Source organism: Equus asinus, chromosome 3, assembly GCF_041296235.1.
Source record: "Equus asinus isolate D_3611 breed Donkey chromosome 3, EquAss-T2T_v2, whole genome shotgun sequence".
Classification (NCBI taxonomy): Eukaryota; Metazoa; Chordata; class Mammalia; order Perissodactyla; family Equidae; genus Equus; species Equus asinus.
This window is the reverse complement of record NC_091792.1, coordinates 116,400,099-116,688,456: the sequence shown is the minus strand read 5'-3', so window position 1 is coordinate 116,688,456 and position 288,358 is coordinate 116,400,099.

The window sequence follows — 288,358 nt, the reverse complement described above, 5'->3', positions numbered from 1 at the left end:
TATTTCAACATTAGAAATTTAAGGAATTATACAGACAGGCAGAAATATCTTAGTATTTAGATTTGAAGCAGGGAAGAAAGGAAACACACTTGATGTAAAATGAGATGCTTTAACACAGTAGTATATAATGAAGTTTTGAGATGTTGAAAAAAGAATGCACAGGTACAAAATTCATAAGGCTACAGCCTTCCCCAAGTCACTAGCATCTCTTGGCTGGACTAGTCATCATAATGGTCTTCAACTGGCTTCCCTTTTTGCGCATTCACCCCTATGGTCTATTATCCCCACAGCAGCCAGAGAGCTTTTACAAACTGTGCAGTTTTTGTTTTCAAAACTCTCCAGTGGGGCCCGGGACGGTGTCGCAGCGGGTAAGTGCGCACGTTCCGCTTCCGCGGCCCGGGGTTCGCGGGTCTGGATCCCAGTTGTGGACATGGCACCGCTTGGCAAGCCGTGCTGTGGTAGGTGTCCCACATATAAAGTAGAGGAAGATGGGTGTGGATGTTAGCTCAGGGCCGGTCTTCCTCAGCAAAAAGAGGAGGATTGGTGGCAGATGTTAGCTCAGGGCTAATCTTCCTGAAAAAAAAAAAACTCTCCAGTGACTTTCTATATTACTCAGAACAAAAGCCGAATCCTTAACATCGTATACATGGTCCTCCTGTCGGATCTGAAACATCTTCCACCTCTTCTACGATCAAGTCACGTTGTGACAAAGTTTTCCCTGACTTTATGTAAAAATAGCAAACCCCCAACCAAAAGAGAGCTCACTATTCCTTTTACCCTGCTTTATTTTTCTTCACTGAAATTGTTGCTACTTGATAGATGTCATGAGATATATACATACACCATACACATATTAATTAAATATATATACATATATATGCACACATACTTATATATCATGTATATATACACATACATTCAACTATATATTTCACACCCCTAGTATACCTATATCTATGCATATCATATACTTAATATCTGTATTTCACCACTCGATGTGTGTATTTGCACACATGCCTGTGTACCATTTGTTTTCTCCCATCTTTTTTGTCATGAAAAGGTAATGTCCATAGAAGAATACATTTAGTTTCTTTGATTCATCACTGCATTTCTTCATCTAGTTGATGGCCTGGCACATGAATAGAAAGTAATGAGTGTTTATTTACTAAATGAGTCATTAAATGCATTAATGCATTTTCTGCGATCACTCCTCCTACTTTAACATGGAAGATTTGATGGTTAATATGTGCATATAATAATGGAAGACATTGCAAAGCTGCCTACTTATTTACGCATGTACGTACCCATCCATTGACTTAATCAATCTGCTCTTCTACTTACTCTGTCTATGTCTGTGACTTATTTTAATGCTTAAATTGTTCAGTAGCTTTAAGCTAGGTGCCTCTATCTTAAGTGATTTTTTCTGCATTTGCTGCCCTTGCTTTAGGTTCTCTGCCCAGCCCAATACAACTGTAAAAATTCCTAAGAAGGAAACTGAAGAAACCACTCACGATAGCATTCTAACTGATTCGAATAAAATCTATGTATATATCAGGGATGGCCAAATGAGAGGTTGAAAAGAAAGTCTGTACAGATTATTTCATACACCTTTTGAGCCTGACTTTTATGTAATTTTAAGTGAGTAATTACTCTTTGATGGTTTTGACAAGAATAGATCTGACTAAAAATCTCTCTTAACATGATTATGCAATTTTCTTGGAATTCTCTTTTTATTGCTCTTCTTACGTCTTTTCACTTCGGAAAAGAAAACTCTAGAATTGTACATGTTGGTATCTAGAATTTTGTGAGTCTGAGTATACTAGCTTTTGAGAGGTAGCAATTTTAGGACATACTTATGCAGGTGAATATTGATCCTCACATCTTCTCTAAGTATATTTATTTCATAGTCTGTACATACCTAAATTCATAGTGAGTGATTATTTTTAAAGATTTTTTTTTTTTATTTTTTCCTTTTTCTCCCCAAAGCCCCCCGGCACATAGTTGCGCATTCTTCGTTGTGGGCTCCTCTAGCTGTGGCATGTGGGACGCTGCCCCAGCGTGGTCCGACGAGCAGTGCCATGTCCGCGCCCAGGATTCGAACCGACGAAACACTGGGCCGCCTGCAGCGGAGCGCGCAAACTCAACCACTCGGCCACGGGGCCAGCCCCAGTGAGTGATTATTTTTAAAATATTATGGCTGATATTTCTATGGTGCAGAAAAAGTATTTAACTTTTACAAACTAGATTCATGTGTTCAGAATGGCAAGATGGTTGACTAGCACATCAGAAAGAAACAGTCCCAGGCAACATTGTTCGTAATTTACCAAGTCCTTGGCATGTCTTATTCATTTTTAGAGAGCTAAGAAAAGAAATTTGATAATTTTTGAAGAATTATGCAGAGATTATTTCTCATTTTTATGAGTTTTAAAAACCAGTTCAGAATACCTGTACATTAGGAATTGTCTCTTAAAAAGTTAAGTATAATACTCATGTCATTAGGCTTAGCATAAGCTAGTGATCACATAATTTAGAACATTGTGTATGTCTATAAAAATAACAAATACCTGAATGAGTAATACAAAATGAAGTAAAATATCTGAATTTTCCACAGATTGGCTCTTTTGTATCCAGCAAAAAACTGTAGCCTTTGGTGAAATGTTTCTCCCAAGAAATATGTTATTTTTGTTTGTTATCTTGTTCATTGTTTTAAAGATTCCTTCAAGAAAATTTTGGTTTTGGGGATATAGGAACTGGACGTAAGCTATTTCTGTTAACCGAGTAGATTCATCAGCAACTATCACCTAGAACTTCTTTGCTAAAGAGCTTCACGCTTGGAGAATCTATTCTTTCCTGAGTTGAAAATTAGAGGGAATGTTGGTCAATTAAAGGACAGTGAGACAGAGGACAAATAAGTATATTCATCTTTTAGAAATGGAAACATCATTTTTATTAGGCATCAAATAAAACCAGAGTGTACCAAAAAGTTCAAATACGTTTTGTTTCAGAATATTTAAACAATTTTTTTAGTCTTAATTGTATGGCAGAAATATAAGTAGCAACGTGACAGTAAACATTGTGTTCTAGGGTTATTTATTGTCATTTAATAAGACTGAAAGTTTGGATGTGTAAACTGGAAGTGAGATAATAAGAGTTGCCAAGACAAAAAATCTACCGATGTAGTTGCAGAGATTGAGGAGGACATATTTCAAGGGGAAAAAAAAGGAGAAACTAATCCTGGTCAAAATAGAATTATAGGGACATCTGTAGGGGACAGGGGGTGAAATAACTAGTAGATTCACACAAGAAAGGCAGTAAATGTATGGTTGTTAAATTTATGGATAATTCAGTAAACTGAGGACCCCAACTAAAGATTTCTGGAAAGTGCACTTCAGGAATATATATTCCCTGAGTTAATAGACAGGCATATTACCCAAAGATAGTCAAATTGTATACTCTGTTCTTGGATTTTGAATCATCACTAAACAGACAAAGAAATTGAGAAAAGAAGAAAAATCCTTGTGACAGCATCTGGATGGTCTACGTCTGGCCCTCAAGCCATCATTACTGATACTGGTTGTATATTCTGTAGTTGCCTTGAATCTTATCTGTTTCCAAATCTGAATTCTAATCTTGTGAATTATGTGACACATCGTCATCCCCACCCCCTACTCATCTTCCAATACATTTCCTTTAGCTTAATTTCAACTTCAGGAAGTTAAGATATGTACTCAGTTAAGAAATCAGAATATTTATTTATAACTGTAGATATTTTACAGCAGTTAATAATCACATCAAGTCTTTTGACAGGGAAATTTTAAAACTAACGATGAGGATATATTTTTAAAGAAATCGAAACTTTATTCTAGAAATTGCTGTGGCAGCTAATATATTTATCTCAGTGTAGCCTTCACGGCTATGTCTTTTTTAAATGGCTAGGTTAAAAATGAAAGTTAATATTCTACTTCTTTTACTTTTTTTCTTAACTTCTGTTTTTCTATTTTGTTTATAACAGTTTTAGTATTTTTAATTTTTTTATCTGAGCTACCTTAGGGACATTTTCTGCATAGTATAAAAATTTGTGGGGCTGGCCGTGTGGCCGATTGGTTATGTTCATGCCCTCCACTTCAGCGGCCCAGGGTTCCCTGGCTCAGATCCTGGGCATGGACCTAGCACTGCTTATCAGGCCATGCTATGGCAGCAGCCAACATAGAAGAGCTAGAATGACTTACAACTAGAATATACAACTATGTGCTGGGGCTTTGTGGGGGTAGTGGGATAGAGGGAGATTGGTAACAGACGTTAACTCAGAGCCAATCTTCCTCACACGCAAAAAAATTTGATAAATTACTCGAATTTTTGAGTGGTAGGTTTCCCTAGATTTTAAGCCCCCAAACTCTGAGGACCTGTGTATTATAGTGATCAAAGTATTCCGACATGACCCAGTATATGTGAGAAACAAGTGAATAAGTGAATAGATATAGGAAGGAATGGTTACTTCCATATGATTACTTCTACTGGTTAATTGGTTAATATTTTAAATTTCTGGAGACAGAGTAAAGATCAGTAAACTCTCAGAATGCTCTATATCTTCTGGTCTATGAAATTACACCAAATTGAAGTGGATTTTGGCTTAAGAGAGAATAAACACTGTATTTTGCAGATATTTTCAATTGACAATTATTGTTATGCATCAATCCATCTTATTTACATACTTAAAAATATAAATGATAATTTATTTCATTAGGCTAATTTTGACAATAAATAACAAAAACTTTCATATCCACAAAGAAAAATGGTTTTCCAATTATCTATGCAGAGAAATATGCTGTCATTCATTGTTTTGATAAGTGAAAATAATTGGTCTAAACTGAAGAATTTGAAATGAAAATATAATTAATAGCTTTTGTTAATTTTGTTATTACTCCTCATAATTCTAGGCACTTCCTTTACCATGAACTAAAGTATCATATATGTTCCCAAATGTTTGCGTTTTCTGGAAACTGAGAAATTCAGACTCAGAGAGATGCACGAATGCTGTATGGAGACTTTATTTTTTCTTGATTGTGGCATTTGAAGTCACCTTGTCACATATATTTTAGGCATATGTCCTTGAGACCGTGTTACTAAACCAAAGTGGGTTTGCTTCCTAGTGAGTTAAAATCAGAGCCTCCTCCAAAAGCAGTTATCATACAAAGTAGAATTTATTTGCAGCAAATAGGAGACCATACAGAATCATTTCCAAAATTGTGGCTCCCCGAACAAAGGGAAGCAGGTGTCTTTTATTTTGAGTGGGGAATGAATACTTAAAAGGGAAGTTTTATCGTCACATATGGAAGCAAGTATTAGCTTGCACAGGCGCAGTCTGAAAACATGCTGTCATATACATCCCATGTTATGCTACTAAGGTCTAGGCTCCTCCTAGGGTGGAGATCTTAGTATTAAGATGAAGTAAAGGGCATCTTTTATTCATCTCTGGGCCATCTGCACAGGTGCTGCCCCTGTAGTGGGGTTCGATCTAACTCAGGCCGGTTGAAGCTGGTATCTCTTCCCAACATAGCTCTGAAAACCAACCTTGAGTAAGTGTTAAGCTTCCTTCAAGCTGCTTAGGGCCTGCACTGGTGACAATTGCTCTCCCATAAATATCACAAAATGGATATAATAATGTGGAACAAGACGGATATATTGTAATAACCTCGACAGCTTCCAAATAAAAAGATTTACTTAGTTATATAAAATTCTTAGAATTCTATTTTTACCATGATAAATTGGCCTGTTTCCACAGAAAAAATAAAATTTGATCATCTGAGAATTCAAGATAAAGAAAGTTGTAATAGGCCACCACCAATTTTTAAAATTCAATCAAAGATGATTAACTAAGTAGAATTTATTACAATTTACTGTTCAAGACAACCCTCACTTAATCTTTGTTATTATTTTATTTCTTGGCCTTTTTATTCTTTTTGGCTGAGGAAGACGTGCCCTGAGCTAGCATTTGTTGCCAGTCTTCCTCTATTTTTGCTTGAGGAAGATTAGCCCTGAGCTAATATCTGTGCCAGTCTTCCTCTATTTTGCATGTGGATCATCACCACAGCATGGCTAAAGATGGTGTAGGTCTGTGCCCAGGATCCAAACTCATGAACCTGGGCTGCCAAAGCTGATGGTGCTGAACTTAAGCACCATGCCATATGGAGCTTGGCCCTGCATGACTTTATTTTTGATCCCTTGGGCAGGCTTTATTCAGAGATAAGTTGCAGGTAAATTTCATCAAACGTTGGAATCCTTTGGTGCTTAGGATGGTAAGAGTTGGTGCATCAACATTTTACAAGTTAGAGATGATAGTATTTCAGAAAAATGCCTACATTAAGATAGACTATTAGAGTTAGTTTGGAAAGTTCTCTTCAGTGAGTCAGAAACAATGTTTTAAAAGAAATATTTTGCTAAATAATTTATTGGCCAAATGAGTTCCCACTTTTTTTTTTCAAACTATATCCACTGAGAAGGGAAAAAAATACAAACTTTGGAGTAAGATATTGTTGGTTGGATCTCAGATTGGTAAGTTCCTGTGGTTAGGGGTAGTTCTTTAACAAACATTTCAGAATCTGACTGCAGGGCTTATTTCCAATGTTAAATGAGGGGAATTATATAAATATAAAATTATCATGATGTTTAAATAAAAATCTGTAAAGGGCCTTTCTCGTAATTTCCATTAACAAACTTACATTCTTATATTTTGTTTGGTCACCTCTTAATCAGTATCAGAGCATAAGAAACTTTTGATTTTTCTATTAAAATGTTAGAGGACATAATGAATCCAAATCCACTATTGAATTAAATTTTTGTTGGGTAGCATTAGCTTACACTTTGGGGACCAACTGAAGGGCAATAATGTTAATTCCTACTACAAATTGTAATTTCCTTATTGACCAAGGGAGAGAATATCAATTTTATGCTGCTATTTTAGAAAAATTCATCAGAGTCTGAAAGTATGGACTATTTGGTTAATGTTCATTGAATGAATAAATGGACAGACACATTGGTGAATCAATGAGTGTGTTGATTTTAAAATTTGCCCATAAATTATTTGATTTTCCACTCTTCAAAAGATAGAGTGAGGATGGCTTAAGGGACTTATGGGACAACATCAGACAGACTGACATTCACATGATACGGCTCCCAGAAAGAGAAGAGAGAGAAAAGGGGGCAGAAATCTTATTTGAAGAAGTAATGGCTGAAAATTTCCCTAACGTGGGGAAAGAAACAGATATCCAAATCCAGGCAGCCCAGAGAGTTACAAATCAGAGGAACCCAAAGAAATGCACACCAAAACACATTAAAATTAAAATGTCAAGTGAAAGACAAGGAGAGAATATTAAAAGCAGCAAGAGAGAAACAGCTTGTTATGTATGAGGGAATCTGCATAAGACTATCGGGAGATTTTTCAGAAGAAACTTTGCAGGCCAGAAGGGAGTGGCATGATATATTCAAAGTACAGAAAGAAAAAAATTCCAACCAAGAATACTCTATGTGACAAAGTTATCATTAAGAAGTGAAGGAGAAACAGAGTTCTCCAGACAGGCAAAAGCTAAAAAAGTTTATCATCACTAAACTGTCCTTACAAGAAATGTTAAAGGAACTTCTTTAAGCTGAAAAGAAAGAGTATTAATTAGTAACAAGAACACATATGAAGGAAAAATCTCACTAGAAAGGTAAATATATAGTAAAGGTATAATCACTTAAAAAGGTATTAATCACTTATAAAGCTTATATGAAGGCTAAAAGACAAAAGTAGTGAAAATAACTATCATTACAACAATTAGTTAAGGGATACAGAAGATAAAAAGATGTAAAATGTGACATCAAAAACATAAAACGTGTGGGGGGAATAGTAATATTGAGTTTAAAGTAGAATCAAACAAGTTTGTATCAATTTAAAATAGACTATTATATGTAACCTCATGGTAAACACAATGCAAAACCTATAGTAAGTACACAAAGATAAAGAGAAAAGAATCTAAGCATACCACTAAAGAAAGTCATGAAACCACAAAGGAAGAGAACAAGAGAAGAAAGGAAAAGAGATGAATTACAAAAACAGTCAGAAAACAATTTAAAAAGTGGAAATAAGTACGTATCTATCAATAATTACCTTAAATGTAAATGTACTAAATTCTCCAATCAAAAGACTTAGAGTGGCCAAATGGATCAAAGAAAAGAAGATCCATCTATATGCTGCCTACAAAAGACTCACTTTAGATGCAAGGACCCACACAGACTGAAAGTGCAGGGATGGAAAAAGATATTCCATGCAAATGGAAAGCAAAAGAAAGCTTGAGTGGCTGCACTTATATCAGAAAAAATAGACTTTCAGACAAAGACTGTAATACGAGACAAAGAAGGGTGTTACATGATAAAAGGGTCAATCCAACAAGAAGACATAATATTTGTAAATATTTATGGACCCAACATAGGATCACCTAAACATATACAGTAAATATTAACAGATCTAAAGGGAGAAATGTATAGTAATAGAATAATAGTAGGAGAATTTACTACCCCACTTACATCAGTGGATAGATCATCCAGACAGACAATCAATAAGGAAACATTGGCCTTAAGTGACATGTTAGACCAGATGGACTTAACAGATATTTAGGGAATATTCTATCCAAAAGCAACAGAATACACATTTTTCTCAAGTGCATATGGAACATTTTCCATGATAGAACACATTTTAGGCCACAAAATCAGTCTTAATAAATTTAAGAGGATTGAAGTAATATTAGGCATCTTTTTTGGCCTCAATGGTGTGAAATTAGAAATCAATTAGGGGCTGGCCCCATGGCCGAGTGGTTAAGTTCGCGCGCTCCGCTGCAGGCGGCCCAGTGTTTCGTTGGTTCGAATCCTGGGCGCGGACATGGCACTGCTCATCAAGCCATGCTGAGGCAGCGTCCCACATGCCACAACTAGAAGGACCCACAACGAAGAATATACAACTATGTACCAGAGGGGCTTTGGGGAGAAAAAGGAAAAAAATAAAATCTTTAAAAAAAAAAAAGAAATCAATTATTAAAAAAACTGGAAAATTCACAAATATATGGAGATTAAATGACATGCTATTAAACAATCAATAGGTCAATAACTGAATAAAAAGAGAAGTAAAAAAATACATGCAGACAAATGAAAATGGAAATATATAAAAATTTATGGGATGCAGTAAAGCAGTTCTAAGAGGGAAGTTCATAGTGATAAATACCTAACTCAAGAAAAAGTAAAAGTTTCAAACAATCTAACTTTACATCTAAAGGAGCTAGAGAAAGAAGAACAAACACAACCTAAAGTTAGTAGAAGGGAGGAAACAGCAAAAATTATAATAGAAATAAATGAAATAGATAGTAAAATAATAGAAAAGATCAATGAAACTAATAACTAGTTATTTGAAAAGATAAACAAAATTGAAAAATGTTTAGGTAGACTTAACAAGAAAAAAAACGGAGGACTCAAATAAATAAAATCAGAAATGAAAGAGGAGGTGTTACAATTGATACAACAGAAGTATGAAGGATCATAAGAGAGTACTATGAACAATTATATGCTAACAAATTGGAATAAATTCCTAGAAACATACAGCTTACTGAGACTGAATCATAATGAAATAGAAAATCTGAATAGACCTGCTAGTAGTAAAGAGATTGAATCACTAATCAAAAAACTCCTAACAAACAAATTCCAGGACCAGATGGTTTCACTGGTGAACTCTACCAAACATTCAAGTAAGAAGTAATACCATCCCTTCTCAAAGTCTTCCAAAAAGTAAAGGAGGAAGGAACTCTTCCAAACTCATTTTTCAAGGTCAGCATTACTCTAATATCAAAACCAGACAAGGACACCAGAAAAAAAGAAAATTACAGGCCAATATCCCTGATGAACAGGGATGCAAAATCCTCAAAAAATATTAGCAAAAAAATTTCAATAATAAGTTTAAAAAATCATACACCATGGTCAAGTGGGATTTATTCCAGGGATACAAAGATAGTTCAACAACTGCAAATCAGTCAGTGTGATATATTGCATTAAGAAAGTGGAGGATAAAAATCATACGATCATCTCAATAAGTGCAGAAATAGCATTTGACAAAATTTGACACCCATTTATGATCAAAACTCTCCACAAAGCAGGTAGAGAGGGAACATACCTCAACATAATGAAACCCATATATGACTGGCCTACAGCTAACATCACACTCAATGATGAAAAGCTGAAAGCTTTTCCTCTAAGATTAGGAACTCGACAAGAATGCTCACTCTCACCACTTTTATTTAGCATAGTATTGGAAGTCCTAGCCAGACTAGTTAGGTGAGAAAAAGAAATAAAAGACATCCAATTTGGAGAAAAGAAGAAGTAAAACTATCACTATTTGCAGATGACATGATATTATATATAGAAAAGCCTAGACTCCATGAAAAAATTGTTGGAACTAATACACGAATTCAGTAAATTTACAGAATACAAAATCAGTATGCAAAAAACTGTTGCATTTCTATACACTAACAATGAACTGTCGGAAAGAGAAATTAAGAAAACAACCCATTTACAATTGCATCAAAAAGAATAAAATACTTAGGAATAAATTTAACCAAGGAGGTGAAGGATCTTTATATTGAAAATTACGAGACATTAATGAGAGAAATTGAAGAAGTCACAAATAAATGGAAAGTTATTTCATGCTCATGAATTGGAAGAATTAGTATTGTTAATGTGTCCATACTACTCAAAGCAAGCTACAGATTCAATGCAGTCCTTTATCAAAATTCCAATGGAATTTTTCACAGAAATAGAACACAGAATCCTAAAATTTATGTAGAACGACAAAAGACACAGGATAGCCAAAGTAACCCTGGGAAAGAAGAACAAAGCTGGAGGCATCATACTCCTTGACTTCGATCTATATGACAAAACTATAGTAGTTAAACCAGTCTGGCATAAAAACAAACCCATAGATCAATGGGACAGAATAAAGAGCCCAGAAATAAACCCATTCATTTAGTCAACTAATTTATAACAATTAGACAAAAATATATAATGGGAAAAGAACAGTCTCTTCAATAAATGCTGTTGCTAAAATTGGACAACCATGTGCAAAAGAATGAAACTGGACCACTATTTTACACCATGAATAAAAAGTAACTTAAGATTGTTTGAAGACTTGAATGTAAGACATGAAATCATAAACTCCTGGAATAAAACAGGTGGTAAGCTCCTTGATCTAGGTCTTGCCGATGATTTTTTGAATTTGACACCAAAAGCAACAAAAGCAAAAATAAACAAATGGGACTTCATCAAAATAAAAAGCTTCTGGATAGCAAAGGAAACACCACCAACAAAATGAAAAGGCAACCTCCTGAATGAGAGAAAATATTTGCAAATCATGTGTAGGAGGCTAATATCTAAAATATGTAAAGAACTCATACACCTCAATATCTGAAAAACAATCCAATTTAAAAAATGGCAGATCCAAATAGACATTTAAAAAAATTTTTTATTATTATTTTCTTTTAGATATTTTATTTTTTTTTTCCTTTTTCTCCCCAAAGCTCCCCGGTACATAGTTGTACATTCTTTCTTGTGGGTCCTTCTAGTCGTGGCATGTGGGATGCTGCCTCAGCGTGGTTTGATGAGCAGTGCCATGTCCGCACCCAGGATTCCAACCAATGAAACACTGGGCCGCCTGCAGCAGAGCGCGCAAACTTAACTACTCGGCCACAGGGCCAGCCCGCTGAATAGACATTTTTAAAAAGAAGATATACAGATGGGCAGCAGGTACATGAAAAGATACTTTACATCATTAATCATCAGGGAAATTCAAATCAAAACCACATTGAGATATCACTTGACACCTGTCAGAATAGGTATTACCAAAAATACTAGAAATAAAAAGTGTTGGTGAGGATGTAGAGAAAAGGGAACTCTTATGCACTCTTGGTGGAAATGCAAATTGGTGCAGCCTCTATGGAAAACAGTATTGAGATTCCTCAAAAAATTAAAAATAGAACTACCTTATGATTCAGCAATTTCACTTGAGTATTTATCCAAAGAAAACAAAAACACTAACTAAGAAACATATGTGCACTTCCTTGTTTATTGCAGCATTATTTACAATAATCAAGATATGGAAACAATCTGTGTCCATCGATGGATGGATGGATAAAGAAATTGTGGTATATATATACACAATGGAATATTATTAAGCCGTTAAAAGAATGAAATATTGGCATTAGTGACAACATGGATGGATCCTCGGTGTGTTAGGCTAAGTGAAACAAGTCAGAGAGTGAATGACAAATACTGTATGATCTCTCTTGTAATATGAAATCTGAAAAATATATACATGTATAAGAAAAACAAGCTCATAGATACAGAAAACAGATAGGTGGCTACCAGAGGCAAAGGGTAGGAGTGGAGGAAATGGTGAACTATTTTTGTTTCTGAGTTTTAGTTTAAATAAATAGAATTTAAAAAATCAAAGATACAGATTTTTAAATACAATAATACTTGTTTTTGCATATTTAAAGAGAATATTTTGCTCTAAAGAAAATGATTTAAAGTTTCAAAAATATAATCTGGTAAAATAAAAGGCAGAAAACATTTGAAAATTAAGACGGAAGAAAGTCATCGTTGGGGAAAGAATACAGCTTCACATCAGACTTTTCCATAGCAATACATTATGGCATAAACTTTTGGCAAGATGTCTACAAATTTCTGGGAAATTAATGGCTGAGAACTAATTTTATACTAATAAAGTCCTGTAATTATAAGGACAGGAGCAGGTATATTTATATCTAAAAGATGACTCAAAGAATTTAGCAATGGAGAAGAAAGAAAAAGATCATTTTCAAAAAAGGTAAAATTATGACTCATAGAGATATAAATTAACATTATCAAAGACTTTATTGACTTCATTAAGTAATGAGGGAACCAGTAAGATATTAAAAGGAAAATTCAAAGTAATCATTTATAGTCAGAAAAAGAATGTTGAAATGAATTTATAAATAGATTTATAAATAAAAAATGGCAAAACTGGTCAATATCCTCAGGAAAAAACCAATTACAGTTCACCAGACATCATTTGCCTTTCTGTTAGTAAGAATTATTACATTACTATCAGTTTTGTACAACTTTCAGAGTTATTTTATAACAAACACAATGAAAGAGATAAACACGATGAGTGAGTTATTCAGACACCCATTCATGTTGGTTCTTTCTTCCTTCCTTCCTTCCTTCCTGTTTTCCTTCCTTCTTTCCTTTCGTCTTTCCTTCCTTCCTTCCTTTATTGCCTGCCTGCTTGCTTGCTTGCTTGCTTTTTCTTCTCTTTCTTTCTTTCTCTTTTTCTTTCTTTCTTTCTTTCTTTCTTTCTTTCTTTCTTTCTTTCTTTCTTTCTTTCTTTCTTTCCTTCTTTCTTTCTTTCTCTTTCTTTCTTTCTTTCTTTCTTTCTTTCTTTCTTTCTTTCTTTCTTTCTTTCTTTCTTTCTTTCTTTCTTTCTTTCATTCCTTCTTTCCTTCTTTCTTTCTTTCTCTCTCTCTCTCGCTTTCTTTCTTTCCTGTTTCAAAATCTTTCACAATTTTTCTCTACATCTTTTAGGTAGGTATTATTTGTATTCACATTTTAGATAGGGACACTCTAGGCAGAGAGCAACTAGACCCAAGGTCACATAGGTAGTAAGGGGATGAGCTGTTATGAAATTTACCTGAAATTTTATTTTAATCAGATATGGTAAGATAAGAGACATAGAGACGACTGCCTTTGAAAGAAGAATATATTAGTTAAAATTCCCAAGGGGAGGGGGTACGCCATGCCATGCAGAGCCATGTGGGAAAGAACCAGGGTCAGTTTGGAAAAAGAAAGAAAAGAAAAGATGGAGTTTGACTTCCCTCTCCTTGAAGGTGCTTTGATTTATTGAGTGTCTTTTATTGAATAGAATATTGGAAAAAGGATGAAATGGGATATTGAATGCTAGGTCATAAAGGGTATAGCTTCTGCCTGGTTCTCTCTCTCTTTTTCTTGTTCTCTTTCTTTTCTCTCTCATCACTCATTTTGTGAAAGCCAGATTCCAGGTTACAAAGACTGTCCAGCAGCTTGTTTGAGTTGAACTGAGGCTTCCCACCAACAATCAACATTAATTATTCAGCCATGTGAGTGAATCATCTTAGAAGTAGACCTTTCTTCTCCAATCCAGATTCAGCTGACTGTAGCCTTGGCTGATATTTTGACTACAACCTATAAGAGACAGAATTGTCTAGCTAAGGACCCCCAAAATTCTTGACCTACAGAAACAGAGGATAGTAAATTTTGGTTCAAATTATCTTAAAAGAGTAAATAAGCAAGTTGAAGGTACACAGGAAATATGAGGATTTGTTCCATAGAATTGGAAAAAGCAGTTATGATGTAAAAATTAGCATTACAAAATTTAGTCTAGCCGTCAAATTAAAGATGGATTGGTACCTTTAGATTTCTTAATTAACTATATCAACTGCTTCCTTTCTTCTCAGGTCTCACCCAAACACTTCCATGACTTGTTGGAGGAAATGAGAGAAAAGGCTTGGTTTGGATCCCATAGAATACGAAAATTGGATTATCTATTGTAGTCATTCTTTTTCACACTTTCTGAGGATCCTTATTTAAGTCTGATCTTATTCAAATGCATCTGCTTGAGTTTATGAATTTGGTTGAGTTGGCCTAAATTTGCTTCTCTTAGGGTTTCTAGAGTTTGGAACCACCTGTGTTTCCTGATGACCAGTTATATTCTAGTTTGATGAGCTCCAATATTCAAGCCTTGTTATACCATCCAGTACACTTATTCTTTAGATTTGAGCAAAGTGAGGAATTTTGCTGTGAAAAGTGCTAAAATATTGTGTGTCTCTAGATCCTGGAAGGTTTCCCTAAGTATCATGATCTGGGATGTTTACTGATATCTGGTTATTTGTTGCCAAATGTCTTGCAATATCCTTCTGCCTCCCCATAATAACCCTGTTCTGATCCCTGTATCTGTTCTCCATGTCTTTTTTGTGTGGGCATCTTGTTTGAATCTAGCTTCTAGCTTCCACCATAAGCAAGTAATGCAACTTTGTAAAATGTTCTCCCACAGTTCTTTGGGACAGTTTGTCACAAAAAGGAGGACAGAGATTATGGGCTATAGGAATGAATTCAGGAAAAGTTTTTCAAAGGTTGGTTAGATGCAATACTTTGTAGTAATTAAGCAAAAAACATCTATAAATATACAAGGGCCTCACCTTGTGCTTAATTTCTTGTGTTCTTTCTGTCCTTTTGTTTTCCATCCTATATCAGTGCTGTTCTCCTCAATGAAGATATGCTGGAGATTACAGGAGGTTAACCAGGTAAACTGATTATCGTGAGTCATGGAAGGAGTATAGAAGGTATCCCTAAGTAGGGGAGACATAGAGGATAGAGACATATCCCTGAGTAGGGGATTAAAGTTAGCCATCCACTCACAACCGTTTTGGTATTTGGGTAGGAGTGAGAACTAAGTATTCATGCTTTAGTGTATGTTCTGTTACAAGAGAAGGGTTAGTAAGCTGTGATGGGGATCTATCTACTACATTTTATTTAGATTTAGACAGAAACAGCATAGAATGTCCTGAGGAATAAGCAAAAGACTACTTAATGCTACTCAATTCTCTCTTCTGATTTTTCTTCTTGTTTAGGTGCCTCCTCATCCCAGGGCTTCCTTAAAGCCTCTTCTTATAGGGGACAGCAGTCTCATAAATTATAACATGGCTAAGTATTAGAGACTTAATATACTGTCTTACAAGAAATGTATCCCTTCTAAAAAGGTCTTCCTGAATGAAGAATGGTATTCTAATGATAGAATGCCCGACACTGAGGAATTGTTGTAGGGGGATATTTGGAGATAGGATACACTTCAAATTTTGCTGGATTGGCATCTCCCCACTTACTCTATTTATTTTTTAAAATTGTCCCTGTCATTTCCATATAATGAGTAAACATAAATATGCACAACTTGTCTTCAAATTATAGCTATTAGTATATATTTTCTCAACACGACATTGACAATTTCATCTTGAATTATTGTGGTGTATATTTATTTTTAAAAATATGAAAATAAGAACCAAGCAGATTGTGTGTTTGAATCTGGCTTCCACTCAAGCTACGTAAGCACGTACAAACCAGTGACCCCACCTGACTTTCAGTTTCTTTCTCATCAGATAAAATAGGATAGATTACTCATCATTGGAGTTCTGATAAGATTAAATGAAATAAGATATATGTATGATGTCAAAATAATGTAAGCACATTAATTTTGTCACTGACTTGCATGTTTAGTATCAATATCCCCCCTTTACATGTCCTAAAATGTGTTAATTTCTCTATTTTTTTCCTGAAACAAGAGAAGAAATTGAAGTTCATTTAATGGCAAAAATACATTTTAACTCACCTTAGAAGAGTGAGTGATTTCCTTCAGGTTATAAAATATCAAGAAAAGTTTCTTTAAAAAGTAATTTTTTTCCAGTATTTTTACCTATGTTGATCCATTAGAGGTCTCCCATGTCCTGCAGTTGAAATATAAGCCTCTTTGTGAAAACTTTGTGTAGTTCTTCCCTAATTAAAACTAATAAACACAGAAAGAAGTAAATGGTCTCTTTTTCAAAATATTACCTTAATTTACATAATTTTTCACTTTTTCCGTTTTCAAAAAGAAGTTCTAATGACTTAATCAGAATTTTATCCCAAAGAGAAGTCTTCTTTTGAGGGGTGACATTTTCTGTATACGTAATATAAAGCATTTTGTTTCTCTTTGCCTTCAATAACTGATGAATAATAAGTGAAAAGGAGTGCACCTTGGAAAAACGCAATAAAAAGTGGCCCCAAAATGCATGTATTATTTTTTGTAAAATGCAATGCTGTTCAAGTGCACTCTCATCAGACAATGCTATTTAATATGTTTTAATATCCTGGCTGGTAATATGGTTAGGATAAAAAATCTACAACAGATGCCTTTATCAGTTTCTGGAGGATCCAGTAGGAAGATGTTATTTTTGATACTTATTGTTTCAAGTATAAATGATTTAAATGTCTATCCTCTCCTTATCTCATAGTCCAATATTCTACATACGTATACTCTGAATGCAAACTTAAAATTAATACAAACTGTACCTGGAAATGAGAAAATATGACACTGATGGGAAAAATTTTTTTTGATAATCTACTCTCATTGGCCACAAATATTTAATTTAAGGACATATGTCAAGAAATATAGAAATATTAGAAAAAAATTACAAAAAATAGAAAAGAGACAAAAAGAAGATGTGAGTAGAAGCTAAAAACAAAGAATGGGACTCAGGATGACAGCATGCAGTCACTGTGCTAGAAATTGGCGGTCACATAAGAATAGACAAGATGCACATAAAATGAGGACTTGGAACAGTTATGGAGAAGAGGTTGGAGGGTAAGCGATCTTAAACATCTATGGAAAGGGTGTGAGGTGAAGTTAAATAAATAATTAAATAAATTTTAATTAATTTCATGAATCTTTAAGAAGGTGCAAGACAACACATAATATGTACCACAAAGGAGTACAACCTCACTACTAGTTTTACTAGTACAACCACGCTTCTATGTTTTGTATATTTCTATGTATGATCCATATTCTAAAAAGAATCCAAAGAAGAGTTTACAATGATTTTTTATAAGAAATAAAAACATTCCATGTTAAGTAGTTTTGTGTTGAGCCTTTTATACAGTAAATAATATTATCGAGTAGCTATCTTGTATTTGGGCTTCTAGAAATTCTAAAAATAAGGAGTTTGCCTTTTAAATGAACAACATCATTTCAATCAGCCATTTGACTAGAGAAAAATAGTAGAAAATTTAAAATTAAAATCAACATTAATTTCTTAGATTTCAAATATTCGATACTGGTGATTAAGAAGAGAATCAAATAACTTCGATTATGTAACTTAAATGTTTTCTGTCATTTTTTTTGACAGACGGCAACACAATTTTGGTGTTCGGAAATTCGGAACTAATAATAGTCTTTCATACTTTTGACCTACTATTCTTTGACTGAAAAAGTACTTATATTTAAAATGTTAACTCAAGCATGGCTTTGATGCCTAATATTAATAAAAATGCCATTTTCATTTTTTACCAGTATTTCAAATATAAGAACATTGTGAGAAGTTTCATTCAGGAAAATTGAGAATTCACAGAAATTCTATATCAATTTAACAAAATTGACACTTCTAGTGTAATGGATTTTCACCTGCTTATATATTTAACCATAAAGCTCTTTCTCCAGTTAGCATAAATTATTTGTGATAGAATCTGAAATGCAGAATTATTAGGCCAAAAGGCATTTTTATGATCTTGACACATTCAGTCTATATTAGTTAACACAATTTTTCTTTCTGCTTTAATTTTATCTTATTGTGGTAAGAACACAGCACGAGGGGCCAGCTTCATGACTGAGTGGTTAAGTTTGCAGCCCAGGGTTTCATCAATGTGGATCCTGGGCGCAGGCCTAGCACCGCTCATCAAGCTGTGCTGAGGTGGCATCCCACATAGTGCAACCAGAAGGACCTATAACTGTGCACTTGGGGGCTTTGAGGAGAAAATGAAGAAGAAAGAAAGGATCAGATGTTAGCTTAGGGCTAATCTTTAAAAAAAACCCCACACAGCAGGAGATCTACTTAACAAATTTTTAAGTATGGAATACATTATTGTTGAATATAGGTACGATGTTGTACAGCATATCTCTAGAGCTTCTTCATCTTGCTTGACTGAAATGTTATGCCTGTCCATTAATAATTCTCTATATCCCCCTCCCTCCAGCCCCGTGCAACCACCAATCCACTCGTCGATTCTATGAAGTCGACTATTTAGATACCTCATGTAAGTAAAATCACGCAGTATTTACCTTTCTGTGACTGACATTTCACTTAGAATAGTGTTCTAAAGGTTCACCCATGGTGTTGCTTAATGCAGAATTTCTTTCTTTTTTAAGGCTGAATAGTATTCTATGATATGTGTATATCACATTTTCTTTATCCATTCTTCTGCCAGTGGAAATTTATGTTGGCCGTTGTGAATAGCACTGCATTGAACACAGGAGTGCTAATATCTATTCAAGATCCTGATTTCAATTCTTTTGGATAAATATTCAAAAGTGGGATTTCTAGATGACATGATAGTTCTTTTTCTAAATTTTTGAGGAACCTCTATTGTGTTTTCACTAGTGGCTGCACCATTTCATATTCCCATCAACAGTGTGCAAGGGTTCCAATTTCTCTACATTCTGGCCAACTCATCTTTTTTTTTGGTAAAAGGCATCCTGAGAGGTGTAAGATAATATTAGCTGTGGTTTTGATTTGCATTTACCTGATGATTAATGATGTTGAGGATATTTTCATATACCTATTTGCCATTTGTATGTCTTCTTTTGAGAAATGTCTATTCAAATCTTTTACCAATTTGTATATGAGGTTTTTTTTTTTACTATTTAGTTGTTGGAGTTTCTTATATATTTTGGAGCTTAACCATCTATCACATATATGAGTTACAAATATTTTTTTCCCATTCTGTAGCTTGCCTTTTCACTCTGTTGATTGTTTCTTTTGCTGCACAAAACCTTTTTAGTTTGATATAGTCTCACTTGTCTATTTTGCTTTTAATCACTTGTACTTTTGGTGTTATGTCCATGATATCATTGCCAAGAATAATGTCATGAAGCTTTTGTCCTGTTTTCTTCTAGAAGTTTTATATCGCAGTTCTTCCATTTAAGTCTTTAATCCAATTTGAGTTGATTTTTATGTATAGTATGAGTCCAATTTCTTTTTTTTGCATGTGGATATCCAGTTTTCCCAACACCGTTTATTAGAGAGACTACCCTTTCCTCATTGTGTATTTGTGGCACCCTTGTTGAAGTTCAGTTAACCTTAACCGCACCCTGATATGGATATAGGCTTACATTTAGACAAGCCTGGCCCATCTACAGCTGAATGTTAGGTTAGTTTCCCCTGGGGAATTATTTGCATGGGGAGATATCAGTGTTAAGTGGAAAAAAGGGAGAGGGTGTCTTTTAGGAAGGATAAAAGTAGATGGCTTGAATGCAGCATAGGCAACCAACTGTCTTCATTATATTGCTTAAGTGATGTCAGAATAAATCATATCAAAATACTCTGTCCATAGATATATATGTTCCTAGTTTCACCCTCACTGGCATCCTTTTTATCATTAAAAGGCTTATTAATATAACTGATGAAAAATGGCACTCTTTAATTTTTACATGTTTGATTAAAAGCAATGCTAAACATTTTTCATATATTAATGTGTTTCCTTTTTTATTTATTGTCTTTCCACATTCTTTGCTCAATGGTTTATCGGAATTTTATATTAGCGTATATATGAAATATTAACCCTTTCTTCTTATCACTGTTTACTAAAGTATAGAACTTTTTACCATACCAAACCCTCCCCCAACAACAACAACAAAAAGCCCATTAGTATCTCTTCTTTTGTGATCCTTTAGTTAACGAGGCATTATTAGACTAGGTAATACATAAAAGCACATAGAAAATAATTTTGCCTTCTAATAAGTAAACCAAAAATTAACAAAAGGAAAATATAAGAGCAGAGATATCCTTTGAAGAAACAGAATGACTGATATGGTCTGAATGTTTGTCTCCCCCCAAAATTCATATGTTGAAATCTAATGGCCAATGTGATGACAGCAGATGGGGCCATTGGGAGGGCATTATGTCATGAGGATAATCCTCATAAATGGGATTAATGCTCTTATGAAAAGAGACCCCTCAGAGCTCCTTAACCGCTTCCACCAAGTGAGGACCCAGTGAGAACTTGGCAATCTGCAACTCAGAAGAAGCTCCTTAACAGATACCAAACCTTCTGGTACCTTGATCTTGGACTTCCCAGCCTCTAGCACTGTAAGAAATAAATTTCTGTTCTTTCTAAGTCTCCCATTTGGTGGTATTTTTTTATAGCAGCCTGAATGGATTAAGACAATGACTCTCAGGCCAGTAAGCCACTAATTGAATGTGATAGATTAATGTGTATAAATAATTATCAGCTTGATTGATTTTTTTTAGTGCTCTTCTGCTGTGGTCTAAATGTTTGTGTTCCCCCAGAATTCATATGTTGAAATCCTGGGGCCTAATGAGATGGCATAGAAGATGGGATTTTTCAGAGGTGTCTTTGTTATGAGGGTGGGGCTCTCATGAATGGGACTAATTCTCTTATAAAAAAGATCCCTCAGAACTCCCCAGCCCCTGACACCATTGGAGGATACAACAAGAAGTCTGTGACATGGAAGAGGACACTCACCCAACCATGCTGGTACCCTGATCTGACTTCCAGCCTCCAGAACTGTGAGAAATAAATTTGTGTTGTTTATAAGGTACCCAGTCCATGGTACTATGTTATAGCAGCTTGAATGGACCAAGACATCCTCTGTCATTCTCTGTCCATATCCCATCTACAGGAAAACTCATTCACCCTCCAGTTGTTGGGATTATAAGCTGCTGATGGCTCACAAACGTGTTCCATTAAGGAACTCCCTCAACTTTAAGGAACTGGCTCCTTCATGGAAAGCTCACAGAAAATGCCTGGTTGATGCAGGAATTTGAAGACCTGGCTCTCTTGCCTCAATCTGTCACTACTCTCATAACAGATCACCTGAGACCTCTGTAGAAACCATGTTGTGTGCCAGTTTCTTCTTCTGCTCATCACTTTCTTCCTCACTTTCTCACAAGTGTATTACCCAAGAGCTCACTACAATCTACCTCTTTGCACACAACCTGTTTCATTGTCTGTTTCAACAAGACCAATCTAAGAGAGATGATACCAGAAGTGGTCCTAGAAACAGACTCTAAAATGAGATTTAGGATGTGAATCATTTGTTAATCAGCTAGTAAGAAGTCAGCTAGAAATAAGGACCCTATTACTGGTAGTAGGTGGACTATCCCTAGCTCCTAGCATGCTTTAGCAGTGGAGTTGTTTAAACTTTTAGGTGGGAGGAGCTTCGTAGGGATACTTTTTAGTGAAAAAGAATAAGTACTGCCTTGCACAATACTATAATGCTAGAAAAGTATCAAGAAAATAGTAACTATAAGAACTGTGGAATTGGGTGGCAGTTACAGAATGCCATTGATTTGATGTAGAGAGATAATAAGAGGCTCAGTGTAATTAATAAATAATTCAAGAAAAATATGAAAGTCAGATTGTCTCCTTGACAGCATTTAAGGAAACTCTGACTTGCTACAGTCAGTTATCAGTCGGAGCAGACAACCAGGCTCAGCCTAATTATAAGAGTCTCAGAATTTCATGTAAGACTGCATTCTTCTACACCAAAGTCAGGGTACTAATAGGTAAGGAATAAGACCCTAAGACTTGGGATGGATACAACTGGGTAGCAACAGTTAAGAATCTTGTAATCCCATATTGCCCTGAATCCACTGTGCCAAGAAAAATGGGCCACTTCCCTTCTTAGAAGATATTAACCTCCTTTGATTTACAATTATGCAGAAGCCTCATGTGTGGCATGTGCCTTACAAGACGTTGCTTGTCTTTGGTATTTACCCCCACCTCATCTCCTGGCAGCAAGAGAAATAGCATACGTTAATCCCAGTATTGAAACCCAGGGATGGGCTGACTTGCTGAAGGAGAATAAAAGCTGCATATTAAAAGAGCTGAAGGATCTAATTTATATATACCAGCACGGGCTGGGAGAATATGCATAAGAATAGATTCAGAGATTATTGGATAAACAGATAGAGAACATAAAGTTGAATATTAGAAATTTTTGTAACATAGAAACATTTCCCCATGATGCATATTTTATACCCTGGCAAGTACCATGAGCGATGACACTAACATAGTGCCAGTATAAGCCCTAAAAGTTTGGAAAAATTGTTGGCTAACAAGATGTAAAGTTGAAATGCCAGAATTTTCAGGGATGATGGTGGAGGAAGAGAACAAAAGACTCAGAAAAATTGACATGTCTTAGTATCTCAGTAGAAATATTATGTATAACCAGAAAATAGAGCAATGAGGACTTCAGTGGTGACTTTTCTCTCTAGTCCAGAACAGAGGAGAAAAGATAGCTTTGCAAACCTGGACACTCTGATAGCAATGTAGATAACAGTATCTTCAGATACTATTCTATTCTTCAGATACTAAAAGAAGCCAAGTGGTTAATACTTAACTATAAGGAGCAATGTGGTCGCAATAAACAGTAATATTAGAGTGACATTCCTGGATAAGAAAGGGAGCTATCTTTCCCAGAGGCGTGGAGGTTAATACTGTGATTGTCTAATTACAGTTAAGTGTCCATGGAAAATAGAAGTTCTCTCTAGAGTGTCTGGCAAGCACCAAAAGAAGAATCATGGCACTGATTTCTATGACTTTGGAGCAAATCGATGTCTTCTTTTTCAGGTAACTATTCTTCTTTCAAGAAATGATTTTAGGTGGAGTTTTTAATCAAATTCCTTAAGCCCGAAGATTTCCCTCTTTGCTCATGGGCCAGTGTGTCTGTTGGAAAGCACATTCAAATTTCCATCCATAACAATTCTCCCTTGGCTTTTACCTTCCACCAAACTTTCTCAGGAAGGGAACTACACTTGACCATAGTTTTCCAGCCAGACAGAAATGTGTGGAGAATCATCTGGCCCTCTAGTTTCCTCAAATTTCCAAGATCTGTCTGTCACCAAGAGTGGATTAAGGCTCCCATCAGCCAGACTAAACTTTAGACAAGGTTTTTCCTGATTCTAGGTCCCTGGGTCCCTGACTTCTTTTTTCTTAGAGCATTTACTTTACAAAACTTGTAATTATGCTATTTCTCTGCGTCTTTGGTATGTAAATATTTTTAAAAGCCCCTTCCAAGTGTTAAGACATAGGAATTTCTTTCTCAAGGACCTAGGAGCCATCCCTTTGAGGAAGATTATCCTTAAGCTAACACCTATGCCAATCTTCCTCTATTCTGTACGTGGGATGCTGCCACAGCATGGATTGAAGAGCTGTGTGCAGGTCTGTGCCTAGGATCCAAACCCGCAAATCCCAGGTGGCTGTCAAAGCAGAGAATGCAAACTTAACCACTACACCACTGGGCTGGCTCCCAACTCCTTGAAATGTAACCATCAAGGAAAATAGTATCCCTATCTCCCAATATCTACTGGAGGGCATGTGGAGCAGGTACTTTGCTCCAAGTTGTAAAACTACCCCATCATAAAGACATAAGGAGTTTATTTTTCCTTTGGATAAAATCAATTGGTAAATGTAAATAGCCTACAATATCCACCCCTCACTCCTTCCTCAGCTCTTAAAAACTCTTCAAAACTTTGTTTCAGCAGAGTTGAGCTCAGAGTGATTTCTGGTCTGTCTACTTTCTATGGGTTGAATTGTGTTCCTCCAAAATTCATGTGTTGAAGTCCTAACCCCAATACCTCAGAATGTGACTATGCTTGGAGATAAGGTCTTTAAGGAAGTGGTAGGCACAGAAGGAAGACCACAAGAGGGAATAGGAAGAAGGTGGCTATGTGCAAACCAAGGATAGAGACCCTAGAGAAAACCAAACATACTGAGACCTTGATCTTGGACTTCTAGCCTCCAAAACTTTGAGAAAATAAATTTTTGTTCTTTAAGTCACCCAGTCTGCAGTATTTTGTTATGGTCCCCCTAGTAAACTAATACACCCACCGCTCCCAATTTCTCCCTTGCCGGGTTAACATTATCTGGTGCAATCATTCCTTTGCTTATTGTCAAATTTCTTGCTAGACCACCACTTGCTTAAACTAGGAACACAACCAAAAGCAAGCAAAGGGACAGATTTTCTCCATTTCCTTTCTACTGATAGCCTCTTTTACTTGCAAATTTGTGGTTTTTCCACTCATCCTCCCACTCCAAATTGAGAGTACCTTCTCTGGCAGCCTGAGGCAAGGACGGTCATAGTCATGTCATACTCTGAAACATTGTGGGGCACACATGCTCAACTCTGACTATGCCAGCACCCAGGCCCCCCACTCCCGCTGTTTCTGAGAGCAACAGTGGAACATGGGCCTCCCTCATGCTGATTCTACCTAGTCATCAGCTCAGGTACAGGGTGGCAGTGTTTGGTTTTCAGGGTGGAAATGGGGAGAAAGAAGTTGAGCGGTGTCAGTGTTGCGATCCAATGTACACACCAGGATAGATGCAGAGAGGGCTGATGGCCACTCTGAGTTTATTATAACCAGCATTTCAATATATACATAGCTTACATCTGTTGAACATACACAGGTATTCTGGACAACTAAATTACCGAATGCCAAGAATTCTTAGTGATTTCTCAAGGAGCCCTCCCTCAACCTCTGTTTTGATATTATCATGTTTTTGCTGTGCTCATATATTCTTATCTCGGAACATGCAAGGCCTCCTAGGCAATGGCCCCTCCTTCTCCTGATGTTGTGTCTCCATCTGTGCCCCTGGGTGACCATGCCTGGCTTAGGTTGCCTCCCTCTGGGATCTTACCCATCTTTGGCTAACCGGCCTTCTCACCTCCATGTCACAGTTTGTTGGCAAGCCTTTTCCAGTGATTATTAACCCTTCCTGCATCAGGGGCAGTTACAAGTGGGAGCCCGGAAGTGGGGAGCAAGTGGCTAAGAATCCATCCCAAGAGAGGAGAGGTGATGGAAGTTCTAAGAGAACAGATATATGATCCATTTCCCATTTTATTTACAAAACACAAATTCAAAGATAAAGTTATTATGAATTTCAAAACAACAACAATGGAACATTAAGCAGGAACCATGGGGACACTCTGAGAGCAAGGTTCTATGTGACTACACTTGTCACATTTCTTTGACCTATTCCCCAATCCTGACATAGGCAAAATGGATCATGCTTTCTGATTTGTGACTAACAGGCTGGCTGAGGCAAGGATATTAGTTAGGATCTTATCTTAATCACAGCAAGATCTTGGCCCAAGTGCATGCAGTAGTAGTAAGAAGTGGTTATGTTCTAATAAATTGTGAAGGGATTCATAACAGGATTTTCTGTTGGAAATGGGTGAAACAGAGAGCTCAAGAATGTTTCCGAGGTCTTTTTTCCAAGTAACTAGAAGGAAAACTTGGTATTATTGAGAATGTGAAGAATATGAAAAGAGCGAGGTTTAGTGAAAAGTAGAAATCAATTAATTATTATTGTTGCTATTATATATTAACTGAAGAAATAAAATCTGAATTTGCTGCAACATTAAAATGTTTACTTTGGAAATATTATGAAGATATTTTGACCTCACACATCCCAAATTAGAAATGAAAGACGAATGGTAAGCTAGAAAGTTAAGACCCAGTAAAATGTCTTCCAATATGCATATTTGAAGGAAGAAGAAGAAAATATAAGTATTGAGCAACAAAGTAGAATATATCATATACAATAAGATAATGATTATTTTTATTTTGGAAGGTTACTCTAAAAATCTGGGAGGTCCTAGAATATCTTACACAAAGTGTAATTAATCATGTTATACCTACCCACACAGAGAAATATATTTAGCTGCAAAAATGAGTGATGCAGCTCTATTTGTGCCAATATAGATGTATCTGAAAAGACACTATGCTGGCAATGCAGAGCAAGTGTATAGAGTATTACAATTTGTGTGTATATGAGAGAAAAAGCTATATATGTATATTTTGGCAATGTATAGGCGATCTCTATTAAGATCTACAATAAATTGGCTACAATCATTGGCTCTAGAAAGGCAGGGTCCTGACTGGGTATAGAAAAGGGGCAGCAGCAAGATTTCTTTACTGTTAAGTCCTTTGCACCTTTTGAATTTTAGATAATTTTGCTATTGCCTGTTACAAAAAATGTTAAAAAATATTTGGATATTTGCTAAGGAGTTCATAAATTGAAGAGTTGATGTTATTAATTTTATTTGACTGTTACAGCAAACTAATTGGAAGATAATATAAAACACAAAAATAGTAAAAACAATTAGTGAGAGGATGTTTTTATAAACTGATGTCTATATAATTAAGAAATAATCCCTTTATGCTGCTGGTTTCAAGTCAGAGCTCCACAAAGATGTAATGGGTTACTAGTTGTTATCAGTTTCTGATAGAAAGCAAGGAGCTACTTATTAAAGAGCTAGTAAAAAGATAGTTCTTTCATAATGTAGTTCTTAATTTTAGGCATAGTCCCAATAAAACCATCACAGAAGCTTGGTATGGATGACATTTTTATGAATTTGTAGGCATTGTACTTATGAAAGATGAACAGAAAGAGAAGTGTTTGGCCATTTCATTTTTAGAATTTAATTTTCTTGGAAAACAACACGTTTCTGTACTAAATATTAATAGATATTTTAGAAATGTTCTAAGTGGAAGTACAGGTTAGAACAGAGCTCAGGGACTATGAGGAATTTTTCCTTTCTTCACATTTTTCTTAATCTTATACAGTTTATAAAATAAAACACAGACGTATTTGATATATTTATTTGAGTAGATAAAGCCAAGGAAAATTGTTTACTGAAAGAGCTTGCTATCTCATAATAATGCCATTTATTTTTTGTTAGCTTTACTCATAAAATATTTTACTTCATGAAATAATAATTTTACCCCAAAACTTTTCAAACTAAATTAGCAAAATATTTCATATGCCACAAGTATCTTGGGATATGAGTGTTGTATTTTCCCCTATACCATTGTTTTCTATCTTTTGAGATCTTATGTAAGTGATATTTATTATTATAAATAACATAAATATAAATATATCCTACAAGATTTAGAAAATGTTCAGTTGATGCTTAAAAAGTCAGTTTTAAAAAAATCAACTGTTTTGGTTGATATTATTGAAAAGTGTTATATTTCTACTCAGTATGTTTGTACAGAAGTGTAAGTTAAATCTTGCATAACTATTGTAACTCTTTCTGCAGACTAGGACTCCATGATCCACACTGGCATTCATAAATGATACAGAAGAGTGATTAATATTACTCTAAATCACTGGGCTCATGCCTAGCCAGTGGCTCACAAACATGGCCGTATCCATCTCAATATCTGGCATTTTTCATTTTTCATAATTACATATTAAAGCAGTTAGACATAAGAAATTACTAAATTGAGAAAATCACATCTTTTGTTTAAAGATAATTTCTCTTATTCATATTTTACTTTTGAGAAGTTGTTCAGTGTATTAAAATTTAACACACTACATTCACACCTGGACTAAAATTCTAAGTCAAACATTTTTATCATAAATAGAAAATTTATCAGGAAAAAGTACAATCTATTTAAATTCCACCTTGATATTATTTCCTTATTTCAAATATTTTCTTTGGAAATCAATTTACCTTCACTCAACAACTCTCAATTTCAGATGGACATCAAATTATGACTATTTGATTATTTTTATAACCGTATGTGTCCCTTTCTATTTCCCACTTACTTTCAGATAAATAGGACAAGACAATTATCCTTAATCCTACCTCTCAAGCTAGAATAATATTGACATTGCATTCTTTATTGGTGAATTAGCTTTCTGTTTTGCTAAATTTATACTCAACATTTTCTACTTTATTCATTTTTTATTTATTAATATCAGCAACGCATACCATCATTCTAAACGTTGAAGGTCAGATACTCCTAGCCTCTTTTTTCTCAAGCTTACCAGTTTCTCTAAAAGCCACCAAATTTTGTTGAACCTTTTCTCACATTCTATCTCTAATCCATCTTCCTTTAATTCCCAGCATTAACAATTAGTTCAGGCCCTTACTCTATAATTGTGCTATGGCAATAGCCATATAATCTGGCTTAGCCTACAAGGAGAAATAGATTATTTTTGTTCATTTCTGAATACTGTAGCTTAGAAAATATAAAACAAGACAACGAACAAAAATGGTCTCAGGAGAATATATTTTCTAGCAGGTTATTTTTGTGTTCACTTTAATATATGGAAATCTCATTATTGATTCTCGTATTTCTAGTAACACATAAAAAATAATTGAAACATAATTTTGATGGATGATATCAGCTGGACTCTAGAACTCTGACCTGTTGCCCAAACAATTCTAATTACTTGTGTGGGAGGTATTGACCTAGTCCTACAAACTCAATTTTAATTCAGAGGAGGATCTAATGAGGAATACAGTAGAGACCCTGCAACATTTTCAATTACACATATGGTTTAGCTTTTTAAGCAGAAATTTCTACAGCCCATTTCTCAAAAATCAATGATGAAATCTATACTAAATTTGAAGTGTAGCACACAAAAACTGCACATTTGCACATAAACATAAGAATCGAAAAACTATTTCTGCTATACCATCTCAGCTGAAATTAAAAACTCAACACAGCAGGGGCTGGCCCTGTGGCCGAGTGGTTAGTTTCGCGCGCTCCGCTGCAGGCGCCCCAGTGTTTCATTGGTTTGAATCCTGGGCGCGGACATGGCACTGCTCATCAAGCCACGCTGGGGCGGCGTCCCACGTGCCACAACTAGAAGGACCCACAATGAAGAATATACAACTATGTACTGGGGGGCTTTGGGGAGAAAAAGGAAAAAAATAAAATCTTTAAAAAAAAAAAACTCAACACAGCAAAAGTACTTAAACTGATGAGCTAAAACTCTATTTTTTCATTGATAGGAACAAAGAAAGAAAATAATACCTTTGTATACAGTAAGTCTCTTACCTTACTTTATGGTCTTTTAACTCTTCAACTACTTTTATTTCAAATATTTATAAATTACCTATTGCGTGCATGACACTGTGGTAGTTGTTTGATGTTGATGAATAAGAGAATCCTTGATAAGAAAGAGCTAATTGTGCAATAATGTACAAATTTGGTACCTTCCTTCTCAATCTCATAGATCTCTTTATTTCTTCTTCAAAAATGACATTTAAGGCTGGTGTGTAATATCTATTTCCTCGTTAATACATAAGCTCATGCCAACCTGGTTGCATCTGTTTAGCTTATTCTTCATCCTCATGATCTGGCTTAATTCCTGTCGGGGGTCAAGGTTTTGTAAATATTTCTTGCATGAATGGATGATGCAAGTTTGCAATACAGGAATAACCGCAATATTCTGAAGAGGTACAGTTCAAAGGGCTAGGGTTTAACATCCATTTGACAGGATGAAGAAAATAGCATTTGAGAACGGATTTTAACAAATAAATAGGATTGAGGCAGACTGGCATGGGTAGAGATACTCAAGGAGAAAGACCTGTAGGAAGAAAGGGCATGCAATTGAAGAGTCATAATTCTAGTACCCAGGTACTACTTAATTTCTGGATATATGTGTCACTTGTATATGGCTTTCAAAATTCGGGTAAGGAGAGAATGAATGACTTCCGAGCTTGTCTTTCCTAAGCTTTTTATTGTCTCCACATACTTATCTAATCTATTTTTTATGTGTGTATGTTGTGGGAGAGTGTGTTGCATAAGAGTACTTTTCCGGAAGTTGTTATCAAGGAGCGGAAATGAGTAGGGAGAGTGAATCAAGCAAGGGATGGAAAGCTATAAAAAGTGTGTCAATGAGCTGTTGATTCTGTAGGCAGCTGGGACACAGTTCCACAGGGGACTGTGGAACATATACTTCAGGATTGTCGAAGCTCTATTTCCTTGCTTCCCTCCACTCCCTTTAAAAATAATTCTGTGAAAACCATTCTGAGTTTGATCACTTTCTTTTCAGTTTTCTTTTGTTTAGTTTTCTTTCATTTTTGTTTAGCTTTCTTTCATTTTATATAATCTAAGCTATTATGAAGACAATACTTTAAGATTCTGCTAAGCATTGTGTAGAGATGAGTTTATAAATCAAAGTGGATCTTTTGTTTTGCTAAGAACGCGAAAACAATTATTGTGTTCAGATTTCCATATATGTATAATGGTTGGTACTTCCATGTACACTTAATCCACTTTGTTATCACAACTTTCAAATCAATCACAAATATTTTTATTTTGTTTATCAATTGATTTTAAGTTTGTGTACTTGCTACTAAAAGGGAACAAATTGCTTTGGGTTTTTGTTTGTTTTTAATGTGCTTGGGCTTAAATCATTGTTATACAGTAGGCAAAAGTCTTGTCTTCTTTTGGATTTTAGTGTGTGGTGTCTACCACAGTCCTGGCTAAACCATAAGAATCTAGGAAATATCTGGAATTATTTAGTTATTAAAATAAGGTATTACGTTTTCTACCTTTTTGAAAAATGTATCAAGGACCTGGAAAACATTTTTTTGACTCTTTTTTAAAAATATGGATGTTCCCTATTTGCCTTTACATTCATTCTATTAATAATGTATTTATCAGGGAAAAAAAAGGCAGCTTTCCTTAACAATCTAGTGTGAAGTACTTACTTACTTTTATATGCAAAACATCCAATTATTTGGCATACACGGCATGCAAAATTGAAAAAGAGACAGTAGTCATAGTTTTCCAAATATGTGAAAATACTCCCTGGCATTTATTCATGCAATAAATACTGAATGGTATCTACTCTGAAAATTACTAGATTCAGAGGACAAAAATTATATGAAAATTTACAGAAAATGTTAGGATTGATACATAATACATTACCTGATTCATATGGAAAAGGCTGACACAAAGTAGCAGTGGGTAGGGATATGGAACTTGCTATATTGCTGGAATTTGGACAAGTGTACAATCTTCATTCCACAAATTTGAAAGAATTTCTGCTGGTATTGCGTAGGTGGGTACAAGCACAAATGAAAAATAAACCAACTAGGAAACAGTAGCTGCACTTAAGAGTAGCAGGAAAAGTTTCTAGAAGAATACACTCTCAATGTGTACTGCCAAAAGATGTAGTGTAAAACCAAGGGCCAGTCATGGGACAGCCAGGGCATAAAGCTCTTGCAAGAATAGGTGGCACAGAGCGACATTTTTTTAGGCATACGCTGGAACCCCCTTATTGAGAGATTACTTGGATTCTGGGCATTGAGTTAAAATGTTTTACATAAATTATCTTTAAGCCTCAAAACCATTCAATGTGATCAGTGTATTATTTCCCCAATTTACAAATAAGAAAATTCCGTAGTTAATTATCTTCCAAAAATAAAAGACTGTGTGACACAGCCAAGATTTGAACTCACTTCAAGGCCATTGTTGAAAATCTCTACCTGCTGCCTCATCACGCCCTCCTCCTGGGGTGAGTTTCCATTGATACAAACTTCTGGGAGAGCTTTCTGATAAAGGGAAGCAAGATCTTTAAAATGGTCATGTTCTTTGATAGAATAATTCTGAATCTAAGAATTCATTGCAAGAAAAGGATAAAGAAAATACACAAAGTTGTATACAAGTGTGTCATCACAATATTTTTTATAACAGACAACTGCTAGAAAGACCCAAATTTCAGTCCTAGAGGATTAATTAAATAAATTATTATATTCAAAGAATGAAACACTATGCTTCCATTTAAAAATCACATTTTGTGGATTGCTTAATTATGTGATAAAATGGTCATAGTTAAATTAAAAAGGAGGATACTAAAAGTTTATTTTCACTATCATCTTATTGAGTATATGGGTATAAAATTTGAAAGAGAATATACCAAAATGATTATCTCCGCAAGTTAGAGTATGGAGAATTAAGAAAAATTTTTTGAGCATATTTTCTTCAGTTTTCAATTTTATATGAAATAACTTCTAATTATTCAAATAATAAGGAAGTAAATACATAAGAAACTACTCCAGTGTTTCAGACTTCATATTTGACTGACTTAAATAGATATATATAGAACAATACTTAATGTAATGTGAGAACTTATGAGTTTTCAGAGGCCAAAGGCTTCTACACCTTCAATATCCAGAGAGATGAGCAAAGAGTAAAAATCGAAAAAACTAATGAATAACATTAACATTCCCAGCATGCTCCTTGTATTGGTTTCCTATGACTGTTATAAAAAATTATCACAAAGTTGGTGGCTTAAAACAAAGGAAGTTATCTCAGGGTTGTAGAGTCCAAATGTCTCAAATTGAGGTGTTGAAGGGTTTTGCTCACTCCGAAGACTCTGGAGGAAAATCCTTCCCTGCCTCCTTCAGCTTCTGGTGACTGCAGACACCCTTTGTTCTGGGGCTACGCACCCCAATTTCTGCCTCCGATCTTCACCCGGCCTCTGCCCCGCGTGTCTGTGCCCTAAATCTCCCTTTGCTTTCTCTCACAGAAACACCTCTAAATCCAGGATGATCTCATTTTGAGATTCTTAATTTAATTGCTGCTGTAAAGACTTTATTTCTAATAATTTCACATTCATAGTACTGGGAGTTAGGACTCACACATATCTTTTTGGGGCCCCTATTCTATTCACTACATTAGTGGCTTTGTGTTGGCTGTACACACCACATGGCTATCTCCCTCACTTCCTTCAAGTGCTGCTCAAACATTCCCCACTCAATGAGGCTTTTCCTGATCATCCATTTAAAATTGTAACTCCCACCTTGTATTAACGCTCAATCAACTTATCTGGAATCTTGTTGTATAATTTCCATAAGTATTATTTTATGGACATACATATGCACATACCTGTGTAGATGCCATTAGAGCAGATATTCTGACGGTTTTCTCTGTACACTTTTAACAAGCAACTAGAACATTATAATTGATCAATAAATATTGCTTAAGTTAATGGAAAGCCATATTATTCCTCTCCTCATAGCCGTCTAATAGCCCCTTGCTTCATTCAAAGTGAGACATTCGCCTTCAATTTGTAATATTTTGTTGTAGAATATAACAGAAATTCAAAAACATAATATACAGCTTATTTAATTATTATAAAACAAATACTCACATAGCTGTTCGTCAGAAAAGGAAACAGGATATTGTAAGCACCACTAAAAAATAAAAAGCCCCCAGTGTGTTTTCCTGGTCACAATTTCTTTTCTATTTCCTAGAGGTTGTCACTACTCTGCCATTTATGATAATCATGTCCATGCTTTTCTTTATAGTTCGTACACCTATACAATTATCCATCAAAAACCAATAAACTTGTGGGTTTTTTTTTTGAAGATTTTATTTTTTTCCTTTTTCTCCACAAAGCCCCCCAGTACATAGTCGTATATTCTTCGTTGTGGGTCCTTCTAGTTGTAGCATGTGGGACGCTGCCTCAGCGTGGTTTGATGAGCAGTGCCATGTCTGCGCCCAGGATTCGAACTAACGAAACCCCGGGCCGCCTGCAGTGGAGCACGCGAACTTAACCACTCAGCCACGGGGCCAGCCCCAAACTTGTGTTTTTTTTAAAGTGAATATAAATAGATTCATACTGCCTGTGGTTTTGTTTTGCTTTTTCTCTGGCTTTGGGTGGCAAAATTGTGTTTTTAAATTTCATCTATGTTGTTGTGGATAGATACTTGTATTTTTTTTTTTTTCATTTTCCTCACTCTAGTTATAACATTGTATAGATATACCACCTTTTACTGAGCCACACTCCTACCAAACACTTGGTTTGTTTCCAGTTGGGGTTATTATGAATAATGCTGTCATAAACATTCTGTACATTTGATCCGCCACACATAAGCATGCAATACTGTAGGTTATATAAGAAAGAGTTAAATTAGTGAAACGTGGGGTATTCAACTTGAGGAAATGTCCCAACTGTCTGGCAAATAAATACTATCAATTTCTACTCCTGCAGTATTATATTCCTCCACATTCTTTCCAATACTTGGTTTTGTCAGACGTTTCATATTTGTAGGTGTGTAGTGGTACCAAACATTCTGATTTTAATTTTTATTCCCCTAATTACTAGTGAAGTTAAGCACTTTTCATATGCTATTGAATATTTGGACTTTCTCTTTTATGAAATACCCATTTAAGTAAGTTTCCCATTTTCCTACTGGTTGACTGTCATTTTCTAATTGTCATTTTCTAATTGATTGGTAGTAGTGTTGATATATTTTGAATATGAGCCTTTGTTGGTTTATGAGTCACAATGAGGAGGCTCAACAACTTGCTTCTTTTTGGATGAAGAGAAGTTCTTAATTTAATATAGTCAAAGTTGTCAATAACTGAATTTTTTGTTAGTACCTTTGTGTCTTCTTTAAGAAAATTTTTGCTATACTAACATCATAAAGACACTTGCCTATATTTTCTTTTAAGTATGGCCTTGCAGATTTAGCTGTGTAATACATCTGAAATTGATTTGGGGATGTGAATATAGTATGACTCCACTTTCTGATTTTCCTTATAGAACTCCAAAAGACCCTTTTCTAAACATTGTAATGATCATAATTTCCCACTGCTCTTCAGTATTATCATCATAATAAATCAAAAAGAGCTTTTCCTAGTTGTACCTCTACTTAGAATTATCATTCTTTCTTCAGATAGTCATAAGACTATATCCTATGTTTGCTCAGTTATTACTTCCTCATGTAGATCCTTCTTGACCACTTTATCTAAATGGCAATCCTCTATTAGTCTCAATTTTTTATACATTTTTTCTTCATAATATTAATTAATACTTGAAATTATAGTGCATGTTTTATTGATTAATCAGTTTATTGCTTATCTTCCTACATGTAAGTTCAATGAGGAAAGGAATTTTGCCTTATGCTTTACTATAACCTATTTGTCTAGCATAGTGCATGATACATCGTAAACATGCAACAAACAGTCAATGAATGAATGAGTGAATGAATAAACAAATAAATTAATTTAAACAAAGGAGATATTATCCTGTTACAATATTCAAACATTATCTTGATACAGTGTCAGTGTATGATTATAAAAAAAACTATAAATACAAGCAAGGGAACAAAATATTCAGATGTGTGAATGGGAAAGAAGATTCAGGCCACAGTTCAGAGAAAAGAATAGAGAAAGGCATGATAGGCAGGGAGGCAAAGTAAGAGATTATGTAGAATACTAGCTCTGATAGTCAGGCTTCTCCAGAGAAACAGAACTGATAGAATAGATAGATAGATAGATGGATAGATAGATAATTAGATAAATAGACATTTACTATAAGTTGTTGGCTCACATAATTATGGAGGCTGAGAACTCTTGAGATCTCCAGTAAGTAAGCTGGAGACCCAGGAGAGCTGATGGTACAGTTCTAATCCAAGTCTGAAGCCTGAGAACCAGGAGAGATATTGGTGTATATTCCAGTTCAAAGGCCAGTAGACTTGAAAGGCAGAAGAGTTTGTGTTTCAGTTTGAGTCTGAAAGGCAGGAAAAGACTAACGTCCCAGCTCGAGGCAGTCAGGCAGGAGCAGTTCTCCTTCTCCTGGGAGGGTCATCCTTTTTGTTCAATTCAGGCCTTTAATTGATTGGATGATGGTCACCCACAACTGGGAGAGCAATCTGCTTTACTTAATCCACCTATTAAAGTGGTAACCTTATTCTAAAACTTCCTCACAGACATAGCTAGAATAATGTTTAACCAAATATCTGGGCATCTCATAGCCCAGTCAAGCTGACCCATAAAATTAACCATTATGCTAGCAATGAACAGTAAAGGAATCATGACAATAGAGATGCAACTAGAAAAATGGACCGTCAGCATTTTCCAGAGAGCACCAATGGAATTTGCAGATCAGTTAAATGAAAATGTTGGAGGGAATAATTCCATTAATTGAATAGAAATTTATGAAAACAGTGAAGGCTCAGGAGGGTGATCATAGAATTTTGAACAAGTGAAAAATTGTTTAAATTATTTGAGGTATAAAACTGTAGCAGCTCAATGAAGGATCTATATCAAAGGAGTAAGCCTTGGACTACTGGTGATAGTGAGAAACACATAGTAATTGATGGGAGGAGTCAAGGAAATAAATCTGGTTAAAACTTTAGCATTATATTAAAAAGAGGAGTAAACCTGAGGCCATTTGACATTAACTTATGCCATGTATAGCCTTTGAGTAAGCAGTTTCTGGGGACTGAAAAAGCTGTTGTGAAATTGGATTATTTGCATAGCAATCTTACAAAAGAGTCTCCCTCATGTTGTTATTCATTATTTTTATGTAATATATCCATACAACAAATTAAAGATAAATGCAGTATGATGAGTCATAAAACATTATAAATATCAATGGGTGTAGTTATCTTTAGAAATTACAGGTGCTCTTTTTTTATGTAGAAGGGAATGACTCTCCACTCGTCAATAAAATAGCACGAAAGCTCAGCTACTAAAAGTTATTCATTTTATATAACAGACATTATTCTTCAATTGATTTGAAAAGCTTACACAGGGGCTGGTCTTACAAATACTACCAGGTTACCTTTAGTATGCGTCTTAGAGCAAAACCAAACAGACACATTCAGCTCTGTATTTGTAAAGATAACACAGGAAATCAAAACTAATAGAATTTTTGAGGAAATTGAATACATTTTTCTGTATCTGTTTCTCTGACTGAAACAAAATGAGGCTAACCTTAGAAGAATAGCTGCATGTAGGATGGAAACATCCCAACACACACATTCACGTGAGTGAGAAGCATCTAACACCAAGTGTGTGCAATGTCGTTGTTGACCAAAATGCTGCTAGATGTCTTTGGAATAGCCATTTAAATCCCTTTTCCCAAAGAACCCTCATAGAACTCTATATTTTCCATATTAATCTGGTTTATAAATGGTAAACTATGGGGGACGGTCCCGTGGCCGAGTGGTTAAGTTTGTGCGCTCCACTGCGGAGGCCCAGGGTTTCTCTGGTTCAGATCCTGTGCGCGGACATGGCACCACTCATCAGGCCACCTTGAGGCGGCATCCCACGTACTACAACCAGAAGGACCCACAACTAAAATATACAACTATATACTTGGAGGATTTGGGGAGAAAAAGCAGAAAGAAAAAAAAAACAGATTGGCAACAGTTGTTAGCTCAGCTGCCAATCTTTACAAAAGGAAGATTGGCAACAGTTGTTAGCTCAGGTGCCAATCTTTAAAAGAAAAAAATGGTAAACTATACCAACATAAATGTCTAAAAATAATTAATAATTTGAATCTAAAAACATTTGCCTGTAAGATAAGCCTTTTTTAATACGAAAGTGTGGTACTCCATGTGTAGTATAATATGGAGACATAAACACATTGAAAATTTTGAATAAATATGGAAGCTGAAGATGCAAGTTTAGTTGGCATTGGTGTTCAGACTATTCCAGGTACTTTAACTTAAATCATCCAATCTTACAGGTGACAAATGAGGAGTTATAAAAATGTTTAGAGTCTAGTTTACTATTTTAGAGATTTGCGTATATATTCACATATATATTTTAGATATTCTCATATTTTTTTTTAAATCTGTAGGAGTATCGTCATTTGTTTTCATGGGTTTAAAGTAATCAAAGCAAGCTTCATTTTTTGTCAGTTTTATTGAGAAAATAATTGAAATACATCACTGTAATAAGGTGTACAGCGTGACACACTTCATTTTTAAGATGCTTGTAATTAAGGAGACTTAGCCAGCAAGGGATATTGGAAGCCCTCACCTTATTTCTCTCCTTCTCTACCCTGAGCATGATAATCTCCTCTTAAATTTTTGAATCTCATCTCACCAGAGACATATTGTTTGAAACTATGACTGAAGGTTTTCCTCTCTTTCTGGGTAGTAGAAATTTTAATGAATAGCTATTCTTAACATGAAGGGCTTTTAAAATTCAGAGGAGTAATGGACCCGCAGATAATCTTGTTTCTTCCAATAGCTTATATGAATGGGATTTAGCGGCAAAGTACATGCTTTGTCTTGCTTATCAATGTAAGCCAATTTACTAAATTATTACAATACGTTAAATTTTGTGCTATTACTCCTTTTATTCACATCAATTTTTATCACTCATCTCATTTTTATCTCTAGTTGAATTCTGAAATATACGCTTTTTGATAAATCTTAGTTACAAATACCATTTAAATATAGCTTTGGTATAGTTGTAAATGAAACAAAAAATAATTTATATGTGTGTAAATATTTATTCTAAAGAGATCTTTTTGCTTATTTCTGGAAACTAACGTCTCCATTGTTGTATTTCAAAATCAGTATAGTTTCAGATTTACTTGATAAAGAAAATGTTTTTCCAAGGGCCTTAAAAATAAATATTCATCAAATGGAATTTTGATTTTAAAAACAGTACGTAGATATTTTACTCTAAAAGTTTTCCCTGAGTTCCCATGGGACATTAATGCCCACATGCTAGTAGTATGTTTCTCATCAAGACCAATGTGCCAGGGGCAAAAATAAATCCATTATGTTTTATAGTGTGTGTGTGCGCTTGTGTGTGTGTGTGTGTGTGTGGACAACAAGATAGCTATTTTTTAAGGGAAAAATATGAAATGTAAGTCTGTAGAGCAATATTTTCAGACTTCAGGCTGTTTTTACTGCTTTTCTATTAAGGTTAACCTTAGTAGTGTAAGAAAACTCCTGCTTTAAGCAGATCGCTTTCTTCAATCTTTGAAATGTTACTAAATTCTACTAAAATTGCATTTTGCTTAATTGCAGTTAAGCACGAAACCATTACTTATTGAGAAAAAAGATTTAGTCTTAAAATAATATGGACCAAGACTAATCATCCATATTTTATGAGAGAAACACAATGCTTATGCAATATGAGACCTTAAATAAATATTCCTCTGCATCCTAGATTATATCCTAAAGAAATGTTAACACAATATAGACATTTAGAAAACATTTGGAGACACTTGACTTGTATAACAAATATTCATTGCAGCTCATCGGCATTTTTTCTGTTAACAGATTTGGCAAAATACATGATTGATGACTAATTAACATCTATTCAAAAATTCTCAGTTACCATTTTTGTTCTAGATCCTTGATGATGATTTTCAAGCAATATGATTTCTAGAACACAGACATAGGACTGTTCCTCAATCTCTCATTTCTAAATGAAGAGACATAAATAATGAAAACTACAAAGGCATATGTACATCAACAATGGAAACCTTAAGAGTGTTTTCAAATGTGTGAAACCTGGAGAGATTTTTGCTGCAGACAGAATGCTCTTTGCTAAATTCCAGAGTAGTGTATTGAGAAATAAATCCATCTACAAAATTAGAATCAAAACATCTACTAATTTCTAAATTTTAAAAAGACTAAACAGGGCAATTAAATTCAATGCACAATCCTGATTGGGCCCTGAATCAGAGGGGGAAAAAGTCCTATAAAAGACATTACTGAAGCAATTGTCAAAAAAACAAATAAAAAATATAGACTGTATTAGATAATAGTATTATATCAATCTTAAATTGCCTGAACTGTGCCATTGTAGTGTGATTATGTAAAACAGTGCCCTTGTTCTTAACAATTATACATTGTCACATTTAAAGATAAAGAAGCATGATGTTGAAAATATATTTTCAAGTGGTTCAGAAAAAACTAACATGGATTGTGTTTCTATACATACAATTTGTATCACTATGTCTCGCTAAATCTATCTATAACTATACCTGTATCTGCACCTATATCTACACCTATATGCATACCATAGCTATACCCATATCTATATTTACCTATATATATATGAGAAAGAGAGAAAGAGAGAAAGGGAAGGGAGAAAATGATAAAGCAAAATTCATTGCATTGAATTGAAATGCATTGGTGCATTGGAGAATCTGGGAGAATAGTAATGTATGGGAGTTATTTTATTTATTCTTGGGTTATTTGGGACTTCAATATTCCACTTTCAACAATGGATACATTCAAAGCAGTTAATAACATTGAAGATTACATATGTGCCTTTGCTATTTTAGTCATTGGAATTGATCTGTATTACTAAGTTTTACTGATTCATTTTAACACCACGTGATTTTAAACAAGATCTTTTTACTGTGCTGAAAGAGTTCTCTAGCTTTTCCATCTGTATGGAATACAATTTCCACAGACTTCAAAAAAAAAAAAATCTTTCTTTAGAAATTTTAGGCCCTTAAATTACTTACTGACCTCTTTGGGACCATTCTTTGCAAAATTATCATTGGTGTCCTCTCATTTACTATTTTTCTATCTCCTTTTCCCAGGCTTAAAACTCATTGCTTTCCTTCCAAGCATCTGATATTTTACTATTCTTTATCATTAAGAATACCCTATCCTAGTACCTTTAACAATTCTGTTTTCCTTACAACAATGTACTAAGGATATTCTTCTCTCCACCTCTCTTCTAATATTCAAATATTCTGTGCTACCTATTTTCTAAATTGCTCCTCCAGAAACTCATCTTCCTTCTCCACTCTACTCCCTGCCCCCAGAAGACTGACACATGGACCACATCACCAGGCTTCCATAATCTCTGGATTCCATTTGGGTTCCACCAATGGGGAACCTTGGCAAGGAATTTGAAGGAAGAAAGAACTTGAGGTGAAGACTTATTCCCCTGCTCAAGATAATGACTACTTCCAGGCTTTAGTAACCTCTGCCTTTCTTCATGCCTTAATGGCTCCGTATGGTAACGGCTTTGGGCTATTAGACCCATTTTTCCCTTGTGGTTTTCCTCAAATATCTTTGCAATTATCCCATTGTAAATAAACCCTCCTTGAATTAATCATGAGTGTGTCTTCTGTCCCCTTTTGTGATATTGAGTGATATAGGTGCTAATACCCATTGAACACTAAGTCATGGTCACTGTGTTAAAAGCATCACATAAACTTTTTAAATTCTTGCAAATATACCCTGCATTTTGCATTATATCATCTACATTTTAGAGATGAGAAAATTGAGACTCCCGAGTGTGAATAACTTGCTGTTGTGGCCTGAATTGTGTTCTCCCCCAAATACATATGTTGAAGTCTTAACCCCCAGTGCCTCAAAATGTGGCTTTATTTGGAGAAAAGCCTTTTAAAGAAGGATTGAGCTAAAATGATGCCATTAGGGTGGGCCCTAATTCAATCCGACTAATGCCTTTATAAGAAGAGGCAATTAGGATACAGAGAGACAGACCCTGAGGGAAGACCATGTGAGAACACAGCAGCAAGGTGGCCACCACAGAACAAAGACAAACCAACCCTGCCGACACCTTGATCTTGTACTTCCAGCTTCCAGAATCCTGAGAAAATAAGTTTCTGTTTTTTAAACCACCAGTCTATAGTTCTTTGTTATGGCAGTCCATGCAAACAAATACATTTGCTTAAACCATACCTACAATAATTATACCTTAAAAAGTGCAGAATTTATCACTGTTCTATCAATCCAGTACTATATTTACCATATCATCTTTCTCTTCAAATTAATTTTGCAATTACTTGTCACTTGTTGATTGCTTCATAATATTTGTACTGATTTCTCACTTAGATTATAAAATTATTGAAAACCATTTTATTGTTTTATATCCTGAAATGATAAAGATAACTAATAATTATTTAAGACTTGCCATGTACCGGCAAGTTGTAATTGCATCACTTGTGTTATGTTGCTTAATCCTTCAAAGCATCCATTATTTTGTTGTTCATTTTATCTGTATTTTATTGATGGGAAAAATGGACCACAGAGAAGTTAGGCAACTTGCCTAAGTTTACACAATTGGTAAATTGCACAGGCAGGATTCTTACTTAGGCGCTTGACTGTATTGATTACGCAGTTAATCATGCTCTCTAGCCCAGAGCACAGTGCGGTGATCCAGCACCGTGCAGGGCACATATAGTAGATACTTGAGGAAAAAAAAGAGCCTTGTAGTGATAAGAAACAATTTTAATTGCAAAGAAAGTAAACAAAAAACAAGATTCAATGTAATATTATGTTTTAAAAATTAAAACATTTTTATTTATAAATTGTGAAATACAGTCACACTGTTTTTCTTGTCAAATGATAATCCTTAATATCTTGTGAATATTTTTAGCCAAAATAGTAAAATATCCTAAGGGAAAGAAGAACTTTTAATGCATATACCTTTCAAAGCTGAAAAGCCACTCTGTGATCATTAAATGATGGCCTTTCCATCAGTTATGAAGGGCTATTGTAAGATGACTCTAGTTTGTAATCCTTCCTACTATCTGACACAGATGGAAATACATGGCAAAATAGCTTGCTCACATTCAGTCACATCAACATAAACACACTTCTTAGTTTCAAGTTAAATGTCTTCTTCTCTGTCCTTCAGAATAATAGTTTCCAGACATGGATATTTAAGTATCCAAAGTATCTAGCGGGGGCTGGCCAGGCAGCGTAGCGTTTAAGTTTGAGCACTCTGCCTTGGCGGCCGTGGGTTTGCCGGTTCGGATCCAGACATACACCTATGCACTGCTTATCAAGCCATGCTGTGATGGCATCCCAGAAACAAAGGAGAGGAAGATGGGCATAGATGTTAGCTCAGGGCTAATCTTTCTCAAATAAAACCGCCCCCAAAACAAACAAACAAAAAAGCAAAATAGCCCCACAAAGTATCCAGGAAACCTTTCCAAAATACTCATTCCTGAGCCTTATCTCATAATTGGTAAAGCCAATTATGGTAACCAGTGACTTAAAATTTTAGTATCTGTTAGTTATGATTTAGGCAACAATATTAATGACACCAAAGGTAGAAATTCCATGTATAATTATTTTAAATAGAAGTGGTGTTAAGATGTTAGTAATTTAGCATGAAAGAACTCTACATGATGATAATGTGAAAATACTGATTAGAAAGAAGAATGGTATCATTAAATAGATTTCTATCTCCTGTGTGAGAGTTATTAAAGACACTTTGAATTCATACACTAACTTTCATTATCAGAAGGTTTAAAAATCATTTGAAATAGAGGAGACCCAACTGTTCTAATCTAAAGATGATAAAAATATCTCTCCCAGGACTGTGAATGGTCACCATTCTTATCTGGAAAAAATGTGTTACAGTAATGTAACATCATAAATTTCTGGAAAATTAAAATGACTATCATAAATTATGGATGCAACATCATCGCAGGCCCACTTTGTAAAAGAAATGCTAGTATATTCTTCTTAAAGATTAAAGTTTGGAGTCCCTCTGATAATATGTGTATAATTATTGGACTACTCAGCTGACAATGAATTATAACACATGTAAGAATTTTATTTAATGCGTAAGACTCATTCCTGTATGAGTCCAGGTCATAATTTATGAGTTCAGATATTTCTAAGCAACATTTTCCAATTTTTCTTCCCAAATAATGTTATTGGTATGACAAAGAATTTCTGTTTTTCTACTGACTTAAGTTGATTTTGGCTGGTGAATAACAGTACAGTTACAAAGTATCAGCAGAATTGGGTTATTCATTCAACACTTAGCATGGGAAGTTTGTTCTTTCAAATTAGTGATATTTGAAAGGAACCTAAGCTATGCCCTTAATAGAAACAGGAAGTGATGAGTTGTGAGGAAATATAGTAATACTTTAATTTATCTATGACCTCTTTAAAATCTTGTCCTCACTGTCCTTTATAATTTCTTCACAAAAACAACATTTTCCAAAGGCTAAAATAATTGTATGTATACACTTCTGGTACACTTCCACCAACGTGTTTCAATCCTCCTGACAATTTATCTGTATGCTTAGAAAATTCACCAGATTTTGCCTAACTGAGGTACAACTTTTAAAAAATTATTCTTGTTTTTTTAAAAACACATTTTCCTTGTGAAATTTTTGGAAACATCCTTGTGCTTACATGATCACAGAGACAATTTGTATTGTCACAATCTAATAATTTCTAGAGAAACTCAGAGAAATCATTAAGCTACCTCTGTAAGTTCCCAGTTTACATTCAATAGCCAGATTGTATTGTTATCTAATATTCATAGAAAAGTAAATCAATAATTCCATAAACCATTTCCCCACTTGCATATATTTGCGTGTAATTTAGACTATAACACCATACTAGTATTTCCATTTTAAAGATCCAAAGGACATTCTGGACATCTTCTTGATGACTTGCAAATCCACCCTCCCAATTACTCATGTCAAAATGTTTCAAGTACCCTTGATCCCTCAATTTATTAAACCACACCTGATCAATTAGCACACTTTCAAAAATACCCCAACGGTAACTGTTTCTCTCCACCTTGTATGGTCTACCTTGGTCCAAATCATCATCATCTCTTACGGAGATTATTGTAATAATCTCCACGCTTGTCCCTTTTCCTTACACTTCATTCTCTCAACAGAGTAGCCGGAGTGATACAAATAAACAATTCCCATTGCCTAACTCCTCTGCCCAAACTCTTCAGTCCTTTTCATCTCACTCAGAATGATCTTCACAGTCCAGCCACGTCTCTCTCCTGCAGGCCTGATGACCTCTCTGACCTCACCTCTGACCTCATTTACCATATTCACCTTCATTTACTCCACTCCTTTCCAAAGACTTTCTTTTTTTTGGACACATCAGGCATACTATTTTTTTTTCTCTTTGCTTAAGAGTCTTTGCAGTTGCTCTCTCTCTATTGAAATACTTTTATTCATGGCCTGCATTCTTAATCCCTTCAAGGATTTGCTCAAATGTCCTATTTTGAGTGAAGCCTTCCTTGGCTATCCTAGTTCAAACTATTTCCTTTTTCCTATTCCATTATCAGCTTTCCTTTCTTATAGCTTTCATTTTATTGCCTAGTATACTGTATATTTTACTGGTTTGTTTAATATTTGTGCCTACTCTACTAGAATTTAACCATCTCAAAGTTATGCATTTTTGTCAGTTTTCTTGACTGCTCTATTTTCATATCTTAGAACAGTAGTTGGCTCATAATCTTATGCTTATTAATTGATGACTTATTAGAAATGAAATAGTACGTTTTGCAGCTGGTGTTTTCTTCCAGAAAATTGGACACTTCTAATGGCTGATGTTTTCTCATAGAAAAAGCATCTCAAGAGAAGGCATACAGTAGTAAGTCTGTTCTTGCTGTTACTGCGATGTGCTAAAGAGCTTAGTAGCAGTAGAGATACCATCCCTAGAAAAAACTGCCTCTATTTTATTCAAAATTTTGATCTGGATAAGGGACTAAGTGTCCATTTCTTTAGAGCAGATAATATTAAAGTTCACATTATTTATCAAATAACTAAGCATAGATCTTTGTACAGGGCTCAGAAAAATTCAGACATTTCGTTCAATAAATACCCTGAATAAAAATAATATATGACATTCTACCAGCTTCCTATTAAATTTTAGCAGTTCACATAAATGCAAGAAACTAAATTATATAATCATTCCAAATCTGTGAAAACCACATGCATGGGAAATATTGTGTGTGTCTGATAATGGTGTATAGTTCCATTCACGTGGACTATATAATAGTTTCTTCATTAGCCTCACTCTTTATGCCCAAGAGTTGTTAAAAAATACAGTTTTACATCATAACATTGTAAGATATGTAATGGAGAAATCAATTGCTTTGGGTATAGAGATTTTCAAGGTATTTTTTTTCTCTTGAACCAACCTTTTTATTTAATTTTGTTAAATATCAATGAAATGTAGCATGTAATATGTTAGGCAAATTCCTTAAGTGCCAAAGCTCTGTTCGTTTTAAGATTAGTCTTTTAAACGCTTGGTATTAATTAAATAGACAATATTGTCACAATTTTGTAAACACACTCTGCCAGTTGATAAATGAAGCATCAATAATGGAAAATGAACTATTTGAAGCTTTTTTGTTTGTTTTTCACTCCTTTTTGAAAATTGTTTAACTCTCAGTATAGTATCTTTTTCCTCAGGAAAATTTATGTTGTAAAATATGTTATTTTTTAATGGAATTTGTCTTTGAACATTTTTTTTCTCCAAACTAGGATTATGTGTGTATATTCACACTTGTTTTCTTCTTTCAAACTCTTTATCCACTTGGTATTTGTTTTTTTTTGAATGGTGCTAAGTTAAACAATATGGTTTTCCAAATAGTAATTTTTCTTGCCCTTTGGTTTCAATGATTTTTCAGGGTCCTTTGTGTTTTAGATTAAGTGCATACATTCTACTAGGGATTGTTTCTTGGCAAGCAATTACTATTCTAATAACCTACTATTTTCATAACTATAGGTTATAATTTATTTTGATATAAATCAAAATGAGTTCTGAAGTTGGAAAAACTTTTGAGATAAAGATGCTTTTGTCATGTTTATAAACTGAAAAAAAAATATGTAAGAGGAAAAGAGAAACTTTAAGAAACCTAAAAGAGAGGATCAATTATAGGGAAAAGTCTCAAATGAGGTGTAAAAGATTATGTTAGTCTTAAAAAGAAAAAGGTTTGACTCTTTCCTCTGAGAAAAGATGTAAGGAGATAGAGTTGATTTTGAGTGCACACATATTTACGTACACATATGAAAACAAAAAATTGGACTTCAAATTTAATGAACTCAGTTTCTCTGTAAAGTAAGAGGAAAGATTGTCTGTTAGTTGTAAACAGTCGAAAAGACAAGATGTAAAGTATGAAATTGCAGTTCTAAAGTGATTTGGGTTTTAGGAAAGAAAATGTTATAGTGGTACAGGAGAACAAAATAAATTCAAGGTATCAATTCTTCTTCTCCTTTCTTTGTCTGAACAAAGCTCAAATTTGATTAGACATCAGTTGGCAAACGCAAAATTGTGCTATGTGGTAGTTAACTCTCTGTAATTAGTAAAACGACTGAAAAATCAATATTACTTGAAACTAACACATGTCACAATAGTAGAATAGACTCTATAGTACAGTATAATAAGCCAACAGGGAACTCTTTGATCTGGTTCTCTGTGTTCACTAAATAAGTAGGAACATTAGTTCTATAATCAGTGGAGTCAGAGAAGAAATTCTCCCACACATTAACCAACTTAGCTGGAAAAGCATAGAAGGCCATTTGTGTCGTATTCTATGCAGAAGAAAGAATCAATTGTTATCTATATTTTTTGAGAAGGAAATTACAGATTAAGAAATGGGCTCTACACTGTGTGAGGCAGAGACAGAATCTGGATTTGTCATGGCGAATTACTTTACATGGTGATGATGATCATGATAAGGAAGAAAAGGGACAGGGAGAAGGAGACGTCGGTAGTCCTTCCTATCAATGTGATTTTGGTTATTTTAGGTTTTTTGGATGCTTTTCCAGTTGGCAAAACTAATGATTAGAAGGTTGTATTTAAAATATGATAATTCAATTAGTCCACCCACAGAGATTTGTTGACTTTCTTTGTCCTTACAGTAACCTTAAGCAGTTAAAATGGCAGTATGTACGTTATGCCCAAAGTATAGTGAAAAAATTACTGTAACTAGTTGAGAGTTGTTTATTGGGAAATAGGGATAAATAGAGAGGATTCCAATCATGAAGCTCATGTTGATTTACAGACAGCTAGATTTATTGTAGCTATTTAATAAGGAGCAAAAGTGGGGCACTTGAAGCACCATTCACTGGGTACCAGGGAGGGAAGAACTTCAGTTCAGAAGACAGAACACAGGTGTTGTGCACTAACTCTTCCACTGGTATACTCTTGGTCTTTCTCTGCCGGTGTGGTCTAAAAATCCCAGACAGTAGTTCCTCACCCATGATCTGTCTATCTTGCTGCTGCACCAGCAGAGCTTAGCAATCTGCCTGTGTTCTTCACTGGCACTGCTCTCATCAGGCTGGCTCTGCTGTCCTCTCTGGCTGGCTCTGATTTTAGTTATATGATCCTCCATCTGCTTCCTTCTTTGGTGGCAAAGCGGCCCTGCCTATCTCTTACTTTGCATTCCTCCATCTTTCGACTTTTGCTGTTGCTTTAACTATATTTTAAACATGCAGCACAGTTGATTGAAAACTGCGGAAATGCTTAGTACTTGTTTAGATTCTTCACAGAGAACGGTTAGCCCTTGCCACTGACTAAACAGCTTTAAACCAAAGTGCAAAAACTTCTTGCAATATGTTTTAAGTAACCAAAATGGAAAATCCAAGCAAACTGTTGCCTGTGTTTAGCCTTGTGATTTAAAGACAGCTGGTAGAGATAAGCAGTAACATAAATCTTGTCTGAATTTCCCAAACTCAGCATATGAATCATGAATTCTTTTGTCACTTTTTCTAGATGTTTAACCCCAGGTGATGATGATATAGCAGAAGAGAAAGAACAATGAATTTGGATTTAGAAAATCTAGGTTCAGAGTCTCACTTACTTGCTAGTTATTTGCCCTTGGGGAAATAACCTCCCCCTCCAATTTTGGAGATGAGGTAACTGAGGCTGAGAGAAAATATGCAATTTCCTGAAGTTTTCAAAACTAGAAAGTGTCAGAGATAGGTATTAAATTAGATCTTTTTGACCTCAAAACCAATGTTCAATAACCACACAGAGCACCCAAGGTTTTGTTATTGTTGTTTTTAACATAATGTATTTTTTAAATGATGCTTATTGCTACAGCTCATCTATATTTGAAAACTTACATGGCTTGTGATCAGTTGCTATCAACCACTTGTGACTCAGTTTCTCTTTAGGCTGTAGTTGAATTCTTGGGTCTTGAATATTCTTTTTCTTTCTAGGCATATTTTGTAACTGGATCCACAAGAATCATTTTTCTTGAGTCAAAACAGAATATCTTCTCACGTATTTTCGTACAGATAGTCCTCTTTTTATTTTTCTCCTCTTATCCAATCACGCTTCTTTACTTCTTCCAAAACTCAGTCCTGATCTGTAATTAATAAAGTGACATGTGTTTCAACATTTTGATTAAACGTTCCCTTTATCATCTTGGTTTATCTGAAACCTGATGCTCAACTGAAGACCCTACATCTATTGCATTTCCCTCCAGTTGAAAATGTAAATCTTTTACACTACATGGATCTCATGACATTTGAGTGTGCTTGAAATCCTCCTACTGACCTTTACCAAATTCAGAACATTGTAATTCTACTCTCTCGTAAATCTCTCACTTTGTGAGTCATGCAACTTGCCTGTATCACCTTCACTTTCACCTCATTCATAGAACTCCTTCATGTATTCTTTATTCTTCAACAAATTTGGAATATGGTTTGTAGTCTTTCTTTCTGTGGAAACTCCAATCATCATGAGTGGCTTTAAAATCTATACTGAGACCTCGTGAAAAACCTGACATCTCAGTTTTCTGAACATCTGAAATACCATGACTTGTCTTACTTATCTCTGTACTTTGGCCGGACGATCGATGATTACATACTGACTGAGTCTTATTACTTTACTCTTCCACCTGAAAAAAATTGTGAATTTAGCCATTTTGCATTATGACCTTGGCTTTCTTTTGTTTTCTCAATTTCTTGCTGAATTTATGCCCAACTGTACACCAAATTCATGTGGATCAGCTTCTGCTATTGTGTTCACAGTTCTGATACACTGTCATGTCACTCACTCTCTTCTCAAAATTCTAAATTCACTTGCCTTTCTCTCTTTTCGCTCCATCACATAACAAATCCTACTACTGGATAATTTAACTATCTACATTGCCTTGCCCAGAGCTGGGATGCAGAGTATTTCTAAGGGAAAAAAAATTCAAATGAGCATATTTACACTATAAATTATCAACAGTCTCAATGAGGTCTTCAACCCCACTAGGCATTTCATTTTTCACTTTCTACAAGTATTTCAATCTCTTTCAACTGTCATCAAACCTCCAATAAGTCATCTTCTTACCATTTCATTTTCCACAAATGATTTCATATACCACTTTACAGAAAAAAAAAAAAACTGAGCAAATAGATGGGAACCACTTCAACGTTCAAGAAGCATGCCACAAATTTGTCAATATTTCTAACTATTTTTTTCTTCTTTCCTTCTCTTTTCTTTCTCTTACAATGTAGGAGGATTAAAAGAGACTATGTAACTTGTCAAAAGTCACACACAATTGTGGGTGAACAAGAATTTGAACCTGATCTTCCTGCCTTCAAAGCCCATTTCCTTACCACTGAAATAGTCTAAATACCATGGAGAGAGATTATGTGAGTAGATATAGTGTCTTTTATTGAATTTAAGAGGTCAATTTTGCTGCATTCCCCCATTTTCTTGCTCTGATAAAAACTATGCTGTAATTTTATTTCACTTATAGTGATTAAGAAGTCTAATAATATCATTTGTATAAAGGAATAAGGAAAACCAATAATTCATAATAGTGTAGAGACTAATATTCAACATACATTTACTTTGGTCAGTAATCTATTTAAAAAGCCCAGTTTTGTTTCTTTGAAACTCCAAAGGATCTAGTACAATGTGATTTATTCCTGAAACACTGTGAAATTAATGAAAATATTATTTGTGGGGAAAAATGAGTTTACTTGCATTTTTAATAGGTTTTGCTTGTAGCAGCAGCTGTGCTTATATCAAGAATATGCCATGCTGAAAAATGAAAGCTTATTTCTGTTGTTTTTCCTTTCCTTCCCCTTACATTTGTTTATCATTTTGAAAGAAGTGAAAATAATTTTTAATTATTTTATTATACTACAGGAGGAAGAAAAATAGTGTGCCTGGAAATGCAGCCATGCCCAACGCACTCAATACCATTTAGGTGATTATCCCAGTCACTTGAGTTTGCTCAAATACTGTTAATCACAAGAGCTCCATCAATCCTAACTATCAAAATTACATGAAAATTGGTTTCAGCTCTTCCAGAAGGGAGTGAGTCAGGATTTTACTAGGCAGGTGGGTTATCCAAATCACTCAGTTGAAACTGGGATATATTCTTCCTCTGACATGTTTCAGACTTACAGGTAAGTACATGCAAGGACGAATCCTTGAGGCATATTCTAACAGTGCTTCCTGCAGACTATCCTTGCTCCATTACTCAGTACTGCCTAGGAATGATTGTTTAAGCAGCTTCATTTATCCACAAGGGTATATTGAGAGAAAGGATTAAATGCCCTTTTCACATTCACTATATCTATGACGTTTGCCTAATGCAAGCAGAAAAAGATTGTAATAATAGAGAATAATAATATTAAGAAGGTTTGCATTATATTTTCAATAAACCAGCATTAGGTAATTTTGCTCTAACAGTATTGTAATGCCCTCAAAACAACTGTTTACCAGTGCTTTTTGAATCCACCTAGGCTTTGGCATCAAACTTACCAGCTTTAATTCTTTAGCTTTCATTATCTATCTCTTTTGCCTTTCTTGAACATTAGTAGACAGATTGACTCTAGTATATTTGTGTCTCTCCCATTTTTCATTAGTTCTCAAGGGTCACTCTTTCTCAAACATGTTTCCAAGCATACATTTTCAAGTTCTCTTGTCTTATAGAAAGAGTTCTGAATTTAGATTCAGAAGACCTGGCTTTAAGTCTTGGATCTGCTCCTCGGCTCATGCAGGTCTTAAGGCAAGTCACATATCGCTGCTGCTCTTATTTGTATAATGAAAATAAGAATACATTGCTCAGACAACTATTTTAACAATTAGGTGGAATAAGATCCAGGTAATGGCATAGTATTTTGAAGAATAGAGTACAGCATATGGATAATATTAAATCACCATATACACATAAATGATTTTGTTAATGAGAATCTGTTAGTGTCCTTAAACACCAAATGTTTAGACTAAGCATGTTGGCTCATTTTATTAGTCAATGCTTTCATACTGTGTCTCCATTTATCTTGAACTCAGCTTGGCTTTAGTTGATATTTGACTTAATTATTCAGTCCAAAAGTGATTCTCTCTCTCTCCCTCCTGCTCTTTCTCTCTCTCTCTCTCTCTCTCACTCTGTCTGTTGTTGTCAAAGACAGAAGACACATAGGAATAGATTTTCCTGTTAACCTTGCATTAAGCCTTAAGATAAGCTATTATTCATTCTACTTCCTGATTGAGAAGGAGCCTACAGCCTATTTGTGACTTGATATCTTGTGCGAATCTCATTTCATTATGAAATTTAAATTTTCTTACACTATTTATATAGGCTGTGACTCTCTTTTAGATAGCCTTTCTTTTCCAATGTTTATGCTGGTTAATTTGAAAGTTACCTAAACAGAGAAATTCATGTGCAGCTACACTAGTTTCCTTTAAAATCCAAGTACTGAGGTGCTTTTCAATTAAGATTACTAAAAATGGATTTTTTTCTGTTCAGAAGTGGCATATTATGTGCCTGGTATTGGTGATGTGGAGATAAAACATAGTTTTTCAAGCATGTTCAGTAGATAACAATCTAATGGGAAAGAGAAAAATAAATGGTTACTATGATTAATGATATAGAAGCTGAGAAAAATGATGCAGCTCAGATTGGGCAAATCTGGATTGTTGAGGGAAGTTTTCTTACATGAATTGACACCTGAGTTAGGTTTAGGAGGATGAACAGAAGGAAAATATTTTTAAAATGAAGTGGAGACAGCTATGAAGAGGCATGTATGAGGAAAAGTGTTCACAAGCACGGACAGGAGAGTTGGGGGCTTCAGAAAGTCCTCCCCTTAACCTTGAGGCTGCAAGTCAGTTTTTGCAAGAGTGAGGAGGAAGCTGCAGGCCTCCTTTTGGCATAGCTTTCATCCCTGCTTACGTCCCTCTCTCAAGGATGCCCTTGATTCTTAAATACATCACTTAATATTATCTGTCTTCTAGGCCTTTTCCTCTTGTTTAGAATATGTGGTTGGTTATCAAAATGCCTGTATCTCCATATTTCTCTTAGCATTCCTTTCACCATCTTGTCTTATTTAAAACTGTCTCTCCTTTGAGGACATTGCTCTCCTAAATTTTATACAAGTGATAACTTTTATCTTGATATATATAAGCAGTACCTATCACAGAAATTAGCCAGGACATATCTATCTGAAACATTAGACATGTATTATCATTCCTTGTTGAAACACTTTCTTAGCTTAACTTTCCTTTAGCTCACCAACTCTATGTCTCAGTCTTCTAAGCTCATTCCTTTTCATCTATTTGTCTTTTTTGTGTGTGTTTGTGTGGCATCTTAAAACCAGTATGTCCAAATCCAAGATCCTTATATTTTCTCCCCAACTCTCTCTTCCTATTTCAGTTAAAGACAGCAAATCCAGTTGATTGGCTACTTATGTCTAGATTTTTCCTTGACTCTTCTTTCATTTTCACACTTCAAGTTCAATTAGTCAGATTTACCCTCCAAATACGTCCAGAATTTGGCCATTTTCATCTCCTCCACTGCTATTTTCCTGGTCAAAGCCACCATCATCTTTTCTGGACTCTTACTATCTTTGTAGTGGTCCTCAGATCCTCCTGCTTCTGCTGCTGCCTTTTCTATCCTTGAATCAAATCTCAGGGAAGTAGCCAGAGTGATAGTTTTCAATGAAAGATAGATCTCATCGGTCTTTTGCTAAAAATTCTCAAACAGCTTTCCAAGTCTTCTGAAGTAGAACCCGAAGCTTTAAATGCCCTGCATATACTGGCCATCATTAAGCCTCTTAGTGCATCATCTCTTACTCTCCCCCTTGCTCACTCTGTTTCAGCCACAGTGGCCTCGTGCCGTTCCTCAGCCTCTCAGAGTCCAGGTATGTTCTTAGCCTAGGACTTTACACTTGACGTTCCATTTGCCTAGACTGTCTTTACTCCAGCTGTCTGAGAGCTAGCTCCATTTCTTCCTTCCGGCCTTTGCCCAGATGTCTTCTTTTCAGCCAAGCCTAGGACATCTTATTAAAACAACACATCTGACACACACATACTTTCTTCTCATCTATGCTTTATCTCCGTTGTGCTTATCACTATAATCTATAATTCATTAATTTGTTTTTATTTTTCTACTGGTACCTGAGGTCTATGGGGCTATGATTTTTGTCTGCTATTTAATTACATCTGTAGATCCAGAATCTAAAAAGATGCATGACAATAAAAGAGATAAAATGAATAAGTAGTTCTTAAAACAATAAACAGCAAAACTATAAAAAAATGACTAGGAGGGGCCAGCCCAATGGCATAGTGGTTAAGTTCACACACTCTGCTTCGGCACCCCAGGTTTTGCAGGTTCAGATACTGGGTGTTGACCTACACAATGATCATCAAGCCATGCTGTAGTGGCATCCCACATACAAAATAGAGGAAGATTGGCACAGATGTCAGCCCAGAGACAATCTTCCTCAAGCAAAAAGAGGAAGATTGGCAACCAATATTAACTCAAGGCCAATCTTCCACACCAAAAAAGAAAAAAAAACCTAGAAAATATAATAAAAAGAAGGCATATAATTTACAGGAATTTAAAAACTCACTTGCTGGAATTAAAATACAATGAGAAATAAAAAATTTCCAGTATTCTTGGAGACCCTTCTTGTCTCCTCTTTCAATCACTCTCCCTTGTATCTTCCCCAAGGGTGACAGTTATCCTGACATTCACATTATGCTAAATTTACATTTACATTATACATTTACATTAACACTAAAGGTTACTTTTGCCAACTTTTCTTAACTTCACAGAAAGGTAATCATATGGTCTATATTTCTACATTGTTAATTTCTTTAGCTAAGATTATTTTATGGGATGCAGCACATTGTTGTATGTAGCTATAGTCTCTATCTTTTCATTGTCATAATATTTCATTCAGTGAGTATACAACTATCTGTTCTAATGCTGACGAACATTTGTATGGTTTCCAGCTCTTTGGCTCTCATTAATAATAAAGTATGGACATTCTTGTACATGTCTTTGGTGTCCATGTAGAGGGTAGTACCTGTGAAGGAGACTGAGAAGGGTTTCTGGTCTACAAGTCATCTACAGTTTTATTATCTGTGCGGTAGCTAAACGGGTGTCCTGTCTAAATTCTTATTCTACTCAGTCTCAACCACAGCAGCTCCCTGTTCCTGGCAGGAGTTGAGGATTCTTTCAATAACTCTAGCTTTGGCTATGTGTATCCACTGTAAAGTGCCTAGATCCTTTTTATCCTTCAAATTTGAATTGATTGCAACCTATGTCTTTTATGGGCATCAGTATATAAAAAGTCCAAAAAGCTAACAGAATACATAAGATCATCACAAAACTAACCCCACATGCCCAAAATTAAAATAAAATAGAAAACAAGGCAAACCCCAACATGAGAGCAGCCATCTTATGCAAAATCCTATTCTCACAATCAGGAACGTTGTGTCGTCAAAGATCATTGCAGAAATGTTATGATGACTGAGGACAGGAGTGACAGAAAAAATCTTGCTGGTAAACATTTGCTGGTATTCGGATCATCTACGGCAGCTGCTCTGAGCTTATAACATGTGATGTTAAACTCACCCGAAACCAATATCCTATCAAGAGGTTAATAATAGAATTACACATTTTTATATGTGTGAGAAAATTTCAGTAATGTATGTTATCTTTTTCAGAATATCATTAATTAAAAAGTTTATATTTGTATAATGGTTTTCCATATATTCAACGATATGATATGTTACTCAATTAAATAAACTATGCTTTCACACATACATTACCCCATGAAAACTTTAATATGTTCTTGGAAGAAAGTATCCTTATTTTCATTCAACAGAAGAGAGCAGATCCTGTTTTTAACACGGTCCCCATCGCTATCCTATCCCATATGGTAAAGGAAGGAGGAACAAAGAAGTAATGCTGTTTGTGAAAAGCCACATAATGTTCTCTGAGAACATTCCTGAATGTAATTAAAAACAAAAAAATTAAAGACAATAATACATATTAAACACATGACTATTGATCCCCTTGTGATAGATAGGAATCTTAAGAATCCAAAAGAATAATTATTGCTTCTCGGCCTTTGGCTAAAATAAAACGCAGAATAATATTAATTCATTCTTTCATTCATTATCCACTCATCATATATACATATATTTTTGTCTTTTGGAAACTCTGTGATGTGTCAGGCACCGTTCTGGGTACTGGAGACATAAAAAGAACAAAACAAAGTTCCTGCTTAATGAAACTTGTGATCAATTGGGGAAGACAGATAATATTTCAGATAGTAATGGTTGCATAACACATGACATAAAAATGTAAAGGTTTAGACACTCACATACGCACACATGCACACAACTACGTATTTAGCTTACATCTCTGCAAGTTGACAATTTGAGTCAGACCCAGATGTTGCGACTTCTCACCTGGACCTCCTCACTCACCTAATCTCAGCGAGGTCTGTTTGTACAACTGTGATGAGCTGGTGGGTTGGATGGGGCTACTGGCTTATGATGGCCTTGGCTTCTCAGATGGGAATCACACTTCACCTGGTCTCTTAGCGACTAGCAGGCTAGCCTGCGATTATTTACATGGTGGTAGTATTCCAAGAGCAGTGACAGAGCAAAGACCAGTGTTAGGGTACTTTTCAAATCACTGTTTGTCTCATGTTTACTACTCTACCATTGGCCAAACAAGCCAAATTGCCAGTTATAAGAATCAGTGTGTTAGAGGCTACCCAAGTGCATTAATACAGGGAGGTGTGAACAAATAGGAAAGTCATTATTGCAACAATATACCATAGATAATAAATAAGTAAATGAAAGAATGAATGCTTTCATACATACGTACATACCTTTAGCTGAGAAATACCAAACTGTCTAAAATAATGACCATTTGGCCATCCTAAATTGGGCAAATGTGAACTTGAAGTTATCAGAGATTTGACTCAGTTATGCAAGGCATTTTGTTTTGCATGTGCCCGCATGTATACCCAGACTTTGGGGAAACAAAGCATATTACTAAAACATTTTATACGTGCAAGAAACTGGTTATGCACAGATAATTAAGAATTATTTTTACTTTTAAGAAGTTAAAATTATACTGGTGGAGATGCAAATTTAAACATATTATTACAAACAATATTATAAAATTAGTCATAACATAAATAAATTATTGGAGTTAATAATTTCACTGGAAGTAGTTGAACTTTACTGCTATGTAGCAAAAAATATTCAACCATACTCTTGATAAAATATAGAAGCTCCTATTCTCTTTCAAAATGAAGTGTTTAGATAAAGGAAGATGTTATGGGAAAACTTCTATCTCCTAGCTTGTCACTGACATGAAACAGACACTGAAATATTGAAGCAAAGTTTATTACAAATGTCATAGACATTTTCTAACAAGTTTTCTTATCATTAGTTTGAAAATCTCCCAAGCATAAATTATATGTGTAATAGTGGAGAGTGGAAAAGAGTTTGTTCTCTGTGCTAAGTGAACAGAGGGGTTTCATAATCTTCACGTCTCTATCACTAGTGAATGATGTTTTCTTTTCAATTTACAGGTGAAAATATTCCCATGTTTTCAAGAATGGATAAGAAATAAATACAAGGCATAGAGTTATTGTTATTCACATTTACATGATATATTACAGAAGTTGACAAAACTTAGGAAAAGTGGAAAGCCCTTGGTATTGTCAATATGACCACTGAACTGGAATACACGGGCTGTTCTCCAAATAGGCAACGTTGAGAAAGTCCCTTAAGGGCTTTGCCTCCCTCATTTCTATAATGAGGGTTCTTAAAATAATTAAATATAATAACGGGGAGGTACCAAATTTCTTCTTTAGTTTTTTTAGATTACTTTAGAAATTTATACCACATTCAATATTCAATTCACTGAATCTTAGCACTTAACACTGAGGACTATAAAATTCCCAAATGTATAGTTCCTTCAAGGACCATATAGCCTCCTGCAGAGCATCTGAAAGATTTAATTTGTTAGGAACATGGAGTAAGGCCAGTGTCTACCAGATTTCATTTACAAGAATATCATGTGAATGGGAATATTCAGTGAATTAATTATGTGAAGGAAATATGTGCAAAGAAGTTTCTAATTAAGGCTTTGATGTAAGTGTTGTAGAAAATACAGTAACGTATTTGAAGTGCTGGTTATTCTAGACGGCATGCTATTATTTTCCCAATAACCTGTATTTCAAGGTATGGTAAAAAGAATACTGAATTGGGAATCAGAAGATTTGGATTCTGACACATGCTCTCGTAATAATATATGCCATTAGGGAAATTACATCACCTCTATCTTGATTTCTTTCCCTTCCACTGAGTGCCAGTTTTCTTACTTGGAAAGTGAGCAGGTTGAACTAAATAAAATTACAGATACCCTCTACTTTCTCTTTCTATGACTCTAGTGTCTCTTCAATTTTCTTCTAGAAGGAAAGAGCAGCAGTGGCCTGTAAACCCTAGCATTGGAGAAATAATTTGACTGAAATTTGATTACTCTTGTTAAATTATTAATCCAGCTCAGATGTAGCCAATGCACAAAAGACATGGATATTGGAAGAAAGAAATGTAAGCTTGCAATAATTCAATAAGGCTTTAGGTATTTGCTCATGTTCTTTGAGATAACTGACATTCAATATCTGTTTCTAAGAAAACGACTATCAAGGCTAGTTTTTGTTGCCCAATGTTTTACTTAATAAATATATAGAATTGGAGATACGCTTGCCAGTATTCTTTCTCAGGATCTTGACGTCAAAGGAATTTCCTCACCATGTTTAGTTGCTCATATTCCCTGTTTTCTTTCTCTCCATCCATAATTCACTGAGCATCTGAAGGTGTGTTTTGTGTGTGTGTGAATGCTGTGATTTTTTGTTGAATTAACACTTGTTAAGTACAGCCCCAAGCTGTTGGACGGTGAGCAATGGTTCAACAAAAGACAGCAAGGGAAAGTGAAGTAGAAAAGCTTATTACTCACAGGTACTGGAGGAGGTCCAGAGCGTTCTTTGAGAGGCTACATGTAAAGGTCAAGGCAGGGCACAGGCAAAGAGGGAGCAGCAGGACCTGGGGCATATGCCTATATTAGGGTTTGTGAGTGGAGTGCTTTGGGGTAAATGGGGCTAAGGCTGAATTAGTCAATTCAAATAAAAAAGAGTGGGGTTTTGGAAAGCTCCGCGATGGTCTTATCTAAGGAGTGTACGAAGTGAAGAAGCCAGGAGGCAGGAGAAACTGTTTATCACAAGGGGCATTGAGGGAGTCATGTCAGGAACTTACACTTGCTCGTGACTCTGTGGGCTGTTATTTAGGGTGTGTGCTTGTGAGACGGGTGTCAATTCAGGCCACTAAGCTACACAAAATGAATGCCAAGCACCAATACCATGGACTAGTTTAGCTAAACTCTCAACAGTGAGAGACGGAGAGAGAGAGAGAGAGAGAGAGAGAGACTGCTTCTGTCAATTGCTTTTTTTCAAATTAATCTGAAACGAAGGGTTGGGGGACTACATAAAAGAAAAAGTCTTAGACTTGTGCTGTTAGTACTTTTCCCATTCATGCATCACACTGCAGAGGCCACATGTGTGGGAACTGGGTGACTCTCCATCTGATAATACACAGCAAATAACAGGTATATTTTAAGTCAGCTAATAGTCACTTTCTAATTTAGATTGATAGCTTCCTTCTTTTTGCCTCTTTATTTTGTTCCATTTAATATCTCCACATTTCTTCAATGTACAGTTTTAATCAACTTTATTGAGAGATGATTTGCATACAGTAAGTGCACTAATTTTAACTGTAAAGTTCAATTGCTTTTGACAATTGTAATCACCCTTGTAACCAGAATCATAATCAAGATATAGAATATTTGTGTCATCACATATGCTTCTGACTGTTCTTTCAAATCAACCTGACTCTGGCCCTTGGAAACCACTGATTTGCTGTCACTGTAAATTAGTTTAGCGTGTCCTATAATTTGATAGGAATGGAATTATGCAGTTTTACTCTAATGTATCCTGCTTCTTTCACTCAACATAATGTTTTTTAGATTCAATCACATTGGTGCATGCATCAGTATTTTGTTATTTGTGTTACTGAGCAGGCTGCCCTTCTTTAGCTATACCAGAAGCTGTTTATCCATCCGCCTATTGATGGACACTTGAGCTGTTTCTTGTTCTGGACTAAGAATAAAGCCACTAGGAAAATCCTCATTGAAGTCGTTGTGTAGACCAATATTTTCTGTTCTCTAGATAAATGCAGTGGAATGAACTGGCTGGGTTGTATGGCAAGCATATTTTAAATAATAAAAAAATGCCAAACTGTTTTCCAAAGTAATTTTATCATTTTACATTCCCACCAGCAATGTTTGAGAGTTCCAGTTGCTCCACATCTTTGCCAAAGTTGATATTATAATTCTTTTTAATTTTAGCCATTTTAATAAGGGTATAGTTGTTTAAATTGATGTTCTTCCAATGAATAATAATGTTGAGCAATCTTCAGATGTATACAGCTATTTTTATATTTTGTTTTGTGCAATAGCTATGGAGGGCTTTGCTCTATATTTATGATGTTTGTGTTCTCATTACTTATTTGTAAGTATTTATATATTTATATATATATCTTTATATATATTGGCTGCAAGTACATAGTCATATATAATTTATAAATAATAGTAATAAATACAATGTTTAATAATTTATAAGAATAACATGTAAATAATGTCTGTCTAGTCTGTGGCTTGCATTTTTCTGGAATACAGGCATACCTTATTTCATTGCACTTCACTTTACTGTGCTTCACAGGTATGTTTTTTGCTAATTGAAAGTTTATGGCAATCTTGCATTGAGTAAGTCTGTTGGCACTGTTTTTCTGACAGCATTTGCTCACTTTGTGTCTCTGTGTCACATTTTGGTAATTCTCACAATATTTCAAAACTTTTCCTTTTATTATATTTTTTATGGTGATCTTTGATCAGTGATTTCTGATTGTACTATTGTAACTATTGTACTATTGTTTTGGGGCACAACAAACCCCGCCTCTCTAAGGCGGCAAACTTCATCAATAAATGTTGTGTGTGTTCTGGCTGCTCCACTGCCTGGCTGTTGCCCCATCTCTCTCCCTCTCTTCAGGCCTCCCTGTTCCCTGAGACAGAACAATATTGAAATTTGGCCAATTAGTAACGCTACAATGGCTTCTAAGCGTTCAAGTGAAAGGAAGAGTCACATATCTCTCACTTGAAATCAAAAGCTAGAAATGCTTAAGCTCAGTGAGGAAGGCACGTTGAAAACTAAGATAGGCCAAAAGCTAGGTCTTTGGCACCAAACAGATAGGCAAGTTGTGAAGGCAATGAAAAAGTTCTTGAAGGAAATTAAAAATACTACTTTAGTGAACACACGAATTACAAGAAAACAAAACAGCCTTATTGCTGATAGGGAGAAAGTTTTAGTGGTCTGGATAGAAGATCAAAGAGAACTTAAGATTCCTTTAAGCCAAAGCCTAATCTAGAGCAAGACCCTAACCATCTTCAACTCTATGAAGGCTGAGAGAGGGGAGGAAGATGCAGGCTCATGAGGTTTAAGGAAAGAAACCAACACAAAAGTGCAACATGAAGCAGCAAGGGCTGATGTAGAAGCTGCAGCAAGTTCTCCAGAAGATCCAGCTAAGATCATTAATGAAGGGAGCCACACTAAACAACACATTTTCAGTGTAGACAAAACAAGTTTCTCTTGAAAGAAGATACCATCTAGGACTTTCATAGCTGGAGAGAAGTCAATGTTTATCTTCAAATCTTTAAAGGACAGGCTGACTCTCTTGTTAGGGGCTAATGCAGTTGGTGACTCTAAGTTGAAGCCGATGCTCATTTACCATTCCAAAAATCCTAGAGCTCTTAAGAATTATGCTAACTCTACTCTGCCTGTGCTCTGTAAATGGAACAACAAAGCCTGGATGACAGCTCGTCTGTTTACGGCATGGTTGGCTGACTACTTTACGTCCACTTTTGAGAGCTACAGCTCAGAAAAAAAGACTCCTTTCAAAATATTACTGCTCATTCACAATGTACCTGGTCACCCAAGAGCTCTGATGGAGGTGTAAATTGTGAGGTACAATGAGATTAATGTTGTTTCCATGCCTACTAACACAGCATTTATTCTGTGGCCCATGGATAAAGGAGTAATTTTGACATTCAAGTCTTTTTATTTAGGAAATCTGTTTCATAAGGCTGTAGCTGCCATAGATAGTGATTCCTGTGATGGATCTGGGCAAAGTAAATTGAAAGCCTTCTGGAAAGGATTCACCATTCTAGACACCATGAAGAACATTTGTGACTCATGTGAAAAGGTCAAAATATCAACGTTATCAGTAGTTTGGAAGAAGTTGATTCCAGCCCTCATGGATGACTTTGAGGGACTCAAGACTTCAGTGGAAGAAGTAACTGCAGATTTGATGGAAATGTCAAGACAACTAGAATTAGAAGTGAAGTCTAAAGATGTGACTGAATTTCTGCAATCTCATGATAAAACTTTAACAGATGGGGAGTTGCTTCTTATGGATGAGCAAAGAAAGTGATCTTTTTCAGATGGAATCTACTCCTGGTGAAGATGCTATGAAGATTGCTGAAATGACAACAAAGGATTTAGAATATGACACAAACTTAGTTGATAAAGCAGTGGCAGGGTTTGAGTGGGCTGACTCCAATTTTGAAGGAAGTTCTACTGTGGGTTAAATGCTATCAAACAGCATCACATACTACAGAGAAATCATTCATGAAAGGAAGAGTCAATCCATGAGGCAAATTTCATTGTTGTCTTATTTTAAGATATTGCCACAGCCACCGTAACCTTCAGTAACCACCACCTTAATCAGCCACCAGCCATCAGCTATCAACATTGACGCAAGTCCCTTCACCAGCAGCAAGATTACAACTCGCGTAAGGCTCAGATGATGGTTAGCCTGTTTTAGCAATGAGGTATTTTTTACTTAAAAAATGTACATTGTCTTTTTAGACATAATACTATTGCACACTTAATAGAGTACTGTATAGTGTGAACATAACTGTTATATGTACTGGGAAACCAAAAAGCTTCTTGAGACTCATTTTATTGCAACATTCGTTTATATTGCGGTGGTATGGAGCTGAACCCGCAATATCTCTGAGGTATGCTTATATGTTTTACAATCAGCAAAACTTTTTACCATTCATGAATTCCAATATTATGTGTATATTACCACTATTTATAAATCATATGTAACAAAGAACTTCCAATTTATTAATTTTCTTCTGTCATTGTTAGTGCTATTGTACCCTTTATAAAGGAAATCTTTGCCCACTCCAAGGCCATAAAGATGTTTAATAACTTTAGCTTTTTATTTAGGTTCATGATTAATTTCAAGTTAATGTTTGTATGATGGGAGGTCAGGGATAGGATAATTGTTTTCCATACAGATGCCTAGTTGTTTCAACACTATTCGTGTATAGAGTATCTTTTATACACTAAATTACGCTTGCATATTTGTTGAAAATCAATTGACAGTGAATGTGTGCATTTACTTAAGAGCTCTCTAGTTTGTTTCAACGATCTACAAGTCTGTCCTCACAAATACCACACAGTCTTGATTACAGTGACGTTAACATAAACTCTGAAGTCAGATACTGCAGGTCCTTCGACTTTGCTTATCTTTACAGAATTATTTTGCCGACTGTATTTCCTTTATAGATTCAATTGAATTTTGAAATCAGCTTGCCAATTTTTTAAACAAAACATGCTGAGATTTCAGTGGAGATAGAATTGAAACTATGGAATAAAATCAGAAGGACAGAGCTAGGTCCTATTACAAAATGCTTCTTCAGATCTTTAGAAAATTCTTCATTCTGGAGATTGCTAAATCTTAGATAGATATGTTTGCCATTTGGAGTATGGTATCATGGTTTAGAGTACAGCCCTGAGAGGGATTTCTTGAATTTGATCTTATTGTACTGCTTATTATTTAGATGAACTTGAGAAAGTTGTTCAACCTCTTTGCCTTAGTTTTCTGTTTGTCCAGTGGGAATAATAATAGTGACTACCTTGAAGGTATGTTGTAAAGATTCAATCAGTCAATATTTGTAAAGCAGTTACAACAGAACCTGACAAATATTAACACCATATAGATGTGTGCAGTTTTTTGTTTTCATTTTTTTGTTTTGCTTTTGCTATTGAAATAATTGCTGTATTCATTGCCATTTTTCAATGAAAGCCAAGAAAAAAATTACTAATTAATAATAGGCTGCAGGCTCAGGTAAAGTTTTCATGTTTTGCAGTGTAAAGTAAACACCATCACGGGCTCTACATCCTCTTAGTGGATCTGAAAGTAGTTAAAAGTACGAGGGATGTTATGCATGGGAACACAGAATGGAATTAATAATGCTGAAATGTGTAGAACTAACATAGAGACATAATGAGATTAGAAATAATTAAAATAATATCCCTTTGAGAAGCAGTGAGACAGTTAACCACATATTCTTGAAATACATATTTATGTTTGTTAGTGCCCCACCTTACCCTTTCTTTCCTAAGATCCAGATACCACATGGTAAAAGTGGAGCCTTGGGTAGGGAAGGATTCACTGAAATTTAAGAATCTGGAGAGATGGCTTTTATTCTTTGGTAAGAAGCATCCTTGATGCTGCAGTGGACCTGTCAGACGGAGAGCACCTTGGTCTCATGGGCTGGCATGCACGCAGCTAGCTTTCCCTTGAAGGTTGTTGTGCCTAGAGATCATCACGGTTCCTCCTTAAGTTAAGGGCCTAGGAGGCAGTTTAGGAAGTCTGCAGCTTGCTCTAGGGTTGAGAAAGAAGGTAAAAGGAGCTTTATTTTTCTTTTTCTCTTCGCTTTCTATTCCAGTTACCGAAGGAGAAAAACATGGGTAACTTCTATGTCTTTCTGTATTTCTCAGATTCAGTGACTTTTCAGAAGAAGAAACCTCTAACTACATAATTTTGATTCATCAGAGGGAAAATGAACTGACAGTTGCCACTAATTTTTAACACTGAAATGTTAAAAAGCTTACTAACAGCAATAAATTAAAATAAGGGATCAAAAATTCAGAATTTGTTCGCAAGGAAAACAGGTAGCTGGTCTTTTGTGGCATTATGATTTTCCTAATATCACAGGTCAATGAAGAAGAGTGTCATTTATTATGATCTGAAAGAGCAAGGACTGTATCAGATACAGCTGTCACATTCAGATACTGGAAAGTTTTTAACGGCTTCTTTGTTAATGAGATGGTCTCATTACAAATCTGCTTATCTGTGATTGCCCCATCAAAAAGATTGATGACAGAGGGACTACAAATAGAATGGAGATTTCAGACGTAACAGTAGGAAATTTGTGACATACTTTCTGACATCACATAACAAAGTTGTCTAGTGTTTGTTAGCTATAATAAAGGCAAGGTAACACAGAGGAAATAAACTTGGAATGGGCTTCGAAGGCATAGGTTTATATTCCAGATTCACTCTTTGCTTGTTGAGGAAACTGAGATATTACACACCGTTTACTGAGATCTGGTTTCTGTAATGTTAAAGTAGAAATAATAAACCTTTTGCTCTCTGCCCTCAGAAAATTATTTTAAAATATAAATAAGATAATGTATGTAAAAAAATTCTGTAATCCATTACACTAGATGGTTTCCATCTTCAAGGATAGTGTGAATATGCTTGAGAGTAAATTTAGCTCTTTACTTGAGGATCAGGCAAGTCTGCCAAAACCAACAAACTCTGCCAATAGCAGTAGCTGGTAACTAAGGGTCTGGCTATACATATTCGTATATTAAGGAAAAATCACTAGTCATATTGTAATGTTCTCTGGCGCCCTTACACATCTGCCAATGGAGGATCTCTGAACCCAGAATGAAAATGCATTAAGTTACTTGGAATTTCAAATAGACCAAAAGCTGGGCATGTGTCCATCATGTCAGACTGCATTCTGGAAAACTATTTAGCAATATTGGTTCTTCATTAATAATCTAGACATAGCTTAATTATTCATGACCCTGGTTCACTATTTTTCCATTTGTGACACAGAAGATTGTTAATTAACTCATGCTATTTTGACTGTCACCAATGCTCACAGGCTAGTTTGCAGGCAGGAAACATAGCAAGCAAGGACCATATAAAGCAGCATAGTGTATTTGTGCCTGTGTGTTTTCCTTCCAAATTTAATTTATTAGATTACATATGCTTGCATTTCATTATGAGATCATAAAATGCAATATACTCTATAAACATCAATGTGATGCAGTACCTAAATTACATTTAAACTATGCTGAAGACAACCACCACAAAGCAATGAAAATTAAATCTCTTATGATAACAAAGGAATTCAGAGCAAAAAGAAGACTTCTTTTGAATGTAGCACAGATACCATTTATGCCTGTCAATAACATTAAACTTAATAAGAATAGGTAACTTAAAATATACTGAAATATGTTTAAATTAAAATAGAATTAAGCAAACAATTATGCTAAAACTAAAATAACACTAAATTCCTTTCAATAAAGAGAGCATATTCAAATATCATAATTTCTACAGGAAACACTCTTACCACAGTCTACCATTTATTGAGTTTGCTACATACCAGCCATCATGTTGAATAGTTTATATAGAATATTTTATTTAATCCTCACAACTAATCCATGATGTAAGTATTAATCTTCTTATTTCAAACCAAAGATGCAAAGGGCCAATAAGAGTAAAATAATTTGAGATCAAGAGCAAGAAGTGGAGTCTGAACTCTACCCAGGTCAAAGCCATAGCACTATGTTGATGCAGACTGGACCACACGCTATCACTCCTGCACTCCTGGTGGTGGAGGGTGTAAGTTTCTCATTGACTTAGCTTGTCAGTGAGGGTCCTTTCACATATTTCCCATCTGATGTGGCTCCTAACTCACTGTGTTCAGGTTGTAAGCCTTCTTGTAATGGGTTCACTCCCTTTTCTGTTTTAAATAATATCCTTTTGTCCTTAACAGCAGCCCTATTAGTGCTTTAGCTATGAGGAGATCAGAACTTGTCTACATATTTCTGAACCTCAATTAGTTTTATTAAAGTTCACATTGTTCATAGAACATTCTTTTGTTACACTCTTTCGCTCATAAGACTAGAATACTGTCTTTCTAAATTTGAATTTTTCTTTTTAAACATGAATTGGATTGTGTTGCTGAGAGTTTAGGAATTAAACTTCAAAAGTTGAAATAAATTTTAAGTATCAAGAAAAATTTAATTCTCTTTCTAGATTTGGTAATTTAGTTGTTTATTCAATATTTGAAAAGTTCAAAAATATTTGTTGGGGGTGAGTTACTTTGTGGCAATCTGTACTCTGCCACATCTAAAATGATATAAAACTGAAAAAAATTATATTCAGTAAAAAGTATAATTTCTATATCTCAATAACAGTTTCACGTAAGTGTACATATAATTCATACTTGAATCATATAGAAAAATAACTATCCTGAAAATTTTAGCAACATTCTCCAATTAAACAGATTTGCACCATTCTTCAAAATTATTTTATTTTTCAAGAAAACTCAAAGCAACTCAAACTGCTTAAAAAAGAACTGTTTTTATTTTTTTTAATTAAAGTCTGATATGTAGAAAGTACTCTTACTAAATGTATAAAAGCAACCTAGGTGCCCATCAGGGGAGGCATGGATAAAGAAGATGTGGTATTTATACACAATGGAATACTACTCAGTCATAAGAAATGATGAAATCCGGCGATTTGTGACAACATGGATGGCCCTTGAGGGTATTATGCTAAGTGAAATAAGTCAAAGTGAGAAAGTCAAATACCCTATGATCTCACTCATAAGTAGAAGATAAAAACGACAAACAAGCACATAGCCACAGAGACTGGGTTGGTGGTTACCATAGCGGAAAGAAGGAGGGCAAAAAGGGTGACTAGGCTCACATGTGTGGTGATGGGACTATAATTAGTTTTTGGGTGGTGAACATCATCTAATCTACACATAATTCGAAATATATTACAATGTATATCTGAAAGCTCTATAATGTTATAAATCCAATGTTATTGCAATAAAAAAAAAGTCTGTAGAATGCAGCTAATATAGAATTTTTAACATATAAGTTTATTTTAAGGAGAAGAACCAGAGCCTATATTCTTTCATTTGCTTATGCCAAATGTCTTAAAAAAAAAGTTCATGTCTCTGATAGTTTCAGAAAGTTTATCTATCTGTCTACTTATAATTAGAAGCATTGCCTGTGTCCACTGATGCTCTAGACGTTGGTAATATGTCAATTTATGTGCTTTTCATGTTGACATGCATAGTTTTGAAGAATGTGAAGAGAGATTTGGACTTGAGTGTCCATCATTATCCTATGGAAGGTGAGGACATTTTTGATTTCCTAACCCTATATTATTTCTGTACACAAGATCACAAAATATGGTCCAATAGGCTATTTCTCTTAATACTTAGGTTATGACTCAATTCACAGGGTATAATTTCTGAAAAATAGAAAGAATGTTAGAGAATTATTCGCTTTTATGGCTACACAGAAAAAGATATTAGCTTAATGTCACTCTCCAGCAAATTCAGGTCCATATCCGTAAAGTGAATCAGCCTATAGTAATTAGCACATGATGCAATAAACAAGTCTTTTAGAAAGTTGATTGACTAGAGTTGGATTTCCATAGTATTTTAGCTATTCTCATATTTTGTTGAAATAAACAGAAATAAAGCAATGTGATTGAAAGGGATATAGTCTCCCTCAAAAAGGATAGAATGACTACAGAGTTAATATTTCAAAAATAAGGAAATAAAATAATAGACACTATAAAACATTGATGTGATTTAAACTACGGATGGCAAAGAGAAAAATCTACCACAGCAAAAATAAGCCATCATTTTTATTATGTTCTAGACAATGTGCTAAGTGAGTGCTTTATACGGATTACTCTTTTAATTCCTTAGAGCAACCATTTTCTGAGAATTGATGGCATGCAGTTAATTATGGCATAGCTTCAGTAGTATCTCTTAGGTTGTAGCTCATTTGTTGGATCATTTCTGTACTTCTAGAAGTATTTAACTACCTGTAGTTGTTTCTCTTTCTTGCAACTGAACTGGATTGATATAAGTGCTAAGCTTTGCTTGGTCTTAGGAGGACAAAAGAGAAAGCAGGGAGCAGAAAGCAGGCAGTTATGTGATCTAACTGAGAACCAATAGTGACATGGGTGGTTTGTCTTCTCAGAGATACTGAGAAATTATTTGACTTATGATATGACATATTTTATTGTTGTACTGAACTGGGCTGTCATGAGTTGAATATGTGGGAGTTGAGATGGGAAAGAAAATAAAACAAAAGGAACTAAAGTTAGCTGAGTATAATAATGAGGCTAACTCCACTTTTGATTTTTGAATCCTGACAGATTTCAAGCCCAGCAACTCTCCTTTCCCTTTCTGCCTCAAATCTGGCAAGCCGATAAGAGGGCCCAGGTTCCCCCTCCTTTGTTGCCAGCAGGAAATTTAATCCATGTTAGCCCCAACCAGAGCAGGAACTGTCACCCCAGGCCTGTGCCCTAACCACCATGAAAACCGAGCCATTCTCCTTTCGCAGCTCTCAATCCATTTTTAGACAATCTTGAGAGCCAACCCCACTCTCAATATAAAACTTCATTATGTGAGTAATAAACGTTTTTTTTTGTGAGGAAGATTGGCCCTGAGCTAACTGTGCCAATCTTCCTCTATTTTATATTGGATGCCATGACAGCATGGCTTGATGAGCAGTGCTAGGTCCATGCTCTGGATCCAAACCTGCAAACCCTGGGCCACTGAAGTGGAGCACGAGAACTTAACCACTATACAACCAGGCCAGCCTCTAATAAACCTTTTTATACCCTCTTGGTACAAGTGTGGGTCATCAGTCTTAATGTCCAAATCAAATTTAGGATAAAGCTCATCCACAAAATTGTTGTGATGATAACAATCAGCACAGTGAACAGGGTAGCAGGGTGTCTAGATGATGCCCACACCACTGGGAGTCTTCTCTTGCCATAGCATGCTAATTGGCCCTGCTGTTTATTGACAAACTTGCACTTTCACCTGTGCTGCTCTGTGCTGTGCTGGCTGAGTCCTACGGACCCTCTGTTAGAGATTTATCCTAAGTCAGAAGTTTTAGTAATTGGTGAAGAGGGACAAGAGTATGAGAGTGGGGCCTTTTTTTTAAAGTGGTTGATTGTGAGTCTTGACCCAGATCTATCTGTGTGTCTCAGATTGAATTATATACCTTAACACCAGTGTAAATTGTGAAATATGCTAATCTCAGGAACAACACTCTTACCCTGTGACAATTGGTAGTGTTTCAAACAGAAATTGGCCCCCATTTTGTAGGGTGCTCAGAAGAAAGACCGATATCCTGCAATGTATGGCCCTGTTGGGTGGCTGCTTCTGTGAAAAAGCAGTTATCATGTGATGTCGCAGTCTTTAAAGCAGATGGCTCACTAGAATCCTACAAAATGCCTTTATGCTGATTCTGCTTCTGCTTCTGTCACAACAAGGATCCTCATACTCAGGGTTATAGGGGAAAACACATGGCACACTTGTGACAGAACAAATCTTGCTCAAGCCCAGGGTCCGTCAACACGGTAAAGCAACTATAGCCAAGAGGGAATTCCTTCACATTGACAATACTCACTTGCGATCTTCTGGAGGAAGAAACGTATAAAAATCAGCAGAGTAGTAAAGAACTTGCTGAATTATATCCTGAAATAAAACAAACCAAAAAAAGAAGACAAGCAAATGAAAAACATGGATTCGGGGGACAAAACACAAAACTGAAGAGAAGTCTACCATTGGACTCAATAAGCAATTCAAAATTTACTGAAGAAATTTATACAACAAAAGGGAAAAGGGAGCTGATTGGCTTTTGCACCTCTACGTAATTCAGAATGATGCTAAATGTCATATAATGAAGATCAAGGATGCCTGGTACTTACTTTTCAGGCTATTCCATGTTATTGGAGAACTAGGGAATGAACTTTAATCTGGAGTCTCAAATACAGCCTACGTCGCCGCTCACAGTTTCTGGATATGCGAATCCCTCATTTTACTTAGAAAACAATAGGTTATATTCACCTCAGCTGTGTAGTTATATGTCGCGATCACCTGCTCTTACGAGGGAGACTCATGCTAGGAAGACAGAGACCTATGACGTTTTCTAGAGTCTAACATGTCTCTGCTACCCACAATAGACAATATTAGCAATGGTTTTTGTCATCATTTTGTAAGAACATCTCTTGGCAGCTGCTTAATATCTAATGAAATGTCAGAAACTAAGCAACTTAAGAAGCACTCTGAATAGAAGGGAGAGAAAAATAAAATTGGTGATTCCGCTACTAACTTGTCACAAGCAACTGAGTAATTCCCTATTTTCCTTTAATGGTCTCTTATACCAACTATGGTATCTCTTGGCGTGTCTGACTCCTTCAAACTGTCCCTGTTCCCACAGAGCAGGCTACTTAGAATCATTTACATAGTCAATGTTAGATCATAAACTCTGCTTGGTTTACAGTGAGAGCTATGGTATTTACAGGTCATTATTTTAAGAATTTTTTTTCCAAAATTACACTAGAGTGACATTATGATCCAGTCTATGTAACAGTCTGTGGTGTAACCCTCCTAGATAGATGATGGTTTTTGCTCTGGGCAGGGCACAGACTCCTCTCCCTCCCTTGATTCAGAGTGAGATCCTCCATTGTATAAGATTATCTTTCCTCCAAAGGCATTATAACATTGAAGAAAGTATTTTCTCTTGCTAATGTCCCAAAAGAGCTATGTAGGGCACTTGGCCAACATTCTTAATTTCTCATTTTATTTTGTCTTCCCTAGCCTTTCCTCTCATCAATATTCACTGTGGTTGACAGTACAACCATACAAATCAAGTTCTAGGAAAGGATTCGGCTCTCCTATAATCCCCCAAGGCTAACAAACATTCCAAATCATAAATGTTAAACAGCATTTTAATCACATAGATATTCCAGAGCAAATCTTTTTCCACAGAAACTGAAAAGTTGGATGATTAATGGTAGTGTTCAGTGAGGGACCATTCTTGACTACAATGGAGAAACAATTATAGCCTGGCAATTAGTAGTCACTGAATGTCTAATTTATTCATTCAGCAAACTTTTTTCTGAGAGGTTACTAAGTGCATGGTTGTATTCTAGCTGCTAAGGATGCAACAATGAGCAAAACAGACAGAAATCCCCAACCACACAGACCTGGGTGATGCTGCCCTATTAAATAACTCCAACCTCTTAGAAGTTAAAACAATAAAGGTTTATTTCTAGTATAAGTTGAAACTTTATTACAAGTTGGCTGGGGGCTCTGCTGTATGTTCTCACTCTGTGGCCAAGGCCAATTGTGTAGCCACTATTGTTTCTGCCAGTCACAGAGAGAGAAGGAAAGAGAACTATGCAGGGCCTCAGGCCAGCGATCAAATGCTCCAGAACAGAAATGATATACAGCACTATGGCTCACACTTCATTAGCCAGAACTGGTCACCTGATCCCAACCCTACATAGAAGGGCCAGGAAGTGTAATCCTCCCATGTACCTCGGAGATTGAAAGCTGGATGAATTTCATGAGCAGCACAAATTACTACCACACGGGCATTGGCATACAATAAGAAATCAGAGAAACAGAATATATAGACTGCACAGATGTTATGAAGTAAAATAAAACAGAAAAGTTGAATAGAAAGGCTAGGTACAGGGGGTGCAATTTTAAACAGTACATTGGGGGAGGTGTAACTGAGATGTTGACACTAAATAAAGTTATGAAGTAGGTATAAGGGTAAGACAGAGGGTCGTCTGTGAGGAAGAGAATTCTAGAGGTCTTAAGGTAGAGGTCTGTGTTGTGTGTTCTTGGCACAGCAGGGAAGATAAGAGCTGGAGGAGTATAAAGAGAACTAAATTGAAGATGTAACTCTGAACCAGATCACTTAAAGCCACTTCACAGGTTGGAAAAGAAAAGTAAAATGATCTTTCCTAATGATTAACAGTATCTTCCTGAGTGCTGTGTTGCCACTAGAGAAGATGGTGGTGACTACCAGTTAGGAGACATTCTTCCAGCCCATGGACACTACAGGCTTGAGCCGTGTTGGTATCAATGCAGCAAATGAGATGGTTGGATCCTGATTACATGTTGAAGCCTGAACCAATATAGTTTGCTGATGAAAGTATGTGGGGAAGAGAGAAAGGGAGAAAACAATGATCAGGGTCTTATCCTGGGAAACTAAAGGGCTAGCATGTCCTATAAGCTCTAACTTTGAATATATGTACTTACTTGGCCCTCTATTGCTACCATCCCCTCTGCTACCACTCTTGTCCATGTAATCACATTTTTTCAAGAACAACAGGCAACAGCCTCAACTGGTATAATGCTTTTCTCTCTTGCACTGATAAGTCAATTCACCATATAGTAGCCTAAGTGCTTTTTTCGAAAAGAAATCATTTTCCTTCACAGAGACAACATTTCAAAGTCTTTGCTTTGAATTTCAAAGGTCCCATTTGATACAGCATTAGGCAGCCCCCTGGCCTCATTTATAATCAATGTCTTTCTTTGCTTACTCTGTTCCAATCAGACAGCCTTTTTGCTCTTTGAACATAACAAATACTTCTTCCAGGGTCTCGCCTCTGCTGTTTTCCGTGCCTGAAACAGTCTTTCCGCCAAATATTTGCAAAGATCCTTATTCACCTTATTCAGGTTTCTTCTCAAAAGACATCTCTTCATAAAAGTTGTTTCTGAACATTTCATCTATAACAATTTCCCCGTACCTCATCATGCTACTGTTTTACTTTACTCTTCTTTATTTATTTATTCCCTGTGGCACTTATGGCTGGCATCATGAAATACATTTATTTGGATATATATTTATTTTTGGTATTTCTTCCCCCCACTAAATTTAAGAATATGTGAGGGCAGAGAATGATCTGACTGGCTCATACCTCTATCCTCAGTGCCTGAATTAGTGCTGGCATAAAATGGGCACTCAAGATATATTGGTGTTGAGTGAAAGAATAAATAAATGAATGAAATACAGGTAGGTGAAATTAGAACCTTCTACAGGTGCTTCGCTTTTTTAAGTTTTTTTAAGTAAATTGAGCAGTAATCTGATGAACTGTCAGAAACTAGAGATGTCATAAGGTAGCCAGCACCATCAATGAAAAGGGAGAAAGATTCAATTACTGATACTGTTAATATCTTGACAAAAGCAATTGAGTTCTGCTGACATTCTGAAACAATTTACAGAGTTCAAATATTATTGTCTGGAAAATAGGATAAAGGTAAAGATAAATCCACAGCCTAAGACTTAAAGAATATTTACCTATTTTCCATATGGAAATATGTGCTTGGGCCATGCTGTTAATTTCTAGAAATGAATGTGGAAAGTAAGAATTCTTCCAGAACATAATCCTAGGAGAAAATTCAATGAACAGTTTGGGAAGGAAAATTGAAAGCTGGAGGACCCACTAATTGCAAACAGTACTTAAAATAGATTTAAATCAAGGAATGACGCACTTTGTTAATCCAAACCTGCACATTGAGTAGAATACTGAATTTTATGTCCTGGTTTGCCAAAAATTTACTCCAAGGACTCTGGTAATTGCAACCTTATCATCTATGTAGTATAGCCAGATGGTTAAAAATATGGAGCTTTGATGATTTCATCCTTTGTCCTATGCATCAGAGAGAGTTGAATTTTTTTTTGAGTTTTCTATTTGGTTTTTGGTGAGGAAGATTGTCCCTGAGATAACATCTGTGCTAATCTTCCTCTATTTTTCATGTGGGACACTGGCACAATATAGCTTGATGAGCGATGTGTAGGTCCATGCCCAGGATCCGAACCTGCAAACCTGTGGCTGCTAGAGCGTAGCACGCAAATTTAACCACTACACCATGGGCTGGCCCTGAGAGTTGAATTTTTAAATTACTTCTTAAAAGTGTATCAATTACTAAATAATTGTATTCTGAGGAATCGAAATTTTAAAGTGTATTTATATTTCCATAAGTTCATTCCAAATTTTAATAAATTGTTTATAAAAAATAAACAGAGAATGAAAGTTGTAAAAGCTAGAGTAATCATTAGAACATTTTCAAAACAACTATCTCAATATTGGTATGGAAAATAATTTCAGATGACAATTAAAAATGAATGATGTTGTTGATACAAAGAGCAAATTTGACATAATATGCTTTAAAAAGTTCATCATGGACCAATGGCTATGAAAATCAGAGCCATGTGAATAACGTTTAAGTTGGCTTAACAATTTTATTACACGAAATGTGAAGTTAAAACTCAACTTAGGGAATGAAGCCTGATTTATGTCTCTTTTAGAGACAAGGTCACAAGAAGTCAAGGTAAGAGCAAACAGTAGAACAAAGAATATGTTTCTACTTGGTGATTTAACACACTTTAAAGGGAAGCTGTCAAGGATGACAGGGCTCAAATTGAACCTACCCTGTATATAAATGGTTGTGTTTGACTCCTTCAGTACTCAGGGTTCTAGGATTTGTAACCCAAGGAACTGGGCTGAAAACATTATTATTATCAGAGTGGTTTAGACATCAAGCAGTTATGAGAAAAATGGTGGCTCTTTCTCCCATATTCAAATAGTAATGCATGGCCCTAATGACTATGGAACTAAATACATGAGGATGTTGAATATCTGAGGAAGTTATGTGTTCTGTGTTCAATGATGTTATTGTCTAAAGCTATCTATATCTGTATCTATCGATATCTATGCCTGGTATATGTTAGCGTCTGAGATGTTTAAACTCTCAAGTTACAATTTGAAAGCTATATTAAGCACCTTGCTCCAAGACACCAATTTGGTAATCACAATCTTGTCTGAACCCACATTTGTCTGATTTAAATAACCATATTCTTTCCACTGTACAACACAGCCTCTCAAAGTAGGGAAGAAAGTAAACTTAACAAGCATTTTGAAGATAACCTGCTCATAGAAACCTTTCCTCTGCGGTTGCCACCCATAATTCCCTCCAACTAAAACGTGCACACACACACACACACACACACACACACACACACAAATATACATATGAAGTATATAATTTCAAAGTTTTATTAAGTGTTTCCATTAAATGTTTCAGTAAATGTTAAGAATTCAATGTTAAGAATGCTATAACTCGGGGCTGGTCCCGTGGCCGAGTGGTTAAGTTCACGCGCTCTGCTACAGGTGGCCCAGTGTTTCATTGGTTCGAATCCTGGGCGCGGACATGGCACTGCTCATCAAACCACGCTGAGGCAGCGTCCCACATGCCACAACCAGAAGGACCCACAACAAAGAATATACAACTATGTACTGGGGGGCTTTGGGGAGAAGAAGGAAAAAAAATAAAATCTTTAAATAAAAAAAGAATGCTATAACTCATGAGTTTTGTAGCTACTCTGTGGACATACAATCATAAATTACTAGTATTAATTTCATTTGTATTCATAAATTCTGACACCTTCAAATACACATTTTATGTATAATTGTTATATTTGTGCCCATGTTATTGACAGTTCTGTAGAAATTGTTCGTGCTAACATTTATATTCAGTTGTGCTCACGAGTGATCACATTTTGTTCAATAAGAATAGACAATATCTAAATATATGTATGTTTCTTGCTTGTCCCTTGACATTGGAATTAGCTTGTACCACTTGGCATGTGTCTCCTTTCAAAATGAGGGCAGCATTTCAATTGCTATTTATTTGTGCCAAATCCTGGCTAAACTGCTTAATTCACATGGATCTCAAGAAATGGTAGCTGTGGGCTTTGTTTGTGCTTGTTCCTGTAAATCACAGCACAGGACAGGTTTTAGGGCACTGTTCGAATCAGTCCCTCAGGTCTCCCCTAACAAATGGGTGTCACTCACAAATGCTGGCAATGATGACTTCCTGATTTCAATTGCACTTTTAGAGGGCTAGTAAAGTGACCTATGGCCTTTCTTGCAGTCAGTCCCAGGAAGATGGGAAATAGTAATTATAGTGTAATAAAGCGCACGAGGACTCTATTTAAATGGCAAAATTTGCATTTAAATGGAAATTTTGAAATGAAAACATGTAAAAGCTTGATAGGTACAATATTTAGTATACAGCTCATGCCAACAGTTAGAAGCACGCTTAATCGCATGTCATAGGTGGATGTGCAGAGGTGGGCTTTTGTGCAAGCCCAAAGGGCAGGGGCAGAAGATTTGAGTGAGACTGAAAAGGAAAAGGTAAAATTAGCCATAGATATGACACATTTTAGCAAATTGAATTAATAAACATATTTTGGTTTTTTTAAAGAGTACAGATTGAATTCTTTGGGGACACTCCCGTGTTATGACCTATAGCTAATGAAAATGACTAATTGATTAACACTTAGGGAATGTAATGGAATTTAGCTCTCTGAACTGCTCACAGTAATTCTGCATTAATTCATTAATTGAAAGAGTTTATTTATATCCTGAATAGGAAATTAAGGTATTCATAAGCTTAAATACATTCGACAATTGGAAGGCATTTTGCAGTTGACATGAAAATTTATCAGGAAAGTGATTTCCTTTTTTTAAATAAAAGAGTGTCATGAAGACACTTTTGCAGGTTGTAAGAAGGCAAATGTACTCACTTCAGCGTAATGTAGCAAATAATGTAAGGAAGGAGAAATGATGTCTAAAAATCATATGCTCATTTGAATGTCTTCTCTTTTGCTCAGGTAGTAATTTTATTGAATAACTCAAACAGTATAGCCTATCTAGAAGAATTATAAAGGTATGTTTTCAAGATTCCCAATTTTTAAAAAGTTCTGTCAGAATGATGATTACTGCCCAACTATTTAATGAATAGCTATAGATCAGTGAATTTTCTAATCACAACACAAGGTAAAAATGTATACTACTGTGTTTCACATCTTACCCTTTGGCAACTGAATGACTAAAATATACACATAGGTTGTTTTTTAGGTTTCGCATATTTAAAGGCAGACATCAACTCTATATTTAAAAAAAAGTTTAAGATCATCTATGTGAAAACATTTTATAAAATGTACAGTATTTTCTGCTGAAGGCAGTTAAATCAGTATACCGATCAATGCATAGAAGAGTTTGTCACTCTTTTGTGTTCTCCTCTTTGTATTTAACAATGAAAGCACAAATGCCAATGTTATCACAGACAGGCTTACCTTACTATTTGGCTTTTTTTTTAGCATATCTGTTTCCAGTATATAGTGCTGTTGGGAGAAAAGAGATCAAACATATAGATAAATTTCTGCTGTCTAAATGTGCTATGGACTCATAATTTTAGTGATTATATAAGTTATGAAATAGAAAAGGGCCATGCTTGTGTTCCAATAGATTTACTAGATTTAGAGTATACCTAATTATGGAGTAGATGCTTTTGTAAATACAATACTATTCTTGTCAAAAAGTAACAAGGATTCAGATGAACTTTAGTTTGATGCAAGATTTCTTGGATGATTCTAGTTTTCTCTTAGAGGGATGAACACATTTCTTCTTAGGATTTGAACCTTGTTTATGAAAGAGTTGTAAGGCTTCTCAAGTACCTGAAGATATGGCTCCCAGCTTCAATGACCTTCAGTGATGTTGAGCATCTTCTCTTCCACCTGCAGTTGTGTCTTCTAGTTTTCATTTCCTTTGCTAACTCCCAAATTGAGTTTAGTACAGGTCTCTTGTTCTAATAGTGATGGAAGTTAATGAAAAATAAAGAGTGGAGGGCTCTGAAACTTCCCTTCACTTGTTTATTCATTCAACAAGTATTTAGTGAGCACTTACTATACTCCAGGTGCTATTTTAGTTACTGGACATACAGCAGAATGTAAAATAATGCAATCCTAGCACCAAAATTATATAATGTATATAACATAATGCTAGATAAGAAAAGCAAGTTAAACACTTTAAGACACAAAAAGATTATGTGGTGTGAGAGCAGTGCTATTTTATCTAAGGTCATAGGGGACTTGAATAAATTTAATGAGTTAACTATGCTGGAGGCATTCTAGCAACATTTGTGTGAATGGTACTAAGTGTCCAGAACATAGACTGCTTTACTTGGTATTTTAGGCAGTACCACTCCCAGGTCAAGCTTCATCCTTTTCTTGATATTTCTCTGTTTATTTTAGTAGAATCTTCTTCTTTTTTTTTTTTTTTTGGATCTCTGCATTCATATTGTCCTGGTTATTTTAGATTGCTTGAGTCATACTGAAGTATCCTCACCTGATAATTACAATAACATTCACCTGGGTTTTTCACCAATTACCTGAAACGTCTGGTAGTAAGAATGGACAATAATGAACTCATTTTTACCCAAATAAACTGATCCTATTAATACATTAGCTGGCAATTTATCACTCCTGGTTACTATGTTAACCAATTAAAGTGCCAGTCTCCAAAGAGATGGCCAAAGAAGTATCTCTGGAGAGAGATGTCTCTGTAAGGTGTGGCAACTTTAATGAACTCCCAGGATTTAATTCTCTTCACATTTCTGCCTTATTACTCCATCCTGAAACATTTTCCTTGATATACTCCTTATGACGTGTAAGTATTACAATTATTTTCCTAAGTTTCTAAGTCCTATCCCTCATCAAATTGTTGCTTCATCACACTTATCCACCATCGGTCCTCATGGATGTCTGAAAATTTCTTGAGATTTATTTATTCAATAAATGTTGATGAGTTGCCAACTACATGCCAGGCCCTGCATTTGGCTCAGTGATGCCATATTCCATTTGCCTTCTGCAACAATAATCATGTCTGCTGTTGTTCCTCACTAAAGCAATCTGTTAAAAACCTTACAAGGAAAATCGTTATCCATTAAATATCCACTATTACATATGTATAATTTTGAGCACCTACTGTGGGCCAGTCACCATTCCAACACTTGAGGATACAAGAATGAATATGTTAATCCATTTTTCCGTCCATTTATTTGCTATCCAGATTTTGATGAGCCCTTTGTATGATCTTAGAAAGTTTGGCTTATATTCTAAGATGAAAGTGCAGAATAAATTGGAATTAGTGAAGACTGGATCCTGGGAGAATAGTTAGTCTGCTGTGGCAATGATATAGGAGAGATGAGGATGCTATGAGCAAAAATGATGGCAGTTGGGCAACAGAGAAGTGAGAGTGTTTGAAAGATATTAAAGAAATAAACGTGTGGTCTTACTTCTTCCATTTGATTTCCTAAGTTTAAACACAATTCTTTCCATCTGTTTTCAGGCATACCTACATTAAGTGCAGAAAGGAACTCCTCCAATTGTTTGAGAATGTTAATTGAGTCTCTCCTTGTTACATGGAATCTAATAGAATGAAGTAAAGGGAAGTAGTTGCAAGAAAGGATTATCATCAAAATATTTATGGTGGTTATCTTAGGTACATTGCCTTAAAGCTTCCTTATATATTAAGTTCTGTTCAAAACTTCATTAAAATTTGTTTCTATACAGTGAGGGAAATTGCTTTTTCTATTGCTGATAAAAATGATCTCTTCTTCAATGAGGAATAATAAATATTCATATACATAATACATATAGGAACATATACATACTATGTTTAAGAACAAATATGCTGACTTAACAAAGAATAAACACACTAATCAATAAACAAATGCAACTGTGCATTGAAAAAATGAATGGACCAAGAAAACAATTTTAGTGGAATGTACAGAATACCATGTGAGCACAGAAATATTTTGTGATTAATAAATGAGAAACACAACTGTATTAGTTTCCTAGGATTGCCATAACAAAGTACCACAAATGCATGGCTTAAAGCAACAGAAGTTTGTGGCCTCATGGTTCTGGAGGCTAGAAGTACTAAGTCAAGATGTTGTCATGGCTGTGCTCTCTCTGAAGCCTCTAAGGGAGAAATCTTCCTTGTCTTTTCCTAGCTCCTGATGGTGGCCATCAATCCTCGGCATTCCTGGGCTTGCAGACACATCATTCCAGTCTCTGCCTGTGTTGTCACGTGGCATTTTCCATCTGTGTCGGTATCTCCTCTTTTCATGATTACACTAGTCACACTGGAATAAGGGGTCATTCTACTCAAGTATGACCTTATCTTAATTACATCTGCAGTGACCCTATTTCCAAATAAGGTCACATTCTGAGTTATTGGAGGTTAAGACTTCAATATATCTTTTTGGGGGACACAAATCAACTCATATCAATTCAACTTATATCACAATTCAACAGCAATAATTAAATTTTCTCTAATGTAGGGTATACATTTAGAGTAAACTGACTTTCAATTGCATAAATAATTGGTGAACGTGACAGAAAAAGAGAACTAAAAGTGACTTCAAGCTTAAAGTCTGAGTCACTAGGAAAAATATAGAACCTTTAGCAGAAAGAGAGAATGTATTCTAACTTGAATTTGAGTCAACAAGAGGCCATTATTTACCATTTTTGTTGACTGATTTTCCTTCATCAGGAAAAGAAAGAGAGGCAAAGGAATTGATTTAGACAAAGACTTTGTAGGTCATTCATATCTGCAACTTCCTTCCCTCAGGGCAGCAAAGCACCAGTCTTTTCTACACTAAATCACTGTATCACACTGTAAACTGGATCATGTAAGGATCAGGATCACTCTAGTCATTTGCATAGATGTGACAGATGAGGTTATAGGATGATACACAATGCCTCGGAGAAATAATTTGTTAAACAAAATGTAGTGTACTATGTCCATAACCTACGTGGATGCTGCAAACACTTAAGGCTCCAGAGGAGGAAAAAATTGCTGTATAATGAGAGAGAAGCATAATTATCACAGGAGGAGAGACAGACTTGAACAATGATGCAGACACAACAATGGAAATATAGATTATCAAGATGAGCTGTTGCCTCGCCAACTCTTAGAGATAGGTAAGAGATAGGAACAAAACACAAGCAAAGGATAAAACTCAAAAGTTTTGCATTTGATTTTGGGGAAATAATTGATGATCTTGAAGAAAATAGTTTCACTAAATGGTAAGATCGAAACAAGGCTATTAGGAAGTAAAGAGGAAAATTAGATATTGATCTTAATATTAAATCATTTTGTATTCAAAGCATAGAGACAGTGGTAGCATGAAGAATATAGGCAAGAGGAGGTTTTGTTTTGCTTTCAACAAAGGAACAGTCCTTACAAAACGTATCAGATGAGAAAATGGGGCACACATGAACAAAGAGGCTGAAAATACAAGAGAGAGAAAAGATAGCATTCTGGGTTATAGGATATTTGAAAAAATCATATTTCCCTGGCCCACTGTATCAGTTTTTCCTTCTGTCATGAATCTATTCCAATCTCTCTATTGCAATTAATTCAATCATTTACTGAGTGAAGGATATGCAAATATCCTATAATCCAGTATGTTTTGAGAATCTGTAATCTGCATTAGTAATACAACATTATCAGATTAAAAAAAGTTAATATAATTTTAAGAAATATTACTGTTTACTTTAGAATGATCTCAAAAATCTTGCCTTTTTCTTTTGGGCCTTTTTACTTTTTATGCTTTTATACTTGATATTTATTATCCATTATTAAAAATAAGTTACATTAATTTTATCTTTTTATTACCAGTAATCTATGCTTAAATATAATCACAGCTACCATTTAATCTGTTTCCTATTTCTAGGCAAATAGCAACTCATTCAATCATCATAATAACTACTTACTCCCATTACATTTGAGGAAACTGATGCACTGAAAAATTATCTTCCCTAGGAAACATGTTTTATAATAGTGAAGTTGGGAGGCTTGCCCGGTGGTGTAGTGATTAAGTTCACCCGCTCCACTTTGTGGTTCAGAGGCCCAGAGCGCAGGTGCAGACCTACACACTGTTCATCAAGCTACTCTGTGGTGGCATCCCACATACAAAAAACAGAGGAAGATTAGCACAGATGTTAGCTTGGTGACAATCTTCCTCACCAAAAAAAATTTAAAAAAAGCAAAGTTGGGATAGAAGCTAAGCAATCTGATTTCTAGAATTCTTATTTGTATTTGCTATAGTGTGCTGCCTAATATTAGGGCTCAATTTACACATCTTCCTATGATTTCCAAGAAAGAATTTCAGAGCAGTATTTCTCTCCTCCTTATTGTATTTCTGTGAACTTTAAATATAGAGAATTTAACAAGAACATAACAGAAGGGAACTAAAAATAGAGTGTGTGTGTAAGAGAGTGTGCTCTTGCTCCTCTTTGTGCCCTAATGAACCTCAAGTCTGGGCATTAATTCCACAGATAAAAATTATACTGCATTTTAATATTTTCAGGTAACTGAACTATGAACTATCTGAAATAGTCAAGATATTACAAGAGAGACATATAAAAGACATGTCAGCCAATTCTTGACATATATAATGTTAGGGACCTTAGTATAACCGTGTCTCAGCAGTAGCTGAAAATTGAGATTTGTGTAGACATGACTGATTTTCCTCCTGCAGGAAGGAAAGGAGGGAGAGAAAGAAGCTGATTTGGACAAAGACCTTTAAGGTTGTTCACATCTGCATCTTCCTTTCTTAAGGCAGCAAAGTACCAGTTTCTTCTACACTAAATCACTCTAATCTCTTGGAGGAATCCAAAGTTTGTCAGAGAAAACATTGTTCATCCAAGAACAAGCTAAGAGACTAGATAAAATAGCGTGAGAAGAGCAGAAGCCGACACTGTGAATCAAGCCAGTCTGAGTCATTTCTCTTAAGTCAGTGTCTTCCTGGTGGAAACCCTCAATATTTGTTGGTACAGTTTCTGGCACTTCAACGTTTCATAAGGATGATTTTTAGAGTATACCTTTGCCATCATCCCCTTGTAAAATGTAGTTAAAACTTTGTTTTAACTAGTGTCAAGATGACACCCTAAATCAGTTTGCTACTGAAGGATGTTGCTTCTTTTTCCCTTATACGCTCAAGAAGCAATGTTATTTTTTCAAGCTTTGCCTTAAGAAATCTTTGTTCTGCCTCATAGTTCTTTGTTGGGGTGTAGCTGTGACCTCCTGACATCCCCTGTCCTTATAGGGTAATGTGACCACAGCTATCAGATCTAATCAAGCCAGATTTCAGACCATTCATTGAGCACAACAGTTTTTTCTTTAACTGTTTTAGGATCATATGTGTAATATAAAGTTTGGGGAAATTATTTTCGTATGTTCTACTGCTTCATAATTTTATGGGTGATTTTATTGCCTTTTGAAATTGAAAACTAAATGTGCAAAGGAAGAAAAAGGTTAGAAATCAATAGTTTAGTGTTCCACATTTTTATTGTCATGAATTTCAAGGCTCCTTTATTTAGTTTTTGTTGTTGTTGTTCTGAGGAAGATTTTCCATAAGCTAACATCTGCTGCTAATCTTCCTCTATTTTGTATGTGAGCTGCCACCACAGCATGGCCACTGCCGAGTGGAGTAGGTCTGTGCTTGGGAATCAAATCTGTGCTGCCGAAGCAGGGCGTGCCACAGAATCAGCCCCTATTTACAAATATTTTGTCTAGAAATTTTATGTGTTCCTTCCATTTTTCATTGGTCCATTTCATTATCATTTAGTGTATACAACATCTCGCTTCTTAGAAACAAGTTTCCCAAAAATAATTTCTATAGTTAATAGCTAAAATATTTTACTTATGATCAACAAGGATAATTTCTTTACCGATTGAAATAAAATAAGCAGATACTGAGTTCCCTCTTGATTGCTGCATGCTTTGCCAAAGATGTTTAAGATAAGAAAATAAACAAACAAAAGCTGTAGCTGTGCTAACGTCTCTAATTTTGACTTACTGTTATCACCTGAGAGCACCTCCTTACCTTTCTATGAAGAATGAAAAATAACTTGCAGACAGAAAATATTGATTCTTCATCCTGTTGCAGTTAATATTTGCTCCGCTGAGGACACCATATTTATTTAATATGTTCAAACTAGAAAAGGGGAAAGCAGAAAATAAATTTGTACTATTGACATGAATGCTAATGCAGTCTGGATCTATACAGCCAGACACAGCTAAACTAATGAAGATAAGATAAAGAAACATGAGATGCCAGGGACTTTGGAGTTCACATAATCAAACCCCGTGAGGCACACATAAGTGAGGTGCCTGGGTCAGTGTCTTCAAAAATACCAGATAGTATTTTAAATGTTCTGGGCCATACAATTTCTACTCTCTACAATTGTAGCTACTCAACTCTGCTGTTGTAGCAGAGAAGCAGCCATAGGAATATGAAAACAAGTGAGAGTAGGTTTTTTTCCAACAAGAGTTTATTTATAGGCATGGAACAAAATTTGCCCATCAGCCATAGTTTTATTCTGCCTAAAACTATTAAAGTATTAAACTATTAAAGTAGGGGACAAGTGCTCAGGAGTTGGCTCAAAGAATTGGGCATCCTCTACTCTGAGATGTTGTTCTTCTAACTTGAATTTGCACTAGACCTTGATAATGTGGGAAAGCAGTCCTTGCAGAGAATGATCCTAAAGACAATGAAAAGTTCATCGATGTCTAGATAACAATAAATCTCATTCGGTGTACAGAGACGGGAGATCAGGAAAGATAATTCATCTTGAAAGATTATTAGATTTGCTCACCAATAAGAGATTCTGTAGGTTGCATTCCAACTTGATGGGTGTGATTTAAATTGATGCCTCAAAATATTATATTCTTTACCTTTTTAGGGTCAGTAATGAATGATGACAGTTGCAAGAGTTAGGTATATGAACTTTACTTCATTAATCTATGAAGTTTTCTTGGAGAAAGGAAATAATGATAACCTGCTGCTGCTAGAGACACCATGCAGTGACACAATACACTTGGGAAGGCTAGGCTAAGTTTTCTGAGACATTTGTTTGTTTTACTTTCTAGACACAATGTATACAATTATAAATTTGACCTGAACTATTATTGGTGTCTAATTATGGTTTCTTGGACCAATGAAAAGTTTAACAAAAGCACAGATTACTGAAAACTCAAGTAATACCTAACACGTGATATTAATTATGGTTTCCCTCTACTTAAAAACTATTTTAATAAAGAGTGGTATTATGAATAAATAATTGTTAAAATTACATGAATCTATTTTTAATGGCTAGAATACAAAATATAATATTATGAAATGTCACATCCATCTATGACAAACTAGTCATTGTTGTTATTCATTAAATTGACTAATATTTGATGAGAACTTACTATGAGTTAGACAATAGGCTAATTGTTAAAATGTCAGTGAGATACTAGGCAGGTAGACAGTGTTCCATCACCCATGGACCTTTAACTGGAAAAAAAATTCCTTTAACTATCAAATGTACAAAATGGTTATAAGTTATGATAAATGCCGTAAAGGTAAAAAAAAATAAAGATGATGTTTGAGAATAGTTTCTATGATTAAAAGAACTTCATCTTGAAAGATAAAATGATTATAGCCATTCTAAGAGTGAGGAAAAGAGAATTACAGACAGAGAAAGTAGACTAAACAAAGCCCATATGCAGAATCCTTAAGAAAATATCTTGTCATGTATAAGAGACAAAATGAAGATAGCTCTGCCTGAGAAATTAAGGAGGAAAGGAAATGAATTTGGGGAGCTAGCCAGAGATTAGATAAATCATTCTGAGTCTTATAAGTCACATTAAGGGACAGTTTAGGACTATATGTGTTATTATGGAAGAAATGAATTGTGGGTATGGAAGCACGGGGGAATTATAAGAAATATTTAGTAACAGTTACAAGAGCCTGGGTATGAGATGAGTAGACTTGAGTTATGCATTTGTAGACACAATTAACAGGACTTGCTGATGAATTGAATGGCAGAATTAATGGAGAGAGAGAAATCAGGACTGCCAGGTTTTAGATTTGAGAGGCGAATCTCATTGACTGGAATAAAGCTGAATGGAAGATAAAAGAGTCTTGTCGAGCACTTTAGGAGACACAATTTGGAGATATCAAGTAAGTTCAGAGAAGAAGTATCGGGCTAGAGATTTGAGTGTCATCACTATTGTACTTGATGTGAATTACATCTCCAAAGAAGAAGAAGAGAATAAGGAGCAGCATATTTCCTAAAGAAGAACCTTTGGATATCATTTACAGAGAAGGAGTCAGCAAAAAAATTGGAAAAAAGGTCACATAAGTCAAGTATGTATTTCAAGAGAGAAAAAGCAGTCAGTTGTGCAAAATATTGCCAGAAGTTTGAGGAAACTAGGGCAAAGTAGTGTCCATTGGATTTGGCAACAGATCGTTTATGGAGGATCAAAAAAATCAATTTTAGTAAAGCAGTGTTGACAAAAACCAGAATAAAGTAAATAGAAGAGAATTTGGACTTTCTTCGTTAAACATGGCAGATTGAATACATACGTTTATTTTGACTCCCTCTGGAAACACCATTCAACGGGAGTAATGGATTTTAAAAGCCATAGTACCCCACTCACAAAAATTAACTTGAACTGGAATAAAGACTTAAATATAAGACCTGAAACCATAAAACTCCTAGAAGAAAACATAGGAATAAAGCTCCATGGCATAGGCCCTGAAGAGGACTTTTTCACTATGACACTTAAAGCACAAGTAACAAAATAAACAATAAACAAATGGACTACATCAAACTAAAAAGCTTCTGTACAGCTAAAGAAACCATCAACAAAGTGAAAAAGACGACCTATGGAATGGGAAAAAACCTTTGCAAACCATGTATCTGATAAAGACTTAATTTCAAAAATATATGAAGAACTCATACAACTCAATGACAAAAACAAAACCAAAACACAAACAACCCAATTAAAAAATGAGCAAAGGACCTGAAGAGACGTTTTTCCAAAGAAGATATATGAAAGGCCAACAGGTACATGAAAAAATGCTCAGCATCACTAGTCATTAGGGAAATGTAAACTAAAACCACAATGAGATATCACCTCATGCCTGTTAAAATGGCCATCACCAAAAAGACAAGCAATAACAAATGCTGGCATAGATGTGGAGAAAAGGGAACCCTTGTGCACTGTTGCTGGGGTCATAAATTGGTACATCCACTATGGAAAACAGTATGAGGGATCCTCAAAAAATTAAAAATAGAACTACCATATGATCCAGCAATTCCACTTCTGGGAGTATATCCAAAGGAAATGAAAACTCTAAGTCAAAAATAGATCTACATCCCTATGTTCACAGCAGCATTATTTACAATAGCCAAGACATGGAAACAACCTAAGTGTTCACTGATGGATGAATGGATAAAGAAGTTGTGATATGTATATACATACAGTGGATATTATACAGTCATAAAAAAATGTGAGGAAATCCTACCATTTGCGACAACATGAATGGACCTCAAAGGCATTATGCTAAGTGAAATGAGTCAGACAAAGACAAATACTGTATGATCTCACTTATACGTGCAATCTAAAACAAACAAACAGCAAAACTCTTAGAAAAAGAGATCAGACATGTGGTTACCAGCGGTGGAGGGTGAGGGGAGGAGGAATTGGAGGAAAGTGAGCAAAAGGTACGAATTTCCAGTTATAAGATAAATAAGTACTAGGGATGTAATGTACAGCATGATGACTATAGTTCACACTGCTGTATGATGTATAGGGAAGGTGTTAAAAGAGTCAATCCTAAGAGTTCTCATCAGAAGGAGAAAATTTGTTTTCTTCTTTCTTTTCTTTATGTTCTATCTATATGAGAGGAAGGCTATTAGCTGAACCTATTGTGATAATCATTTCACAATACAGTATATAAATCAAAGCATCATGCTATAAGCTTTAAACCTATAGTGATGTATGCCAGTTATTTCTCAATAAAACTGGAAAAAAATTAAAAAGTAAAATGCCATAAGCCCCAAATGACAAAATGAACAAGAGATTAAATAACAATAGAATAAAATATTGTAAATGAAAGCAGATAAACAAGTGGTAATTGTGTTAGCACACTGGATACTGGTGAAACTTTTAGAGTAACCTAGATGAAAAATCTTTAGAAACCCTTTATAAAAAATATATTTCTTTAAAAATCAGGTGGAATTTAAAATTTTATACTAGCTAAATTATCCATTGAGTGTATAGAAAATGTAAAGATATTCTAGACATGTAGCATTTGAAAAACTTCCTCCCGTGTACCCTTTCCCCAGAAGCTCCTGGAAATACACTCGATGAAAATGAAGCCCGCCTGAGAAATGGGAAGATAATACACACAAGAAACAGTGCATCTAACAGAAAGGATGGCCAGGGTATTTTCGTAAATAATGGAAAAACAAAACCCCAGGAAGACCTATGCTTGTAGCGGGAGTAAGTATAACGTTAGGATGCATATTACCAGGTAACAAATGAGCAAACAAAAAAAAACCATTCAGACCCATGCTTTTGACCATTTTGAGAAAAGTTTTATGGCTCTATCAGAGTTGGGAGAAACCTACCTGGAACACATACAAAACTAAGTGAAAATAAATTAAGCTTTTATGAACACTAGAAAAAACACGAAGGAATATGAGAAAGGAAATGCAATCGATATATACTGTGTGGTTAAAGTTAAAACTACAATTTATCATAACAATAATCATTTACCCAAAGCGTGATATATCCATATCCACATTTAAAAGTACAGCATCCCAAAATGTCACCTCTTTTCATCTGACATTTTCCCATTTTTATTTTAGAGCCTCACTTTTCACGGTGTCCTTTCTGTAATCACATTTCTTTTTATTAATCCATCCCTTCCTCCGTCTTCAATTTAGGCAACAGCATGCGCAAGCTTGTGCCAATGAAGATGTGTGTACACACACCCCTCCACAACAAACACTTCTGCATGGATGTGTTTAACTTTTTCAAATCAACTTATCCTTGCTGGCCCTTAGCTAGAAAGTGCTTGAGATGTCATGTAATTGCTTTTAATTCCCTTAACAAGTTTCCAAAATTGTGATAAGCTAGACTTTGCTAGAGACAAATTTAGAAATTCAATGTGATCAGGTTATATTTTCTCTAAATATTTTGAGCAGAATAATTTTTTAAAATGAAATGTACAGAGTTCATCCACAGGAATCATCCTACTTGTTATTTATTGAATTAGGTGTGTAATTGAAAAATAGACATTGGCATCCTGGTTCACTGTAGCCAAACATGAGGATACCAGGCACATCGCTGTTTCTGTTTCAGGCTGATTTATTCAAAAGCTACAGACATTGTCAAATATAAGTCCTTATAACTACTTAAGAAAAAATACTTTTTAAAGTCTATTATGTTCACGAAAACGTATCTGTAAAACATTTGGATAATATATCTCCAAAATACTAAGTCCTGGGTTGTTGATTTTACATGCATTTGTTAAATTATTTCATTTATCCTAGATTTAGCCACATGAAATAATCAGATTGCTTTCCTGCTATAGACAGAATGAAAACATGATGGAAACGAAAACACTTGTCATTTTGTTCCAGTTTGTTAGGTTTCCCTTCAAATGCAAATTCCTGAAAGTGTTTGTGAAGCACAGACCTATGAATACAGGTTCCAAGAGGAAATCTCTTGTTTTTCAGATCAGAACAGGCAGACCTATGAATACAGGTTCCAAGAGGAAATCTCTTGTTTTTCAGATCAGAACAGGGAGTCCTTGCTGTATCTTTTACCTATCAGTACATGGTACCTTATTTGTTTCTAAATTATCTAATAAAAAACCATTTTCTCAATCAGAATTCATCCTCCTCATAATTATTTGAGGTGCTTTGTGCTCATTTCATTATACATTTTGAATACTAATGATGCCACATTTGAAAGAAATAAATCTCTTCCCGTTTGTGCATGCTTTAAATCGTTCGCTTCTGTTAAAAGCAGCTATCCATCTTCAGTCATCTTTCCTATTGACTTTCATTATCTTGCTTTAAAAGGTTGTTCCTTTCATTTGATACTTAGAACGCTTTTTTTATTTCTCTCTTTTTGTTTTCTTTTTTCTGGACCCATTATTTTCCCCATCTTATTCTTCTTATCACTTAATTAATTTGAGGCGTTATATGGCAAATCTCTTTCCCAGCACCTTACTAATTGTTGATCTTTGATATACAAGGGTTTCACTTCCTTTCTTCATAATTTAACACAGAAACACCATTGAAAAGAATTAATTTCTTTTGGAAAACACATGTGTTTGGGATAAGGGTAATACTCAAATTGAGAATCCAATAAGAATGAAAGACTTTCTAACTCTCCATACCAAAAAGAAAGCCCAGATGGGGGGGTCTGGATCAAGTGTATTCTCAGTAAACGTGGAGCTGATTGATTACCAGGAATCTGACTGCTAAGAGTTAGACAGTTTCCATGAGGCCCAGTCATTTGCAAGAAAACACCCTGAGATATCAATCAGGGTCCTGGCTAGAAACAGATGGCACATGGAAGTTGGGTAATTTGAAGATCTTTTTTTTTTTTTTTAAAGGGGCTACCTATGTATGAAAGCTGTGGGCAAGTTGTGAGGAAACCTCACAGATAGCTAGTGCGGTGCCATTGGACTGGGAACAGCAGCTCAAAATTAACACTCTTCAGACTCAAGGGAAGAAGAAGGGAGAGGGAGAAGTATGGAACAGGCTTCTTGGAGAGGAGCTGTGGTCCTTCGACCAGAGATGCGGCCACCCAGAGGCAACTTTGAAGGATACCTTCAATTTCATTCTCCTTTTTCTGATCTCCATTTGGTGTTTCCCATTGGGCAGACATGAACTAAAGGCAGAAGGCCAGAGAGAGGAGTATGTAGTGCACATAGTCAGCCTCTCAGAGTATATATCTGCTTGGTGCATTGAAATGTTTATCATTATGAATTGACATCTTTATCACTAATAATGCAATCTGCCTTAAATTTCATTTTTTCTGCTATTAATATTCTAACATCAAATTTTTCTTCTGTTAGTTTTTCAATGGTTATTTTTTCCTGAGTTTTACTTTCAACCCTTATTTATCTTTATGTTTTACATATTTCTCTTATCGACAATATATTGATAGGTTTTCCCCAAGTAGGCAACATTAAATTTTCACTAAGCATTTAGTTGACTTATATTTATTATTATCAATGTGTTTGTTTAAATAAAAAATTTCATTTTGTACATTCCTTTTGTCCATCTATTCTTTGCTTCTTTTTCTCTACCTCCTTACCTTCTTTCAAATTGATTATTTTTTGTGATTCAATTGCTTTCTCTTTACTGATTTTGAAGCTATGAAAGGTATTTCTATTATTTTAGTAATTAGAAATCACATAACTTTTTGACTTATTGAAGTCATAGTTAATCAGCACTTTTATCCTCCTCTAGGACAAGAAAAGTTAGTGAGCAATTTAACTCCATTTTCCTTCCTTTCAAATTATATGTAAATTCTTGAATGCATATTAACATACTCCCTTAATTTTAACTCCAAACATATATTTCCACTGTAAGATTTACCCTCATGTTTACGAGACTTTTGGTCTTCATTCCTTTTTGCACCCCATGCCTTCTATCTGAGCTCACTTTAATTCTTCTTTAAGTTTCTTCTCTCTGCAATTATTTTCCTTCTCTCTAAAGCATAGTCACTATAATTTTCCTTATAGTTATATGTTAGTTCGTAACAAACTCAATTTCTGGTCTGAAAATGTCATTGTTTCTTTTCATTATATTCTCAAACACTGTGTCTGTCCTATTCTCTCGTTTTCAAGATTTTCAATATTAAAAAATATATATATATATATAATAGATTTTGTGGTCCATATTTTTTTAAATTACTTTCACATTTTCCTTTTAGGTGTCTCTCTCTGGCATCTGGATAATTGCTTCTGACCTGTCCTCCAGCTTTCCAACTGCCGCCTTAGCTATGTCTATATTGCTGTTAGAACCTGGACATTTTGTTTAACTTCCATTAGTTTTTTGAATGTCCTGGAAATTCTGTTTGATTTTTTTTCTCATCTATGAGCTAAAGTTTCATAGTATGCTATTTCTTGAAAGTCAGCTTATATTTCATTACGTATAGCATGCATTTTTAAAAAATTAATCTGTGACTAATAATTCAACTCCCTGAGTAATACATCAGACTGTTTCTGTTATGTGTTGCTACTGCTGGGTTTTGCTCTGGTGCGGTGTTTACATGCGTTCGTGGACCTTTTTTTAAAAATTATAGGCTGCTGAAAAACATTGGTTAGGATTTCGGGGGGGCCTAGAATAAACATGTTTATTTTTCCAGAGAGAGAGTGTGCTTGCTTCTGTCAAGTAAATAGGAGCACATCCAGTCAGGTATCAATTTAACCTAAGTATATGACTGGTAGTTTTAATTGGATCCCACAAGTGTAATAAATTGGGACAGCAAAAGCCAGCTTTGGGTTCCAATTTCTCTGGAACATATCTTCCTTTGGTTTATTCAACAATGAAGAAATCACTCCAGTTTCTTGGAGGGTGTGTTTTGAAAAACTCTTGAGTAGATTCCTAGTTAGGGTTCTTGACTGATTTTTCTGTGCCTCACAAGGTTTATCCAAACTGATGTTGTTACCTTATCTGTAATCTTAATTTATTTTAGTTTATATCATGATATTACTTACTACCTTGTCATCTCTTTTATGCATTTAAGATTTTTTTTAATCCTGCATTTTGAATTGCTATCAGCAGAAGCGTTGGTCTCAATAGCCTGCTGTGTTTCCTGCATCACATATTACACCTTCCACAATATGTATCTAGATTGAAAATTTCCTGGAACTGCTTCTTCCTCCACTCTTGTCTTCACATGTATTTATTGGGCTATAAGTTGCTGAGACTTTGTTTCTCAACTCTTGTATAATTATATAAATGTAATTATTCATAATGTCTTCTAATAGTAGTATGTTTGCCGCTGTGTGCCTTGGTGTATCTTTCTCCGATACTGCTTCTGTGCAAGCAAAACAAAACAATAAAACTTGTCTTTTCAATCTCATTCTCACCCTCAAATATACAGAGACTTGACACGATATTCACAATCACTTTCACTTCACTCTACGTGGCCTTGAGAGAAAATCACAAAAGCTTTTATAAATAAGAACACTCCCAGTAAAGGCCGCTGAGATCTATTTTCCAACTTCAGTCTTCTTACATCCAAAGATCTCATATTCTTTGACTATATTTTGTCTGCCCAAAGTTGAAAACACTGTGAATTTTTGTAGCTAATATTTTTTTGAGTATTTTCAAATAAGATTACAGAGAAGCAGCAGCTGAAAATGCATTGATTGTACGTGGCATAGTCTAATAACTTGAATTACCTATGAATATGTCAATATATCAGAATTTTAAAATATCAAGGCATGCATTATTTAATAGACAATTATTCTCTTTAAAAAAATTTGTTTTACTAAGTAAATTGTATTTTACTTGGCATTCATTAGAAATAAGAGTATGTACTAAAGGCTGTAGAATTTTGAAATTTTGCAAACACATGTTTTTAACAACACTGTGAAGTATGAATACATGTCCTCCTGTCTTGGAAATGTTAGACTGTCTGGGTGAATCTTGTTGTCCTGTTACTCACTTGTGGACACTAAACAGATAAAATTGAATGCTTTATGTTATTTTGGTCATGATGATTGTATTTAAAGGACATGACATGGTCTGAATATACAGAAACTAAGTTATTTAGTTAGATGTTTTAGAAAATTAAAGTAGGTTAACATGTAACGATTCTTAGTTCTAAATGACAGTTTAAATTATATACAGTTACCTTGCTTCTCTCCTAAATTATCAGTGAAAAGAGAAAAATCCTCCATTAGCTGTATGTTGGACAATCTGAATATCAAAAAATAAAGTACAAAAATGAATCATAAACCATTGTAAAGAAAAAAATAAATTCATGCATCTATATCAATATTAATAAAAAATAAATAATGGATGATGATGATAGACAGAAAGAAAAATAGACAGACGTGGTAGAGAAGAAAGGGCTTTAGCTTGCTATGAAAGACAAAGTGTCACTGGTAAGCATTAGGGGACTACTGAAGTTGGAAAATCATTCATTTGCAACTAAATTAGTGAGGATTTTTTCAGACAAGAATCATTGATTCACAGGGGAAATATTTCAGGAAGAACAATTTATTTGCTTGGTGTAAATTATAAACTGTAAGTAGAAGTAAGTATCCAGTGAAGAAATTGCACAAGACCGTGGCTACATGAACAAAATTACTATCACCAATGAGGGATAAATGAATATCACGCATCTCCAGATGTGACACCCTGAAGACGCAATATCACTTATGTAGTGTTTTGCTCAAGAATATGTAGTCTGAATCTAACAATAAGAAACATCAGATAAATCCCAAATAATGAACTATTTAAAAGAGTGTTTTACTTAAAAATAGCACTGGAAAAACATACAAAAATGCTCTTGATGTGGTCCAGTTTAAAGGAGACATGGAAACTAAGGCAAAATCAGATCCCCTGTACCAGAATGAAAAAAATGAGAAAAAGCACATGACTGTTCAATTGGAAAAAAAAATCAGAATACGGACACTAGATTAAAGTGCATATAATATCAAAACTTCCTTTGGTGACTGCACCGTGATTATGTAACAGAATATCCCTATTCTTAGGAAATGCATGGCGAACTATTACTTAGGGGTAAAGTACCATGATGTATAAAACTCAAACTTAAATGATTAAAAAGTGATTTTATTATTTTATCATTTATCGTAAAAGTGATTTTGTCATTTTACAATCTAGAATGATTTAACTAAATGTCTATGTATGTGCAAATGTGCACACACACACAGAAAATAGTAAAGCAAATGAGGTAAAATATTAACAAAGGTAAATGTAGGTAAATGATATATGGATGCTCTTTAATATATCCTTATTCTTGTTATCTTTTCCGCAAGCTTTATTTTTTTTTCAAAAACATGTATACATAGACACATTGTTTTATTAGATATTTAACTTTCTATTAGAAAAGAAAAGAGGTGCATTTTGGTCAGACATCCTTTGCGTATTTGCAAAGCTTGTCCCTTCATTAACATATATATGCATATATATGTAAGTTAATTCTAAAAGTTAGACATCATATATATGAAATTATTGGAAAAAATCATACATATACGCATATACATATATATAGTCCCTGCAAAGCTAACAAAAAATAAACATACTGACAAACAAAATCAAACCAAAACAAAACAAATAACATCAGAGCATAAAGGAATTAAATTATAAAAATAGAATGAATAAAAATCATAAAACATTATGATGTATAAGTGTTTTAATCTGTATCTAAGTAAAGTGAATGATTTGCTAAAAAAATTAAAATTTTAAATATAATCTCAGAAAAATTAGAAAGTAGAATATCAAATAATGTGAAAGTAAATTTAAATATAGTTACAGCTCCCAACAACAAGGCAAAAGTCTAACAATAGTGTTTTGTTTTTTGGATGGAGGCACAAGTGAGCATTTTTACCCACCTTCAAGAAATAGATTGTTTCTTGCTATTATAACTGTTCCAAAAATAAAAAAGATAAAATTTCCAGTAAAATCTTTTATGTAGTGAGTTCATACTTCTGTAAATCCATCTAAACACATAGCAATGGCAGGCAAAATATAAAATGGAAAAAAACAAAAAGCAGACAAGATCAAATAAATAATTAACATTTCTGTGTCTAAGAAATGGAAAGGCAAGTCAATATGGCGGGCTCTGTGTGTGCAATTATACTTGGGTGGAAAAAGTTTATTTTCTGCTGGATGAACAGGGTTAAAACTTTCCAAATGAGAGTCAAAGAACTGGATCCAGCCTCACTGTTTAAAGCCAGAGCTAGTGAACCCCCTCACCCCATCTTCCTGACCTCTACTCCCGTGCTACCTGATAATGTGGTGTCACGTCACAATACTAATACAGACTTAGTGACATTACCTGTGATAACCTCAAGTCACCACAGGGCAGTGATCCTAAACAGATTATAAGAACTTTTGGTAGACACACAATTTTCAGGGAATTTAGAGGGCCAGGAGGAAACAACCACAGAAAGAGAGAGATGAGTGTAGAAGGACAGTAAAAGAAACTAGGAGATTCAAAAACAAACAAAAAACCAAAAATAACAAAAACAAATCCTCTATTCAAAATGATTCAGCATATCAGTGTTCAAAACATGGAAAACTGAGAGAAAGCCAATAATATTATCAAACAAAGCATAAATCCTATTAGATAAAAAAATTAATACAATAAAAAAATGTAAAATTAAATTTAAAATAAATGTGTTGAAATTGTTTAAAGAGATAAAGGAAGGCAACAATTTCCTTTCAAAATAACTCATTAATAAAATTTGATTGGTATGGAAAAGAACAAAATGAAAACCAAGTCCATGGAAATAAATCATGCAACAAACAAGATGCATTCTTCATAGGACACAGTCATAATGTAAATTTATAAAGTGGGAAATAATAATGAAGAATTAGCCTAAAATGTAGTTCATCATGACAGAAATAAAAATATGAAAGCAGTTAAGAGACATCCTCATTCTTCGTACCGAAATCAATAAGACATAGTTAAAGCTACACAAAATCAAAGAAAAACAAACAAACATGAAGTAACTAGTCATTCAATGTAAGATTTTTGAAAAAGATAAAATTGCAAAGAGAGAATTAATAAAGCTAAAAATCAATGAAATGAAAACAAGAAAATGTAGAAAAATACGTCCAAAATTTTGGTTCTTAAAAAGTTAAATATCACAAATAAATCCCTTGCAAATTTGACTAGAAATTAGAGACAACATATTCATGATGATTAAAAATAGAAAAGAGCAACAACCGATGTGTATGAAGTTCTAAAAATTTTGAGAGACTACGTTTAAGACCTTGACCACAAATTTGAACACATAGGAACAATGACTGCTTTCCTGGCAAAACAGCCTCATTCAAGAACAAGAAGAATCCTTGAAGAGCCCACTAGAGATATTGAAAAGGTGATGAAAGTTTTACCATTTTAAAAAACCCCTAGGAAAAGATGGTTTCAGAGCCCAGATCTACTGACCTTTAAAGAGTAGTTAATTCTAATGTTACTCAAAAATTACAGGTCATAAAAGATGAAAATCTCCCCAATGTAATTTTGAGGCCAGACCAAACTAAACACTAAAATCTGTAGGGGAGCAAAATTTGCCATCCTAAAATGTGTCTCTTTGGCATGAGGATTATCTTAGGCTGATTATACTTAAAAAATAGATGACTCAAAAAGTTTCCTCTTTTTACCTCCCCCTTAACTATCTAAAAGAATTTAGACAAGGAGGCTGTACCAGGAAGGGAGATATCACTGAAGATAATTTTGTTTTACAAGAGAAAGACTTCTCCACAGCATATGGCAAACACCCTTCCTGTGCATTGTCTTCCTTCCCTTTGAATCCCAGACTCCTATCCCTTTCTCCTTAGCTAAAAATGGCATGTAAGCCTCAGTCTGCCAGACTTCCAGTGGGCTTCATATTCTTATGGAGCCCTATATTCACAAAATTAAATTTGATTTTATCCTGTTAATCTATCTCACGTCAATTTAATTCTTATACCAGCCAGAAGAACCTGGAAGCCTTGAGGAACAAGTTTTCCTCCTCAATAACCTCATAAAGTTATTATCAAAAAAAAGGAAAGAAATCTTGTGAAAAGTACACGTGAATATTGACACAAAAATTCTTAATAAAATATTAACAGTAATATCTAGCAGTACATTTTGTTCAAGTAGGGTTCAAATGCAACCTAATGCCTTCTTGAAAGTTTGTATATAACCAAATAAAAAAGAACTTGGAAGACAAGTTTATACTGTCTGGTACACTCCTGTAAATTGTGCTTTCATTGACAGAAAAGTCCAGGTATATGACAAATGTGACTCATAATTATATGTCCCTATTTAGTAGGTTTTGAACTTTTCCCCTCCATTCAATGGATCCTTTTCTTCAAGTTGATTCTTATGAGATATAGACTGTCTTATTCCAGTGTATGCCAAACATTCTGAACCCACTCTAGATAATCATCACACAGTATTTTCTCTCTTTCCTCACTCCCTTTCCTCTTTCTATAGACTCCTTGGAATAATCCTTTTCCTCTTCCTGAGGTCAGCCTTGGCTTAGGCTCTCAGTCAGTTGGTTCTGTTTATTTTCCCAAGATAAAACTGGGAATGCAGTATTCAGGAGGTTCCATAAGTAGAAAATGGCGTATATGGAAATGGCTATTCCAATTCTAGTGTTGTTATGAAACATTACAAGATTGGTACATTCAGTTTTCTTGTAATAGTGATTATGCCTTTTTCAGCTGTAGTGTAATTTTGCTAAAAGATTTTTTCTTTCTCTCATTTTACTAAGAATGTGTCTGTAATATTTTATCTTGATTTTGTCTATTATCCCAAGAATGAATGAGGATAGAAAGCCCAATCCAGAAACATATAAAATGTTGATATGGAGTATATCTATAATTAATTGAGAAGTAGAAAACCTAGAATGCCTCACCCACCCAATAGCCCAATATTGGGCTTCCACCATTAGTTAGTTCAATAATTATCCCAAAGTACTTCTAAAACACTAAGCTAACACATTTAAAATATATTCCAAAAGTTGTTTTTATTTTTTTGATAACAGATTTGTTAGTGTAAACACCTTTACATCAGCTTAATATTCTTCATTTAAGAAATAACTCCATCTAATCCATGTGGCCATACATCTGAAGGTGGGGGCACTGGATCCCCAGGAAGCAGTGGAAAGAAGTGAGTGGATCCTTCCTCCTCCCTGGCAACAGCAATTTAGGTCACAGATCTTCATACAGCAGCCAATGTGTGACTGTAAGAGGAGGCTCAGAACAGGCAGGCCTACATGTGAAAGCTGTTGCTTTTGGAGTTGCAGCCCAGCCACAGGAATGTCCACCATGCCATGGCAGCCCTGCCCATGGGAATGCTCTCCACTGAGTGGCATGGCTCAGCCCACATGAAGGAGCCCCCACCAAGCACAGCAGCTCAGGCAAACTGCCTGTGAGCACAGAGCTGGCCTGCACATGTGAAACAAAGTTCCCCTCCCCTCCTATCTAGTGCACCAGGTTGGCCAGTCTCCTGCTAAGGCAGCAGACCTGCATGAGAGTGCCTGAATGTGTGTGTATTACACATCAAGTGGCTGCAGCCAGCAGGTAAACACAGATGAACCCTACTGGCATAAATTCCAGCAGATGCAGTGGGTTCAGAAAATACAGCTCCCCTCCTCCCCCACTGAGGTGGCAGGTAGAGTATGCAACCTGGTACTACTACAAATGTCCCAGCAAAGGATCAGTTCATCAAACACCATGAAAAAATACAGTAACATTTCAGAGCAGAAGGAAAATGACAAGTCTCCAGAAACCAAAATCGAAGTCACAGAAATGTACAATCTAATTGATAGAGAATTCAAAGTAGTTGTCATAAAGAAACTCAACAAGTTACAAGAAAACTCAGAAAGACAGTTCAATGAGCTCAGCAATAAAATTAATGGGCATAAGGAAAAGATCACCAAAGAGATTGAATCTATAAAGAAAAATCAAACAGAAATTATTGAGATAAAGAATACAATTAATGAGACAAAAATAATCTAGAATCCTTAAATAACACAGCTAAATTTGTGGAGGGCAGAATTAGTGATTTCGAGGATAGACATATAGAAGTGCTTCAGGTGGAGGAGGAGAGAGAACTAAGATTACTTAAAAATGAAGAAATTCTTTGAGAAATATCCAACTCAATTACGAAACACAACATAAAGATTATAGGTATCCCAGAGGGAGAAGAGGGGGAGAAAGGAAGAGGGAGTTTGTTCAAAGAGATAATAGCTGTGAACTTCCCAAACCTGAGGAAGGGACTGGACTTACAATTGCATGAAGCCAATATAACTCACATTTACATCAATGCAAAAACACCTTCTCCAAGACACATAATAGTAAAACTGGGAAAAGCTAACAACAAATAAAAAATATTAAGGGCAGCAAGGCAGAAGAAAATAGTCTACAAAGGAACATCTATCAGGCTTTCAGCAGATTTCTCAGTGAAAAATGAAAGACAAAAACTTTCAGCCAAGAGTACTCTATCCAGTGAAACTATCCTTCAGATATGATGGAGAAATAAAAGTTTTCCCAGGTAAACAAAAGCTGAAGGAGTTCATCACCACTAGACCTCCCTTACAAGAAATGTTAAAGGAAGCCCTGAAACAAAAAGGCAAAGGTTTACAAGCTAGGAGCAAGGAGATACATAGTCAGACAAAATCAGAAAATTGCAGCTCTTTATCAGAACACGTTATCAAACAGTTTATTATAACATAAAAGATAAAGGGAAGGAAAGCATCAAAAATAACTATAAACACTTTGATTTAGTCACAGATTCACAACACAAAATGGAATAATTTGTGACAATAATAACTCAGAATGGGAAGAGGAAAGTGATGGAATCTGCTTAGGCTAATGGAGATAAGAGGATATCAGAAAATGGACTATCTCATCTATGAGATCTTTTATACAAACCTCATGATAACCATTAAAAAGAAGTCATAGCAGAGCCACAATTCATAAATAAAATGAAAACTGAGAAATCTATCAAAGAAAAATACCAAATTGAAATGGCAGTCAGAAATACAAAGGAAGAGGAACACTGGAAACATAGAACAACCAGAAAATAAGAAATAAAATGGCAGCATTAAGCCCTCATACATCAATAATCACTCTAAATGTAAATGAATTGAATTCTCCAATCAAAAGACACAGAGTGGTTGGATCAATTGAAAAATAAGACCCAACAGTATGCTGCGTCCAGGAAACACATCTCAGCTCTAAATACAAACATAGTCTCAGAATGAAGGGATGGAAGACGATAATTCAAGCAAATGGCAAAGAAAAGAAAGCAGGTGTTGTCATACTTATATTAGACAAAGTAGACTTTTAGATAAAAAGGGCAATGAGAGACAAAGAGGGACAGTACATAATGATAAAAGGGACATTCTACTGAGATACATAACATTTATGAATATATATGCACATAACACAGGAACACCAAGTATATAAAGCAACTATTAACAGACATAAAAGGGGAAATTAATAGCAACACAATAATAGTAGGGGACCTCAACACCCCACTTACATCAATGGATAGATCATCCAGACAGAGAGTCAACAAGTAAACAGATTAAGAAACACTAGATCAGATGGACTTAATAGATGTCTATAGAACACTCCATCCAGCAGCAGCAGAATGTTCTTCTCAAGTACACATGGAACATTCTCAAAGATAGACCGTATGTTGGGAAACAAGGAAAATCACTAAATTTAAGAAGATTAAAATCATATCAAGCATCTTTTCTGACCACAATCCTATGAAACTAGAAGTCAACTACAAGAAAATAGTTGGGAAAGCCAGAAATATGTGGAGACTAAGCAACATGCTTCTGAACAACCACGGCATCATGAAGAAATCAATGGAGAAATCAAAAAATACCTGGAGACAAATGAAAATGAAAATACAACATACCAACTGTTATGTTGTTTCTAAGAGGGAAATTCATAGCGATACAGGTCCATCTCAACAAACAAGAAAAATCTCAAATACGTAATCTCAAACTACACCTAATGGAACTAGAAAAAGAAGAACAAACCCTCATACACTGCTGGTGGGAATGCAAACTAATGTAGCCACCATGGAAAACAGTATGGATGTTTCTCAAAGAATTAAAAATAGAACTATTATACAATCCAGCTATCCCTCTACTGGGTATTTATCCAAAGTTCTTGAAATCAACAATCTAAAGTGATTTATGAACCCCTATGTTCACTGCAGCATTATCACAATAGCCAAGATGTGGAAGCAACCCAAGTGCCCACTAACTGATGAATGGATAAAGAAGATGTGGTATATATATATATATATATACAGTGAAATACTACTCAGCCATAAAAATAGACAAAATTGTCCCATTTGCAACAACATGGATGGACCTGGAGGGTATAGTGTTAAGCAAAATAAGCCAGACAAGAACAAACACTGCATGATTTCACTCATAGGTGGTAGATAAACAAAGAGAACAGAGTAATGGTTATCAGAGTAGAAGGGGCTTGAGGGGTGGGTGAAAGGGGTTAAGGGGCACCTATTGTATGGCGACAGATAAAACTTAGACTATTGATGGTAAGCATGATGCAGTCTATACAGAAACTGATAAACACTAATGTACTCTTGAAATTACACAATATTATAAACTGTCATCTCAAAATAATTGAAGAAAAAAAGAAATAGCTTCATCTAAATTGCATTGCATAATTCCCTTTAGACTAGCTATAACTAGTATTTGATGAAGTTATTTTAGTAGCTATTATCACATTGTTCTATGACAGTGATTGTCTTCCAGTATGTTGAGAAGTTTAAGTCTCTTCCAATTACAAATGGCTCCAGATCTTTGAGGAGTTACTCCTTTCAGTTAAGATTTTCATGCTGTCTCGACCATATCCTTTGTCCTGTGATTATTGTGCCTAACACAACGCCTTTCTCTGTTCAAAAGTGACATATCGTAAGTGAGGTTGAATTTTGTAAAAGGTTTTTTCTACATCTGTGGAGATGATCATATGATTTTTATCCTTTATTTTCTTAATGTGGTGTATCACATGGATTGATTTGTGGATAGTGAACCTCCCTTGCATCCCTGGAATAAATCCCACTTGATGGTGGTGTATGATCCTTTTGATGTGTTGTTGAATTCACTTTGCTAATATTCTGTTGAGGATTTTTGCATCTATGTTCTTCAGGGATATTGGCCTGTAATTTTGTTTTTTTGTGGTATCATTGTCTGGTTTTGGTATCAGGGTAATGCTGGTCCCATAGAATGAGTTTGAGAGTAATCCTTCCTCTTCAATTTTTTGGAAAAATTTGACAAGGTTGGTATTAACTCTTCCTTAAATATTTGATAGAATTCACCCGTGATGTCGTCTGATCTTGGACTTTTCTTTGTTGGGAGTTTTTTGATCACTGCTTCAATTTCATTTCTAGTAATCAGTCTATTCGGATTTTCTATTTCTTACTGATTCAGTCTTGGAAGATTGTATAATTCTAGGGATTTATCCATTTCTTCTAGGTTGTCCAATTTGTTGGCATATAATTGTTTTTAATAATCTCTTATGATCCTTCGTATTTCTGTGGTGTTGGTTGTAACTTCTCTTTCATTTCTGATTTTGTATATTTGAGCTCTCTCTCTTTTTTTCTTGATGAGTCTGGCTAATGGATTATCAATTTTGTTTATCTTTTCAAAGAACCAGTTCTTAGTTTCATTGATCTTTTCTATTGTTTTTTTAGTCTCTATTTCACTTGTTTTAACTCTGATCTTTATTATTTCCTTCCTTCTACTAACTTTTGGTTTTGTTTCTTCTTCTTTTTCTAATTCCTGTAGGTGTAAAGTTAGGTTGTTTATTTGAGATTTTCCTTGTTTCTTGAGACAGGCCTGTGCTGCTATAAATTTCCCTTTTAGAACTGCTTTTGCTGCCTCCCATAGATTTTGGACTGTTGTGTTTCCATTCTTATTTGTCTCAAGGTATTGTTTTATTCCTCTTTAATTTTCTCATTGACCTTTTGGTTGTTTAGTAACATGTTGTTTAGTCTCCATGTGTTTATGGTTTTTTCCAATTTTCTTCTTGTAATTGATTTCTAGTTTCACACCATTGTGGTTCAAAAAAGATGTTTGATATGATTTCAATCTTCTTAATTTTATCGAAACTTTTTTTGTGGTTGAACATGTGATCTATCCTGGAGACTCTCCCATGTGCATTTGAAAAGAATGTGTGTTCTGCTGTTTTTGGATGGAATGTTCTGTATATGTCAATTAATTCCATCTGATCTAATGTGCCATTTATGGCCAATATTTCATTACTGATTTTCTGTCTGGATGATCTACCCATTGATGTAAGTGGGGTGTTAAAGTCCCTTACTATTACTGTGTTACTATCAATTTCTTGTTTTATGTCTGTTAATATTTGTTTTATGACTTTAAGTGCTTCTAGATTTGGCTCATAGATATTTATATGTTTTATCCTCTTATTGGATCATTCCCTTTATCATTATGTAATGCCTTTTTCTTCTTCTTGTTATACTTTTTTCTTTAAAGTCTATTTTGTCTGATATATGTATTGCTGCCCCAGCTTTCTTGTCATTTTTCACTTGTATGGAATATCTTTTTCCAATCCCTTCACTTTCAGTCGGTGAGAGTCTCTAGGTGTGAAGTGTGTCTCTTGTATGCAGCATCTATATGGGTCTTGTTTTCTTTTCCATTCAGCCACCCTGTATCTTTTGATTAAAGCATTTAGTCCATTTACTTTTAAAGTAGTTATTTATAGGTATGTACTTATTACCATTTTTTTACTTGTTTTCTGGATGTTTTTGTAGACCTCCTCTGTTCCTTTCTTCTTCTCTTGCTCTTTTCTACTGTGATTTGATGACTTTCTTTAGTGTTATGTTTGAATTCCTTTCTCTTTATTTTTGACTTATTTATTATAGGTTTTTGGTCTGTGGTTACCATGAGGTTCATATATAACAACCTATGTATACAGTGGTCTATGTTAAGTTGATGGTCTCTTAAGTTCGAATACACTCTAAAAGCCCTAAGTTTTTACTCACTCTGCCACATTTTATGTCTTTGACATCATATTTTACCTCTTTTAATTTTGTGTATACCTTAACCTCTTATAGTAGATATAGATTATTTTATTTATTTAATTTTTTCTTTGAGGAAGATTAGCCCTGAGCTACCTACTGCCAATCCTCCTCTTTTTTCTGAGGAAGGCTGGCCCTGAGCTAACATCCATGCCCATCTTCCTCTACTTTATATGTGGGACGCCTACCACAGCATGTTGTGCCATGTGGTGCCATGTCCGCACCCAGGATCCCAACCAGCAAACCCCGGTCCACCAAGAAGTGGAACATGTGAACTTAACTGCTGCACCACTGGGCCAGCCCCTAGATATAGATGATTTTAGTACTTTTGTCTTTTAACCCTCATACTAATTTTACGGGTAGTTGATCCACTACCTTTGCTATATATGTGCCTTTACCAGTGATATTTTTTCCAAAAACAAACAAAAAAGTGATCTAGACTCACAATCCACATGACAAAGAGCATTGGAATTCTAAAGAAAATAAACTATAAAAATGTAGGAGAATGCAATGTAAGACAGATTTAGAATCTTGTGCAATTTTGTGCAATATACCTTTGAAAAAGGGGGAAGAAGAAAGAGCAAGGGCAAGATATCAAAAGCAAGAGAAAGAGAAAAAGACAGAGAGAGAGATCAGATCCCTCTGGTTATTCTATTGGAGTAGGGGGAGAAACTTTTGTCTCTATGTTAGTAACACACTAAGGTTAATTTAAGAGTTGTTTGCACTGATAAATATGATTTAGTACTGAATAATTCTTTCTTCACCTATTCTTATCACAATTTTGCAGAAATTCCAAACTTTTTCTTGTCATTTTCTACCTCAGGTTCTTCCAGGCAGTCTCAAGTAATGCTTATATCTTCTACCATTATCTATCTCACACAGCTCTGTCCCCTGTGGATACTGAGAATATAGTTTTTCAAGAATTTTATAGATTCATCTTTACTATCTTTCATATTTCATAATTTCAAGCTGATTACTAGCTCAATATCACTTTTCTTTAAGCACAAATGCAGTTGATCCTTAATTCTCTAATATTTTTCTGAAATCCAGCTAGTGTTTAATAAAGCTTTATTGAGTACTTAGGATACATTAGAAATATAGCAAAGAAGGTATATTAGAGAATCATTTTCTTGATTACATTTGCATTCATAAACTTAAAAATCTATCTCCAGGTGTTTGCCTCACATTTCTAATGAGAGAAGAAATTCCAGAGCTTTCCTATTGCATTAAAGAGCTTCACTGTACTTCAGTACCAGAAAGTAAGTCCTTCCTATTATTATCTAAATCCAAGACCCAATGTTATTGACAAAGGGATTTTTTTTCTTAGATAAATCCTCTCTATATGAGGGGAAATCACCACCTTCCCCATCACACAGGGAAATTCTTATGTTTGGATTATTTCTTCTTAAATAACATTTTGTGGGTAACAGCGTTTTTAACATTCTTCATTAGTACAAACTGATATGTGTCTCATTGTCTATCTACCTATAATTTATACCTATAGGTAATAACCCAATATTCAAAATTTATATTCAGATCTGCATTTACTTATCCAAGAAAACAAGAAAGCATTTGCTTTATTTTTGTGAAAGTATATTGCCCTTTCTGGCAAATTTCTCAGATAAAAGCAATTTTTTGAAATAGTTATGGACTCTCTAAATCCAGAAACTAAATTTCTAAGACTCTCCAGAAAATAGTTACCCAGCTATCGTCTCTTGTATAAGTTAGAATACAGTCTTAATTGTTGCAACAACAAATACCCAAGAGGAAAGATGGTAGACAAGATAGAAGATTACCTCTCTCTTATAACAAAGTGTGAACAGCTCAGGGTAGATGTAGCATTCCAGGGTGCTAGGGAAAGGTGCTTTCTTACTTTTCTTGTTGACTGAATCTCAATACCTGGCATGTCCCTTTCTTTTTGAAAGGATTACCTGAAAATTGCATACATCATTTCAACCTGTTGATCAGAACTAAATCACATGGCTAAATCTTGCCACAAAGAAGGTGAACAATATAGACTTTACCTGTGTGTTAATGTACCTAGCTAGGTTGAACTACTATTAAAAACAAAAAATGGACAATATATATTGGGAGTAATCAGAATCTCTGCCATCCTAGACATAGCTTCTATTGCATTGAAGTTCGAACATTGGAATATTGAGAAAGGACAAATACTAGTTTTAGAGGTGTTCTTGGAATGAATGATTTGTTAAAATATCAAATTTAAAACTACTATCTATATTGAAAATTTTGTAATCCTCAAGTTGTCATGCAAAAATAAAAAAGAGTTTACCATCAGGTTGAGCTAAGTTGATATTTTTGGAACTCTCATAAGATAGGAAGTCCTTGCTTCTCATGTGTGTGTGTGTCTTAAAAATCTCTACATACATTTTGAATTTTATGGCTGCTCCTTTCATCTCTCTCAGCTACTTTTTATACATTGTGCAATATCTCAGTTCTTTTTCCCTTAATGTGTGTTGCAAATCAATAACTTTGTTTTATTTTCTTTCTTTTATATTCTCTTTGTTACTGAGGTCCTCTTAACAGTCTTAATTATTCACACTAAAAATAATGGATTGATCTGATGAGAGATCCTGTTTCTAAAGTAAATTTGAAAGAAAATCCTCAAAAGTGCTTGATGTATTAAAACTACTGCAAAATTATATTTATAAGATGCACTAGCCAAGTGTTATCTTTATTTCTGTGTTGAGTTAGGGTTAGGGATAATGGAAACTTGGTCCTAAGCCTTGTCACTACTGAAATGGTACATCTGGCCTTGGAAAACCCATTAATATGAGAGACTAAGAAGCCTCTTGCTAGGGATAAATATTAAAGAAAAATATCAACACAGCCATATTTGAAACAAAGAAGTCATACAGTAGGGAACTTAGAAGTCATATAGGAGGGAAATTTTCATTTTAATGCTATCTTTGTCACTTAAACCTTTTCTCCAATCTAGTTCCCCAGGTCCTATGGCAAAGATGGAGAGAAGTGGTTAGGAGGAATAGGATGGCTAGAAGTGAAAGATTATAATAATAAAATCTCTTTAAGACATCGAAACCACAAGAACTGGTTATGACACAATGGAAAAGAACATAGCACTCAAATGGGGAGATCGTCTCACTATCCCATAGAACAGTGTGCCTTGGACACCTCTAGAACATTAAAGGAAATGGTACCATGAATGTGGCAGTGGTACCCAGCAGAGACATGACAAGTGACAAATGGTAATTCATATCAGTTGTGACAGTACTGAGGATTCAGGCAGATATATTAGCACCTCTTAGAAGAAGGTCAAAGCTGGAGAAAAGAGAAAAATGTTTTCTACGGTAGGTTCCATAAGTATCAAATAAGCCAAAAGAAGCTTAAACACATGCCAAAGGGCCATATCCTCCTATTAAGTGACTAGAGCACATTCTATTCTATTAAGTGACTAGGGAACTTCCTGCTATCTACCAGCATCCTTCCCTCAAAGTCATTCACTTAACTTTTTAATGAATTTATTTGGCAAATATTAGTAAGTGCTTTCTAATCCTTAGACATTGTAATAGTGGCAATTTCTAAACAGTAATGAGACGCAATCTCTGCTTTTGAGGAAAATCATCTGGATGAGTTAAAGGCAAATGCTTGCTGCTGAGCTGGCTCTGTGCTCTTTATCTTCTCTTCCATCTGGGACTGAATACTTAGAGTTTGGCCCAGGTCAAATTGCTCCTTGACACTCAATATGTGGTGACAGCACAAAGACTCATCTGTTGTAGATAGGTTTTTTTTTTTTTTTTCCGAAAGCTCATTTCTATTTTGAGAAGCATCAGAAAAAAGAGACTTAAGATAGTGTCTTTAAACTGAATAGATTTTAATGACCAACACTGAGATAAATATTCTGCACATAGTTTAAAACTGAGATACTAAAAATAGTCTTAGTCTCAATGCAGAGTCCGAAATTAAATCAGACATTCAATTAATCATTTCATATATTGTTACTTCCTTAGAATATTGATTGTTATTTCTAAGTCATGCACATAATATTTCTAATGAAAAATGACAACTCAATCACCCTTTAAGATCTCTAACTTTTTTATTGAGTTAGAAATTCATATAACATAAAATTAACCATTTTAAATTGTACAATCCAGTGGCATGTGGTGCATTCATAATATTACGCAACCACTGGCTCTGTCTATTCTCAAAGATTTCCCTCTCCGCATACCCCTTAATCAGTCACTCCCCTTCTCCCCACCCTCAATCCCCTATTAACCACTAATCTGCTAACTGTCTCTATAGATTTGCCTATTCTGGACATTTCATGTAAAAGGAATCGTACAAAACGTGACCTTTGGTGTCTGATTTCTTTTCCTTAGCATATTTTTGAGGTTTATTCAAATTATTTTTATGGGTGAATAATATTCCATTTCATGGGAGTACCACAATTTGTTATCCATCCGTCCATTGATGACATTTGGGTTGTTCATACCTGTTGTCTAATATGAATATGGATACTATAAACATTTATGAACAAATATTTGTTTGAGTATCTGTTTGCATTTCTTTTAAGTATGTACTCAAAAGTGGAATTACTGAGTTAATGTTTAAACATTATCTATGTTTAGCATTTTAAGGAGTCACCGTTTTCCACAGCGACTGCACCATTTACATTCCCACCAGTAAGGTACATGGGTTCCTATTTCCCGATATACTCACCAACACTTATTTTCCTTTTTTTTCACTATAGCCATTCTAGTGGGTATGAAATAGTATCTCATTGTGGATTTGATATGCATTTCTTTAGTAACCAATGATGATGAACATCTTTCATATAAATGTTGGACATTTGTATATATATATTTTTGGAGAAATGTCTATTCAAGTCCTTTGTCCATTTTGTAATTTGGTCTTTTGTCTTTCAGTTGTTGAGTTGTAAAAGTTCTTTATATATTCTGGAGACTAAATTCTTATGAGATATGTGATTTTCAAATGTTTTTCCACTGTGTAGGTTTTCTTTTAACTGTTTAGATAATATCCTTTGATACACAAAAGATTTTTGCTTTTGTTTTTGTTTTTGAGGAAGATTAGCCCCGAGCTAACATCTGCTGCCAATCCTCCTCTTTTTGGTGAAGAAGACTGGCCCTGAGCTAACATCCATGTCTACTTTATATGTGGGACGCCTACCACAGCATGGCTTGCCAAGCAGTTCCATGTCGGGACTCAAACCGGCAAACCCCAGGCTGCCAAAGTGGAACGTGTGCACTTAACCGCTGCACCATCGGGCCTGACCCAAAAGATTTTTTTTATAAAGTGCAATTCATCTATTTTTTTTTCTCTTTTTACTCCTGCTTTGGTTATCAAATCTAAGACTCCACTGCCAAATCCCTGAGGACACGAAAATTTATCCATATGTTTTCATCTAACAGTTATATAGTTTGGTTTTTATATTTAGGTCATTAGTCCATTTTGAATTAATTTTTGTATATGGAGTGAGGTAAGTGTCCAACTTTATTTTTTTGTATGTGGTTATCAGTTGTCCCAGTATCATTTGTTGAAGATTTTTAATTTTTGAGTGAATAGACTTTTCTATTTATAGTTATTATTTAGAATTACAAGGAAGTGGGGGGTTATAACGAAGAATAAGAATACTTTGATTTAGGAGGTTTCATAGCTTCTGGCGTAATACAAAGGCTGCCTATAAAGATAGTATTGCAGGATAGCTATGACAAAAATATAAGCCAAATTATTTCATCATTCAATTGATAACAAATTAATACCTAAAAAAAAACAGCCATTGGGACCAAAATAGGACTGCAATTACTGTCAAGTCAATTTAGTCAAATGAGATACTAGCCAACACTTACTATGAATGATCTTATATTAATTAACTACTAATTCTAACATATACTAATAGGCAGATGTCTGAAAAGGCCATTGAATAAATATGTAAAGCTTTGGAACAGCCAGAACTCAGATGACAAGCACTTCTAATCCATGTTTATGCCAGATGGCTTATTGTTTCATTAGTCCCAGACTTATTATTGTAAAGATAAATGCCTCTTTATATTATAATATTTAAAAATATGCATGTGTGTGTTCAGAAGTAAAGGACATAATTTCAGACTGGATTTTATTTAAATTTATTTTAGAGTGACCAAAGGATTTTATTATTTTAAAATTCAAGTGTCAAAATACTTTTAATAGGAAGATAGTTAACCCAACAACCCCTAAATAAAAATATAAATAACTAAACAAATGATTTGAGATATATTTTCTATTTCAATAAAGACTGATCTGAAGAAAATTGAAAGCAAAGGTGTGAAAAGCACCATTTTTTAAAGTTCATAATGAGTTATGAACGATGAACAGTTAAAATGAATAAAACACCAGAAACTCCTCTAGGCCTTAGCTGTGGCTGTTTTATCTGCCTAGATGGCAGATAGCTGAATATAGATATCTGAATGGACTCTTCTTCCTCTTCTTTTGTCTTCCTTATCAGTGTCACCTTGTGACCAAGCATTCCCTAGCACTCTCTCCAGTTTTATTTAATTCCACAAAAATTATCTATCTATATAGAATATAATATATATGATATATTTTTTCATTTGTCAAAATTCAGAATTTAACTTTAGTATGATACTATCAACTAACGTATAGACTTTATTCAGATTTTTCCAGTTTTTCCCCTGACATCCTTCTTTCTGTTCCAGGATTCAATTTACGACACCATGACACTTTTTGATACCGTGTCTTCTTAGTCCTTTCCATCTCTGATATTATCTTAGTCTTTCCTTGTTTTTTTGTGACCTTCACCCTTTGGAAGAGATTCAGTTGGGTATTTTTTAGAATGCCCTTCAGTTTGAGTTTGTTTGATGTTTTCTCATGATTAGACAAGAGTTCTGGATTTGGGGGAAGTATACCATAGAGGTAAAGAGCCTTCTATGGCATCACATCAGAGATACATAGTATCAACAGGACTTACCACTGATTATGTTAAATTTGAATACATAGTGAATGTGGTTTCTCACATATTTCTTCATTGTAATGTCACTGTTTTGCTCTTTACACTCTATTCAAGTTTCTACACACTGCCGACACTCAAGGGGAGGGAAATTAACCTCCACCACCTGAAGGGGAGGATTATCTGTATTTAGATTTTCAAATTCTTTTGCAACAAAAATGTGTCCATTCTCCATTTATTTATTTTTTCAATATCATTTATTCTTTGCGTTATAGTAAGATAACTATCATTATTTTTTTGCTCAAATTATTGCACCTTTGGAGCTCTTTCAAGCTGACCCTGTGTCCTTTTGACATGCATACCCCCATCTGTTCCTAGGTTTAGTTTTGTTTGTTTGTTTGCTTATCGGTTTGCTTAGCACTTCCTTACATTCTGGCAGAGTAAGATACTACAGGCTCATCTTGAATTTTCCCTGCCGAAGATTTAAAATCAACTATTTATCTAAAGAGCTTGTTTTTCATATATGTTTTACTTATTTACCTTCTATTTCTTTACACTAAAGTGTAAGTTCAATATGAGTAAAGTTTTTGTTTCTTTTATTACCCATTGTATCCTTAGTGCTAAGCACAATGCCTGGCACACAGTCAGCATTCAATAATAATGCAAAATAGGTGAATCAACATAAGAAAATTAAGTTCACCCTATACTTACTTATCATCATCACCATTTTAAAATGCTTTTTATCATTTTCCCTCAATATATTCTGTGCTTCAAAAAAATCTGACCAGAAAATGTAGACCATCATGAAATTACCTTCCCTATAGGGTTTTTTATAATAAATAAATTTTTAAAAATTGTGGCTAATGCTGCTAGAGTGGACCCTGGCATTTTAAAAATAGATCTTCTTCCTCCTCCTCCTCCTCCTTTCATCAGCATCGTCGTCATCATCATCGTCATCATCTCACTGACCTTTGGGCATGGCTACAGCAGCAGAGGAATTCTATCTACATTTTTTTAATGAGATAAACAGACTTTTTCATATTTCTCCATGACTAATATGATATTTTCTTGATTTATGTAGCATAATTTTTATGGCTTTGATGAAACTAAAGAGAGTATAATAGAATTCATTACTGCATACCTGTTTAAGTCAAATGTCTGAACCCTTTTTCAACATGACAAGAAAATAGGAGGAAAATAAAAGGAGACAAAGAAAGAGAAAGAGAGGCAGGCAAAGCTGCTTGAGCTTAAATCCAATGAAAGTTTACTTTGTAATGTGTCACCGTTCAAGGGTTCTAATCTAATAGCCTTGAAGATTCTGACTATTTTTCTTCAAATGTTTGGGAACCACATACATTGAAAATATGTCACAACATCACACTTCTTTGTCCTTACTCAGAAACTCTATAAAGTTCTAACTGAATGTCTTTCAAAGTCATGTCAGACAATGCAGTTTAATCTTTTTAATTATGCAACAGTAAGTTTAGTGTCAGAAACAGATATAAAAAATAACTGAAAATTGAGAAGTCACTAAAATGGAAAGCTTATTTATCAATGCAATTTTGTTATTCCAGCACAAATGTCCGGACTGTATCACATGCTGTCATGCCTCATAGGGATTTCTTTTCCATGGTGGAGATGATATATATTGTAGAAATTGATATAAAGAGATGTATTACCATACCAGAAAATGCTGATTCCAAAATTGCTTTCCAATCACAATTTTCATGCTCTATACATAATCTCAGTATGTAATAGTGCCTTAGTCATTTGTGGTTTGATTTCTTCCAGTAAATACTTGCATTGCTCATAAAGTACATGAATTTTGTCAATATTTTAGATTCAGGTTGTGCTATATGGTGATAAATGATTGACTATCATTAAGAGAATGGGAAATAATTCTAAAAGCAACCTGGAATTTTAAAATTTGAAATGGTTATGTGAAAAAAGGAAGGACTTATTTTTCATATCCTGATTTACAAATGGCTTAAGCTCTGCGTAGAAAAATGCACTGAAAGAGACAAAACTGAAAGAAGACTGACTAAATATATAAAGTTTCTCTCTTCTAAGTAAGTATTGATGTTGTTTGCTAGGAGAGCTGCTTTTTCTCCTTCTTCCCGTATTAACTTTAACAAGATATGAAATTGATTCCCTCAGATCACAAATGCAACATCAGTCACATATAGAATTGTGAAAAAATTTCACCAGTGTTGTGTGTCAAATGAACCACTGTCTAAAGTCTATGATGGAGAGATTTTTCATACCAAACTCAAGTTATTATATATATGAATAGACACTACTTTCTTTCTTTTGGAAAATACGGATGTACTTATTTCTGCTCCTGCCACACTCTTCAAAGAATATAGCTGTATTTCTTGTCTGCTTTCCTAAAGGGTGTTACACTGAAAATATCTGTAAAAACCAAATAAAAATCCTTGAAGTAAAGATAAAGTATTCACTAGCATTTGAAATAATAAGCTAGTTTTATCTTGGTTTCTGATCATTCCTGAATAGTAAGACTGGCATTCTGTTTGCTGTGAGATTTGTTACCGTCATTTTCTTCAATGTATTCTGTGCTCAGTATAATTTTGGTTGTTTTTGATGATGTATTTATGCATGCGGTTGTGTATGAAGCTGTTTAATAAGGATTCATTTCCTTACCCCATGTTATTCTTTGTAACATCATTGCTGACTTCACACACACACAAAAAAGATAGGGATGATTTACCTGTAAATATTTGTAACTCACTAAATACCCATCATGTAATGTTAAAGTCAAATTCGATTACCAGGTGTTTTAAGTTATATTTTAAAACATAATAATATGTGAAGGCTCTTAAACATAGCTATCCAATAAGATAGAAGATAAAATCACGTAGAATCTTAGATATAATATTCCTATTGTGTTAAGGAAAAAAAAGGTTAATTTTATGGCCAATATTTTAAATTTTAAATGTAAAAGGGAATTTAACGTAATACAAAGTGATATGAGGGAGAGGTGTCAGGATTGATACTGATACATATCTGAAAATTGAACACGGAAACATAGAAAGCAAAGTTACATTTAAATACAGGTAATAACCAGAGTCTATGCATTACGAAGTGGTTAAAAGAAACTGAAAATATTTAAAAGAAGAAAATTCTTTCTCTACATATTTTTCATAAAGAATACAGACACTTTTGAGAGATACATTGGCAGACCTTCATAAATTTAAAATTTAAGAATTTCTCTATTGCACGTACTGCTCTTCCCTCTATAAAACATAAAGGCCAAGGTAGTGATTACATAGCAATGATGCTGAGTGAATACCTGCCTAAACACAAACAGTAATGAATTTCCTTCTCCATACATTATTTTCTCACCAAGGGATTCATGTCCATCTTCTATAATTCTTTTAGAATTCAACGTGTTATTGACTTTTTCATATTATAGTGTAGTTTGCTCTACATATATCTCTCTACTATAGTCTGAGTTAGCGGCTGAAGGAAACAAGACCAAGCTGCCATTGCATAGAGGCTACTTTCTGCCGTAATTGGTATAGAGAAGTTCTTAAATGTTTATTCAGTAGTTCACGCATAACGGTGCTTTTGATAAAGGCACAGAACTCCAACCTAGACATGATTGTTCCCTTACAAAATAAATTAAAGAAAAATCATCTATGCAAAATAACGACATAACAAATTGTAGAAGCAGGGAAGACGGGAGGAAGGTGTGGGAAGAAGATTCTTGCAGAGACTAGAGTCACTCAGTATAATTTTCAAACGTCTTCTTAATGATTGAATTCACTTTTTTTCAGACTTTTAAATTTAACTAGTTAATACTGTGTGACTAATTTCTTACCAAGGTGAAGTAGGCAGGCACTGCTGTTGATGTATCTTTAAAAGGAAGAAAGTCACCAAGTAAGTGTCCTTTTGTATTTTCCTTTTCTTTCTGCTAGCCTGACTTGATCCTTCATCCTATAATTGTTTTTTAAGTGTGAAGACAAGAGTTGCGAATGTTCGAAGTCTAAATTCCTTTGACTATTCAAAATTTATTTTTGTTCCTACAAATCACATAAACTTTTTAGTACTCAATTTCGACATGTGAAAAACAGGAGGGTTTGAACATAATTTCTAGGAAGTAATTTTGTGTTTTAGTCCTAACTCAGGGAGGTTATAAATGCACTGAAACTTTTTTTTTAAGCAGAGTCCTTCAGATGAAGTGTAGTTTGTGTATTCTATTACATTCAAGCAACAGTGTCATGATATCAGCTCATTTCAATCAATAAAGAGTAATTCTTATAGATCACCATATCATTTAGTGTTCAGTTATAAATAATGGAAACATTCTAGACATTTAAATCAGGATGGATTTTACTGTGGGGAATGAGATGCTTCCAAAATTGTTCAACTGATTGGAAGAACGAATTCTGTGTGGGTCTTCCATAATATTATGGCACAACTGGCCAAACAAAGGAACTGCTACCTCTGTGGTAATCAGGAAGCTCTACTAATCACAGCTCTCCAAACCTGACTGTTGGCTCTACAAATAGGTCTCCACTGCAACCTGAAGCTCAGGAATGAGCTCTCGGAATTGTTAGTCCTAGAGACAATCCTTGTCTGCTAGCGGCACAAAAGTCAGCTGAGTGCCCCTTGTGCTTCACTCTCCACTTCACTTTGGTCTGAATTCAAGCCTCGTATAAGTATCTTCTAAATGAATTCTAGAAATTCAGCTGAAAAGGAGTCTGGGAAATGCAAGTTCTGGTTCTCTTGTGAATGCAGTCCAGCAAGGTACATTAGAAGAAATTTCAACAAATATTGAGCAAATTAATTTACCATATCTACCATAACTGCTCAAGTCTTTGACTTAATAAAGTGTTTAATAAAATAATATTAATACTATTTATTTTTAAAAGAAAAAATCTGTTTTAATGATCTTACTCTTATCAGTACCAAAACTAAAAATCCCATTCTTAAAAAAATAACTTGCTCTCTGTTTGCCCCAATCTCTTGTGCTAAATTGTTGTACTTTTGCAGGTTATAGATATATAGGAAGAACGTTAGCTCTCAGCCGTGACTGGAAGTCTTTCAGATGTAATCATTCGTAAAACAAATTGGTTCCAAACAACTACACACCAGTTCAAAGTGATTTTCATTTCAGGCTTCTCTTTTTAAGACACTCAGGGAATGCTTGAATCTTATTAGGCAAAAGAAAAAAGGATCAAGAAAATTTGGTATTAAAATCATAATAAAATAAGGTGCAAAAATTATAGTTTAGGAATAGCTTTTTAAAAAATATTTAAAAGCAAATTATTGCCCCGAAATGAAAGAAAAACGGAGCCAAATGGCAAAGTCAAAAAAAGTTAAAAAATCTTAGATGGCTATATCCAAGTTTAAAAAATTATTAAATTAGGAAAGAATCTATAATAATGTAAGTTATTTTTCTGGTCACCGGTAATGATAAAAATGAAAAATTTAGGACAAAGTTATCCACAATAGCCGATATATTCTGGACAAATACATTTTTTTAAAAGTATGACAATCTCCAGAAGGAACATCTCTGCTGTGACTTATGCATTTTAAAAAGCGTGCTTTTAAGTTTTTGTTGGTGTACTTAAGCTAAATAGATGCCAAAGTACAGCCTTCCTACAACATTGCTTTTATTCTCATGCATCTGAGCAGGAAACGCTTAAATCAAAGAATGCGATTCTCTTATTTGAAATAGAGACGTGCAGAAAGCATTTGTGAGGGAGAAGGGTGGGCAGGAGTTGTACTCAGTGGACTTTTCTTAACAAGGAACGTTGCACTATCTATTAAGTGAAATAGCGAATGGGAAACTGTAAAGGACCAGGACTCCTATTAGGAAGGAATCTTAGAATAATAGTCTGTGGCCTCAAAGGCTTGTGATGTGTAGAGACAACTGAACCGTTGAAATGTTTCCTCGGTAAAATTTTATCTCCACTTGTGTAACAAAACGCATTCTCACATTTTAGGGAGAACATATTTAAAAGCCATGGAAGAGCGGCGAAGCATGCAGACCATTTATTTATGTATTTAAACACAGAAAATGTTTTTGAGTAAAATCAGAAGACTCAGATTTATGTAGGAGAATGAAGTCCCTCTTGATGAAGCTGCAGTTGATTAGCCTGTATGTTTGTTTGCTTTTGTGGGGTGTGTATGCTCTTCAAAGCGAGGAAAGAAGATAAACATGTTGAAGGGACCAGGAGGAGGCTCCAGACACTCGAAATTCCTCCTTTCCTATAAAATCCTTTTAAGATATACAAACAGAAAATTTTTTGAAGTCTTTTTTTGTAACCTAACAGACACTAACAAATTCTCTGTATATTAAAATAGAGAACATACAGTATGCTTACATCATGCCAGGCACATCACTAAAGGCCTTACATTTACAAGTTAATTTAATACTTTTGATAACCCTATGAAGAAATTAAAGTCTCATCCAGTCTACTGATGAGAAGTTGAGGGAGAGAGTGGTCAATTGCCCAGGGAAACAAGAGTGAGAGAGCCAGGATTTGGGATCCTTGTCCTCTGATCACTTGGGTGATGCTCTTAACTATCGCCCCCTATTGCCTCTGGAACGTTGATGATCTGTGGTGATCTTTAGTGTCACTACCCACAGGAGGCAGAAAAGACTGAAATTGAAATTTATTTCTGATTTTTTGGAAATGCAGGCATTATTGCCTTTAAATTATGCTTAAACCGTCCTTTTGAACTTCCTATTCTAACATAATTCTCAAATTTGCAATAAGATTCTTTACAGAGATACGAGGTCTTTTCTTTCCCTTCATACATCTTCAAAACGGCAAAACCTTAAAAGATAATAGAAATTAAAATAGGTGATATGGAGAGGTCTTAAAATTGATATTTAAGGGTGAATGCCCCCCAAAAGACAAACATAAGGTGAAATTTGCAAGGACATTACAAATGAACCATAGACAATATATATATATATATATATATATACACACACACACACTAATATTTAAGATTCTCTTCATAAAGCTAATGAGGAGTTTTTTTCAAATTATAGAATTAGAATCTCTGAAGGGGAAGTAGGTAATCTTCATTTTTAAAAATGAGGGGCTGGCCCCGTGGCCAAGTGGTTAAGTTCATGCGCTCTGCTGCAGCAGCCCAAGGTTTCGCCAGTTCGGATCCTGGGCACGGACATGGCACCGCTCGTCAGCCCACACTGAGGCAGCATCCCACGTGCCACAACTAGAAGGACCTGCAACTAGGGTATACGACTATGTATGGGGGAAGTTTGGGGAGATAAAGCAGAAAAAAAAAAAGATTGGCAAGTTCTTAGCTCAGGTGCCAATCTTTAGGAAAAAAAAAAAAGAGTATCTGTCATTCTGATGCATATTGGAGTTGGAGAGCCACCGACTAAGATTTTATGTTAATAATAGGACATTTGCTGACTGTCTACCATATTCTAAGTCTGGCACCAAACAATGAGCATGAGATAATACAATTTACCTTCAGAGGTATCCCATTCTTTTAAAAGAGACAGAAATGAAAAGCCAAAATTATGCAAAAACATATTTTAACACTTCTATTTAATTGTCAATTTATCTGGCTTTGTTGCAATTATGTATGTCATCACTATTACCAAATGGAAATAAAAATGTCTATTTTTCCACCAAATGGAACACCAGAACTAATTCAGATTATATTATTTTGCAACAATATATAAATGATTGTATTTTCTCCTACTTGGTCTTGATTGATATTTTTGTTTTAGAATTTTTATTACACTATTCAGAAAACATAGAAGGGGGTATGATTGTAGTAATTTATTACTGACCTGACGGCTACTAATAGCAAATGTTTTCCTCAAAAAATCAAAGCATATTAGCACTGAGAAAGTTGGTAACTTTGGTCCTTATTTTCCAATGTTCTTGAAAGACGGTCCTTGAACATCTTCCTGATCATGTTCAAATGTGAAAGTATTGTTCTTTGAGTATATATATTCCCTGTTGTAAATGTTCTGAAAGTTAGAAGTGTAAATTTACTTTTTCCATATTCTAAGTGTACCTACACAGAATTATTTTACTTTTCCTTTGCATGTAATTTGGTTCTTTAAATATTTTATAAAGCTGTACCTGCATCTATTTCCCTACACTATCTGCAGTTCCCTCTTCGACCTCCTTTTTTATTACTTCCCTCTACTCCCCATCACACTGGCCTCTTGCATCCTTCCACCTAAGGGAACTTGCATTGGCTCCCCTCTCTCACTAGACATCATTTCCTCAGATATTTGCTTGGCTAACTCCCTCACCTCCTTTAGAATATTTTCAATTAAATACTATCTTCCGAGTGACCTCTAACCTGAATGACTTATTTAAATTTAGAGCCAACCACTCCTCCAACACCACATGATAATTCAGATCTCTTTGATGTTGTTTTATATTTTCCATAGTACTTACCAGCTCCTAACATGCATACTTGTTTTTATTACATTTAATTGTAATTAAGATCTTTCTCCCTTCCTATAGGGTCATTTCCAGGAAGTAATGAATTTTTCTATCTTTTGCTAATTAATGTATCCCAAGTATTCCTAAGTATCCCAAGTATTGCTTGGAACTGAACATAATGACAATAAGTGATAATTCACTGGGACTCTATACTTATTTAATCAGGCACTAGACTTTGTTCATCTAAAGATGTTTCTCCTTGCTTGCCTGTTTCTTCATGTAGTTGCATTACCTCCATTTTATGTTTTTTTCATAATGAGGAGATATTAAATAAAATGAATATTCTTTATATTAAGCAAATACTCCATTCTAAGTAATTGCTAGGATTAGAAAATAGTCAATTTCAAAATATTACATGCTAAAATTTAACTGGTTATCTGTATTGTAAACTGACAGTGATATTGTTATTGTTTATCTCTAAATTCTGGAGTTATTTTTTCTTCCGAAATAAAGAAAATTACCTGTATAACAAGAATAATGCAGATTTCCTATTTATTAGAGATTGCTGAAACATAGTATGGCAAAACATCAGATAAATTCACTATTCTATGCACACTGTAGAAATCTAAGAAATATTAAACCTCCACAAAAATTCCAGATTGAAGTTTACCTGTAAAGCATTTATTGTGTTTGTTTAATGAAGGTTACACGTGCCATTTATAATTGTCAAACGTGCCTTGGCTAATAAGGAAAAATTCCTTTTGGAGATAAGCTCCAGACAAAATTCTGCCGTTTTCAACTTATTGTGTGTAACCTATTGTCTATACTATGTGAGTAATAAAAGGTGACTATTCCTTGTCAAAGAATATGTACTTTATCTATAAATTCTGTAATTGGAAATGCTAAACCTTAAGGATAATTACATTTCTGATGCTGTATTTAAATTAGAGCATATGAAAGAGGGAACTCATGAACTGACCAATTCCTCACAATCTTTTCAGAAATTGCCATGAGATTTACAATAATTTACATGTGGAGGTTTGATCTGTGCATTAATTACTGCTTTTTCTGAAACCAAGTATCAGTGATGTTCAGAGATTTCTTCTAAACAATGGGAATACTTTAACAATTATCCAGCATCCTTTGAATGCAGTGAGAACAAGAGCAAATGAAGTTTGCCAGGTGTGCTGATGGCTTAGCTTGGTTGATGTAGCTAAATCTGAAGCTCTTTATACAATAGTGCAATCTGCAAATAGGAATACAGATAATGTGTACAAATTACCTGTTGTAAGTGAATTCAGAGGCTCAGTTTTTATGTTATGTACCACGACGAGAAGAATTATCTGAATTGATTTAAATTTATATTATGAACAGATTCAGCTGTTTGTTATTGAATCACAACGTGTGCTACTAATGAAAAGAATCTCCTCTTTGTAAGATATTTCAGTTCACTTCTTCATTAAAAAAACAGAAGCAAAGAAAAAGTTCTTTCCTAGAAGGAGTACAGTATAATTTTAATGTATTTTTCGACTAAATGCTTCACATAATTCATCACACCACACAGTAGATTAGGAAAGAAAGATACAATAGGAAAGTAACACAGAAGTGAGTTAGCGGGGGGGCATGGGCCAGCCAATTAAAAGGACTATGATAGAAAAGATGAGAAGGAACACAAAGAGCAAAGTGCCAAGAATTAAAAATGAATTTGAACAAAATTAGAAAAGCTAAAGCAAACTAACAAGAAACTCTGTCCCTGGGAGAAGAAACAGATTCAAAGTGTTAAAGCTTGTTTTCTAAAAGACTCCTAATGCTGGGGAATCTTTGATTTATCTGGGAGTGGACCTTTTTTACAGAATGTGTATATTGTCCAAGATTTTTTCCTCTTTCCCAGCCTCCCAAGACCTCTCAGCCCTAGTCAAGCAAGTTCTTCGCCCTTAACTGTGTTAGATATCTAAAAGAAAAAGATCCAAAAGAGTGATTTAAATAGAGAAGAACCATCTCCCCACCTTAAATAGGAGCATAAAAGTAAGATGGAGACAAAGAGCAGTGAGTGATCTTCCTTCAGAATGAACTGAGGAGGTGATAGAAGCCTAGCCTAGACAGTAGAATAATGAGCAGTAAACAGGAAGCTTAGGATAAAATAGAAAGTGATATATATACACAGGCACACCGCAGAGATGTTGCAGCTTCGGTTTCAGACCACTGCAATAAAGCAAATATTGCAATACAGCAAGTCACATGAAGTTTTTGGTTTCCCAGTGAATATAAACGTTATGTTTACCCTATACTGTAGTCAATAAAGCGTGCAATAGCATTATGTCTAAAAAACAATGTACATACATTAATTAAAAAATGCTTTATAGCTAAAAAATGCTAACCACCATCTGAGCCTTTGGTGAGTCCAAATCTTTTTCCTGGTAGAGGGGATCTTGCCTCAATTTGATGTCTGTTGACTGATTAGGGTGGTGGTTGCTGAAGGTTATGGCAGCTGTGACAATTTCTTAAAATAAGACAACAATGAAGTTTGCTGCGTAGATTGACTTTTCCTTTCATGAATGAACAATTTCTCTGTATCATGCGATGCTATTTGATAGCATTTTACACACCGTAGAACTTCCTTCAAAGTTGGAGTCAATCCTCTCAAACCCTGCTGCTGCTTTATCAACTAAGTTTATGTGATATTCTCAATCTTTTGTTGTGATTTCAATAACCTTCACGGTATCTTCACCAGGAGTAGATTCCATGTCAAGAGACTACTTTGTTTGTTCATCCATGAAAAACACTCTTCATCCGTTAAAGCTTTATCATTACAGCAATTCAGTCACATCTTCAGGCTCCTCTTCTAATTCTAATTCTCTTGCTATTTCCATCACATCTGCAGTTTCTTTCTCCACTGAAGTGCTGAACCTCTCTAAGTCATTCATGACAATTGCAATCAACTTCATCCAAACTCCTGTTAATGTTGATATTTTGACCTTTTCCCATGAATCACAAATGTTTTTCATGGTATCTAAAATGGTGTATCCTTTTCACAAGGTTTTAAATTTACTTTGCCAGATCCGTTGGAGGAATCACTATCTACGGCAGCTACAGCCTTACGAAATGTATTACTTAAATGCTAAGACTTGGAAGTCAAAATGACTCCTTGGTCCAAGGGCTGCAGAATGGATGTTGTGTTAGCAGGCATGGAAACATTAATCACATTGCATATTTTTCTCAGAGTTCTTGGGTGATCAGATGTATTGTCAATGAGCAGTAATATTTTGAAAGGAATCTTTTTTTCTTTTTCAGTAGGTCTCAACAGTGGGCTTAAAATATTCAGTAAAGCAAGTTGTAAACAGATATACTGTCATTCAGACTTTGTTATTGCATTTATAGTTCACTGGCACAGTAGAATTAGCATAATTCGTAAGAGCTCTAGGATTTTCCGAATGGTAAGTGAGCACTGGCTTCAACTTAAAGTCACCAGTTGCATTAGCTCCTGACAAGAGAGTCAGCCTATCCTTTGGAGTTTTGAAGCCAGGCATTGTCTTCTCCTCTCTAGCTGTGAAAGTCCTAGATGGCATCTCCTTCCAATAAAAGGCTGTTTCATCTACATTGAAAATCTGTTGTTTAGTGTAGCCGCCTTCATTCATGATCTTAGCTAGATCTTCTGGATAACTTGCCGCAGCTTCTACATCAGCACTTTCTGCTTCACCTTGTACTTTTACGTTATGGACATGGCTCCTTTCCTTAAACCTCAAGAACCAACCTCTGCTAGCTTCAAACTTTTTTCTGCAGCTTCCTCACCTGTTTCAGCCTTCATAGAATTGAAGAGAGTTAGGGCCTTGCTCTGGACTAAGTTTTGGCTTAAGAGAATGTTGTGGTTGGTTTGATCTTCTAATCAGACCACTAAAACTTTTTCCATGTCAACAATAAGGCTGTTTCCCTTTCTTATCATTCATGTATTCAATGGAGCAGCACTTTTAACTTCCTTCAAGAACTTTTCCTCTGCATTTATAGCTTAGTTAACTGTTTGGTGCAAGACGCCTAGCTTTCAGTCTAGGCGTTCAACATGCCTTCCGCACTGAGCTTAATCATTTCTAGCTTTTGATTTAAAGTGAGAGATGTGCAGCTCTTTCTTTCACTTGAACACTTAAAGGCCATTGTAGCGTAATTAATTGGCCTAATTCCAGTATTGTTGTGTCTCAGGGAATATGGAAGCCCAAGGAGAGGCAGAGAGATCGAGGAACAGCCAGTCAGTGGAGCAGTCAGAACACACACAACATTTATCAACTAAGTTCGCTGTCTTATAGGGGTGTGGTTCATGGCGCCCCAAAACTATTGCAATAGTAATTTCAAAGATCATTGATCACAGATCACTATAACAAGTATAATAATAATGAAAAAGTTTGAAATATTGCAAGAATTATCAAAATGTGACAGAGACATAAAGTGAACAAATGCTGTTGGAAAAATGATGCCAATAGATTTGCTTGATACAGGGTTGCCACCAACCTTCAATTTGTAAAAAACACAATATCTATGAAGTGCAATAAAGTGAAATGCAATAAAATAAGGTATACCTGTGTACACACACACACAAACACACACACACATATGGCTTCAGATTAAATGAAATGATATTTCCTGACATCCAGTTGCCAAACAGTGATTAAGTATCCTCTCTACTGAAACATACTGTGCAGATGCTTAGAGTGTAGCTGTGAATAAAGCAGACACATCTCTGCCCTCTTGGAGTTTGCAATGTAACAGACAAGACAGGCTTAAAAACAGCAAATAATTAATTAAAATTTTATGAGTAACAAAATGACATAAAGAAGAAATTGATGGTGCTACGGGTTCATATAACAAGGCCATCCAACCTAATCTGGTAGAGATGGTCATGAATAATGTCCTTTGGAAATTTCAGCTGGTGTCTAAATGGTGAAAAGGTAAGCAGAAGAACCCCCAGTGTGGAGATTTTGCCAGCTGCTGAGTATGTCTACTCCGATTATGCATTCTCTAACTGGGAAAATAACTACAGGATGGGTTCGGGGACTGACTGGACCCTCTGTGAGATGGATCTGAGCTAAAACTCCATTGATCACCTGACCTCCATAAGCCCCTGCTGTGAGTGGCAGGCCACCATGATGTTTTGGGTCTCCTGAAATTACTGCTAGTTCAGAGCCAGTGTTCAGCAATTCCCAAAAGCTCTGATTATTTCCTTTTTCCCAATGCACAGGCATTGTGGTAAAATGCCATAAGTCCCTTTGGAAAAGGCTGGAAGAAAGATCAACAGTGCGTATTTTTGGCAGTGTAGCTCCTCAAGGGAACTCTGTTTCTTCTTCATTCAAGGGATGCTGGGTCTGTTAACTGGTTCAAGTTTGGGAATTCACTGAGGGGTTGTGAATCTCAATTTTTATGATTTAAGTTAGACTTTTGTTGACTTTTTTCCCTTGCCACCATTTCCTTCTTATCTGACTTCAAATTTTTCCCTGCCTCCACTACTCTTTTTAAAGTTACCAATGATCTCTGTTGTTACATTAACTTTTGGTCACATGATCCCTCAGCAGCATTCCACACAGTGGACCACTCTTTGCTTCTTAAATCACCCCACTATATTTCACTGAAAACAAAAGGGATTTTAACAAAACGTACATTTGATTGTGAAATTCCACTACCACGAAATCCTTTGATAGCTTCCTATACCCTTAGGATAAAGTCCTAAATTCTTAGAAGTCTCTTTACACAGTTATCCTCATCACTGTAATTATATTTTCTTTAGTGGTTGAAAAAAGTATATACATCAAATATGATCTCTTTCAAAATAACAGCTTATAAAAAAACAAAGTTTTAATCTTTAAAATAAACTAGAGATATTTGAAATACATGAATTTTTGTTTTACATTAAAACAAGCATGTAGAAACATTAATCAAAGTCTGATACTGCTCATTGAGAGTACTTAGTGAATAAGAAAAACAGCTTGGAATAAAACTAAAGGCAACAAAACCAGAAAACAAGTGGAGGAGATCCTAATGCCACAGACTCTGAGGGGAAAGAGAAGGCTCCAGGCTCATGAATTATAGGCAGTAACCCCCAGATCCGGGGCGAAATAATGCCTGGAGGAAAAATATATTGTGAATCAGTTCTGACACAAAATTATGCTGAATCAGTCCCACTTGAGATTTCACTAAGAAATAAAGTCTTCTCCCCATTAAATCCATTACCACCCCCCTAATCAGGAATCCTATGAAACTTTTCAAATATCCAGCAATAATATGCAAACACCACTACCAGAGCCAACAAATAATTCATCACAGGCTTCTCATTATTAAAAAGAAAATGTCCAAAGCAGGAAGGAAATTAGCAGTATTGAGAGGAGAATGATGTTTTTAAGTTATGGAAATTAATACACAATTGAATGCAGAAGAGATGGATCCGATAGGCAATAAATATTGATGATGTTGGACATAGAATAAAATAAAGGTGAAAACAAGAGACAGGAGGAATAGAAATCAGGATACTGGAAGAGAAGGACAAAATATCACTCACTTAATACAAAGTAATGTTTTACAAAAAGAAATTGCAAAGGATGAATTTTATTTTTCTCTTCTATTGTTTCAGTCTGTCAGTGGGGAAAAGACATTTCCTTGATTTCTTTGTAATCTTAAACTTGCATGGTCTAAGTATTGCAGTAGTAGCCATTATATAAAATAGCTGGTGTGTGTATGTGTGTGTAGTCAGATAGTGCCCTGCCCCAGAGAATGGTTTCTCCTCTTGACATCTTCAGTCCATTTCATCTAAAACCTGAAAACACCACTATTGGCAGTCATGTCATCAATTGCTCTTTCCAGCCATTTAGGGATGTCATTAGGCCTTAGGCTTTTTGTAACAAGAAAGGATATATGCTTTGTACTTTTTCTCATGTCATATTTGTCAGCCTTTCTGTGAAATTACTGCAGTGTTCTTATCTGCCAGATGTCAATGAAATTTGAAGGAAAGGAACAAACACTATAGATATTTCAGTGGATCCTGGCTTTAAAATGATGGAGATACAAACCCACAGACATACAATTGCTTTCAAAGTGTCTTTCTTCATGACATTAAAATATATAAATATGAAAATGGAAAAGCTAGAATCAAAGATAAATTCAGAGATACATGTGCTTATGGACAGAAGTGAAATGAAGTGAAAGGAGAATGTACAATGCAAAAGAAGGCTGTGAAGATGAAGAAAACAAACAGAAATGTATAAAGAGGAAGGAGAAAAAGGTAGTGAAAACTGGATAGAGAAAACAGTGAAGATGTATTGTGCAATTTGGAGGGTCTTTGATGTTCTACCTGGACAAAATCTCTTCCCCCTGTTTAATCATTTTACTTTGGTTTTATTTGAATACACACATTAAAAAAGGGTTCAGCCATTATCAGAATTTTTAGAAATGAATTATTAATGACAATATATTAGAACCAATTTTAGATGCTGCAGCAAAACACAGAGCCTTGAGGTAATAAAATTATTCTCTTGATTTTTAAGGGTATTTATAAATTGTATTAGCATACATCTTTTTATCTAATTATCCTGTCAATCCTGGGAAATAGAGCAAGTGTTGTATATTACAGATAAGGAAATTGAGACTTAAAGCACTAATAAGCAATGGAAATAAGACTAGAAAACTGATTTTCTTCCTCCCACCTAGGCCTCTTACTATTTTCACAATACAGCTCCATTTGTATCAGGAGAGGAAAATTTGGGTGATAAGAGGAATGTAATAAACAAACAAACAAGCGAACAAAATTAGTGTATGACACTGAAAACATATGAATTTTATCCAGAAACATCACAGTGATACTCCTCAATATTTTTTGAAAAAAAAAAAAGATACCAATGATGGAAAGGATATATGAATCATGAAAAGGGGAGAGTGGGCAATAGGTATGATACTACTGCTCAATTTTCCATCACAATTCTGCTTGATGAGGTGAGCTATTAAATAGATTCCTTTACAAAGTCTATTTTAAAGGTATATTACTCAGAATTCTCCAAAGAAACAGATATAGATATAGATATCTTTACCTATCTTTATATACATATATAGAAATATACAGATATAGAAACAGAACTAGAGAGAGAGAGAGAGAGAGAGAGAGATTTATTATATTATTATACAGTATTGTCTCACATAATTATGGAGGCTGGCTGGTCCAAAATCTGTAGTGTGGACCAAAAGGTTGGAGACCCAGGAGAGCCAATGTTTTTGTCTTTAATCCAAAATCTGGCAGATTAGAGACCCAGGAGAGTCAATGGGGTTGATGAAGTCTGAAGACAGTCTGCTGGAGAATTCTCTCTTGCTCAGGGGGTGCCAGTCTTTTTGTTCTAGTCAAGCTTTCAACTGATTGGGTGGGGCCCCCTCACATTATGAGGGCAATCTACTTTACCTAAAGTTCACCACTTACATGTTAATCTCATCCAAAAACATCCTCCATGTTGACACATAAAATTTTAACCATCACAAAGGTTATAGCCTCAATAGGAAGCTAAACATCCAGAGATGAAAATTGTACCTTCCTCTATAATTTCCACCCTGCTTTTGAGAAAATAATTTAATAAATATTTCTGAATATCTACTGAGTGCCATGTCCTTTCCCAGGCTTTAGTGGTAAAGTGGTAAAATTGTTACTGAACCAAAGTGGGCTCGGTTTCTTGGTGAGTTGAAATCAAAGCCTTCACCAGAAGTAGTTGTCACATACAGTACAATTTATTTGCAGCAAATAAGGAGACCACAGGGAATCACTTCCACAACCATGGCCCCTGAACTAGGGAAAACAGGTGCCTTTTATTTTGGATGCAGAAGGAATATTCAAAAGGGAAGTTTCAGCATCACAAGTAGAGGTGGGTATAAGCTGACGCAGGCATAGTTTGAAAACATGTTTCACATACATCGCATGTTATGCTAATAAGGCTTACGCTCCTCCTGGGGCAGAGATCTTCACATTAAAATGAAGCAAAGGGAACTTTGGGATGCTACTCTGTCCATTTGTGCAGGTGTTGCTCTTGCGGTGGGGTTTGGACCAGTTCAGGGCAGTTGGTGACTGCATCTCTTAGCAAAACTGAAAAACAACTTTGAGAAACAGTTAAGTGCTTTTGAAACTTCCTTTGAGATACTCATGGCCATTAGTTGGTGACAAAATTTATTGACAAGGCCCAGACCCTCATGCTTTTTGTACGACCATCATCCATAGCAATTTAATTCTGGGCCTATGGCATATGGATGACTTTGGTAGTTTAAAGCAAAGGTCTCTTTTCCCAATGTACAGAGAAGACCTTCTTTCTCATGGGCAGACTCCTCCTTTGACATCCTAAGTAACATAAACCCATTGGCAGTTTATGGCAGATACAAGCATTTAGCAATGGTTAGTGACACATATATCTCTGAACACCTAATCTGGGAGGAAGCAGAATTAAATATTTTTAAAAGCTTTCTATATTTTCTATCAATTTGTATTGAGATAATTTTTACCAAAAGACTTTACACGGAGATATAATTCCATTAAAGTGCTACCAATACTATATTAAGTCTGTCAGTATTGAAAACAGCTTTGAGAGGAAATATTCCGTGTATATGTATATTGTATTTTGTATCATATATTTGCACCAAGTGTAAAACCAAGCTCTGACTATAAACTAACAAGTTGTTTGGGTTGTGGAGTTTGGGATTCATTATTTAATATTAATAAATTTTATATGAGCCTGATACTCCTGGAGAAAATTTTTTAAAAAAATATGTTATATCCAGGAATGCTTGCCTATTAGCTTCCTAAGGCTGCTGTAACAAATTACCAGAAACTTGATGGCTCAAAACAATAGAAATTATTCTTTAATATTTCTGGAGACCAGACATTCTAAGTCAATAGGACTAGGCTGAAATCAAGGTGTCAGCAGAGCCATGCCCCCAGAGGCTCCAGGGGACAATCCATTCCCTGCCTTTTTGGTTTCTATTGGCTGCTGGGATCTTTGGATTGTGCTTACGTCACTCTAGTCTTCGAAGCTTTCATTTTCAACTCTTCCTCTGCTCCATTTGCATATTGATTTCTCCTCTGTATGTCTGTGTAAAATCACCTCTGCCTTTATCTTAAAAGACTACTTGTGATTGCGTTAGAGGTCACCTGGATAATCCAGGAGAATCTCTCTGTCTCAGAATCGTTAATTTAATCACATCGGCAGAAATACCTTTTTGCGTATAAGGTAACATTTATTGGTTCTGGATATTAGGAACTGATATCTTTGGGGGCCATTAGTCAGCCTCTTTAGCAACATATGATTAATTTTCATTTTCATGAATGGATCAGTTCGGATAAATTGGATTATGGTACTGTAACAAATAACCCTAAAATATTGCTTTCTTAAAGCAACAAATGTTTATTTTTCCCTCATGCTACATATCTATCACAGTGTCCTTACACAGAGGCTCAGGATGACTGAGCCTTTACTCTTGGGAATATGGCCTGGCACAGAAAGGAAGGGACTGTGTGAATTGTGCACCACCAACATTTAAAGACTCCACCTGGAAGCTTATCTTTCATTGGCCATCCTAACCTCTGGAGATCCTATTTTGTGCCTAGAAAGTGAAGAACCAGAAATGTTGGTGAATGGCTATAACTATCACAGTGAAGTTGGGTGTTTCAGCTCAACATTCCGCTATGATATAAAGAAAATGGATTTGAAGTAAAAGTTAAGAATAAATTGAACTTACTTGAATAATAGGCTACCTTAAAATATACCAGGTACTATCCAGAAGACTTGGATTATTTTCTTGTAACTGATATTTGTTCGGATTTGGAAGCATAATTGAACTAGGTACTGTTGTGTGGATAAACCTAAACATATTTCCTTGGGGTGATGGGGGAAGATGTGATATTATCTCATACAACAGAGTGAATAACAAGCCTTTTATAAAGACTTTAATGTTTGTCTTTTGAGTTGCTTTTTCAGCAGAAAGAGGATATGGATTTTTATGTAGGGTCAAACAAAGGGCAGTGGCCAATGAAAACAGGGATGAATTATTGAAGTGTTCTGAGGCTAAGGAGAACTTGAAATCAGTTTTAGATATTTGTAGTAAGACCATGTTCTAAAGGAAAGCTTGAAATGCTGCTTTTGGGTGGATAGCATTTGCCAAGAATATATCATCAGCATTGGCGAAGAGAAACACACTTATCTGATCATCTTGACAAAGAGAATGGAGGAAATGAATGCTGTTTCTATTTATATGAAAAATATTTATATTCGATTTATATGAAAGCATGTTATAAACTGGAAAGCACTACACAAATGTAGGCTTCTTAATCCCTGAAATTTAGTGTGTTAATTCATGGAATATTTCAGAATTTATAGCTAAAACATGTAGAACAGATACACTTTTTACACGTCTTTTGATATCACCTGGTTTTTTCTCAACATTACAACCCCAAATTACAATGTAGGACAGCAAAAGCAGAGAAGTGAAATTAAGAACCTCTCTCTAAATTATCGGCAAAGGCAAACATGTTTAAAGTAGGTAGAATGAGATAAGTAAAAAAAAAGTGGTGACCTCTGGGGAGCTCAGAAAAGAGTAAGCCAAGAAGTGAATTGATGCAGGTGGTGGAGTGGGATAAACATCATAAAACTGTAGAGGTTAAAAAAGAGTCACATCATTGTGTATCATCCAGACAACAATTTTGAGGATGAAAAGAGAGTGATTAATAAAATCTCCAGGATAACACAAACAAACTGGGGCTCTCCAACCACACCAAGTTCTGTGTTCACTCTCTTTTTAATGTTTAAAATACTTTAGATTTAATTTACCCCAGAAAGTTTGTAACTTAAAATTCCCATTGATAAATAGTTACATTTAAAAAAATGAGCATTTTATAATGAAACAAGATTTGTACTTTTGTGCCTTCTAAATCTTATTAGATCAGTTAATTAAGAAATTGTATAAAAATGGGTCATTAAAATATTAAAATACATTTCTTCTTTTTTTGTTTTCCTAAAGAACAAAAATCTAAACCACTTAGAATTTATCAATTCAACAGATATCCACTTACCACTTACTACTGCTTTAAAAATAAATTATGAGGATGTAATGTACAACATGGGGACTATAGTAACATTGTATTGCATATTTAAAAGTTACTAAGAGAGTAAATCTTAAAAGTCCTCATCATAAGAAAAGAAAATTTTGTAACTATGTATATATACAAATATCAAATCACTATGTTTATGTTGTACACCTGAAACTAATATAATGTTATATGTCAATTATACTTCAGTAAAAAAATAATTATTAATATAGTACTTTACATTTATATATATGTGTATATATATTATGGGACACATACACTTAAATGTACATTGCACTGTGCCATCTAATTGGATATTTGAAACTACTTTCTGAGCACAATTAGGACAAATACCATGTTCATCTAGATGAAGACCAAATCTTGTTGTAAGTAACATGGCTGGTTAGGAGTTGGAAGATCATTTGATATAATATAACACAATAGTTCTCGAGAGTAATGTGTTTGTTTGGTGGTAGTGGGTTTTCAAACTATGAGAAGACTTTCAAACTATGTATGCTTATTCCATTACTCTTCCCATCCCAGCAATTTTGCATCAAACTTGCTCATTTCAGCAACCACTATACCTAGAAAACAGTAGAAAGCTCTTCTCCAATCTTCTCTACTACCTCACAAACTATCTAGTGGTTCTATTTTGGCTTGTGGTTGCCTGAGTTGACAAAATGAAATCCTGTGGCATGTCCAGTTGTTTCTCAGTGTTTGAAGTGAGTTGATAAGTAGTCGTATAAGGGAGGAAAAGCCTCTATCATTTTTCTCAAGAGAAGACCAGATACCCAACTGGAACACTCACATGGTACATTTGATGGATAATAATTCCTATTTACATAGCTTAAGATCAAATGCACCATACTTCCCAGTGTGCTCTCTTGAACCTCTTACTTAGAACTTCCCCAGCTTCTGCAGTAAATAAGCTTAAACAAAATTCCTCAATTGGGTCCTCAGCATCCTGTAAACTCTTGGGTTGGCATCCATTCAATTCCCCAGGCATCCACTGATCCTAATACATTCTTTTTGTCCCTCAATATTTTTTTTTTCACAAGAAACGTTAGTAATACATTTTTAAAAATAAGAAAGAAAAAAAAGGATAAAACAGTCCAAATTATATTATACACACATACACATTCGCAGATAGAAAAATACACAAAGACCAACACCAAAAAAATCAAAATGTTTTCCCCTTACAACTCATGCTGGTAGATAATGGTCTTAAAATACTCCCTTACAAGAAATAGATTAATTTATTACTAAAGCAGGAAAGTAAAGAAAAACAAAATGGTTACATTTTATTAAAAGACTTGAAGTATGTATATTCTGCTATAGTGCCAATTGCTACTTTTAGACTGAGACATATTCTTTGTTCTGATAAAGAAAACTTGTTACAAATCTATAATTAATTATTTTCATAATGCATAGGGGCAATAAAAAATAATTCTCTAGCTTTATAAAATAGCTTAAAATATTTAAATATACATAAGGCATTTAAAAACTATGCATGGTGAATGATTTCTTAAAGGAAATATTGACCTCATGATATTTCTTTTACTTGTATTTATCTATATTTTTATTGTTATTTGGTATGGTTAATGTATAGATGAGTACTAAGAGTACAAAAATAAATTTATTTGTAATAAACTGGTTAAAGAACTTCTAGAGTTTTGAATGTCTATATATTATTATTGTTATTCTAAAGAAAAGAAAAAGTACAGATGTTATATTACCTGGAGAAGTTGATAATATATTAGAAAATCTCAAAGTCATAAAATTGAAATCACTAAAAGGTCAAATGGTATTGGGTCAGGGATTCTTCAGAAAGTACACATGTTTAAAACAGATGAATAGTCCATTCTGTCTGAATGCTTGTATTTCCTTAATATCAAAAAAGCTAACAGAATTGGTGTTTTAAATAAAAATAACTCTTATTTTTTATCTTTTTGAAATTATTCATTTAAAAAATATTTCTCATTTACCTACTATACTCCAAAACCTCATTTAGGTGCCAATAATATATTCAAAATACTCTAATGGTCTCTGTATTCAAGGAATCACATTCCAGTGGAAGTAAGCAGACAATAAATAAAATAAATTTATAGAATATAAAATAAGTATTAACATATGTTAATGTTTATATATCATATTTATACGAATATGAGATATAAATTATTATATGAATACAAATATGAAATAAATTTAGATAAGTATAAACAGTATAAATTGAGACCGAGTGACGGCTTGGGCTGAGGGTTTGGAGTGGCTATTTTACATACCATGGTAAAGAGAAGATCTTTTTGAGAAGGACCATAAATGACAACAATGGAACATGCAAAGATCAGTGGGAAGAATGTTCCAGTCAGAAGAAATAAAGGAAAAGGTGATAAGTTAAAAATGAAGAGTATAAGATAGTAGAGGGAAAAAATAAGGATAAAATATAGGAGTGGTAGGCAAGGGGCAGAGCCAGTTGGAGCCTCTGGACAAAGGAGAACTTTTAGCAGGAACATGGAATGGTAACATTTTAATTTTAGACACTCATATTGGCTGAGAATATCGAGAAGAGTTGGAGAAGAGAAAAGAGGAAGGTAGAGTATTTATAAAGCTATCGGAATACTCCACATAGAGAGTGAATCTTAGCCCACAGTGGCTGTATGGAAGAAAGAAGTAGATAGCGTTAGGCTGTACTTAAGAAGTAAACCTAATTTAGAGAATTGCCTTCCATCAGCTCTGCCTGAGATCTACAGTCATAGGCATGGTCTCTCAATGTCTTCTCACACTGTTTGATTTTTATATTAGGAGTCATCCTCATATATGGTGTTTCAGTGTTAAAAAAATTTGCCTAATTCAGTTTAATTATGATGTTTACTTGTTTCTCATTCTTCTTTTTGTTTTGGGATGTTCTCTAAGAACTGGGGAAACTAGTAACATTCACTGAGCTATTTCAGATTCAAAAATCAATAAAACATTTTTTTTAACAGGTTCAGAATATTTCATTATTGGGATATATAATTGATTTAAAATAAAGCACATTTTTTACAAAATTAGCAATATTTGTATCACCAGGAAAGAGATGAACCAATTGTAGCCAGAGCTTACCAGAATCTAGTTAGTCACTAAATAAAAACAAAGAAGGTAGAGTCAAGTGAGTAATTATCCAGGCATGCTTTGTTTGTTGAAAGGAGTCTCTCTGAGGCAAAGAGGAGCTGAGAAACTGAGTTGTGAAACACCCCTCTGTCTTCTATTATCTACGGAAAAGAAATGACTGTCTAACCTACACCTATAGAAATCTGTGCTATGAAGAAACTTACTATGATCCAAAAACAGTTCCTTCTAGCCTAGAACATAACTTTATATTTTCCCCATATGGATCTCTTGCTAAGATTCTGTCTAGGAAAAATTAATGTCACTCAAAAATGAAATAGAGAAAATAATCAGCACAGGATTTTTATTATAAGGAAAAGAAAAGCAAGGGGAGAGTAAGAAAGAGAGACACAGAGAGAACAGAAAATCAGAAAATTCACGAATACTCCCCAGAAATAATTGTCAATAAAATAATATGACTTTATATGTTACCATCACACAGTGCAAGAATCAGTTTATATCTTGTACACACCAAGATCTCAAAGCATTATATACAAAAGACACAGAGGGACTATAAAAGATGAAATATTGCCTTGTAATGTCTAAAATGTAGAAAAATAGTCATGGAAATGAATGCCACTTTGGGAGCAGCAGAAGGGAGAATAAGCTTCACTGAACAGAGTTAAGGGCATGGAGAAAACCTTTGAGATGAGAAAGGAAATGAATCATGACTTAAACTGGATTTGAGAGGAAATGATTGATTTGGAAACTGCTCCAAAGTGTTCCAACATATGCATAATTGGTGTCTCTGAAGGCAAGACATAAAATACTAAAAGAGAAAAAGAAAATCCTAATAGTATAATTCCATACACTTTCCGGACATAAAGGAAAGCTTGAATTTATAAACAAAGCTGTATGGTCCAGTAATTCTCCTTCCACAAATTTATACTAAATGTATAGTAACACATTAATGAAATGATGTACATAAGCTAAGACTCATAGAAGCAATGGTTGTATAAAAAAAGAATGGATATACAGTCATGTGCCGCATAAGGACGTTTCAGGCAACAATGGACTGCATATACAAAAGTGGTCCCATAAGATTATAATGGAGCTGAAAAATTGCTATCACTTAGTGAGGTCATAGCCATCGTAATGTTATAGTGCAATGCATTACTCACATGTTTGGGTGTTTGTGATGATGCTGGTATAAACAAATCTGAACTGCCATCAATCAAAGTATAGTATATACAATTATGTACGGTACCTAATACTTGATAATGATAAAAACGACTCTGTTACTGGTTTATGTATTTACTATACTATGTTTTCTATCATTAATTTTGAATGTACTCTTTCTACTTATAAGAAAAATATTTTACAGTAAAACAGCATGCTGTGTTACACCGGCAGAAGCCTCATACATCTTGTGTTCACTGCCTCTCTTGATTGCATTATTTTCTCTTGTGCTTGATTTAATCTTGTGTGTTTTCTTCATCATGACCCCTAAGTATACAAACTCCTCTGCTAATATTGCTAGTAGGAAGCCACATCAAATGATTGACTTGGAAACAAAGTTAAAAGTGATGAAGGACTACAAAGGTGGAAGATCAATGATGGTTATTGCTCGCCGGTCAGTTATGTCCCATTCCACCATAGCTACAATCTTGAAAGAACAAGAACAAAATGATGGAAGCTATGAAAATATCTACTTCATTGAAGGCAATAAGACTAACAAAAATTTGAGAAATTAGACATGCAGAAACTTCTAATGACGTAGATTGAAGACCAAACACAGAACATAGCCATCTCAGTATCATGGCAATCATGGTCAAAGCAAAAAGTTTACTTGTGATGTTGAAAGAAAAGGCTGAACTTGACTACAATGTTGAATTTACTGCTAGCTCTGGGTGGTTTAAAGAATTCAAGAATCATTATTCGTTACACAATGTGATAGTAAGTGGCAAGTCTGCCAGTGCTCATGTGAAGGCAGCTGAAGAATTTTTGCAAACTCTAGATAAGCTGATTGTGGAGGAAAACTACTCTCCAAAGCGAATATTCAACAGGAATGAAACCTCCCTATTCTGGAAACAGTTGCCTGAAAGGACTTTTAGCCACTAGGAAGCCAAGACAATGCCAGGTTTCAAGGCTTTTAAGGATAGGATAAAAGTCTCATTTGGGAGCAATGTCACAGGTGACAAATTGAAACCTTTTGTAATCTGGCTCAGTGAAAACCCCAAGTCTTTCAAGCATATCAATAAGCACACACTGCCTGCGTACTAGAGAGCAGTAAGAAGTCACGGATAACCCAGCTCCTCTTTCAAAGTGCCCTCCTGAGTTGCTATGCCAATGAAATGGAGAAGTGCTGATTAGGGAATAACACACTTTTCAAGACTTTGCTGATTGCTGATAATGCTCCCAGACGTCCTCCTTTTATTGGTGATCTTCATTCCAATATCAAAACGGCGTTTCTCCCTCCAAACACCACCTCTTTGATCCAACCAATGGATCAAGGAGTTATAGCAGCTTTGAAGGCCCACTACCTGGGGAGGACCTGTATCTAAGCTATTGCTGCAACTAAGAAAGACATTGATGCAATTATGGAAGGATTACAACGTTTGTGACTGCATCAAGAACCTTTCTTGGGCTTGGGGTGATATCACCAAGGAGTGTATGAATGACATCTGGAAGAAGATACTCAAAAGATTTGTCCATAACTTCAAAGGATTTGCCAAGGACAAAGAGGTTGCAAAAATCAGCAAGGCTGTGATTGAAATGACAACCAACTTTAGCCTAGGTGAGGATGAGGATGACAATGAGGAGCAACTAAACGTGGTTCCTGAGGAATTGACTAACGAGGAGTTGTTGGACGAAACAGAAATATGTAACTGAAGAAGAGGCAAGACAAAAGGAAACTGCAGGAGAAGAAAAAGAAGAATCCTCAAGAAAATTCACAATGAAGGGTTTAGCAGAAGATTTTCAGACCTCAACAAGCTCCTTAAAAACATGGACCCTAACAACGAAAGATTTTCATTAATAGAGAGAAACGTTCATGGTGCATTATCTGCTTAAAAGAAAATCTATGATGAAAAAAAAGAAGGAAACCAAGTGCCGACTATGGAGATATTTCGCAAAGAGTGACACCTTCTCAAGAAGAACCTCAGGCATGTCCTTCAGGAAGTATTCCAGAAGAAGGCATTGTTATCATAGAAGATGGCAGCTCCATGCATGTTATTGTCCCTGAAGAACCTCCAGAGGGATAAGATGTAGATGTGGAAGGCAGTGGCATTGATGACCCTGACCCTGTGTAGGCTTAGGTCAATGTGTGTGTTTGTGTCTTAGTTTTTAACAAAAAAGTTATGTATGATGTGTTTGTGTTTTAAGCTGTGTTATTACAAAAGAGGCAAAAAATAAAAACAATTAAAAATTTATAAAGGAAAAAAATTACAAACTAAGGTTAATTTATTATTGGAGAAAGAAAAATATTTTTTATAAATTTAGTGTAGCCGAGGTATACAATGTTTGTATAGTCTACAGCAGGGTACAGGAATGTCCTAGGTCTTCACATTCACTCACCACCCACTCACTGACTCCCCCAGAGAAACTTCCAGTCCTGAAGTTCCAATTATAGCAAGTACTCTATACAGGCGTATCATTTTTTTATCTTTTATACCATATATTTATACCTTTTCTATATTTAGATATTTTTAGATACACAAATACTTACCATTGTGTTATAATGCCTACTGTATTTAGTACAGTAACATGCTATGCAGGTTTGTAGCCTAGAAGCAATAGTCTATACCACATAGCCTAGGTGTGTAGTAGGCTATACCATCTAGATTTGTGTAAGTACACTCTATGATGTTCAGACAGTGATGAAATTGCCTAACAATGCATTTGTCAGAATGTATCCCCATCGTTAAGAGACACATGACTGTAATATGATTTCTATCAATATAACTTCTTAAATGAACTGTAATACACTCACGCAATGTCATACTATGCAGACGTTTTAAAAAAAAATAAGAGGTTCTACAGAACTAACATGGAAGAGCCCCAAATCATATTTTTGGGTGAAAAAGAATGCTAGAGAAGTGTAAGTGCATGTGAGTGTGTGCACATTTGCCTGAGTATGTGTGTAAACTTACACACGCAAACACACACATTGTGTGTCTGAGAAGACGACGCTAAAACAGGATTAGGTGTGTAAAGTATTGTCAGAGTAAATAGTTTTGAGGCAGAGAGGGAGGGAGCTATAGGTGGTGAGAAAGCTTTGAGATTGTAACCCAGTTCTTCCCCTATGAAGAGAGAAAGAAGGAAAAAGGATTGTATTGGAAGAATCAATCACAGACTATAACACAACTTTGGTCAGGCTGATGGGGAATCTTCAAGTCAAAGTCACCCGATGGAGTGTCCTGTATCTCAAAAGAACAGGCCTGTATGCTTAGTCACTGGCTAGAAGCAGTCCATGGCTGACAGCGTGTATATGCTAGTGAATTCAGAGAGCAGCAGTTGGAGCCATTGGTTAATTACATTCCCCAGAGCCAGAGACCAGAGCGGCACATTTTTATGCCTGCTACAATTCACCCTTTTTAAGAAAAATATCTATTTTACACTTAAATTTGGAAATAGCTCCTCCGTAGCTTTTCCATGGGCCTCTCTTCCTGAAGTAAAACATAGAAGAGATGTTAGAGGGGTGATCTGTAGCTCTGGTCACTGCATTTGGCTTGAGGGTTGCAGCTGTACTCTTCCTCTCTCTCCTATGTCATCCATGCTAAATTTCACTTGTCAGCTATCACTTCAGCACGTCTTTGTAGCTTACTAAAAGATGTGACCCAAATCTTCATTCTCAAGGGGTCATTCTGAGTTTAGCATAGAGTTGCTGTACATGTCCATTCACATTAGAAGACGGAAAGAAGAGGCACTCAAGTTGATCAGCTAGGTTTCACACATCCTTCTTTTCCATTGTATAAAAGCAGCCCTGCCTCTTTCTACTGATCAGAGTCAATTACCCCTGCCAGTATGGTGATTTCATTTCTCACCTGTTGGTCCCTGGACATAAGAATTCCCAAAAACATTGGTGCACCTTGTAATTTGTAGTCTGATGGAACCCTTGCTATCACCTTACAAGAGTATGTCCCCTTTGTGGACTAAGACTTCCAATCTTGAAGTGCTCAGGGGTATAGGGAGAGGAAGTACAAGTTTCTTTAATGGGTCCTAGGAATAGTAATAAATGGAGCCATACCTGCTTCTGCAAGTTGGTTCTGGGACCTATGTAATCTTCCTCCTGGGGACATAACACCACATACATCCTTAGATTTAACATCTATTGTTTATTCTGAATCATGGTATATCACTATTTCACGTTGTTCCTTTTGAGATAGAAATTCAGCTGTGTATATAAAAAGCTGTTCCAGATTTTTATGGGGCCAGTTTTTTCCAGATGGTGCCTTGTGTGATATAATCCTTCATTGTGAAAAGGGTCCTATAGTCATATGCTATGCTGTGTGAAATTCCATGGTTGGAGATCCAGTACTCCATAAGCTCCTGTATAGTGGTTCTGGCTCACTCTTGAAAGCAGAAATGGCAAATGCATACTCAGAAAAAATGTGTGTCTCTGAAAAGATAGGTTTCTGAGTTCAAATTGGATTTAGCTGAATATAGTCAAGTTGCCATCAAGTTGCTGCTTGATTCCCTTGAGGAATAATGCTAGATTGTAGATTCAGTGTTGGTCTTTTCTGGACTCTTGGACTTTCAAATATAGCAATAGCTAGTAAGAATCTGTGTTCTTGGGTTCCTGGCTAGCCTCTCTCTCTGCTACCTTGAACTTTTTTTGAGCCTAGAGGATAAGTTCTGGAAGAAGCTTGGCTAATATCAACTGGCCGAGTCATTTTGTCTATGTGGTTGTTCAGTGCCTCATCACAGTGTCTGATTTCTAATAGGCTTTAATGTACACTACAAAAATCTTCTTACCATGTACTCACTCATATAAATATATCTCTAGAGATCTCTCTCTATAATACATATATACCTCCACATGCTTGTATCTCAGACCTTCTTGTCTTTTGTTGTATTAATTTTCTATTGCTGCTGTAATAAATTACAACAAACTCAATGGTGTAAAATAATACAAATTATTTATCCTATAGTTCTGTAGGTTGAAGCCCAACACTAGTCTCAGTGGGCTAAAATCAAGGTGTTGGAAGAGCTACATTCCTCTCTGAAAGCCCTAAGGGAGTTTCTGTTTCCTTGCCTTTTCCAGTTTCTAGAGGTTTCCACATTCCTTGACTTGTGACCTTCTTTCTCCAGCTTCAAAGCCAGTAAAGTTATATCTCACTTAGTATTCTCCCATAGTTACAACTCCCTCTTCACACATATGGAAAAGTTCTTCCCTTTTAAGAGTTTATGTAGTTAGATGGGCCCATCCAAATAATACAGCTTAATCTCCTCATCTCAAGTCCTTTAACCTTAATCACATCAGCAAAGTTTATTTTGACATGTAAGGTAACATATTTTCCGGTTCCAGGAATTAGGACATGGGTATCTTTAGGGGATGGGAGTATTATTCTTTCTACAACACTGATTTTCTAGTTCTTTTCTTTCTAGATCTCTGTTCACATACACAGGCCAGCGGTCACTGTCACTGTCTGGCAATTCATATGCATTCTCACCTGAGGCCACCTTTTCTCCACCCAATGTAGACTACAGGGTACCCTGATGTAGTTATGTCTGTTGGCAAGATTTTCCATCTCTACCATCTTTCAAGACATCCCTGAATGTGACTGTAAAGCAGCTATCATTCATTTTTTTTTTCCCAGCCTGAGACAATCTGTCTATAAACTTTAGATTGTTTTTCCTCCTCCTTCAACTTGTCATCAGGACCCCACCCCACAATATGGCCACAAGAACAGTGTGGATACATGATCATGCAGCTTACTCATACGTTCTCATCCTGCTTAGGCTCAAAGCAGAACAAAATTTATCCATCTTAAGATTGCCTACCATTAGACTCATCTGAACTTTTACATTTAGTACTTCCAACAGAACACAACTCTTAGTGGTTCAGATTTCTTTGGAGTATATTGTGACAGAGAGTGGGAAAGTTAATATGCTGAAGAAAAACTATGAACGAATATTGTTGTCCATTTCACATGAATGCAAACTGTTTCTCATCTTCTTATGTAATTGGAATGGAAAAAAATAGTATTTACCAAGTCAATAATCACATTACATGTGCATGAGACATTATTTAACGTGCTCTATCAGAAATACAATGACCAGCAAAGCAGCTGTGATTGGGGACCAGTACTTGGTTAAACCTGCAGTATTCCAGTCATCTCCAGTAATCATCTGGTTTCTGCAGATACTGGACTGGCAAATGACGTGGAGATACAATAAAGACAACCAGCCATACATCTTTAGGTCTTTATGGATGACACTAATCTATTTCTATCTTACCTCACAGTCTGAGAACTCAGTTTAGGGGTTACTCTAACTGCTAAGTATATCCATTTCAACTATGTACCTGGGGACTTGGGAAATGATTTCTCGTTGGATTCACAGAACTGTGGGCCCCCTATGAGCCAGGATCTCCATTTATTGTTTGGTCCCTGAAAGCTCCCACTCGTAACAAGGGAGCCTTCATAGCTTTTTGGGTCTATTAGTACTAATGTCTATTCAGACCTTGAGTGCAATAGTCCTTCAGATAACTGGGTATTCTCCTTTCCCCAAGACTGGGAGAGTCATCACACTATAAACTTTACGGTGTTAAAAGCTCTTTCCTCATCGTAACATAGTTACTTGTTCAATCAGTTGGTTCTATATTTAAAATCTAGCTGACATCTAGAAGTGAGCAAGGAATTTTTGCTTTGGGTTGTGGCGAATGTCCTCAACCTCCTGCTTATACAGATGGCTAGACCCTAGCTTTAATAGTTATTTTTCCATGAACCAGTACTGAGAATCTGCAGCAACATCCCTCATTGAGTAGGACTGTATCATTTAACTGCACTGTGGGTAGAGATGTATGCAAAATGTGGATAGTGGTTTACTTTCTTCTCATTGGGGTAGGATTGGACTATTTTATTTGAATGGAACCCCATCTGCTCAGCTTGTCTATATAATCAGTGTCTCTGTTTCTACGGCAACTATTGGACTATATAGCACAAACCTTTCTATACCAGTATAACATGGAGGGGTGAAGAGTGTGATGTGAAAGGAAAATTACAGATAGCTCAATGTTTCTATAGCCTATATTAAAAGAAAGGAAGAAGAGTTGTAGATGTCAGAGCATATCTTTTTTTTTTTTTTTAAAGATTTTATTTTTTCCTTTTTCTCCCCAAAGCCCCCTGGTACATAGTTGTGTATTCTTCGTTGTGGGTTCTTCTAGTTGTGGCATGTGGGACGCTGCCTCAGCGTGGTCTGATGAGCAGTGCCATGTCCGTGCCCAGGATTCGAACTAACGAAACACTGGGCCGCCTGCAGCGGAGCGCACAGACTTAACCACTCGGCCACGGGGCCAGCCCCCAGAGCATATCTTTAGGAAAGTGATCAGAGGAGAAAGGTCTGAAATCTAGGACACATTGAGCAGTGACAAAAGGGCATTAATCATTTGCATGAAAAAGGGAAAATTTAGAAAGTACATGATAATTGTCTTCCACTGTCTGCAAATTTGCCATGTGTAACCTTTGCACAGGGATTTTTCAGCTTACTTTGAAGTCATCTTCATGAATATACAGATTACTAGAGACCTATGTTGCAGTAGAATTATACCCAAAAAACCTTGCATGTGCTTCTACAACTCCTTGGTTGTGAAATTTAACACCTATGAAATTAAATTCAAATTTATGAAAAGACTTGGGATCATTGGAGAAAAACCATAGCGTAAATGCCAGGAAATTAATGTATGTACATATGTATGTTTTGGTAAAATTTGAAACTATTGCAATAATTTGTTTTCATATTCAGTTTCCTCCAAGAATCATGAAATACTTTAAAATAAATGAGTTCAATTGCTTTCAATATGTGAATAAAATACAAGTCCCAGAGAGTTCAAATAGTTCACTTTAAATGCTACGGGGAAAAGATTGTCATCTTGATTTCAAAGTATATCAGAAATTCCCAGTTTAAGTCATATGTTCCATTAAGTCTATTTGTAGAATTATGTTAATTGATAATTAAATAACTGTTATTAATAGTAACATTACTTACATTTACATTTTAGCCTACTAAATACATTATTTCCTTTAATCTTTAAAAAGCATATCTGTAAAAACAAAAGGGCATGTGTTTACATCGAGGAAACAGAGGCAAAGAAACAGTCGGTGAGTTCCCTAAAGTTGCCTGGGTAGTAAGTAATGGACCAGGCATATGGCTAGTAGGTAATAGACCAGGGGTAGGAAGATCGCTACCTTTTAGTGCAGATCTCTTTTCACGATTTTAGCATTTGCATACCTCAGTTCATGTGGTATTCTGAAGGTTAAAGATGGCTTTTGGTCATTTTATCTCCCATAGCACCTGTAAATAATTGGAAATCAATTAATTAATAAATGAGGTACAGTTGTATTTTTCAGTTCAAAATATAGTCATAAATAGTTGTCAATTCAATAAACGCCAATTGTATCATTCATGGAAAAAATGTGTATAGTCTTCATATCAGAACTTCTGATCACATTAGCTACTCTTTATTAATATATTAAGTGCTCTCTTAAAGAAAACTTAGATTTAGACATAATCTAAGAACTATAGAAAACAAGGAACCATTATTATGATTATTACCAATTTAATAATAATTGAAGAGAGTTTTAGGGATTTAAGTTTGTCTTTTTTTAACTGACTCCTTGATATACAATGAAACTTGATTTGGTTAATAAGGGTATGAAAATGATTTTATGAACCAATGTTGGTAATGTGAATAATGGTGAATTGAATTTAGTTTTACATCTATATTATGTGTACATTATGTGAATAAAGAAAACTATTAGATTTATCTTTGAAATGAAATAGGTATAGAAGTAGGGAATTACACAAAAGAATGTACATATTATCCATTTTAATAATTTAATTAGTCTTTATAATATGCTTAAATGGCTAAAATATAATATCTTTTCTTCAGGCTTCTACATGTTTGTGAAGTTTAAATTTTTTTTCCAATTCTTTAAAAGTGAACCATGAAAATTAACTAAGTTAACTAATATACAAACATTCGCTCATTTGACATGTGGAATCATTTGCTTTGTGCATTCTCAAAAATATACCGCATGCAAGAATTCCTCATCCTAGCAGATAAGGCTGGACGAGTGAATGCTTCAATCAGAACTTCATGTTATTCAGCAGTGAGGAGATTTCAAATACAAGAAAAATCACATTGACTTATCTTTCAAATATCAATGCCTGCTTGACAATGAGAATAATTACGTCTACTTAGATTTGCTTATCTTTTAAGTTCTACCCTTAAGATGGTCACAGTCATGTGACTGAATACAAATTAGGTTTTCAGGGTCAGAAAACTTATAAATAAACAGCATATTTCATAATAAATTTAAACAGTTTGCAGTTTCTTTCATAGTACTGGACAAAGGAACTTGCTGTAACTAAGCGGGCTTTCATACAAGAGGCCACATCGACTGCATGCTATATCAGAAACAGTTCTTTCTACTCCTTGAGTTACAAATATTAGAAATCTCAAATATAAAGCTGGATGTTGCGATTGTCAGTAAAGATTAAAAAATGTGCAGTTCCTGTAGTTCAAGAGACATAACCTTCTGAAAGTAAGAGGAAAAGACTTGCTCTGGTTTTCCTGCTTTTCATCCATTGTAAATGAGCTGGCTGCTGGTTTGATATAATTCTGACAGGCGCTCTAGCCTGTGAACTCTTCTTCGTTTTTGCAACTAGACTGTCATTTGGATTAGTCAGAAAATATTTGGTTAGCAGGATGTTAGAGATAAAAAGAATGTGTGGAAGTTGTCAAAGATTTCTGTTTAAATTTAAAATGGAAACAAAGCCCAAAATACATTGTAGAATTATAGAATTTAACAGCTTCTCAAACAACAGGTGTAATAGTGTTGTTCTGTATACCCAGTATCCGGCACTGTTAAGTGGATTTGGTTTTCTTTTGAATGTAAACCTAGTAAGTTTTTAAGCAATCCCTGTTTGTGGATTCTACTCTCCACTCTCAATGGAAATTTAACAGATCATAAGATATATGGATTTTTCAGAATATCTTTTCCCAAGCAACATACTTCCCACAAAAGAAATATACAAAAACTAGACTCTAATACTGAGACTACAGTTGGTGATGTTTATCTGACACAGGTATTATCGAAACTCACAACATTTTTTGTGAACAGTACCTCCTCTTAACATATATTTCATTCTTTCACCATAGCATATTCCCAATAATGGCTATTCTCTCATCAAGGTTTAAAGTCTTTCACCTACTCCCAGCTTCACTTCCATCCAAACAAAAGAAAAGGTTTCTTTCTCATTTTTCCCCAAAACACATAGTTAGGAATCATCAAGTTTTATTTATTTATTTTCCTAATTTTTGTATTTTAATTTCAATGCTAATCTAAACACACACATGCGCACATAACCATTATATGCTGGATATGTGTGTGCATGTATATATGTGAGTTAGATTGTCTGCATCAGCATTTTATAGGCAATTAAAATCATGCCATTGTACTATTGTTTTTGCATCTCTGTTTACAATGACTTTGGCAATGGTAATAGTTTACATCAGAAGCTATTGTCAAAAGAAGCGACAGACTCAACATATTATGATACATGTACACCAACTGAAAGTCAAATGATGCCATGATTGCAGTAACAGGAGCGTTCCAGTAGTCTGGGTAGAGGAAGTGATAGAAGAGTTGAGTATCCCGAGGCGCATAGTTCTAGAGAAGTGCTGAACTTAAAGAAACCAGTTTTATGCCACACCATATAATATTTAGTTCGTAAGGGATTACATTTATGAACATTACCTCCTCTTAATTTAAATGTTATCGTTTAACTACTTTTTTGTATTTAATTATAAAAATGTGTGCTCATTTTGATCTCTTTACATGAGCTATGAATTAATACCTAATTTTGTTATTTTATATATTTAAATAACATTATTCTTAAAATAATCTAAGGTAGCACTCAGGAATTTATGAAAATTATTTTGCCCATTCAAATGAATTTCTTCTATAACATACTCAAACTTGAACAATACTATTCTAGGGATTAATATATTTACTAGGAAAGTAAAGATATTGTAAACTTCTCCCATTTTAGTAAATAAGATTTCTCATTGTTATTTGAGATAAGCTCGCTGTTTAACTATACTCTCCTTTTAAAATATTTCCTTGCTTCTGGGCATCTAAATTGCACCATGCATACAACATCTTCAGTTTTGTGGAAGTAGCAGGAAGAAAATCTATTTCAGTGTGGGGTGTCTAGGTTTCCTTTGCCAGAATTTAATGCTGAATATTCATACTATTCACATAAGCACAGGTGACAGAATGGTTAATGCCATCATAAGATTTTGTATTTCTTTGAGTCAGCTGGATAAGTTCTTTGGGAGCTTTTTATTTCTCATATGAAGTAAGTTGTTTTGGTTTGCTCATTATTGAAATAATAAATTCAGTAGTAAAGGCAATATCCCCAGATAGTCTCCTTTATTGTCTGTCCCAGCTCTCATTTTAGCACATGGAAAATATCATCATCCTGTATATTCTGAATTCTCAAAGCTACTTAAAACTTAGGTATTTCCTATTACTCTAGATATATTCTTTTGGTATTGTATGTTCAAATGTTTCTGCGCTTTGCTAGATGCCACTTGGTTTGTGATTCCTATTCAGTCATTTTTTTAAGGGGAAACATCTATGGCTGTATGCCACAAACTATATAGCACAAACTTCTTGTAGTATTTACTTCAGACTGTGTGGAGTAATCAGCCTTCAAGATAGCCATTGACGCTCCTTGCCTCTTGGTATTCAGATGCTAATATAGTCCCCCCTTATAGTGAATTGGGCTTACTTAGATAACTGTCTTAGTTAGTTCAAGATGCTATAACAAAATATCATAGACTGGGTAGCTTAGATAACAAGCATTTATTTATCACAGTTCTGGAGGCTGAGAGGTCCAAGATCAAGGTGGTGGCAGAGCTCTGATGAGAGCTCTCTTTCTGGTTTGCAGATGGTCATCTTCTAGCTTTATCCTCACATGGCAGAGAGATAGAGGGCTCTAGTCTCTTCCTTTTCTTGTAAAAGTACAGTTCCCAACATGAGGACTCCAACATCATGACCTCATCTAAGGTCCCACCTCCCAAAGGTCTCACCTCCAAATACCATCACATTGGGGAGTAGGACTTCAACATATGAATTTTGGAGAGACATAAACATTCAGACCATAGCAATAGCCAGTAAGATGTTGCATAAATTATGGGTGTGACTTTTGAAGGTAGGTCCTAAAAGATGCAGCTTCCATCTTGTATTTTGGAACCATCTTCTCTGGGGCAATCAAATTGCCATGTTATGAGGACACTCAAGCAATCCTATGGACAGGCCCATATGGTGAGAAACTGAGACAGTCTGTCAATAGCCAAGTGTGTGAATCATTTTAGAAGCAGATCCTCCAAACACAGTCAAGCCTTTCTATGACTGTAACGCCAACCCCTTGACTGGACTTCAACATCACAAAAGACCCTGAGCCCTAATCACCCATCTATTTGGCTTCCAAACTCCTAAACCACAGAAACTCTAAGATAACAAATATTTGTCATTTTTAAGATGCCAAATTTCAGGGTTACTTGTTACATAGCAAAAGGTAGCTATTATACATGGACCAGCTAGATATATGTTGTTGTGATTTTTCTGTTTGAGTTTGAGAGGAAAAAAAAGCTTCTCCTGACACCAGGAACATGGCCTGACAGTAATATCTAGGTCTTGGTTTTGTTAGAAGTTGGCCTGGCATTCACAGCTAGGCTGTAGTGTTCTCCTTTCGAACACAATCTCGTAGAACAAGAAAATAAAAAAAGATACTCTGTGTCAGTGATGAAATAAATCAAAAAACAAGGCCACTCTGTAATCTTGTCTAAGTACAGGTAAAAATAAGGTCACCATGTAAAGTGCGGAAGTACCAAAGTTTCCACCCTGCTGGCTAACCTGGGTGACTGCTGCTTCTTTACGAACTGTAGACCTAACTTTTTAAAATTCCTCCTGTCTTACAGAAAATGAGTATTAAGATATCAAATCATGTAATTGCCCCTGCCTCTTGAGAGCCTCTGCTCCAGAGTAAAGACCCCATACTCAAATCACCTATCATAATGCCAAATCCTATAGCAATCTTTGTAACACTCTCATATTGAGATGATCCAAGGTTCTGCATAATATATGGTCTCCCTCATTGAAACAAGTAACAAGTCCTACTTTCTTTGACTACAAGTGTATATCTGGTGGTCTTTTTCCTGGTGGCCATTGACGAGGTCTTGAAAACATCCATATATTTAATAATAATTTAATTAGCACTTGCCCTCACTCATTACATCGATGGATAACATGGCTTCTTAAGCCCCAAAGTGAATATTCTATGAGTAACATATTAGTGATACTTTTTGAACAATAGGTATGGAGTTTTCATTTTCCTTTTTTAAAATAAACTTTTTAGGAGCCAGGGAAAAAAATTAAAACTTCTTGCTGTGCAAATCTCACCAAAATTTATAGAAAAAACTGTTAAATATCCTAGTCAGAGAAGAGATTGAAAGACTTACTTCTTGCTATCGATTAAATACTTTATCACACTAACCCTCTTAGAAAATATTTTCTTGTAATCTTCAACAAAATATTATTTTAGCATTTTAAAAATCATTAGCCATTGAGTAGTCCATTCTTTTCAGTACTCTTTAGAATTCAACATTAATTCTTTCTCCTTTTTTGTTAAAAAGACATTGCTAGTAATTATTTCTAATAATAATATTTATTGATTGTTTCTCTGTGCTAGGCACCATTCTAAACGCAAACTTCATATCTCAGAAATCTTATGAATTGTTATTATTCCTGCTTTACAATTGATTAAACTGTGCCATAGAAGATTTGAACACGTTGTCGAAGAGCATGCAGCTCTAACAGTCAGAACTTAAACCCAGGTAAGCCGGTGTCAGAATCTACACCTTAATCATTATACCTATCGAGCTTCTTCCTGTCTTTTAGGTTTCCTAAAAATCAGCCATTGCTTCTCTTCCTTGTAATTCATTTTAATTGCTTGCCTATCTAATCTTTCTCTAGTTTAGATAACTCTAAGCTACTTTTTAAAATATTACATGTAATATACTTTTATCTGCCTACAATTATTCATGACTCAAACAGACATTCAATGTCTAGTTAAAGGATTGGTAAATTTCACAAATTTCTATCCTAAAAACAATTGTTTTTCACTTATTTCTGACATTTTAAATTCATCAAGTACAACAAAATGGAGGTTTGTGAAAGTTAAGATTGTTTATATAGGTACTACTTTCAGAAAAATATTATGCAAAGTTCCTAACTATTTTTTTATTGTAACCTGTTCAAAAGCAACCCATTCAGTCTATAAATTAAAGAGGATATCTCTACCTCTAAAAATGCATTTTGGGCACAGTTTTTGTTTTACTGTCACCCCTTCCATGGGAGGTCTGCCTGAGACATGTCGGTATCCTACGTAGACCAATACTTTAGTACTCTTTCAAGCTGTTAAACTTTTAAAATATTTTAGCAGGTATTTTTTTTCTTAGTGAGATACTGACACTGAAAATAGGTAAAGACCTCAGAAAACCGTTGGTGGCATCCTTCAGAAACAGTTCAATTTTTTAATCATTTCAGGGGTGGCCTCAAAATTTTGTAGCCCATGCAACACAGATGTTTTACGTTTAACTACAATTTAAGCTGGAGACTAGTGAGGGGGTGAGTGCACCCCTTGTTAACAAAATTTACAAGAGTTCCACAAAATGCAGTAGCAAATCACTGCTTTTGGGGAGAAAACAAAATTAGAACTTACAGCTTTTCACTCATTCTTATCTTTCCTATTCAAGAACCTAAGCTAGGTAAGGGATTTCGCGTTTGTGAGAATGAACATGGATTTCTTTTTAATATTTCTTTCTTCTCCCTAAACCTTCCTGTTTGTTTGTTTTTCTCATTGTCTTTAGCTTAACTCCAGAAGTTAAAAGCATGGGTTTGGGAGTTTGACAGACCTTCCCTGACTCCTGCTTATACTCTACTAACCAGCCTGTGGCCTTGGGCCAATTATTTTACCTCTCCATTTCTGTGATTCCTCATTTTTATTTTATTTATTTATTTAATTTTTTTTGAGGAAGATTAGCCCTGAGCTAACTACTGCCAATCCTCCCCTGATTGCCGAGGAAGACTGGCCCTGAGCTAACATCCATGCCCATCTTCCTCTACTTTATACGTGGGATTCTTACCACAGCATGGCTTTTGCCAAGCGGTGCCATGTCCGCACCCGGGATCCAAACCAGTGAACCCCGGGCTGCCGAGAGGCTTAGTGTAGGAACTGAACCGCTGCGCCCCCGGGCCAACCCCTGATTCCTCATTTTTAAACTCATGACGTAGTAGTACATATTATTGTGTGCATTAAATATAGTAATTCACATGAAACCCTTATCATAAGCATTTGGTAAATACTTAGTGAAAGCTCTTAGATAGTTTGTCTTCTCTCCCTTTTTATTGTGATGGCCTTAAGAATGTATGTCATACATCTCCAACTGCAGAGAGCATTATGGACCAAGGGCCCCAGCTGCTATGTTCTGAAATCCGAAGCCATGTTAACACTGAAAGCTTGCATACAGCAGGCTTTTGCCAGCCGAGAATTGAGTGTGTGGAATACCAAGGCAAGCTGTTCCTGGGGGATGTAGGACTCTTGAAATCTGACTGTAGGTTGAAGGCTTCTGAAGACCTTGCCAAACCTTCCTTAGGCTGCATGGCAGTCTAGCATACTTCTACCAACTTTCCCTTCCTCTCTTCTTCCCTTGTGGTCAGACTTGCACTGTGGTCTGGTTTCTCTCTCATAGTCCCCATAATCCTTCACACAATTACCCTATGAAAATTTTTGCACTTCTACTCTCAGGTTGGTGCCTGATTCTCAGAGAATCGAGACTTCACACAAGCAATTATCTTTAGAGTACCTAGCTCTTTGCCATCAACTCCCCTTGGACTGCCAGCTTATATGCACTATATACTCACTCCTACCTGTATTTTGCTTCCTCACTTCCTTCATCTGCAGTATCTTGCCAATAAAACCCGAGAATCAATAAATAGGAAGGACCAGCGGCAAATCTATGACATTTAAGACATGCTTCTCAAGAACTAAATCGGACTGCCCCAACATTGCCCTTAGGGATACATCCTGAAAATATCAAATTCCTAACAAATAGGTAACTCAGCCTAGTTTAATCTTTATTAGAGAATCAATAAAATTCCTCCTGATCATTTTCACAGAGAAATGGGATGAAACACATGCCAAATCTACTGGTTGTCAATTGATTAAGAAGCAGTAAATACATTTCATCAAAATGTAATTCAGATTATAGCCATTACCACAAATGTTCTTGTATGTCTTTACAAATGTCTGTCTAAGAACATTTGCCTCATTTTTTATACAGGACTTAGCCTTTCAGTGCTGTAAACTTAGATGAATCTCCAGGTGGGAAGGGACATATCTTTAATCAATCTGGTACTTCCCAGAGAGAACCCTCTCTCTTTGGACTGCTTATACTTTGACTCCTGGTACTCCAACACGAAGGCACCCCAGGAAGACATCACTTTCACTTTATACTTTTGCCATAAATCTGTACCCCAGTTCTACTCTTCTTTCAATTTTAGCTCAGAACAGGTAACCTATAAATTCAGGTAAATAAACAAATAAATATACACTTTAATAAATATTAAGACAGAACAGAAAAGGAATCAAAGAGAATATAAGAATATAAATATAGCCTGTCTTAAAAAGGGTGGGTGTACTCTACCACCACAGAGAGCTTGCTCTCGGGGCTGAAGGCCCTGCTCCAGTTCTTATTGGGATGCAATCAGTTTGTTGGTGCTTCAAAGAGTTGACACAGCTTTGCTGGTATCTTTTAAGGTTTCCTTTTGCCTACCTTCTGCCCCATCTCTTTGTTCACTCCTTCCTTGATGCTTTTGTGGTAAAGATCCAAAGAGTGAGATTACCTGAATGCAGCCCAACTAGACTCTGTCTGAAAGTTCTGCTTCTTTTCCAGGTAACTGACACACAGTGAATGTGCTCACCACTTCAGGGGAGACCCTGTTGTTCACCAAGTGGTGTAACTTGAACTTCATTTTAAGTCCAGAATTATGGCTCTAATATAATAAATCAAAGCATTCATCTAATGGGTGTCAAGAAATAAACCAACACTAGATTGTGGATCTCTGAAGGAAGTGGAGCATTATAAGCCTCACAGTGCCTCCAATTTATTTGAAGCTCAAAGGAATTTTGAGGAGGAAATGTTTAATCTTTTTTAACTTTCCAAACACTGGATGCCTGAAAGGTTCAATAGTGCCCTGTGTCTCCTCTGAACTGCTGGCACAGGTGTTAATTGGCACAGTTACTCGGTACCAGCCTCTACTCAGTATCTAAACATGCAGCACAGAGACTCTTCATTTCCTCATCTCTGCAGGCCACATTTGAAAGGACCAGGATTAAGTGAAACTAGTAAATCAGATTAGAAATACAGAGGACATACAGTAGTCTCAGCTCGCAATTTGAAACTAGCTTCTCTCAAGAATGCTAATTTCATGTAGATTGTCTTTTTTATATCTCAATGGAGACTCCAGCTTAAATGTAAATATTACAAGCAGTAGGAACTAAGACAAATATTCCAAGAGAGAGACAAGTAATCTAAGAAAAGCACAAAAAAGGCAATTCACAAATGAGGTAAATTTGTGAGATTTATAATCAAAATATGAAAAGAAAATGAGATGCCAGCTTCTTCCTAATAAAATGAGGCTTTTTAAGACAGAAAATATCTATTGTAGTCCAAGAATTAGGAAAGGAGGTATCCCCATCCATAGCCAATGGGATTATAAATATGTGTGTATTTTTCTGGATGCAATTTGCTAATATAAAAACCCTATCCCTGAGGAATTTCTTCTGCCTTCCCGTCTCCCTTAGAGGATGTCAGTGGAGGTGGCAACCATGTTATCTAGCCTCAATCTTGTCCTCAGCTATTTCATAAAGTCTCAGATCATAAATAGATAGATAGAGTCCGAAAGTCTATTCACCATAAAGCAGCACATTGATATGAGAATACAAAGAAAACTTGCAGGCAAAAATTAGGTGCAGATAATATGTGGAGGGGATTTAAGAGCCAGATTTTTTAATGGGAGAGACATATAGTCCTGTAGCTGTCAAATCGCTTGATAAGAGTCATATCTTATTATAGTGAAATTTCTGAGATATTTCTCCTAAAAACCAAAAAAATGTGAAAAGACCAACCCAGCTCTCTCTCAGAGTCACCAATTCCAGTGTCAGGCTCCAGGGATGAGAAAATAAATAGATAATTCCCTTTGTGTTTTTAAATTGTTAAAAAAAGGAAAATCTGGAAAAAAATCAAAATCCATAAAATTATGCATATGCCCTTTAAACTGAGAATCCTGCAACTAGGAATTAACCTGAAATAAGTAATCATGTCTGTGTTCAGTGAATAAACCGTAGTCATCACAAATGAGTTTTTAGTATTATGAAATTGCAAACATCTAGAATTTCCAAATATAGGACCTTTGTTAAATTCATTCACTCATGTCACAATTATTTACTAAGTGCCTGTTATGCTCCAGGCACTTTTGATGTTCACACCAGGGAACAAGACAAATTTTCTTCCTTTGCGTTAAATTTTATTGAGGGTAGTCCATAAGGAATACTGGATATGTAGACATTAAAACTGTAGTTTAAAAGGAAATTTCAATAAATGCAATTCACAATTTTGAAAAATAGTATGTGTATGTACGCATATAAAAGAAACACAAAAAATTACACCATTCCATTTATAGTAGGCTCACGGGTGATATTTTAAAATCTACATTATTTTCTGTCTCTCTCAGTGCAAATTCCATTACTTTAAATAAGACTGCTTTCTCCCTATACATTTAATTTCTCATATTTAATAAAATTATCTAGTTTTAATATTTTCAACAGTCATATGATAAAAAAGATACACTGTATTTGAATAAAAGAAACATGCAAACACATACACAATTATACCATCACATTTGCAGTAGATTCGAACATGATTCTTTTTTTCTCCTTGCTTTTGGTTTACACAAAAATGTGGACCACTCCAAAAAGGAAATATCACAAAGGAATAACCATGGTATTCCTGTGTCTAAGATTTATAAAGTGGTCAAATGTGATGAACTGACACAGCTGAAATAGGAATCAGCATGGTTTAATGATTGTAAAGAATTTGTCAGTTATGGACCTTCAAATCCTAATTCTACCATTTCTGGGTTGTGAGATAATGCACAATCTTAACCTCTCTGTGTCATCCACAGAATAGGGATCATAAGATAGGTCGCTGAAGTATTTTTAGATATTAAATGATAAAATATTCAAATGTTTAACAATGTACTTGGCACATACTGTGTACTAAGTAAGTGATAGCTATCATTATTATTAAATTAGAGGTATACAAAAACTTCTCTACTGTCAGCCTTTCACAGTGAAGGGCTATCAATGCGTGGGAATAGAGAGCACCTCAGTTTTCCACACATTAGCCGACTCCAGTTCATGCAACTGCTTAAACTCTGGAGGCCAGTTGGTATTCCAAGCATAATTGCAAGTGTGATTGGCTTTGTGGGTGATAAGAACAAGGGAAAAACACAGTCATAGTAGAATGTAATTCCCCTAAGAAGGTTCCAGTCTACATTACATAGAGATCAAACAGTTCAAATGCTCAGACTTGAGCGTTCAAAATGAATTTTTGAGCTTAGGAGTGGAGGAGGCAAGAGCCATTTAATGATGCTCCTATCTTATATTTCCTTCCCCAGACTCAGTTTATTTTTTTCTGTGAGGATTGGGGGATGTTGAAAATTTGAATGATGCATAGGTTTTGATTGGAATATTTGAAGTAAAAAAGATGTATTTAAGGATTTTGCTAATTGATGACTGGGCAAAAGAACTGATAAAAGCTTAGCGATTTAGCTGGTATCTTTTGCTACAATATGTTACAGAAGCTAAGTGAGCAATGGGTCCTATATCTGACTGATTACCAGAATTACCTGGGGAGCTTTTTTGCATATTTACCCAACCCACCCCTGGCCTTCTGGATCAGGATCTCCAGATGTCTCTTTTAACAATGGTCCATGGGGGATTCTAATTGAGAGTCATGTTACGAAACCGCTGGTCTAGAAAAAGACTTTATTGTGCTGTCCATTGATTTCTAAGGATATGTAGTGTAATGTTTAAGGTATGTTATTCTGATTTTTTAAATAATTTTGCCTTTAACTAATCAATTCTATCTTTCATTAACTCAGCTTTTTTAAAATTCCCTTAATATAGTTAAATGTGTTTAAGCACGGCCTTAAGAGTTTAAAATCTATGTGGCATACCTCACCAGCAATGGAAGACTGTTTAAAGACAGCTTACCTAAGGATTTCTGTATTAAAGACACCTTACTGAATTATTTATTTTTATTAAAATCAATTTCTAAGGAAATTTAAAGTTGTATGTTGCCTAGATCCATTTGGACTAACACTGGCTCCTGTCTGTGAGCTCCTAGCTCCTCAAAGAATATGTTGGGGGATCCTAAATAAGTCTTCTATTCTGTAAATGTTTATTGAGTGAACAAATGCTTAAGTCTATTAACTTCCCACAGTTAGTGATTGAAAATTGACTGAGTCCTAACTGATGTGCCTAGCACCAGGCACTAGTTCTTAGAAGGTAGGTCATGAGAAGAATGTCACATTACACTTGCTTTTAAGAAGTTAACAGAGGAGACGGGCAGGTTTTTTGTTTATTTCTTTGCTTTATTTTTATTTTTTTAAGCTCACTTGCTGGCTTGCTTGTTTCCTTCCTTCCTTCCTCTTCTTTTGCTTTCATCTTTTGTTTGTTCTCTTTTAACTTGTGAACTGACCCTCATATTATCCATTCCCAACCCTAGACGTAACTGAGGTTTCACAGCCTAGCAGGAGATTAAAATTTAATAATATTCCAGAACTTCTGTTTGTTTCTGGGGTTTTTACATGCCTGGATGTATTTGGTCTATGACTAACAAAATGTTATCTGTTTGAGGACTCAGGAGACCCAAGAGAAAAGAAGAAGCCTCAAGAAAACAAACACACAAGAACTGAATGAGGACATTCAAAGGGTTTCCATTTCTGGAGTTCAGACATATCTCAAAATCCAGAAAAGTCTTGGGGTAAATGGACAAATGCCTATTTTTTGAGGAGAATAAAGAGTCTCCTGAGAAATAATTCATTCTAAGAGGCATGATGAGCCTGACTCAATAACAAAGACTTGGCTATTGATGATCAGTAGAGATTTTGAATACAGGGAGTGACTGCTATTCAAATCTATTCTTAACCCCACCTCTCAGCCTTACCTGTGGGACAAAGTGAGAGAGAGGACTGTAATTACCAGAAAAAAAGCAGTAAGTAAATAAGAATGCATAAAAAGTTTTAGCAGCTGTATCTGGCACATGAAAATAGCTCAGTAATGCAATGACCATCATGATAATGCTGATGAACTTTGTTTTTATGTAGTTACTCAATTTTGTAGAGGGCCCAAAGTTAAGTGATATGAACTGTTATTTTCCCTGGATTTTGTTGTAATGAATTGTGATTGAAATATTCTCTCCAGATTGTTCTTTCATATATTCAACAGATATTTTCAGAGTTTGTGCAATGAGCCAGGCTCTGAGATAGGTTCCTGAACTCACAAGAATGTGAAAGAAATTACGAGGAGTTTGTAGACAGAGAACAAAATTTCCATACGGTGCAGCAAACGCTGAGACACTCAAGATAGACTTACGGGACCAGAAAACGCCCTTCCCACAAAAGTGAAATGACTTTGATGTCTGACCCTAAGATCTAATTAGTATCCAGCTGTGAAAAAGAATGTGGAGACAGGGAGTGGGTATAGCAGAAGCGTTTCTGACAAAAAAAAAAAAAAAAAGTATTTACTAAGACCCTAAAGGAAAGAAAGAACATGACCAAAACAAAAATTTAAAGATGTTAACTGCGATTGCAAAAGTGTAAGTCACACACACACAGACACACCCACACAAATCAGTGTTATATATTTGTGAATATCCAAGCTAAACATTGAAGTAATGCTACACACTGAGCAGAAGTTGATGTAACTGAACTGAGCAATAGATTTCAGAAGTCCGGTTTTGTATTTACTGCTGTCACAGTTCGTGATAGCTCTTTGAGCTCAATATTATGAATACAATTTACCTAAGAGGAGATTTCTTTGACTTATAAAACTAGCAAAAGAAAAAGAGACTAACTACATTTTTCCTTTTTCTTCCCACTAAATATTTTCTACTTTTACAAGGCTTGTGGGTACTGATAGGGTACACAGACAGAAGACCTCACAACCTCCTGTGGAAAATATCCCCTGATGTTCCAGCCCAGAGTAGATCCATTTCTCACTGTTTTAGTGTGTCTGTGTGTAATTCTTGATCTTGCCCCCTGGGCACAATATATTTAAGCAGGAGTGGACACATGACTCAAACTAAGCCAGTCCAATTTTTCCTCCTGGGAATTTGGATTCAGAGACATCATTCACCTTACTATCTTTTGATCTCTCAAAATGAAACTCGGATTCTGTGAATCCTGACGCACTAAAGGGAAAGAGACGTTATTAAGAAATATTTACTTTTTTGTTTTTAGCAAACACATATTGTGCTTACTGTGTTCCTGTCAATATTCTAAGTAAGGATGTGGAGAATGAAGAGATAAGAAACTACACCAGTCCAGAGGAGAAGAGATAAATGACATGCAGAGCTGTTTGGATTCAGAAAATGTTTCAGTTTCAGGGTCTAGTTCCTCCTGGGGCCTGAATGCACCAAATAAAGTTTCTATCATTGTCTTCAGTGAGATATCCTTTATGCTTATAATAGTGCTCCCTGATAAGTACCTAACTTATTCACTTATTTATTTACTTTATTTCGGCAGGTTTATTCTACCAAAACAACATCTCCAACTGTCCCTAAAATGGGGCTGGGCAGGTATACAGCTCTCTCCTCAGAAGTTGTTCATTGTTCTTTGGAAAGTTAAAAATATGTGAACAATTCCTATATAAATAGTGAGATAAATATCTTTAATAATTCAATTGTTTCACCAAATTATTAAAGAAGAATTTGCACATAATTCAACATTTACTTTAGCAAGCTGAAAAGCTGAATTTCCTCAACCTAATTTTTTAAAAAATCATCTTAAGAAAGTGATATAAACTAGCTTTTGGGAATTATCAATATTATTCTTCAGTACGTTTCACGTGACCTTAGTGATACCTTGACAACCGTGAGAGTGCTACTTTTCTATCTATAAAAAGTAGTCTAATAATTACTACTTTGACTACTACGTAGTCATTTTATAATAATAAAAAGTAGAATCAAAATGAATTTATAATCTGGAAATGGCTCTTCTTTCAGAGAGTTGGTTAAAAAGTCATGACCAAGTGTCTAAGTATGAGGATTTTTTATTTAGTTTCCACTTGACAATTTTTTAGTTTCTCTTACATACACAAACTTTTTGCATAGTGTTTAAAATCTCCACAATTTTCTTCATTTTACAAAAGAGAAAACTAAAGGCAATAAAGTCTTCGTAACTTATTCAAGTCTACGTAGAATTGAATTCAAGTCATTCAGATTTTGTAGTACAAAATTTCTTCATTATGTCATCCTGGCTTATATGGAATCATAGCTGTTTTCCAGAGGAAAAAAATATTTAATAAGGAAAAATCCTTCATTTGTAGAACTACTTATAAAGAAGTATCATTATATTATTTTCTTGTTTAAAATCATTTCAATAAACCTGATGGAATATAAGGAGTTTTTCTGCTTTTCTGGAACATATAATTTCTAGCAAGCAGTGGGACTCAAAGCACATCTATTAGGTCCTGACCACAGGCCCAGATCCTCCAAACCCAGTGGGCAAACCAGCTACAGGCAACTGAAGACTCCTGAAAGGCAGGGACCTTGCATAAACAGCCATGAAAAACTGGGTTCACCACTTGACAGATACTGATTTGCTATGAAGAAAGGATGTGGGAGGGGCCAGCCTAGTGGCATAGTGGTTAGGTTCAGCACACTTGGCTTCAGTGACCCAGGTTCGTGGTTTCAGATCCTGGACTCAGACCATGCTGTAGTGGTGACCCACACACAAAATACGAAAACATTGGCACAGATGTTAGCTCAGGGCCAATCTTCCTCAAACAAAAAGAGGAGGATTGGCAACAAATGTTAACTCAGGGCTTATCTTGTTCATCAAAAAAAAAACAAAAAGAAAGGAGGCAGAAAGAAGCTCTTGTGAATATTTTGCTTGTTTTTTATAGATTGGAAATATTTTGGAGTTGCTAAAAGAAAAACAAAATATAAAATAGTGTTTCAAATATTTAACATAACGTTGTTAATTTTCAGTGACCAAACATTAAGAAAACCATAACAACAAAAGGTATTTTAAATTGTACCTACTTTACCTGAAAATATACCTTTAACAATTAAGAATAATAGACCAAAAAATGTTACATTTCATACTTTTATGTAGAATTCCCTTAGGCCTTCTCTTTCGCAGTTTACGTATATTCTGACACATCACATAGGCACAGCTTCGGTGTCACAAACCACAGAGGAATTTGGGAGTCCTGAATACTGTGATCAACACATGTGATTTAACTCATCCTGAACTCTGTTTGAACAGATTCATTAATCCCATATGCTCTCTGATGGATTTATCGCTATCCCATCTGGTTAAAAGCCACCAGCCCCTCCACTTAAAACACTCTATTTTAGAATTTGTCCTTACTTTATTATAGGCTTTCCTATTTTTAATCATTACATATGTTTTCAACATTTCATTTTTCTGCTCCATTATATTCCATTTATATTTCAATATGCTTCCCATCTGTCTATCATATCTTCATGTCATGTCTACTGTTTTCTATAATAGTTTCCTTCTGCCCTTTATTGAAGTGTCAGTTTTATGCTTCCTACTTTAATCAATATCTGTTTGGAAACTACTTACTTTTCTTCAAAGGATGGCTTTGGTGTATAGAAATTTTTTCATTTATTACAACAAACTCTGATTGCACGTACCTATTTTTCTAAATGTCAGCCTTCTATCAATGTTCCGAAATGTGTCTTACTTTAAATCTGCTCAGACAATAATTTTAAATGTAATAAAATGTCTGTCTTCCTACAAAATACCATTTCAACAGTTAGCATATTTTAAAATTTTTTTTTCCTGAATTGCAAAGTTTTAATACGTTTCTGAAGTGGCTCTATAATAGAAAATGCATCTTAGAAAATAATCTAGTGTAAGAAAGGATTTTCAAGGGAATATGTTTCTTTAAAAAAAATATTATATTTTGTCAAATAATGCTATCCTTTATAGTACTTGGGAAAATTACTATATTAATAATGAGTTAAAATATTGGCTATACATAAATTATATAGAGAACATTTTATTCCTTGTCTTTAACAATTTAAAGTGTTTAGATGAATTCAATATTTTCTAATGCTATAGCTGAACATAAATTTTTGTGGAGTTCAGTAAAAGAGTGGCATGCAAAGATATTAAACTCTGTGTCATTCCCTTCTCTCATTCTTCCTCTTATTACTACCCCTTTCAAGGTTAAATTGTATCTATCCATTAGTTATTAATAAATTACACTATCTAAATAACCATATAAACTAAAAGGCACACCTCAGGGTATACCATGACATTCTTCGAGAATTTATGATATTGACATTGGTAACCTTCACGAGGCTGAGAAAAATCTAAACTGGTTTTAAATAATGTGATGTTTTTTCTCAATTCCTGATAAAACCAATAGTAACACAAGGAATTTGGGAATAATAGAGAGTGTGATCCTTTAGGATCAGAGTGCCCTGAATGTGGAGTTTGAAGCATTCTTTTACTAGCTTTATGATATGAGCTTGATGAACAAATGTTTTTTCATCTAAAAACTAATTTCATCTATCAACTAATATCCTGCCTCACAGGGTATTTGTGAAATCAGAAATAGCGTTTGTTGTATGCTTAACATAGAATTTGGCACATAATAAGCACTCACTAAATCACTGTTTTTTTCTTGTTCTTGTAATTAAAGAAATGGAAAGAGATCCAGGGTGGTAGCAATGAGTAGGGAGCAGTGAAATGTGTTCCTTCCAAAGCCACACATCATGGGCTGGAAAATCACATAAAGAATAGAATAGAGCCTTGAATGATGTTCCAGTCACTAGTTGGTGGCAAAAAGAAAGAAAATGAATTCTAGTCTTTCTCTCCTCTACTTGGGTACACATAGAGTGGCTTTAATAATAGAGACATGAGGTGGTGATGTAGGATTTTTCGTGTGTGTGTGTGAGAAACCTCAGGCCAGAGCTAATGTCTATTGCCCATCTTACTCTTTTTGCTTAAGGAAGATTGTCACTGAGCCAACATTGGTGCCAGTCTTCCTCTATTTTATGTGAGATGCTGCCATAACATGGCTTGATGAATGGTGCTAGGTCCGCGCCTGGGACGTGAACGTGTGAACCCCAGGCCACAACTTAACCACTATGCCACTGGGCCAGTTCCATGATGATGTGGGACATTTTTGATGTTCCCGTGAGGTAATGATGTAGGATACTTTAGATGTTCTCATGTTTGACAAATTATGAAATTTTAAATTATCTCAAAAATCTAATTGCATGTTTGGAAATTCTGTAGACAACAACTGAAAATGAAATAATGTTAAAAATGATATTTCCTTTTATTAAAATGTAGGATCTCTGTCATAATCAAATCAACCTACGATCAAAATTCAAACTGTTGAGGATAAACTTGAGGCAATAGCCCAGTTAGGTGCAGATGGGTGTTATTGAACTTGAGGCTATCTCCTATGCTCTCAGCAGGATAAGTATTGAATCTACTTTTCTCAAATGTCAATCAATGCACTATACTACTCAAATAAAACCAAGTCAAGGCTACACACCTCTCTATTTTTATAGTTCATTTGTCTGGATTGCTCCACATTGATTTAGTACCTTTGGAAAACTGATGAAGGCTTTACAATTTGGGGCATTTTGGATTATTTATATAGTCCACATGTATTCATGCAAAAAGAATTAGAGAGATTTAAAAGGTTTAAATTTAAGGGAAAAAGAGGAAAGGAAAAATTAAATCTGACATTTTTTGTTCTTTTTCAATGTGGATAGCAATTTAGATAACGATTCAGAACATTAGTTTAGGAACAAATTACTGTTACAATGGCATTAAATTTTTTAAAATTTGGAAAATGCATTTATCCAAATAAAATTATGAATTAGATATCCATCATATCTCAATAAAGCTGAAATTTAAAAATTATGAATTAGATAATACTGAAAAGATAATCATAACATTGTGGAAAAATATTAAAGCTCTTTTTAACTACCTAGTTTTTCAAGTCAGAAACTTTGGAAGACATATTTAACTTTTCTCTTCCCATATCTGATAAACCACCAACTTCTAGATTCTACCAAATATCTTTTCAATCCACTGTTCTCCACCAAGTTGACTCTAGGATGTGCAGGGTCCAGGTAAATACTTATTTTGGGGATCCTATTTATATAAGCAATTTGATTTAAAAATTATTCACCAGCTGATGACAAGTACAGTGACTTATCAATGAAGATTTAGAATAATTGATAGAGAAGAGGTACTTAATTTTCTTATCTGTCCATGTAAAAATTATTCATAATGAAACACCATATCTTCCTGTTCAGTTCTAGGAACCATCTCTTTATGGTTTTTATAGGCAAATGTGTCATTCGTGGCTAATGTCTTATCTCCCACTGTGATGAAAAGCTATCAAGTACATTACTGTTTAGAACATGTCTGTATTGAAGCGATAAGTATCTTCTTGCCTTTGCAGTTCCCTCATCAATTATTTAATGATGGTTACATTCTTACTTGTGATGCTGCATCATCCATGGTTCATCCCCTCTTTCTCAAATCCTGCCTTCCAATGATTTTCTCAAAAGTTGTTAATGTACTCCATTGATGATGACCATGAATGCAAGTCTTACCCAGAGTATGCAGGAACATGTGAGCTATTAGTCATTTTCTGGACATATTAATTTATTTTAAAATTTTAAGATAAATACAGAAAGAACAACACATCATCCTACTACATCTTCGCTTCAACACATTAAGCTGTAATCACTGCATTCCTAGATTGTGATGTCTTTCAATATTAATTGTACCCTTGTCCTTCATACACAGTCACCTGTAGGTGGCGAGAGTAGGCAAGAAATCTGTGGGCAGAATGAGAATAGCAGTTCCATTTGCACAAAGAACATCCACCCCTAATCTGACGTGGTTTAAGCTTGTCAATGTTACCACATTAACTAGAAGGGTCCATTAGCTTTGCAGAGCAATAGTGTTGAAAACCCTCAGAAAAGACAGATGTAGCTCTAACAAAACACTGACTGGCATGGTGCATGGAGTCTGCAGATGAGGTAGGGTTACTATCCTGGGTACCGTGAGCAAGTGGAGGCACAGGGTAAAGATGCTTGTCACCACCCAAACTGAGAAGCTATTGGACAGTGGTTCCCAGCCAGGGTTGATTTTGTCACCCAGGAGACATTCGTAACGTCTGAAGAAATCATTTTAACTTGTCACAACTAGGGGTTGGGAGCATGGTTGATACTAGTGTCTAGTGGGAAGAGGCCAAAGATGCTGTTTAATGTTTTACCATGCACAAACAGTCCCCCTGGTCCCCCAACCAAGGGATTATTCAGCTCAAATGTCAACAGTGACAAGGTGGAGAGACTATGCGTCCACCCAAGACGCATTGAGGCAGAAACTCAGATGTGCAAGAGCCAAGGAAATTGTTTACATACACTGATTAAACCTAAAGGTAAATAGCGGACTATTATTACAGCAGACTCCTGAACTTAGTCTGTATCCAATGTAAGTGTCATCCCAAATCAGTGTGTCAGCATCATCCTGGGGCCCAATCTTACATGATCCTGAAAGGAAATGTTGGTCAGTGGTAGTGATCCACTCCTAAGGCCATCCTGAGACTAGGGCATGGCCAGGGGCCCCTTGCACATCCTCACAGTACAAGTTCTAGAGCTTCTTGAAAAATCTAGTTGACCCCATTCATGTAAAGGATCAAAAATTGAAGGGGGTCCTGAAGGAAAGAAACAGGTCCGTGGGCCAAGGTAGGTCATAATCTGAGCTCAGGATGCCCTGCCTGTATGGCACTGCCAATCTGGCCAGTTCACGCACCAGAGGGAGACATTTGAACGTTTTACAGAAAGCACTTCAAGTTTAGATTCCCAGAAGTATGTACCTTGGTACCAGTTCCTGAAACACCATCATGTTTTTATATACACAGTGTGCTCCTCCTAACTATTCTCTCAAAGTCCTATCTGCCAACTCTTACTCCATTCCTTTCATTTTAGCAAGAGTGAGCTCTCTGAAATAAATAACCATTTAATTCTCTTAAGGTCATTCAACTTTCTACCTTTCTCAGAAGAAAATCTAAAATCTTTAAAACTGACCTGTAAGAACCTCAGCTGTTGTCTAACATTCCAGTCTATCTCATTTCTCTCTCTCCTTGTCCCTCCGTTTTTTCCCCACTATAATGCACTTCTTTGCATTCTGTAATGAATCATGCTGGGGTTTTTTGTTGTTTTTTTTTTTAACTAAGGGCCTTCCTAGTAGCAATAAGGCAGTTCACACCCTCTGCCTTTCTTTCTTCTGCTTTTGAATCTCTTCTTATAGGCACTTCTTCCTGGTATTTTTCATTTCCTCTCAGGCTAAGTTAGCTTCGAGCATTACACACATTTGGAGCATCTCACATTTTCACAGGCCTTGTAATTACTGAGGCAGTGTCTGTCATTCCCTTTGTACTACATGTTCCCTAAGATCAGGGACTGAATCAGACCTGCTCACTACACTAGCCCAACAGACAGAATGGAACCTAGCACATGGTAGGTGGATAGTTGATGAACAATTTAGGCTAAATAGATGTAGGAAACTATTTTCCTATTTTATTTATTATCAAATAGATTCTACATTTATATTACTTTATAATATTACAAATGTTAAGCATACAGATACATAGAAGGAACTTATGGACACTGAATTTCCATCACCAAGATCTATTAATTGTCACCATATTTTATACTTACTTCATCTATTTTTCTTTAATATTTTAAAATAACTTTGTGTTATCTACCCCCAAATACTTCAGTATAAATATCAGAAAACAAAGACATTCTCCCACACAACCTAATCAGAGTGATATTTCACTTCACAAAACCAAAAACAATAATTCCTTCATATCTTCTTTCTCCAGATTTTCCTAAATATCTTTTACATTTAGTTTATTCAGACTAGTATCTGACCAAATCTACACATTGCATTTGACTATCATGTCCCTAAATTTCTTTGATATAAACAGTGCCACATTTTTTTCATGGCATCAACCTATTGAAGAGAGCAATCAATCGTCCTACAGAAGGTCCCACCTTCTGAATTTGTCTGATTGATTTCTCATATGTCTTTTAAAGTGTTCTTATTCCCTTGTGTTTAATGTTAACTGAAATTAGATCTAACAGGTTGCTTAGATTTAACTTAAGTATTTTTTTGTCAAGAATGCCTCACAGGCGATGTTGTATACTTCGCACTGCAATACATCAAGATGCACTTAATGCCTGATTATGTTACTATTATTGATGCTAAGATATATCAGTGGGTTAAAGAACTCTTCTAACTTTCATATCATATCATAGATGAGACTTAAAACATTAGGATAGGGGCCGACCCTATGGCATAGTGGTTAAGTTCAGCATGCTCTGTTTCAGCAGCCTGGGTTCACAGATTTGGATCCCAGGCATGCACCTACACCACTCATCAACCATGCTGTGGTGGCGATCCACATATAAAGGGGAAGAAGATTGGCACAGATGTTAGCTCAGGGCTAATCTCCCTCAAGCAAAAAAAAAAAAAAAAGAGGAGGATTGGTAAAAGATGTTAGCACAGGGTTAATCTTCTTCAGCAAAAAACAAAAAACAAAAAAACAACCACATGAGAATAAAGTATGCAACTTGTTTAAAATAATCTAATGGACTGCCCTAATATTCACTGAATAAGTTTTGCTTAGTTTTCTTATTTTCCATTGCAAGTCTCCCTGTTTTCAGTATCTAACTCTTATAGAAATCTTTGGAAAATTTAGATGGCTCATAAAGACTGAGGGAGGAATTTTAAAAAACTATAATATATATAATATAAATTCAATAAGTAAATGGCCAAATCTCCTACAATAAAAGATGAGAATGAGCACATACCTGACAATTTATTTCTAGTCAATCATTGACTACAAATTATGAATTTAGGCATACGATTAAAGCTCATTACTATACAACTGGGTTTAGAGATCTCTACAAACTAAGCCGTAACAGGTTTGTAATCTAATTAGTGCTCTTAAAATCTTCCCATGCTGAGCAAGCAGTTTTGCTTTTCCTTCTTATTTTCCGTATACTCAATGCAAAAATAAAACAAATTAATTAACCTCTTACTTACTTGGTTGTTTCAGCTCCATTAAACTAAACTAATCAAACCCCCTCATTTCTAAAGCCTTGAGAAAATAAATTTAAACTGTGAAAGGACAGAAACAAAGCTCACTGGCAAGGTGGGATCTGAATAGTGAAATAATTTTGAATAAGCGTTAGGTACTCAGGAGCTTCCACATGAACAGGTGATTCTTGAAAAGGCCTGTAACTCCATTCTGAACATAGGATATCACATTTAAGAAGAATACATGGTGTCAGGTGCTCTCTCTGCATATACAAGGGAAAACGTTGGTGTCAGTGTGCATTTGCCTTAGTCTTTGGGACTCAAAGTCAGGACCAATCTCTTTCTCCTCCCCTCTCCTCTTATTTTTTTCCTCTCCACTTTCTGAAACAAAAACAAAAACAAACTAAACGTCTTCTTCTAGCTAGATCTATAATGTGGAATTTATATGCATTTTGTTTCATAAAGCTTTGCCAAAAATTTAGTAATCGTTACTAGTATTCACATTTTACAGATGAGGAAACTGAAACTCAACATGGTAGGAGCGTTACCCAAGGTGGCCTCAAGGTGATGTAGCTGCTGAATGAGGGAGTCGGGACTAGACTTCAGCTCTGAAACAAAGACCATGCTCTTAAGTAGGGAACTAAAAGAACTAAAGGGAACTAAAGGAAACAAAATCATCTAGTCCTTTCTCCCCACGCACATTAAAACAAAAACACAACGGTAGTGTGTTTTTCAATCAATTATGTGTTGTTATTATGCCACATGCACAGGTGTATTACGTCATCAGAATAAATATAAACATTATAATGTTAAAATGTAAATTTTGAATCTCACTTTGTCTTCCAACTATATCCTTTGTCAAATAAATCCTCTCGTTTCTACCTTAATAAATGTTATATATTTCGGGAAATGCAATATGTAAAGCCACCATTTGTGTTGTATTTAGAAGTAGTTTATCTTATGTTGGCTATCAATATTTTATACTGTTTTCTCACCCTAAAAATATCTCCATCTAGTCTTATCAAAGATATTTGGAAATTGAGTTATTTAAAAAAACAAACAAAAACAAACCTCGTGAAGAGCAAACAGTTAAAAAGCTATGACTTTAGAAGAACAAATACATGCCTCAGGAGTGAACACACATGGCCCCTTCACACTTCTGTTAGAAAATTAGAAGCACTTAGTCAAGGCATTCAAAAGAACAATGTGTCAGCTTCATAATTACTTATAATCAGTCTGCTTATGCTATTAACATTGCCTAGCTGCTCTTCCATGTCCACGGTAGAAGACACCTATGATGCTTTGAGCATTGGCATCTCACGTATGCAACATTATGCCCCAAAAAGAGGGATGGCTGTGTGGGAGGGAACAGAGGGCCTGTGTTGGAAGCAAGCTTCCCAGGAGACTGACTGTGTGAGCTTGAATGAGTGAAATAAATTTCTTGAAATTCAGTAACCTCATGTCTAAAATATGAATAACAAAACCTACTTCATAGTGTTCTTCTGAACCAAATTAATATTTTATTTGCTGGCACATAACAAGAGTTTAGTAAATATTTGTTGAACCTGGAGTATTAATTAATGAAAAGTATTTGATAGATTTATATGCATTAATGTTTCTGAATATAGAGAAAAATATCACCGGTGGTTACATTTGGGGAGATCCTAATGGAAAGAACTTAGCGTTTATTTTATATATTTCCTTTTCACCAATTTCCAATTACTACAGTTAAACATCTTCATTCACTAATAAACATGCAACTCCCAAACAAGTCTCATAGTTGCATAACCTTCCATGCTGTACCACTGAAGCCCATTTCTAAGTCTCTACCTGACAGAAAGTCTTAACCTGCCGTAGTGAGCTGATCTAATTCCAATGGCTGTTCCTCCACACCACTGAATGCCCAGAATAGCTAGCCTTTTGGATTCTCGAAAGTAATTTTCTTTCATTGCATCATTTCCTTGATGCGTTTGTTACCTCATAAGTTTTTCATGTTCTATTTCTGCCTTTTGTGTATTCGATACTCCTGATTTGCTGAGGACTGAAAACCACATAAATGACATGGGGTTACTATGAGAACCAGTGGAGTAAACACAGTATAAGTAGGGACTTGAAGGACATAAAGAATATGCTTGCTTTTGTTTTAACGTCTGTGGTACACAGAATTCTAAGAAACTCTATAAGATTTCTGTTCCCTGGGGCCCATTCCTTATATCATTTCTTCTTGATTTTGGACAAAATCTGTGAACATGATAAGAGAGTAGATACCTTGGTTAAGTTACCTTATATGGCACTCTCAAGACTATCTTAGATTATACAAAAATTCATCTTATCAGCTTGGAGGGGGGTTGGAAGGAGAGACAGACTCCTACTGTCTGAAGAAAGCAAATATCGTGCAATGGCTGTAGGAGCCAGATGGCGAGGAACTGCAAGCCTCTTAGCCGTGGAGAATAGCCCTCGGTCAAGAGCCGGCAAGTAATGGGAAATCTCATCATCAAGGTGCAAGAAATTGAATTCTTCCAACAACCTGAATGAGCTTAGCAGAGAAAGCTGGGCCCGAGATGCGAACCACGGCCCTGGTCAGCATCTTGATTGAACCTTGCGAGACCTAAAAAAGAAGATCTAGCTAAGTTGTGCCCAGACTCTTGACTCAGGAAAATTGTGAGAAAAATAACTGTATGTGTTTATACACTGCTGAGTGTGTGTTAATTTGTTATGGAGCAAAAAAAACAGATAAAACATTTGTCATTGGAGATTTATTTCATTTAGACAAACTGGTTATCTCCTAGATATGTTAATTTCCTGAATGGTAATTAAATTGTAAATAGAGTTAAGATGTGTACCTCCTCCGTGGCCCCTACTTGATAAATATGATGAGAAAGAGACAGAGAGTAAGACAGAGACAAGAGAGAAAAGCAAACAGAAAACATTGTGGTACTTGAATATAACTATAGATTTAATTGGTTAGAAAAATTTAATAATCAACCCCTTTCTCCTTTGTAAGTACACTATCCTTAAATAATATTTGATTAATTTATAGAATTTTACCAATAAGATTTATTTACTTACCAATTTTTGATGGATAGAATGTCATTTACATGAAGAAAAATGTTACAAATAACGTTTTCTTATTTTAATAAACTTTTTATTTTAGAATAGTTCTAGATTTACAGAAAATTTGTGAAGAGAATACAAAGTTTTCATATACCCTACCCCAGTTTCCCCTATTATTCACATCTTATGTTAGTATGGTATATTTGTTACAATTAATGAACTAATAATGATACATTGCTATGGAACTGAAGTTCATATTTCATTCAGATTTTCTTAGTTTTTACCTAATTCTTTTTTCTGTTCCAGGAGCCCACTCAGGGTACTACAGTACATTTAGTCATCATCGTCTCCCTGGGTCCTCTTGGCTATGAGAGTTTATCAGACTTTCCTTATTTTGATGAACCTTGATAATTTTGAGGAGTACTGGTCAGGTATCTTGTAGAATGTACCTCAGCCGGGATTTGGCTAATGTTTTACACATGGTTATGGGGTTACGATTTTTGAGAGGAAGACCAGAGGTAGGTAAAATGGCATTTTCATCACATCATAGCATTGCATAACATCATATCAATATGAGCTATCACTGTTGACTAATCACCTGAATGAGGTCATGTTTGTTAGGTTTCTCCACTATAAAGTTCCTCTGTTCATCCCACTTTACATGCTGTACTTTTTGGAAGGAAGTCGCTATGCAGAACACACACCTCAGGAGTGGGCAGTTACGCTTTATGGCTTCACTTCCTTGAGGATGGAATATCTCGGTAAATTATTTGGAATTCTTTTGCACTGGAAATTTGTCTCTTTGCCCTCATTTTTTCAATCAATTATTTCTGCCGGTGAGTCAATATGGACTCATTGGTATTTATTTTAAACTTTGGGCTGTAGTCCAACACTATGTTGATTTCTGTTTTGCTTGAAGCATTCCAGCTTTGGCCATTGGGAGGCCTTTCAGTTGGCTCCTATGTCTCTTTGACATGCCCCCACTATTAGCGGGTTTTTTCTCTCTTTGCATTTTGGTTTGTAAACTTTCTATTGATAGATTCAAGCTCACTGATTCTTTCCTCTTCTGTGTCTAGTCTACTGGGCAGAGTCTCAAAAGCATTTTTCATTTATGTTGCAGCATTTTTTATTTCTAACATTTTCTTTGATTCTTTATTAGAGCTCCAATTTCTCTGCTTACAATATCAGCTGTTCTCACATTTTGTCTACTTTTTCCATCATAATCCTTAACATTTTAATCATAGTTATTTAAAATTCCCTCTGGTAATCCCAACATATGTGTCATATCTGAATCTGGTTCTGATGCTTGTTTTGTCTCTTTAGATCATATTTTTTCTTGCCTTTTGACATGCCTCTTGTAATTTATGTTTTAAGCCCAACATTTTGTATCAGATAAAGGATCTGAGGTAAAAAGGCCTTTACTGTGAGGATTTACGTGACTCTGGCTGGGGGTCTGGGATATAGGTGCCAGTGAACTCAAATTCCTCTGTGCTCTTGTTTTTATCTTCCCTTTTGACTTTGGGCTTCTCTAGTACTCCTCCTCCAAAAGAGTCTGTGTCTTGCAGCTCTTTCAGTTTTAATCGACTGCTCTTTTACTGGAACCCTGTTGACTGGTGGTAAGCTATAGGGGAGGAAAAGCATGCTATAATCTAATGACTAAATTTCATTCTTTTAGGGGGTCTGTGTTCCTGAGCTGTGACTTTCCCAAGTGTTTCTTCAGTGGTTTGGGCTTTCCAACCTTTAAGTGCGAAAGGGAAGAATAGAGGGAGTGGGGTAGTAGAAATGCCCTTTACTCAGGTGAGACAAAGCTCTGGCAAATTCTTTTCCTCTGGAGAGGAAGACTGTTATGGAGAAGGCTCTGATTACTTTTCTCTCCCTCTAACCAGGAGCCTGTGCCAGGAAGGGATATTTACTAGATCCTCACCACAAGAACCTTGGCTTCCTGGAGTAAAAACCCCCAGAGATTTGGGGGTCTCCCCAAGACTGCCATTCCCAGAAATTTCACACTAGTCCACACTCAGTCCCCAGCAATTCATAAAAGTAACCAAAGTTATTTATTTTTATATGCTTAGAAACCATTTCGGTCTCTAACACATAAGAAGCACTTAGCATTTGTTAGAAAACAGAAAAAGGGAATTCTAGCCACGGCAGTTAACAAGAAAAAAATAAAGGAAATCCAGATTCGAAAAGAAGAAATAAAACTATATTTATTTGCAGATGACATGACCTCGTATATAAACTATCCCAAGGAATCTGCTGAAAACAAAATAAATTATAAGAATTCAGAAATGATTGTGATATATAAGATAAATAGGTAAAAGTTAATGGTATTTCTATATACTACCAATAAGCAATGTAAAGATGAATAAAATTAAGAAAATAATTCCTTTCATAACATCAAAAAGAATAAAATACTAAGGGATAAATTTAACAAAGAAGTGAAAGACTTCTACACTGAAAATATCTTAAGAAGGAAGCAGTCCTCAAATTAATCTACAGATTCAGTGCAATCCCTATCAAAATTCCAGCTGTCTTCTTTGTAGAAATTGGTATTCTGATTCCTAAAATTCACATGAAAATTCTAAAGACCTATTTTAGATAACCAAAAGACTGTTGAAAAAGAAGAACCAAGTGAGAAGATTGGGAATTCTTGATTTCAAAATCTACTATGAAGAAATAGTAATCAAGACTGTATGGCACTGGCTTGATAAACATAAAGATCAATGGGACAGAAATTAGAGTACAGAAATAAATCCAGACTTTCATGTCAATTTATTTTTGACAAGGCTGCCAGTATAATTTGATGGGGAAAGAATGTCTTTCCAATAAATAATATTGACACAACTAGATATTCACACACAGAAAAATGAATTTGAACCATTCATGCTATATGCAAAAATTAACTCAAAATAGGATCATAGCCCTAAATGTAAGAGCTAGACAACATAACTCTTAGAAGAAGAAGTAAGAGTAAAGCTTCATGACCTTAGGTCATAATCAATGAAAGAAAAAGTAGATAAATTGGATTTAATTAAAAATTAAAAACTTTTTGCTACAAAAATATCTCAAAAAAGTGAAAATGCAACTCACAGAGCTGGAGAAATGTTTGCAAATCATATATCTGATAAGAGACTGATATCCAGAATGTAACAAGAATACTTACAATGCAACGATAAAAAGACAATCTAATTAAAAATGGAAAATGGAAATCAAAACGAGTACAAGATATTATCATCACACCCACTGGGAAGGCTATAATAAAAAAAAAACCCAGATAATATCAAGTGTTGTTGAGGACGTGTGAAATTGAACCCTCATTCATTGCTAGTTGGAATGTAAGATGGTGCAGCCACTTGGAAAACAGTTTGACAGTTCTTAAAAAATTAAACATTCGGTTACCACATGACTCAGTAATTCTACTCCTTGGTATAAATCCAAGAGAAGTGAAAACATATATCTACACAGAAACTTGCACATGAATGTGCATAGCAGCATTTATCCTAATGGTCCAAATGTGGAAACAACGCAAATGTCCATCAACTTATGAACAGATAAACAAATGAGGTATATCCATACAGTTGAATATTATTCCATTGAATAATAAAATGAAGTGCTGATGGAAAATAAATTCATGAAATGAAATGAAAAATAAATGAAGTGCTGATACTTGCTACAATAAGGATGGACCTTGTAAATATTACTCTATGTGAAAGAACCCAATCACAAATGATCACATATTGTATGCTTCCATTCGTATGAAACAAACAAGACAGACCTACAGAGACAAAAAGTAAGTTAGTGGTTGTTTAGGGAAGGGATGGTGGGGAGTAACTGTTAACGGGTATCAGAGTTACTTTGTAGGGTGACAAATTTGTTCTAAAGTTAAATAGTGGGATGATTGCCAGATATTGTGAATATACTAAAAATATTTAATATTTAATTGCACACTTTAGTTGAATTTTGTGACATGTTAATTATGTCTCAATAAAGCTGTTAAAAAAAAAGAATAAAAGTAAGGATGAAGGGAGGAAGGAAGACAGAAAGTAAGAAAGGAAACCCTTTTCTTTAGCACATACTATGGGCCAGATAGTACACCGGATTTTCACAGGCATTAACTTTTGTAATGCTCGTGATAAGCACAAAATAAGTTTTTTTATCTTTCAGTTTATGCAAAAGGAAATTGGGTCAGAGAACTTAACTTTCTAAAGGCTATCAGACACAAGATGATAAATCGTGATTCCCACTAAATTCCAACTGACAACAAAACCATGATTTTTCTTTTCCTTTTGTCTTTTTAAAGATTGGCACCTCAGCTAACATCTGTTGCCAATCTTTTTTCTTTCTTTCTTCTTCTTCTCCCCAAAACCCCCCAGTACACAGTTGTATATTCTAGTTGTAGGTTCTTCTGGCTGTGCTATGTGGAGCACCGACCCAGCATGGCTTGATGAGTGGTGCCATGTCCACACCCAGGATCCAAACCAGCAAGATCCTGGGCCACCAAAGCAGAGAGCATGAACCTAACCACTGGACCACAGGGCCGGCCCCAAAACCATGGTCTTTAAACCACACAAGTGCATGAATTATTTTACCAAGATGAACAGAGTATAAAGAAACTCATTTATTCTTCCAGATTGTTGGAATTACCTTTTTGTCTCATACATGTTCAAACAAATTTGATTCACTGAAAAGTTTTGAAATCAATAAGATAAAAATTGGGAGATGAGAACTATTGGATCAGCTGATTAAGGTATATATTTAAGCAACACTTTAATTTGCAGAATGCACAGTGATCATTTTGTCTGGTTTATCCTGAATAATAAATAACCAAATCATTTTTAGGACTATGTGAAATCTTGCCGATTCTGAGAATTATAGTTATCAAGAAATATCCATTTCAAATTCAGAAACATGCTGATGGTAGACAGTCAACTTTGCACGGACTAGACAACAATTTGAAAATATTATTCTAATTTAATTTTTTGTAAGAAGATAAAACAAATACAGAATTTTGATTATTTTAACTTTTCTGCCTCAATAAAATTTATTCCTAATTTATTCTGTGAAAATTAAATAAAATAGTGTGGCTCTAAAAACTTAGTAAGCTTTAAAAACATGTGAATGAAAGCGATACTATCATTAACACAGCAGGTGTTAAATAATTATGTGCTGAATTGAATTTCCTAAGATAACAAGATTGATTATAAGTATTTCTTTCATTCACTGTCTTCAACTGTTTTTTTCCTACTAATTCACCTTTTATGTTAACATATCCTCTATAACCTATTGAAGATAAAATTTAAAAGAAATATTTAAATTGCTTAGTCAGCATAACGTATAACTTAACTGTAGTTTTCATTGCTTTATTAAAACCTAGAAGTCTTTGAAACATAGGTGCTCAGGCTTGACCAGATAAACAAGGAGTTAATTTAAGGGAACATCTGGTTGTTTGTAGCTGCCTAGGGTGGGAAAAAGGGATCCAGATGCTTACATAATTCATCCCTTTGTCTCTCTCTAGAACAAAAATGTCTCTGCAGTAGATATAGTAAGCAAAAATTGAGTGTTGTTTGGGCTCACATATGCCTAGCAGAAGTGGATCCAACATGTTTTTCTGAATTTCTCAAATTGAGGGTCCGCACAAACCTACTATATACATGTATTACAACACAAAAACATTTATTGTAGGTATTTTGACTATTATAAGAAAGATAATAGGCAGAATTCTAAGATGGGCCCCAAGGTCTCCCTGCTCTGGTGTGCCAGCTCTATATAATCCCCTCCCCTTGAGTGTGGATGTGAACTGTGAATATGACAGATATCACTCCTGTGATAGCTTACATTACAAGGCAGATGTGAAGGAATTTTGTAAATATAAAGCTAATCAACTGACTTTAATTTAATCAAAGGGAGATTATTCTGAGTGGGCCTGACCTAACCAGCTGAGCTCTTTATAAAATCTCAAAAACAGCAGAGAAGCTATCCTACTGGCCTGGAAGAAGCGAGCTGTCACTAGTTACACAGCTGCGAGAAAATGAATTCTGCTTACAAGGATGTGCGCTGGGAAGCAGACCCTGAGGCTCAGATGAGCTCACAGCCCCAGCTGACACCTTGGCTGCAGCCATGTCAGATTCTGAGCAGAAGACACAACTAAGCTGTGCCCTGAGTCCTGATCCATTGTAACCATGAGATAATACACATATGCTATTTCAAGCTGCTAAATTTGTGGAAATTTGTTGCACTGCAATGGAAAAGTAATTCAATACATATATCACATTTGCATTTGATGTTGATATTAATTTATACATGGTAGGCATTAATTAATACTTCTATCGTTAATTATAGTTGAATAAACTAGAGTTAATTTCAAAAAAATAATCTTCCATAATATCAAGGATTTTTTTCTGTCTGGACATTAGCAAGAAGTTCATTACTAGAAACTTTGTAAGTATGGAAGCCCCAGGTAAATCTCAAGCATACTCGTTCCCAGCTAGAATTGATTTAAGGTATATCCTTGAGTATAAAATATGCTCTTTTACAGACAGATTGAAACAGAAAGAGGATTATTGTAATGCTTTGAAAACTAAAAGAGATTTACACCATAAACAATTTGAAGTTTATCTTTTAATGCTAGGAATATTTTCCAAGTTGACTGGGTTTGTGAGGTGGAGGTGCAAAGTGGCTTATAAAATAAAAAAGCTTTATTTTTCAGGATACACAATTACAGAAGGACATCTAGCAGGAGGCTGTGTAAAAGGGTGCGTTCTTTCATAAGCTTTATTTAGCTCTGCAATAAAACTTGAGAAATTCAGAAACTTTTCTAAAGGAAAAATAGAAGAAACAAAAGAAGCTTTGTTTCAACTTTTTTTTTTTAGAACTAGAATAGTAAGTGAGCAAGAATGTCTTTTGATCATTAAAATAAAACTTGCCATAGTGCTAACAGGCATCATGGTCATTTAATAAACTTAGAAATGTAGGATGCCACAAAGGAATATGCCTAAAACATTTAGTAACTTTCTATGAAAAGAATCATGGTCATAGAAATAGTAAGTATTCAGACCAATTACACCTAAAATAAGGTATAGAATATATTAATCTGAGAGCAGCTTAGAAGCATCCATTCCTAGTGGTAAAATAAAGGGCTTTAATAATATAAATAATAAATAATATAATATAGTAATGTAAATAATAAAATGCTTTAATAAGATGAAGCTTATGGAAATGGAATTTACCAAACTTTCCTTATTTGTGATTTGGTCTGAATGTTGTTGAAGAGTTGGACTTTATCTCTGCCCTTGCATGTAATTACCAATGTTTCATTTTTTCTATCCCTCTTCCTAATTAATACATATTCTAACATCCCAAGTGATGAACTTCTGAAATTCATCAAGAATTATGTATTTAATTCATTCACTCAATCTAAATAACTTTTTTGATAAAAGATAAGATAAATACAAACAGGAAACAGTGAAATTCATTTGTTAGATTTCCTTAGATGGGGTTGAAAATGCCAATATCTACGTTTCATAACATTTTTCCTTAGGGATTTCAAGTCAGCCTTAAGACTATAAGCATAGAAAATTATAAATTTTCAGAAAATCCCTTTTTGGCTCCCTGCTAATATGTTTCTTTAGTCTTCCGCCTTCCCTTAGTCTTAGTTCCACAAATTTCATACAAGATTCCCTCAGGAAAGAGGAAGTGCTTGCATAGTATGCATAGTTACCCCTCCATAACTATTCCTCCTTGGAACTCCCCCAGTTACTCTCTGATTATTTTACATTGATCTTTCTGAATTTTTCCTCTCAAATATGTTCAACTTTTGGGACTATTTGTTCTATCTATCTTGATTCTTAAGGGTTGGTTTCCAGTTAGTATAACCATGGACACTTGATCTGCAATTTTAAGAGAACAGTTCTTCCTTCCCTCAAGATACTGCTTCCCTTTGGTCTTAGTATTTCAGTCGGCTTTCTGACATCTGATTCATATTTTTTATTAGGTTTTCTTCGGGGTCTGATTTCCCTTTCTGTTCTAGTAACAATAATAATCTCTCTCCTTTTCTAACAGTTTAAGATCAGTTAGAAACCAGAGACTTTACTCATTTATTTCCTTTTAATTTCATTTTATCTTCAAGAAATTACTCTCTCCCTCTTGTTTTATCAGCCCAAGTTTCTTCATTTTGTCTTCATTCTTCTGGTGCCCCTGTGCTTGCAATAATTTGGAAGTATATATATATATATAGTGTAGCATATGAACTTAACAACTACGCCAGCCCCTGAAGTGTGTACCTTTTTAAAGTATTTTTTAAATAAAACATATACACTGAATGTTCTGCCAAAAGCCCTTAGAATCGTCTTCTTTAGTTTAGGCTGCTCATTTACTTGCTTAATTTTCTACATCCAAGTTTTGTACATCTAAGTTTATGGCCTATTCTCTTTGAAACAATTGTCTCATTTCTCCTTTTAGTTGGTTTCTTTTTAACGAAACATATCATACCTCTTTGGGTAAAGCCATATTTGGGGTCTCTGAAATGCAAAGTAACAACCAGAACTCACATAGTCAATGAAGTTAGGTCCTGATATTGCTCAGTGAAAGGGATGAAAGTCAGGAATTTGAATACTGTACAGCCCATTAAGTCCTGCCTACTTTACCACTGGAACACAGCTATCGCTCTAGTTTCAAGTCCTGGTCCATAGTCTAAGTAAATAAACATACTAAAGGTGATCAAAAAAAAAAGAAGAATGCTCTTCTCCACCTAGTACATGCAATAGTTTTCCTCTATTCAAGTTTTTACCTGAGTTGGCCTAACAACCTATCTACATTGGCAGCCTCCATGTCTTTGTTAAGGCCTAGCATGGTCCCCCCATCATTTGCACAGTGGGGCCTGCCTCTTATTAGCCGAGATCCACTACTGTAGTGCTGCCTGTATAAGTTGCACAGGGCTCAGAAGATTCCTGTGCTTAGTGTAATTTTCTGCTGTCACTATCTTGAAATGCTTAATAATTTTTAACAAAGAGACCATGTTTTCATTTTGTACTGGGCACCACAAATTATGTAGCCTGTCTGGGTAGTCAAAGCTATCTTTTGCCAAGGTCACAATTCCATGTGACTGAGTTTTAAAGTCAGTCATCCAGGTGACATCAGTTAAAAAAAACACATAACTATAAAAACAAATGCAAAAAGCAAAAGAGAAGTTATTATAATTTGATAATCTGAAACAGTCAAGATAGCCCAATCTCAGATTTACGATAGCACCATTAAATCTTGCAGCCAACACTTCTGGTTGTTCTAGGTGTGTCTGTCACTCCTTGAGTATTCTCTCACTTAATTTCAACCCTCATCTATTCTCCAACTTCCAAGTCAAATGTAGTAGCTGTTTAGAGTTTGGAAGGGCCCAATAAATAGTACCATTCTATTCTATCTAGATTCAGAACCACTTGAAAGGTAGACAAGAATAAAACTTTTGGAATCAAAATATCACCTGTATTACTGATAAATTAACATAGGAAAACTTGGTTAATTTTGCCCCAAGGTTGTGTTAACACTTCCCTAGATGACATTATCCCCCCCAATCAGACTTCCTCCAGAGATCCTGATAAGCCTATCACAGAGCTAAAAGAAGGTAGGAATAAATGCTTCCTGCCAGCAGCCACCCCTCTCTCCCACTACTGAGAAAACAGAAGAGCAGAGCCAGGCATGCCCCATTACTTCTTCCGAACTTACCAATCAAATAGCTCAGCCCCCCTTTCTTGAGGAAGCGTGAATGAAGAGATGTTTCTCTAAGTCGTGAACTCTACTCACACAGATTACTGAAGGCAGGGAGAAAAGAGGTTCTTATAATGGGCGGAGGGACATTGTAGAACAAGGTAACACACCTTATTAGCTATACCTCTAGTCCTTTTAAGAGAAGGATTTAGAGTTGAAGGTTGTTGAAGAAATCCAAAGGCCCTTCTCTATAGGAGTTTATCCAAAGACTAATTAAGAAACTCCAAATTTTGGAATAAAGCCTAAATATTTTAATGTGTAAACAAGAAAATTGAGAATAAAAGTAAATTGTGATTCTATTTGTGAAGTAGTAGAAATTTAAGCCTAAATTTACATTTTTTCAGATTCAACTTAATAGCACTTATTTTTCCATTTCACAAGCTTTGCAGACTACTTTTAGTTTGCTACCCTACATTATAAATTAGAGTTGCTTCTTGATATTCCATTCAATTTTGAACAGTGGTTGTCTATATGTGCAATGGAATGTCCACCATGGCACACTATTTACAGTTATATTCTCATATTCCCTATTTCTCTTATATTTTTATTTATTTAAGTAACTTTGATTTATAACATTATATAAATTTCTGGTGCACATCATTCTATTTTTCTTTCTGTGAAGACTACATCATGTTCACCACTCAAAGACTAATTACCATCCATTACTGTACACGTGTGACCTTTTATCCTTTTCACCTTCCCCCCGCTTACTCCCTATGGTAACCACCAATCTGTTCTCTTTGTCTATGTATTTGTTGTCATTGTTGTTTTTACCTTCCACATATGAGTGAAATAATATGATATTTGGCTTTCTCCATCTGACTTATTATTGCTTAGCACAATGTCCACAAGGGCCATCCATGTTATCCATCCACTGCCAGCAGTGTATGATGGTTCCCTTTTCTCCATATCCTCTGCAAACTTATTTCTTGTCTTTTTAATAATAGCCATTCTGACAGGTGTTAGGTGATATCTCATTGTGAATTTAATTTGCATTTTCCTAATATTTCCATGTGCCTGTTGGCCACCTGTATATCTTCTTTGGAAAAATGTCTATTCAGATCCTCTGCCCATTTTTTAATTTTGTTTTTTTGTTTTTTTGTTGTTGAGTTATATGAGTTCTTTATATATTTTGGATATTAACCCCTTATTGGATATACGGTGAGCAGGTATCTACTACCAATTGTTAGGTTGTCTTTTTGTTTTGTTGATGGTTTCCTGTGCTGTGCAGAAGCTTTTCAGTCTGATGTAGCCCCATTTGTTTATTGTTTATTCCATTGATCTATGTGTTTGCTTTTGTGCCAGTACCATACTATTTGTTTGGTTTGGTTTGGTTTGGTTTGGTTTTTGTAAGGAAGACTGATCCTGAGCTAATATCTCTTGCCAGTCTTTCTCTTTTTGCCTGAAGAAGATAGCTGTTGAGCTAACATCTGTGTCAATCTTCCTCTGTTTTATGTGTGATGCCACCACAGTATAGCTTGAATAGCAGTGCTAGGTCCATGCCCAGGATCTGAAACTGCAAACCCTGGGCTCCCGAAGTGGAGGGTGCCAACCTAACCACTACACCACCAGGCTGGCCCCAGTACCATACTGTTTTGATTAGTACAGGTTTGTAGTATAGTGCTTTGTTGTTCCATATAAATTTTATGATTTTTGTTCTATTTCCGTGAAAGATGTTGTTGGGACTTTGGTGTTATCACATTGATTGATTTGTGGATGTTGAACTGTCCTTGAATCACTGGACTAAATCCCACTTGATCGTGGTGTATGATCCTCTTAATATGTTGTTGTATTTGATTTGCTAATATTTTGTTGAGGATTGTTGCATCTATGTTCATCAGTGATATTGGCCTGTAATTTTCTCTTTTGGTGTTGTCTTTGTCTGGTTTTGGTATCAAGGTAATGTTGACCTTATAAAATGAGTTAGGAAGCTTCTCCTTGTTTTGAATTTTTTGGAAGAGTTCGAGAAGGATATTAAGTCTTGTTTGAATGTTTGGTAGAATTCACCAGGGAAGCCATCTGGTCCTGGACTTCTGTTTTTTGGGAGATTTTTGATTATTATTTGTAGCTGCCCCTGATGCAGGAAGGGTTAATAATCACTGGAAAAGTCTTGCCAACAAACTATGACCTGGAGGTGAGAAGGCCGGTTAGCCAATGACAGGTAAGACCTCCAGGGGGAGGCAACCTAAGCCAGGCATGGTCGCCTGGGGGCACAGATGGAGACACGATATCAGGAGCAGGAGGGGCCATTGCCTAGGAGGCCTTGCATGCTCCGAGATAAAAATATACGAGCATAGCAAAAACATGATAATATCAAAACAGAGGCTGAGGGAGGGCTCCTTGAGAAATCACTAAGAATTCTTGGCAACTGCTAATTGCATTGTCCAGAATACCTGTGTATGTTTAACAGATGTAAGCTATGTATATATTGAAACACTGGTTATAATAAACTCAGAGTGACCATCAGCCCTCTCCGCATCTATCCTGGTGTGTACATTGGATCGCGACACTGACATTGCTTTGATCTTTTTACTAGCAATTGGACTATTTAGATTCTCTATTTCTTCTTGATTCAGTTTTGGAGGGCTGTATGATTCTAAGAATTTATCCATTTCTTCTAGATTATCCAATTCTTTGGTGTATAGCTTTCCTTGGTAATCTTTTATAATCCTTTGTATTTCTCTTGTGTCTGTTGTAACTTAGCCTCTTTGATTTCTAATTTTATTTACTTGAGCCTTCTCTCCTTTTTCTTGCTGAGTCTATCAAAAGTTTTGTCAATTTCCTTTCCTTTTTCAAAGAACCAGCTGTTAGTTTCATTGATCTTTTCTATTGTCTTTTTAGACTCTATTTCATTTATTTCTACTCTGATTTTTATTATGTCCTTCCTTATACTGATTTGGGGCTGCCTTTGTTTTTCTTTTTTAGTTCACTTAGGTAAATTGTTAGATCGTTGGAGATTTTTCTTGTTTTTTTTCGTGGTAGGCACGTATTGCTATAAACTTCCCCCTTAGTACCACTATTGCTGTATCCCATAAATTTTGATGTCTTATTTTCAATTTTATTTGTCTCCAGGTATTTTTTGATTTCTTCTTTGATTTCTTCATTGACCCAATCGTTGCTCAGTAACATTTTTCTTTAATCTCCACATATTTGTGACTCTTCCAGTTTTTTTCTTGTAGTTGATTTCCAGTTTCATACTGTTGTGGTCAGAAAAGATGCTTGGTATTATTTCAGTCTTAAATTTATTGAGACTTGTTTTGTGGCCTAATATGTGATCTCTCCTACAGAATTCTCCATGTGCATTCAGAAAGATTGTGTATTCTGCTGTTTTGGAATGAAATGCTCTGTAAATATATTCTAAGTCCATCTGCTCTAATGTGTCATTTAAGGCCAATGTTTCCTTCTTAATCTTCTATCTGGATTATCTATCCATTGATGTAAGCGGAGTGTTAAAATCCCCTACTATTATCATGTTGGTGTCTATTTCTCCTTTTATGTCCATTAATATTAACTTTATATATTTAGATCCTCCTATATTGGGCACATAGATACTTACAAGTGTTATATCTTCTCATTAGATTATTCCCTTTATCATTAGATAATGCACTTCTTTGTCTCTTGTTGCAAGTTCAATTTTAAAGTCTATTTTGTCTATATAAGTATTGCTACCCAAGCTTTCTTTTCATTCCTATTTGCATGGAATATCTTTTTCCATCTCTTCACTTTCAGGCTGCGATTGTCTTTATGTCTGAAGCATGTCTCTTGTATGCAGCATATATATGGATCTTGTTTTTCAATCCATTCAGCCATTCTATGCCTTTTGACTGGAGTATTTAGTCCATTTACATTTAGCATAAATATTGATAAGTATTGCTATTTTGTTACTTTTTTTCTGGATTTTTTGTCATTCTTTTCTGTTTATTTCTTCTCTTGCTCTCTTCTTTTGTGGTTTGATGGCTATCTTTAGTGTTATGTTTGGGTTATTTCCTTTATTTTTTGTGTATTTATTGCAAGTTTTTGGTTTGTAGTTATCATGAGGTTCTTATATAATAAACCATGTAAATAGCAATCTATATTAAGATTATGGCATCTTATGTTTGACCTCCTACTAAAAGCCCTACACTTTTACTCTCCCCCCCAACATGTTCTATGTTTTGGTATCATATTTTAGCTGATTTATTTTTGCATATCCCTTAAAAACTTATCCTATAGATGATTTTAGTACTTTTTTCTTTTGACCTTCATTACTAGCTTTATAAGTGGCTGATCTACTATCTTTATAGTGTATTTACCTTTACCAGTGGTATTTTTTTCTTTGGTAATTTTCTTGTTCCTATTTGTGGTCTTTTATTTTCCACTTAAATAAGTCCCTTTTAACATTTCTTGTAAGACTGGTTTAGTGTGATGGACACCTTTAGTTTTGTTTGTTTGTAATGCTCTTTATTTCTCTTTCCATTCTAAATATTAACTTTACTGGGTAGAGAATTCTTGGTTGTAGGTATTTTCCTTTCAGCACTTTGAGTATATCGTGCCACTCCCTTCTAGTCTGTAAGGTTTCTGCTACAAAGTCACCTAATAGCCTTATGGGATTTCTTTTGTATGTGGCTTATTGTTATTCTCTTGAAGCTTTTAGGATTCTGTCTTTATCTTTAATTCTTTGTGTTTTTTTTTTTTTTTGAGGAAAATTCACCCTGAGTTAACATCTGTTACCAATCCTCCTCTTTTATTGCTTGAGGAAGATTAGCCCTGATCTAACATCTGAGCCAATCTTCCTCTGCTTTGTATGTGGGAATCCCTCCAGCATGGCTGCTGAGAGGAGTAGGTTCATACTCTGGATCCAAACCATGAACCCTGGGCTGCCGAGTTAGAGCATGCAGAATTTTAACTACTTGGCCACAGGCCCAGCCCCTTTATCTTTAATTCTTGACATTTTAATTCTAATATGTCTTGGTGTGGGCCTCTGGTAAATCTTGTTTGGTGCTCTCTGTGCTTCCTGTACCTGGATGTCTGTTGCCTTCCCCAGGTTAGGGAACTTTTCAGCTATTATTTCTTCAAATAAGTTCCCTGCACTTTTGTCTCTCTCTTCACCTTCTTGAACACCTATAATGCAGAATGTTAGTAAACTTGATGTTGCTCCAGATGTCCCTTAGACAGTCCTCATTCTTTTTAATTCTTTTTTCTTTCTTCGGTTCAGCATGGATGATTTCCTCTACTCTTTTGTCCAGCTTGCTGATCCTTTCTTCTATGTGGTCTACTCTGCTCTTGATGACCTTTAGTGAATTTTTCATTTGCATTATTGCATTCTTCAGCTCTGATTAGTTCTTTTTTATATTTTCTAAGTCTTTGTAGAAGTTCTCACTGTGTTCATCTATTCTTCTCCCCAGATCAGTGAGAATCCTTATGACTATTAGTGTGTACTCTTTTTCCTATAGATTGTTTATCTCTATTTCATTTAGTTCTTTTTCTGAGGATTTGTCCTCTTCCCTTTTTTAGAACATATTCCTTTGTCTCCTTATTTTGCCCATTTCTATGTATTCATTTCTATGTATTAGGTAGATAGCTATTTCTCCTGAACTTGGAAATGCAGCCTTATGTAAGAGATACTTTATTGGGCTCAGCAGCTTGATCCCCTTTTGTGACCCATGCCAAATGCTCCAGGAGGTCTCTTGTGTGGGCTGTATGTACAGGGAAAGGCCAGGCATGACAGTGCACAACTGTTTCAAGTGTTGGAAAGTGGGCAGATCCCCTGTGTGGCTGTTTGTGATGGCCGACAGCACAGGTCTGCCACAGGCCTGTAAGGCCACCACAAGTCCACAGAGCCTCCGTGGGCTTACTGGTAGATGGTGCCAGTCCCTGGGGCAGGCTCCCTGCTGCCTGGCTCCTCTAGGAAAAGCTGCATATTTTTGAGATAGCTCCTGGCCCTGAAGCTCCACGGTATGATTTTATCCTCAGCAGGGCTATTTCTCTGTCTCTTACACCCCATCTGTGTTGTCACTTGTTGTGGAGGTTCTTCTTATCTACTTCCCAGATCTCTCTCAGAGGAAATTGTTCCACAGGTAATTGTAGTTTTGTTGTGTCCATAGGAGGAAATGAGTTCAGGATCCTCCTACACTGCCATCTTCCAAACTCTCCTTCCTGTTTCTCTTAAGGAAATAGAAATATGTTCTACTGGGTACCTAGAAGTATTTCTCTTTCACCAGTGTAATTTCCACACTTTACTAACTGAAGAGAAGTATTAGGCTCATCTGGATAAAATCCATTGCTGGTGCCTGATGACAGAAAAACAAGCCAAGGACTAATTACACAGGGAACAAATTTAAGATTGTTAAAGTGTTCCACTTTGCCCTCATTTGTTACCATACATTCCAGATATTGTCTAGGTATATTTCCAGATCTACTCTCCACCTTTTTCCACTCTATTCTCTGCCTGGGACAATGATCTGCACAGATTACATTAGCAAGCCTCTTGCCCTCTGGCTTCAGGTTAGGGTGGGTCAATGGTGAGCACAGGCAGAGATGGAGGGAGAGACAAAAGTAAGATCAGGGTAATTAACTGTTGCTCTACCTCCCACCTTGAGGGGATGCCTCGGGCTACCACGTTTCTCCCCTAAAGGTCACCACTCTTCTCAAGACTCTCTTCTATACAGGACACTCTCCTTCCAGGTTCCAGGAACCATCGCTCTGGTATTCTCTGCCCCAGGTTACTATTTCTTGTGGTTAGTGGTTCCCTTACACTCAACCACATCTTTCTAAATAATCGCTTTATAGACATTCCTAAGATTATCCTAATTTTAATGTGCCCTCTATTTTATATAGACCCAGACATACACAACCAACAGTGGAAAGGTCTATCTAAAAGTATATAAATCACTTAGTATGTACTAAAACCAGCGTATTTTCTGGTTTTAAGAAATGCAACACATTTAATGGCAGGTTGGTAAGGGGAGATCCTTAGCTATTTTGTTTAGATCAATCGCATTTTAAATAAACATAGCTTTTACCATGTTCCTACAACCTTACTTGTCCCTTAGTTATTGAAGCTCTCCTCATGGAGGAGCATATAAAGAACTCCAAGAGGGCTTGTTTTCTCATCCATCTCCAAACCTGCTGTGGAAAGGCCTTTTCCTGAGAGCATTATGATTATGTACCAGATGTTGTCTGATCAATATATTTCTACTTAAGAATGCCAAATACTGAAAGTGATGATCTTCCAGACTATACAATATTGGAATCTACTCAGAGCCCTTGTGCCATTTTAATAAAGAAAATCATCTACAAAACTGAATTCAAGGGGTGGGTAAAAAAAAGATGCTGAATTAGTCATCCAGTCTATGGCAGTCACACTGCTCTCTTGAAAAGTAAAATCTAATTGCTAAACTAACTTTCTAAACCTTGATACTCATTTCTAAATAAGCCATTTCTAAACTCTGATACTCACCTAGGACTCACAGCCTATGGCCACTGTTAAACTTTGTAGCTTCATACAGAGGAATACAAAACCACACAGATGGAAGACATTGAAAAAAATAATGTCTTAAAAATGAAATAGCTAAATGTAGCATGAATTTTTTTTTGATAGCTACTGGTGGTTTTTCTCCTTTTTTTGTTAACCAAATAAATTCTCGAGGGAGAGTTTGTAGAAGAAGCCATATATTTTGAAATACCAGTGAAATAATATACTTTTTACACAAAGATCTTTCCATAATGTGCTCACACAGGCCGTCTGTCTTCTCGCTCTCCTTAATTTATTCTGTCCTCTTTAGCACACTTCTGATAATAGCAATTGGAGGCATTCATGCTACTCCTTTAACTCTCACCATCTCTAGATTAACTAAAAATAAATTGGATGAAGTTGTGAACAAACATAATATTTCCTGAGTTTCTCTTCAGAGTGTAATGTTACTCTAGAATACAGAGAAAATAAAAGTGGCATACTAGTATGTTTTTGTCTCTCTGTGACTCTGGTTTCATCCTGGAGCCCTTGAGAATAAGGGACCAGGAAAAACTCTCCTGGGAAAAGAAACCTATGAGTTTAGGTTTAAAGAAACAATCTTCGGCCTCATGTTTCTTACTTGTTGGGCAAAAAACCTCAAAGAACTTGAGGGATTTTTGTGAAACTTGATTTAACAATAACGGTGATAGATTTTTCTCTATTGTCCCCTAAATTCATTGAATAAATACATGAGAATAATTATAAAAATAACTAAGACAAACAAAAGATAGGAAAATGTTATGTACATATGAGTCAACAGTTTGAAATGGATTATTAATGAAGTAAATTTCAAACCATCTGGTTTTCCAATCTTGATTAAATTAGAGTGTAATCACTATGAATGGATCAACTGTGGAACATACAAAACTGCTACATATAAGTGAATCATGTATAATAATTGTCTGCATATCTAAAATGAGAACTTTATGTGCCAAACTGCTGAAAATATACAGATAATCAGATACCTACTCCCTCAGTTCTTCAATGTAAATTACCGTTAGGATTATTCCATCACTTTACAGTTGTAGAAATTTGTTTGCTTCTTTTTTTCATGATCAAGGACTTGTTAATACATTTTTAATTTCTACTCTTCACTCAGTGAGAGACAAAGACAAAGGAGTGAATTAGAAACCTTGTTCTCAAATAGCTTGTAAACCTGCTGGGGAAGAAAAGAGCTGCATGTGGATTACCAGCGAGCACTAAAAACAATTCCAAAACAGGTTATGGGAATTTGGTAATGATGAATGCCCTATATAATTTGCAGAGTTAAATGATCATTCATGCACAAAATTTAATAAAGCGTGTGTTGCAGAGTTACTGTTTTCTGTGAATAGTTGAAGACAAGCTGTTTGGCTGTAGACAAAAGCCTACATTTTATTTATTTGTTAATTTAACGTTGGCATCTAGAAAGTGTCTGGCAAATTATAGGTGTTCAATCAATATTTATTAAATGAAAAAATAAGGGAGTGTGAGTCCCTCCAAACTGAGAAGACATCCTCCCATCCATCAAAGCACTCTGAGTTCTGCAGGCATCCGGGGTTCTATTTCCTAGTTGCTATGGTTGCTTATTGCTTAAGCTGCAATATTATTAACACTTTCAGCGTTAGTAGTAATACTGTTTGTTGTACAGTCAGGATCGATCTCCCTGTCGGAAGCCTCCGACATCTCACCGGAAGAGTGGGCATCGTGAGGGCTGCCCGGAGAAGCGGTCCCCGAAAGGAGGTTCTGCCCAACATTATGCTTCTATCTGTGCTCCAGAAATGTGTTCCTGCCTTATCTTCCTGAAACACCTCCCCATTTACTCTGTTTCGTGTTCAGATGGTTTTCCTTCCTGGACCAGCGTCTGGGCTCACTGCAGCTGTTTGAACCCTGTTCAGGTCCTGGAATCTTGCCTTTGGAATCCTCTCTTGTCCTCTCCTTAGTACCATGTTTGGAGCCATTTCTGATTATTTCTCCTTCTTTTTTCACTTAACCTTAATAATTGACTGTGTTGTTAATTGACTTTACAGGAACAATTTTCAGTCTGGGCTGCCTCCTCAGTATGTATCTTTGGATTCCAAACACGCCTCAAGCAGGCCCTTAGCTGGGCTAAAATTCTCTATAATCATAACAAACAGATAAGTGTGAAAGGAAAGAACACACAAAAGAACTCTCACTTAATTTAGATTTAGGAACCTAGGTGTCCTTCATGGAGCAGAACATTCCCTAAGAAATGACAGGTCAAAGAATTCAGATTTGAGGAGTTCTCTGTAATTACTACAAACGGTTAACAGATAATAACCCAGTTTGCTAGGATCATATTGGCACCAGGAAAATGCAAGCCTTTCTACCTCTCTTGCCAGTACTATCATCTACTCAATAGCAAAGTGATTCCCTGCAGATACTTATGACATAAAACTACAGGTATAAATATATTCCTGCTAACAACTTACAATACAAATGTCTTATATTATTTTACCTTGCATCCTTTTTTGTTTAGGGGATTTTATATGTCACCTACTTTCACTAACATCTCTTTCCTCAGATGTGAAAAGGGTTGTAGATGGAAAAGCATCAACGTCAAAACCTGCATCATGAGTGTCAGTGGCTTATAAGGGAATCCTGGAGAATGCAATGGGACAATCCTTTGAGAAATGCTGTATCTGCTCAGCTGTTGACAGCACAGAAGAGAACATTATACAAGAAAACTTGAGCAAGGATGACTGTGTCAAACATTGAATCAGAAGGGTCAGAGTCTGAATGAAAACATGCTTTAGGTATAGCTTAATCAATTATATATTTATATTCCTTTTTATGTTTTGGTGAGGAAGACTCTCCTTGAGCTAACATCCATGCCAATCTTCCTCAATCTCTTAGTACATGGGCCACCAGCACAGTATGGCTGCTAATGGAGTGATACAGGTTCACACCAGGGAACTGAACCTGGGCCGCCAAAGCAGAATGTGCTAAACTTAACCACTAGGCCACTCAGGCTGACCCTAAACTTCCTTTTTTATGCATGTTCAATAATAATATTTGATTTTAAAATCTAGGTTGAAATAAGTCTAAAAGAGTTTATAAAGTAAAATATAAGTAAAAGAGCGTTTGGCAGTGTTTAACTGGAATCTTTTTTATGCTATATAAAATAAAGATGCCTTTTAATATTGATAGAACTTAGATTAAATGAAGTGAGGTAATTATGTAATACCTCATGAATTCACCTCTCTTTATTATCCTCATAGCTATCTGTGGATTAAGCTCTCCTAGCTGCCAGGCCAACCTTGCTGCCCAGTAAGATCTTTTCCACCTTTTCTGCTGACACTTAGGCTCTCCTCTTTGGCTTCCATTACATCAGGGTCCTATCATCACCATTGCTCTTGGCAAACTCAGTTCTGTTACAGCTTCCCCTACCGTTAGCCTGACCTACAGGAGTACAGCCATCCTGGAGCTTCACAAAGATACCCACAATGAGACTCTCACCAGCATATGCTTTATCACTTTACCAAACGGTATGTCTTCTGGGTTCCTCAGTGAAGCATAATGAGTTGATGGGTTTTCTAATCTCACAAAGTATAGCTACTCTAACATGCTTACTTCTCTAAGAATTTTGACCCCTTTTTCCACTATCTGTCAAGGTAGTCAGTGACAAATCTGCTGTATTTAATATGGGACATTGCTTTCCCCAAGATTTCAAGAGGCATTTTAGCAGTGTTAGCATCCCACGGTATTAAGTCCTGGGCATTTAACACCCTTTCCCAGGGTAGTAAATCCTATACATTGGGAGAATACTCCCAAATCAATAAGCTTTCCCTTTTTCATACTTATTTTCCACTGTCTTGCTATAGTTCCTTTGGAATCTAGTAGTATGCATACTTTTAGAGCTTCTTCCAATATGTGTGAATTAGGTCCTGTAGCCCCTTTGTAATATAGACCCTTTCCTCTCTTAGCAAGCCTTGTTGAATTATATTGTAGTGTGACCTGAGTTAAGAGTATAGAGATCACAAAAGGGAGTGGGGTGAGATCCTGAGGTCTTCGCATCATCCAAGGGGGAGATGCTAACTTCTAAGAGAGAAGAGGGAACTACTTCTGCATATCTAGTAGATTCAGGGAGGTATGAAGTTTCAAGGTTTCCAAGAACAATAAGTCAGATGGCCACATCCCAAGTCCAGTTTTTTCACAGCCAGAGCCCTTACCTTGGTGGAGCAGACTGGCCAGGGTGGAGAATTCACCTTTCTCTGGAGCTCTGCTACTCCAATAATCTTCTCTAACTGAAGGAGATAAGTATCTCTTTGCATGCTGCCAAGGAGTCACTTTGACTTTTAGCCAGTATTACTAAAGCAGTTATAATTGACGATTAATCACCCTCAGCCTTTCATTTGCTTCCTCCAAAATATCAATGGCACTCAGCATAGCTGTCTGATTCCATTGTTCTTATAACTAGTATGTCTTAAATCTCTTGAGGGCCTGAGATACTGCAACCACCAGTACAATACATTTTGCTTGTGTCCTATATCAATTTTCTGCCAATAAATGTTTTAACAATTGTAATTCTACAGCATGCCAGGAGTTATTAGGGCTCCACCTACTCCCAGTGATGCGGTCATTATTGCCAGCCAGTCTCTAAAATATTCTTAGAGTCTGATTCATCAGATAATTCTTGGTACCAAATATATCACTTCAGGTTCCTTGGACAACAGACTGAAATGGAGATATGCATGCAGGATTATTACAGGGAGGAGTAGTGTTGGGGATTTCCCTTAGCCTCAACATTTAGTGGGTGAATAAAGATGTAGGATTGGGCCGAGGGGGGAATTGAACTGTGATATGGTCACAAAAGCCTTAGCTAATCCCATGGGGAGATGGGATGTCCCTTTATGTTGACCTACCTTGAGGCAAATTTGGCACTGTCCTCCCACCTTGATCTTCACTTCCAAGAACCATCTTAGTTTCCTAGCACCAGTCATTGGATGTGAGCTCCTCTGGAGGAGGGGGCATGACCTGGATGATCGGGCTCTATTAGGCTGAGAATCATGCCTCTAGAGGAGCTCAGCTGAGGGCTGTCAGCCACTGAACATGGGGCAAGTGGTTGGTGCACCGCTCAAACCACTAAACTGCATAAGACTTTTTTTCCTGTGTATTTTATTTATTTACTTATTTTTTATTGAGGTAACACTGGTTTATAACATTATATAAATTTCAATTGTACATCATTATATTTTGATTTCTGTGTAGACTACATCATGTTCACTACCCAAAGTCTAACTACCATCCACAGTGACAGTACGCATGTGTCCTTTTACTCCTTTCACCCTCTACCAGCCCACCTGCCCCATTCTCCTATGGGCAGCTAATTTTCGACAAAGGAGCCAAGGACGTACAATGGAGAAAGGAAATGGTGTTGGGAAAATTGGACAGCCACATCCCTAAGACTTTTTATGTCCATCTTTCTTCTCCTTGGTGTTTGCCTAGTTTGCTGTGTCAGTGCTGTCCTTAGTACTACTCTTTCTCCCAAGCAACTTTCCATTTTGCCCACAGCAGTCATCACCTAGCTGCGATGACTCATATCCCATCCCCTCTTCTCTTGCTCCTAGATGGCAGAGTACTGTTGCAGCAGATGTAAAACTATGCAGACCTGTCTCAGTACAAATTCATGCTGTGCAACTGCAGTTACATTTTCACAATTATCAGCACAAACATTTGAAATCACCTCAGGCAATGCTTTGACAGCTCCCTGGGGTATTGCTCAATTCTGAAGAACACTGTGAAAAGCTTAAAAAAAAATATGCTTGACTACCCAGCAGCCGAATACACAGACAGGACTAAGCCAGGCCTCAAGCAAAGTAAATTCTTTCTCCAACCACTTGACAATGTTATGAAATGGTAATGAAGGTTATGCATAACCAACAACTAAAAATTGGTACCTAGTGAAGTATTTCCCAATGTAAAAAATAGTGTTAAATTCATTGTGTAAAACTACATGAACAAAGAAAAGCCATCTTTTGTATCCCTCTCTCCCTTTATCCGTGAAAAGACTTCAGAAGAGAACATGAGAAATTATCATTTCAGTCGGGAAATACTATTGAATACCTACTATGTGCTAGACATTCTTCTAGGAATTGGAGACATAGCAATGAAAAGCAGTAGCAGAAAGATAACTCCCGAATCTTGTTGAAATTGGAATATTTTCCACTTGCTGTTCCTCAGTTGCCCCCTTCTCTCGCCTATCTCCTTGCCTCTGCATGTGTCACTTTCTCTGTCATTGCTGTTGTCCAACTTGTAAAAACCTAGTTCAGCTCTTGCATACCCTTCTCTTTTCTTACTCATCCTCCTCCTGTAGCAGTTCCACCTTTTCCATATTTCTTCTTTCTCTTTTCCTCTTTTTCACCACCTTTTTTTTTGTACTAGTTTGCACTAGTTTTTAAGTTCCTCCTTGATCAGAACAATTCTGTTATTCTTTGTATCTCAACCATATAACACAGTGCACTTTGACGTATGTATCTTGAATATGTGAAAGAATTCATATATATTAACCTATGAGGAAGAAAATATGAACTGATGTTATAATAATTATGGTTACGTATCAGTTTCTGTTTGATAACTTCTCAAAAGGAAAGAAAATTGATCCATCTATAATAAGAATAGAAAATACATTTTATCTCACTTGCCACTTTCAATAAATTGGTAATGATTTCCTGGAGTACCGACTTGAAAAGAAATCACAGCTGTGCTCAGGCTCAGAGGGAAGGATTATCATAAGCCATTATCTAAGCCTGTTATGAGCTCCTGAGAAGGCATATTGGCATCCGTACTTTTCCTTTGCCATTTCTAGAATCTTCTGATCCATAGTCAGATGCATTATCCATTGCGCCACTGGCCCTGTCCTTTGCCATTTCTAATCTCTCTCTCCCTCTCTCTTTCCCTCTCTCTCCCTCCCCTTCTTCTCACTCACTTACATGTCTGTGAAGTTTTTATGATTACAGTAGTAAAAGAGAAACAGAACACAATGATTATATATTGTATATATGTTTATATGATGTATATTCAACTGAAAAAAACCAAAATTTTTCCTGGTACAAAGTTTTAAAAGAATTTTACATTGCACATCTTTATTTAATGGACAAAGTAATGCAGTTACAATTAACTGTGATTTTGTAGACGCATAGACATTTTCATCACTTGATTCTCCTTGGTCTTCTTTTCTCTGACATATTTTCTCTTCACTTTGTTTCAGCAGCCCCACACACAACAGTGCTCTCAACCTCACCATCACTGAGCACAGCTTTAGCCACCGCTTTTGAGCTCTGAAAATCTCAGGCCACAACCTCCTATCCTTCGACTTCTGTTACTCTTACATTTTTTCAAAAATTGCTGGTTGTGGTACTTCTCCATTCCAAAAGTCCACCACATTTTTCTGACTTTCCTTTCCTTCTTATTCAACCTGGAAACTATAACTTCACAGACACTCTGGTCCTTGTCCTCCACTCAGTGGAGAAAGTCACATATCTTTGCAAATCCTCTCCTCTGGAAATATGTGAACACGAGAAATATGTTCCATGTAGTTGAAAGCAATTTCATTTATATCTTTTCTTTTCCATTTCACATATAGCATGATAGCAAACAATCTGCATAAAAGAAAAGTATATAAAAAATGTTCGTGGGATAAAGAAGAATCATGTACAGTTGTAATCAAATATCATATGGCATTAATCAACATTATTAACACTATGCTTTATTTTCATATTTCAGGTATTCATAAACATGGAGTGTTTTTCATATTCAACAATACTCTGGGTTTGACATTTTTTTTCATCTTAATGTCTACCCATCAATACCCCTCATTCTGTTTTCTAGGTGAACGACTTAGGACAGGTCAGTGACTCAGTGCAGCTGATAACTTCCATTTTAACTCAAAAGATTATAGTTTAGAAACAGATATGAAATTCATTCCGCAAATTTAGGATTGCTAGAAATTTAATTTAGTTTTCTAAAATTAAACAATTTCACAATCAAGCCCTCATTTTATTGGTCATAAAAACTTGAATTTGGTCAAGAATTTCTCCCAACTCTATCCTTTTTTTTCAGGCCACAACTAAAAATGAGGGTGTTACATAATACACCAGTCAGTGGGGGAGGTCAGAGAATTTACCATTGGACCTTCAACGCTGTCATTTGTTGGACATCATTGCAGCTGTTCTCTAGTGCTATTTTTCACAATAGGGTACTGCATTGTCTCCTGTCCAAAAACACAAGATCTTTCCAGGTTTATCTGTCTCTCGATGTTTTCTTACCTTCTTAGAAACAAGAGAAAAATATATTGTTCCCAATCCACTTGCGAGTTGAAGGAAAGAGTGAAGTTGTATAGAGCTCATCATTATGTTCATGCTAGTCTTACTGACAACCAAATACATTTCACTGTTATTTGCATCACACTGGGGTATGATGAGATTTATGACAAGATTTCTCAACCTTGGCACTTGTGGTCTTGTGCACTAACAGAAGCTTAACAGTATCCCTGGCCTGTACCCAGTAGATAACGCCCCCACCACCACAGTTCTATACAATCAAAAAGTCTCCAGACATTGGAAGTCACCTCCAGTTGAAAACCAGTGCACTCTGAGGATGCATTTGACTCACTTTTCTCCATTTATTCTCTACTTCTCCCCGCTGGTTCAGCAAGGGAAATCTCTGGAACCTTGTCCACAACCTGGATTCTTCTTTGGGAATTGGGAGTGTGAATCTTCTTTCATCCTTGACCCTCAAATCTATAATTCACCCCATTCTGTATTTGGCTTGGTAGGGCCTGAGGGCCACAGAAAGTGGCTGTCATGCTCCATACATATAGCAGCATCTAACTTTTCAATTCAACTCCCTCTTCTCTCTTCCTTTCTCTTCTCTTCCCCTCCTTTTCTCTTCCCTTCTCTTCTTTGACCTCTCTTCTCTTCTTATATATCAAATATTATCCTAAATGTTTCACTTGATGTGTATGCCTTGGTGTTTGAATATCAAAGATCAAGAATTTGACACTTCTATTTCTCCAGGGAAATGACTACTGTGGCTCAAACTGCCCAATGATGGAAAGTTAGGGGAAAAAGAGTACCAATGAAGGAAGTATCCATTAATGTCTCAAAATGTAATCCCGTTACTACCTTCTGCAGCTTAATCACCAACAGGTGTGACATATATTTCTAGTTCTGATTTTATTTAAAAGCTAAGGAACGTCTGAGTGCCCAGAGATCAATTTCAGCACGTGCATATAGTGTGGGATTACATGGCAATTGAAAGGGAGTTATTGGCCTGAAAATCACTTTTTATCATGCTGAGAGTAATCATACTGTCTTCATATGGACACTTGTCAGTGTTCTTTCATTGTTTTGCCAGCCAGAGACCCAAAATGAATATTAAAAAAAATGTTAACCCAAAATTGGTATGTGTGTGTACATACAAATAACGGTATTGTTCCTTTATTTTTCTATTTTGAGAAACACATATACATATATTATTTTGGTTGTATATTGCTGAATAACAAACTACCTCAGGACAAGAGCTACTTTTTATCCCTCATAATTTTGTAGGATGACTGTTTTGGACCAGTGGTTCTTGTGATGTAAGTGATGTTGACTGAGCTGTATTCATCTGGGAGCTCAACTGGACTAGGCCATCCAAAATGGCTCATATGGCTGCTGGCTGGGAACTCACCTAGAGCTGTTGAATACAGTGCTTTGGTTAACCCATATGTGGCCTCTTCATTTGGCTTGAGCTTGAGTTTCTCAGAACATGGATGCTGGATTTGAAGAGACAGGGAGTAGAAGCCATCAGTCTTCTTACAACCTGGGTTTGGGAGTTCCAGAACATCACTTTCACTTCATTCTATTAGTCAAATCTAATCACAGATTCTAAAAGAGGATGAATTTCTGGGGCTAACTTTGGAGACTAGCAACCATGTATTTTAAAACCATACGCATTGAAGAGTGGTTGTGAAAAATCGAAACTCTGTAACATTTTATTTTTTAAATAAATGCATATTTTCCCAGAAGTCATATAAAATTGCTTAAATGTGTCATTCTTTGCATTTATGCCTATTCCATGGCAATATAAATGTTTGAAGTTAGGTATGATGACATGGTTTCTGATTACAAGTCAAGATTTGTAATGTTTCTTACACACCAGGGGAAGTTGATTTGTTTATAACGGAAGTATGGCCTCCCTCTGCTTTCCTATATCAAAAGATATTTGGGTTGTTTCTAGTTTTAAGGTGTCACAAATAAACTCTCGTACATTTCTGTTGGAAGTGTAATTTTATAAAGCCACCTGGGAAAAATGGTTGGCAATATCTACATAGCTAAACATATGCATGCCCTATGACCCAGAATTCCATTTTTGGGTATACTTGAGGAGTGGAATGATTTTTCTTTCACCTTCATAATCTTAAACATTCAAAAACAAGTGAAAATTTAATCTTCGCCTCATGAACTATAGATTTAAGACAATCCATCAAAATAATCTAAAACTCTTTTTAGAAAGGATCCATCAAATGCTTTTATCATTTTATTTTCTGTTTTTCTCTTTAGGAGATTAACATCTTTTTTGCAGTACACATAATATATGTCTTCTTTGTATTAAAGGAAAGAACAATAACTGTGAAGGGTCTATAACTGTAGGCTTCTTGTGAGCTCACAAATTAGCCTTCTACAGTTTCATGGATGCTGGCAGAGGTCAAAAACTCCTGGGTCAAAGAAAAAAAGAGTTTATTGCTTCTGGCACATTGAGCACCCTGAGCTTGATGTTTGCATTTGTTCCCCTTGACCTCCAAGTCCCATGTGGTGATATGAGGAGGCCCAGGTGGATGCTGTGCATGTGGTAGGTCTGTATCAAAACTGGGGAACCCTGAACTTAGGAACCCCAAATGTTTTATAATGGGCTTGAAGAAAAACTGCCCAGTCTTTGCTCTAAGAGAAATATCATCTTTAGGATACTGGACAGTAAGCAGACATCTACTACAGTGTGGGACTGTACAAACAACGCTAAAAGAATAATCCAAAGAAACACCATCAGTGCCTCTGCTGGCAAGAGATACAGAAATGAAAGAGATCCATGGAAAATTATGTACCAACTGATAGATTATTTGTCTTTTCTCTTTTCTCTGTCCTACAATTATTGAGACTTTTGATTAATAACTGTCTTTACTTAGTTATAGCTACAAATAGTTCATAAGAGGCTATAGAAAAATTTGTTGTCAATTCCTTTTTACTAAGTTTTAAGGGATTATTTTGGTTATTGAATAAACTAATTGATTAATGCCCTCCGAAATCAGATGCAGATTGCAAGGTATTCTTGTATTGTATGGCAAGTAGCATCCTGACAACAGAGCTGTGTTAATCACAGCAAAAATATTGAATATACTTTCATTCTTATAAACAAGAGCATATATATTTTTATTAATCCAATTTAGACTGTTCTGAAAAGTATTTAAAACAGAAGTAGAAAAACCAGTAAATATGGAGGCCGACAAGAAGTTTTTGAATACTATCTCTACCACTAAAAAAGTGATTTTTGCCCTAAATATATGAGTTTTCTAATCCTAACACTTTATATTGCAAGATAGAGGGGGCATGACAGAATCATGAGTTCATGTGTAGGCTCTGGAGTAAGTTGCCAAAGATAGAATTTGATTCAGTCACAACTGCTTGGATAAGTTTTTTAGTCTCATTTTTGCATTGTTTTTCATTTTGTTAAAATAGCACGTCTATAAAAAAAGTCATTAATAAGTGTCAGTTTGTTGGTATTTGAAATATTTATTACAGACCTACAAGACTTACTGTATGTTTTAAATGAGTTAAAGTCTGGGAAAGGTGGAGAATATTTTAGATTAACAGTAAGTGCTTAGTAAAAGTTGATCCATTTGTCTTTCTGGATTAACAGAGAATTAATAAGAAATATGTGAATAAAGAAAAAAGTAAGCAAAGATAGTTTGTTTTGATGATTTTCATATTGGCATGCTATATTGTACATTTGGGCAACCTGAAACTAGAAGATTGAGTTGCATGAATTTACAGGTGCCAATCCCCGTTCTAAAAATTCTGAACCAACTCATAAGGCCACTTGAGGTGTTTTCAAGAAATTATTGTATAATAGTAGTGTATAATCTTATGCAGTTGAAATTGAAAATGATGTGTAATAACAGTGTTATATTGCCTTAATTTACTTTTAAATGCTCCGGTTTACAGAGTTCCACATAAATATGTGTATGCTTGCTTTAATCTACACCTCTCAGAGAGGTTGATTAATAAACACAGAAATGCACAGTCCAAAAATGGTTAGTTGTTATTTGAACAGTGCTGATTCAGAATCCAAGCTGTTATTTAGTCTCCCTTACTCATTTCTGGCAGCTTGGTGAGAGAGAGGGGGAAGGGTGACGGAAGAGGAGTGGAACCTGGGGCTGCAGGGAGGGCCTCCCGTAGCTTTTCTCTTTTGCTTTGTGTTAACACCCTAAGAGGCTAGGGACTGGGGACGCAGCTGCAGTCTAGAACAAAGTCGTGAAATAGGGTGGGCAGTAAACTTAGAGAGGGAGAATCACCAATGACAGCCGCAAAGATCCTAAGAGAGGGAAGCTGAAGTTTCCGCTGAACCATTTCCAAGGTCCGAGTGCCTAAGTTTGAAGATCCTTTTTTATCAATATTGCCTGAACTCTTCCCACAAGTTTGGGAGAGTGATTTGTGGAGGAAGAGAAATTGGCTTCTTTCTCACCAATGCTTATATTTACAAACTACTTTTTTTTTTTTCTCCCAGAGTAGTAAAAAAACAAAACAAAACAAAAGGAATGAAAAGCCACAAAGTTATCATCACAGTGTCTGACAGTGAAACTGAAGATGATGACAACATGGACCTTCCTCCAGACACTTCTTCACCAGGCTGGGGCACGGACAGAAGGGAGGACCTTATCAAGGAACCCATTTAGTCTCCTGGGATTGGCTACAGAAGCACTAATATGGAGTTTATCCCTAAAGGCAAGAAAAAACTTTACTGTATCAACTCATCTACCTATGCTAGAGGGTAGTAATTGGTTTATCAACAATTCACTGTGTTCTTCTCTGACATGCTAAATGAGGATAGGAAAGATTCTAATCAGTTCACAGTTTCCCACCTGGGGCAGACATTGATGAAGCTAGCCCTATGGAGTCAGCAATACTATCAACAACTTCACGCTCTCTCTAGATATCATTGTATTCCTATCCAGCTGGATGCAACTGATCTCAAGGGTGCCACTCTCTCCTAAGCTACTTTCATGAGAATCAACTTTGGATCCTCCATCAGTGATCTGCCACTTCACTGATGTTGGTAAAGTGACTGCCTGTGAGATATGCCTTTCCAACTTTGCCAGTCCACTGATGTCAAGTAAAACACCGAGATGCAACAGATATCAGCTAGCAATGTTACAGCCACTTCCCTCTCATGTCCCCAGAGGGCACAGGTAAATTTGGACTGAGTGCTAACATGCTGAGTGGTCTTTTCAAACTTTTCCCCTCACCTCACTGGACCTCAATCATAATTTTATTGGGTTTCAACTTCTTAGTGGATGCTGCATACAAAAAGAGGCTGCAGAGAGGGACATTTAGACACAATTTGCAAATTAACCTTTTCTCAGGCACAATGATTGTCAATAATAGTGTCATGATTGTTGGGTTGATGGCAAGAAACTAATTGTATCAGCATAAGATGTGTTAGAAATATATTGACTTTGCTGTTCTAAATATGTGAATTGGCTCTAAATACTGTTCAAGAACATTTGCCCTTGCAGTAACAAAAATATAACAATCTATACCTCTTGCATTGGTGCTCTATGCGTAGGATGTCTGTCTGATTCTATTTTTTTCCACGTAATGGAGAATTCTGTGATGAGATTCCAACTAAAGGTTAGCTGGCTCCTGCTGCTAAAATATTATTGCATGTGCCTTGAATCAATCATATAAAGTGCTTAGGAGTGTCTGCACCTTTGCTGAGCTCACAAGAATAAGTTGTGTGACTTAATTTTTGCCTGCTTGCTGGTACAGAATTCAATCAGAGACTTGCTCTCACCCAGCACATCCACCTAGTAGAAAGATTGTGGGAGAGGTAAATTAGAGCCCCCATCTCTAATTTCAGAAGCTTATGAATATCTACCAAAATAGTTTATCTACATAATATTGTAAGTGGCCAGATTGGCTTAGTTTTAGTCCACAAAAGCTGAGTGTCATGAAGGAAGGTTGACTGGCTGACTTCATTCACTGTCTTTCTGGCAATGTACCTCCCAACATGGAGGATACCTTATTGAATTAACCATATACCAGGATTTTGACTTGAAGCTTCTAAGCACAGAAACATTAATTATTCTTTCCTTTTTCCCCAAAATTGAAATTGTAAACAATTCTCAGAGGGAAGAATCATATTACCCAATTTCACATAGAACGGTGTTGTAATCTAGACAATAGTTCCCCCCATCTGAAGTTTCACTTTCCATGGTTTCAGTTACCCGTGCTCAACCAGAGACAGAAAATGTTAAAGGGAAAATTTCAGAAACAAACAATTTCATAAATTTTAAATTGCACACTGTTCTGAGTAGCATGATGAAATCTCGTGCAGTCCTGCTCCGTCACACCCAGGATGTGAATTATCCCTTTGTTGGATCCCCAGCCATCTGTATTGTCTGCTCCATCAACATGGTCATGGCTCGATGATCCTCCTTCTGATGTATCATCAGAGGGTCAATGGTAGCCTAATGCTACGTCACAATGCCTGCGTCACTCACCTCACTTCATCTCATCACATAGGCATTGTATCATCTCACATCATCACAAGAAGAATGAGTTGAGCATAATAAGATGTTTTGAGAGAGAGACCACATTCACATAAATTTTATACAGTATATTGTTACAACTTTTCTATTTTATTATTATTGTTGTTAATCTTTTACTGTGCCTAATTTATAAATTAAACTTTTTCATAGGTATTTATGTATAGGAAAAAACACAGGATATGTAGGGTTCAGTACTATCCACATTTTCAGGCAGCCACTGGGGTTCTTGGAACATATCCCTCACAGATAAGAGGAACTACTGTATAATCCAGGAATTTGCAATGAGAAAATCAACTGTCCAGGAGGAAAAATGAGATCAGTACATTCTGTACCCAGATGAAAGCTTCATGGTCAGACAAATTATAATCAAAAGTTGAAAAGAGAAATGGAGCAACAGAAGTCAATAAGCTAAACTGCTACAGGCAATAATCATACCAGAAACCATGTAGGGACCAAAGCATTCATATTTTCAGTCTAGGTCACCTGTCTTTTGAAAATACATGAATGAACACAGGGAAATCTCCTGGTGGTTGATTATTCTTTTGCCATGAAACCATGCAACCAACTCCTGGCATAGTATTTCCCTAAACAGAATCAATATCAATCATTATATATATACATATATATATATATATTATTTTTTGAGGAAAGTTAGCCCTAAGCTAATATCTGCTGCCAACCCTCCTCTTTTGGCTGAGGAAGACTGGCCCTGAGCTAACATCTATGCCCATCTACCTCTACTTTAAATGTGGGACGCCTGCCACTGCATGGCTTACTAAGCGGTGTGTAGGTCCATGCCTGGGATCCAAACCACCAAACCCCAGGCTGCAGAAGCAGAGCACACAAACTTTGCTGTGCCACGAGGCCGGCCCCTCAATCACTATATTTTTAATAATTAATTACAGTCATCTTGAAGTACAATAATTACTTCAAATTGTAATCTCAGACAGTAGTGTCTACATAGCCTGATTGGTGTGCTAGGTATTTATTATAAACATCTCAGGGAGATACTTTGGCTGATTGTTGTTTTATTCCCACCGTTTGCTTATAACTGAATGAGTGAATAAATTTGACCACTTTAAGTCTTAAAACTACTTTAGTTCCTGTATTTTTCACATTCTCAGGGGACTCCACACTGTTCCACATTGCTAATAACAATGTTGTATTGTGCACAAGTAAATGATCAATTTATATTCTGTTGATTTGGTCTTTCTCTAGGGCTCAGTTTCTTCATTCTCATTTTTAAAACTTCTTCTACCCATTTTCTTTTCTTCTTCTTATGGTTTCCCCAGAAACGTTTGAAGATAAGACAGAAATGTACTAATTGGTATGAAAAATCGTATAATCTATAGGATACAAAAGAGGAAGGAAAAACGTACTGTCATTATTTCTCATTCTGTGATTCTTCTGGAAAGAGTGATGATAGAATTGAACTATTTCTTACAATTTTCATCTATGACTTATTTTAAGTACATTCACCATTTTGGTCATTACTAAATGTATATTTTCACACATCAGTTACACAATGATTTGACCATGCTTGGAGCTACAAAATCAGTAGAGTGCTCTCATCTTGATCCTCCCAGAATGCCACAGACAGTTCAGAGTTTACCACTGTCTTGCTTTCAGTCCTCATGCTGCCAAAAATGTTTTTAATGTTTTATTAAAGTGTAGGTTTCTTCTGACTGTTAAATCTGCATTAGGCTAGAGTCTGAGACCAAAATTTCCTGACGGGCCTCCTACAGAGTATGTCACAAATGATGGCAGACACAGTAATGTTCACAGCAATATGGCAGCTGCCAGAGGGAAGCAAATAATAAGCTCTAAAAATGCCGATTTTAACTTAAAAAGAAATCTATAATTCTCACAAGGTGAGAACTCTGCCTCACCACAGAATTTTCCAAACAATATGCTGAGGAGTATGGATTCATATGCCCTTGAAACTGACTCTGAATAAGTCCGCTTTTGAAACAAAGATCATTTAAAGCCCTCTTTTGTTTTGGCCTCTAAGCTCTAATCAGACAGAAAGCAGCACATTTTGGAGAGGTAGTTTGCTTTTGAACCAATTACCAATATCAATCCTGCGGGGAATTGACCTTTGCAAAGAAATTTTCAAACAACTCATAAAGGTGTCTCATAGTGATCCCTTGCCAGACAGAACCTTAGTGAAGTACAGGATGTTTAGAATTTTCATGTCTCACATAAAGGAACATCATAATGCTGTGGATGACTCTGTCAACTGGGACTCATTAATTCTGATCACAACTGTATTTTAAAATCCTTAAAGCCCAAAGTGACTACAAAAAATGTAACTAGTTTCATAGACAAATCTCCCATGTTGCCCAAAGTACTAAGTATTTACCCAAATGTTTCAAATTGTATACTTTTCCTATGTACCTATCATTTTAATAAATGCTTCAAATTTTTCTTTTTTTAGTTTTTCAAAGAGACTATACAAAACTATTTTTTAAATATATATGCATGTGCATTTCCTTTAGATAATGTTCCTAAATCTAATTAGATTTGCTAATAGATCTTCAACAGTCAAAAGTTAGTAAACATTACAGAAAAATATTCCTTGTATACTTAAATACTATTGTTATTCCTAGTGTTCATATTCAATAAGCGCTTTCCTGGTTTTATTTTTGGATAATAGTATAGTGCAATCATGCTTAAGAATTGAGCCCCTGGAGTCCGACCGTCTGAATTTGAACCTGTTTCATCACTTACACCCTGTGCAACTTTGAGAAAATTTACCCATATTTTCAGATCCACGGTTTCTCATCTATAAGCTAAGGGTAAGAATGCATATATATTCATGTGCTACTTGTGAAGATCAAACGAAGTGTATGTATGCAAAGCATTCAGTTCAAGACCTGGCTTATAGTAGAAGTTCATTATTTTCAGGGTCTGGAAATGAAATTTCCAGCAATACTGAAACATATGCTAGAACTTTAAAGTGAAAAAAAAATTTCAACTTGTCGTATTTATATACTGTCATTTTTTTTCCTTAGCATCACATCTTTATAAGTATAAACTGACTTTCATCACTAACGCACATCTACCACCCAGCCCCATAATACCATCTTAGGCATTGCCAACACCCGGGATCACACTGTTTCCTAATAATAAATTGAGCCACTTCACTGCCTGACTTCAACTTAAGTTCTTTCCAGCCATCTCCCCTGTTGATTCCACTGTAATTGCCGCTCAAATTCATAGAAGAACCAGCCTCTTGACTCCTTCTGTATATTTGGTTTCTTCTTTTTTGCTTCATTGCTCTCTGGCTGCCAAATGCATTGCCATTCTGTTGTAAATGTGTGCATAAACCACAAGCAGCTTACACTGGACTTTCCAACTGCTGTTATAGAAAAAAAAAATATATATATATATATACCCACTTGCAAATGGGCGAAGAAAGTTAATGAAGACCTCCAAAAACAACATTTTACTTAATTACCGTGTTAAAACTTTTAAATATTAGACAACCTACACAACTTCATTTATTCTTTTGCTGGTGGTGGTGTTCTTTAAATAAGACATTGTATTTTAATTTATTCTTTTTCCTTTATCCAGTTTTATTTTAGAACAATTATTGGTCGAATGGAGAAATTAATGCATACATGAATGCATTTTGGGCATGACAGTCATTTGGACCAGCTGAAAGATGATCAAGTTCCATAGAAACCTGGAATTTTTCATTTTATGTCATTGTCAACAAAATATCTTAGAATAGTTGAGCTTTACTATTTAAAACAAAGACATCTTGGGTGAAATATGCATATATCTCTCTCTTCTATTTTGAGGTATATTCAATACTGTACTCATAAAGTAGTCCCAGATTGACTCAGTATATAATTTTGATGTAGGTAAAAATTAAATCCTCCTGAATTTCTTTGTTAAAGGAAAAAGTCTAAATTCAGTAATTTTGTGAATGTGAGTCTATATGTTATCTCCATCTCATAACTGCTTGCACTGATTGTCTCATAAGAATGTGTCGTTGTTTCATCTTAAATCTTTTTCAAGCATCAAGAAGGAAAAAAATTTCCCCCAAACCTTATATATCAACTATGAAAAACTATGAAGACGTGTATCTCTTAGTGACAAAGGCTTTTTGAACAATTCTTGTTCTAAAGGCAATTATTTTTAATTTGTTTAATGCATCATTGAATAATTATATTATCTAAAAGTAACAATATTAAATCATTACAGTTTTAGTTTATTAGATTTTATAATATTTTTATATTAAAGATTCCTTTTCAAAAATCTTAGTGCAAAAACATCAAGGGAATATATATGTATTACTACAAGGGACATATAAAGAAAAATTTTTAAGGTTCAAACCAATTATATATACTTCAAATGTGTCCTAATGCATGTGCTTATAACTGTCTCATTCTCCTAACAATGAATTAATTGGCAAAATTCTATCCAATTGACCAAAACAAAGCTTTCCTTATAGTGCAACTTTGCACTCTAATATGAATGGGATATTATGCAGCTCTAAACACTGCATGTCATACTCAGGGTTTTTTTTTTTTAACCACATCTTTTCTTTGTAATGAATGAATGTGCATGCATTTGGAGTAACTTCCAGGAGCTTCAGTATTCTTTTTTTTTGTGTGTTTTAATAAATTTTGTATTTGACAGCCATTGTTCAAGAAAAAAGAGACAACAGTTTCCATCATTCAGAAATGAAGGGAGTAAAACAGAGGAGATATTGGCTTGTTGGTATTGTGCTTAATTTGAATCTGATTTTACTGTAAAATCTTACCATACTCCTTGTGGATGACTCATGACTCTCCTTGATGTACTGGTAAAAAAAAAATGAAGAAGAAAAGTAGAGTGTTGGTGTTTTTTTCTCTCATTGCACATAAGACTGATCTTTAATTTTTCAAGTTCTACAAGCTGCAATCAGTTAAAAACATTAATATTAACACTTTATACTGACTCTACTGTAAATAAAATGTGTCGTCATTCCAACCCATCACATTCACCTTCCTACAAAACTAATCTCTTTGTAATTGGTTACTCTTCTTGCCAGCATTTTCTTTTCCTTTTTATTTTCAATCAATGTCTTAAAATTGTCACATAGAGTATGATTTTGCTTTTCATGCTGGAATTCAGTGTTTTTCCTTTCATTTCTCCAAAAATAAATTTAATGTTTAGATTTTTCCTTTGGAAATGGTAACTTCTGGAAAATATGTCTGAGCTGAATAAAGAAAAAAGCTGGAAAGAGTTTTGATGAAGTAACGTTTTGAAAGAGTAACAAGGCAAACCATATAGTCAAAGCTAGACAGCAACCATAATTTAATGCTGAAAATTTATACAGATTTTCCAACCATGATCACCAAAATGTAGCCTCGTGACATCTCTTATCTGTAATCTCCTACTACTTTCCTCGTCCTGTCCTAGACTTTCTAGTCTAAGCATATTGATAATATGCTTCCTGAACAAATAAAACTCACAGAAGGGTCTTAATCTTTGTCTTTGCTTATTTTGCCTTCTCTACACAGAATGCTTTTTCATTAATCTGGAAGTGTTTTGGCTTTAAGCATCACAATCCTAATTAGAACCAGCTAAGAAAAATGCAAATTCAAAAAAATAAAACCAAAGACCGTTCAGGAATTAAACTAGATTTTAGGGATAGACAGAATCTTGAAAAAAGCCCTGATTTTCTCTCTCTCCATTGAATATCTGATCTGTTTCTACCTTCATCTCCCTTTTATTCTTTCAGAATGACTTCCTCTCTGCATTGTAACTAAAGCTTCCAGCAACTTTCTTATGAATATCTCTCAGCCTTGTCATTGAACGATACTCAGTATTATTTCCTTTAATCCCAAAATTAGGATTATAATCAAAGAGGTTCAGATTTGGCTAGGTGTCCATTCTGGAGCTAATCTATTGTGACCTAAGAGAGTGGCTCACAAGTCCCTCTGTAGACCAACCAATGTGACTAGGAAAACACAATAAAAGGAAAAAAAAAAACATAAAAATCATTGAAGCTGCCATAACCATCAAATTATTGGAGTCAGGGCAGGCACATTAATCAGAAAACAGGGAAGAGTGCTGAATATGAAATTCTTCAAGGTCTAGCATGAAAAACACTTTGTTCATCAGAATTTTCAAAACTGCACTAATTACTACTTGCTTCATGTTTCCAATAGAATTTCATTAACACTTATTGTATGCCATCATAGAAATTGTCACATAGCGTTATATCATCTTACCTGTCTCCTTGCAATGTGAGCTACTTGAGTTTGTGCCACGTTTTATTGATCCAATGATTACAATATTACATTAATCTGTGTTATTTTCTTTAGAACACTGCTCAGTCTCCTAAATTATCTTATTTTTATCCACATTTGTGTTTAATATGTATTTTTCTCATTAAAATAATACATCTCTGGATCCTTAATACCTCAAGCAGTATCAGATACGTAACAGATGTTTTCTACATAAATAAATAATACATAGGAAATCCAACATGAATCTTGGCCTTCAGAGATTATTTTTTATACTGAGCAAAAAAGCTAGCAATTAGGCACACAAAATTATTGTGAGGACTGAAATGTGCATAAAATTATTTCTCAGTGGTATAACATGAAGAACTCTGTTACAGTTAACATCTGAATGGGTGTAGGAAGATGGACTGAATTTGTCCAGGTGGAGCTAAAGGGGAAAGAGAATATTAAATAAATATCAACATTAATATGTGTTGAAGTGAGGTAGGTAGGCGCAAGTATTTAAAGGATTTGACAGAGAAATAGGACGCTAGCAGGTGAGTACTGAAGAATGAGATTGGAAATAATTTGAGACAAGGTCTTGGAGAATTTTAAATTACAATCAAAGTACTGTATTTATTCTTTAAATGTTAAATAAGCATTGGTAATTTTTGATCAGATAATAATGAAGTCATTGGAGACTTGCCAGAAGTCAATGTTTAGAATTAAGGTGAAAGTGTTAATAAAGAGAGCGGAAATGGAATAAATATGAGGGAATGTGTGAAAATATTGTTAAGGGAAGATAAAATATGACTGGCAACACCTTGTAGTGTCAGCAAGGAAGACACAGAGGTTTTGAGTTTAGGTGACTGAGCAGATGCAGGTATCGTGGGCAGAAATAAGGAAAATATGAAACTAAGGAAGTTTGAAATGAAAGCTACATCATATTACATAGGTGTCATAGGATATCTGGAGGTATCCAAAAGCAAGGACTGAAAATTCAGGCCTGGAGAACAGATAAGTGAAGGCTAGAAACACAGGTTTGGCAGTCATGCACAGAGAGGTGAAAAGTAAGTTCAAATCTGGTGTGCTGGTTTAGATTAAACATATAGAGAGAGACGAGAAGAGGACCTAGAACGGATCCATTGGGGAATTTTTATTTACCAGTGTTCTTTGTAGAGTAATAAATAGTAAGGTAAGGCAAATGCTTTTGAAGTAAATAAGGTATTATAATCAGAAAATGATTGTGTTGTAGAGTAACCCAATATAACATAGTGGTAGATATCAGATTTGACTTTATATGTTTTCTCCAAAGCAACTTGCCTTTCTGAAAAGTTGACAAAAATTCCCTTATTGTGATAAATTCTTTATTCAGCAGTGAAAACTAAATGTCTGTCTTGTGGGGGCTCTGTATAGGTTTGGTAATTACCTTCCCCTCACCACCAGCACCCCCATGATTAAACTAACTTGCTGAGTTGATTGCCAGCATTCCAAAGGGAGATGCTGGAAATGGATATTAGAATGTAATGTAATCTACACATTGAGTTTTTCTCAATTCGGTAAAGAATATTCATTTACTTGTTCACTTAACAAACAAGTAATGATTACCTATTGTGTGCTTTTCTCATTGATTGTAGCTTATTTGCTTGCCAGACTAGACTCTTACCACTTAGAGGAAATATATACAGCTTATTCTAAGACACTAGGATTTCTTTAAGGTTAATAAAGTCATTCTTAAAGAAAACTAGCCAACTGTAGTTTGGGGGAACTTTAAAAAAAAATTTTGAAGGGGGCCGGCCTGGTGGCACAGCGGTTAAGTTTGCACATTCCACTTCTCGGCGGCCCAGGGTTCACCAGTTCAGATCCCTGGTGCGGACACGGCACTGCTTGGCATGCCATGCTGTGGTAGGTGTCCCACATATAAAGTAGAGGAAGATGGGCACGATGTTAGCTCAGGGCCAGGCTTCCTCAGCAAAAAGAGGAGGACTGGCAGTAGTTAGGTCCGGGCTAATCTTCCTTAAAAAAAGAAAAATTTTTTGAGGGTACTAATGCTGAATAATTTAGTATAAGATTGTGACACTAATAAGAAAACATTGAAAAGAAGCTTTAGAGGAAGAAATTTCTATTTCCTTTTTTATTCAAAATATTTCTATCGAAAAATGTGGAAATGAGTGAACTCTTACAGAAATAGGATTAAAATATCTGTGGTAGGGTGTAAAGGTGATATTCAAGTTTATTCATAAGCAGTCATTTGTATATTTGAAAACATTTTATGCCTGTTCCTTCCCTCTTTCCTCCCTTTTGTCTTCTGACAATCACAAGCTTTTGATTTCTAGTTTTGAAGTTTTCATTTAAAATATTCATTTTATTGCAATGAGTTGCTTTCAGGATAATGCGTTTCTTCATTTTATTATATACAGCATTTTAAATTGTATTGTGTTAAAAAATGCAAGAACTGGTAAAAAAATGGAAAAATATATATATAAGGTACTACAAAGTCTATAGTGAAAATAGCAGCAGGTTGCTTTATCCTTCCCTTGCCACTACTCCCACACCCCAGGGCTAACCATTTTCAAATATTTAACTATTAGTCCTGGTATTTACTTTCATATTTATCAAGAGCATGCTATATTAGTAATTTTATGTAACAATATTTTACATTAGCTATAAACATCTTGTTAAGGAAGGTGAATTTTTTTATGCCACTACTTCCTCAACTTGCACTTCCTGTGTAAAACCATGTATTTATATTAGCATTTTTGTTTAAATCAACACCTCTTTATTATATTGACTATGTATTTGTTTATTTCTACATTAATATTAAAGCACATTTAAGTTTCTTTGATATAAAACTTACTGATTTTTCTGGTGTTAGTGATTGCCTTGTGTTTTGACTTGTTTGGTTTTCTTTGTATCTTTTTTTTAATGTATTTTTTTTTAAGAGTGGCCCTGAGCTAACATCTGTTGCCAGTTTTCTGGGCATCTTTCCTTCTTCTTCTCCTCACAGCCCCCACTACATAGTTGTATATTCTGGTTGTGAGTACCTCTGGCTCTGCTATGTGGGATGCCACCTAGGCGTGGCCTGATGAGCCGTGCCATGTCAGGGCCCAGGAGCCAAATCTGCAAAATCCTGGGCCGCCAAAGCCAAGTGGGTGTACTTAACAGCTCAGACATGGGGCCAGCCCCAAATTTTCTTTGTATCTTAGTTTAATTGCTTCCACATGCTCCATCAGATATGATAGATATATACCAATGTCATTTTAAAGATGTCTGAATACACATAGATAATCAAAAAATATGTAGATAATTAATTGGAGTTTTTTTGTTTTTGTTTTTTCCCCCTGTAAACATCCGACTTGCGGCTACAATAAGTCCTGGCTGTTCTCCTAGAAAATGGCACAGCTCCCATTCTAACGCTTTTCTTACCTAATTCTAGATCATCCTTTGCCTCTTTTTGACATTGGATTTTCTGTTTCCTGGACTTTACATTTTATGGTAGCTCCATATCAAAGGGAGTTGGAAAGTAACTATATATTGGGGATGTTTGCTTTACTGAAAATGCCTTCTTTTCTATGTTTACACTTGACTGATATTTGGTTGGGTATATAATTTTAAGCTGAAAATCGCTTTCTTTCAGAAGGTTTAGTCAGGTTCCGTTAATGAGAAATCTGCTGTAATTCGAATTTCTGTTTATTTGCAATATGACTCTTTGGTGTTTTCTTTATTCCTTTCACAATCAGATGCCTTAAACAGAGTAAATCTCATGCATCCTTTCATACATTGTGTTGGGCAGCTGGGTACACAGTAGGATATACCTTTCTAAATGGTGACTTCTTTAGTTGGTGGTTTAAAATATTATCTGTTATAACAATTTATGTGTTTATTATTTGTTCTTACTTTAACTTCTTTGTCACAAACAAGAACTTCTGAGTTGATTCTTTAAATTTCTTAGCCCATCTTTCTTTTTTACATTTTGTTTGATTTTTTGTTTATATTCTCTTAGATTCTTTATGCATTATCTTCTGATCCTATTGTTGTATAGTTTTTATGCTATTGAAGTTTTAATTTCCAAGACCCCATTATTCTTTAGTGATTGTTCGTTTTTCATGTATTCCTGTTATTGCTTTATAAATGCAATAGTTCGTCTCACTTTTCCCTGGATATACATTGTACCTTTTGCCCTTATGCATTTCCTTTGTTTCATCTGGACTAGAGCTCTTCCCCTCTTTTTGCTCACTGTGTTTGATGTTGGAGACTTTCCTTTTGTGGCTGGTGTTTGTTGGTGGTCCATTTATCACTAAGAGGGAGACACTAATGATGGATTGACAGCTCTGCGCGTCTGAGTGGAGAAAATTGATATGTAGGCTACACTATAATATGAGAAGATAGTAAACTAACTATTCATTGTGGACTCTAAATGTCAGTGTCTTGAAGATTTTACTCTGAGACTCTTAATTTCCGTCAGCAAAGAGACCTGCAATCCGTGCCTACGAGCCATGGGCCTGGATGTAGGCATTTTTGAGACAAGACAAGAGAATGAGACTGAAGTTGGTCTCACTCTTAAGAGTGTAGACTTCTACCTTGTCTTCTGGTTTTTAATGCGGCTCTTCTTTTCCTCCCTCTCCTAAGTAGCATTAGTTCTTTGGAGTTGCTCTTAATCTTACTTGATGGCGGAGTGGAGAACTAAGGGCAGTCATCTGACTAAGAAGAATAGGAAATAGGATGTGGGGACTCCTACTGGTCCATATATAAGGTTTGTTCTCACCTTGGTACCTGTACAAGTTTTGGTCCCACTATATGGGAAATTTCCCATTCAAATGTTCACACAGTTTGCTCCCCCCTCTATTTTATCCCCATGTTCAAATGTCATACTCTCACTGAGAATTTCACCTAACCATCACATTGAAAATTGACTCTCTGAGGCCAGCCTGGTGGCACAGCAGTTAAGTTCACACGTTCTGCTATCTTGGCGGCATGGGGTTTGCTGGTTCAGATCCCGGGTGCGGACATGGCATCCCTTGACAAAGGCCATGCTGTGGTAGGCGTCCCAAGTATAAAGTAGAGGAAGATGGGAATGGATGTTAGCTCAGGGCCAGTCTTCCTCAACAAAAAGAGGAGGATTGGCAGTCGTTAACTCAGGGCTAATCTTCCTCAAAAAAGAAAGAAAGAAAGGAAGAAAGAAAAAAGAATATTGACTCTGCCCTCCAACTCTCTACCTTCCCTATACATATTCTCTAATGTATTTTCCTACAAAAAATTAATTATAATTTCTTGATAATTTGTTTATTGTCTCTGTCCTCTCCTTTAAGACATAATTTCCATGAGCATAAGGATTAATTGCTATAGCCCTAGGTGAACAGGATCTCAAACATAGATGCTAGTCCACAAATGACTGTTGCATAAAACTGTTTGTTTTTTATTTTAATAATCTCAAGGGCTTTTTCATAGACAATCATGCCATCTGTGATTAAGGACAGTTTTATTTCTTCCTTTCCAAACTGTGTGCCTCTTATTTATTTATTTTCTTGCCTTATTGCACTGGCTAGAATTTCCTGTATGATGTTCAATAAGAATGATTAGACATGCTTATTCCTGCAATTCATGCTTGTTCCTGAATTAGAAGATACTCAGTCTTTAACATTAAAATACCATGTTAGCTGTTAGATTCTTTTAGAAGCTGTTTATCAATCTAAGGAATGTTCTGTCCATTCCTAGTTTGCTTGGGCTTTTTGTCATGAACGGATGAATATTGCCAAATTATGAATCTATGAATTTTTTATCTATTAATATTTTGATTGCCTTTTTTTGGTTGATCCAACCTTTATTCTTGAGATGAACACCACTTTCCAATGCTGTATTATCTTTTTATATATTGCTGGATTGTATTGCTCATATTTTCTTGATAAGTTTGTTCATTATAGATAATTGTCTCTATACCTCTTTTTTAAAAAATGTCTTTGTCTTGTTTTAGAATCAAAATAATGCTGACCCTATAAAATAAGTTGAGGATTATTTCCTTCTTTGATATTTCCTGAATGTTGAAGTGGTATTACTTCTTTGTTTCATGTGTGATTGAATTCAGCAGTGAGTCATTTTGGCTTGGACTTTTTTGGTTGCAATGTTTTTAACTTCAAATTCAATTTCTTTAATAGATGTAAGACTATTCTGGTTATCTACTTTTTATTGGGTTAGCTTGGTTTGAGTTTTTTCAAGGAATTTTCCCATTTTATTTATTGTACTGGATTTATGGATAAAAAAGTTTTTAAATATATGATTATCATTTTAATGTCTGTAGGGTCTATTTTAACCTCCTCTCTTTCATTTATCATATTGGTAGCATATGTCTTGTATTTTCTTGATCACTCTCACTAGAAGTTTATCCATTTTATTCATCTTTTATTTTCTTTTTAGAATGCCATTGAGTTTTTTTTTTTTCAGGAAGATTAGCCCTAAACTAATATCTGCTGACAATCCTCCTTTTTTTGCTGAGGAAGACTGAGCCTGAGGTAACATCCGTGCCCATCTTCCTCTACCTTATATGTGGGATGCCTGTCACAGCACGGCTTGACAAATAGTGTGTATGTCCGCACCCAGGATCCAAACCACTGAACTCCGGGTTGCTGAAGTGGAAGGTGTGAACTTAACTGCTGCGCCACCAGCCCAGCCCCATACGATGCCATTGATTTTTGTTCTTATTTATTTTTTTCTATTTGCTTTGGTTTTAATTTGTTCTTTTTTCTAGTTTTTTTAGATGGAAGCTTTGTTCGTTGATTTGAAATTTATAGTCTTTTTTAATATACATATTAATACTATAAATTTTTAACCACTTCTAAATGCATTCCACACATTTCAATATTTGTTTTCTTTTTCATTTAATGAAAAATATTTTATCATTTCTCTTTTGATTTCCTCTTTGACTCATGGGTTATTTGGAATGGTGTCTTATTTCCAAATATTTGTGAGATATCTCTATATAATTCTCTCCTAGTTTAATACCACTTTGGTCAGAAAATTATGCAATGTCTTTCTTCATTCATAAACAATATTCTTTATCTTCTATCTGCTTTATCTCATATGACCACTCCAGATTTACTTTGATTAATACTTGAATGCTATATATTTTTCCATGTTTTTACTTTATATAGGTGTATATATCTCTTTATATTAAAAGTGAAGTTACTTTAGACAGCACATAGTTGGGTTTTGCTTTTTTATCCAATCTAGCAATCTCTTTTAATTGATTTGTTTAGATTATTTGCATTTAATTTAATTATTGATATGTTTGAATTTAAACTTAGTATCTTGTTACTTGTTTTCTATTGACGTTATCTGTTCTTGGTTTCTTTTTTTCATTTTTTTTTCTTTTGCATTTTGTTGCCTTTATTTGAATTTAACATTTTCATTATTTCATTCTTTTCTCCACTATTGGCTTTTTATTTCTTTTTTTTTTTTTTTTTTTTTTTTAGTTTTTAGTTGTTAACCTATGGTTAAAATATATATCTTCAATTAATCACAATATACCTTCAAATACTATTATATTGCTTCATATGTAGTGTAAGAACCTTACAATGGTATATTCCCAATTCCTCCCTCTGATCTTTAGTGCTACTCTTGTCATAACTATTACTTTTATGCAAACTATAATATGCAACATTTTGCCGCTGTATTTGGTTTAGACCAGGGTGATTTACTGGTTCAGACCAGAGTTAGGCAGATGTTAGGTCCCTAGGATTCAGGGATGTAACGTTCTGTGATTCTGCCTTTCCCCTAGTGACAGAAGACCTCTCATGGTCTGGGCCTAGGACAGTTCCTACCCCTGTCTAGTAGTATAGAAGATATTTTATTTTCTATTCCCTTCCTCTAGTGTCTACGGGTCTTCACTTGCACCCTGGGGGTGACAGGGTTTTCTGTCTTTCCTCCAGTGGCTTAAGACTTCTCTTCCACAGGGGAGTTGGGGTAATGGATCCAAGTGGGGCTTCTGCATTCCTGCTGCAGTAGCTACCCCCTTCCTCAGGCATGCAGCACTGATGGAAGCTTGTTCTCCCATAAACCTTTCCTGTGAGCCTGCAGTAAGGTCCATGCAGAAAAACCTTTGATTAGTACGAACTCCGTTTGTATCTGAAATAAACGGTAGTTCTATTCTCAAGCCAGCCCCACTCCATTTTTAGGTATTTACTTTAAAAAGATTAGCTTCTATAGTGCCCTTGTCTTCTTTCCATGCTTTGCCCAGTGCTCACGTTTGAGTTTCTCTTTGGTGGGGCTTATGTGCTCTTGGATTTCAGGCAATTGATTGCCTTGTGACCTCAGATTTTTGGTGAGGTTAGAAAGTTGTGATTTTGAGCATTTTTCTTTTAGCTTTTTCTTGCTGTTAGAGTTGGAGTGATGTTCTTTCCCGATTTCTGCATTCTTAGCAAATGCTAGAAATAGATTTTTTTCAATTTAAATTATTTCTGGATGTTACTGCAAATTCCTTTTGTTCAATAAGTCTTGCTTGATTGAGATGAGGACCATCGTTCAACAATACATGAAATACTCACGATGTGGAAATACAACTGACATCAAATTACAACCATGGAAGAGTCCTTTCAGAAGATTAAACTGATGTCATTGTATAAAGATATTATATGTAATGTTTATAAACTAGTCTATAATGTCTCCCCATAATTTATTTCATCAAGAAATCACTGATTTTTGTGAAGTAACTGCTTTACAAGAATTATAGATAAAATGCAAATACATGATAGGAAGATGTCATCCAATACCCAACAGACTGTAAAACTATATAAGTTCATTAATTCAAATATTCCACAAATATTTGTTTACTGTCTGACAGGTACCAAGCACTAAAGAGTATGGTAGGTTCACGGTGGAGAATAAAATACAAGCTTTTTTATTTTCAAGATTTTTAAATAATTAAACAAAAAAATATCAAAATGTGTTACATAAAGTAGAGAGAAAAACCAAAATGATAGAAATGATTAAAAGAGCAGGGAAACAAGGGAGTGGAGAACGCTTTATACTTGGGTTTAGAGAAGTTGTCTCTGAGTAAGAAATATCTACACTGTGGTCCTAAAGATGTTAAAAAAAAAAGAAAGAATATTCCAGGTACAGGAAACAGAATGTTGGATGACCCTTAAGATGGACAAGAACATTGTGTTTTTGAGGTTATGGGAAAAGGTCATTGTAGCTGAAACTGAAGGAGCAAGGAGGGTAGTGTCAGAATTTGAGGCCGTCGAGATGGGCCAGCAGAAACATCTCCTTGGGATTTCGGAGCCTATGGTAAAAATCTAGCTTTAATTCCACATGCAACGTGAAGCTGTCTTCCCATTTCAGTAAACGGCAGTTCTATTTCTCCAGTTAGGCAGACTTTTGTGGATTTTGTTCACTCGTATATCCTGAGTGCCAAAAATAGTACACAGGGCATTTAATAAACATTTGCAGATTAAATAAATGCATTTAAAATTTTGCTTTTGTAGAGGAACTTTTATCCAAATGCATTCATATTTATCTTTCTTTTGAATTAGAATTGTCTTCCTTCATCTGTACTTTAATTAATGCATTCTGACGATTATCCAGGTCTTGTTATTTGTTTCAACTATTCAAGTTTTGTTTTTAAGATTACGTATAGTTCTTTAGTTGAAAAAATAAAATTTTGAGGTAGATATACATAGGTTGGAATTCTAAATTTATCATGCAACTTTGGGCAGTTTGACTAACATTTCTGAGCCTTAGTTTCTTTACCTATAAAATAAGTAATTTATTTTATCACAGAATTTTTGTGGTGAATTAACAGGAAAATGTGGACAGAGTTACTAACACTAAGAAATTATTCAATAAATGGAGTGTATTATTATCATTATTATTAACAGTAGCATTATTATTATTTTTGTGATGTAATTGTCCCACGGTGATCAATATTCGAACATATCCCTCCCAAATGACTTCCTAAACATCTCATCAAATTCATTTCTTTAATTAAAACAAAAATACGCACATTAGAAATCTCATCAATATCTTAAGTCAAGCATATATCGAGAGTGTTGCAAAAATTATGTAGAATACATCTGGAAGTATTTAGGAATGCTCTTAAAAACCAGGGATTGTGACTGCAAAATTAAGAAAAAAGTCTAATATAACATGTAAAAGCATTTTGTTATTATTATATGTAGCTAAAGAACTACAGGGAAGTTTAACATTAAAAATGTTTCCTATGTTGATATTTGATTTCTTTTCCCTTTTACTCCACAGAGATCTTTTCTTAATTAAAATAACTTAATCCAAATTATTGTAGGAATTACAGCATAGCTCATTTATATCTTTTTGCCAAATTCATCCCTGTTTCTTAGTTGTCTTTCATGTCACCTGACTATATAGCTGTTGTCTAACAACTCAAAAGAGGAAATTTTAAAACTTGCTCTGTTGGATCTCAGTCTTAATTGGCAATTGTGGATTTAATTGGCGCAGGGCATTTTCTGTGACTACCAGCTGATTGAGCTCGCTTACCCCTTACACAAAAGACTGACAGTCTTGATCCTTCATTGTCTATGAAGTCTCAGGAACCTCTCTAGTCGGAAAGCACCTTTTTTATTGCTAAACTATTTTCACAAACGCCATTTGGATTAAATATAACCTGTTTGCCGGAAAGAATTTATTCACTCTCTCTCCCACTGGCAGAAGAGCCTTCCTGTCAAAACAAAAAAAAATGAGTTGCAGAAATGTGGATGGAAGGTTAAAAACTTTGGAAGGAGATACAGGTGAGTTAAGAATTTGGGGGAATTACATCTCAAAGAAAAACACATAAATCAAGGTGCCGTCATTGCATCTCCAGCTAGATAGACTTACTATCAAATTCTTCTGGATCCTCTATTAGGAGTAAGTCTGAGCTTCTTGACCTTTACTAGCTAGGGAAACTTAAGTTACAATTTCTCCAAGTTCAGTTTTCTTATTTATGCTATAATGTCTTCCAACTCATTAAGCTAAATGTAAGTTACGATTATTGATGATGTAAAGGATTTTTAGTATTTCAGTATTCCGTTACACGGTGCTATTTTAAATGGCTGAAATATCACTGTTGTTGTTGCAATTTGATTTCAGATACTGCAGAGAAGGTTTCTTTAAGCTCCTTTGCTCTTTCACCAATCCCTCCCCCTTCCACCTCTGCTCTTGCCCTGCCCCTCATTGACACCCTCATCACAGACCTCTCATTTGTACGCCACCACTAAGCTTTGTCAATTTTCCTGTCCCATTTTAACATCTTTCATCTTTCTTTAACATCTTTAACATCTTCCTTTATCGAAAGTGAGGAATTTTGTTATTGTTACTTTGGAAGGGGAATTTTTGAGTAGATCTATTGGTGGGCACAGAGAAACATCCCTGAAGAGATTGTCCTAAAATCTCCACACAGGACAGCTAAATTTGGCTGAATACTTGAGCCAAACAAGTCCAGTTGCTCTGAGGACCAAAGGGCAAAGCAGCTTGAAGCCAAACGAAATAGCAGAGTTATTAATGGTTAGTAATTTGTATTAAAATTTTAAGATATATTAAATATATATCAAATCAATTTCAAGTTCTGCATAATATATGTAATGAGTTTATATTTTTATTTAAAATATATTAAACATTAATTTGATTGCTTTCCTATTAACTGTGAACCCTTTTAAAATGAATTACAGGCATTTATAACAATCTTTAAATATTATATGTAACATATACTGAAGCATCAGCATTGTCATTTGATCACATATTATAGTCTTCTGATTAGATATGTGTAAATTTGTTGTATTAGTTTTGAAATTATAAAATCTTGCATAGATGTAATATTAACCTTCTACTTCATAATCTGGTTTCACATATCTTTCACAAATGCAAATTTTTAGATTAATTCAGACTGATATGCAAAATTTGCTTCTTTTAGGAATACTTGAACTTTAAATAAGATTATTTCCAAAGGTCAAGGCTAATTGTCTATTACTAGTGACATCTTACAAATTGTATTATATGTTATTGGTCAAAAACTTTTAACAGGGCCGGCCCAGTGGCACAGTGGTTAAGTTTGCATGTTCCGTTTCGGCAGCCCAGGGTTCACTGGTTTGGATCCCACATGCGGACATGGCAGCGCTTGGCAAGCCATGCTGTGGCAGGCGTCCCACATATAAAGGAGAGGAAGATGGGCACGGATGTTAGCTCAGGGCCAGTCTTCCTCAGGAGAAAGAGGAGGATTAGCGGCAGATGTTAGCTCAGGGCTAATCTTACTCAAAAAAAAAAAAAAGAATTTTTAACAGAAGAAAAACTCCCCACTTTCCATTGTTACCTTTTGTAGAAAATTGCTGCTACTGCGTTTATACTTAAAGATGATCTTATATTTTCTTCAATAAGAGATAGAATATTTCACCAAACATCATTATTGATAATGATTATTTATTTTACTCCATTAGACACATCTTGATTATTTTTGTAGAGTTATCTTCATATTATGCCTATAAAGTGAGAAGCACAAGGTCTTAGGGATTCATTTAATGCTAATCAATCTGAAAAATGATATTAAAAGGATCATAATCCTAAAGTAATCCTAAAAAGATACTTCTCAAATATGGAGCTTCTACACTTTTAGTTTTCGAGTAGCTAAAAGACTACCTCCCTCACCCCTTCCAATCCATCTATCGGCCCAATGAATGATTTCCCCAAATTCATGAAAAGCTATTTTCCATTAAACAGGCTAGTGGAAAGATCCACATCGACTCTACAAGCATAAAACTTCTGTTTACCCTGCTGTAGAAACACAGTATACAACTGCTTTTAAAAAATGAACTTGAAACCTGCGGAGGCTTTTAAACAGATAGTTAGTGAATTAGCCTCAGGATAAAGAACTCTGAAAATGTTTTTATGGAATTCCTTCCCAGAATAGTTACTTAGTCTTTTACTTTCATCTGAGGTGCAGCTGGTCATAACAAAGGCATTTGCGGCCAAGCCTCTAGGGTTCCCTTTCTCTGTCGTCACAATCCGCGCCCTGTTGACTGAAATCTCAATGCATGGAACCATGTCAGGACAATGAGCATAATGATGGGGACTCAGTGGTACAAATGAGGTTAATAACTTGTGAGAAAGCAGAGCTTTGTTCCTAGATCCTTCGCCTTTTCCTCTCTGCGTGGTATAGCTCTTTAGAAATATTGCCCGTCCGTGGAGAGCTAATGGCTCTCTTCACAAAGCTAATACACTGTGCTTCAGTAGTTTGGGAACTCATTTCTGAAGTCACACTAATCTGCCTTTCCTCTGCTATGTTTTTTTTCTGCTCCTGAAAAGTTTTCTTATTCCCCAAGACTTCAAGCTGAGTGTAAAGCTTTTCTGCTGCTGCTTCTGTCGTTTCTAATCAGGGGTGACACTTTTTTTTTGACTTTTTTTTTTTTTGCAATTTCCAGTTTTTAATACACAAAGAAGCATCTTGTGAAGGAAATAAAGAGTACTTTGAAAATGTCACAGGCGCCGCTTGAATACAGCTGCTATGTCATCCCCATGTGCCCTTCCTTCTCCTCTTCCCTCTCACCCTGTCCCTGCCTCTCCACATCTGAGGGAGAGGTTTGCTGTCCATCCTGCTCTTACTCATTCCCTGAGTCCTGTCTCTCCTACAAGCTATTTTGAGGATATTGAGTCTCGTAATAGACTAAGAAAACCATACATATATGTATATTTTAGTTGCCGGGAACTACCTAAGGGCAAATGGATCCATTTGATTGTTTTCTGCACCAGTCTGTCCCTTGTAATGGATTTTGATGATTTCTTTTGTTCGACCTATCCTTTGGCGTTCCTTCCCTACTCTTACATTCTGAAGATCTGCAGGCATTTAGGGAATGAACCTGAATAAGCCATCTTGAAGGGAAATCAGATCACAAAGAATGAGAAAAAAATTTGCTTCTAACATTCATCACCCTGAGATAGATTCAGCCCTGAGCAGAATTATTTGGGGAGTTTGTCCCCTTCCCTTTGGGTATGCTTCTCCTTTTCAGTGTTTTTGTTTCTTAACATACTTGTAGTTATACTGTGGTCGTAGCTGAAAGCTTATTTAGCACTTCCTATGTGCCAGGCACTGCTTTTACATATATCAACTCTTGAGCGGTAGGTAATATTATTACCTTCCTTTTACAAAAGAGAGAAATCAAATAATCTGCTTCAAAGTGGTTTAAGAATTTGCACAGAGAGATTAAGTAATTTGCTCAAGTTTGCCCAGCTAGCAAGTGGCAGATCTGGACTGTGGACCAAGCGAATCTAGTGCTGGAGATCATGTTCCCAAGCACTATACCACATACATTGAAACAGCTTTGCATAGAACATAGGAGCAGAAGGAAGAGCAACAGTGTATGGTCAACTAGATCTGGTTTGAAGTGCTGCTCTCCTATGTAATAGAATTTATGTAAGTGAGTATAATAATTTGCTTCTTGAGCTTCAGCTTCCTTATTGGTAAAATGAAACAACCTGTTTTATTGTGATTTGATAAGGATTAAAATAAAAAATATAGAGAGACTATCCCTAATTTTCTGATGAGAAAAACAGTACACTTAGAGATTAAATGACATGCATAGCTATAGATTTGGAAAGAGCAAAGCCAATGCTTGAATAGTATTTTTCCAAGGTCCATACCTTCCATGCCCTTAGCCAATAAAATTATCCTCTCCAGGTATCCACATTCCTTTCCCCTCCACCTACCTTCTGCTCCACTCTTGGGATCCATTGATTTGAGTATTCTCTCCTTCCCAGGAGTATGAAACTTGCTACTGAATTCCATGATGACTGCACCATTTTACATTTCCACCAACAGTATACAAAGATTCCAACTTGTATACCAAGTATTTCTCCTCGCCAACACTTGTTATCTTTTTGGGTTTTTTGTTATAATAGCCATCTTATCCTGTATGAAGTGGCATCTCATTGTGGTTTTAATTTGCATTTCCCAGACAACTAGTGATGTTGAGCATCTTTTCATATATGTGTTGACCACTTGTATATTTTCTTTGGAGAAATCTCTATCAAATCCTTAGCCTGTTTTTAAATCAAGTTATTTATGTTTTGCTATTAAGTTGTAGAAGTTCCTTACATATTTTGGATGTTAACCCTTTATCAGGTATATGGTTTGCAAATATTTTCTCCCATTCTGTAGGTTGCCTTTTCTCTCTCTTGCTCCTTTCTTTGCTGCGCAGAAGCGTTTTAGTTTGATGTAGTCCCGCTTGTCTATTTTTACTTTAGTTGCTTGTGTTTTTGGTGTCATAGCCAAGAAATCATTGCCAAGATCAAAATCATGCAGTTTTTCCCTATGTTTTCTTCTAGGTGTCCTATAGTTGCAGGTATTCCATTAAGTATTTAGTTTACTTTGAGTTGATTTTTTTGCACAATATAAGAATTCAATTTCATTCTTTTGCATGTGTAGATCCAGTTTCCCCAACACTGTGTATTGAAGAGACTATCCTTTTTCCATTGTGTAATCTTGGCATCCTCATCAAAGATCAGTTGACTGTATATGTATGGGTTTATTTCCAGGCTCTCTACTCTATTCTGTTGGTCTACATGTCTGTTTTTATGCCAGTACCATATTGTTTAATTTCTGTAGCTTTATATACAATGGAATGTTATTATTCAGTCTTAATGAAGAAGGAAATCTTGCCATATGGGACAACATGGATGAACCTAGAGGACATTATGCTAAGTGAAATAAGCCAGTCACAGGACAAATACTGCATGATTCCACTTATATGAGATATATAAAATAGTCAAATTCATGGAAACAGAGAGTAGATTGGTGGTTACTCGGGCTGAGGGCAGGGGAAAATGGAGAATTGCTGTTCAATGAGTACAAAGTTTCAGTTATGCAAGACGAATAATTTCCAGAGATCTTCTGTACAACATTGTCCCTATAGTTAACTATCCTATATTGTACACTTAAAAATTTGTTGAGAGTAGATCTTATGTTAAATGTTTTTACCACAATAAAAAGGAAAAGACAGAAACTTGCTCCTGTAAATCTAGGTCCCTAAGGATCAGCTCGCTTTCTTTCATAGCCAAACTTCTCAAGTTAACCTAAGCATTCAAGATTTGCTAAAAGTGAGGAAGGTAAATGGCTACAGGACTTCCTAAATAATTATGAATTTTAATAGCATTTGATGACAATGCCATTGATATCTGGTCCCATAGTGTAGAAGTAAGAACTTCTGACCTGTCTAGGAAGACACATTGGGTTAGAAAAAACCTTACTACACTTCTCACCATGCACAGCATTAATTACCTTTTGACTTGGCTGCATGAAATGCCCAGTACTGACCTCCAACAATGTTTTGAAAATGAGTATTAAGGAAATAAGTTAGTCAATCTGTAATATTCCTTTCTCAAAGAACTTTGAGAGATTTGGCTCAATTTATAAACCTGATGACCAGACATTCAGGAAGTAACTGCTAACTTACATTCTCCCAATAAAGGGCCCTTTCATGTTCTTTTTAAGTTTTATAAACTAAGATCACCAACATGTTTCTCATTCCTCTCCATTGCATCCCAAGCATTTCCCATATGGAGCTTTAAAAATTAAGGAAAAAAAAACAGTTCCTACTACTAGTTTCTACTCTCTAGTTAGGAGCCCAATTACACATTTTCCTGATTCTTTCTAAGCTATGGAGAATGCCTCTGTAAGTCTCGTATGTTCCTAGTTACACTTTGAGATTCACTTTTAAGCAAGAAGTTCCCCAAACAGATTTATTTCATCCTCTTTTTTGTTCCACTTGCACTTTTTAAATCCCTGGATTACATAGTACTTGTTATAGCATCTTGTGACTTTGTTTTTTATTAGTCAATTGAGATTATATGACAATACAATATTTAATAAGAATTTAAGTGGCACTTCACACAATGTTCAGTCTGGTAGTCAATATATAGCCTGAAATAGTCCGAATCCCAAAGGTGCTCATGGTCTAGTTGGGAGAGGGACAAGACAGAATCATGGGATAATATACTAAACTATACATAACAGAATGGTCCGAGCTACTAACAACATGTTGTCAATGATTTCTATTGCAACTTCTCTGCGATTTCAGAAGTGAAGAGCAGGAAAATGTTGTATGAGTTCCTAAAATATTGGGAGATTTAAAAAATTATCTTCATAAGGTGCAGTGCCAGGCATGGATTATCTAGAGAGAAATAAGTCAAGATCCTTGTTTGATAGAGTTCACTATGAAACAAGGATGACAGATTGACAAACAGAAAACAAAGTGGTAAATGCAATAGTAAATATATACCCGGTGCAGGCTGGGAATAAAGAGTAAGGAATTTTGGTCTTCCGGGTGTTAGAGGGTCAGAAAGAACATCTTCATGAAGATAATTACACCGTAGACACAGACAGCAGCTTGAGCAAAGGCACAGAGGTGAAATGTCATGAAGTTTCCTTTGAGAAGCAAGCAAATTCCCATAACTAGAGTATAAAGGGCAAGACTAGCATGACAAGAGCTAAAGCTGGGAATGCAGAACGGGGGAAAATTCTGCACAGAATAAATATGATGTGAATCCGCATTCTATCAAGTCAGACCTTGAAGAAAAGGGCAGGTCAATAGGGAGATTCCCTAAATCACTGACATTCATAGGAAGAAATATTGTTGGGAACTTTGTGATCACTCTTATAGGCTATGGAAATAACCCATATATTACCCAACACGATCTATCAGAAAATACTGTGTGTACCTCCCAAGACCTTAAAATCTGCACTTTCCTCCCTACTTCCCCTGATGAATATGGGAAGAAGGATGGCACAAGAAGGAATGGAAGCATATTTCCCCTTGTGCTTTCATCAACCTGATGAGTTTCCTTGAGTGTTGAGACTGACTTCTGGTGAATAATGAAATTCTAGAAGAAATCTCTTACATCAGAGCTGCAAATGAGAAGAATGTTGTGACTTGCGTTTGTGGTCAAATATTTGTTCATTCCTACATAATTGAGGATAGAGTATCAGAAAAATTATTTTTCATATTTTGGGTTACTAATTTAAACCATAATTGCACTTGTGCTATAAGCCAGATATTTCCTTTTGTACTTTTTCATACTTCATATTTCTCAGATTTGGTTATATTTGTAAACTACTGTCTTTATATCAGTGACTTGTTAACAAATACATGTTTCATAATATGCCTTGCAAAGTTTATGATATAATTGGTTTAAAGAAACAATAGCAAAATTCATATCAATTTTATTTGGTCAGCAGATGGCAGTGTTTCTGAATTGGTTAGTACAACTTTCTGTTACCTATCAAATTTGAAGTTTTGGCTTTGAAATATAGGTTTCTTATATTCAGAATTTTAATATTGTAGAGTTGTATTGGGAAAGGTGTTAATATTTTTGGAAAGACTAGACACAATGAATGAGGGAAGCCCTTCCCTTGATCCACCCTGGTTCCTCGCAATCTTTCCCTTCTCCCTGCCTCCTTTCCTTTGTCTCTTCCTTCCTTCCCTTCTGTCTTCCTATTTTCTTTTACCCCTTCTTTGCTTTCTCATTCCCTTTCTCTTATATTTTTTCTGCGCTTCTTTCACTCTTTCTCCTTTTCTAATTAAAAGAATTCTTTAAAAAGTCTGACTTCGCAAGTTAAAAATGAAGATAAGCGAAAAACACTTAAAGATCGGTCTTGCAAAACAGAAGAGTTTTAGTAGAAGCCACCTGTGGGACTGTGTATGAAAAAATGTTTTTATTCTGAGATTAGTGGTTTTAAAGTCAGGCTGATAGATTGTTTGCTGACATTTAAAAGGTTCAAATTGTCTCATTTTTGGTGTGTGAAAATAGAGTATTTTCAAAATTCACATGGCAATTTCAACTGTTTTGATGCATAAAGTATATTTTAAAGCTTTGAAGATACTTGAATTTACCTGTATTTTCAGGAGGGGAGTGGATTTACAAAGTGTGAGATGTTTGGGAGTATTTGGTTTTCCTGCTGTCAAATTATTTTATTTGTACATCTAAATGAAAATCTATTTAAAAAGAAATCCTTTTTACTTAGGATTCTGTAGGGCTTGCTTTAAAGCAAAAATCTCTTGTACTATTAAGCAGTTGAATTTTTTAATAGGTATTCCATAGTGAATGACTGAATACTGGATAATGTTTTTTAGCAAGAAAAATGGTAAACTATTTAATGAATAAAGGCTCTATTTATTTTTATTCTGAAAGCTGACTGTTCTAAATAAGCAAAGGAGCATGTCTTGATTAAGGCTGTTAACAGCTATTGAACAATTAAATTTCATTGGGATTTTTAAAGTATGTTTCACTTTTAGCGCTTGTGTCCTTATTAAGAAGCTAAACTCAATAAGTATGTTTCCTTATACAGAACATAACAGGTTATAGATCCTCAGTCTGTTGTTCCGATGGAAGTTGTTGCCAGGAGTGGAGATTTCCCATCACCTGCCAAGAGGGCATCCTCCCACTAAAGCTTCAGTTCTGTTTGAGGGAAAGTAACATCCTGTCTGTGCAAGTCTCAGCCTACTGTTCATCCTCTGAATACCCCTCTCTGAAGTGCCCATGGGGCCGCTGAAAATGTGTCTGGACATGTTCCAAGGTTGTGAGGAATTGTGATCCTACTAGTTTAGAGAAACCCTGAGAAAACTACAAATACTTGGGCAGAAAGATATAAAGGAGTGCCAAAAAACTTAAAATTTAAGTCAAAACTCATCATCATCGTTTTTGTTCAAATTTAAACTCCAACATACAACATGCTGCTATTTTAAATGCACATAATAAAGATACCTAACACTTGTTGAACACTTATTATATATCAAGAACTCTCAGCAATTAATGTACTCTCATTATCTGTGTGGTATAGTTGAGGAAATTGATACTTAGGAAATTCATACAGCCAGATATTGGCTTATTCTTTAGAAAACAGGGACACACTAAAAGTCTTAAAAAAAAAGCACCAATGAACTAACAAACACAAACATGCAGATTCACAAGGGGATCACATCATTAAATATGGGTTGCAGACAAGTACCTCTGAGGGCATTGTAGAAGAATCTTGGTGGAGGGAGAGCACAGAGGCTCTTGTGTGGTCCACAAGGTAGGAGGTAATTCAGATCTGAATACTGACAGTACTAAAAAATTGAAAAGAAAGGGCACATACAAGGGACATCTAAAGTAGAGCTTGACATAATTCATTTCTTTTGTGTTGAGAGTAAAAGAAAATGGAGTCCACTTACCTCTGTAATAAAGTCTCTGAAGTCCTTTTCTCTTTACTCTGACTTCTACTCAAAGGGTCGTGTAATTCAATAAATAAAATATATTGAAGGGCAGCTGCTTTTAGCACTTTGAAAATTTAATGGGAATTTTTTTCCTATGATAGAGCTATAATCAACAACTGTGGGCTGATCTAATTTGGATTGAATAATAATATTTGCCTCCCTGTGCCTTCCTAGAGGCACAAAATCAAAATGTGTGAAGGCAGACATTGGAAGAACGAAGCAAGCACCATTTTTTCCTCTGGTTCTGAGGAAAAAATTGAGACAGGTAATGTTAATGCTTTGGGAATAAAAGGTAATTCACATTGGAGTACTCAAAAATTAAGAAGATTTTTAAAAATAAGTATGCTGTGGGCCAGCCCAGTGGTGTAGCAGTTAAGTTCGTGCTCTCTGCTTTGCTGGCCCAGGGTTCACCAGTTTGGATCCTGGGCACAGACCTACACACCACTCATCAAGCCATGCAGTAGCTGCATTCCACAAATAAAATAGAGGAGGACTGGCACAGATGTTAGCTCAGCAATAATCTTCCTCAAGCAAAGAGAGGAAAATTGGTAACAGAAGTTAGCTCGGGGCCTCTTCCTCACCAAAAAAAAAAAAGCAAGGAAAAAAGAGAAAAAGCATACCATGGACATAAACCATATAGCAATCTCAAAAGTAAACCCAAAAAATCACATAATATTTTTGTCAAAAATAAAAAAAAAGATTTAAATTCAAAACATCCTGACTGTGGTCTATTACCTGCCCAAGCTAGCAACCCTCCTCAACCTGAGGGGTGCTTTGGGACAGCTGCTGTCATCCACGTCAGAGAGTTACCCAAATGGGAAAGTTTGGACAAAAGAACTGGGGAAAGAAAAAGAATTCTTCCTTTGCCAAATAAGAAGGCTCTTCTAAGGAAATTAGATTTTATTAGAAAGTGGAATAGTAGTCCTAGTAGAATACATATTTTTCATAAATCCCTAGAATTTTGAACATGCAAAAAAAGGGAAGTATTAGCAGATAGGACAAAAGACAACATCCCAAATTCTTACTGTGTGCCAGCTACTTACATTTTCTCCTCTCCATGGCCTTATTATTATCTTCATTTTATAGACGAGAAAATTGAGGATGAAAGAAGTTAAATAACATGCACAATATCAAACTCCAACCATCTACCTTCAAACCCTTCGTTTATAATTACTCTACTGTCACCTCAGATAATTCATTCCTAAAAAATGCTAAATTAAAATATAAATATCTCATGTTTAATAATTAGGATATATTTTCTGAGGGCAACATTTTTCTTGATTAAAAGACAGTAATGACATTAGGAAGATATCTAAAGATATGTCTGTGCACTTCAGAGTGATTACAATGGGAAAAAACTGGAAACATCAGCATTACAGAAGACAGCTCATTCTCTACCTGCTTCTATGCAATTTTTTTAATAATGTTGCATGTTTATGAAAAAATTAAAATGCAAATAAATTCCCAGATGGTCATCGATATTTGCAAGTCTCTAGATATTTGTTACACTTCAAATGGTAGTAAGATAATTAGTTTTGAAAATATAAATCGCAGGCTGAAAATTAGTGTAATGTTTATATTATAGGCCAAGTTGAATAACTGCCCAACTGCTTTACGACTCATCTGGCTCTATTTTGGTGGATAGATAAGGCTGGCATATATGCAGATTAAATAATAATTTAATATTTAAATGAACTTTCAAGGACTTTTCTGTGGTTAAAAATACAGACATTTTATTTTATTTTAAAATCAATGTAAACGGTTTCTTATATAGTTGTATTATGGAATAGATTTAAACTGGCATAAAAATTGCAGAAAAATTGCACTTACAAAAATGTTGCAATGGAAACCTCATATAGCCTTCAGCCAGATTCCCCAGTTGATAAATTTGTTTATTCATCACTTTCTCACTCAATGCATATAAATGTGAAGAATTACGAATAATCTGAGATTTTACCCCACTTGAAGGCTAAAGTTACCTTATCACAGTGTCATAGATGGTGTCAGAAGTTGAAAGACTTTTGGGTCAGAGACTTTATTATTACTCATTGAGACTTTATTACTCAAGACACAGCAAGCAGCATTAGCTTCATGTTCCCATTGGTTCCTCTTGTGCAACACAATGGGGATGATGGGAAAACAGACCCAGATGGATGAGGTACACACAGTGGGTCTTTATTACAACTGAGTAATAAAAGCCTCTGTCTTATAAGGGGCTGCAACTACACCTTCACCCCAGAGGGAAACATTAATTTTTATTGTCCTGGCCATAAAACAAACCTTTCCTCTGCTTAATGGAAGGAGACATTAATTTGCCGTACAAACATCCTTGCAAAGATAGTATAGGATAAAATCTTTCTCAAGATACAAAGAAACGCAAAGACCCGTGGAGAATTCTCTTGCAAGAATGAACGCCTATTACCATTTTTTCCTTTTTGAGCCATTGACAATAGTTCCACACATGACTCCTCCTCAGTCTTTAATACTACAGTGCATATTTTACAGAAACAAGATACTCTCCTCCATCACCATAGCACAACCATGCAAATCTGGAAATCGATCTTCTTACAATATTACCATGCAATCCATAGATTGCATTCAAATCTTGCTGACAGTCTAACAATGTCCCTTTTTCCACTCTTGTCCAAGATCTAATCTAGGGTCATGTATTGTATTTTCATGTCTCTTCATTCTTCTTCAATCTGGAACGTTTTTCCAGTCTTACACTGCCATTCACGACCCAGACTCTTTTAACGAATGTAAGGCTTTCCATCTGGAGGATTTCCCTCAATTGGTTCTGTTGAGTGTTTTCTCAGATGTAGAAGCAGTTCATGGCTTTTCAGGAGGAATACCCCAGAATGATGCCGTGGCTTTCAGTGCATCACGTCATGGGAACAGCACATCTTTCCATCCCCACTTGAAGCTGTACCTCTGATCAGCTGGCTAAGGTGCAAAATTGTCTGCAAATTTTCTCTGCTGAAAAGTCATGGCTTTTTCTGGTGTAACTTTTAAATATTTGATGGGAAATTACTGTGAACCTACCTTAATATTCTATCATCAAAGTTCCACCTGCCAGTTTTATAACATTGATGCTCCCTGCCTGAATCGACACCCACCATAATGGTTTATTTTCTATTCCTCTCATTCTTCCTATATGTACTATGATTCTGACATAAGGATGAGGTTTCCCTCAGCCTCATAAATATTCATTCATGTGTTTATATCTATATGCATTTATGAATTATGATTTTTATCTAATTTTATATAAGCCAAAACTATTGATATTTTTGATGCACAAATTTCCTAAGATTTAGGAGCTCTTTCAAACTAACTTTTTTCTCCTTTTGACATATTTCCATACTTCGAGAACTTTAATTTCTGTCACAAAAACATGTTCCAATTTCACCTTGTACTTTCCCTGATTGAAATCAGCCATTCAGACATTTCTTAAAGGAGTGTTGGTTCCTTTTAGTAGAGGATAGTATTTAGAGACAAAGATCTATTCACTGGGTCTCCTCTTTACTACAGAGATATCACAGAATCCAGGCCTTCTAGATATCAAAGCTAAAATATAAGTCTAAGATTTTGTATACGTACATACATTTACTTCTGTATGTAAATTTGTGGATTTCTATTCACAGGAATAATACCAAGTCCAATCTAACACCTTCTCCCTTTTCATATTTGTAAATCCCTTCTGTGATAGTGAGAATCTTGGCTCCCAATATCTCAGTGCATTTACTTAGTTGTTCAGTCCCCCTAGAAACGCCCAGGCTCCTGATTGCCAGTCACTTCCTCAACTACTGGCCACACTGCAATCTCCTTGGCCCCACTGCCTGCTCATCCCCGGTCCACCCTCATTTCCTTGGCACTCCACTTGCCTGACCAGGTTCATGGCTCCATTGCAATCTCCTCCTTCATACTGCCTGCTTGGTCTCTTCAAGGGAAGAGAAGTGGACAGAAAAGAGGAAATCACTTTTAATTGTTATTTTAAAGATAATCTTTGTTTTTCACATTTGACCAGATAAATTTTTGTCACTAGATAAATGGCATTTAGAAAATAGCCTAAAACCAATAAAATTTAGGGGAGCCCTTTGCCTTGCCTAAAATTATCTTAGTAGGATTATATGCAAATTTTAGTAATAAGACATTATTTTTTGGACTATGGCTGATGCCCAACTATTTTAGTCTTCCAGTTTTGTTACGTTAGAGATGGCATTCTACTAAATCAATGAAATGCTGTTCAGTATAGTCTCAGTGGTATGGAGTTTCTGAGAAAAAGCAGAAACCAGCAACTTACCAGAAACAGTGTCTTTGAACCATGACAGGCCATCATATACCTTCAGCAGAACTGGGACAGTTGGGTCCCAAGAGCTGCAGATAAAACTCTGAGTAACTCAGATGCTATAAAAAAGGAGTCTTGCTGTCTCTTCAGGATTCCGATATGATATTCTAAAGATACGTACACTAAAAAGGAAGACTGCATCACTTCTGAAATGAATGTGAATCTTTCATCAAACCTAATTCAACAGGAATTGAAGCCTTAAAAAAAGAAGATATTCATAGAACACTGTGGTATTTAAAAGTGTTAATAGAGCCCTAGTGAAGTGCTTTGTGATTCAAATAATCTTTCAAGGAATCTAAGCATGTTCATGCTGTATTTTGAGTAAAAATATGTCAAAGTAAAATTTAAAGACAGAGACAAAATCAGGTCAAATTCATAAATTATTGGAATTGTTGCCCTAAGGAAATCTTTTGGAATGAACGTGGATAATAAATACAGCCAGGATGAAGTTCTAAATCTCTGTGTGTCCAGAATGCTTTTGAACCACAATTGCCAGTTTGTATTTGAACCTAAGTGTTTCTCAGATAGCCACCAGCATGATGAATCTGGGACTTCTAGTAGCTCAGTTCATAATCCCCACCTCACTGTGCTGGTGCTCATTTTCTCTTATTTCTTCTTCACTGAATCTTTGGCCAGGTGGCTCATCCACTTTTTTCCTTTTTTTCAACTTAACCTACTTTGTCATTTTCTCCTTTTTATTTGTTTTTCTGATATAGACCCAAAGAACTCATCATTTTTCAAATGATTTACTTGAGGAAATGTTTCATTGCTTTACGCACATCTGATTCAGTCCTTCTTGTATCCGTCTTATTTTCCTGTATGTGTGGTTTTCAATCAAATAGAAAGACCCAGTCCTCACAGGAAGCAACCTCTGGTTGATATAATGGAGTAAAGTAGAACCAAAAAATTAATGGTAAACATTGATAGTTGATATAATTTTATTACAGAAGTTTATATTTATATTAAAACATATAAAATATATTTACATTAAAATAATATTTATATTATTACAGAACAAATGAATACACAGAATGAATCAAAACTTGATAGATGGAGAAAATTCTCTTGAAAAATATTAAAGGTCATTATATACAGAATAACAATTAGCTTGTATCCCTGTATTTTTTAATTATGTGTTAATTTATATGTAGATAAATACTAGAGAACAGGAAATAGAATTTGTGAGAATGGCATTAAATATAGGAAATGTTCCCAAAAAATTATGAAATATGTTTTGGATTTCTTAAATACGAGGCAAGTGTTTTTCTGAATGGAACCTTGAGAATTGCCTAAGGAATCAACCGGTGGAGTTAGGGAGTCGCATCCATCTCTAGATTCTGTAGTACTACAACAATGCTGCCAGTAAAGCTGATCTAGGCTGCCAAAAAGTTCCTTCAAGCACACAGCCAGCAGCAGTATAGAATCGAAGTGGGTTGTTATAGTCAAACTGACTTTGGGGTAGTATGTACTGAGGAGAAACAAACATGCTGAACCTGGTTCCCTGGCCACATCCCGTAACGATTTTCTTCATCTGTATCACTGTCACTTACATTGCTTTCCCTGAGAAAAACAGAGATTCTGCTTTTGTAGGGCTTAGAAAGTCTGGTCTACTACCCACCCAGAATGAGGAATAAATACAACCTAATAAGGGTTAACTAATAATAAAAACACTCCATTTCACATTAATTAATCATAAGTGACTGTTATTAGAACTCCGACCTTAGTGAGAGATTAGAATGGAGTTAAGAAATTGTTCTTTGTTTATTGAAGAGATTAGTCATACAAAAATAAAAAGTAAGAAACTCTCTGAGGTGAATATATGACTAAATAATAAAACTCTTCCTCTGTTTGCCTCTGTCCACTTGTGCAAGGATTTCTATAAAATTATCCAAATTTCAAAGAACATTTTGGATGTTAATTCCAATAAACTAGTATTTTTGGAAATATAATTAATGTTAGTTATACAGTGATTATTGTTCCTGTGATGTATTAGTATTCCTGTATACTCGTGTGTCTCCAAATTCCGAAAGGCACTAAGTTGGTTTGGTTGATAGCACTGCATATGTTTAAAACAGCATCTTTGAAGTCATATAAAGTATGTTCATATCCTCTCTCTCCTACTAGACACTGAAGGCAAGTTATTTAACTTCCCTGTCCAAATAACTTAATACTTTTAAGTCCTAATTTTACTCTCTGCTAAATTTTATAAGATTAAATGAGTTAAGGTCTACAATATATTAAGCACATAGAAAATGATCAATAATTAGGAGTTCTTGTAAATGTCATCATCATCATATGTAAGTATCTTTCCTAAGTATTCCCTAGGAGGCGCATGATATTTTGGTCAAAAAATATTTACAAACCTATTGCTACCGGAATTAGTTAAATTCTAATGTTAACATATTGTATTAATCTTAATCCATTCTGCATTGTCAAATACGTATGCAATTTATCTTCCCTTCCTGACCTAAGATGCTCTGGAGTAACCAAGATCATCAATAAACAGCTATTATACAGACAAGAATGGTGGGTGGAAACTCTCAAAATAGTTTGTGTATTGTGTTTGCATCCATCAAGATGAAAGTGGAAAACTGGAAAACATATTTTATCACCTGACAAGCACTATGAAGTGTCTACCAGTATTGTATACAAAAAACATATTTTATTAACACAGTTAACAGAAGGGAGCAACATTTATGGTATAGCATGAATTTATAAGTGTGTAGTCCCTCTTTGTGCATATATCCATAATCTCAATTTAAAACTCTTAGAGACTATGGACTATCTATTATATTTGCTTATAAATGGTTTATAAGCATTCATTAATGCAGAAAACACTTATCGAGATTCGACTATTTATCAAGCAAATAGTTTGATTCTGGGTAGCCACAGGGATGAACACATGTTCCCTAATCTCCAAAGCTTGGAAGCTAAGGAGAAAGATTATTGTCAGAATCATTATATTGCTCTAGCTAGATGACATCCATATTCTATTTAATGCAATTATATTCTTGGACCAAAAAACACCCTCTGCCTCTGTTTGTGTGTCTGAATGTGTCTGTTGGGGAGTAGGGTGACGGTGACAGCAGGGTTTAGGAAGAAGAAATAGAGAAAACTTCACAAAGTGAACATCACAGTGAAAAATATATTTACAAATTCATCCACATAGGTGTGTTTAGAAAGCACTTTTATTTTGACATGGTTCTACAGAGGTTGAATATGAAGAAATGACGAGGAACCAAAGTGGAAAATTTTTCAATTCCAACCTCAGCTGTTTGGGCTTTATTTTTAAGTTGTGTAAAGTGATAGAAAAACTTCTGAACATTCTTTCATCCACTTATAGTTATTCATTCAGAAAGTATTTCCAGAATACTTAAATTCCGGGCAGCATCTAAATATTGGGAATACACGGTTAAGCAAACATGAACACACCTGTTGCTCTTGCAGAGTTTACAATCCAATGGAGGAATTAGATATGAATTAAATAATCTGATAAATGTACACATATAAATATGTAATTTAAAAAGAGAGAAGTACTCTGAAGAAAGTACTATAACAGCACATGTCAGAAGAAATAAATGATGGAAGAAGTCAGGGAAGGTTTCTTGAGGAAGTGAGCATTAAACTGATAATCCTGTAGACAATGATTGGATCTTGAAAAATAGGGGGATGGGAAAGGATGATACTTCCAATGATGAAGCTGTTTCAGTTTTCTTTACCATGTAACAAATTACATGCAAATTTAATGACTTAAATTTAAAGTTCTTCTGGCAGAGTAAGATGCTATAGGTCAAAACTTAAGCAAAAGAAATGAAGAATGTGGAAAATGGAATAAATGAAGGTAAAATATGATTTGTTATTATGTTTAATTACTCTAAAATTTACTGAGAGTTTAAAGCAATGAAAATAAAGATGTGTGTTTACAGTGTATGTCAAAGTGAAACATCTGACATTAGTGGTAGGATGGATGGAGGGAGGAAGTAGAAATATACCGTTCTAAGGTTCTTACACTATTTAAGGCACAGTATATTATTTAAAGATGGACTCAAGATATTTTAAAGATGTATTGTAAATCCTATGGAAGTAATTTAAAAAGTTAATAAGTTAGAGAGATAAGTAATAAGTCAAAAGAAGACATAAAATCGAATCATCAAAAATGCTCAACTAACACAAAAAAGGCAAAAAAATGGTTAAAAAGAAACAATAAATGGTCGATATCAATCTAGTTATAGTAACATCAGTCCTGGAGGTCTAGTGGTTAACATTTGGTGCTCTCACCATCGAGGCCCTGGTTCATTTCCTTGTCAACTCAAGGAACCTGTCCATGCGTCACTTGTCATACTATGGCAGCTGTGTGTTGTGATGCTGAAAGCTATGCCATTGGTGTTTCAAATACCAGCAAAGCCATGGCACTAACAACAAAAATACTAACCATACTTTAAAAGTAAAGCAGTCACTATCGAAAAAAGTTTGGTGGTTCTTCAAAAACATAAACATAGAATCACCATATGACTCAGTAATTCTGTTCCTAGGTATATACTTCCAATTTTTGAAAACAGGGATTGAAACAGGTACTTGTATGCCAATGTTCCTAACAACATTATTCATAATAACCAAAAAGTGGAAACAACCCAAGTGTCTATAAACAGATTCAAGGATAAACAAAATGTGGTGTATGCATGTGATGGAATATTATTCAGTTATAGAAAGAATGAAGTTCTGATAGATGCTACAACATGGATAAGCTTTGAAAACAGCACATGACGTGAAATAAGCCATATAAAAGAAGATAAAAATTGTATGATTCCACTTATATGAAATATCTAGAATTGGCAAATTTAGAGGGACAGAAAGTAGATTAAAAGTGACAAGGGACTGGGGAGACAGGGAAGGGAAGTTATTGCTTAAAGAGTGGGTACGGAGTTTCTATTTGGGCAATGAAAAAGTTTTGGAGTGTGAATGTAATTGGGATTCTGACACTGATTGTGATGTGTGGGATTTTTCTCCCCATACCGTGCAATTCTTGAACATCAGCTTGGTGTCTTTCAATTCAACTCAATTCTGACACTATCTATCTGTAGATAATGTCAAATCCCACGATCAAGTGCTCAGTCCTACAACACTGCCTCCCTCTGCCACTTCAGACACCAATCGGAGGTACGGGTTGTTCCCTGTGCTTCTAAATAGCGAGTTATAGACCAGAGTTTCCAATGATCCCCTCCTTGGGTTCTATTAATTTGCTAGAGTGACTAACAGAACTCAGAGAAGCAGGTTACTTGCCAGGTTACCATTTTATTATAAAAGAATATAACTTGGGAACAGCCAGATGGAAGAGAAGCATAGAGCAGGTATGTAGAAAGAGCAAGGAGCTTCTGTGCCCTCTCCAAGTGTGCCACTCTCCCAGAATCTCCACATGTCCACCAGCTCAGAAGCTCTCTGATCCCAGTCCTTTCGGATTTTTATTGAGGTTTCACTACATAGGCATGATTGATTACATCATTGACCATTGATAGTTAAATAATCTCCAGCCCCTCTCCCCTCCCTGGAGGTAAGGGGTGCGATTGAAAATTCCAGCCCTTTAATCACTTGGTTGGTTCCCCTGACAATGAGAGCCTCCATCCTTAGGTTACCTAGGGGCTTTCCAATTGTTACCTCATTAACATAATAAAAGATACCCTGATCGCTCTCATCACTTAAGAAATTCCAAGGGTTTTAGGAGCCCTGTGCCAAGAAGGGGGATGAAGACCAATTATGTATTCCTTATTGTAAATCACCATATCACATTAATTAATGCAACTGAGTTGTACACTTAAAATGGTTAAAATGTCATATTTTACATTATGTGTATTTTATGACCAAAAATAAATGATCTAAACAAAACAGTTAGAAGGCAGACATTTCTAATTGGATAAAAAGCAAGACTCAACCCTATGCTCTCTACATGAAACCTATTTTATACGTAATGCTACAGATAGGTTAAAAGTAAAATGATGGAGAAACCAATACAGAATGAACTATAATATACGTAAACAGAGTAATTATCCAGCCAAGATGTTGGGGGATCCTGAGATAGAATGCAACTCAACCACAAATGTGACACAATCTTAATATGAGGGAGGAGGTAAAGGAAGTGACTATAATAAAGTCTGAATCCATTTTTGATCTTAGACTGGTGACCACTTTCAAGCCCCACCACTCTGTCTTCCCATCTTGTCCCATATCCACACAAGCTGATAAGAAAGCCCACATTTTCCCTCCCTCAACACCAATGGAAAGTTCAAACCATGTAAGCCCCAGCCTGTAATAATACAGGAATGCTCAGCCTACACTCATACCCTAAACGCACATACACACACACACACACACAATTAGTTATCCCTTCTTCCTCTCTCAAGCAATTTTTGGACCTACTTGTCTGTCAGCCATTGTCTCCCCAGAAAGCCTCATTGTGTGAATAATAAATCTCTTCATACCCACTTGGTGCATGTGCAGTGTCATCAGTCTCAAAATTGGAACCATTTGAGGGTGTCTATTTGCCCCTTAAGGGTGACTACAATATCACTGACTTATGTAGATTTGGAAAATGATGTTTTTGCTGGATTCTATAAGGCTACTATTTATGTACTAGAAAATGTACATAAATACTGTAGTTTAAAGTGTAAGTTCCCCTACACAGGGATACAGATTAGAAATTCTGAAGCCACTTTACAGGTATAGTAGGGTTAACAAATTAAATATATCAAAGTCAAGTTTCTCAATCTCAGGGTAATAGTTTGCAAATAAGTAGGTAAAAATTTACAAATAAACAAGTGGATGGGCTAGAATGAACTCTTTGGTACAACTAGAATTGCAATATGAAATCATTTTGATGTATATGTGTGTGTGTATTTTTTCTCAGATAGATGCTGAAATATATATAGATATGTGTAACAAAAACCACATCCAATGTCTATATACTTGTTTCTATATTTCATTTTTAATGAAAGGAACTAAAGTTCCTTGAAGAAATGGCTAATTCTGGAACCCCAACAGAGAAAATACAAAATGAGTCTGGAGTATCTTAGAGTCCCAGAAACTAAGAAGATGCTCAAAAACAAAAGAAGAGCATGTCGAAGGGACACAGAAGCCAACTTAAAGGAACTCCCAGTAGTCAAATCTAGAATAATCTGAGGAAATAATAATAATAATGATAATAATAATAGCAATGGATTATAACCCAAGTATTAAAATAACTATCTATGCATCGATACTGACCCAAATAAATGATTGAACAAAATTTTAAAGTGAGGAAAAAGGGATAAATCATTCCTACTCAAGAATTTCAAATAATAGATGATAGATAGATAGATAGATAGATAGATAAATTCCTCTCCCAGGAGGTAGAGCTTAATTCTCCTCCCCTTGAGTGTCAGCTGGACTTAGTGATTCTCTTCAAAAGAATAGAATATGGAATGGCAAAAAACGTAACTTTAAAGTGGAGAAATTGTGGGACACCACCTTAATCAAGCAATCAACATTAATATCACCAGTAACAAGCAATGTTGATATCATATATCCTTCATCTCTATGATATTCTTCCCAAAACTCCATAACCCCAGCATAATCATAAGAAAACATCAGACGAATCTGGACTGAATGTCAACGAATTACTGCGGGTACACTAATGTGGGACTATGAGGTAGTTATTGCCACCTGAAGTGGTGTATATGGAGTGTGTGTGTGGGGGGGGTGTGAGTTAAAGGATTTCTGGAACAATTTTTTTTTTTATTTATGAAGGTCACTAGTGAGTATATAGATCAAAATTTGACTTGTTTCAAAAGGGGATTTGTTAGTCAATCAATAGCCAAGTGTATTTCAGAGTGCAATTTTAAAGGTCCTTGGACACACTCTCTTTGGGAGTATGAGTCAGAAACATACTACCGTAATCATAGAACAATTTTTTTAAAAGTATGTCAAGGTCTGCTTTCTGAAAGAGTACAATTATTATTTTTTTATTTCAAAAAGAGCCTGAATAATAGTGACAAGTAAAATTTTTTCTGTTAAAGAGCTTATTATCTTCCTTGATGTTCTGTAGCTTTTATCCTGTCTAAAAATATAAGTACATTGAAATTACTTGATGTTATCCTACTTAACAATATACTAGAGTTTGTATACTCAAATTAGTGTTATCTAACACACTCAGGAATTTATACAAGTCACTCATTCATTTATTCTTCTTTTTCTTTTAGGGCTAACATCTGTTGCCAATTTTCCTCTTTTTGCTTGAGGAAGATTGTCGCTGAGCTAACACCTGTGCCAATCTTCCTCTATTTTGTACGTGGGGTGCTGCTACAGCATGGCACTGATGAGTCCACGCCTAGCATTGATGAGGTCCATGCCGAGGATCTGAACCGGCAAACCCTGGACCACTGAAGTGGAGTGCACGAACTTAACCACTACGCCACTGGGCCAGCCCCCGTTCCTCTATTTTTATATCACTGTGATGGAACATGGTAATGCAGAGCACAGGCCCCCCTTCAGGGAGAACTTTTTGCTTCTGCTGGAGATAGGGCCATCTGCTGACTTCCTTCAGCTATTTCTCATACCGGGATTGCCTCAGCCGCCATTCCACCATAAAGCAGGACATCTGTGATGTAATCCTTCCTCTAGGAGGTAGAGTTTAATTCCCCTCCTAGAAGAGCTCTTTAGTTCTTGAGCTCTCATTAGGACTAGCCAAGGATTTAATGGGGCTTCTTTTGCGGCTCAACATCTCCCTCTGCTCAATCCTGCTCCCCAACATCAATCTAAACACATAGGTATTGATTCCAACTGTGCTCATAATAGACCTCTTGTATGCTGAACTATGTCTGCTTGTTGGAGAACCCAAGGTGAAAATCAGACATGCTAAAAAAAAATCTGAAATAAACAAATCTCTATACTGATGAAAAGTTATTCCAGTGTTTTATAATATACTTGGGTTTTTATTTATTTATTTAATTTATTTATTTTGCTGAGGAAGATTAGCCGTGAGCTAACGTCTTTCTCCATTTTATATATGGATCACCACCACAGCATCGCTGACAAGTGGTGTAGTTCCACGCTTGAGATCCAAACCCATGAACCTGAGCTGCTGAAGCAGAACATGATGAACTGAACCACTACACCAGGGGGCTGGCCCTGTGGGTTTTTAGTTTTAATTTTAAAATTGTCTTAACCCCTAAATCGTATTATTTTAAAGTACTTCATGTGTGGCAACATTTTATCCTTTCAGGATACTGAGCTCTTATTGCTGAAGCAGGCTTTGAAATGCCAGATCTGGTGTAACTTTATAGTGTTATCTCAACGTGTCTAGGAACTGAGGGGCTTCTGCACACAATCAAAATAGAATAACAAGACCTAGACTTACCTTCCCGCCTAAAGCAATCACAAAACAAACAGATAAAAATCAATGGTTCTCAATACATTGAGCATCAAGCATTAAAGGACAATGATTCTTGAGAGACAGGAAGCAACAGAGGTAGCCATACCATTGCTCAAATTTACTGCTTTGGGGGAGTTTCCAACCTGAAGTGCAGGAAGGCAAAACCCAGATGGAACCAAGCAGATACTAAAAAAAAGAAAATCTATGAGCATCTCAGTAGATGCAAAATCATTGGTTCACAAAATCCAATATCAACATCATTTTCTGTAAAAATGTTCAGCCAACTAGGAATAAAGGGGAAATTCCTCAGCGTGGTAAGAACATCTAGGAAAAATCTATAGCTCACATCGTGCTTAATGGTGAAACTCTGAAATATTCATCCCTAAAGTCAGGAATAACATAGGAATAAATCAGGAATAATGAGAATGATTTGAAATTGTGCTGGAGGTTCTATTTGGTGAAAGAAGAAAAAAAGAAATAAAATTCCAGATTGTAAAGGAAGAGGTAAAGCTGTCGTTATTTACAGAACACGTGGTCAACTATATAGAAAATCCAATAGTATCTACAAAAATGTACTAGAGCTAATAAATTTGACAAGTAAATTTAGCAAGCTTCCAGGAAGTAATACTAATATTTTTAAAGTTGTGTCTCTATATACTAGCAATGAACAATTAGAAACTGAAATTTTAAAATGCCCTTTATAATATCATTAAGAAATATGGATCACATAGGAATAAGTTTGATGAAATATATGAAGGATCTTTACACTGACAAATTACTATTAAATTATTTTTAATGACTCTAAAATTCATTTGGTCATTCAAAGAAGCTAGAATATCCAAAACAACTTTGAAAAGCAAGAGTAAATTTAGAGGATTTGTACTCTCCGACTTCCAAATTTATTATAAACCTATTCTAATCAAGACAATATGGTAGTGGTACACAAGTAGGCAAATAGATCAATGGAACAGAATAGCAAGCCAAAATATACCGACACAGATATGAATAGCTCATTTTTCACTAAAGCACAAAGGCAATTTCAACAAATGGTGCTGAAACAATAGCATAGGCATATACAAAAAACAAAAAGTCTAAACCATGCTTCACTCTATATACTGAAATTAACTGAAAATGGGTTGTGACCTAAATGTAAGAGCTATACTATAACATTTCTGGAAGAAAATATAGGAAAAAATCTTTGTCATCTTTGTGTAGGCAAATATTTCTTAGATATAGTATTAGAAGTACAATCCATAAAAGAACAAATTGATAAGTTGAACTTCATCTAAGTTAAAAGCCATGTCATAAACTGGGAGGAAATATTTGCAAACTAAATATTTGATAAAGGATTTGTAATCAGAACATACAAAGAACTATAGAAACTCAATATTAAGAAAACAAAACAACCTAAGGAGAAACGGGCAACAGATTTAAAATACTCAATCACTGTGAAGGGAGAGTTACTGGATTCCATGCAATGTTGTATGGAATACCATGACAATGGATAAGGCATTCTGAAAGTCCACAGGTGGTAGTTTTGCCAAAAGCATTGTGTTCAGGGGAGGTAAATCCATACCTAGAGTAAGTGTCCATTTCAATAAGGGCAAAACACTGATTCTCCCATGATGGAAGTGGCCCAGTGTAATCAGCATACCACCAGGTTGCTGGCCGATTACTCCATGGAATAGGGTCATATCTGGGGCTCAGGGATAGTCTCTGCTGCCAGAATTGGGCACTTGTCAGTGGCCATAGCCAGGTCAGTTTTGGTGAGTAGAAGTTCATTTTGCTGAGCCTATGCATAACCTCCCTTCCTGCCACCATGGCCACTTTGTTCATGAACCCATTGGGCAATGACAGAGGTGGCTGGGGAAAGAGGCTGACTGGTATCTACAAAGCAGGTCTTCTTATCCACTTGATAATTAAAATCCTCCTCTGCTGAGGTCACCCTTTGGCAAACATTTACATGGAGATAAATATCTTCACATTTTCCGCACATTTGAGGAGTCTATCCACATACTTCTCTAAATTTTCTTCTCATCAAATTTCCAATCGTGTTCCCTCCATGTATCTGACCATTCACCCAAACTATTGGCCACAACAGTTGAATCGGTATATAATCGCACATCTGGCCATTTTTCATCAAAGTGCACAACCAAGGTGAACTGCTTGAAGTTCTGCCCACTGGGAATATTCCCCTTCACCATTGTCCTTCAGGGATGTCCCAGAAAAGGGGCTATAGTGTTGCAGCTGTCTACTTTCTGGTGGTGCCTGCATATTGTATAGAACTATCTGTAAGCCAGGCCCAAGTCTTGTCTTCCTCTGTCAAATGATTGTAGGGAACTCCCCATGAGACCATAGGTGCAGGCTTGGAGAGAGAAGGTAATGTAGCAGGAGTTGGGACCTTGGGCATTTGGGCCACTTTACATAATTTACTTGTGCCTTCAGGCCTGCTCGAGTCCACTCATGTATTTGCCACTTCCACTTGATGATGGAGTGATGTTGTCCATGCCCAACTTTATGTGTTGGTGAGTCAGATAACACCCATTGCATGATAGACTAGTTCATGATAGAGTAGTTATCTGCAGAGGATGGAGGGCTTTGCTCCAAAATCCTAAGGGCCTGTGCAACAATTTACCTATACAGGCCTGTCATAGCCTCTTTAGGCTGCTCTAAATTTTGAGAAATAAAAATAGTAGAACAAAGAAAGAAAATAACCCAAATGCAAGTTAATGTTTCCATGTCTCTTTAGGCTCTTAGGCATGCATATTTTGATCTATTTACATTGTTATTCTTATTTTTTCAGCTTTATTGAGGTATAATTAACAAATTAAGTTGTGTATATATGTAAGTGTACAAAATTATGATGATTCAATATATGTACACTTTGTGAAATGATTACCACAATCAGATTAATTTACATATCCATTACCTCAGATAGTTATGTCATATGTGTGTGTATGTGGTGTGTGGTGTATGTGTGTGTGGTGAAATGCTTAAGGTTTATTCTCCTGACAAATTTCAAGTACACAACAAAGCATTATTAACTATAGTCCTTATGTTGTACAATAGATCCCCAGAGCTTTTTCCTCTTATACCTGAAGGTTTGTACCATTTGATCAGCATCTCCTAATCTCCCCCAGCCCCCAGCTCCTGGTAAACACTATTCTACTCTCTGTTTCTATGAGTTCAACAATTTTTTTTAGAGTCCACGCATAAGTGAGATTATGCAGCATCAATCTTTTATTTGTCTGGCTGATTTAACTTAGCATAATGTCCTTTAGAGTCGTCCATGTTGTTGCAAAAGGCAGGGTTTCCTTCTTTCTGATGGCTGAATAACATTCCATTAAATATATACACCACACCTTTATCCATTTATCCATTGAGGAACACTTAAGTTGTTTCCATATCTTGGCTATTGTCAATAATGCTGCAATGAACGTGGAAGTGCAGATATCTCTTAGAGATAATGATTTTATTCCCTCTTGATGTATAGCCAGAAGTGGGATTGCTGGATCATATGCTTCATTTTTTCATTGCTTGAGGAACCTTCATACTGTTTTCATAATGGTTGTACCAATTTACATTCCCATCAACCTAGCAAGGGTTCTTTCCTCCACATCCTTGGCACCACTTGTTATCAGTTGTCTTTTTGGTAAAAACCATGCAAACTGGTGTGAGGTGATACCTCATTGTGGTTTTGATTTGCATTTCCCTGATGATTAGCAATGTTGAGCACATTTTCACCTACCTATTGACCATTTGAATTTCTTCTTTGGAAAATGTCTATTCAGGTCCACTGCCAATTTTTTAATTGGATTATTTAGTTCTTTGCGATTGAGTTGTATAACTTCTTTGTATCTTTTAGATACTGACACCTTATCTGATATGTGGTTTGAAAATATTTTCTCCTATTCCATAGGTTGCCTTTTCGTTTTACTGATTGCTTCCTCTGATGAGCAGAAGCTTTTTAGTTTGATGTAGTCTTTTTTTTAAAAAAAGATTGGCACCTGAGCTAACAACTGTTGCCAATCTTCTTTTTTCTTTTCTTTTTTTTCTGCTTTTTCTCCCCAAGTACCCCCAGTACATAGCTGTATATTTTAGTTGTGGGTGACATAGTCTAATTTGTTTATTTTTGCTCGTCTTGTCATTGCTTTGGGAGTCATATCCAAAAAATCATTGCTCAGATGAATGTCAAAAAGCTTTACCCCTACATTTTCTTCTAGGAGTTTCATGGTTTCAAATCTTACATATAGGTCTCCAGTCCATTTTGAATTAAATTTTGTGGATGATCTAAGATAGAGGCACACTTTCATTCTTTTGCATGTGAATTCCCAGTTTTCCCAACTCCATTTATTGAAGATACCATCCTTTCCCCATTGTGTGTTCTCCGTTCTCTGTAATATTGTCAAATATTAGTTGACCATATATGCATGAATTCATATCTGGGCTCTCTGTTCTGTTCCATTGGTCCATGTGTCTGTTTTTATGAGAAAGCTATACCGTTATGATTACTATAGCTTTGTGATATGGTTTGAAATCAGGAAGTATAATGCTGCCAGCTTTGCTCTTCTTTCTCAAGATTGCATTGTCTATTCAAGGTCTTTTGTGGTGCCATATGAATTTTAGGATTGTATTTTCTACTTTTGTGAAAAATACTAGTGGAATTTTGATAGGTATTGCATTGAATCTGTAGATCACTTTAGGTAGTATACACATATTACAATATTAATTTTTCTAATCCATGAACATGGGTTTTTTTCCCATTCATTCCATTTACTTGTGTCTTCCTCAATTTTTTTTCATTAATGTCATATAGTTTCTAGTGTATAGGTCACTCACCTCCCTGGTTAAATTTATTTTATTTATTTTTTTTTTGTTTGAGGAAGATTAGCCCTGAGCTAACATCTGCAGCCAATCCTCCTCTTTTTGCTGAGGAAGACCGGCCCTGAGCTAACATTCACACCCATCTTCCTCTACTTTATGTGTATAGGACACCCACCACAGCATGGCTTGCCAAGCGGCACCATGTCCACACCCGGGATCTGAACCAACGAACCCCAGAGCCACCAAAGTTGAATGTATGCACTTAACCACTGTGCCGCTGGGCCAGCCCTAAATTTATTCTTGAATATTTTATTCTTTTTGATGTTATTGTAAATGGTGTTGTCTTTTTTGCTTCTCTTTCTGATAGTTTGTTGTTAGCGTATAGAAATGCAAGTGATTTTTGTGTATTGATTTTGTATACTGTGACTTTACTGAATTTGTTTGTTCTACCAGATCTTTGATTGAGTCTTTATTATTTTCTCTATTTAAGATCATGTCATCAGCAAACAGAGACAAATTTACTTCTCTTTCTGATTTGGATACATTTTATTTCTTTTTCTTGCCTAATTGTTCTGTCTAGGACTTCAAGTAGTATGTTGAATAGAAATGGCAAGAAAGGTCAACTTGTTTTGTTCCTGGTTTTAGAGGGAGAGCTTTCAACTTTTCATTATTGAGTACAATGTTAGCTGTGGGCTTGTCATACATGGCCTTTTTTTATGTTGAAGCATGTTCCCTTTACACGCAATTTATTGAGAGTTTTTATCATAAATGGATATTGAATTTTGTAAAATAGTTTTTCTATATCTATTGGGATGATCATATGATTTTTGTCCTTCATTTTGTTAATGAAGTGTATCACATTGATTAGTTTGCAGATATTGAATCATATTTGTATCCCTGGGATAAATCCCACTTGATCATGGTGTATGATCCTTTTACTGTATTGTTGAATTCAGTATGCTAATATTTTGTTAAGGATTTTTGCATGTGTGTTCATAAGGCATACTGGCCTGCAATTTTTTTGTGTGTGGTGTTTTTGCCTTCTTTTGGTGTCAGGATAATGCTTGCCTCACAAAATGAGTTTGGAAGTGTTTCTTCCTCTTTTGTTTTTCAGAATAGTTTGAGAAAGATTGGAATTAACTCTTCTTTCTCCTTCATTTCTGAGGAACAGCTTTGCCAGGGAAAGTATTCCTGTTGTTTGGGGGGGATTCTCTCAATCTTGCAAAGCCAGGCCAGTGCTAACAGCCTCCTGTTTGCTTTCCATAGGGCAGTGCTGAGTGCTCCAGTTTGTGTGCTTTCTCTCAACCCTGCAGTCAGGCCAGCTTCTGTATGTGCTTACTAGCCCTCTTCAAAGGTTAGCACTCACTACCCTCAGGAACGTGCACAGAGAGACAGCCACGTTGTGAAAGTGTGTGTGGGTGAGACGCACAGAGCATTGGGGGTGCCTATGATACAGTTGAGGGGATTCACAGGCGAGGCATCCCAGTGCCTCATGGACTGGCTTTCTGACGGAGTCCATCAAGTAATCAGTGGAATCCAAGTCCCTTGGATGCCCTTAGAAAGCCATGGTCTCTGTTCTCCCAGCTCCTCCCCACCACCCAATATGCAGCACACATTAGTACTCTGGATGGGGTGAGAAAGAACTGGGCCTCTTTGGCAGCATCCCACACACACAGCTGGGAAAACCAGGTGCTCACTCACAGGCTGTCACTCTCCACTGTGGGAGAAATTGCCAGCCCAGAAGCTTTCTCTTGGTACAGAGCTGTGCTGCCTTGGGAGAGGGGTGACACAGGTAAAGTGGAACCATTTTTTTTACCCAACATGTCCCTGTTGGATTTTTCTTTGCTCCAAGGGTATGCTGGAACTTCGCTGGACTTCCAAGCTTCCACAAAGGAACTCTCATCCATAGGTGATTGTCAAATTGGTGTTCTTTGGGGAGGAAGATGGGGAAAACTCCTATCCTGCCATTTTGCTGATGTCACTCCCTGTTTACATTTTTAAATCGTGGTATTTATGAATTACTATATATTGTTTTTCACTTAGCTTTTAATTATTTTTACTTCAATTTTATTTCAATTTATTCACTTTTATTGTAATACTTCAATATAAGCATCTTAATGGGAGCATATTTTATGTTCTACGAATGAATCTAAATGTACTTACATATTCACTCATTTTTGATATCTAGATTGTTGCCATTTTTCTCTAAATCGCATCCCTATAAAAATGCTTAAAAAGAGGACAATATCACCATATCAACAACAAAATGATGAGTTATCTTTTCAGACAAGTGCTATAAAATTAAAAACAAACAAAAAGTCCTGAATTTAAAATGATTAGGGGCAGAATTCCATAGACCTACCACTCCCCTCACTGACTTACACTCAGTTATGAGTTACAACTTCATTCAGTTATGATAAGCTCCCGGTACCAGACCTGACTGCATTTTCTTGTGAGATGCTTAAAAGACCAAGGAAAAAGAAACACACCTCAGCAGTAAAAATAAAAACAATCCTTAATGGGGAAAGTATCTAAAAGATATGAAAGTGTTCCACTGGTGTAAAGAAAGTTAAATTGCACATTAATGTGCTTCCGTTGAGTGCAAGAAGTTATTCAAGGAAGGCTCTTTTTACATATGGTCCCCATATATGCTAAGAACAGAAGAAATAAAAATTGGATAATTTTGAAAGTAAAATAGGCTTAGGTTATAAGAAAGAGTATGTGATGTGACAATACTGAAACCAATTACTGGGAATCTCTGTAGCATCAGGAGTGAAGTTTCTTAAGAATGGCAGAGTTTAGCTTTGTCTTTTGAAAAAAATAAAGTATTTTTTAACTTAAAGATCATGGCTATGACCCTCTTAATACCAAGAGTATTCAAAGAAAAATTGTGGATTTATGTTTTTAAAAAAATGTACACACTTCTGAAATATTTCCCCAGTACTAGAATAGAGTTGTAAGATCTTTATAACATCCAATCTACTGTACAACTGGTAGCCTTGAAACTATAAAATATGAGTTCCAATGCACTAAGAAGTTGTCTTCAAAATTTAAATAGACAGTGTTAACATATTTCTGTGATTGATTGGAATGTCATATTAAAAAAAGAAATATATCTTATGAATATGGAAAATATCCAAAAGATATTTTAAATTCTCATTTCTCATTGAACTCCTGCAAATTACTTCCGTATTTGCCACTGATTTCAGAAGAGATCCTTAGCCAGAAGAGAAACGCTAAGGATAAAAAAATGATAACTATTAGGTCCATGAGCACAATTTGAAGAAAATAATGGAAATTTACCTTGAATTATATATACGGATATATTTTTTCTCATATCTAAGTCAATATGCACTAAATCTTAGATGTGGTTTTCAGTATGTGTTTCTCCATTATTACACCATTAGGTTGAGAGAGAAAATTGCAATTAGCTAATGATTACATGAAGGAGTCAAAGTATAAGAAATAATAGATAAATCAAACAATAAGATTTCTAAAAGATTTTACATTTCACTTATCCATAACAGTTCATTCAGGGATATACAAGCCATCAATCTAATGGAATAGAATGGAATGGAACACTTGCCACTTAGGGTTCACTGTATAGCAATCCAGGGACAAGTATCACTTCCCTAGAAGTATCGCAGAGCCTTCCCTGGGTCAACAATATACTTCTTTAGCATGTCCTCCCGTATAGTTCAAAACCAACAAATTTTCTAATTTTTGTGCTTCCCTTCTCAGTAAACAAATAGTTGTTGATTAGCTTGAAATGCATTGTGCAGTAAACCTTTCCGGGGGTATTTGGTATTTGACAGCTTCCTCAGAATAATCATAAGAAAGGTTATCTTTCATCTCATCTAAGGTAGTCCTATGTTAATAAATATGACTTACTCTTCAATATTTATTCATTTCAATGATTTTTGAAGCTTTGGCTTAGCCCCTTAATTCTAGTCTCACTTAGACATTATGCTTAGAACCTGAGGCAACATGCATAATGATAGGTTAATATTCATTGTCAAAATCACATAGGCATAAAAAATAGCTGAGTAAGAAATCTTATAATTCAAACATGTAGAACCATATAAACATCTATTCTAAACTAATAATCTATTAAGCCAAAAATTTATTTTTGCATTTCTAATGAAACTGACATAAATTGATATACTATTTGATGTGACATTATTTAGCTTACTGCTTGTTTTTTTTTTTGTAACTTGCATTTCAATCAGTTGCTTAAAAGGTCATGTTTAATGTCACATTTGCACTTTCCCAGAAAGATTTATTTTTGTTTAGATTTAGTATGATAAGATAAAAACTTCCTGGGTGTTCATCCCAAATGGAACTTTTGAAAACTTCCATTCAAGATTTTAGCATAGCTTCATTAAGGTATCCACCTTTAGTCAATGACATCCAACTGCTATAAAACTTTATAACATGAATGATGCACAGCAATATTTATTCAATGAGTCTTTCTCTTTCAGCTCTTTGGATTTCATACACAGACAAAAACTAGGTACGAGTAGAGATATAGATATAACTGTATGATTCTAAGCACAAAATGTTATTCAGATACCTTTCTCTTAAACTATATTAAAATTAAGAAAATCACATAAATCAATGGATCTTTTAAATTTTTTTTGAACATCTAAATAAGTCTCATTCCTTGACCTACTTTCTTCTGCCCCTCGTCAATAGCTTCTTCAAGCATAACAGAAAGCATTATCACCCAACAGCCTTATTGAGACTTATTGAGCATGACTATATATATAACCACTTGTCTTGGTGTTGTGCCATTGAAAACAATCATGCAGGACTTTAGCGAATAAGGCAAGCATATATCATGGCAACGGTCCTTGCTATTTTTGACAACCTGTCATTTCTTCTTTTTCTTCTTGTTGCAAGAACACCAATTTGGCATGAATGAGTGCCTTATCATCTACTAAGCAATCTGCATAATTGAAGCCCAGAAGAAATCACAAATTGGCATAAGAGAATCTGTACTTTTCATCTCCTTAACCATGATCAGGGTGCAAGAGACCTGAGGAGCATTTGCTGATGCTTTTGGGGGAAAAATATCTCCTGATCTTTCAAGAAAGGTGAATTGTCCTCTCTGCCTGATGGACATAAAAAATAGAAACACACGGATCACAAAGCTACTAGCACATTTTTCATTTCTCCAGAAATATTGGCTTTAAGTTAAGTAAACACAGTAGAAGACATAGAGAAGAGAGGGAATGAAATTTTTTGTTGAGTTTCTGTAGGCTTCTAGATAAATTTTCAGCTGTAAATGCCAAAAACAGTTCTTTATTTTTTAAGCCAAGAATTCCTTGCCTATAATGCACCAATGCACAACTGATAAAGTCTGCATTCTCATAATAAAAATAAAAGTACAATTAGAAATTCTGCGTTTTTTCCCCTACATTTTTTACAAGTCTTTCAAGTTCTGTATCCGTGATGAATAATTAAATGATGAAAGAGTATATATATCTTTTTTCTGAACTGATAATACTTTGTAAGTTATTTGACACAATAATAAACCACATCGTATTGGTATTTAATATTTTCACATCTGTAAAATATGAAGAACAATGTTTCTTTTATATTTTCTACAGTGCATGGAAAAGCACTATATATTTTGATAGAAGAAGAAAAATTATCGAAAGCTTTGGTTGATGACTATCACTACATTTTTCATGTATAGAGATAAGAGCATATTAATTAAATTATATTATACATGCTGCTTTATAATAAAAATGATGGAACTGTTAAATTAAATGTACTTTAATTTGTCTTTTAATATAGGAGGAAAAAACTATGGTGAGATGAAAGGAATTGCTATATTTTACATATTTCATCACCCAGGAGATATTAATTACTATAATTTCAAAGGTTAAAAAAATCAATTTTAAAACATTAAGAATTTAGAAGCATTAAACTACATTTTAAAAATATTTCAGACAGTTACAATTTATTCTATGCTATGAAATACAGGTTATTAGCATTCAAAAATCACAAATTGGCATCTATTTCTTTTTTTCCTGATGTTGGGCTGAATATTATTACCTAGTGCTAGTATTCTTTTCTAAACTATAGTCTCACAACAGTCCTTTTACCACAACCTCTCTGCCCATTGGTTATATTTTTATTCATCTTTTACCAATCAATTTGTTTTGTTTGTTTATTTTCCAAAGGAGGTTTCATAGTTGAAAATGTGTGTTACCTTTCCACTTAAATGACATAATGGCTGGATGTAATAACCATGGGTTATGCTTCATTATTTTCTATGATTGACTATTACCATGCTGAATTCTGAGGCTGTCTGATTTTTTTCCTCATGTTTGTGATTTTTTTTCTAATTACATCCCTGGAAAACTCATTTGTGATACTTACAATTTAGTAACTAGCAAGATATGTCTGTGTCTCTATCGTTGTGATTCAGTTTCTTATCGTAATGCAGGTCCATTCAACTTGTAGATCTTGCTCATTTGTCTTTATCTGAACCACTGTCCTCAAATTTCTTTATATTTACATTTATCTAGCTCAGTTTTCCACTTCTCACTACTCTCCATATCATTTTATTATTGCCTCTGAAATGTGTCATTTAATACCTTTATTCACAAAATTATCTCTGAAAGTTTCCTTTTTCTTTCTCTCCCTTTTATTTTCTGAACGTTGCTTTGATTTCTTCTCTTTTCCTTCTCTCTCTTTTTTTATCCCTCAAACTTCAACTTGCCTGTCCAATTAGGATAGTGCTTGTCTTAAAGCTCTCATAAGCGATGAGGTTATTTTCCCAACATCCTGGGATTTTCTTGCCTTGGAAGAGAGCTAAGAGTTCTATTTGTTCCTCCTTGCAAAATTTTCAATTTTTTCCTGCTTTTTCCTTCAAAATTCTTGAAGTTTGTGTCATCAGATGGTACAACTGTTTATACTTCTTTATTACTGCCAGCTATCATATTCCAAGTTACCCTTTCCTTTTTGTTTATTGAAGACTTAAGTTTCACTTGGTCGCTCTATCCCTCTATTCCTTTATTCCTTTCATCCCTCTTCATGGCATTAGAAATCAAACAAAAAACATGGACTCCTAATTTCTTGACCTTCTAAAGTCTCAGCATATGTTTAGCAAACAATCTTAGCTACTCACTTTATAGGAAGCGTTTTGACCCCCCAACTCCATAATCCTCAGTTCAGTCATTTGATCCTATTAGAAACTTTGAATGACTAACCTTATCATTTTTTAACTTGTTCATCACTTCACCTGTGACCTGTTTTCTTTCTTTGCCTATTTGAGATTCTATGTCATAGAAATCTATTCAACTCTTGCTCACATCCTTAATGCCATCTTCTTTCCCTCCATCTGCCAACACCCCAACCCTGGTTAACCTACAAAACAAGCATATTTACTGTGAAGCCTACACATGTACAACTGGATGTCATAGAATAAAAATCACACAACTAGGGGCCAGGACAGTGGCACAGTGGTTAAGTTCACACGTTCCACTTCAGCGGCCCAGGGTTCACCAGCTGAGATGCCAGATACGGACCTATGCACCACTTATCAAGCCGTGCTGTGGCAAGCATCCCACATATAAAGTAGAGGAAGATGGGCACAGATGTTAGCTCAAGGCCAGTCTTCCTCAGCAAAAAGGGGAGGATTGGTGGCAGATGTTAGCTCAGGGTTAATCTTCCTCAAAAAAAAAAAAAATCACACAACTATGTTGCCATGTTTCATTAAAAATTTTTGGACCAAACCTCAAATGGATATATCCTATACCTTTTAGTTATATTGTTGCATTCCCAGACAAATATGCTTTCTCACCCTCCAAAGCAATCATTTCATAACTTCTCTGTCCTCAAATTTCTGATACCCTCCTGCTTACCAAAAATATATTTGGCTTATACTTGTTAAAATTTAAGAAACCAGATGAGAAATTCCTGATTATTCTACCACCAAATCTAGCAGTCTGTTTTTCTCCTTCTTTCTGTGGCAAAAGTGCTCTGGGAACTAGTGTTGGGTATATAATGTCAAGCTATCAAGATAAAATGACAAGACATACCAAAAAGTAAAAAAATACAATTTGAAGAGATGGAGCAAACATCAAAACTAGATGTGGCAGGGATGTTGGAATTCCCATAGTGGACATTTAAAACAACTATAACTAATATGCTAAGGGCCCTAATGAAAAAAAATAGCATGCAAGAAAAGATGGGCAGTAGAAGCAGAGAGCTGGAAATCCTAAGAAAGAATCAAAAAGAAACAACAGAGATATAAAAAAAAAATGCTTTAACAAAACTGAAGAATGCCTTTGATGGGCTTATTAGTAGACTGCACACAGCTGGGGAAATAATTTCTGAGTTTGAGGATATATCAATAGAAACCTCAAAAACTGAAAAGCAAAGAGAACAAAGACTGAAAAAACAAAACAGAATATGCAACAACTGTCACACAACTACAAAAGGTATAACGTGTGTATGGGAATACCAAAAAGAGAAGAAAGAGAGAAATATTTAAAACAGGAATGTCTGAGAATTTCCTAAAATTAAAAAAATGGAGAAATGTTCCATGTTCATGGGTATAGATGTGAAGATTCAACGTTGTCAAGATGTCACTTCTTCCCAACTTGATCTTTAGATTCAATGCAAATCCAAAGTGCCAGCAAGTTATTTTGTGAATGTTGACAAACTGATTTTAAAATTTCTATAGAGAGGCAGAAGATCCACAATAACCAAATCAATGTTGAAGGAGAAGAACAAAGTTGAAGGACTGACACTAGCTTACTTCAAGACTTAAAGTAAAGTGACAGTAAATCAAGACTGTGGTATTAGCGAAAATTAGACAAATTGATCAGTGAAACAGTATACAGAGCCCAGAAACAGCCCCACATATTTATCTAGTCAACTGATCTTTGACAAAGGAGCAAAGGCAATACAATGGAGCAAACATAGTCTTTTCAACAGTTCTGGAACAACTGGACTTCCACATGCAAAAAAGTGAATCTAGACACAAACTTTATACCCTTCACAGAAATTAACTCAAAGTGGATCACAGACCTAAATGTAGAATGTAAAACTATAAAACTCCTGGAAGATGTCATAAGAGAAAACATAGATGATCTTAGGTATGGTGACAACCTTTTAGATATAACACCAAAGTCACAATCTATGAAGAAATAATTGATAAGCTAGACTTCATTAAATTAAAAACTTGCTATGCAAAAGACAATGTCAAGAGAATAAGAAGATGAGCCACAGCCTGGAAAAAAATATTTGTAAAAGGCACATCTAATAAAGGACTATTATCCAAAATATACAAAGAACTCTTAAAACTCAACAATAAGGAAACAAGCAACCCAATTAAAAAATGGGCAAAGATCCTAACAGAGCTCACCAAAAATGTATAGATGGCAAATAAGCATATGGAAAGATGCTCTACATCATTTCTCATCAGGGAAATGCAAATTAAAAGAACAATGAGATGCCATTACATGCCTATCAGATAGGCCAAAATCCAGAACACTGACACCACCAAATGCTGCTAAGATGTGGAGCAAAAGGAACACGCACTCATGGCTGGTGAAAATGCAAAATAGTACAGGCACATTGGAAGACAGTTTAGTGGTTTATTACAAAATTAAACATACTTTCACCATATGATCCAGCAATTGCACTTTTTGGTGTTTACCCAAAGAAGTTGAAAACAGGTCCACACAAAAACTTACACATGGTTGTTTATAGCAGCTTTATTCATAATTATGAAAACTCGGAAGCAATCAAGATGTCCTTCAGTAGGTGACTGGATAAATAAACTGTGGTACATCCAGACAATGGCATATTATTAAGTGTTAAAAGGAAATGAGCTATCAAACCAGGAAAAGACATGGAGGAATCTAGTTAAGATTATTATTAAGTGAAAGCATATTATTAAGTGGAAGAAACCAGTGTGAAAAGGTTACATATTGTATGATTCCAACTATATCACATTCAGGAAAAGGCAAAACTATGGATACAATAAAAAGATCAGTGGTTGCCTGGGGTGTCGGGGAGGAAGGGATGGATAGAGCACAGAGGATTTTTAAGACAGTGAAAATACTCTGTATGATAATATAATGATGGATACAAGTCATTATACATTTGTTCAAACCCATAGAATGTGCAACACCAAGAGTGCACCATTATGTAAACTATTTATGTTGGGTGATTATGGTGTGTCAGTATAGCTTCATCAGTTGTTACAAATGTACCACTCTGGTGGAAGATATAGATAATGGGAGAGGCTAGGCATGGGAAATCTCTGGATCTTCCCCTCAGTTTTTCTACTTACCTCAGGCTACTCTAAAAAAAGTCGTAATGAAAAATGTACCATAGCTTGTTAACTTCTGAGCTTGCTTGCAAACTCCGGTCTGTGTCTTTTCAAAGACTGTTTTCTTTTTATCACCACACGAACTTTTCAGTTTAAAAAGTGTAGTTTGTTCATATTTTTAAGAAAGGGGAATGAAAGAGAAATTTAGGTTTTTTTAATCCATTTTGTTACTATTTCATCTATTTTCATTATTTCTTAGGTTCAGCTTCCCAATCTATATTTATTTCTACCTTTTGAAAATTAAGATGTTGTTATTTCTCCTAACATCAGTATTTCCCTTATAACGTAGCTAACTTATTTCCTCTCTCTATGCCTCAGGTTAACGCATTGGGTTACAGTCATATCCACCACCTGAAACATTAAGAAGCAAATTACAGTTTGCTAAAGAGCTTTTGCCCATATTTTAGTATTTCTGTTCTAAATAGACGCATCTTATTTTACTTGTTTTAATATTGGAGTGCCTATTTATAAATTAAAGTGCCATCTCTTTGAAGATATGATGCTAACAGTTCAGATCATTCATAGGAAAATAATCAGCTAATGTTGGGAAAATTATTTTTGATATAATTTCTCTTTAACATTCAAAATACGATTATTTTAAGTGTCATAGATTGACTTTTCCAAACTCATGAAAAATATAAAATATTAGAAAAAATAAAACATTTAAGAAAATATATAGTTATAAATATTAGAGCCTGATTCAAATGGACATTACATTTCTTTATTTATAACATTGTTTAGTATAAGAAGAAATAAAGAAGTATAATCAATGAACATTTATTAAAGAATAAAGCACTAAAAGAGTAAGCCTGTGTTAGAAATGATAACATGCATAAAGTCTTAATTTTTGAGATTTTCCACGAAATTCTTCAATATCTTTTACAATAGCTATTTCTTATACAGATCTTTGACACTTCAAATTAAAGACAGAAGTCAAACTTTTTCATGCTTTCACATATATCCAGTACTTAAATGAAATCCCCAGACAAGTGACTAATTTTTTCCTTTTTCAAGCAGATGGTCTGTGTCATGTAGATACAAGCATAGAGACTAAATGCCTTATAGAGCCCATCATAATTCATTTAAATATTACACAGTGGTTATTAGATTTTGGCAACATTTTCTGTCGGAATATTTTGAAGCTGACACTTTTAAACAATGTCTATATCTCATATTATGCTTAAGTTGAAGAATGAAGGAACTGAATTTTCATGCTAAACTACCTTTGTATAAATATATACAAAAAAAGATTGCTATAACATGAGCTAAGTGAGGCATCAAGAAGTCTGATTATATTCCAATATAAACAATTTAAAAAGAACTAAATGAGAAGAGGTTTCTGAAAACACAGCTCACTTCCTGACATTTATATGCTATATAAAAATATGGCTTTATAGTTAATTTATAAAAATAGAATTTCTAAATTTTCTTTCCATTTTTAAAATGGAAATAAATATTCTTAAGAGAAAAAATGTCACAGAGTGCTGAGGAAAATTATTTTCATACGTAATTGATTAAGATTATGGCCTGGTCTTGGAACATACTAAAAGTACAATTTTACCTTGGTTATAAGACAACACTATTTGAAAATGCACTATTGATTTAATATGTGGAGATAGGGTTTACCTTAATATTCTTCATGATGGTATCATTTGTTCTAGAAATAATACATAATATGTTACTATTTTATTTGTTTAAATTGTACTTTGCCTTTAAAATATCGCTAAATATGTAACATTTATATAATGTACATAATGCATGTATATATTGTATATAACACATAATGTATGTTATGCAATTACTTAATCTTGGTGTTGAGATTAATGAGCAAATTTTATCATAGGGATACCTCACAAAGATGCTTTTACTTTTACTTTATTTAATTTTGCTTAAAATTAAAACAAAAGACTTCCCTAATGTTCACAAATAATCAGGGTTTGCAATTTACATGTTTGGACTACAGAGCATGTTATAAATAAAAGATAACTATGGTGGTCAAAATGTCTCAGGTAGGGAACAGAAAGTTTAGTATTAACTACACATCTCAAAGAACAATCAACAAATTGAGCTAAAAGTAGTTGGACAATCCTTCCTTCCCTGCTCCATTTCGCAATCCTAGCATGAAATGGAACACGGGAAAATAAGACTTGATTGGGAAGGTGTGGAGACATGAAAGATCTGAGTTTCTGTTTTAAAGTTTTCTTGCTGTGATTGCCCCGTATCCATTCTTTTTCAATAATATCTTGATACTCCAATCTATTCTTTCTGTTCCTTTTTGGGCAAGAACTCTCAGAGGATTCTTTGCCTAAGAAGAATTATTAATATGGTGCTCTACAAAAAGCCACATATACTCAGAGAAGGAATGACTGAGCTCATGAGAGCCTTCTACCCAGGGGTGAGAGACATAAAATCAGCAAGAGGTGATGAGGAAATATATGTTATTTTTACCTTATTTCTGTTAATATACTCAATATATACAGATTTCTTTTTCTTCATTTAATATATTGGTGATATTGCGCTTAATTTAAAATATGTGGAGTAACATCAGAAAAAGGCAGACTAGAAATATCTAAGCACTCATTCTCCCCAAAAACATTGAAAAATCAACCATAGGCTGAGTGAACTAACACTGTAGGAGCTCTAGAAAACAAAGGTTTGTAGCCATGAAGCAAGAGCTCAATTGAGAAAAAGCTATTTTCAAAACAGTAGGAAATTCTGTGGTGGTTTTACGTACCCTTGCCCCTTCCATGGTGCAATGATGGTCTGATTCTGAAATGGTGGCAACCTGATTCTTAGTTCCCCTCTTTGGACCAGAGGGAGCAGAGCAGACTGTATCTGTAAATTATCACGCATGTCTCTTCTAACCTGTCTGGAGCATATCTGAAGGACAGGCTCACGTGCTCATCTTTGTCTCACATAACTAGAAGCACAGATGGAAAAAGTAGCAGGTGCTGTTGCAAATTACCCAAATGTTATCAACAGATGAATGGATAAACAAAATATGGTCTATACATACAATGGAATACTATTCAGCCTTAAAAAAGGAATGAAATTCTGATACATGTTACAACTTGAATGAACCTTGAAAACGTTATGCTCAGTGAAATAAGCCAGACCCAAAAGGACAGATATTGTATGATTCATCTTATGTGAGGTATGTAGAACAGGCAAATTCATAGATACAAAAAGTCTAGAAGAGAATACCGGGAGCTGGAGAAAGTTAATTTTTGGCTAAGAATTAAAAGCATCGAGTGCTTTTTTGAAGGAGATTACATTTTTGTTTTAAAGAAATAACTCTCAATTGAAGTATTCACTGCCCACATGTCAACATAAAGAAGTTCATAGGTCTGTTCCCCAGCAAAATGATAAAAAATATTAAGGAAAAAATCCTCAAAACTCTCTGGAAATGTTTCTAAGTGCATAGAACAAAATAAGAAACATTTATTGAACAAAACCTACTAAAACTTGGTTAGATTAGTAAGAGTCTGTAGTGTGGCATGTGAACCACAATCCTGTTTCTCCCTACATCCTCCTGCCCCCAACTAAGCATGATGAAAACTTTACTCCAGAGTTGTGCAACCAGGAACACTTAATTGGGCTCCGATTCTCAATCAACTGTTTTTAAAATTGTGGGGGTCTCTTTCTAAGCCAAATCAGCCAATGTTCACATTGATACTCAATATAATCAGCCCATATACCTGTAATGTTTTGTTTATTTGCTCTATTCAACCATCTCCAGTTTATAATTTGGGCCATTTAACTTTCAAATCTTGTATGAAACTGAAACATTATTTACCCACCTATGGTCTCATATTTAAGTTTTTGAATGCCTAAATTATAATTCATCAAGATAAGAGGATTTTCTTAACTTATAGTAGACATATCTGTATTATCGTTTCCTCCCTTTTTTTGCTTTGATTTTCTCAAACCATTGTTTTAACATGGTTCTCTATTATCTCTTTCATTTTTATGATATTTTTCCTAAATACAAATCATTTGAGATGTTCATATCATTGACACTCTTCGTAGGCTCATGTCAAACTTTCATATTTGTTTTTCTCTGTATGACTTTCCTTCAAATTATCATTATTCCTTTAAAATTTGAGCTTACTCTAGAGCTTCATTAATAGCCACACTGGTTCTTTAGACATATACATTTCATTGTCACTAAGGATGATTTGTAATAGTATCATTTGATAATTTATCTAAATAACTTCAAACCCAGAATTTATATAGCATTTCTGAAAAGGCTTTAAAAATCTTCCTTGATGAATTTATGGTACCCAACAGATGATACTCTTCATCCTCCTCCATCACAAATGTTAGATACAGAAGAAATGATTATTTGCTTCTCATGGTACCATCATTTCCTTCTTTTCTGTGTAGTCCAGTTTAGTGCATTTAAGGAGCTCTGCTTAGGCCCATAGGATGTATTTGACATCAAGCTGCATAACAGATACTCTCTTCCAAATTAACTCTGAAGTTTCTTAATCCATTCTTTCTTTACTTCATCATTCTTTTTCTTTTTATTTTTTGTTCTTGAGTCTCCTGGTTTCACATCCCCTCAATTTTTATACTATTTCCATTCTTCCGCCATTTTGTCCATTCCTCAGTAGTATCCAATTTTCTTGACTATGATAAATATGTCTTACTTCAATTATTAATAAAAATAACAGCAAAAGTTATTAACCTTATATGTGTCAGATGTGTGAAAAAATCACATACATTATCACTCTTTTTATAGCATGATTATTAAATGTATTGGTTAATACATTCCTAGGTTTCTTCGTCTCTGAGGGCCTTCCACCAATAAAATGCCCTTGTAATTCTATCTTGCTCAAAAATAAGCATTCATGTAATCAAGGCTATGACATCATTAATCAAGACATCCTTGTGGTTAAAGAATCAGATCCAGGAAAGAGAGCAGCTGGCCTCATCACTTTTTATTCCGAGAGACAAAATTAGTCTTTTGGAATTCATTTTCCACACAGTTACATCAAACTTTTACCAAATATTCTGGAATAGTCTTTAATTTGTGGAACAAAGCGAAGCAAATATTTTTTTTAAATGTTCTTTTTTTATCATTTGTTTAAAACTTCATGATGATAGTTGTTCTATTTTAGTTACTTCGGTCTCTCAAATGAGCCCAGTGAAGAAAGTTTAGGTGTAGTGTTATAAAAATATATTTTTATTTGGCTTTCAAGAATTTAAAAAAAGAGTGCAATGAAGCAATTCATTCTTCTACTGGGCCCACAGCTCCCTGAATTAGATGCCTGTAGAAATTAACATTTCACCCGCTTCTGACTGCTGTTCACAAATTAAGATCTTATGCCTTTCCAGATAGGGATGCACACCCTCTACTGTGTCGCTGAATTTCTTCTGTACCAAGCGTGAATCAACAAAAGTGATTTTGCATGTGATATTATTATACCTTATGCAACCACTGTTTTGTTTCTCATGCTTTCTAGAAGAGTAAAAAAAATGTATTTGTAAAATATTTTTACAAACCAGGTAATGTTACGTCATTTAGCTGTTCTATTTCTTCTTATCAGAATTGGGTAAGAATCATATTCCCTAGTTGTTTGGCTTTGGGAAATTTACTTAACCACTCTAAAACACTTGGTTTTCCTCACCTTTAAAATGGGAACAGTGATAATAGGCTTTATTGGGCAGCTGTGAGGATAAAATTACGTGAATGCAAACTGTCTGACAAGTCTCTTGTTCTAGCATAAGGTAATTACGCAAAATCTAGGCCATGATAATTGTTAATTATTGTCAATATTGTTCAGAACAATAAATCAATTAGTTATTTCCAACAACAGATCCCTTTTTTAGTTATAAGTAAAAATATTAGAAAGGAAGCTCAAGATCTATTTAAATCTTCAGGTCACCCTAGAAGGCTAGTTACAAAGTCCGTATTAGTTACTCACATGTTGCTAGAAATAGCTATACTTCCCAAACAGGGTACTCTTCTTTGTAAATATGGGAATTCCAATTCCCTTTGTTCTGAGGATAGCAAAACAGCATATTGCAAGGAAGCCTTAATATTTTTCTTCTTTTTAGTTTCCCATTGAGACGATGATAAATGTTTGAATTGCTCACCTGGAAAGATTTTCTTTGAGAAGAAAGTGCTGGGGTCATTTGGAAAGTCACTTGATACTATGCTAGAAACAGAATAGCTTTTCTCTTGGGTTGGCTATCAATAGATGAAATAGCTTTTTCTCTCTCCTTGCCTCATATCCCGCCCCCTTCACTCATGCCCTTTATAATATTCCACAAAAGCATTGCTCAACTGCATCTTGTCTGACAGCAAAGGTACATAAAATGCCCATTTTGTTTAAATGAATGGCAGTAACCTTTTGCTACACTAACTACTACTGCACCACAGGAAACAGCATGGGCTCAACTGGTACTCTTTCAGCTCGTGCTGTCTTACAGGTGGGATAAATCACAGGCCCCTTTAATCTTTTAATCAACTGACATGAGATCCCTGTGCTGTATTCAAGAAGGTTCTTTACTTGTTTGAGACACCTAATGTTTCTAAAGTTCTCTACTCGCTAACATTGATAAACAACACGTTTTCTTAAAGTAAAGAAACAAAAATGGCCAATAGCATGGTCTTGAATCCTGCAACGCTATCCTGTCTTTAGAAACAGTTTCAACGACTATTTAATCTTTGACATTAATACATTCATTTACAAAATATTTATTAATTTTTAATAAGTATCAATCCTATGTTGAGTGCTTGGGATTGAAGAATGAGCAAAAAATTATCACCCTGCCTTTATTGACCTATCACTTTAGTTCTTCATTTCCCCTGGTATATAAAATAACATATTTATATATGTATTTTTACTAGATATATATTTTACATATATTTGCTATTTTTGATTTAGCAGAAAAATTAATCAAGTCACATAAATCCTCCTTCCTAGAAAATTCATGCCACTATTTTATTCCTAAATGACATACACACTCAACATGTACAGAGTGGCCGGGGCAATATTTAAATATCAAAACTGACAATACACAAACAATACATGAGAAGAGGTAGACAAACTCACCAATGCACAACACCAAGGATCATACAGGAAATAGTCAAATTAGTGAATTCGTACAATCGCCAGTTTAAAGTCTAGTGTTTTTACTTTGGATTTACCCAGAAGCATATTCTGAGACAAGTATTGCAGTGCAAAGAGTTTGTTTGGGAGGGTCTCAGGAAATACATGTAAGGGAAAGTGGAAATGAGACTGGAAGAAGAAGACAGACAATAAAATGTTAACAGTCAAGCCAGTGGCTCTGTGGATAAAAGAAGCTTAATCTACTGGGGAACTCAACCCTGGCATCCAGTGAGGAACATCTGACTCCGAATTATCTCACCTGTGGGGCAAAGGAGCTGAGGGTATAAAGACTTCCATTTGTTACTGGTTGAGAGCTGCTCCTCAGGGATGCTAACTCCCTGCTACTTTGAGCTTACTGCAATGATGGATAAGACGGCTTCAAAATCCAGAGGAATTCTTCAGGCAAAAAACATGTAGGTACTGGTAGTTGGAGGTCTGCCCAGCATGGACTGAAGAGGTAAGGTCGAGGTAACGCAGTAATCCGTGAAATAGAGAAGAGAGCGGGGAACAATAGCAACAAAACAAAAGGAGGCAACGTATGTGAGTGATACATAACTGGATTACTATCCCACAACTTCTGAGAAGTTATAATTATTCCTATCCTCCTTTAATCCCCCAGGCTAATTAGGTGCTCATTCTGGGATCTCCCATAGCACTTTATACTTCCTTAATCATACTTTATCAACCTTTATTTTTATTCATTATTTTTTTACTGTCTACATCCTTTTGTGTAGAATAAGCTCTATGAACACAGGCACAATATGCTTAATGCCATATCCCAGTAATTAACAGAATGCCTACCTCAGAGTGGGTTCTTTGTAAATACTTGATGAATAAAGGGTCAATAGTACTAAATATATTTTTCAATGACATTCAAGAGAAAAAAGAGGATATGTTTTTATAATAAAATGTAAGTTTATGGACTGCATTTAAAATGGCTTTAAATAATGTTCGTACATTGTAAGAACTCAACAGAAATAGCATTTGTTGCTCTTTTTTTCCATACGTAGCCCATACTCACTTCGTGGAAATAATTGTAGGGCTTTATAATTTCACTTAAATTATTTACAGTTTAATCAATTCACTGGTATTTTTAGAAGGTTACTAATAGTTTATCAGGGTGAGTATAGGATTTGATTGGTGTTATGATCTGATAGCATTTGCTTTTGATCTAAATTTCTTTTCAAACTCAGCCGAGAATGTTTCTACGCTGGCAAGAACAAAAGTCCTGAACAGCAAATGTATTATGATGTTCATGTGATGTTACTTTGAAGAAAGAATAAACTCTCAGGAAAAGTAAAGGGAGTCAGCAGAGCGCTTAATTAGCACTTAGGCAAACCTTTCTAAAAGAATGTTTAATAGCCCGGATGATATATAACATTGATTCCTTTCTAAAATGTTTCAAAGTGCTTTGATTTGGTAAAGTATCTAAATAAATGCTTTCAGGTTTAGGGAAAAAAAAATATCCTCTCTGGGTGATCCAGTATACTGTATTTTTTGATATGCCAGCTTTTTAGGGTTGTGAGAAGCAGTGAATTAGTTTGCTTAGCTGTAAGGGGTAGAAATATGGAGAGGAGAAAAAAAACTCAGGACTTTAGATTGTATCGATATTTATCTCTATCTATCTCTCTCTCTCTCTCTCTCTCTATATATATAGTGCCTTCCTCTTGGAAAACTTTACAGATTTGCCTTCCTTGATAAAGGAGAAGCTCTCAGAGCTTTCTTAACTAAATTTGACAATTAAACAGATAACTACTGAAAGTAACAGAAAGTTTCTCATTTTATACACCAACTTTAAAAATCTGACATTTTAGACAACATTTTTGTTTTTCCATGGTTTCTTAAATGGAGAATTATGATGTAAGGTAATCTTCAATGTCAAAAGACAATACAGTTAATGGCAGGACAGATTCAAAACTTGTTGTTCCCACTCTGTCCCATGGCCTTGTAACAGCAATAATTTGTACCTTTATATGAGCCAAAATGTATACTAAAGTTCGCTCAAATCCAAACCTGGAAGGTCTGGTACATGAATTTGAGAACCTTATCTATGCTTGTTTATTCAACTTTTTCATTTCAGTGTCTCAAGGGCAACTGAATGTTTCCAATTTCCCTTAAATTCTAATTTTCTTGTGTTCAGTGTCCTACTGAAAGGCACCAACATCTATATAATTGTGCCAAAACTCAACTTAGGAGATACAATGACATCCTTCTCTCCTTATCCCACCTTCAGTCCAATACTTGTTCCTATTGCTGGTCTCTTACATTTCTCCTGGATCTGACCACTTTCCTCCATCCTAACAGCCAGCCACCAAAATAAGCCAAAGACTTACAGAACTGTGGCTCAGGAAGAGCAGCATACGAAAGAAAACAAACTGCGGATCTTGTGGATTTTCATTGTCTCCCCACATCACTTTTAACGTGACCAAATCTAGTCTTAAAAGTCTAACATTATAGTTTTATGTACACATTTATAGTATAAATATTCTTATTTATATTTATTTGTATATAATATAGTTTTATATACATTTATGTTCACATAAGTATAATGTTAAACTATTTTATAGTTTTATATATACTTACATTTATATGTGTATACATTTATATGTGTATATATTATATAGTTTTACATACATTTATATTTACATATAAGTATAGTGTTATTCAAACTCTACTTTTTTAATGAAAATAATGCTTCAAAGATAATTCAGAATTAAGAAACTGTACAACTTAGTGAATTCCCATAGCATCTCAAATAAAACTTGTCAGTCTTATGAGATCATTAACTAAAATGTACCTTAGGCCAGACAGCAAATGAATGACAGGTTAAACTCTCTCTGGCTTCCTCGTTGGCAGTTCGATTGCTCACCTATGTAGTTGCCATAGATCATTGATTAGGAGGAACCGAACTCATTGCTAACTCTGGAATATCAAAGAGGAGAAATTAATCAAATTCTACAGACCCGCAAAGATTGTCAGAAGACCAATGACTTCTCCTGGACTGTTAGCAATAGACTTATTTTGAATGAATTAAATTGATGAGTTGAGGGAGAAGTAGGATGCTGTTAAATATATTCAAGGTGGTTTTACTAAAGTCTCAATAAGAATCAACTCTTCTATGTCAAAGCTGAAGCATTTGAGCTTTTAAATGTCTAAATTGGCTGACTCATGACCACCCTGACTTATCATAGATCAGTTATTTCAATAGCCACTCGATGAGCGCTGCCAATTATGGCAGAGTGAAGCCTATAATTATGGATCAGTGTCACACACGACCGTGGCAAAAGGGAAATTATATCTTGTACTTGCTGTTAAAAAATAATAATAATTAAATGGTTCTCATATTACATTTTAAAAGTTTTCCTTTGACTTTTGATAAAAATGTTAACAAATAATTTAATGTGTAAGTTTAAGACTAGGATCAGCATCAATATTATTCAGATGAACACATATTTGTAGCTTTCACATGAGCACATACTTTTTATTTCTGTAAATGTCCTAATAGTTTGTAATATTATTTTAGCAAAAATTACTTTATAAATAAATTTTCATTGTCACATATATTACATAAACACACATATTTAGGAGAAAAGCATGTCTATATATACATACAGTAGATATGGTTTTTGTTTTTGCTTTTGTTTGAATGTATGAATATAACTTAGTCATTGGTACTGTTGATAACTTTGAGTAAAAAATTAATTTATTTTCCTAGTACAGGAAATGGTATTTTATATTTTCCTTGAATTTAGAATTTATTCTTTTACTTTAGAAACTAAGACTCTTTTCTTTACATGTTGCATATAATTTGTTTTTTCCTTTCTATGGTTACAAGGGATTGTTTTCTCAGACATCACTTTTACTCCCTGATAAAAAAGCAAAGATGGAGCATAATTTCAACTGTCAAGGGACACATTCTTATTACATACTTGTATTTTCTCCCGTATGTTACTTCCCTCTAAGATTCTTGTAAAGAAATCCTATGGAAAGTGGAAGAAAAATGTCAAATGGAATATCTTGATCTCATCTGGCTTTAGTGAACTTTAAAAAACCGTAAATCAAAGTATCTTTTGCTCCCACTTTAGCTCTATGCTTGAGTCATTTTATTTTGTGTGCATGTAACCTCATACTTAACAAATGCTCTCTCAGACCCACAGGCAGCTCTTTATGATAACAATATATATGCTGTGTTCTGAGAAAAATGTAAGTGGATAATGGGGTTACATACGTAAGACTTCTGTAATCTAGGCATTTAAAAAAATTGTTAAATCATTTGAAGTAGGACTAAATACGAGAAATAAAAGTACGACTAGTCAGTTTGAAAGTATAGGTTTTCATGAAGTAATATAAATTTATCATCAGATATATAAATGTATCGGAATCATAACTGCAGAAAGTTTTGAAATTCTTAACCCGTTCATTCGCTACATAGTTCTTGGGCACTTACTATTTGTTACTGTGCTAAGCTTGGAATGTGTAGTGGTGCACAAGACTTTTCTCTTCCTTATAGAGTTTACAGTGTGTTTGATGTAGCAAAATAAATACATGAGTATAATACAGTTTTAGAAAGGCCGTGTCCTTCGTTTATTACAATAATAATAGTCATTGAACCACTATGTGGATGGTTATATGACACAAGTTGAAGCAATCTGATTTCTTCCCTGAGATAGTTCTAACTAGAGTTATTTTGGGGGAAATTCTTCTTTGCTTTTCTGCTCATGCAGCTTAAATATTTGCCCCAGATCTGTCAGTGACCATGCTCCACAAGTGAATGAATGAAAAAGTTATCCAGAGAGAAAATCCACAAAGATGCTAAAGGGTCTCTGATTCTTTTAACTCTCTTTGATTTGAAGCCTTTAAATACATCATCCCTCACCATCAAGCTTGTTCACATTTTTTTTCAGGGGTCGATATGGTTAATGACTATGACTATGATTAGTCAATATGCCTAGTATGCCTACATGCTTACTCTTACAGCGGTGTTAGTAGTCAATATTATACAATATGGTGACTTTTCTCCAGAAGTGCTTATATAGACATTTAGATGGCAAACAGCATTTGGATTAATCTCATATTGGAATTTTGGCAGGTGGGGATGAGAGTGAAAGAAAATAATGAAATCGAATTAAAAGTATTAGACAAAGAATGAGCAACCATGGTAGATCACACATTTCTCGGTGATTCGTCTACGCTAATTTATACATTTCCTGCTCCTATTCCTTCCAAATTGAATCGTTAGGCTATTCAGAACTTCTACAATAGGACTAAAAACTGCCTTTTTTTCTTTTTTCTCAAACATGTTTCCTAATATTCCTGTCACCTCACCCCAACAAAAACCTGGTTCTGCACTGGGAATACAACTTCCCCTAAAGCCCTTTCACATGGATGTTGATCATCCTCTAAAAAAGAAAGGAGGAGACTCCAGCTGGTATTTTTATCACCACACATCAATTAAAATTATCAAGGCCAGAACCATGAATAGATACCTTTAATGGGGTACTTCATTGGTGTTAGGCACTGTTCTATATTCATATTATGTCTTATCTCATCTAATGCTGAAAGCAATCCTTGAGATAGGCTCTAGTTTTATTTGCATTTTACAGATGATAAAAAGTAGGCCCCACATGACTATTTAACTTCTTCAAAGTGACACAGCTAGAACAGCTTTTTGCAAACCATTGACTTCTGCATCAGAAATCCTGTGAATGTAGTTTAAAATGTTGATTTATGAGAACCCATCCCTGACCCATCCCTTCAGGACTCTCTGGGGTTGGGAGTCTCAAGAATCTGAACTTTCAAGAAAATCTCCAGATGGTATGAATGCATTCCAGTGAGCTTAGTAAGTTCAAATGATGGGATTTTAACATAGGTACTCAAGAAATCTGAAATTAGGCATCCTTAATGCTATTATAATACAAAAATAATATATATATATATATATATATATATATATATATATGTTTTTTAGGAAGATTAGCCCTGAGCTAACATCTCCGGCCAATCCTCCTCTTTTTGCTGAGGAAGACTGGCCCTGAGCTAACGTCCATGCACGTCTTCCTCTACTTTATATGTGGGCCGCCTACCACAGCACAGCTTGCCAAGCGGTGCCATGTCAGAACCCGGGATCCTAACTGGTGAACCGCGGAGCCACCGAAGCAGTTAACATGCACACTTAACTGCTGTGCCACCAGGCTGGTCCCCAGAATAATATCTTTTAAGGTAAGTGTCATGGGTTTGGGTGATTGGATCTCAAAAGACTTAATTCAGATATTTAATGATATTTGTTGATCTTTTATATGTTAAATATAATTGAAGTAACTAAAAAGATACATTATGATGTATGTAATTTTTTAAAAATTTATTTTACATTAAGTTACCATTATATTTCTGGTCCATTTGAGATATTCCTTCTCCAGAATATTTAATGGAAAATTTTCTTAAACATAGTTATTATTAAAATTGGAGAAAATCTGAAAATGTGTTGTAAGTTGTTGAACATAATATTGAAGGCATAGGCATGACTTCTTGAAATATTTAAATTGTAGTATACTTTCAATAGTGTCCTCAAAAATGTCTCATTTGTTTCCACAATTGATGGATTTTGAGTGTTCACGAGATTTTGTAAAAAGTTGATGCTTACTGTTTGGACGTTAAACCAATCTTTCCCACTGCATATGATTCAATGTAGGCTATAGAAATTATACTTGGCTATACCTAATTTTGTTTCAAAATTCATGTTGTGAATTTTCCATATAACATGAGCTATATATTTAAGCATAATATTTTCTCTTTTTCAAATCATGGTGATAAAAATGTACTTAAAATGAAGAGTTTTTGTCTTTATGGTTCAGTCAGTTTGATGAATATCAACAACTACTTTGAGCTAAGTGACACAGTAATTTCCTAGAGCTATTTCAGTGACCAGCGCAAGAGCAATGCCCCATCTAATTTGTTCCTTTTACACTCTTATAGAAAGAAAAACCAGAAACCTAATTTTCTTGTAATTATGTCTAAAATAACGGTAAAAAAGATCAGAGCAAGGACTTCTCCTACAAATTATGTTAATGAATTCAGGGCATACAATTGCTTAGAGACTTCTAATTTTTTCTTTGACATGTTAGTTTGCTTTTTTGTTATTTCCCAATTTTTGTCTTTGCTTAGTAGATGGGGGTGGTAAGTTGGTTAAGTGTAAGAATAACAACAAAACATTAGAAAGCTTGGAAAGGAAGCCTTTGATGGTAAAGATGAGATCATGCTTATAGAGCATAATTTAGTATTCATTTATGAATCACCCCATTTCTTCTTAGCCTCCAACCATCGCAGACATCTGTTTTATCCTTTTCTTATGCTGGAATAAGATAATTGAAACATCATATACCAGCCATTCCTCATAGGCTTAAAGAATTTTATTTCTTATCCTCTAGTGAGTGCTGATGACAAACTGTCAGAAGCTCTAGGGCAATTACCCCGGCAGCTCTGGCAAAGGAAAGGAACATCGCTCCTCAATAGCGGATTGTTTCTGAATGAATGCCTTGTATTAGATGATCCCCAGTCTCAGCAGGATTTTCAAAGAGATTATTGACTTGCTGCCCCAATGTCTCAGGCCAACAACTTGTAAATCGTATGACAGAAACCACGGGAAGTTGATTTCTTTGGACAGAAAGAAAAAGAATTCAGATTCCCTTAAAGAAGATTGAAACTCCAATTATTGATTTTTTGAGAGAGAAAAAATTAATAGGGGTTTCTTGCCTCCTATCCAGGTAAATCTCAAGACTTCAGCTGGCTAAAAGTTTTCTTACCTTTAAAATCCAAAATTTAGCACAGAGTATGTTGTTAGCTTTCACTCCAAAAAGTTAAACCTGTATTTATTTTTATTAACTTGATTTTGATTATTACTTATGCATTATTTTTAAGAAAAAACAACTTTTACTTGTGGATACATTCAGGGAAATTTTGCTGGTATCTTTCTGAAATCCAAATCAGTGTTTATTATTTATTATTATTATTATTATTATTTTTACCAGGTTCAATTCTCTAATTGTTTTTCTGAGGAGATATTTTGGCATTAATAACTGAAACAGATATGTACATATTATGCTCTGTTATTGGGTAATTTGATAGTCTATTGGCTAATTTTGAATTGTTTGTGGTAGGTAGCTACAATTTTAAGTAAGACAAATACTCATCTATCCCATGGCTGCCTGTCTCTCTCCACTTGACAGCATACCCTCTAAAATCCTCTCATTATTCTATGCACCTTGATCCTCATTTTCCACCATTAGTGCCCAAATATCAATCACCTTGGAGCTATTAACAAACAAGTCCCCTGCTCTGTCACAGATGGCAAAGAGATCAGTTACGAACACAGTAAAATATCACTGTAAATCCTTTTGCCATCTGCACATTTCACAGAAAAGGAAATCCAAAAGGGGAATCTGCAGTTAACGTTGTACATACTACTGAAGCCCGTGACCCTCTGTGCCTCCACAATGTGCATGCTCTATCTTTCTGATATATGGTGAGCTCATTACAAAATTTTTCTATTTCCTCTTCCTCCTTCTTCCATTTCTCAAATCTTCTAATCTTTTACCTTAGCTATCAAGATTTGGTTTATATGTATATTTTAAATTGATACCATTTAATGTCATCTGAGATACATAAAAAATTGAACATAGATTTAATTTTATAAACTTAAATTTTCTATTAGCTGCATTAAACCTGTATTATTTGTTGAGTACTCTTTTGCTTATTTTGGTGAACTATAAACAAAAACAACAAACAGCCTTTTCCCTAAGCTTTATCAGTTTACATATTTATCTCTATTACTCCTATTTTTCTCCTTCCTAAAGAAAAAAAAATCATAATGAAACATCACTAATAAATAGAAGCATAAATGCATGATCTACTGGACTCATAATGCCTAATGCATTCCATTTTAGAACATGCTTACCAAAGGACCCTATTCATTTTTTGTATTGCTTTATAGAATCCAAAGCATTATATAATTACAAAGCAGACTATGTTATTTCTATACACATACATATTTAATATTCAAAGTTTTGGTTCTGTTGTATAAAATGTTATTATTGGCATTCCCAATACAATTTTAAACTGAATTAACTGCTAACATTTAAAACTCAGCTGATTTTTACATAAAATTTAGATTTCATCTTGTCTTAAAACATTAGAAAGTCTGGCTACTCTAGGCTCACATTTTGACATGGCATTAGTTTTCTTTTGCTAAATGTTGACTGCTCTCTTTGGTTGAGTATTGTACTTTCTGATGAAGCCCATTCATTTCTATTGTTATCCTAAACTGTAAACATTTCCATTTTAGACCAAAGCTAATTCCTCTTGTCATCTATTTCAGGATTCCTTCCTAGAGCAGCGAGGAAAAATTTCAGGGAAAATAATTCATTTCATCACGGTTCATTTTTTTCATTGTTTGACTAATTTAATTAGAGGTATGCCTTTCACTAAACCCATGCCCTGTCTGAATAAGAAAAACCAGGTGAACAGTAGCTAGCGTCAAACACGTGAAAGAGTATCATCTGAAATTAGGATTAATTTATTTTGTGGAGTTCCAGAAATGAGAACACAGACTGATGGGAACAAAAGTATTTTCTAAATATCAGAAGGCATTTATGTTAGTACGTCTTAGCTAGGTTTTGCTGCATAACAAATCACCCCTAAATTTAGTGGCCTAAAACAACCACCTTTTATTTAGCTCACTGGTCAGTTGGTTGGCTCAACAGAGCTCCACTGGGATCATTCATGCAGCCTCAGTCATTTTTCTGGTGGTTGGTAGGCTTTTGGCCAGAGTAACAAGGGTGACTTATCTCTCATCATCTAACAGGCTTTTCCATGCACTGATTCTAGAGTTCCCACAGCAAGAAGATGGAAAGGGGCAAGATCTCTTGAGTCCTGGGCTTAAAACTTGGTACATCACAAAGCAATTTCTAAGACCAGCCCAGATTCAATGGGTAGGATAATAGATTCCATCTCTTGATGGGTTGCAAGCTGAAAATCATTGTGGTTATTCTTGCTGTCTACCAAGTAGCAATGAAAAGTTCCCAGTTTGCCAAAAGAAGTGCCTCTCAACAGCACATGCAACACCTGGTAAAATTTTTCCTCAGATGAAGTTGCACATATGGTTAGCAACTTCTGCCTTGCTCAGCAGCAAAAACTTCTTTCCATTTTCATAACTGTTTCATAGATTTTTAATTAATTTTCCAATTTTTTAAAAATTATTGAGGTCATATTGGGTTATAACATTGCGTAAATTTCAAGTGTACATTATTGTGTATCAGTTTCTATATAGGCTGCACCTTGTTCACCAATAGTCTAGTTTTTGTCCATCACCACACGTATGTGCCCCTTTACCCCTTTTGCCCTCCCCTTACCCACTTCCCCCAGGGTAACCACTAATCTGTTCTTGTTATCCATGTGTTTTTTATTTTCCACATGTTAGTGAAAGCATACTGTGTTTGTCTTCCTCTGTCTGGCTTATTTCCCCTAACATAATACCCTCAAGGTCCATCCATATTGTCAAAAACAGCATGATTTTGTCTTCTTTATGGCTTAATAGTATTCCAGCATATATATACACCACATCTTCTTTGTCCATTCATCCATTGATCGGCACATGGGTTGCTTCCGCATCTTGGCTATTGTGAATAATGCTGCAATAAACATAGGGGTGCTTAAATTTCTTTGTTAATTCTCCAATTTTTGTTTTTCCTTTGAAAAATTCAGTCAAGTTTACTATTCCTGGTAATATAATATGAATATGGAGACAATATAAAAACATAAGATCTAACTGTCATTACTGAGAGTACAACCAGCCTTTTCTGCCTACTCCTCTGAGTCTTTTTCCTATTCAATGCAAGATTTTTTATAACAGGAAGATTTGTTTTAATTTTTTGCCCCTGATGCTTTGACTCTTTGCATGCAGCATTTCAAATTGCTTAGAGGTTGGCAGGAAAACACCATACACTAACCACACAGCGCCTGCTTATTTTTCAAAGGACACGCAAAGTTAACAGAAGCTAGATGTGTACATAGAGCAGGAGCAGAGGCAGCATGTTGTGACATATCTTTTCCTAGGCTCCTTGATATTAAAAAAAGTGTGCAGCTACTTACTACAGTCTCTGAGTAGGAATAGTTCTGCCAAACTTGAGAAAATATCCTATTGGAAGCTATTGTTTCTATACTCGGTTACTTTTTTTTTTTAAAGATTTTATTTTTTCCTTCCCCTCCCCAAAGCCCCCTGGTACATAGTTGTACATTCTTAGCTTTGGGTTACACTCAGTTTTATATCAAATTTCCAGAAACTTTTAAATCTATGCCCTTCCTTTAAAGGAAATGTTTCTCTGAAGATCCTGTTTCCCTGAAGTTCAGTCTTTCATTCTGATCCAATATATATGTTTCTGAATTATTATAAAGATTAGTTTGGTCCAAGAATAGCATCATAAATCTATTTCCCTTATATCCCCCTTTGACAAATTTAAGACTTATAAATTAATAGCTTCATTTTGAGCACCTCTGTACTGTAGTACCACATGTCCAGGTCACTGCATAGCATATCTCCTTTCACATAACTACCCTATACACCCAGTATTAACTAATTTATTTTCCTCTTGTATTATATTTCTCTTAATTTCCTTCTTGTATTATTTTCCACAAGTTTCTCCTTTAGCCACCATCTTCCTAACCACAAAGTCCAAACCTTAATTTGACTTCTCTTTTTCATTATGGTTTTACATCCAAGTTACTTATAAATCCTGATATTCCAGTCCTCAAATCTGTCTGTCTAGCCTGTGTTCTATTTTTATCTGCTCAAAAGGCTACCCAGCTAGTCCCTAAACTCCTCTTCTGGCAAATTCCTCTGAGTCTAAATGTGTATATAATATATAAATATATATATAACATATATGTGTATATAAATGTGTATATATAAACACATTATATATATATGTATATAATCTGTATAACTACACTGAATGTATTGAAACAAAATGCTGGTACTTCTATTCTCCTGCTAAAAAAAAAAAAAGAAAGAAAAAGAAAAGAATGCCCAGATTCATTAGACTAACATAAAAGATCCTCTAAGCCAAAATTCAATTTGACTTGCCTAATATTTCCCATTGTGCTGTTCAACATATGCACAATGCATTCCCAAATTCCTTTTGCTTGTTTTTTCTGTTTCCTTTCCTAGAATTTCTTTCCCTCCCTTTTGTCATAGCCAAATCATACACCTTCTCCACGGTCTACTTCCAAATGCTGTCTATGTGAACTGTTTAATAAACTTTCCTATTTCTCTCAATGCGCTCATCTAGTCCATCTATACTTCAACATTACTGATCATTTTTAATGTGGTTATAACTTACTTGTGCGTATAACTCACTTCCTACATTAGCTAACTGTCTGGTTCAACTTTACTTCTCCACAATAGGGAGTGTGCGTAACAGGCACGCAGGTACGGTATTAATTCAATGAGTAGTGATAGATTTATTTAACGGAGTCAAGATCCCACATCAGCCTATTTACTTCTCCCTGTATCCAGTCTATAGTATACTCTCTTTAAAGACAAAAATTATTTTATTTTATTAATTTATTCTGTGTGTGTATGTGGCATCCACTACACGGCAAGTGGTCTGCCTTCTGATAGATGCTCAGTGAATATTTGTGTAATCACTAAAATACCCCAATCTCTCAACTTCCTCCTTATAATGAAATATAGCGAGCTGAACACCCCATTATTGATGTTTTTACTAGCGTGAGACCATGTGAGATGAGTATTCTCTACAGTGAGAAATCTATTCTGGTTGATTAGGACAAGATTTCATTAGAATTTTGGTTGCCACACATATTACTAATTTATTTTCAAATTTTAAACAGCTAAAGTAGATGTGTGCAGGTGTCTGTGTGTGTGTGTGTATAAATAACTGTTAAGGAAGATGATCTCAACATTTTTCAAATGGTTACTGTTTTCAGACTAAAAGTAGAATTCTGGAGGTATCTCAATTTTATTTTGTAGTTTTTATTCCATCCTGTTGAGAATTATGTGTTTATGATTTTTTCACAACTGTTTCAGTTTATGTCATAATTAAATTTGAAAAGCATGCTTTCTATTTCTTCGTTCAAGAGAAATAGAACAGGACAGGTTCTATGATAGTTACTAGACAAAATAAGCCAGGCTGACGCTGATGTTTGAATACCATTTGAATGCCATAATTCACTATACCCAGTTTGCTTAACTATACTAACAAAACTAAAAATTATCACTCTCTTGCCTTACTCAATGTTATAATAACTACAAAAATATCAGGCAAACCAAACATCAGGCAATACTCTTTGAAACTTTCTAACTTGTATCTTTGTTTACTAATATGTCTGCAAATTGATCAATTAAATTAATTACTGTAGGAAGCAGATTAAGCATTTCATATAAATGTACCTATCCCAAAATATTTTCAGTATTATTTTTTAATATGAGAATAGTTTCTTTTTGTTAAATTAAAACACACACACACAGAGTTTGTCACAAGATGGCCAAGAAGAAAGAGAATAGGAAAAAAAATCACATTGTCAATAGTAAATGTAATATCTCTCAGATAACTATGCACATCTTATAAAATTTGTGTAGTTGAATATCGTCTGAAAGAAAGTGCAAAACTGAGCTTAGTTTTCTTATCTTGATATAAACAATCATGCTGGATCTTATGCTCAACTTAATATCACTAATGTGCAAAGTAATATGGATTTTTTTTTCTGAAATTAAATCAGTGAATGTTTATCAACAGGGAACACAGAAATGTAGATGGAAAAACTACCTTTTAAATGAAATGTATTTCATAATATATGTCAGCCCTAAGGTTGGTTTATGCTTTTTAGACATTCATTTGTTATTGCACAGAAATGAAACAGTATAAAGTAGTTATAAAGATCAATCTGCATCTTAAAACATCTTACACTTTTATTTCTCTTTGCAAGACAATGCAACACTTTTCACATCTTTTAATAGTATTATCTAAACTGCTGGATTAGAGAAAATTCCAAATGTTGCTTTTCTACTTTGTATGCCTCATTGATGTGCTCACGTGTTGTGTTTGTTCTTCATCTGAAACTCTGCAAAAGGAGGACTGGGAAAAAAAAAAAAAAGTCCACCGTATTCATATAACTCAATTAATGTTAAGATTTCCAGAATCTTTTTTAACAAAACACCATCTGGGTCACCCATTAGAAGTGTCCAAACACATAATAATAATGAAGTTTCTCTTAGGAAGTGATTCGTTCACAAGAAATGAATACAGACTATACTTTGAAAATACAAACTTTTCTACAGTTTCTAAGAAGTTACCTTCTGGTCCACATATAATATGAATTTTAGAAGGAGGAAGAATGGGAGAAAAACCAAAAAAATATATTCTAGGACAATGATTTGAACTTTTTAACATCAATGCCAAGAAGCCTTTGTTTACTTGTAAACTCGCTTCTGATTTTTGGAATTAACTGTCTTAACATTGAAATTTCAGACAAAACTGCTCTTATGTGGTCAGCAAAAGTGACCTTTTAAATAAGGTCACCTTTTCTTTTCTTGGAGAAAATAATATTCCAAAGCAACCTGTGATTTGTGAATATGTTCAATGGAGAATTGACCTTACATGCTATAGATGTCTTCCAGTGTCTAGTACATTTGATTTGTGAAGCACGGACATAGTTTAGGGTTAGTTTTTATTTTCTCTATTTCTACTCTACTCTTCAAGGACTTTCTGTTTACTGTTGTTTGCTATCTACAGTTATGGTTTGATTTTGAATTTGCAGCATTGTGGCTGCCATTTTAAATTTTTTCCTTTGTGTTTTCTTGTTCAGGTACAAGCACATGATCTCTATTTTTCCCCATGTTTTTGGATACACCGGATGATAAATAGCATATAATGGTATTCACATAACATTGAAAACATCATCAGATTTCTGAATAACAAATACATGATTGCCTATGTTTGCCAAGCAAATATTTGAAAGAGAAAACAGCATGGTAAACCTACTAAAAATAAACATATATGCACACTAAAGAAAGAAAGAGAGAATTCAAATATGAGATTTGAACGTAAGTGCAGAGAAAAGAAATAAAGAAAGCAACTCAATTTTTTTGAAAGAAAGTGTTCTAGATTGAGAAACACTCAGATTTTCACAGATAAGTTAAAAAAAAAAGTCGGCATGTTAAGTTAAATAGTTCTTTTGTAGTTCTTACTACAATTTTAATTTCTACTCTGACTCCATAGTCACTTTGAAGTTTGCTTTTAATGTTTAAATGTATGGATTTCTCCTAAATATCCTTTGTAACTGAATATAAACTTTATTGACTTGTAGTCAGATAATGTGTTCTGAATATTATTAATTTTTTGAAAAAGATTTAATCTAGTTTTCTTCCCACAATGTGGTCAGTTTTCCTAAAAGTTCAAAAAATGCTTGGGGGAAAATATTGATTCCACGTTTATTTAGTATTATGTCCTATATGTGTCTTTTTTTCTTTTTTTAAGGAAGATTAGCCCTGAGCTAACATCTGCTGCCAATTCTCCTCTTTTTGCTGAGGAAGACTGACCCTGAGCTAACATCCATGCCCATCTTCCTCTACTATGTATGTGGGCCGCCTACCACAGCATGGCTTGATAAGAGGTGCCATGTCCGCACCCGGGATCCGAACCAGCGAACCTTGGGCCACCAAAGTGGAACATATGTTCTTAACTGCTGAGCCACAGGGCAGGTCCTATGTGTGTCTTTTAGATCAAGCTTATTTATACACTTTACTCTCCTCTGCTTTTATGAGTTTTGTATGTTTATTTCATTTGCTTAATCAATTATCAAAAGATTAATTTTTAAATCTCATACAATTGTAGTCAGTTTAAAGAAAATTTATTAACCAATGAATGCTTACTTTATGTATTTTGAGACTGTATGTTGCAGTAAATGTGATAATTATTATACCTTTCCAGGGAATTATACATTTTATTGATAAACAATGATGAATTTACTTCATACGACTAGGCATTGAGAGAGATTTTCTCTTGGAATATTGAGGATATCATTTCTTTCATCTCTACTATATCGTTGCCATTTTCTTGTAGAAGACGTGTTTTTCCTCTTGCTTTGGCTCTATTATTTTCTTTCTGTGTTTGGTGATGTACATGTCCTCTGGATACATTTAGTTGTGAAAATTCTTAAAATCATTCTTGCTTGGAATTTGTTAAAATTCTTGGATCTCAAGACTAGGGTCCTGAAAAATTGTCAGTCCTAAGCTCTTTGATTATTGACACTTTCCTCTTCTCTCTCATCTCCTTCTGGATCCTTGTTTTGAGCAGTCGATAGTCTCACTCCATCTTTCACGTATCTTATCTTATTTTTGCCTTCTTTTTGGATCTCTCTAGGCTGCATTCTGGATGTCAAAGACTGCAACACCTACTGAATAGCTGGGACCAGATATCTGAATTTATTATTTCTTTAATTAGAGTTATGCTGGACAAGTAAAATCTCACTGAGAAAGCAAAGTGTGGAGGTTCTGGAAGGCATTTGGGAGAAGCTATGTTAGCTACAGAGATGAGAGGAGGTTGCCATCAGCATAGAAGGATGTTCAGTGGATTGAGTACCTTGTAGATTTGCTGATCCTTAAAGGATGTGGCTGTCATTGATTGGTTGAACTTTCAGAAGCATGATCATTGAAACAAATAGATACTGATTGATTTGAGAGATTTAAAATCAGTTCTGGAATTTACCTGATGTTACAACTATAAACAATCAGTACCTTCCTGGGAGTATGAGGACCTTATGACAATCATGGATAATTACTCCTGATATATCACCTGTGGTTCACTGATCTTCTCTTCAACTCTGACTAATATGCTGTTTATTCCATACATTGAATTTGTAATTATTCCAATTATATTTTTCATATCCAGTAATTATGTTTGCTTTTTTCACATTTAATTTTCACCTGCTCATCTTTGACATTTTAATTTTATTCTTTACATGTACTACATGCAGATATTTTTGTTCTATGTGAAACAATTTCGTTATCTTAATCTTTCACGAGTCTGTTCACTTTCTGATTTTTGACCTTAAGCTTCTTGTTTTTCTTGGAAATTTATCTGAGGTAATACTTTAAAGCATGTTTTGAAGTAAAATTCTGCCAGGGGGGTTTACATAACTTATTAAAGTAGCCCAAAGATGACCCTGACTGAAATCATTTTAAATTCAATTCTTTACCTGAGATTTATTTTTTAATTACACAAGAAACATTGATTAAGAATGCAAATACGATAGTGAAAATTTGTAGTTATAAATTCTCAGGATCCTTTTCTTTGCCTTAACACAGTTCCAGGTTTTAGATAAGTTTGTTTGTTGTCCTCCTGGGAATATTGGGGTTTATTTCTCATACCCCATGGTTGCTATGTGAACTTTCGAATTCTCACTATTACATGGGGTTCCTGTAATATTCCCCAGCTTCAGTAGATGTTAGCTCTGTCTAGTGTTTCCTTTGTCTAATGCAGTTGCCCAGAGTTCAGCAGAAACTTACAGTGTTTAAGCTGGTTTTGATACTTTCTACCAGCCAAGAATCACAATTTCACTTATTTTAGATTCTTGAAAGTTTCTTTACATTTGCAACAGCCTAACAATGCATATGTTTGTGTCTATACCTATCTTTAGATTTATGTCAACCTCTCTACATATAGACATACCAACATGGATATAGGTAAATGTCGACATATACATATATATACACATAGAACATATATATTTATATCTATTTTTAAATATATAAATATTTAAAATTTCATCTTCATTTTTGTCTGTTATATCTCTTTCTTGTCTTTTAATATTTATTACTAATACCATAGCACCTAATATTTGGTGACTGCCTAATGTGTCCTAGCTTGATGCTAAGCAGTTAAGTACATTATCTTATTCAATACTCAAAACAGTTCTTTTAAGAAGATACTATTGTGATCTCCATTTTTAAATGAAGGAAATTAAGTTTTAGGAAGTTGAAAATCTGAAAGATCCCACATCAGATCATTTTCAGAGCTGAAATTTGGACTCAGTGTATCATCCACAGAAGTTCTAATAATTAAGCATGGTATATTTTGATTTTTAAATAATATGCTATTTTAATAATTAGATCAGTAAAGTACTTCCGTATAGCTGACATAAGAATCAAGGACCATGTGTCCTGTTGACAGAATTCCGTATGTTTCAGAATATGATTTAGTATGAATCTCCCTGTACCACAGTGGTTCTAACTATAAATGAGGAAGCAAATATGTGTACATTCTTTCATAGGTAAATTGGGGATTTATTTGTTAATTGGCTTTGAGATCCTAGTATTAAAGGTTTAAGTACTATCTTTATTAAGGATAAAACCTAATTAAAGTTTTAATCTCAAATAATCTTAGTATTCAAGGATGTCTCCTAAATTTATGTAATGGCTAATTGAGATAAACTGCCTCTTTACAGTCACACACCCCTCTCCTGTCACCTTTTCCCTTCTATGATTTTCATTCCAATTTCTGTCATCAGTCAGTGGCACACTCCTTATTCTTTGGGTGGAATATCACAAATAAAGTTTCCAATATTTGGATAAATAATGACTATATTTTATTTCCAATGGGTACAATGTGCCTATGTCATAAGGATTCCTCAAGCAAAACTCAGAAATCCTAGTCTAATGAATAGTTGAAGTGTGGAGGAGAAAGAGTGTATAGTTTCATTTAAGAAATTATCATTGGTATAGAGAAATCAAAACAATCCATAACATGGTTCCAGATATACTCTGGTCTTTCACTACACTGCTGTTTAACGCATATGAGTTTGGAGAGTGATACAGATTTGGTACTGGCCTTGATCTAGATGAAGAAATTAAAATCTATATACTAGGCTTTTCTCTTTTCTCAAAGAAGTTCAACTGACTGTGGAAAAGCACCCATTTTCTAGACAATGGCTATGTCACTTAAGGTATTGTACAATTGCAGAAGTCTAAATTAAAGTGTCTTTCTAATGCACTTTTATTAAATAAGATAATTAGTAAAGAATGTATTATAAATATTACCAAAAGGAAATACCCACTATATATACATATATGCATGTATTTATCCCAGTTTCATTGTAGCAAAAAAAAAAACTCTATCAATTTTGTTTCCATCCTTCTGATAAAAATGGAGTTCCAAAATCAAAACTTATAGACCAACATTTATGAAAGACTGACAAGATATCTATATTATATAATATTGTAGATATTAAGAAAACAAAAATACAATACATTACCTTTGCTTCCAGTGTTCTTGTCACCTAATTTGGGAAAGTGTTAAATGAATATATAAACTCTTATACAAAGATTTTCTTTTTAAGTAAAGACTGTGATAACATCGTTGAAGAACTTGGAGGTTGAAGAACAGACACAACATTTCAGTCTGTGATGTTCTGTCAATACTATTTACAGCAAAAGGGAATTTGAGCTTGAGATTTAAAAATGGCTAGGATTTTTGCATACTACTCTGTTCTAGTCCTGGAATTAAAGGCTCCCTCTTAGAAATTAAGTTCTCCAGTGGACTCCTAGAACTTTCGTCTGGGTGTCCTTCTGTATTGTAGGGCACGTCAGCTCTAGTGGGCGTTCCTCTTCTGATTGTACCCCTAAGATATATTTTCTGAATGGTTGATTTTCACCAATATTTTATATTTCATTTGTAGGCTTTCTCTGATGAGCTTTTCTGGTGTTTATATCCTGTCCCTGGAAGCCAATGATTCAAATTCTCATTTAGACTCAGAACACGGATATATAAGTCTAATTGGCTATTGGATCTATCTACAAGATTTTCTCACACATGTCAAGTCAACATATTTAATGAAAAAAACCTGAAATATTTATTAGAAGAAGTAAAATCTTTGTGTTCTTTTGTTCGTTATCTTGTCATTGACATTGCTATCATCCATCTTCTTTCCCATATGAGAAAACTGAGATCTGCTCTGTCCTCATCCCTCCACCTCCATTCTCCATGTCCAATTGATCACCAAGTTTTATTGGTTAAATGCCCTTCATATTTCTGAATACTTATGCCCTTCTTCATTCCCACACCCACTGACATATCTTAGCGCCTTGACATTTCCATCTGGACTGTGGTAGTTCATTGTCTTTATCTCTTTTGTGGGACCCAACCCAATATATGGCTGCCCTCAGTGCTTTTGCTAATGTGATGTTTCTAATATAGAGATGTTTGTATTATCTGCCTGTGTAAAATTCTTCAAAAACACTCCATCACCTGTGGGATTTTCATGATTTGTCTCCAACTGCCTGTAGTTTACCCCTCTTTAGTTTCTTGAGTGTATCTGTCTGCATTATCTGTCCATTTCCTTATGGTTTTTAGCCCCCCTTGCAAATATTCCCTATGACCTGCGACCTTTGAAAAATTATAATTTATTCTTTGTCAGATTAAGCATGCATTCCACTGTTAGTTCCTCTCAATATTTTTGCTTAGACTGTAGTTTTCAATTAGACCTTAGATATGATGGGATTATAGAATTTATCTGTTTGCATGTCCTTCACTATGTGCTTGTGGCACTGAGAATATGCTTTTTTTTCTATGCCAAACACGTAGCAAAAGTGTCTGGCACATTTTCTAAGACATACATGAATGCCAAACATGTAGCTAAGTATTTATCATCTACTCACTGAATTAATTTGTTAATCAATTGATGATACTGAAAGTGACTACATTAAATAGTCCATAGACTACAGGGCAATACAGGTAAATTTTACAGGTAAAAACTAAACTTGGATTTGGGCTGAGGCAAACCCCAGATACTGGAGAAGCTGAATCAATTGCTAAAGGTGACCTGAAAATGCTTCAGACACTAGGCAAAGTTATCAGAATGGTAAGATCAAACAGTTCTCCGGGAGTTATACCTGGTAGGTTAGTGGAAGCTAGAACAGGGAAAGAGGTCTAATGTGGAAAGCCACAGAAATGCCCAGATGAGAGTTTGGATCCTCCTATCCATGTTTAGCATGACTAACCTGCAGCCAGATGCTGAATAGTTTAGCTAGGGCTGATCACTGCAAGCTCTATCATGTATCCACATAAATAGATGGAATTGAGAAAACCTCTCTTGACACTGTAGTGGGAAAAGTAATGATGTGTGTGTGGTTGCTGGTTGTGGGGCCAGGCAGAAGAGGCAGTGCTTATTAGGAGATCAGATTTTTGAATTGGGCTAAAAAAGGGTAAAGTTTACTTCAAGTTAGAGATCTCACCCACACACGGGTCTCATTCCTGGGTGTTCCAATTAAGAAGAGACTTTATTAGGCACTGGGTTCTAGTTAGGAAAAAACTAGGTACATTCCTTTACCCATACACTTTCTGTCAACATGGAAAAGATAGTCAAT